Genomic DNA, 287,353 nt, shown 5'->3' with positions numbered 1-287,353 from the left:
AAAAAAAGAAGGGGTGGAGATCTTTTGTTTCGTCCCATGCCCTCCCCCCCCCCCCCCTCCCCTTTCGGGGGGGGGGCCCCCCCCCCCCCCCCCCCCCCCCCCCCCCCCCATGGAGCAGCCCTGCCCACGTGGCTCTCCGTGACTGCACTGTCCATGCAGCACTGCTGAGCGGTCCCGCCCTTTGAAAACGAGGCCTTGCCTGTGGAGTAGCAGCCTTAATGATCTCTGAAATCCCGTGCGGTCCTTCTTCCCTGTTCTTGAAGGACAGCACACACATCCATGGCCAAATGGCTCCATGGTCTCGTGCTGTAAATCCAAGAAGCCCGACAGCCACCCCTCATTCCATCTTGTCTTCTCCCTTCCCTTCCGCTCACGCCAGCAGAGCCTCTGCTGGTACAATCCCATCTCTACGTGTGGCTTCTGTTGAGACGGCTAAGTCCATGAACTGTTGTACCGATGATCTGTATCTAACGGCTGTTCAGCCGCACCTTTAGTGATCACTTCAAAACCAGTTCTCATTTTACGCAACACGGACAGGCTGAGAGCTTCCCAAATCTTCCTTTTCCGGTTCCCTTTTGCCTAACGACTCCATCTCTCTCATTTTGCACGTCACTAGGAGCAGTCAGGAAGAAGCGAGCTGCTCCTTTCATAGCTGCTTGGGGATCTCCTGAGCTAACTACCCGGTCTCATCACTTGCAAGTTCCACCTTCTATGAAACACCCAACCACAGTGTAGCCAAACTGTCACTTTACAAAGGATTGCCTTTTCTCCTGTAAACATATTCCTCCAATAACACGTTCATTTGTCTGCGACCTCACCAGAACTGCCCTTAGCGTCCATGTGTCTACTGTGCACTTCAAAGTTCTTCTAAAGCTGCCAAAGCCACTTCTGCCCGTTTAGGTATCTGTTACAGCAGCACCCACGTCCTGATACCTAAATCTACACTCATCAGCTGGGGCTGCCGTAACAAAATACGGCAGACTGGCTGGCTTAAACAACAGAAATTTATTTCCTCACTGTTCTGGAAGTCTGAGATCAGCATGCCAGCATGGTCAGGCCCTGGTGAGAGCCCTCTTCCTGGCTTCCCTGTCACTGTGGGCTCACGTCGCCTTTCACTGGTGTATGTGTGTGACGAGGGAAGGAACACACTCTCTGAGGACTCTTCTTGTAAAGATACTGATCCCATCATAAGGGCCCCACTCTCATGACCTCATCTAACCTAATCACCTCCCAAAGGCTTTACCTCCAAACACCAACACACTGGGGGGTTAGAGCTTCAACATTTGAATCTGGGGTGGGGAATACAAACATTCAGTCCCTAACACCAGATATTATTTTAATTGCTTTTATTGCTTACATTTGTTTTTATTGCAAATGAGTCTGTCTCATTTTTTTCTAACTTTTCATTATATAGTATTTTAAACACCAGAAAAGTTGAAAGAACACAACAGTATATCACTACTTAGATTCATTAATTACCACATTTGCCATATCTATACGTCTACATGCCTACCTAGCTACATACTTCTTTTCAAAGTAACTTGTGGACATCATGGTGTCCTATCCCTGTCAGCATACATCTCCTAACCAAAACATCATTATTACACTTAAGAAAATAATTCCCTTATGTCATCTTTCAGCCAAGTCATATTGAAATTTCCCCAATATCTTTTATACCTGTTCCCCTCTGAATTTGGATCAAATGAAGACTTAAAAAAAATTTTTTTTTAATTTAAATCCCAGTTAGTTAACATATAGTGTAATAATGGCTTCAGGAGTAGAATTAGTGATTCATCACTTACATAGAACAACCAGTGCTCATCACAAGTGTCTTCCTTAATGCCCATCACCTATTTAATCGCTCCACCCACCGCCCCTCTAGCAACCCTCAGTTGGTTCTCTGTATTAAGAGTTTTATGGTTTGCTTCCCTCTCTGTTTTTGTCTTATTTTTCCTTCTCTTCCCCTTGTTCATCTGTTTTTTTTTCTTAAATTCCACATATGATTGAAATCATATGATATTTGTCTTTCTCTGACTTATTTTGCTTAGCATAATACATTCTAGTTCCACTGGATCAAATGAAGCTTTAAGCATTGCATTTAGTTGGTTCAGCTCTTTAGTCTCATTAATCTGAAAAGCCCTCCTACACATTTTCCCCCCATGACACTGACTTTTTGAAGAGACAATGTGGTAATAGCTTTGTGACCATGTTAACTCTTTGGGATATACAAAAATATTTGCCAGTGAAATGGGGGAAATGCTGTTACAAAAATACAATGCATACTTAACTGGCCTCAGATTTAATTTAGGCTTCTCACCTGAGTAGAATCTGAAAGCTTATCAGTTGAGATGCCTGGGTGGCTCAGTCAAGTCTCTGACTCTTGGTTTCAGCTCAGCTCATGATCTCCTGGTTCATGGATTCGAGCCCTGCTTGGGGCTCTGTGCTGGCAGTGCAGAGCCTGCTTGAGATTCTCTCTCTCCTCCTCTCTCTCTGCCCCTCCCCTGCTCGTGCACACACTCTCTCTCCCACTCTAAATAAATAAACACTAAAAAAAAAAGCTTATCAGTTGCAGAAACTGACATATTATTACATGGTGAGAATACTGGAAAACACATAATTCTAGAACTCTGCCTAAATTTACCATAGTTTTAAACCAATGTTTGTTGATGGTTCGGCTTATCAAAATGTGGATGAAAATTTTTAAAAATCCAACCTAAAAAAATTCTCAGTGCAGAAAAATATGAAGTTGCCAGAATCACTCAAAATCAGTCTACCCATAAATAACTGTTATTGCTACTAGGTAAACAGCACGTGTAGCTATCTATACATCTCTACGGGGAGATAGGTAGCAATACTTTTATAAAAATAACATGGTACTCTATATTCAATGCAGGGCCTGTGTGACTGTTCCTTGCCCTCTCTATCAGCACAGGGGTTTTGACCCTACCAGGCTGCATATCCCGGGCTCCTACGTTGGCTAACATCTGGCTGGGGTCAATTAATGAAAGACTGTTGGGAGACTAGAGGGCACAAGAAAGAGGGAAGTGAGGGCTCTATTCTTGACAGCGGCTGTGTTTTTTCTAGCTCTCTACGATTCAGGTAACGCTGCTTTCTCCCCTTGTCCCCTCAGCCTACCCTCGGTGGCTTCTGGGTCTTGTACTAATCACCAGATTATCTCATTGGTCATATTTAGCTTCTTAGATTTTCCTTTACCTGTATAATCAATTCCTTGCACTAAATTCCCTCACTGAAAATACTCGAAGCAGTTTCTGGTTAGACCCTGACTGCTCTATGATAGATGCCATTTTTAATGAAAATATTCTAATTTTAATGAATTTTACTTGAATTTGATGCAACAAAAGAACATGAAGTAGAAAACTTTTTCCTTTAATGTGAAGGGTGTTGTGTTCTAAAAGCTTTTTCTAGGTTAAGAAAGGAAATTCTGAAAAGCTGTCAGAAGTTGGGAGTTGTTAGGCTTAATATTTTTAACTACTTTTCAATTTTAGACAGTTAAAGTAGACAATTCATGAAAACTAGTATTCACATGCTTTCTGTGACCTCTTCACAATTTTTCAGTTATGTTTATTTTGCTCAGGTTTATAACATTCGTATTCTATTCTGTAACCATAATTTCCATAGTTGCTCAGTATTGGTGAAGATACATATTCAAATCATTAATTCCTATTTCACTTGGAATTGGGTTTCACACAGGCAAGTAGGCTTACTTACTTTGTTCACTGATAGATTCCTTTTTTTTTAATTAAAGAGTTTACTTTTAAGTCATCTCGACATCCAGTGTGGGGCTCAAATCCCCAACCTCAAGATCAAGCATCACACGCTCCGCTGACTGAGCCAGCCAGGTGCCCCATGTTCACTGATATATTCAAAGCAGCTAGAAGAGCGTCTGACCCAAATAAATACTTGTTGAATAAATTATTTACCAAAATTATTCACTTTCTTAGTTTTAATTTCCCTCCTAATTGGCCGGACTTCATGGTTGTATATGTTGATATGTATAAACACACACTTACACATAGTTTTTTTGTCACTCAGGAAAAACTCAGGTATGTAGTGCTATTTGAGTTTCTTCATGTTTGAAGACCTAGGCTGTTGTCTTCTGGCATTAGTGTTCTCTGTTCATTTTATTGAATGAACTCTGAATACAGTCATAATAAGCTGTCACTAATTCTTTACAATCCTACTGGTCAGTGCCCTCCTATCATAATTATTTTATACTGTAAGCTTTTATCTAGTTGTTTGCCACATTTGTGTGCAGAACTTTTAAATGTTTGGTGTTTTTTTGTTTTTTTTTTTTTTTTTTTTTGACAGGGCCACACTATCTTTGATATTCTTTGGTAAGTCAAAAAATATTTCGTAAGTGCCTTCTGCTAAATACTGTGTATTATGTGCAAATATAGATAACCGATGGACCCTATCCTCAAGGAGCCTGTCCCTGTAGGATAGATAAAATATGCCTGCTGCTATAGTATGAAGCAGAGTGAGGTCTTAGGAGAAACACAGTTCCTGGATGTTTTGAAGAGACGGTAATTACCAAGAGGAATGAAGGAAATGAACACTTAGAGAAGGCCTGTTGTCTGGCGAGTAAAGGCAACATAAAGAGCCTTCATAGATGTTATCTCCTTTGATCTTCAAAACAATTCTGCAAGAAAAATGATCATTATCCCCATTTCGGTGACACCGACATTGAGGTTAAGTAGTTGTCCAGTATCACACAGGGAGAGTTGAGATTTGGACCCAATTCTGCCTGATTCCAAAGCTCATTCACTTTCTCTACTATATATATTACCTGTGGCAAGAATGTCAGAGAAGGCTTGATGAAGAAAGTGGCATACGAGCAAGAACCTTGATGGGTAGGTAGGTTTTAAGGTAGGAGTAAGAATTCTAAATCTACGCCCGGCGTTTTCCTCAACTGAGGTATAAGTGGGTGTTAAATCTACTGTCATGAAATTGTTTTTGTTCACGGGGAGGCCCAGTTCTGAGGAGGTAGCTATTACCAGTTACAGGAAAGAAATTCCCAATAGCCTTGTTCTTGAGCTTCCTGGCATTCTTTGGTCTTGGATATCTATCTTCTTCCTCCTCACCCCTCTGCACAGCCACACAAGAATTAAGTCCTCCTGGGGTTAAGATTTATCCTTCCTCTCAGACATTTCTAGAATAGCATAAATTCTTCAAAACACCATGGGAGCTATAAAGCAGTGGTTTCCAACTTAAATTCCAAGTCATTAGTGCACTTTTAGACATTTTAGTGAGTCATAACCAGCATTTTTTTTTTAAAGGGACAGAAGAGAAAACAAACAGCACAGGGAACTGCATATAGTTACTTATAACATTTACATGTGTGATATGCAGGTGAGTTTGTTTATGTACTGTGCTATGATGTAAAGTACATTTCTGATAGTGACAGACTCTTGTTTAAACAGTAACAGGGCCTATTTACAAACCATGTACACCAGGGAAACCTGAAATCCTTTTCTAACTGGGATGGAGTGGCAGCTGGGCTTAGGGTCAGGGAACCCTGAGATGACAGCTTTCTCAAGTCTAGGAAAGTTATCACAGACTGCTTGCTTAAAAACATGGCACAGCTATCAAGCAGTGTTAATATCCTAAGCATTCTTTCAAGAGTAAGTTGAACAGAAATGTAGAGGACAAAAGGCAATTATCTCTTAGCAGAGACTCTGGAGGGAGGAGTAGGTCCATCTAGCTCAAAGGTTACCGAGTACAAAATGTGCCTTCTCAGAAGAGAGAGGCTGCAGGACTTCTTTAGATTAAAGTACTCCTCTCTGAATGGGTATATATATTTCCAGAATGACAGTGGGGAAATGCCTTCAATCAGCAATATTTAGTCCTTGTTAGTCTTTACTTCCTTCTTCTTCCCTGAATCTGTCTCTTGCTCAGTTTTTGATGGTGTTTGGAAAGCCAGCTGCCATATTTGATAAGGCTTGCCTGGGGTAATATGGTATTTAGGGTTCAGTTCCAAGAGCCCGTAGGGAGAGGAGGAAGCTGGGACTGTGTGGGGCTAGAATTAAGGTTACTAACCCGATTTAATTAAACTGCTTCCAATATAGAGAAGTCAGAGTCTTAGCTAAACATCAGTTTTGCTTTGTGTGTGTATCAGTATGCTGATAGGTGCAAATTTGCCCTAGGAACTCTATCTCCGAAACCTATCGCCAACCATTTTAATAGGTAATAATAAAATTGTAGCTACCGTTTAATATTCATTTAATAATGTGTCAGCTGGTATGCTAAGTATTGTCTCATTTAATCTTTACTATCACCTCAAGAAGCAATGACTCTAGCTAACTACCCCGGTAATAAGAACTACTATTTCGTGACGGCCTACTGTGTGCCAGGAGGTACTAAGTGCTCCAGATAGGTCAAAACATTTAGTTTTCACAACTCGAAAGATAGGTGTTATCATCATTCCCATTCCACAAAGGAAGGAAATCAGCCACAAAGATTAGGTAATCTGCGTAAAGTCTCACAGCTGGGAAATGACGGCTCTGGACTTAGAACCCCCGGTTGTTAACGCTCAAGTTCATCTAGCCAATCACTATATTCTACTGCCTTTCCCGTCTACTTCTGCTGATCCAACTTGTTGATGTATAGTGGACACTATCCTGATCAGTTCTTCTCTTACTAACAGTCCATTCATACTTACTAGCAATTTGGACATCACAGGAGTCTCTGGCTGGCTCCTTGGTCAACTGTTCTCTCTCTTTAAGATTTTGTTTTTAAGGAATCTCTACGCCCAATATGGGTCTCAAACCTACAACTTTGAGATCAAGAGCTGCATGCTCCACCGAGCAAGCCAGCCAGGCGCCCTAGTGAATTGTTCTTCTCTTACAGGCAATAGTATTGATTCACTCCCCTGCCCACCCCGCCCCCCCAAAAAAATTAAGTTCTGCTCATTGTTTTCAAATGTATCTTGCTGAACTATGTTGCTTATATGAATGATATACCATGTTAGGTTTTGTTTATGTGCCTTTTTTTTTCAATTAAAAAAAATTAAGTAAACGCCACACCACAGGTGGGACTTGAACTCATGACCCCAAGATCAAGAGTCACATGTTCCACCAACTGAGCCAGCCAGCCTAGGTGTGCTTTCTTGTTACTCTGGAATCTTACTTCTCAAGGTTCTGCATAAGCACACCTAATTTTCTTTTTCAGTACTCTGAAACGAGGACCAACAACACAAGTCAAGCTGATCGCTGTCCTCTACAGAAGTTACAATAATTCTCTATCTGTGCCCTCGCTCTCACCTGTTTCATATGCCTCTTATTGCTGTCCTACTCTCCAAATCCTCCTCATTCATCAAGGCTCAGCTTAAATCCCTCCAGAGTCTACCTAACTACCCTTGGTCCTACTGCTCATTATTTTCTCTGAATGTATGCAGCACTGCATTCCCTCAAAACACTTAAATTATATGTTTTTAATTATTTCTATAAATGCTAGCCAGTGTAGTCGTTGTAGGGACCTTTATTTAATACAGTTCTTGCCCTTTGCAGTGTCAGGCACAACAGGGTGGTATTACTGAAAGAGCATTAAGGAGACATCCTGACCTGGTATTGAGGAGTCTCAGACAAGCTCCTGGGAAACAAGCTCTCTGCTACCCACTGTACTTTTCTCTTAGCATAAACTAAGTGCTATATAAATGACAGGCTATTAAAACATCTTAAAAACATCAGCTTATAAATGATGGGCTGGCAGACAGTTTGTCCGTAAGATGAATATCCGCACCTCAGTGCTTTAGATCACCCATTACTATGATGTTTTGTTTTTATAAACCTTAGGGCAACACCATGCTACAAAATGAATATGAATGTCAGCTTTTTTTGTTGTTTCAAATCATGCTAATTTTATTTTTATTTAATGTTCTCCATTTTATAAAAGCTGATTAAGTAACAATCAACATAATGATAGATTATTACATAGAAGGCACATGGAGGGGATACTAATAAGAATGTCGACTTTTAGGGGCATCTGGGTGGCTCAGTTGAGCCTCTTGGTTTCGGCTCAGGTCACGAACTTGCAGTTTTGTGGGTTCAAGCCCTGCGGTTGGGCTCTCAGCTGGCAGCACGAAGCCTACTTGGGATTCTCTCTCTCTTCCTCCCCCACTCACGCTGTCTCTCTCAAAATAAATAAATAACTTAAAAAAAAAAAAAAAAGAATGTCAGCTTTTAAAGAAATTGTGACTGGTTATAGCACAGAGATCACCAGCAATGGATACCAGAGGGCAGTAATAAAAGTGTAAGTACAGTTTCACTTATCAGTTTATGTGAAGAGATAAATTTGTCACACTGCTACTGCCCTGGTAAAATGAGGCAGCTACAGCTAAGGGGGTAATGAATATAGAACACAGATGCTGCAAGCAATGCATGAAAGCAACACATGTCAAATAATTCGACAGATCTTTACCTAACATTTTATCAACAGGAAATCTAATAAAAGAGTGTCCTGTCAGTAAATTTTCATAACTTCATGCACCATAAGAATGCAGACACAACTTCTGATTTACAGACTAAACTATGTAAAATATACTTTGAAGCCTCTTTTTTGCTCTAATTCTTAAATATGCTTTTTTGCTCTAATTCTTTAAACATGAGCATCAGCAGACACGAATAATATCATTATGAACCTGGATTTGCATTAATCTGAAGTATGGCTGACAGGCTAAATATGAGAGAAAAAAATAAAAAGAGCGCTTCCTAGGTGAAAACTACCTTCTTCTATACCTCAAATAGGTGAGAAATGACCCATCGTATCAGCACTGTATTTAGAGAAGTGGGAAGGTATGGTTAAGCTTCCTTCCTCCAAACCTCCAAAACAAAAAATAAGCCCAGCAATTGAAAGCATCTTGGAAACCACTTACTAATACAGAAATCTACATGTAAACAAAAGCAGGGGTGATTCTGATTCACAATGGTCCTTGGTTGTAATTGTACCTAAAAACTTGTTCATAAAGCTTCAGGTGTAGCGGGGCAGTCTTTTTAAAGACCCCGGTACAACACGCCCCAGATCAGCACAGAGCACTCACAGTGCTGATCTTTATGACTCCAAGCTGTTACTGCCTAACTACAGATACAACGCATCGCTGCACATACTTAATCCAGAATTCGGCACCGTGACAACATCTGTCAGAGAGCAATATAGTAATCTCCTATTGATCCAGGAACTCTGGCACCGAAAGCGTGAACAACCCAAGGTACTGATGTCGTCACCAGGGGACGACAGGAATAGAACCCAAATCCCTAGGCTCCCAAGCTCGTGTTTTCTACTAATTGTGCTCCTTTCTACTCATCCGAGAGCATCAAGTGTAGAGGGCTGGAGAAGGGAGTGGACACAAATGAGCCAAGTCGGCGAGGTGGAGACCGCACTGAAGGTCCCCAGGAACCACTCTGTGGTACTTTCCTTTGTTTTGGTTGAGGACGATGAAGGCAGCCGCAGCCACAACCCCCGGGGACCAAGAACTGGAACTAGGTACTGCCTGTTGTGCTAACTCTCTCTTCCTCATTTTAGGCCTTTCCTTTTCAACCTCTCCCTTCCGGCCAGCCCTGCCGCTCCCTCCACCTCACGCCGCGTCCGTCCCGTCCCCCGGCTCCGCGTCGCACTTTACAGCCGGTGTCCCCCGGGGAAGCGGCAGCTGCGGGGCACTCACCCGCCACCCGGCCCTAAGCCCAGTCCTTAGGTGGTCGGGGGGCTCCCAGCGCCACAACCGTTTGCTCTAAAACAAAACAAAACACACAAACGAGTGCTAGTCAAGCATTTTGTGTTTCAACGATCAGAAACTTAATTAGTGGGAACGGGGGTATATACCAAGTTGGCTCTGCGTAGCTGGTCAGGACAAAGCAAAATTTAGACAATACGCAGAGAGCCTTTCTCTTCTCTCGTAGCTCGACCATGCCCTGGGCAACCTCCCACTGGAGGACGCCTTCCGGAGCGCGCGTGTTTACACTTTCCCTACCCTGGGTGCAGGAGACCAGCGGTCGCGCACTCCGGGGGATTCCAAACCGTTACTCCGCCCGCCGGGGTGGGGCCAGCCCAACGGCCGAGCCTGCGCAGTGAGTCTGGCCGGCCCCGGGGCCCCAGCGCACTACAAGTCCCAGAAGGCAGCGCTCCCCGGGGGCGGGCGGCCGCCTTACCTGCCGCGAGCTTATGCCTCCGGCTGCTACCGCTCTCCCCCTCCCCCATTCCCGTCGGTCGCCTTTCCACAGTTAAAGGCTACTTTCTCGTGAAGCACGTGAGGAAGAGTCTTAGTAACCTCGACCTGGAAGCTCTTCGCGTGTCCTTTCTCTCCCCGAACTATGCCTGACTCCCTCACCGGAGTTGGGTAGTAGACGAGAGAAGGAAGCTTTCGGAGGCCAAAGCCGAGGCAACTTGGTCGCACTTCCGCCTCCCGGGCTCCGGAAGGTAGCGCGCACGCGCTCTCTGCGACTCCGGCGCGGTTGACTTCCGCTCCCACTGTGCCCTGCGAGCCGAATCATGGATCACACTGGTAAGGAGGCGGAGGCAGTGGGGGTCCCGGTTCCATGCCCCCTTGGCCGGCCTGGGACTTGCTGCCCAGCGGGCAGAGAGGGGATACGCTCGCCCTACAGCACTGGGGTCTGGCGGTGAGAAGGAAATCTCACAGACCCCTCCCTGTGCCCGGCAAGGGCCTGCTGCGTCCCGGCCTACCCTCCGGTGCGGTACCTACCGCCTCGGTGCCGGCAACAGCCACTTCTCTGGTTCTGCTGAGCTCCCAGCCCAGACGGTGGGAGGCGGGGGCCTCGTGGGGAGGAGAGAGCTCTGCTCCTTTTTTCCTCGTCCCGGGTGCTCTGCTCTCAGTTTGGGGGACTGGCGGGTAGATTCCAGTTTTGGAGTCGGGGAAGCCTTGTTACGCTGGGTGTCGATGCGCGGGAGTGGGTTAGAGACTTCCTGCTGTCTCAGTCAGTTTTGGGCGGGTGCTGCGGTGGTCACTGCCGGTCGTTATTGTCTCTCCGGTCCTTCACGGATTAGAGGTGGGAGAAGGGAGTCGGATATGGTTTTCGGAATCATACTCGGAGCGGCTTTTCTGCCTGAGCCCAAAGCATGCCCCGCGCTACGGCTGTGGTTCTTACCCATCATTTGGGGGCGTTTACAAAGGAGAGCTTAAAATCAAGATATTCTCGTCTCTATGCCCAAGTAAGAATGACTCCGCTCTTCGTTACGTCTTGTTTGGCTTTTTCTTCTTTGTGGTTTTTGGATATTGAATGAGAGTGCACTTGGAGTTAGTTAGTGTTCCGTATAGTTATGTCAGCCATATCATAAGTAGGAAAAAAAGGATATTTCTTGTATTAAGCATTGGTTAGGGTGTTCTCAGTCATCAAATACCTAGTTTTCTACATATAGATGTAAAATTATATCTATATGGTTTTTAGTGAGTGTTAGTCAATGTAATATATGCCAGATACCTGTAGGTCTGGAGATGGAATGGTGCAATGGCAAGCAAGACGGTCTGAATCCCTGACCTCATGGAGATTACATTCTGTTGGGGAAGACACCATAAACAGGGCTTTTGTTTTTGTTTGTTTGGTTTTTAAAACCTAAAATTACAGATCATGATGAGTGCTTTGAAGAAAATAAACGGGTTCTGTGGTAAAGACTAATAGGAGGAGGCTTCAGAGAGAGTGGTCAGGGAAGGTCTTTCTGTAAAAGTAGAACTTATAAGTTGAGATCTGATGCATGAGAAGAATCCAGTCATGGAACTGATCAGGAGGAAAGCATTTCTAGCAAATACAAAGACTCTGAGGAAGGAAAACTTAAAGAAGATCAGTTAGCTGCAGCTTAGTTAGCAAGACGGAAGGAACCCTGTGATTGAAAAGGAAGGCAGGAGTCAGGTCCTACAAGACTTTGAAGTCCATGATAAAGATTTGATTCTAAGTGCTGTGCGAAGCCATTGAACAGAAGTGGAGGAGGAACATAATTTCTTTTAAAAATACAATAGCTTGTTCATGGAGATGGTGTAAAAGAGGGAGACAAAAATAATAGAAAATAGATGATTTAGGAGGTGATCGCAGTAGACAAGAAGAGAGACTCGACTTAGTTAAGTTGGCTTGGTTTAGTAGAAGGGGAGTGGACAAATTCAGTATTTTGGTGGTAGAACTCAAATAGGAGCTTTGTGAGAGAAAGGAGAGATGCCTGGGTTTCTGGTTTGATCACCTAGGTAGTGCCCATTACTGATTTGGGGAAAACACACTTTTTAAAAAAGGGGTAGAGGTGAGACCTGGGAATTTGGGAACAAAATTTTGGGCTGCCAGGTATGAGCTGTGTATTGGGACATACAAGGGAAGTTGTCAGGTGGAAATCAGAGGAAAGATGTGGGTGAAAAATACATACTTGAGATTTAGTACCAGAGAGTTAATATTTTAAGGATGGATGAGATCACTCAAGGAATGAGAATACAGAGGGCCAAGAATCAGGCTGTAAGAATCTCTAGTATTTGGAAATTTTGTAGAATTGAAACTCTGGGACCTTGGTGTTAGAGTAACAAATGTGCAACTTTAGCAAAATACTTCTCATTAGAGCCTATTACTAGAATTGGTAGTTAAGCCTGTTCCACAGTTTACAGGATGTTATGTTAAGAAGTTGTAGTATCGCTGGGTGTGTGTCTTGAGTATTTATTATCCTAGTTCTCTAAGTTAAAATATTGCCAGAGAAAGTAAGAGTCATCCTGACGTGAAAATATTCACAAATGAGCTGACCATTTAAAAAAATTAGTTCCTACTCAGATATCCCTGGTAGATATTTTCTATTCTTTTTTTTTTTTTTTTTTTTTTTAAATTTTGTCTCTGAGTAATGTCTACACCCAACATGGGGCTCAAGCTTACAATGTAGATCAAGAGTCACATGCTGTACTGACAGCCCTTTGTCTCTTCGTTTAATTTCTTTATAAGTCATTATCTTTGCTTCATATCAGGAAACAGTGTCAAATACTGTATATTGATTGTGATTACAAACCTTGCAAAAGATTCAGGTTTTTTTTTGGAATTCATAAACATGAATTTGATAACTATTTGAATCACAAATAAAATCCTTGGCCAATGAGGAAATTCCAGTCAGCCAGTTGATTGAGGATGTTATGACAGGGTAGGTATTTTAAGAGAAAGATTTTAATGTCAAAGGATTAAGAGAGGCTGGCTCTTGGGGAAATTGATAAAACCCCTGAATATTATGCAAAAGTGACTGATTTTATGATCATGCTGAAAAGTCAAACATAAAATGAAGGCTATCCTCTAGGGTTCTAATAGAATTTTTCCAGAAAAACTACTCCAGGAAATGCCCAGTTAGCACTCGATTCATTCTTTGGTCATTTTAAGAATTAGCACTTAGTTGTAACTGCAATCTAAATTTTATAAAATATTTCTTGGTTCCTTTAATTCAGGATAAAATTCTAAATAAATCTTTAAAAAACTATAATATAAAAGTGTTACTCCTTTTTAAAGTGGATTCACCTTAAATGGCCAGTTATAGGGGCTCCTGGCTGGTCCAGTTGGTAGAGCTTGCGACTCAGTCTTGGGGTTGTAAGTTCGAGCCCCTTGTGGGATGTAGATTACTTACAGTCTTTAAAAAATAAAAATAAATGACTAGTTATGTCTTCAGTTCTCTTTTTTTGTGTAACAATATCCATGGGCTTTATGTTTTTAGTTGACATATTCAAAAAGAAATTGTGCTGTATTTTCTGATTTTTTAATTAAAAAAAAAAAAAGACAAACCCAGAATGATATCACTATTGAATGCTGTACTTTGTTTATGGACTTGCAATCTGAGAGGTAGGTGGCAAGGTGTTAAAGGGCAGAGGACTCCTGAAAGTCATGGTAGGCTAAGCAAGCAACTGTTGTGATCTCAACTGCTCAAGGTGGAGGGAAAGGATTTGCAGTGATGAAGTGTTGGTATTTTGGTCATTCACCTAGTTGTAAAACCAGTGAGTCCTAATATCAGAAGGAAAGCATTGAACTGTCAACTGTCTACATCAGCTTGCTTTGTTCATTTATTGAAAAATCAGGAATACATTTTGAGCAAAAAAAAAGATTCTGTCATATCCATCCTTTGGCTATTACATTGCTTGTAGGTACTTTTACATAAGTAACTAGAAGAAAGCAGATGAAATACATTACTCAGCTTGGTTTAATACATTTGGTGAAGTGCTGAAAGTTGATCCAGTTGGGTTTATCCTAACTCAAGATTTTAGCTACCCATATGCTTCCTTTCCATGATTTTTTTCTTTGAGGATTAGCTATTGTAAAAGTAATAGTAGAAAGTAGACTGAAAGATATTTAAATTAATCATTAAGAATTAAATTATTATTTTGAATTAAAATTATTTTGAATTAAAAAAATAATTGTTCAGGAAGAGTGCAAACTGATGTGAATTTAACATGTGTCTGTAAACCTAGTAGCATTGGAGAGGAGGTCATTAGTACTAGGTTACTGCTTTCAGATTTGGCTTTACTGAATGTAATGTGGACAGTGGGCCTATCAATCTTGGTTGCACTATTTCCTGCAGGGACAGTTCATTCAGTATGTCATATTTAAAATGTTACTATTTTTGAAAATTATTTTATTTGCATTTCCTATTTTGGGACATTTCCCTTTGTGCCTTTGGTGGGTAAAAGTGAATATTTTCTGTATTATAATATTCTGTCATAGACTTTAAAAAAAAGGAGACTATTAACCTTCAAATGGAGTCAGTTCTATGAAATAATCCTCCTGTTACTCTTGGGAAATGAGTTAATAGCTAATAACAAGGAGGGCCTTAGAAAGTGTCCCTTGTTTAGATCTAGTTGAATTACAGAAACCTTGCATCCTTCTAAACTCTATTTTTCCATTACGATGCAGCTTAGAATAACACACTCACATGTATATATCTATAAAGGTTATAGCCCAAATACATCATGGTGTGCTTCTGCTACTAAATAGTGTAATAATCTTTACTATTCCTGAATACTTTTTAGAAAAGCTATTTTACACTTAAGGGAATAATCACTTTCCTTAAAACTAATTTCATTTTCAATGCATTACTTTTTAATTTTTTTATTTATTTTTTATTTATTTAAAAAAATTTTTTTTAACGTTTTTATTTATTTTTGAGACAGAGAGAGACAGAGCATGAACAGGGGAGGGGCAGAGAGAGAGGGAGACACAGAATCGGAAGCAGGCTCCAGGCTCTGAGCCATCAGCCCAGAGCCCGACGCGGGGCTTAAACTCACGGACCGCGAGATCGTGACCTGAGCTGAAGTCGGACGCTTAACCGACTGAGCCACCCAGGCGCCCCTGCATTACTTTTTTAATTTTGCTATTGTCACTGTTAGTTTTTTGTTTGTTTTATTGATTGTCCTGATGTAGATTCACTTTTCTAACTTAACAAGTGTTTTGTGTGCTTGTTGGAGATGTGGATGGTTTTCTTTCTTTTCCTCCTCCTTCCTTTTATTTATTTTTTTTTAAAAAAAATCTCTTATAGTTCAAGATAGAAGTTCTTGGGCTTATAAAGGTTTTATGTTTTTGTAAACTCTTCTGGAATCATGGAAATTTTTATTGTCTACTTTTAGAGAGAGGTTCTGTAGTTTTTGCCAACTCTTTAAAGGGTTCCATCTCAAAAAACATTGCTTTAAGGGTTTATCTAGTATAGAGAAAATTAATGCTTAAACATATATAATATAATATTTAAAATCAGAGCCCAGATATTCAGCCCTTGATAATGTTGGATATGTTACTTTAATACCTGTAGCAGAATAATCTTCAAAAAGGAAAACTGAAAGAAATTACAACTTTTTTTTTTTTTCTGACGTAGACAATGAGTTACAAGGCACTAATAGTTCTGGATCATTGGGTGGTCTTGATGTTCGAAGACGAATTCCTATAAAGCTCATCTCCAAACAAGGGAACAAAGCCAAAACTGCACCTCGAACTCCAAGGACTATAAACAGGATGCCTGCAAAGGCTCCACCTGGTGATGAAGGTAATTTGTTTAAACTGACAGATCCAAAAGTCTGTTGTATCTGATTCCACCAAATATTCCATGTGGTCTTATTTATTTAAGATCTTTTTATCTTACTGTTTCATTTTTCATGCACTTTTCTCTTGCTGTATAATATTTTTGGTTTTTCTTTTGTTATTGAAAGTAACACTGCCTATCATTAAAAAAAAACCTAAATAACATTTCAGAGAGCAAAATATTAAAAGTGAAATTTGTCTCCCTACCTTGACAATCCTGTACCAAAATAATTTCTTTTACAACTTTTTTATAGTAACTTTTTAATATATAACTGCCCTTTTTTCATGTAAGATGCAATTAAAATTTTGCCTTATCAGTGTGTACAGTTGTAGTCATTTAAGAAAATAGGCTTAGGTATTTCATTTATAGATATACTATAATGTATCGAGAATTTTTCTGATTTTTTTTTTTTGCTGTTAAAAACAATGCTGCAGGAAATATCCTTGTACATATAGCTTAGCATGTATGCTTGGTGTTGAATTTAAACTTTGCATGAATTTGGGTATTTTACAGCTTGATGGTATCCATCTGTACATCTTAGAATTTAACAGATATTGTCAAATGGCTCTGAAAAAAAACATCCATTTATATTCCCACACACTAATATTGGGACTATTAACCTTTAAAAATTTTCATTTTGATACACATTTCTTTAATTATGAATGGAGTTATGTGGATATCTTTACATAGTATCGGTTATTTCTTTTGCCTAGGGTCTACCTGTTCATATCTTTTAACCATTTTTTTCTGTATTGTAGTCTTTCTCTTGATTTTTCTGAGTTCTTTACAAATTATTAAATTGGCTCTTTGTCACATATTGTGTATATTCACCATTTGCCTTTTGCACTTTATATATCCAATTTTTATTGTGGTGAAGTTTGAAGATTTTGTGTCATCAGATATCCAATCCAGTCTTCTGTTATGACTTCTGGGTTTTATAAAATTCTTAGAAGGGCCTTTTTTCTATTTCATGAACAGAAAACAATTTTCCCATTTTACCCGTTAGTATAGGGTCAGCAAACTATGGTCTGTGGACCAAATCCAGCCCTGTTTTTGTAAAGTTTTTTTGGAACACAGCCATGCCCATTCATTTAAGTACTGTTTATGACTGCTTTCACACTATAATGGCATAGTTGAGTAATTGCAAGAGACCATATGGCCTACACAGCCTAAAATATTTACTAATCTAGCTTTCTACAGAAAAAGTTAGCTGATCCCTGCTGTGGGACATTTATGGACGTGTATTTGGTTATTTAAAAAGAAAAAAGTGGAGTCTGGCTCTATTTATTTTTTCTCTAAAACAGCTAGCTATTTGTCTTAACCATTGAATAATCTGTCTTTTCTGTGCTGAATAAGAATCCCACTATTATCCTACATTAAAGGCCTAAAGTATTTATGTCAATTTCTAGATTTTCCCTTCTATTCCAGCAATCTATCTATTTTTTTTTTTGGAATCAAAATGTTTTAATTATACCTCATTTTATGGTTCCTTTTATTGTAGGGTATCTCTCCAAGTTCATTTGAAGTCACATGTTCTAAATCATGGTGGTAGTAACTTAGGGCGATTGCTGCACTCTTCATAACGTAGGGTGCCCTTTCTTTGATCTTTTTGTTTCTTTTAATAATTTTTAAAAAGTACACAGTAATGTGCAAGTACATTCTTGTTATCAGAATCCAAACAAGGCAAAAAAGCTAAAATCCCCCTTTTTTCTTTTTCCTCTCAGATATCCCCTCATTCCCTCCCCTCTCATCCCCTAAGCTTACACCCCTTTCTAGAGGGAACTACTATTACCAATTTCTCTTTTAAGAGAACAAACTGAGGCTGGAGATAACTTTTGATTACTTTTGATTCAACTAATTCAGGTAAAAAATAATAAGTGATTGGTGTTTTTTCTAGGCAGATCAAAATAGGGAGATGTGGGTACTAATATGGTATTATACAATTATACATGTATACTTTAATGGTGGGAGTGCAGGTTGAACAACTTTGAAAAATGATTACTGTGCTCCTCATTTTGTTGGCTGTTGTTCAACACAATAACTCAGCATTTTAGATAAGAAGAACTGATCTTCCTTATTTTGAATTTTAGATGACAGAAGCTTTTTATAAGGTATAAATGGGCCATACAAGAGGCGAGGGTCACTCATTTGTAACTTTTAAGAATACTCCTTGAACTGTATACTTTGTATTGGAGATGATTAGTGCACTGGGAAAGTCTTGCTTCCCTGTATTTGTGTGTATGTCCATATGTACATCCATACACAGGTACTGTAATTTAGCCACGTGGGTAAAGTTAAAACTTGTGTGCTTGGTCTACACTGTTGACCAGTTCTAGGGCCTAAAGAGTCATGAGAAGCCTGGCATTTTGGAGGGATAGATTTGCCTTCTCACCTTTACTTTAGGTAATTGGATTCTACCAAGAATTACCATTGGACTGTCCATTGGTTTTCTCTTCTTTTGTATGAGATGAGATGCTTACCATCAAGGTCAGAGAAATTGAGCCCATATGATCTTCATAATTTTATTGATACATATAGTGGAGAGGAGGATACTTGTGACTAGATATGATATGGCTTCTGCTGTTTGGGTGATCAACCAGAGAGAGGTTTTAATTGAAAAGATGAAGTATGAATATGTTCTTATTTCTAAAATCAGTTTCAGTTTTAAGACTGAAGGAGAGGATACCTAATTTGCTTAGTTGTAAGAAGAAAAACCTGCAGAATTCTTTATATTTTCATTGTATGCTTTTGGCAATAAAATCAGCCTCTTGCAGCATGATACCACTTTTGTAGGTAGATTACAGTAAGTGATCAGTATCTTAAAAGTTTGTGCGGCAAGTGTGACGATGGTAATTAATAAAGGTTTATACTAGAGAGAGTTTGGTGAATTAATAAGAGCACTTGAATGGGAGTGAAGTGTTCTGAAGTCTGTTCCTGGCTCTCCCACTTAATCTATGTATTGAGTTACTATAGGTCTCCATACTGCAGTATTCCCAATTATAAAATAAGAGAGTTGGAGTAGATGGTTGCCAAGATCATTTCTAGCTGATGTTATAATGACTTAAACTAGTCTTGATTATCTTGTCCTTAGAAGAGCTTTGAAAGGCATCAGATGGGCTTTTGGGTGAACAGGTCTGTGGTGCCATGTACATGTACTTCCAAAATGAAATTTAGGATTTGAAAAGTTTCTTTTCTCAGAACACTTTCTTTTCTCAGAAGGATTTGATTATAATGAAGAAGAACGGTATGACTGTAAAGGTGGCGAACTGTTTGGAAATCAGCGAAGATTTCCTGGACACCTTTTTTGGGACTTCCAGGTAAAACTAAAAATAAAAAAATTTATTAGAACAGCAAAATATTTTATTATATAAAAAAATATTTTCTTTAATGTTTATTTATTTTTGAGAGAGAGACAGAGACAGAGAGTGGAGGGGTGGGGGCAGAGAGAGAAAGAGACACAGAATCTGAAGGAGGCTCCAGGCTTCGAGCTGTCAGTACAAAGCCCGACACGGGGCTCAAACTCACAGACCACAAGATCACGACCTGAGCCAAAGTCAGGTGCTCAACTGACCGAGCCACCCAGGTGCCCCAGAACAGCAAAATACTTTAAATACTTTATTAGAATAATCAGAATACTTAAAGAATGGTATGAACTTTTATTACAGGTATTACGCTTTTTTTAAGCACACTCAAATCATCTGTTTATTAATGCCCTATTTCCACTATTTTCAAAAATAATTTGAAATAATTTTCAGTAAAGTCAAGTAAAATCAATAACCGTAAACAGAAAAAAGAAACTAATGGGTGCACAGCTAATCATGTGGAATTGTGGGAATTATGCCAAGAAACCTTTATTTCTAATTGTATTAACAACTTTTATAAAATACTAACCAATTCATTGCAAAAATTATAAGTACAATTTTTAGAGATGCTTAAAAAGAAAATTTTAATTATATCATTCAACAGATAAACATCTTAGGTGAAAAGGATGATACGCCAGTTCATTTCTGTGACAAGTGTGGATTGCCTATTAAAATCTATGGGCGAATGGTAAGTATAACTAAATTAAATGTTTTAGTAAATGTAAACTTTTGTGTAGAGATGAGATTCTGAAATTTAAGTAGGTGGGTTTATCACTGTTTAATGACTAAGTTTGTGACATTTTAATTAAGTATGGAATAGACAAGGGAAATTTGGGGATACCATGCATTTAATATAATTATCTTGACAAATTCTTGAATTGCTTGAAAATTAACTAACTTCTGAAAACGAATTTCTTTGGACTGTTTGATACATGTTAGTGGATATTTATTCTGGTTTATTAAGGAAAAATTGTTTTCTTGTTAAACAACAAAGTCAGTTACTTATTTCCGAAGGCTATAATTTTTAATGTAAAACTAATAATACTAATAATTCAAATAGAATTGAATTCTAGTCATTAAAAACAATTATAACTCTAGTTGTAATTTTATAGTAATTTTGACATATCCTCCTTTAAAAGATAGTTTTGTATTTGTATTTGAAAAAAATTGAATTCAGTAACGTCTGCCTGGTAGAGGGCATGGATCGGGCCTTCTTGCTTTGCTGTGTAGCGTAGCTAAATAAGAGTAATGGACTATGAGTTTTAAAATGGTCTAACATCATTTTACTGTGTCCTTCTGATTTATTTTTAGATTTTTATAAGTTCATTAACTGCCAGGGAAGAATGCTACTTACATTAAATGTAGGAGGTGTTTGTTATTTCACTGCTTGACACAGTTTCAGGAGGAACAGGATAAGATAGAACATGGTTATGGTATTCTTCTTTGGGAGTTTTCTTTTAATTATTTTTTTTACTTTTTACTTTATAAATTTTTATTGAAGTATGGTTGATCTATAATATTAAATTAGTTTTGGGTGTACAACATAGTGATACAACAATTATGTACATTACACTGTGCTCACCGTGATAAGTGTGGTTACCGTCTTTCAGCATACAAAGTTACTACAATATAATCGACTGTATTTTCTATGCTGTACTTTTCATCCCTGTGACTTCTCTGTTTTATAACTGGAAGTTTGTACCTCTTAATCACCTTCACTTTTGCCTCCCGCCCTAGTATGTTCTCTGTATTTATGACTGTTTCTCTTTTTGTTGTTGTTGTGTTTGTTTTGTTTCTTGGGTTCCACATATAAGTGAAATCATATGGTATTTGTCTTTCTCTGCCTGACTGAATTTACTTAGCATAACACTCTCAATGTTCATCCATGTCATAAATGGCAAGATTTCATTCTTTTTTATGGCTAAGTAATATTCCATCGTGTATATGTACCGCATCTTTTTTTTCTTGGCTATTATAATATGCTGCAATAATGGTGCATATACTTTTTTTGAATTAGTGTTTTTGTTTTCTTCAGGTAAATTCCCAGAAGTGGAATTAACTGAATTGTATGGTACTTCAATTTTTAGTTTTGAGGAACTTCCATACTGTTTTCCATAGTGGCTGCAGCAATTTACATTCCAACCAACAGTGCGTGAGGGTTCTTTTTTTCCCTCACATCTTGGCCAACATGTTTCTCTTGTCTTTTTGATACTAACCATTCAGACGGATGTGAGGTGATACTTCATTGTAGTTTTGATTTGCTTTTCTCTGATTAGTGATACTGAGCGTCTTTTCATGTACCTGTTGGCCACCTGTATGTCTTCTTTGGAAAAATGTTTATTCAGGTCCTCTGCCCATTTTTTAATCTGATTATTTGGGCATGGGGGGTTTTGGTGTTGAATTGTATGAGTTCTTTATATATCTTAGGTATTAAGCCCTAATTGAATATATCATTTGCAAATATCTTCTCCCATTCAGTAGGTTGTCTTTTCATTTTGTTAATGGTTTCCATTGCTTTTGTTTTTCCTTGCCTGAGGAGACATCTGGAAAAATGTTATTAAGTTTACTAAGAGATTGCTGCGTATGTTTTCTTTTAGGAATTTTATGGTTTCAAGTCATACATGTAGGTCCTTAATCCATTTTGAGTTTATTTTGTGTTGGGTGTGAGAAAGTGGTCCAGTTCCAGTTCATTCTTTTGCATGTAGCTCTTCAGTTTTCTCAACACCATTTACTGAAGAGACTGCCTTTTCTGTATTGTTTATTCTTACCTCCTTTGTCGTAGATTAATTGACTGTATATGCATGGGTTTATTTCTGGGCTCTCAATTCGGTTTCATTAATCTGTGTCTGTTTTTGTGCCAGTACCGTACTGTTTTGATCACTATAGCTTTATAGTATAGTTTGAAAGCTGGGATTGTGGTACCTCTAGCTTTGTTCTTTCTTAAGATTGCTTTGACTATCTGGAGTCTTTTGTGGTTCCATATAAACGTTAGGATTTTGTGTTCTGTGAAAAACTGCAATGAATCTGTAGATTGCTTTGGATAGTGTGGGCTTCTTCAGGAGCTTTACCTCTATAGGAACCACGGATGAAATTCATAGCATTTATACTTGGAGAAATGTAAGCAGATGCATACGTATATATTTATTGGGGGAAAGGCCAAATATTTCATTATATCTCAAAGGGCTCTGTTACTGAAAAAAGGTTAACTGTTGCTTTTCTGTAATTAGTACTTAATAAATGTTTATCATAGTGAGCAATTCTCAGGTGCCTTTTATGTCCAGGTTACTGTGCTTACAGTTATTTTTTATGGAAATAGTTTAAGTTGTTCTAGTATGCTTAACTGTAATATGTCTCTGTTCACAGATTCCGTGCAAGCATGTGTTTTGCTATGACTGTGCAATTTTACATGAAAAAAAAGGAGATAAGATGTGTCCAGGGTAAGGTTATTAGTAGATTTATTTTTATTTTTATTTTTTTTAACATTTTTATTTATTTTTGAGAGACAGAGCACGAGCACGAGCGGGAAAGGGGCAGAGAGAGAAGGAGACACAGAATCTGAAGCAGGCTCCAGGTTCCGAGCTGTCAGCACAGAGCCTGAAGCGGGGCTTGAACCCACAGACTGCGAGATCATGACCTGAGCTGAAGTCGGACACTCAACCGACTGAGCCACCGAGGCGCCCCATTAGTAGATTTTTAAATAATAAAAGTTTGTGATGTAATGAATTGTAATCTAGGTTAAAGATTAGAGTATGATGTAAGTCAGCAGCAGGATATCAAATATGTAGACATGGCTAACCTTTCTTTGTGAGCCTAGAGTTGGCCTTAGCCTTTTCCTTAGGATAAGGCTAGGTAGCTATTATCTGAGTGTTCACATTAGCCCAAACAAGTACATGTGTCATCACAAAATTAGTGTTATAAACCAAAACGGTTGTTTTGTTTTGTTTCTCTGATGGGACACTAGAGAGGTAGTATCAAGCAGCGATTGGAATTACAATTCCTGGCTTCAGATCCCTAGTCTGCCGCTTATTAGCTGTGTGACAGATTGTTTCTTCATCTGTAAAATGGAGTTAATAAATAGCATCTACGTCTCTGTGTTGTTAGAACTAAACTAGTAGGTCCATACATCTATATTTATAGTACCTAGCATATAATAAGTACTAGGTAAGTATAAGCTCTTATGTACTACCTGCAAATCTTATTATTTATGTCTTGAGTATATCTTAGGGCACCATCATGGTATTGGCTCAGACAAGTTATAAACATCTAGAGGTATTGGTTGATACTGATCCAGTTCGGTATGGTCTTGAAAGATCCAGGACAACTTTTTATACCAGTTTAGAACCCCTGATAGAAGACTTGAGAAAGCTTTGAGACCAACTTCCTTGGAACAGTTGTAGACTTCTGAGATTCCTTATGACCTGTGTCAGAAGCTATCCCAAGATTTGTAGTATGGGTTGATAACACAATTATGGACACTTATAAGGGATGATTTCTTTTTATGGTGTAGGAAGATTGGCGTCACGGAGAGAGAGAGAGAGAGAGAGAGAGAGAGAGAGAGAGGATGATTCAATAAGTGTTCTAATGGTAATATGGAAAAGGGAATTTAGTTTTCAAGATATTGAAAGTAACTCCAGTAAGCACCTCACTGGTCGGCACTTAGCTATTTGAGAACATAAGCCTATCTGGCTCAACTGACTCAGATCAGGAAGTGAAGAAATGGCAACCCAAGTTGATACAAATATTATATACTGTTGCTTTGAAACACCACCCAAAAGAAAGTGTCTTACATTCCTGTTACCGTGGAGACCTTTCTGAGTTTACAGCATATTAGAAGCAAACAAATGAGAACTGTGCCAAATGGCCACTAAAGGGAAGCCTGCTAGTCTCAAGGAGTGCCAGCCTTACAGCAAGGGTGAAAATAGAGACACAGCTCAAACTCAGGAATATAGAGCCATTTAACATAGTCTCAGATGACCTGATACACATATTCTGTGATAATAGCCTATATCCATGCATATGTAGTGATTCCTTGCTTAACTAGTGATTCGGTTCTGCCACTTTCATTGTTTTCAGTTATCCCAAGGATATTCTTTTAAGTAGGGCAAAGTAGATAAAAAACAAAAACAAAAAAACATTGTTAGAGTACATATTTTAACCCATATTGCAGATGAAGAAATAAACAGAAAGATTAAGTGACTTCTCCAAGATTACAGAGCCAGCACTTGGTCCCCGTTCTTCTGATTCCTGGTTCAGTCCTCTTTCCACTATTTCAAAAGACTCTAAAGGCAAGTGTGGATTAAATATAGTGAGTGAGAAAGAGTTATAATTTTGACCCTGAGTCATTAAGAAAATGCTGAGTTAAATTTAGTGCTTACGGTTTAGAAAGGAGGGGGTCATACTTTTTTGTAGTAAAATTGTCTGATAATTCTTCCCTAAGGGACTCCTGATAGTCAGGGTTTGAATTTAAATAGTTTACGTTGCTTAATGTCAAGAACCCTGTCGATGAGGATGATCTTACACATTTTTGCAGTCCTTGCAGCGTCTTTTACTTCATATTGTTTGCTCAGCAAATCCTTGTTGCTCCGTAAATACTGTACAAGTGTGAATTCCATGACTATGACAGACCTTTGGTTCATCCTTTCTGGCTGTTTTTGCAAATGGATGCAAAGCATAGAGTTTGTTTGAGACAATCAGATAATTCTGTGTCTTAGAAACAATAGGTCTTTTCTTAAAACATACTCTTGTTTGATAAACAACTTTTAATTTTTACTTGTATGGAGAGTTCCAAGGTCGGTAGAAGGGTGGATGCTTAATGTGAAGCCAACAGACCACAGAGTGGCAGTGATTAAAGGTTCACTTACGGTCCCTGCAACTTGTAATTGTGAACTTTTGCAGTTCCCACAACAGATTTCAAGAACAGGCATATCTGTGAGAGTTTGTGCAGTATTTTTCTGGTCTGCTTTTAGTAAATCGTTTTTTCCCCTTCTCGTTCAGCTGTAGTGATCCCGTTCAGCGGATCGAGCAGTGTACGCGAGGTTCTCTCTTCATGTGTAGCATTGTTCAAGGGTGCAAGAGAACCTACCTGTCTCAGAGAGACTTACAGGCGCATATCAACCACCGCCACATGAGAGCTGGAAAACCTGTTCCCCGTGCTTCACTTGAAAACGTCCATCCTCCTATCGCCCCACCACCAGCTGAAATCCCTGATCGTTTTATAATGCCGCCAGACAAGCACCACATGAGCCATATTCCGCCAAAGCAGCACATCATGATGCCGCCACCTCCGTTGCAGCACGTGCCACACGAGCACTATAACCAGCCACACGAGGATATCCGTGCTCCGCCAGCAGAATTGGCCATGGCTCCACCTCCTCCTCGTTCGGTCAGTCAGGAAACCTTTCGTATTTCAACAAGAAAACACAGCAATTTAATAACTGTCCCTATTCAGGATGACTCCAATTCAGGTGCTAGAGAACCACCACCTCCTGCCCCAGCACCTGCTCACCACCATCCTGAATATCAGGGCCAACCAGTGGTCTCGCACCCTCATCATATTATGCCTCCACAGCAACATTACGCACCCCCCCCACCTCCTCCACCACCAATAAGCCATCCAATGCCACATCCTCCCCAGGCCACAGGGACTCCTCACTTGGTTTATAGCCAAGCTCCACCTCCACCAATGACCTCTGCTCCACCACCAATAACCCCTCCCCCTGGACATATTATTGCCCAGATGCCACCTTATATGAATCATCCTCCTCCAGGACCTCCCCCGCCTCAGCACGGCGGCCCACCTGTAACTGCACCCCCTCCTCACCATTATAATCCTAACTCTCTACCCCAGTTCACTGAAGATCAAGGAACTCTGAGCCCTCCATTTACACAACCAGGAGGAATGAGTCCTGGTATATGGCCTGCACCAAGAGGGCCACCTCCTCCTCCACGAATGCAGGGTCCGCCTTCTCAAACCCCACTTCCTGGACCACATCATCCAGATCAGACAAGATATAGACCGTATTACCAATGATTAATAGTGCTTTGAACTGAAGATATGATGAGGAGGAAAAAAAACAACAAAAACTTATGTATAGTCAATCTTTTAATTAAGCTTTGACTGTTCTGGGAAGGAGAAGCTCCTCTTCCTGAGGTGACCGTAAAACACGTAGGGTCTTGTCTCTTAAAAATGGTTTTAAATCTTGACCTTAGGATCGATTTCAAGTACTATACTGTAGTGCAGATAAGTGGCTCAGTTGAGCACAGCTATATTTTAACAAATTTGTTCCCCTAGTGTGGTAAATTGACCCAGAGGTGACCATTTGTAAAGAATTTGGGAAGACTTTTTCATTGTTCCACTTTCAAAAATAGTGCTTTTGTTCAATCCAGTGTTCAGTTTTTCTTGTGATACATTTTGTTAACCTGTGTAAAAGGATTAAATTTCAAAATGGTTGTAAAAATGCTATTTTTATGTGAATTTAAGTGCAGCCACATACTGTTTTTTAAAAACCATATGTTTTACCACTAATTTCCCAAAGTTACAATAAAATCCTAAAAGTAAAAATCTACTAGAATTTACTGTAAGGCAGACTGTTAAGTGGTAGAGAATTATTTCACATTTTAGGCACTGAAAGTTTGAGGTATATTAAGTATATAATGCACTTCACTTGGATGCCTTTTCATTTTTAGGCAGCCTCAGGAGCACCAAAATACATTGGAATTCCAGTACTAAGATATATTGATGTTCATAACATTAAAAGGCATTAGGAATTCTTTGGGAAGATCTGGCCAAAGTAATTGACTCTACAGGCTCCAAGCTATTGGGGGATACTGTTACTCATTAACGTTTTTTCCTGAATGGTTGGAATCACATGATGCACCACATTTACTAATCTTACGTAACATTATTTTATAGAACTGTTTAAATTGTGTTCTCTAGATAAAGTGTTCTACTCTGCTCATTGTCTCAAACTAAGTATTTAGGGCTGAATAGACTTTATGTAATTCCTCATTTCGTGGTGGAGTTGGATCCTGTGCTCTAGGTGGGTTCTTGTTTATTGGGTTTTTAAAGTGCAATTTGAACGCCGTAGAGGAATATTGTATTAATGAGGGACATTCTTGTAATCACAGACTTGCATTGCTCAGGTTTCATTACCGTGTGATAAGGTTTTTTTTTCTCTAACTTGAAATTTTAAGACTATAATTTCCTGTTCCTTTTATGGGTTAAGCAGTATGAAACTGGGAACATTTTAAAATGGAGTCACCAGTGAAGACTACCAGATGATTTTGTATTGGAGAAAAGTAACGACTAAATTGTGATTTTCAGAGCTTTATAACGTGCCTTTAGAGTCAGCATTTGCATTATAGGGGCTTGCTACAGTCCAGCTAAGATGACCACTTACATTTTATATGGAACTCATGTGTATAAATCAACATTCTTAGGGTATGGTCCTATATCCTTTGAGTAAACCCCTGTGAAGTATTTCCTCCCCCCTAAAATGGTGCATAATATAAAAATGAAAAACGTAGTATGCAGATGTCATTTATTAAATAGTTTGTAGTGCGTACATTTAGAACATTTCTTTTTGACAAAGGGTGAGCTGATGGCTAATTTACCATTGGATTCTGTCAGACACAGGCAAAACAGTTTCTCATCTTGGATAATGAGATGCAGAGTCGTCTCTGAACTTAGAGCTGAAGTTAGAGATAGGCGAAATGATTATTTCAACCTTGACCGGCCGGAAATAACTAAGACGCTTTTTTCTTTTTTTTTTTTTAAGTTGAGTGATTTTTTCACATCTAGCAAGTTGAGAGTCCAGTGTTAATGCAATATATCTAGTGAGAAATTCTTGTTATTAGGAGCATGGGAGTGAAATAAGAAATAGTATGAACTGGTGGTGGTGAGTGCTTCTATCATATTACTGTAGGTACTTGGACTGGTGCAAACTTGATTCCTTTTCATGCCCCTATTTAGGAGCTGTTAAAATATTACTGTTAAAAATCCAATACCATTCTTTGTTTCTTGTGATAAGAAAATAGCCAAATTCCTTTTAGGGCTTCTCAACTGTTTATGAGGAGCGCTCCTGTTTTTATTGAAATTCACTAGAGTCGAATGTGGTATGAAACCACTTAGCCTATGTATTGGACAAAATAATTAGTATCATGATAAACTTCCACATGTTTAAGAGAATTCTCGTAGACTTTTTAAAAAATGATTTATTTTCAGTTAGGTTTAAAAAATACGTGTTATGCAGGGAGGCAGATCAGATGAATGTGTTGTAGCAGACAAAATTTTTAAATGGCGTTAGACTTGAATTCATCCAGTTATTGTTTGAATGAGGGTTGGTGGGTAGAAGGATAACAAAATTACTGTTAGTGTTTATTTCCTCAAGGAAAAAGATGTGAATCCCAGCCTTATTTCAGGGAAGCCTTTGAAGCTATGATGGACATAAGTCTAAATTAAATGTATGTATGTTTCATTATATTGCTCTTAAGACTACTGAGGTGGCAGTTTAATTCTTAAAAACAATAAAATGGAAGCATAAATACTATTTTGCCTAGGTGGATTTTTACCTACTGATGACACATTTGGGAGAATGCAAAATTTTCTGTGTGTCTGTGTCGGTACAACTTTTATAGTAAAATTAGCTTCACTTTTGTTGAGATTGAAACCAGCAAGTCGAATGTTAGTGTTTCTTCAGTGGCGTGCCCGTTCACAATATAACCTAGTATTTGGGAAATATCAGTTGCAAAAACCATAAGAAACTATATCTGTTTTGCCCTGTAAAAATCATTTGCTCAAAATCATTGTGTAAATACTAACTAGATACCACTGACGTAAATGGAAAAGACATTTGAACGTATTTTTAAACTCACAATTAAGTGACTTTATGAGGTATACAGAGCTGCTGACTTCTGTTCTAACATACTGGAAGGGTATCATACCTCTTTTTTTGAAAAGTTCTATAGTCCTTCCTATGTCATGAAAATTTTGGAAAGGTCCTATGTTATAAGTACAGTTGACCCTGAACAACGTGAGAATTCGGGGTGCTGGCCCCCCTGCACAGATGAAAATCCATGTATAACTTTTGACTCACTGAAAACTTTAATAATAGCCCGATAACATAGTTGATTAGTATATCTTATATATATTTATATGTATCCTACGCTGTATTCTTACCATGAAACTAGAAAAGGTGTTACTAAAAGTTCTAATGAAGAGAAAATACAGTTCTGTGTAGAAAAACACTCCGTGTATAAGTAAGTGGACCCGTGCAATTCAAACCCCTGTTGTTCAAGGGTCAGCTGTACATGGAAAAAAATCACAAGTACCAAGAACAAAAAATATACTTTTCTAATTATTAGATTAGCCACCAAATATTGGTGTCAATTGAGGAAGTTTTACATAATCATACTCTATTTTGACCAAAGTAGATTTGTGTTTCTTCACTGGTTTGTAACTAATCTGTTAAATTTTGGCCTAGAAACTAAGTAGCATTTACTTATTACAATATATGCACAGTCTAATAAAGCAATATTGGATATACTTCACTTCGAGGGGACAGAGAGATAAGCCAGTGAAAATACTTGATAGTGATACTAATAAAAACATTTGGATTTTCAAACATTTTTTGTTTTGATTCATGCCCCTTCAGTTTTCTACCATTGAGGGGAAAAGTGCTAAGACAATTCCGAGGGCAGGATTTTAGTGTTAAAAGCTTAATTTTCCCATCTCCCTATCTTTAAGAATTAAGACTTTTTAGGCAGTACAGAATCCCACAACTGAAATGAACAATGCTAGGTCATGGGTTTAGGTCTCACACTTGGGCAGGACCATGTCTTAAAAAATTTGGTATTTTGAAATGTTAATCGATTCTGGTACTCCGAATATTCCGTTTCTATTCCAAGTAGTTGTAAGCACTAACTTCATGTTGCATTAAGCCCATTTCTATTAATCTTCCTTTAAAATTGTTCTTTTGCCTTCAGAGTGAAAGATTCTGCTCCCTTTTACTTTTCTTCCCAAGTGTTAACTTTGAAAACTTAAAATCTTTTGTTTTACAATTGGCACTTCAGTTACGTAAGTAATAAATCTCTTGGGGGAAGCGTAATATGTTAATGCTACGAATAAAGCTATAGATCCCCTTGCAATGAATATTTCCCTTCCAGAAATAAGTAGTTATAATTTTGGTGTATGTTATCAGTAATCAGTTACAGAGCTGATAACTAAGTAGGCTCCATGCTCTGGTTTATTATCCTAATTCATGGGAAATGGGAGTACTTCATGACCGACACCTCATAAACATGAGCACATACCATATGGGATATAAATCATTCACTCATGCACTCATTCGTTCAGGTATGTGCCAGCATTCTAAGCACCTGGGGTTCACAAGTCTTTAGAGATAGACGATCAACAAATTTCATTAAGTTACCTAACATGTTAGGAGTACGATAAAATCCTATGGCATGAAGGAAAAATAAGGATAATGGGGTGGAAGGAGGTTCGCAGTTTTAATTAGGTCTGGGTAGAATCCACTGAAGAGATGACATTTGACCCACGATTTGAAGTGGGTGAGAGTTAGCCACGTAGGTAACCGGGGGCAGACTTTTCTAAGCAGACATAGTCTGTAAAAGTCTTAAAATGGGGGCTGCACCTGGCATATTTGGGGACCAGCAAGGAAATGGGAATGGAATGAGTGAGATGAGCAGGAAGAGGAGGTCAGAGGTAATAACAGAGGGAATGAGATCACAGGCTTTCTGGGCCATCGTAAACTTTGACCTTACTCTGATCTGGGAAGCCATCCTGGGATTCTGAGCAAAGGTGTGGAATGATCTGGCTCTTTTTAGGAGGATTATTCTGGCTGTGTGTTTGGAACAGATGAAGAAGGTAAAGATAGACCAGTCAGAGGGCTTTAATAATTTACACAAGAGATGATGGTGGTACTTGTGGAAGGATAAATATGTAAGATAATAAATATATATTATAATGTAATAAATTTATGTACATCAACTAAGCACTTACTATATGTGAGATATGGGTATCCACTGATGAACAAAATAGATATGGTCACTGACCTATAGAAGCTTACATTTTAACTCTTCTAGGAATTGTTCTTGGTAGTCATTCCTAAATTTTCCTCAAAAAACTTCTTAAATTCTTTTCCAAAGGATAGTGGCCAGAAAAAAAGGGAATTACATTGGAAAATGGGTTACAAAAGTACACATACATGTACAGCCATAATGCGAGCGTAATATTAAGTTTATTTGATTCCGGACATTCCTGTTTCCTAAAAGCTCTTCTGGGTACATTTTCAATGTACAGTACTGAATTACCGACTTTGAAACAAATCTGTAGAACACAGCTATATTGTTCCTGAGTTTAGTCCTGCCTTAGGCTAGATCGGTGTTTAGACAGGTGTTCATTTATTTTGTGAGGTAATATTTCCTAATGATTAAGAGCCTGGCTCTGGAGTTGGACCATCTAGACTGAATTCGGGCTCTGCCACCTGCAACTACATAACAGACTAATTACTTATCCTCCTTGGACCTTGATTTGTTTTTCCCCAAAATGGGGTTAAACCTAGTACCTACCTTATGCGGTCTATTTGGAGAATGAAAGGAATTGATTCTAGATATATTTTAAGGGTAGAGACAGTAGAATATCCTGACAGATTTTTCAACCTGAGCAGTTAGAAGGATGGAGTTGGCGTTAGCTGGGGTGGAAAAGATGCTGGGAAAGCAGATTAGGGGGAGAAGGTCAGTAGATCAGTTTTGACATGTCCAGGTGAAGATGGCAGAAAATGAATTAAAGGTTCCTGTTGTCTGTCCTTTATGCAGTGTAAAGCCAAGCTTGCATTTAAAACCTCTCATTTGCATCACTAAGTGGTAAGCTACTGCATTTAGATAAGAATGTGTAGCATTCTTAAATAATTATTGGCAAAAAATTTTAAGGATAAACTGGCACGTTATTAGCTTCAAGCTTTCTTAATTTCAGTAATGTGTCTGTCTCTTCCCAAGCTGTTCTGTCTCCTGGTTGCAGTACTGGGTATCTTCTCCCCTTCAGTCTCGCTCTGATTTATGTCGCTTTTATTTTTATCTTCCAACATGATCTCTTGGCCTCTTCCTAAATCAGGGATCAGATTTTTGTACCAATTTCCAATAATTGCTTTTAGGCAGGCAAGTAGAGGCCGAGTGCCACGTATACCCAGAGCATATCCACCTTAGAGGCCTAGGGAGAAAAAACATTTAAGGGTGGGGATAAGGGAACCTCTAAGATGTTAAGGTTGAATAGGCTGAAATGGGGGCACCATGCTTGGAGTGCTCCATGGCTCTTTGGTTAGCGAGAAGGGTGTAAAGAGTACCTTTACTTGGGAAGATGCAGACATCAGCCACAATCCCGTGTGGGGCTTTGGCCTCACCCCCAAATGATGGATGAAATGGGCTTATGTTTCCAGTTCCTATTCCCTGACCTCTACAGAGAAAGAGCTCTTAATCTGACATTCATGGAGTATCCTATACAAATGCATCATATATAAATCATGTCTAAAATGTGTGTGTGTTTCCCTAAAGTCTGCAGGGCGCAGGAAGCTCTATAAGGTATGCATGACTCAGAAATTTAAGAAACGTGCCTTCAAAGAGTGCTTACGTTCCAGTTTTTAAGACTAGCTATGTAAATAAACTTTGTTTTACCTTACTGTAATTGGTTTAAGTCTAATAGACAAGCCCTTTCAGTAAAGACAGTAATAAAGAGTGGGAGGGAGCTTTGACAATAAACCTTCAGAGGCGAGATCTAGAACAATTGGGATTTCCCCATTGACAAAGTTATTTTTTACAAAGTTACAAAATTATCTGTTACATAAAATAAATACAAATTTGTACCGAGAACAATGCCAGCAAAACAGAGAAGCATGTATGCGGAATCTTATTCTCTAGCCAAATTGAGCTCTAGAGTGATTATTCTGCCCTGTGTGTTACAAATAATGACCAACAGTGAAGAAAAAGTCAAACTGGGTCCTACCATCTTTTCTTTTCTCTAAGACTGGAAAGAACTGTTTACCCATCATGTTTTCTGTTGGTTTTTCACCTTCTTGCCTTTTCATTTTATATCTTCATTAGCTTATACAATTTGCATACTACGAGGTGGAAGAAAAGGACTTGCCTCCAAAGCTTATTATAGTTACAGATATGACATTAGAAGGATTGTGTCAAAGTCTGGATAGGAGGTTGTTGAATGCGTTAAAAAGCTATAGTGATAATCACAAACTCTGGGCAAAATTAAGGATCACTGCAGAGGTTTTAGACGATTCTCATGTGGCAGGTTTCCAGCCAGACCTCTACCAAGGGGACCCACAACAAGCATATTCCAGAAAGCTAACAAATTTAACAAAACAAGACATACCCACTGTACAATGGAATTTTTTTAAATGGAGATATATCAGTATGAACTGTATACAGTTCTGTATAAACTGTATACAGCATGAACTGTATACAGTATGAACTGTATATAGTATGAATTTATACAATGTGAACTGTATAAATTACGAGATTCAAAGCAGTGGTGTAAATACAGTGCAAAACATATGCATGAAGGTATAGTGACCTGGAGGGAAATCTGTCAGTGCTATAAAAATACATATAAACAAAAAATTGTCTTCCTTTGAGAAATCTACAAGATAAAAAATTGAGAGTATTTACAAAATTTTATACTAGATAGGTGAAAAATATATGATGCTAGAACAATCTCGTTCCAAAGTCTGAAACATAATTCTGCTGAGTAAAAATATTCCTCATACAATGTATGAACTTATCAATAACTTTCTGGGTATAAGGTTGTTCTTTATGTGACAGTCAGATGAGGGTCCTTCCGAGTTGTGTGTTGATTAGAATTTTGTTTCAACTGGTACCTGGAAGAAGATAGAAAGTTCTTATTTTAAAAGATTTGTTAATTTCTATCCCTTTCAATAATCCTATCTTGTATTTACAGTCCATTTTATTAAAATTAAGACCTAGAATTTATCAGAGTCATTGACAAATTTTTCATCTTGATTTTTTTAAATTTAAAATGTTTTTATTTATTTTTGAAAGAGACAGACAGAGTGTGATCGGGGGAGGTGGAAAGAGAGAGGGAGTCACAGAATCTGAAGCAGGCTCCAGGCTCCAAACTGTCAGTACAGAGCCCGATGTGGGGCTTGAACCCATGAACTGTGAGATCATGACCTGAGCTGAAGTAGGACACTTAACCGACTGAGCTACCCAGGTCCCCCTCGTCTTGAATTTTAATGATCATGTACCTTCCATTGCAACTTGGTTCATATAGACCCATGGGATACCATGTTGTGATATGTGTATCTTTCAAAGGCCTGATTTAATTTAATCATCAATATAATGGTTGTAGCAATATATTTCCTTCACAACTGTTTCAGAGGCCACACAAGCCCCAAGGGGCTATGTGTACTGGCTTTCAGCTTTTCTGTGAATCACCACTGATGACCTTATTTATCTTCCTCTAAGTGAGGAGGTAGGGAATTGGTGTTAAATTTTTTGTTTGTTAGTTTTAATATGGGAAACAGGTACAGGATGGTACTGACCACATTCTGCTAGACAGTTAGTTCTGAAGCTTTGATCAGGTTGCAGGTTGGCGCGCCTGGGTGGCTCAGTCAGTTAAGCAGCCAACTTTGGCTCAGGTCATAATCCCATGGTTTGTGACTTTGAGCCCCTCGCCAGACTCTGTGCTGACAGCTCGGAGCCTGGAGCCTGCTTCAGATTCTGTCCCCCCCACCCCCCCGCCCCACCACCCCACCCTCTCTGGCTCTCACTCTCTGTCCCTCCCCTGCTCGCACTCTGTCTCTCAAAACTGAATAAATGGTAAAAATAAAATAAAATAAAATAAAATAAAAAAATTAAGATAAATAAATAAATAAAAAGTAAAACTTGGTAACAATTCTGAATCCAGCCATTGGGGAGAGGATTTCTAGTAAGGCTCTCCTTGTAGGGGGCTCAGGCAAAGTGCCACATGTGGATTTCTCTAGAATGCAGCCATGAGAAACATGGCTGGTTAGAAACATGACTGGTGCTCTTGGACGCTGGGCTCTGGGCTCTCACTGAGACCTATCTAGCTCCTGGGATGGCTTTTTCATAGAACCTTTTTCTGTTTGACATAATTTTTTTTTTTTTTTTTTTGAGAGAGAGAGAGAAAGCACACATGTGAGTAGGGGAGGGGCAAAGAGAGTCTCAAGCAGACTTCATGCTGTCAGCACAGAGCCTGAAGTGGGGCTCAATTTCATGAACCACGAAGTCATGACCTGAACCAAAATCGAGATTTGGATGCTTACCTGACTGAGCCACCCAGGCACCCCTATTTGACATAACTTTTAATAATGGTCTCGGGTTATTTTATGAAATATACTTCTTCATTTCTAATGTAAATTCCTTTTTTTCTTTTCTTCTTAGTCCTTTGTTCAAATAAGAGAAACACCACCAGCCACCTCCCATACTTGAAGAGAATCATTAGATTCTTTCTTAGGACCCTAATTCCATTAGTCTTTCACCAAAGGATAGAGCCAGTATGGCCTGGTGAGTAGAGCCCAGGTCTTGGCATCAGACAGATCTTGGTTCAAATCGTGTTGCTCTCACTTTGGTGTGTGACCTTAAGCAAATTAGTTAAGCTCTCTGAGCCCTTCCTAATTTTCTCATTTATGAAATGAAGATATCTTCTTTGCGTATTGTTGTAAGATATGAGATATTGAATGTAAACTACCAGGTACCTGACCTGGAGCAGATACCCATTTTGACTTGTGATTCTGGTTTTACCAAACTGGAGACATTTCCTTAAAGGACTGAATATTCTAGAAATGAATGTTCTAAAATGAAATAGAACTATTCAGTTAAGTGATTTGACAAATCTTCCTAATAAGGAAGGAGAGGAACCTCACTTTCATTGCTGCACTGGGCCCTGTGCTAGGGACTTCCTGGGTGCATCTGGGAGTCAGGAAGTGGGTATTGGCTTCTCAGCACCCTCACTAATTCATCTGTAAGTGGAAACAGCATCCCTTTCTCTGCCCCAAGCCTAGAGTAAGATTTTAGTTGTAAGTACTTTAAAAACAAAGAGATCTCTCTCTATATGATCAATATTGCACTAAGATCTAGTATCATTATTTTCTATCCTTCTTTGTCCTGTCTGAGTTTATTCCTACCCACCCCCCACCCCCCCACCAGGTCCCTGTGAAAACTGGCATTATTTCCATTTTCTAGGGAAGAAGCACAGGGGCTCAAACTAGTGCCGGACTTTCTGCAGCATGCTGGAAGAGGCCTTACTGCTTTTCAGCTTTGCTGTTGTGTTGTCCAGACAAAGCTACACTTGTTGAAGAATCTTACCCGACATTCTCGATTACGTAATCCTCCATTTGTATTTATGGTAAAATCAAATTTCGGTTGTTTTTCCTGAGAAAACCAGAACGGAATTATGGATTAGGAACATTTTTTTTTTTTAAGGTCGACAAAGAAAGGCAAATGTAATCACAGATGGTTTTTATACAAACAAGAAAACCACCAGAGAGCTGGTACCTGACTGGAATTAAACTTTGAAGCACTGTAATCCTTCTTCATCAGAATGTGCAAAACAGCATCATGGATTGTTAAGAAGAAGATGGAGTCCTTGACTTCATCATCAAAAAATTCACACTGTACAAGCTTCTCGATGAAATCATCTAAAGAGAGGAAAGGAAGAATCACAGGAAGAAGCACCTGTGTGGCCACGGGCTTCTTCCTGAGACGGCAGATTTGAACTTCCACTCGCCAAGGTGCAGTTCATTTGTATTCGGTTAGGTGTTTGGGGATGGCAATGGTGTGATACCAGTGTGCCATTAGTTTAGTGTTTTCTGGAACAAAAGGATACTTTTTTTATTATTTGTTTATTTATTTATTTATAGCTTTATTTTTGAGAGAGAGAAAGGGAGAGAGAGAGGGAGACACAGAATCCGGAACAGGCTCTAGGCTCTGAGCGGTCAGCACAGAGCCCAACGTGGGGCTCGAACTCACAGACCGTGAGATCTTGACCCGAGCTGAAGTTGGATGCTTAATTCACTGAGCCAGGTGCCCCGAAAGGATACCTTTCTGGTAAAAGTATACATTGAATGCCCCATTGTTAAAAGAATGAAGGAAAAGATTGAAATGAGGAAGGCTTTTGGTACTTCTCAGAAGAAAAAGCAATCTGTTTTTGCTCTAGTTGGGAGCCTAGTGGATTCTCTCCCTGGCTAATGACGAGAACAGTGAGTGTGGCTTATAAAAAATTGGGGTTCTGCCAAAATAGAACATATGCTCATAGACCAGTGACATGCTCTTGTTCTGGATTGCTGGACCTGTTACTTACCATAGTCTTGTTTCCTTAAAGCTGCTGTGTTCCATCAGAAAACACCTTCCGTGGCACCCTGCATTAACTCTCAAGTTATCTTTGAGAAACCCCCTCCCCGTAGGCACTAACCATCACTTGTTTGTACAGATCCCTCAACCAAAGATTACCTCATGTGAACTATGTGCAGAGCCCTGGCTGGGTAATGGGGAGGATGAAGAGATAACTTAGACAGACATATGAAACTCACCATCAAGGAAGATAGAACTTGTATATACACCTATAGTAATGAACGGAAAAGTGTGTGGAAGAATAAAGACAGGAAGCGATCAGAGTTTTTTCTTGAACGTTTTCTTGGTTCTTCAAATCATGACCCGTGCATAGTAGGTCCCTGGGGTTTTGTTGAACGAGCAAGACAGGTACAGAAAACGTGCTATGGAAACTCAGAGAGAGGAAAGATGGTTTCTTCTTGATGGGCGTCTGGGAAAACCTGACAGAGCAGATACCATTGCCAAGAATGCCCAGGGTTTGGAGAAAGATGGAGGAGGGACGCTACAAAGGCGTGGAGGTGGGCAAGTCTGTTCACAGGCAAGCTTCCGACACTGGCAAGACTTAGTAGTGCCTGCAGGGGGAGGAGACAGGAGCACAGTGTGGTCTCCAGAGCCTGGATGGGACTGTGTGGTGCGCAACGGGCAGGAAGGTGATGATCTTAGTTCAGGGCTAAGAGAGGGATGCCAGGCAGCTGAGGCAGCAGGACAAGACACTTTCAAAGAGATCTGTGATGATGGGGAAGGAGTATAATTGTTTAGTAGATTAAAGGGTTCCTGAGCTCAACGGAGTATTTTTAATTATAAGCAAGCCTCGAAACTAGAACATATCTATAGATTTTACGGGCAGGAGCCAGTAGAGAGGAAAAACAGAAGATGCCAATTTCATGCCTCCCTCGGGACCCGGGCACTTGTCCCCTCTCCTTAAAATGCTTTCCCCCAAACTAGTGTATTATGGGCTGAGGAATCAGGGGAGGGGAGGAAGAGAGAAAGCAAGCCTGCTTTCTCAGGAAGATGAGGGTTAAAAGTGGTTGTATCTTCACTCTTCTGCTGCCTATTGAAATAGGCCTCACCTTGTAAAGTGGATTTAATTACAGATCAATACATCTAAAATATGAAGAGGCTATTTCTGTGGGGATTTCTGTTGGTTTGGCTACACGTTGGATTTCCTTCTTGATCTATAAACAAGCTCTATACTTTGGAGAGGCTGTCTACCTTGACAGTTCGCCATGAGCCTGAAGTGATTGTCAGAACAAAAAAACCAAACAACTTACCGTCACTTCCAACAATATACACATCTACGTTGATCCTGATAAATTCTTGCAAAAGCTGTTAGAAAGAAAATAGATCTTCCTTAGGGAACAGCGTTACTTGCGAGAAATATAAAGAAAACTCTCATAATTATACCTTATGGGGGATGTGTTGCTTAAAGAACCTTTTACATTTTGAAAAACGACGATACTGTAAAGAGAAACTAAAGTTAAAAGCGAGACTCTGACAGAAGGAAATAAAACCGAAGGAAGGAACTCTCCTCCTCAGGAACAAGTTAAAAATCACCATTCTTGCGGGGAAGGACAACAGGGAAATCTTCTGCTTCAACTCACAAGATGAACTCTGATTTAACTTGAAAGCTGTTTCTTTTATGGGATGACCTTGGCCAGAGTTTTCTAGCTACACAGAATTAGAAAAAACCAAAGCCCTAATGACATCATTGTCCCTGCCCACAGTGACTAGATGTATCTAACACCAATGAATCGTCATGTTTTCCAGGTCTCTAGGCTAAGAATAAATACCAGTAGTGATGTAAGGTCATATAAAGGTAAGAAAAGTCGCTTGTACTATTGACCAGTTTAGATGATCAATAAATTATTGTCATCATCAGTGAACACCGAACTTCTACTAGGTTCTGAGTTAACAATTAGGGCTTTAAAAAATCACAACACAGAGTCCCTGTTCTTTCTGCTAAACTGCTGGGATTTTGTGTGTGTGTGTGTGTGAGTGTGTGTGTGGTTTCTCCTTGAAAGCTAAAACAAGCCAACACAAAGACGGAGAAAGAAAATAAAAGGCAAGCAGTTGTGAGAGTTCTGTGATGTTAAGATTTTTCTTTTTTCAAGCTTGAGGGAAACAAAATTGATTCCATTTTCTAATTTTGTATCCAGTTCACCCATGTTTAATAGATCTTATCTTAGCTCAGCTTTTATGTAGGCAGATTTCTGGGAAAAAAACAAGAAAAAGAGTGGTAAATGTGGAATTTCTTAAATTTTCTTTACTTCTGTTTGTGCATCTCCTTTGGAAACTAATTTATTTTGAAATGCTGACAGAACCATGGAAAGAGAACAGAGTACAACTGGAAGATTCCAGTCCTATTTTTAAATCACATGTGACATCATTTCTTTCACATAGCTACTTTTTTGGCAGAGTGGTGGGGGCGGCGGGGAGCAGATTTTATACAGCCAACTCAAGTTTCTTCGGTGTATAATGGGTAAAGACAAAAACGAAAGGATCCACAATTCTACTTTGGTCCAAGACCTTCTCAAATATTCTGTATTTCAGGACAACTTAGATCCAGTGCCCAAAAGGGTCGGAAGGTCCTGCAGAACTAGAATTTGGTAGGAATGTCTAGTGACAGTTTCAGCATACATTAGACATGTAGGTGTGGTTGTCTTCAAAATTATATGCCACTCTCCTGGGAAATGCTCTTTGAAAGACTTCACTAAACATGCCCCACCCCACTCCCTCTCTCTCCATGGAATATCCTGAGATGTAAATCCTGATGATTTACTTCTACTTAAGTGTGTATTACCTAAAGGAGCATCTTTCTACAAATAGAACTTTTTACCTTTGGTTACTGAATTTTTTTCCCATTTTTAAAAAAGTTTTTTTTTGATGTTTATTTATTTTTGAAAGAGAGAAAGAGACAGAGTGCAGGTGGGGGAGAGGCAGAGAGAGAGAGAGAGAGAGAGAGAGAGAGAATCCGAAGTAGGCTCCAGGCTCTGAGCTGTCAGCACAGAGCCCAAAAAAATCACAAGCCGTGAGATGATCTCACGGCTCGTGAGTTCCAGCCCCGAAATCGGCCACTTAACTGACTGAGCCACCCAGGCGCCAGTGATTGGTTGTTTTTATTAGGAAAAAAGAAATTACCGTTTTGAGACCTCTCATTGAAGAGATGTCAAGAAATGACACAGCTGAAAAGTCGAGAATGAGGCTATGCAGGCTGATTTTAGGGACCATAGTGTTGAGAGGAAGGTCGGCATTCCAGTCTATCTCGAAAGGCAGGTCGGTGGTATTGATCGGTTGATCCAGTCCTTCTATCTGATTGTTGTCCAGCTCTTCGTCGGAATCTTTAAAGCCATCATTGGTACATATAATCCCTTTCTGCGAGAGAAGACAGTAATATGTATGATAACTCTGACCAAGAAAAACAGTGCATATGTCAAAAATAACCAGTGGGTTTCTGAGGCACAGATTCAAAGTTAGGTCAAGCAATGACCTTTTCTCTGGAGAATAAACACATTCCCAGGAAAACAACAGTTTTAAGGAGACCCTCAAAGAAGCCATTTAAAGATATGACATCAATTGACACATGACAGACCTTGTTACTTAGCATTTCATTTAAAGAAATGGAGCCAACACCTTGAACTACTACGTTTTATATACCTTCAGCTATAACACCCAGAAATGTGGTCAAGAAACTTACTGGTTTCATTTCCAGGAGGTAGATCTGATTCTCACGGGACTAAAGAAGCCCTTAGGAGAATTAAGGAGGCCTAGAGGGTTTTTGAGAAAATGCTCTAATTTGGTCAAATTGTCAGGTGTATACATACACAGTCAATGCTGGGCTAAGGTTCTGTTGGTTCCAGGAATCAGTGCATAGCTGAAATGATAACCCACGTGCCGTTAAATATTAAAAAAAAAAACTTTTTCCCATTAAAAAAAGACATTTACTGGTGTCACTTGCAGCAAGCCTTTTTTCTGCAGTTTTCGGATTTTCTTCAAAGCTTTGTTGCGCTTGCGTAGAATTCGTAGTGGATTAAAGCCAACCTGAAAAATCCATTGCTGTGTTACAAGAGTGCTGGATATTATACTGCTGAATATTATAGCGCAGAATTCTAATAACTGTAAGTGGGATGGGTTGGGGTTGGGGCACGTAATAAAGATACTTGTAATAAAATTTTAAAATGGTTCAAACAACGTCAGTGATGACATTGTGTCCAACTCTGGTCTGCTCAGGCTGTGTGCTGTTATCAACATGCAAAAACCTCTGTGCCGCCCCGGGTTTGTTATAAATTATCCATCAGTAGGTCTAAACTCTATTTAAATCTGTGTGTGTGTGTTTGGCTTATGCAACCCTTGGGGGATTTTATTTACTTTCTATTTGTTGGATATGGTGACACTTAATTAGTACTCTGCTTCTATGTAATTTTGATTCTATTAAACTTTATATGATTGTATTTTATGATATCTATCATTTTATGATTTTATAATTTTAGCATTAGATCTGAGGGCAACCTTCGTTTCCTCTTTTTCAAAGTAAATGTGTTCTGTGGCCATATTTAGCTCCAGAGTCATAGGGAAGAAGAATCACATTATGTAATAAAAAAAAATCCTTGACAAAAAAATGTAGTTAGATGGAAGATAAGATTAAGTGAAAAGGACAATATAAAAAGCCATATGAGCAATATAATAGCATCTTTGAAAAAAAAATAGCTGGGTAGGAAAATATTTGATGCACACCAAATGATTAATAATAGGGCTTAAGGCAGAAGCTCTATGCAAAGTACAGAGCAGACCAAAAGGCAGGTTAGAGAATAAGTGCTGATCTTTTGTTTCTTAACCTTAAAGTCTGCTTCTCTGTCATCTTCTCTTCAGCCCATCAGGGACATTCAGCTGTCCTTTGGTGTTAAATATTCATGTAAGTTATATTTACTCATTTCCATTTAGATCATAAATATTCACTTGCTATCCTGAATATCTTCAATGACAGTCAAATAATAAGTACTCTCTTGTTTCTGAAGTTGGTGCCTAAGGAAAATCTGTAGGTTACTATCTACGAAAACCCAGCAACCCCCAATCCTGTGATACGTCCTTTCATTCTAGAGCAAAATTGGATAAAAGTTGGCTCTGTATTGAATCTCATCCAAAGGGCCTTATTTCCCAACATATGCATGGGCCCCTTACAAGGTAGTTTCACCTGCTCTGGAACACGGGACAGAAAAATACTAACACAATCCGGCGTCAACATATGTGAAATCATTAACCCTCTGTTGGCAGAACAAACATTTCACTCCTAGATATTCAGTGGGGTTACAAAAAGTATATATATATGTAACAACTTCAAACCTTACAGCATCGATAAGTTTCTGCTTAAAGAAATGAATGTTTGCAAAGTAGATGGGAGATGGACACCTGAAGATCTTCACCCCTTCTGGTTCATACATCTGTAAGGCAGAGAAGTACTATGAGATGATGCCCATTGGGTTCATATTGATATCTTTCATCAAGTCAAAGTCAAAAATGAATCTTCCTTACGTCAGAGTAATCTTTTTTATTCTTATAGACGTTGCTCCTTCCAACATTCGCCAGTGTGCTGCATTTTGGACTGTAGGGGAAAATCAACACCAAGTGAATCACTCGTGCGTATTTGTTAACACGGACCTTTCCCAGCCTATCAAAGACGGCTCACTTTCAAAATTTAAAAGGCTGGGGATTCATCATGCCATTAGGCACCCTGGAGGGCAAACAACTCGTTGCCCTCCCACGCCTCCTAGAACAGGGCCTCTCACTTACCACCTCCCACTCTACAAAGTGCTTCCATATGCTTTTGCTGTTTGGATCCCGAATATCACAGTTATTCAGTGAAATAGACAGATGCGGTTACCCATTTGTAGTGATAAGGACGTGGTAAAGCATAATGTTTTGCCTGTGACCACTTGGTTTGTCTCTATGATTGATGGGTCCCCAAGAAATGAGTGAAAACATAAATGAATAAGAGAGTGCAGGAACATTTCAACATAAACGTATTTCACCAGTCAGGTATTAACGTTAACTATACCACCTTCTGTTCTAGAACTCTTAAAGCAACAAAGAAGCCTGTTTTTCTGTCACACCATGTCACCTAACACAGGCTGAGTGACCGCATGGTGGTGACACTGTATGGCAGAGATGTAAGAATCAGGAAGATGTTTGGACTGGACGTTAAGAATCAAGAATGCTAACTAGCTTTTGTGTCCTTTTCAGACAAGAGGCGACTTGGAGAAGTTCTCTAGTCCGGCTCCCTGTTTTTCAGGTGGAAGCACAATCTAGCAACCCCTAAAGAGGAACAGCCCTCCACTAGACGTGGAGAATCCCACAGTCTTTGTGGGAACACATTTCCATGTCCAGCAAGGCTAGGGCAAAGACATGAAACCTGCTCAGAGGATAATGACTTTCGGTTTACAGCTGGGCAAACAGGCTCCATGATTTATATGATTTCTTTGAATTTGTGGCAAACCCATTGGCCCGCCAACAGCTGGTGGGACCTGGGCTGACGTTCTGGGGTCACCTTGAGGTGAGTGACGTGAGGAAGAACAGACTGGCCCATCTTGATAGATAAGCATGCCTGTTAACCAAACTATATTCCCCTTAATCAGTGACAAGTATTTTTCCCCTTCCAAGGGCAGGTTGAAGTCTGCAAGGATGCAGAGCATGACAAACACTCACAACTGGGTCCTGAACACAATGGTCAGGAGCTGGAATGCCACGCTGGCCGCCAGGCCCAACCCGAGTCCCAGGACAATGGCAAAGATGAAGGTCATGATCCATATCAGCTGTAAAGAGAAGACAACGCATGCAGCACAATTTAGTCCGACTCAAGTCCAGTGTCTTAGGTCCGGAGCTCTGAGAAAGCATGAGCTTCTAAAGTCAAAGCAGAGGCTGGACGTGTGCAGGACAAGGGACCTGCCTCGAGAGGTCATTTCTGTGGGTTCATTCAGAGCCGCAGAAACGCATGCAAATATTTTTACAAGTCCGAAGAGAGTGGGTCCATTTCTAATCCCATCCCTGAGCCAGTTAAGGAAAGGACTGAGCCTAACACCGTGGAAACAGGACCTGTTGGTTACAGTCAGCAAACTAATGGGCAGCAAATTAATTTCTTACTTGTGGCCTGCTGTTTTAATCAATGGCTACTATCTGTACAAGAATCATAGCTTGCCCAAAGGGTGTTAAGATCCCCAACAATTATCTATCAGGAACTAAAGTAAACCAAGTGTAGCTGATTACTTTATTCCTGTTAAGTACCATAGGAGATGTAAACAACCTTTCTATGCCCCAGACTTTGATCCTGATAAAATTATGGACTCTGCTTCTCCTCCTCGCAAGGCAGGCCAAGTGCGAGGGGAGACTTTCTAGAGTATTTCCAAGAGGAATGTTCAGAATTTAAATTCCTCCCAGATCCTCTGGAAACGAACGTGTGATCTAATGAAGAACAGGAGTACTAGTGTTTCATGGGCATTTCCTACTTGCAAGTGGCTCATTCTTTTAAATTAAAATCCCTGAGGATGATCGTTAGCGTATGCAGTTTAAAAGCAGCAAGTGAAATAAGCTCAGATATTTGAACAGACGTAGGGAAACAACATTGCACTTAGCTTACACTACGAACACGCACTTCCCATCAGCATCAGGACGGCGTCCCGATTCCTCCCTCTTTCAAATGTCGTTGCCTCTACTCACACAATCATATTTATCCTTTTGCCACAGTCTTCGTATTTCTGTGAACTGCATCAGCATTCCCTTCAGGTTTCCAAGTGCTAACGCTGCCAGGACAGACTGCAAAAAAACATTGAACAGCAGATGTACTGAAAGATAATCAAAGAAGCCATGCAAAGCAAAGGTGAAGGCTGTAGATAAGTTGTGTCCTTTAAAGGGCCTCGAAGCCTATCACAGAACACACCCTTTTCCGGTATACAGTGCCATCAAGATGCACCAGGTCTGAGACTCTGACCTGTTCCCAGTCATGGCTTTGTCTCCACCATAGTGTCGGCTGCAGGCTATGGATGGGATGAAAGCACTTACTAGCCTGTCCTTTGGGACAGAGCCAGGCAGCTCTTAAGACCTACACCTTGAAGAATTTTTCCCAAAGATAACCTGTTTGGTGATGGGGAGGCAGGTTGCTTTTTGTTAAAAACAAAAAACAAAAAACCTTGGGAAGCTTGGCACACCTGGAATCGTAATTCAAGCCTTTGATGATGATCAGCATTCAGTCATTTGTTAAGAGGAAGCTGAGGTTAGCCGAGATTTGAGGCACCCTCTCTGGCACAGCATAAGCCATGTCTGTCTTGTTCCCTGCTATATCCCCGGGACCGCCAGGACTGGTAAACAAATGCATATAGGATGGGTTTTGATACTTATTCGGTGAGTGAGTGGATATGCTAATGAATTAATATTTCCCAATATTAGCCAGCCCTAACCACTCATTAACACGGCCTCTTTTAAGAAACCCTGATGTTGATACAACTTGATTAGTAGATTCACGAAGAATGATCTGGGTGGTAAACTCTCCTCTAACCCCAGCAACACCTGGGGCTTCTGCTTCTCCACGTGCCAAAATGAAATCATTTGTCTTGCAGGAATTAGGATAGTTCTGGTAGAAAAAAAAAAATGCGGACTAGGCAACTATGCTCTCTTCCTTATTTGGATTTTAACACAATGGTAGGAACATGCTCCCAACACCCACCCCCCACCCCCAATTCAAGCTGTTCGTTCTGAATGGACGATGGCATTTGTGTATCGACCGCTGTTATGCCGTCACGGCGCAGTGCGTGAAGAAGAGCCCGACAGCTTTTATTTTCCCATCTCAAAGATAGTTTGACTGGTCTAGGTGTTTTTTGATTTTCACAAGTAACATTCAGAACTTAATATCTAACCAGTGAATTTTACTCACTGTGAGAACAGAGGCCATTGTTTAGGGCTCTAAATAATGGCCTTGGTGGCATGAAAGGGAAATTGCCAGCTAAAAAAATGGTGAAAACCAAATAGAGCCTGTAATCTAGTTAGCAGTATGGTTTTGTACTGGTTTTGGTAATGTACTGTGGCTACATAAGATGTCACCACCGCGGTGGCTGGGCGAGGGGTCTGCCGGACTCTGTACAATGTGCTCTCCCCCCTCACCTGGTCAGTATTCCACAGAGAAACAATTTTTTTAAAATTTTCATTGAGATACCTACACAACAGAGCCCTTTCAAAAAATAAAGATTACAAAGCACTGAGAAGCCATAGAAAGGAAAAGGGGGATAATCTTAGAGGGAACCAGGCATCCATACTGCAGTTGATATAAAGCATTAAACACGGATGAAAGGCTTCGAAGTCCGCTGATCCTTAATCAGCACTCAAGAGACATTTATCATTAGCTACTGGCATATTTCCTATGACACGGAGAGGCAAGCCAGCTGTTCCAAGCAAACAGATGTTGCACGCACAATGGCAGAACGTGTCACATGGATCCTTTGTAGCAGGGCCTTTGATTCAGGTCCTCGGTGTGCTTTATTCATGAGAGAGAGAGGATTTTAAATGGCAATTACTTCTTGAGGTTCTCTATCTCGATGTGCGTGAGGTAGAGCCCAAGCGTATTCACGGGAAAAGCACAGTAAGGCAGAATTCTCAGTGGGGAGGGGGGCTGTATGCACACTTGTTTCTATTGAGATCTACATTCTTCTATTTCTTTGAGGGACTTCTTGATTCCTTTGGAAATCAGCTCGTGGAGAAGGCACCTTTTCGGCCAATAGTACTCCGCAATGCTTGAAGACAGATTTGGCCAGTGGGGCTCTTTGGCACAATCACACTGTTCGTCCAGAAACCTGGGACCATCGTCACTTTCCAGCCACCAACCAACAAGGAAAAAGGCCTAGATACCAACCAATAAACACTGGGGGCCCGTGTCCTACCTCTATGCCCTTTGTAGTCAGAAGTGTAATATAATGTTTATAGAGTAACAACAATACGACGGTAATAATATCAATAATAATGGCTGCCATTCATTACCTGCTTGCCCCGTGCCAGGCCCCGGGCTAAGTCCTTAATGTACAATATTTCATTTCGTTTTCACAGTGACTCTGTGACGTGGGTAACTGTTTCCCTCCCTATTTTACAAACGGAGCACTTGAGGTTCAGAGAGGTTAAATAATTTGCCCCAAAGCACACAGAAAGTGCCAGGGCCAGGATGAGAAAAGTAGGCCTACAGGACTTGAGCGCCAGGGCTCCGTGGAGCACCTCAAAATTATATGACCACCACGAAGAGCAACGCATTTACCATTGTCGGTCTCCTAGAGATCCTCTGTTTCCCAGGGCCCGCTGCTGTTTTTAAAAATCCGGGTGCTGTCGCAGGTTGCAAAGCATGAACCTAAACCCTCAAAGATGACAGCAGAGATGGACGAAGGAGCACGAGGGTGAGGATGGGAGGCCTGTGTGTGGCGCTCGCTTCCATCCCGCAGTCACACGGCGCCGGGCTTGGAGTCCAGACTAACTCCGGGAGCTGCCGGGCGGATCCCTAAGGACGGTTGTGTGGCTGGTAGCACCACTCCCGGAAGCTGATAGCGGCCCGCTACCTCGGCCTTTAGGAAGATCTTCACTCCCGTCAATGCACATGGAGGCTGCGGTGCCAGCGTGTCTTCCCGTCCAAACATTAGTTATATTCGGGGCTACGGACACGCCGGAGGGTAGAGTAGATAAGGTAGCTGGGGCATTTTGCATTCCTAACATTCATAAAATGCCGCCAGTGGAAAAAAATAAGTATTTTTGGCCCACGAGTATTGATTAGGAAGAGTGCTTGAGAGTCTGCAGCGAGCTCATTTTCCCATTCAGTTTGTGCTTCCAGAGTTGAAGAACCAGGGTCTTGGATTCCTCCCGCAAAGCGGAGAGACAGAGAGAGAGAGAGTACCCAAAGGCAGACAGGTGTTACCTTTTGCAGTGGCTCCAGAAGAAATCCAATGGATACAATGACAATCAGAACGATGATAGCAGAGAGAAGCCCAGCAATCTGTTAACGACGAAAAGATGCTCATCATGGAATTGCCTTCTCCCCTGGCTTGGATTTCCCCGGCACAATCGCCAGGGAGCCCTGGCAGCAAAGACCCTGAAATACCTGCGTTTTGCCTCCAGTGCTCTCCTGCACCCCCGATCTGGAGAGGGCAGTACTCGCGGCAAAGCCTTTGAATGATCCACTGAATATGTTACTCAATCCCAAGGCTATTAACTCCTGGCAGGAGAATGAAGAGGAGAATCTTCTTTAGAGGTGGCACCGTCGAATATTACTTAGAGTGGCCAAAGGACCCCCAGCATAGGTTGTAAACTTACCTGATTGCCGTCAATCGGGTAATCGTACTTGAGGGAATAGACGCTGGCCACTGAGAAGGCCACCACAAAGCCAACGATCGCGATGCCGAAGCTATCCCCGATGGTCTCCTGGAAAATCTGCATGTCGGGTGCGCTGGGGGACTGAAATCTGAAAAGGAAATTGAGCCGAGTTTGAATGTCACCAACCTACTAATAAGCCTTCAGTGGCATCCATTTGCCCTCAGGAAAAGCCCGAGTTCTTTAGCAAGGTCCCCATCCCTCCCTTTCCCCCCCAACTCCTGCTCAATCACTATCATTTCCCAGAATTTATGCTCCAGCAATACCAAGCTTTTTTGTTTGTTTCTCAAAGGCATCACCTGTACTCTTAACTTGGAAGCTTCGAATTTGCTGTTCCTTCTGCCCGTACCATTCCCCTCATCCCCCTCCCTCCCTCCTTCCAGAAAGTCCTCCCTCACCACCAAGGTCAGGGTTAGTTGACATTCTCCAGGCTTCTCCAGCTCTGGATGCTTCCCTTCCTTATCCCTCCCTCCCACCCCCCACCCCCAACTCCCTACCCCGACACAAAGCAGGGACTATGACAACTTCATTATTCTATCACCAGGACTGAGCATTCTTCATGGCGTACATCATGGCATACGTCAATAATCGTCTGGCGAATCAGTGAATGAATGCAGTCCAGGCTGAGTTTTGTCTCACTGTGGAGTATGGCCAGCAAGAATTTAGCAGCACCGCAAACTTTGGAATCTGTTATCTTACTGTTGAAAAGCAATGCTGCCCGATTTTGATACAAGAATGTCAATCCAGTCCCATGATAACGGTGCATCTGATATTTTGCTAGTATAGCCACGCCATAAGGTACACTTTGTATCCCTCTAAGCTTCATGCAACATGTCTTAGATCCCACTGGTATTGTTAACCTGGATTGAAAAGCATCACCCATAATCCCTCCAACAGTCATCCATGGATGAAGGTCTTTGAACGAACACAGTTCAAGACAAGGGAAGCGAGAAAATCTCCCCTCCATTGATAGCAATACCTTTCATGAAAAGCTGTGCGCAAACACATGGGCCTCGGACTCTGCCCTAGGTTCCACAGAACTGCTAGAGCCAGCGATAGCCCTGATGGAGAAGGGCATTTATAGTGATGTAGTGGCCAGGGAAACGTTCAACTCAGAGAAGAGCCGTCTGTGTTTGTACCTCATGAATTTAGAACAGTTCAGTGATACTTAGTAATTGTATTATAAAAGGTACAAGTATCTCCAAGTCAACACCAATTTAGTGACATGCTCAACTCCTGTCAACATCTGTTTCTGACCTAAATCTTAATGAAAGTAGGTTTATTGGATCCATTGGACAATTTCCTACTTGCTGTTCATATTTTGTGAGTATCTGTGCTAATATACTTTCAACCTTAATCTTTAAAGAAATTTAAAAAAAAATTTTTTTTTTTAACATTTATTTTTGAGACAGAGCATGAACGGGGGAGGGGCAGAGAGAGAGGGAGACACAGAATCGGAAGCAGGCTCCAGGCTCTGGGCCATCAGCCCAGAGCCCGATGCGGGGCTCTAACTCACGGACCACAAGATCGTGACCTGAGCTGAAGTCGGACGCTCAACCGACTGACAGAGACCGACGCGGGGCTCGAACTCACGAGCTGTGAGATCATGGCCATGAGATGAGCCGAAGTTGGATGCTCAACCGACTGAACCACCCAGGTGCCCCAGCTTTAATCTTGAAGAAGTACCATGACCACAAATTCTGCAGCTACCATGAATCAGAAAGTTAGCTTGGAATATTGTTTTCTACAAAACAAACCCCAAATCCATGATACAATGAAGATTTGTGTTTTATACCAAAATAACCAGAGGCCTGCTATTATTCTTGTGTCCTGGCCTCTGAATACCTTAGACAGAGTGGTGTGGTGGAGATTTACAGTCTGAAAACTTGGATTCAGTTCCTGGCTCTGCTACATACCCTTGCCTGAGCCAGTTTCCTCATTTGTAAAGGGAAGATAATAATGCTTGTTTTATTTACTTCATAATTTTGGGGGGGTGTCAGGTAAAATAATGAATACTGTTAGAACTATTAGAATACTAATAGAACATGAATACTATTTACACACTGTAAGGTACGAAGTGCCTGTTAGCTATTATTATAAGATCCCTCTGGAATCAGAGTATGTCCTCTGTGTCTCCTTTACTGCTTCGATAATCACTTTCTTTCAGTCAGTGGGTGTGACTTCACAAAATCATTTCTGGGGTGTCATACTTATTAACAGCAGCTGAGCAATAATTAATAATCATTGTATTCCAGGTGTATTCTTTTTGCAGTTATCAGAAATTTAAAATGCCCACTCGGGGTCCTGGATGGCTTAGTCAGTTGAGCTTTTGACCCTTGATCCCAGGGTTATGGGGTCAAGCCCTGAGTTGGACTCTGCACTGAGCATGGAGTCTGCTTAAGATTCTCTCTCTCTCTATCGCTTCTTCTGCCCCCTCCTCTGCTCACGCATGCGCTCTTTCTCTTAAAAAAAAAAATTTAATGGGGCACCTGGGTGGCGCAGTCGGTTAAGCGTCTGACTTCAGCCAGGTCACGATCTCGCGGTCCGTGAGTTCGAGCCCCGCGTCAGGCTCTGGGCTGATGGCTCAGAGCCTGGAGCCTGTTTCCGATTCTGTGTCTCCCTCTCTCTCTGCCCCTCCCCCGTTCATGCTCTGTCTCTCTCTGTCCCAAAAATAAATAAAAAATGTTAAAAAAAAAAATTTTAAAAATTAAATGCCCACTCAATTATCACCCAGAAAAAAATGGAGTGTAAAGAGCCCAGCACCTAATTTAAGTGCTAAATTAGCAACAGTTAGTAGTCATGCAGTGTGAGCGCTTACTCTAGGCCAGGCACTTAGGCATGTCACATGTATTAACACACTTAATCCTTACAAGAAGCCAATGTGAGAGCTACTATTTTTAGCCCTGTGTTTTCAGCCAAGGACACTGAGGCATAGAGTTTAGTTATTTGCCTAAGATCAAAAAATAACTCAAGTAAATCCGAGGCACTCTGCCTCGAGAACAGCCGAGCTTGCCTACCAGGCTACACTGTCCCCCTAAATGCGAGTTATTCCTTCCCCCACCCCACAAACACTGTAGAGAGAGGTCCACCAACATTCAAGGTTTATTCACTAAGAAAAGCCTCTAAGACTGTAACTAAGTGTTCTTAAGTTTATCTTTTATTTCCCAAATCCTTATGAAAAGATCCTCTTTAATTTTTCTATTTTAATTTTATTCTATTCTATTTTAATTTTAATCTATCATCTATCTACCTACCTACCTATCATCTATTATCTGTCATCTATCTATCTGTCATCTAGCTAGATAGCTGTCATCTGTCTATGTAATTCATGTCTTCTAAAACTTTTAAATAAAGTATAACCACTTGCAAGTTGCAGAGTGAAGAGAAACCCTAGAAATGGTCTTTCAGATTTAGACTAATTCCTGCTTAAAAATCTTTTAAATTAAAAGTGGTGTTTGAAATTAATTAAGTGTAACAGATGACTCTCCGGTGATAAAAATATTTTTGCTTTAAAATACACATACTTGCTTTTTTTTTTTAAAAAAAAATGGTTATTTTAAAGTCCACAAAGCATATGAATGCTGATTCCTGGAATTCTCAAAAACTCTTTAGGCATGGGGAGGGAGGGAAGTCTTTTTTTTTTTTTTTTTTTTTTTAACAGGAACACAATTTGTCCTTGGGAAGCAAATCGAAACACATTGAGGCTATGGTCAGAGGGCAGAGAGAAGAAAGCCCAAAACTGGATCCCTCTTCTCAATCCGATAAATGCAATGCAATCAATACATTTTCAATGTCCTGGCATGAACTGGACCTCCCGTCCTGATCTGCAGTGTTAACTGTTGCTCTGGCCTTGTTTTGAATTTGATCACGAGGAAGGACAGAGTGTGCCCCATCTGGATTGCTCAAGCAGTGTGCCACAGGTATTCCTTCTGTGTCTCTTTTGAACTGTTGGAACTTGGCCCCAGTAACCTCAAACAAAACACTACATATTGTTTATAGTAATTTATGGACAAGGAAATCTGGCTTCATTTGGTTCCTTTTTTGGGAGGAAAAGCAGGTTTGATTTTCCTATTTTTTTACTTTGCTCTACTTTTACCTGCGTGTGAATCCCTGCTCATCTGGCGTGTGCATTCTTCCACGAGGACAGACTTTCTGACACTAAGAACTGCAGAGCCTCTGCGGCTCCTTCCTAGAAGGAGAGTATCGTGCCTTCCTCATCCTCCCAAGAGGTAGGGAGGGTTCTGAGCTGGATTAGTGCATTGCAGCTTGCGGCCCTCCATAGCTACTGCCCACTCTCTAATCAGTGCTTGGAGACTGATCATAAAAGACACACTTACCCTCTTTTCATCTCCCCAACCACAGCCACCTCAAACCTGTTTTTGAAGTCAAAGCCATAGGACACACCTGTTGCGATCACAGTCTGCAAAGTTGCAAATTGCCCAAGTTAGAAATATGAGATAATGACTAACAGTCTGCTTAGATAAGAATCTCAAGCCCAGGCTTTGCTGCTTTTTACAAAAGTCCTGAAGCAATTCTAATGTGTCACCAGTGTTAAGAACCACAGCTCTGATTCCCGTGGGTCTGTCACCCTCTCCGAGACCTTGCTCTCTGAGCCGGCCACGTCTTACATGGAGAGAACGAACCCAAAATCATAAAAGGAAGTCATTTAATTCTGCATGAAGAGAACGCCGTACTAAAGATTACACCCAGAAAATGCAGAGATGGCATCTGTCCCACTAACACCTCCTGATCTGCAAATGCCTAAGGGCTTTCAACAGAACAACAGGAGACTAATGAATTCTGGAAGAAAGTCTGAAGATGATCAGTTACCATGATGAGTTCAATTGGGATGGGCACCGGAAGTTTGGCTTTGTAGCGCTGATTTATTTCTTTAACCACAAATACAATCAGCAGAATAATCAAGGATGTCACAAGGTCTGCAATATTAGTCTTCTCTATTTGTGTGAATATGGAATTCAGTACCTAAAATCATAAAAGCGAAAGACAGCCAAGTGCTATACTTTTTCTTTCTTATTAAAAACCTTTTTTATTCTTACTTTTTTGTGAACTTTTTAAAAATTTGAGTGCAGTGGACACACGATGTTAGTTTCAGGTGTACAATACAGTGATTCGGCCTCTTCAGACGTTATGCTGTGCACGTCACAGGCATAGCTCCCATCTGTCACCATGCAACTCTATTACAAGATCACTGACTGCATTCCCTATGCTGTGCCTTTATTTCTGTGACACATTCATTTTATAACTCGACTGTATCTCCCTCTCCCCTTTACCAACTCCCCCCAAACCCCCAGCCCCACCCCTCTGGCAACCATCAATTTCTTTTCTGTCTTTATAGGTCTGATCCTGCTTTTTGTTTGTTTGTTCATTGGTTTTGCTCCCCTCCGGCCAAGTGTTATATTAATGTACAGTGTGGATGCAACATTTGATTATTTCCAAACAGCTTTACAAGAAACATTGAGGCAAAAAGGCAGACATAGATGGCATAGCAATCCTCTGTTCTGCTCATGGTAACCATGAATCAGTAATTGTAGCTACTAGCATGGAGGTAGGAGAAAGGTAGGTTAGCATAGTATTGGCACCACACTGGCTTAGGGATGCTTTTGGCATTTTTGCTGGGAAGCTCTTTGGCCGGTGTCCAAATTTTTCACATTTTCACAACTGGTCTCTCCGCTTTTCAGTCTCGTTGGCCATTATTCCACAATCATCATCATTGTTCTATCCAGGGAATAACCTCTGGTCCCCAAAAGTTTTCTTAGCATGTGTCTCCTTAATTCTTGGCCTTTTTTTTTTTTTTTTTTTTTAAAGGTCAAAGCCCTTCACATTTCTTGGTTTACTGTCTGTGTCACTTTTGGGAATTCGTTTCCTAGCTAATTGTTCACTGTGCATAATCTTAATTTTTTTTTTTTTTTAGTTTTATTTATTTATTTTGAGAGGGAGAGAGAGAGTTTGTGTGTGTGCACATGAGCAGGGGAGGGACAGAGAGAGAGAGGGAGAGACAGAGAATTCCAAGCAGGCTTCTCATTGTCAGCCTGCCTTGGGGCTTGAACTCACGAACCGTGAGGTTATGATCTGAGCCAAAATGAAGAGCCACTTAACTGACTGAGCCACCCAAGAGCCCCTGCATAATCTTAATTTTTGAGGCCATTTGGATTCCACATCCATGGGATCCATATAGCTCAAGCAGGCCCAAAATAGATCTCAAATTGTTTCTCGAACATTCCACTTCTAGAATAGCTCTCGATGGGAGTGAGAGAGTGTTGGTTCCAATATGGAGCAAATTCTGTCTCAACTCCCAATAACTAATAAGCCCAACTAATAAGCCCAAAGTTAATCAAAGCAAGGACATAACAAAGATGAGTGGAAATAAATGAGATAGAACTAAAAGGACAATAGAAAAGATCGATGTAACCAAAAGCTGATTTTTTGGAAAAGATAAATAAAACAGGCAAGCATTTAGCTAGACTCAGCAAGACAAAAAGAGAGAACTTAAATAAAATCAGAAGGGCTAAGAGGCGCCTGAGTGGCACAGTCAGTTAAGTGTCCAACTCTTGATTTCCGCTCAGGTCATGATCTATGGTCGTGAGATAGAGCCCTATGTGGGGTTCCACCTTGAACTGGGAGCCTGCTTAAGATTCTCTCTCTCTCCCTATTTCTCTGCCCCTCCTCTGCCCTCTCTCTCTCTCTCTCTAAAAAAAATAAAATAAAATAAATTGGGCTTTAAATAATCAGAAGCACTAAGGACACAGTCATTCTACAGTACATCCTCAGGTAGAAGAAAGAGCGACTGCCCTATTTACACATTGGTTAATGTCCTTTTGCTTTATAAACAGGGATGCATCAAAGAGTCAGAACCTCAATTTTAAAAGAACAAGACCTGCCTTTGAGAAACAGCGAAACATTAACGTTCAATTAGCACATTTCTTTCAAAATAAAATTTTGAGGAAAGTTTTAAATCTTGGGACAAAATAGGAAAGCCTTTAATAAGGCACTTCAAGTTTTTCTTTTAAATAATACTCAAGAGTCAAATCTCAGAGCACTCGTACTTAATTTCCTTTGTTCACGTTGACCAGATGGTAGACGTGGTTGATATTCAGTGTTCTCCCCTTTGCCACTAATTTTTTCCTAATGTGACTAAGTATCACCACCCGTTGACTTCTTGGAAGTTGTAGGCAAGCCCCACGACGAAGGCATTACCGGAAAGTTCTCCCAGACACATGATAGTAAATTTCACAGACTTCGATACTTTTTAGGCCAAAGGACTACTCACTTTGAAAATTGAAAATGGATCAGTGTGTGCAGGAACATTCAGCTGAAGCATAAACTTGAGCTGGGAAACCAAAACGTGCACGGCAGCAGCTGTGGTGAAGCCACTGATTAGGGACTCCGATAGATAGATCACCACGAACCCAATCTGTAGAACTCCCATGAGCAACTGGGAAGAGAAGGGCAAAGGCCTTTGTTAGTGTAGATTACCGACACAGCTCAACAAACTAAGGCACCAGCTGCTGAAATGATTCAAAATGTAAAGGTTCAGCCTGTATGCCTGTGTCTTGAAGCAGGTGTCCTTGTCTCCTGGAACACCTCGGGTTCAGGGTGCCTCCCTCCCCTTCCTTCCCGTATCCTACCCGCAAGGTAGATCATGACATAGTGTTCACATAGCGTGTGAGTCTAGTATACCCCAAGAAGTAGCAGGCTTATTCCTCCCCGCTCCACCTTTTAAGATGCCGTACCTTTAGAAGACTCACCCAACATACCTTCCATAGCAAGAGCTTATCTAGAATCAGCCCTCATAAATTTTCCCATGGAATTTTAAGTGACTTTCTAGCTGCTATGGCATTCATGGGTGAGCATCCATTCATGTTCCTTCCAACAAGTTACTTTCATAGGAAGGACACAACTGTGTATTAAACCTCAGAAGTGCTCGGTTTTAACCAGGGGCACAGTTGTTAATTCCCCCAAAGCATCAGTATTTTGCAGTAACAGGAATGGACAGATTCTCCTTCCTTTGGATATCTGGATGGCCTTTCCATTTGCATCTTGGAATGCAGCCGGATCTGTGGGCATGCAAAGGCACTAGATGCAGAAACGTATTTAAAAGAACCGGCCGTGTTGTCTGTCAGTTGGACACACGGCTGATGTCCTTGTTTAAATTGACTTTTTTTTTTTCTTGAAAGAATGGCCTTAGCCAATAATATCACTAATCACAAACATAGGCAACATCTTGAGGAATCCATGACATTTTCACTATTCCCTAGCAATGGTGTCAGGGGCATGAATGAGGCTTTAGCCCCTCCATAATCCTCTACAGCTTTCCCGAAAGTCTGATGTGGACAGTTCAAAGTGCTAAACCCCAAACCTTTCCAGCTAGATTACAGTCCCTGAGGAATTAGAACGAGAAAAGTTCCAAAGATGCCAGTGTCACTATTACTTGCAAATAGTTATATTTAGTGACTATATTAATTTCAGGTATTTTACTGCATTAAGCATTTCTCTCCTCGCCACTGGTGCCTCCCTGTTCCCACCTTTCCTTCTCTCTCTAGACCCACATTCACTCATCTTTGCAAGGTGGATCTTCTCTTCTGCTTCTGGTTGGGGGGAGGGACCCTTCTTATTTCTCGAAAGAGGGATACAGTCCAAAGGGAAGAGTGGAGGGGTGGCAGGAAGGAGAAAGAACGGAAAGATGTGCACCAGGCAGGGCAAGCAGAATGGGGAGGGCAGATCACACGAGAACGTGCTCACCTGAATGATTCCAGAAAGGATTGTAACCGTGGCAGCCACCATCACCTTATACTCATCTGCTGATGAATCATTACTCATCGAGCTATTAGAGAGTTCCAGAGCAGCTGTACTCTCCGACGGGGTTAATCTCAAAACTACTGCTCCCACCATCATACTCAGAACTGGAAACGGACCTAATTAGCAGAGGATGCATTGTAGTCAATACACGCCTCCCTAAGGCACAATTATCTTTCAACCATAATGTAGCGGATAAAAAGAGCGCTCCCTGTAGCTCTGGCCTCCTTCCCCAGCCCCCAGTCCCAATTCTTACAAGAAACCGTGACTGCCGTCCTGGGTTATGCACAATTGGAAATTAATCCCGTGCGTGGCTAATGGAGTCAACAAAGAAAAAGCAGTGTGAGCATTAATTAGCCGAAGAATTCACTTACCCACAGATATGTGTTTAGAAGTCCCCAAGAAAAAGTAGATTATAACTGGGAAAAAGGCTGCATACAGTCCGTAGCTTGGGGGGATGGTGACCAGCAGAGCAAATGCTAAACCTGTAAATACACAAGCATCAGGGTCTTTACTTCATGCAAGGGGAATCATAGAAGTCTTCATTAAGTCCTTCAAGTGTTTCAGACTGAACCTTAAAAATAAGTTACTTGATTAGCTCAAAGTGATTGACGATGTAAATGTAGGAGCTCAAACTATAATACTCTTAGAAGAAAATATAGGCGTAAGTCTTCCTAACCTTGGATGAGGCAATGGTTTTCTTATAAATGACACCTACAGCGTGAGCAACAAATTGAAAACAGATAAAATTGAGCTCTGTCAAAATTAAATGTGTGCTTCAAAGGATGCCATCAAGAAAGTGAAATGACAATCCACAGAATGGGAGAAATTATTTGCAAACCATATCTTGGATAAGAGTCTAATATCCAGAATATATAAATAGCTCTTGCAACTCAACAATACAAAAAATAACCTAATTTTAAAATGTGCAGAAGATTCATTTCTCCACGGATATACAAATTGCCAGTAAGCCCGTGTAAAGATGTTCGACATCATTAACCGTCAGGGAAATCAAAATCAAAAGTAAATGAGATACCATTTCAGACTCACTCGGATAGCTAAAACAAGAAAGGCAGATACTAGCTAGTGTCCACAAGGCTGTGGAGAAATTTGAACCCTTGTATGTGGCTAGTGGGTTACCATGTGGCAGCAATTACTCTCCTAGGGATATACCGAAAAGAATTGACACATAGGTTCACACAAAAACTGGCACACAACTGTTCATAACAACATTATTCATAATAGCCAAAAAATGAAAACAACCCAAATGTCCATCAACTGATGAATGGATAAACAAATATGGTATACCCATACCATAGGATGAGAGTCATCATGGAAAGAGGGGAATTACCCTCACATGCTACCACCTGGATGAACCTTGAAAACATTGTGTTAAGTGGAAGAAGCAAGATACAAAAAATTCTGTGATTATGTTTATATGAAATGCCCAGAATAGGCAAATCAATAGAGACAGAAAGTTGTTACCAGGGAGATGGATGGATGGATGGATGGATGGAAAGTGACTACTAATGGACAAGAAGGTTTGGGGATGGTGCTGGTGATAAAAACGTTCTGAAATTGCATAATGATGATGGTTGCACAACCTTGTGAATATACACAAAGAACACTGAATTTTATACATTAAAAGGATGACTTTTATGATATATGAACTACGTGTCAATGTTACTTTATTTTTTGTAAATGTTTTTATTCACCGTTGAGAGAGAGAGAGAGAGAGACAGAGTGTGAGCAGGGGTGGGGCAGAGAGAGAGGGAGACACAGAATCCGAAGCAGGCTCCAGGCTCTGAGCTGTCAGCAACACAGCCCAATGTGGGGCTTGAACTCACGAACCGTGAGGTCATGACCTGAGCCAAGTTGGACACTTAAGCGACTGAGCCACCCAGGCACCCCAATTACATCTCAATTTTTTTTAAATCTTTTTTTATTTTTATTTTTTACATTTTATTTATTTTTGAGAGACAGAGCACGAGCAGGGGAGGGACAGAGAGAGAGGGAGACATAGAATCCAAAGCAGGCTCCGGGCTCTGGGCTGTCAGCACAGAGCCTGATGCAGGGCTCGAACTCACAAACCGTGAGATCATGACCTGAGCCGAAGTCAGACACTTAACCAACTGAGGCACCCAGGTGCTCCACATCTCAATTTAAAAAAGTTACCTTGCAGTACAGCTACCAGCCCTGTGCTGATTCCGGAAACAATGTCACTGAGTAGCCATTCCTTTATCCGGTAGGCTGGTAACCAAGATGCTATGGGGAACAAAGACAGGGCGATTCTCTTGGCCTTTTGTGTGGAACAGCTGAAAACATTGAAAACCATACTCAGTTAATTATTATCAAATTTTAACGTTGGGACTTAACTGTAGAAGAAAATTGATAAAGGTGATACCATATTCAAGAATGAACGACCACGTTCACTACCTTTCCCACTAACATTCGCCTGCTTATCCATATGGACTGCCTCCTGGTCACTACCAAAGGATTTTTTTCCTTTCTTTCCTTCTTTCCTTTTCTCCCTCTTTCTTTCTTTCTTTCTTTCTTTCTTCTCCCTCCCTCTCTCTCTCTCTCTCTCTCTTTCTTTCTCTCTTTCTTTCAAAACATGCTGATTCTCTTTGGCCATAATAGAGCTTATGTGTCATCCTCAGCTTGGATTTTACAACGTTTCAGTGGAGAATTTTCCTCCGCCCTCATTTATTAGTCCTCTGATAGGGAAGTTGGGGTTGAGAGCTGAGACGATGTTCATTTTAGAGATTCCCTTTCCAGCTCTGACAGGGAGTAGGAGGTTTGGACACCAAAGATAAAAAGACTCTGGAGGCTATGGGCTAAAGCCAGAAAGGAGAGCTGGAGAAGTTAAGGAGAAGGTGTCTCACTTATTCCTCATACCAGTACCTTAAAAAGTATCTTACCTACAACACACTTTGAGATGATCCAGAAAGGTCTTGTGATGCCTCTGCTTCTTCTTATGTTCTTCCCCAAAAGCATTCGCAGAATACACTGGCCTGGCTACAATGTACTGATTCCCAATGGGTTCGATCATTTTGCTTGCTCTGACGACCGTGGTAAGTGGGAGACCTTTGGAACTGTGTGGCAAACTGTTCTTGCCTTCAGCAGGTTCAAATGCCTGAAACCAAACAGGGCTTGCTTCTTAAATAACTCGGAGATAATGTGATGCAATTTACAGATGAGTGATCTCCGAACTGAATGTTACCACCTTTTGAGATCAAAAGAGACAGGATTAAGGGACCTAGATTGTGTTTTGCGACAGTGATATCACTTTTTACTCCAGTGAGCTGGACGCAGCTCCTTTGGGTAAGTAAACAAGGGCTTTTATTATTTATTTTTAAAAGATCACCAAAAAGCAATAAAAATGGACTCAGTTTACTAATCAGTGAGTGCATTTTTGTTGTTTTTTTTTTATTTGTTAGGTGTGATCTTATCAAGAAAAGGAATTTAATTTTTTTTCCTTAGGAACGTTTCCAAGGTTGTGGCATTAGAGTCCTGGGACAGCTGAGATTTAAAGTCTATTCATTGCCCCTTACCTTCCTGTCAAGGCTATTCCATTATATACATCTGAATTTTTGTAATACCTATGAAATGCTTGGACTTTGGGAAATTCAAGGATATTGCCCATTTATTTTTCTATTGTTTCTAGGAGAGTTTTTCCGACATGTAGCTGAGGAAACTATTGCACAAAGCAAGTATTACTTGCTTACTTCATTGACCAGTGAGATCTTTTTAAGAGATTTTGGCCAACTTTGTCAACCTCTCTGAGCCTCATCTATATCATTGAGCTTATAATACTCAAGGTTCAGGGCACCTGGGTGGCTCAGTCAGTTAAGCGTCTGACTTCAGCTCAGGTCATGATCTCACGGTTCATGGGTTTGAGACCTGCATTGGGCTCTGTGATGACAGCCAGGAGCCTGCTTTGGATTTTGTGTCTCCCTCTCTCTCTCTGCCCCTCCCCAGCTTCCACCTTGTCTCTCTCTCTCAAAAATAAGTACGTTAGAAGTTTTTTAAAAATAATACTCAAGTTTCAAGGTAACTTTGAAGATTATATGAGAATGTTTTTACAACATCTGGAGCATCTGGCATGGCGCCTGGCACACTACAGACTTTCGCTAAGTGATAGTTCATATCCTAGCTATTTGCATTTTCTGCCTAAGATGTTTGTATTTTTCACTGTTGTTGTTCTTATCTCAATCAATTTTGCAAAATCTTTTTAATGCACCTGACCTATTTGGCCCTCACACTCCTTTAAGGCGCTTCTTGTTCTTATTGTCCTCTTCCTACTAATGAGAAAATAATAGCATGCTTCTCACCACAAAAATCCAAGTACTCTTCCTCGGGTAAGAGAGCTAGCGGAGGGTCAAAAACACAGCTTCCGTTTTCAGATTTCTTTGCTGTGTCTTCTACAGCATGTGCAGCTTCTCTATTGTCCAACGTGGAGATGAGTGAGGACCTTTGCAACTACCATTAGCATTTTCCCCTGTAACCTTGTTTCTGTGTCACTACCCACAATCCCCAGAATTTTGTTCCTTGACCTCAATCACAGTTATTAATTGAATCATTTCAAACTAGATCGTACCTTGTGGCATGGAGCTCTCTCACTGCTCAAGGGATTTCCAGCATGTTTGCGGAGCTCAAGTTACAACCGGGAATCAGACGGGGCCGCAATTTCCGTTCCACCTGTCTTGTCTTTGACCACCCATTTCTCTCCCCCATCCTATTCCCTAGTGTCCTCTAAAGTCCTCTCTATTGATCTTCTCTGACCACTGTGGAGTGCTTCTGCCTCATCTTCTGGCTTGACCTCCAGAATTTGGGGTATTTTTGAGCTTTGTTGTGACTGTTAGACCTCCTCTGTTCTTCTTTCTGAGACTTCTCCCCTCCAAACGAGCTGCTTGTTTTCCTGGCCTCTTCTCTATCCGCCCCCCCTCCACCCCATCCCTCCACCCCAGGCCCCAAGTGTCAAATCTCACCAATTACACACTACTCCTCATTGTCAGAAGAATGTTCAAGAAGTGGAATTGGCTCACTTATTGCTATGCATGGCACGGATTTTTGTCCTTCTGTGCCAATTACCGACAATACAGCTGGGGCGTTAACACTTCACAGCTAATCCCCATCAATGACTCTTGACACCTTAGATCTCTTGCAAACGCTGTCTGGAGTGTCTTTCAAGGACAGCTTTCATCCTGTGAGGTATCCCACCTAACCACCCTTAGGATGGAGAAGACGCCAGCACTGTGCCCTTATTTCATATGTCAGATGCTGCCGTGGACAGAAAAGAGAGATTCCACTATTTTGTCACTTTACTCCTATTTTCACCAAGTTGACCAGAAAAAGTCATCAACTCTTTCTTAAGAAAGTACTTCTTTTTCTTCCTTTTGCTTCTGTATGTTTTTTCTCTGCTAAGACACGGTTTGATTTTTTTTTTTTCCAGTTACATCGATGGTGGAAATAACTTCGTTTCTCTTTGCTTCCTTCCCGGAGGATGACCATGGCTGGTTCTTGAGTGGGTTCCGTCATACCTCCAGCTGGATCAAGGGCCTGGACCCCGCCATCCTGCCCCACATTGGAAAGTTCCTCCTCACCCCAAGCACCTACTACAAGGGGAAGCGCTCAAGGGTAGGCATCAGGGCAGCTAAAGAAATCTTTCCAGAATTTAGAGAAAGAGACCTTGAGGGTCACATTCCAGTCTTGTGGTTTGTTCTTTTGCTGCCATCCTTGCTTCCAAAGCTGCTGCCTCCTGGTCCACACGTAGCACACAATGTGAGCCACTGAATCAACCACCGTGATGGCAATTCTGCCCAGAGAAGGTCCAGATAGTCATAAATTACTGTCATTCTCCATTTCATCGTTTCTGGGATTCTTTAGTATGACCTACATTAGTTAGGAATTTGAAAACAATTTTCTTAACTTTTTTTTTTGTTTGTTTTTTTACCTGAACAAATTACCTTGCCTCGGAAATTCTTGGAAAAAAATTTTTCTTGGTTCCTAGAATTACAATTCCAGTCTCGTCTCCAGGATTACACCCATATTAATATATGCCTTTTCATGTTCTGATTTATCGTCATCCCTCACATTTCTCTCTGGGTTTCCTAGGGTGTCAGTGGCTTTTAGGGGATTGAAATTTTTTCTTAGGTATCTTTCCTCCTAATAATTTTAGAACTCAAAGCCTTGTTTGTACACATTTCCACTTTTATTTCCTTTCCGATGATGTGTTATTTTAAATTTTTTGGCCTTTGTGACATATATGTCATATACGTAGACTCACATATATGCATATGTATAGACCTACTTGGTTCTGAGGCTCAGTCATACACACTCGTCTTTCTCGGCTTTTTTTTTTTTTTTTTTTTTTTTTTTCTGAGCAGGAATTTAATCCTGGATTTGATTTCTGAGGTTCAGTTTTTTTAATTGAACTATTCTGGTTTATGAATAACTTTTTGATATTTCTAGTGATTAAGGATGATCATGTGCATTACCCCCCCAACCCCACCCTGCACCCAGTTCCGCCCATCTCCACCCTGCAGCCAGGCACTGAGTGTCACCGCCTGCCTTCCAGTTACCGAGCACCTCCGCGCTGCCTGCCCCCTCCGCTGAGAGGTGTCTAATGGCCTTGACTTTTCCACTCCTCAGCATTTATCTATCCAAGTGTTCTAGTCTCTCCGAGCGCTGCCCTTTCGGCTAGGAAACAGCTCATTTGAACCCAGATGCTCCTAAAACAGTGCTAGTATTTCTCTTTAATTGGTGGTGATTTGTTTTTTAAATTCTTTTAATGTTTATTTATTTTTGAGACAGAGAGAGACAGAGCATGAACAGGGGAGGGGCAGAGAGAGAGGGAGACACAGAATCTGAAACAGGCTCCAGGCTCTGAGCTGTCCGCACAGAGCCCGATGCGGGGCTCGAACTCACGGACCGTGAGATCATGACCTGAGCCGAAGTCGGACGCTCAACCGACTGAGCCACCCAAGGGCCCCTAACTGGTGGTGATTTGAAAGCAGGAGGCAGGCAGGTATGCAGAGTATTTGCCAGCCCCCCCCCTCCCCCCAGTCATGGTAGATACCCGTACCACTATTGCCCAGGGTGGATGCTCAATGATCCCATCCTTCAGTAGGATCTCTGGGTACCCCTGCGCCAGTCAGGAAAAACCAGGGGAAGCAGCCCTGTTTCATGAATTGCCCCTTGGACAATGGGAAATACAGTGGTGTCTTGAGAGCTATACTTATGGGAGGAGGGAGATATAGAAGAACAGGCAGAATAATTGATTCAGTGAGCAACTTAGGAGGAGCCGCAATCTACAGCTGAAGACGAACCAGAAATCAAGGGTACCTAAAGCCCCCCATTCTGGCTGGTGTCAAACCAGATGGAAGCAGGGAGAGGGTGGCACTGGAACTGGAGAAGGCCAGATGGTGATTAGGAGTAACTGGGCTGGGGGTGGTGGGTGGGAGGGCGGATCCGTGCTGAGAGGAGAGGTCAGAAGGGGTCATGGGCTGAGGCAGGCAATAATTTCTGGTTAAATGCTGTGACTCCTGTGTGTTTCAGTCACTTTTGAAACACGGCAGGGTAATTAATTAAGCTATATTATAAATCTGAATCTAGAACTATTTCATTAGGAGAAACAGATGGGTCCATTATCACTTAGAACGTGAAAAACACTCCTGTTTTCCCCTATGTCTTAGTGATGATCTTTCGAAAGCTATCAGCATCTCACAGACACTTCCAGATTGTTTTTGAGGCCAGAGTTTTTCCCTGCAGAGAGGAGATAAAGTGACATAGAAAGCAATTAGGGGTGATGGATCACGGTGAGGGTACCAAGGATGTGGAGCAGTTTCCCCAGAGAGTCCCAAGCAAGGCAAGATGCCCAAAAGAAAAGATTTTGGAATTTTTGTTTTTTGCCAAAATAATATGGATAATTCATACACCTCTTGCTCACTCATAGTGAGTCTTGCATTGCTGACTCGAGAAATTTGTTTCTGTGACTTACTTAATTTATAATGGTCTTTCGGTTTTTATATTTTTATTTTTTAAAGTTTATTTGTTTAAGTAATCTCTACACCCAACATGGGGCTCAAACTCATGACCCCAAGGTCAAGAGTCCCATGCTTTCCCGACTAAGCCAGCCAGCCACCCCTACAGTGGCCTTTTAACATCTTCTAGGAACCTAACTTTAGCTTCATATTAGTTCAGGCACTAAACATTATTAACAATCATTTTTAGTTACAATTATTATTATTGGCCATCCTGCTGAAAATGAAGTCAAACCCAAGGCAGTTAGGAGGTGCAGTAGGAGACAGTGAGATCTGGCAGCTAAATACACCTGGCTTCGCCGCTGCTTAACCCTGTTGCTAGGGGCAAGCCCTCCAAGCTTCTGTTTACCTAGTGGTGGAAGAGGACGCCATTACCTTCCCTGTAGGGCTGTTGTCAGGATTGCAAGTAGGGCTGTTGTCAACACACTTCTTAGCTTTAATTGCATTGTTAATGGCCTCACGACAGAGTTTATATTGACTGGGTAGACAAGTTGTAAATTGGGTTTAACAAAAGTCTACCGGAACCTGTCTGAAAACGTTTGTGCTACCGACTTTTCTATGACTTCATGTCTGCTTTGCATTTATCCCGAGTGACCAGTTGTCCATTCTCACTGGTTTTATGTTAACATATTTGAAAGCACGCACCGATCTAAGCTTCATAGCACGGCGTGCAAGGCCCTTTACGTATCGGCTCTGGCCTGTCTCACTGGGTTCTCAACTTCTCCTCCTCCTCCCATATTTACCATACCTTCCATGCCTTCATGCATGTCGTTTCTTTTATGTGTGTTCTTCTCTTCCAACCCCTGGTGAATTCCTACTCATCCTTAAAAATAGTCAGCTGTCCCTGAACATTGATTTGTCCCTTCACTTCCCTCAACGAGCATTTATCGGCCTATTGTTTGTCAGGAACTCTGTCCCTAACGTAGTTGTGTAAGATAAGAAGATGTGGAAAGGCCTTCATGGAATCCCTGAGAAAGAGTTAATCATTTCCTTCTTGTACATACCTTGTATGTATTGCTCTACCATAGTGTACTACACTGTCATGATTTGTTTACAAGTTTCTCTCCCTAGTTAGCCTCATTTTCCCGGCGGCAGGGACTAAATCTTACTCATTTTTTCCCTTTGCATAGATTATAACATAGAGTAATTGCCCCAAAAGGTTTGTTTACATAAACTAGACTGGGGACAAAAGATAAAGAAATGGTAAATGACGGTAATGGTAAATTCCAAAGTTTATATGCATTTACAGGCGGAATGCCCAGAATGATTGGCACGGATAGCAAGTTGTAAGAAGAAGGGCCATGAATGTGGGTTGGAATTGAGGAAGGTTTCATGAAGGAACTGTGGGTCCTGAGTTAAACCTGAAAGAACAGATAAGTTCGGGAGAGATGATGGGAAAGCAACAGGATATGAGCAAACCATGTTCAAAGGATAGTGACCCAAAAACTGGAACAGAAGAACTTCTTTGTTGGCCGTACAACTAAGTTGTTAGCGAAATGTTAAAATATGCCATAACAAGGAGTTTCAGACTCAGTAGGTGAGAGAAGAATGAAGAGGATCCCTGCACTTTCTATAAAGGCTTTAGTTTTTCCAAGCACTTTTACTTTTTGCCCTTGAATATTTATCCTAAGAAGTAGGCACAGAAGGTAGACATTGTTATTGCCAATTCACAGCTGGAGAAATTGAGATCTGAGGAGATACCTGTCACAGCTAGTAAGTGACAGAGCCAGGACAAGAAGCTAGGACTTGTGAGTGATTCTCTCAGAAACACACCCTCTGGTGCCATGTTGCCGTGGGGCACCCAATTGCCCTAACTCCGAAGAGAGACAAGGCCAGAGAACAGAGTTCCAGGTGGGGACCTTGAGCCTAGAGCCCCTCCCCCCATGTCTCTACTCTCAGTATCACATGCACAAAATACGGGCCATTCTCACTCTGTGAACCGTTTTGTGTCTTGGTTGAATATGAGCTATTTAGTAGATACTGATACATTGGTTAATTTATGTACATACTCATTTATTTATCCAGATGGAAGACGCTAGGTATGTATTTACTCGCTGTAAAAGACTTGTTTCTGAAATCAAATAGTTGTCTCCTAAATTCTCAATAGGGACCATCTTTTTGTGGCTAACTTTCACTACATTGTTTCTCTGAATGACAATTTCACTTGGGAAAAGAGAATTATTTAGTCACATGATTTAATACTTAGTCTCTCACTTGCATATTTAAAGCCTGTTGGGTTACCTTTTCTTGGCATTTTAAAGAAAGAAAGAAATTTTATCTCATTAGGGCTGGTAATCCATAGGATAAGTACCCATGCACAGTTCATTACTCATGGCATATGGTGTTCTACTACTTTCCAGTGACAATTTCCTTCTCTCTCTCTCTCCCTTTTTTTCTCTCTCTCTCCTACTTGCTTCATTCCCTTTTCTCCTCCCTCTGCTTCCCTTCTTGGACTTTCTGGGGGTGTCTAGCAGATAAATCCCTCACCTCTGTACCAAAAGGTCTTTCTCAACACCTTCTAACAGCTGATTCTATCTCCTAGAAAAACCATTCCTAAAAGCTTGCTTTCTTTCCCAAACTTCAGAATAGATGATTTACCTATAAAGTCAGATTTGGGACTGGAGTGAAAAGAATTATGTGAATAATTAAGGCAAAAACCTCTACTATTGTTGAAAAGGCTATTTAAAGCTTAACAATGCAGACAACGATTTATTTGGTTAAATCAAAGTCTACTCAAATATTTACTTCACAACGCTAGAGCTCTGGGCATACATTTTAAACCTATTGTTAGTGGAATCATTCGTTCCTGCTCATGCAACCCTAACTTCTAAATAGGTTTTGACCAGAAGACATACCATATTCAAGAAATAGCAGACCTGTTGGAGTAAAATGATCGTAAGTTTGGTTCCTACCTGGGACACACTCAGTGAGTCACTTCAGCGACAGCAGAAAATTTCTGAGATAAGTTGTCAGGTTCTCAGAAGTGTCCATCCACTTAGGTCTATAGGCTCTGAATGCATCCATATGTATGGAGATGTCTATATGTAGGTTATGTAAGGCAGTGGGGAAATTACCGTTCTGTCAGCTTTAATAATTAACTTTCATTAACTTTTACAACAATGGAAAGACTCCAATGTGGTCTTGACCTTTGAGACTCCGATCAGCAGAAGGGATGGTGACAACAGTTTCCTCAAGTTCCTTGTGAGATTATACCACTCATTGCACTCTGTGTGCATGTGTGTGTGTGTGTGCGCGCATGAGAGAGAGAGAGAGAGAGTTTTATTGGTTTGCAGAAATTTACACAGAGAGGTGCACATGTAAGTTAAAAACAAATCTCTGCAAGTGTTACCTCCTTGACATTTGACCTGTCAGTCTAGAAGGGAGGTCCTAGTGACTTTCAAATTTCTAACCCCAGCCCTCCAGACCCACATATTTAATTGCCTACTCATCATCTCCACTTGGATGCCCCGTAGGCATGTCAAACTTGACACATCCAAACCTGAACACTTGATTTTTTTCTCCCCAATCCGCTTCATCTCTAATCTTCCCCCTCCCAGTAAAGAGCACCCCCTGAACTCACGTCAGAAACCTGTTGCAAACACTCTTCTCTTGCACTCTCCCCACCCCCAGCCAATCTATCATCATCAAGGCCTGATGAATCGACTTCCAATATGTATCACAGAGCTATCATTTTCCATCTCCACATGTCTCCCTAACCTGAACCACCACCCTCTCTCGCTAGAGCCCCACGCTGCCCTTGCTTCCTCTCGGTCCTCTCAAGTCTCTTTGCCACCCATAGTTGTGATCTCTTTCTGCTAGACTCTTCGAGGAGCTAATAATTATCCTTAAGATGAAAGGCCTCCAAAGTCTTGCATGATACCCCCCCTGCTCACCTCTCCAACATCATCTGGTCTTGCTCTCTCCATTGTTTTCTCCACTCCAGCCACAGTGGCGTCTTTTAGTCCCCTGAATTTTCCACCTCCTTCTAGACATTGTTTCCTTTGCTTAAAAGCTCTTCTTTCCTGCCTCTCTGGCTTTACTTAGCTTCAGTTTCTCAGAGAGAGCCCATTTGATCCCGGAATCTAAAGCAGCTACTCTAGTGGTATTCTTCCGTAGCTTCCTGTACTTTTCTAACATAGCATCATAATTTTAAGATAAATGTTTTTCGACTTCTTGTAATGGTTGCCTCCCTCATTAGAAAGAAAGCTCCATACAAGCAGGGACCTTGGACTGTCTTATTCACTACTGTGAATAAGTAGCTAGAATAAACCTATCACAGAACTGGTGGAATGACAGTTAAATGGATGAATTATATTCCACACAACACAATTCCAAAAGAATTTGGACGAGTCACTAGAGTTTGTTCTAAATTAATGTCACCTGTATTTTTTAAAATCTTTTTAATGTTTATTTATTTTTGAGAGAGAGACAGAATGTGAGCGGGGGTGGGGCAGAGAGAGAGGGACACGCAGAACTTGAGGCAGGCTCCAGGCTCTGAGCTGTCAGCACAGAGCCCGACACGGGGCTCGAACCCACAAACCTTGCGATCATGACCTGAGCTGAAGTCGGATGCCCAACTGACTGAGCCACGCAGGCGCCCCAATGTAACCTGTATTTTTAAACTTGGCTCAACCAGATACTAACTGTGTAATTGAGTTAGATATGGGATCATTTAGAGCATATAATAGTGCTTTTGAACTATTGTGCATTGATCAAACTGTGTTCTTAGGTTTGGTTGCTAAAAGAATTAGAAAATAGTGCATGTAAAGATAGGGTCTCAGAACCATGAATCAGACTAAAAATGATTTATTTTGGAACAAACAATAGTTTGGTGAGGGTGACAGGATACAAGTTGAACAAAGATGAATCAAAAGAATTCCTACATACTAACAATAACTAAACAGAAAATGTAAAGAAAGAAACGTGTCATCGGTAACAGCAACAAAAGCTATTAGGACAGGTAGGAATAAATTTTACCCAAAGACACATAAGACTTTTATAGAGAAAATTGCAAAGCATTACTAGGGACCAAAGGAAACTTGAGAAAAATGTACAGCCATCTATCTTCATGAATGCAAAGGCTCAATATCAAAGATAAATTAACCTATTACAAATTACTCTGTTACATTAAATGTTACTGCAATACCAGTGTAAAAGTTTTCCCCCCATAGAACTTGGGGAACTTGTCCTGAAACTTGTATGGAAGCAAAAAAAGGGCCAAGAGAGTCAAAACTATTCTGGTGAGGAAAAAATGGGAAGACTCGCTCTGTCAGGTATAAAGACGTATTACAAAGCTTTGTTAATTCACGCTCTCGTTGTGCTATGGGACACAAATGGAATAGAATGGAAGGCCAGAAACATATATTAAAACTTAATATACGATGGAGGCTGCATTATAGCAGAGAAGAGGTGAACTGCTCCAGGATGGCTATCCACGTGCAACACGTACAGTTTAGACCCCAATTTCACACCATACACACAAAAATTTTTTACATTGATGAAAGACCTAAATGTAAAAAGCAAAATTTTTAAACTTTCAGAAAAAAAAAAGAATACCATCGAAATCTTGGGATAACATATTTTCTTAAACAAGTCACAAAACTGTGCACATCGTAAAGGAATTTGGTATCAATAAACCCTACTTTGTTTGAATTAAAAATGAAATTCACTGTAACAAAAGTGAAGACAAGCTGTTAGACTGGACAAGATATTTGCCCCAGTTAAGTCTTCAGAAAGATTCATGTCCAGAATATACAAAGAACTTCTACGAGTCAACAAGACAAAAGGCAAAATCTCCATATGAACTGTCAATTTCCGGGGCACCTGAACTGCCAGTTAATATATGAAAAGATGTTCACCAGTAATCTGGAAAAGTAAATCAAAACCACGGTGAGGTACATTTCACACCTTTCATTCGGAGGGGTGGAACTAGATTTGGTGGAGCCTGAAGTTTATATAATTTGTGGAGTTCATTTTAAGAAAAAGAATACAAAATTACAAATACGAAATGAGCTGTGGGGCTTTAAAGGGCCCCCGGAAAATGAAAGGCTCTGAAAGTTAAGCTCCATTTACTTCGTGGTAAATCTCTTTTGCCTGCAATGCCTGAAAATGCCAAGGGTACCAGGATGTGGAACAATAGGAACTCTTACACTGCTGTTGTGCATATAAACCGGGGCAATCACTTCAGAGAGCAGTTTGGCACTGTCTTGTCCAGTTGAGGGCACACGTATTCTGAGACTTGGCGGTTCTCTGAAGTACATATCCTTCAGAAATGTTGCCAAGTGTTCGGAAATGTTCATAGCAGCAATGTTTTAATGGTGGTGGGGTGGATATCCTAAGTGTCCAATTATAAGATGATGGATAAAGAAATTATTCTTTGTTCATAAAATGGAATTGCATACAGTGATGAAAATTAATGTATTAGAGCTGCACATAACACGAATTCATCTGGTAAGCAGAAATCGAGTGAAAAATGTTATGAAGTAAGTGCAACATGATTCTGTTCGTATGAAGCTAAAAAAACTTGAAAAATACATACGATTCAGAGACACATAGCAACTGTCTAAAAGCAAGCAATGGAATGATAAGAAATTAAGGATTGAGGTTACTCTTGTGGTGAGTCCGAGGAAATTTACCGGGGAGGACCTACTGACAGGGCTTCAACTGCATCTGTAACATTGTTAACATTTCTTTTTCCTACTGCAGATTTCTTTTGTGTTAAAATTTGAGGTATGAGTTTCCTAGGGTGATCATAACAAAGTACCATCAACTAAGTGGCTTGGAACAACAGAAATTTATTCTCCCACGGTTTCGGAGGCCAGAAATCCAAAAGCAAGGTGTCACAGGGCTCGGTCCCCTGAGAGACCCTGGGTGGAATCCTTCCTTGCCTCCTCCTAGCTTCTGGGGGTGGCCACAAGCCTGTGTTCTGTGGCTGGCAGCTGCGTAGTCCTGATTCCTGCCTCTGGCAGCGCTTGGTGCTCTCACTGTGTCTCTGTCTTCCCTTCTTTTTATAAGGAGACTAGTCATTTTAGATTAAGGGCCCATCCTACTTCAGTATGACCTCATTTTTACTGATGACAGTGGCCTTATTTCCAAATAAGGTCATTCTCAAGTACCTAGTTAGGACTTTAACGTATCTTTGGGGCGGGGGGAACAATTCAAGCCACTCAAGGTGTAATTTACATGCAGCGAAATATATAAATCTTAAACATATGTTTTGTGAGTTTTGACAAATACCCACTTGTGTTAGGTTCTATTGATCCTGTAACAAATAACCACAAATTTAGTAGCTTAAGACAGCACAAATTTATTATCTTATAGTTCTGTAGAACTCACTGGACTAAAATCAAGGTGTTGATTGAGCTGTGTTCTTTCTGTGGGCTCTAGAGGAGAATCTACCTCCTTGCCTTTTCTAGTTTCTCCAGACATTCCACATACTTTGGATCTTAACCCCTTCCTCCATATTCAAAGCCAGCAGTGTTAACATTTCTGTGCCCTTACTTTTGTTGCCATTTTCTCTTTCTGACTATAGGTGGGAAAGATTCTCTACTTTTAAGGGCTCATATGATTAGATTGAGCCCACTCAAATAGTGTCCTCATCTCAAGGCCCTTAACGTCAATCATATTCCTAATTCCCAAAGTCCTTTGTGCCACTTAAGATAACATATTCACAGGTTTGGAGCATTAGGATATGGATGTCCTTGGGGGCCATATTCTGCCTGCCATCCCATGTAACACCCATGCCATCAAAGTATGGAACATTTCAGTCCCCCAGAAAATGTCTTCATGCCTCTTCTCAGTCAATCTCAGCCACCCCCAGGGGCAACCTCTGTTCTGATTTCTATCGCCTTTGATTAGTTTGGTCTGTTCTAGAACTTCATGTAAATAGGGCATACAGTATGTTCTCTTTTCTGTGTAGCTTCTGTCTCACCGCATAATATTAAAAAAATTTTTTTTTAATGTTCATTTATTTTTGAGAGAGAGACAGAGTGCAAGCAGGGGAAGGGTAGAGAGAGAGGGAGACACAGAATCCCAAGCAGGCTTCAGGCTGTGAGCTGTCAGCACAGAGCCCAACGTGGGGCTCGAACCCATGAACCCTGAGATCATGACCCGAGCTGAAGTCAGATGCTCAACCGACTGAGCCACCCAGGTGCCCCTCACTGTGTGATATTTTTGAGGTTCACCTATGTTGCTACACGTATTAGCTGCCCATTTTTAAATTGTTGAATAGTATTCCATTGGATGAATGCACCAAAATTTGTTTGTACATTCTCTTGTTGACGGACATTTGGGTTGTTTCCAATCTGGGGTGATTGTAAACTTTCTTGTACAAGTCTTTTTTGGACACGTGTTTTAATTTCTATTGGATAATGACTTAGAAGCATTGCTGGGTCATGGCATAGGAATATATTAACTTTATGTGAAACTACCAACTTGTTTTACAAAAGTAGTTTTACCAGTTTATCTTCCCACCATCCATGTATGACAATTCCATTTACTCCTCATCTTCACCAACATTTCGTATCATTGATCTGTGCAATTTTAGCCATTAGATGAGTGCCTGTTTTATTCCTTTTTTTTTTTTTTTAAAGCAAAATGTTTTTCCTCAAACAACAAAATAAGAAATATTCCTCAAAAGGTTAGCTCAAGTTTCAAGGGTGTAAAGCTTTGGGAGGATACGTTAGCTAACTGTTTTTAATGCCATTGTATGATTATAACTTAGAAGCACTCTTAAAAAATTAGCAGCTATTGAGCCTTAACAAATGTTACTGATTTACACATATCCTAGGAAATAAATCTTTTCTTCATAATCTTTTCATCATCACAATTGACATGATGCCTTGAATTAAATACTTCTCTTGGATTTTCAACATTTTCCCATTTCCTGAACATGGAATAAATAAATAAATAAATAAATAAACATGTGTCTTATTTATTTATCTTTCTATCCCTGGCACAGTGTTGGAAATATCACCGGTGCTCTAAAAGGCTTTTGAGTGACTAACACAAATAAATACGCATATTGATTTAAAGCATGAATATGAAAGACCAGCGTTATCTATCCCTCTTTTAATAGAAAACAGACTTTCAAATTTGCACTAAAATCATAATTTGATAACAGCTAAAAATTTGGGTTGAGATAAATCCTTTTTATCCCATTCTTCATTTATGGTGGAAGAATCTGCTTAATTGAAGAAGAAAATGAGCACTTATAAAAAAGAGAAGTCGAAGACATTTGATGTTCATGTTCTAAACCACGAAGTTTCCATCCACAAAGTTGTTTCAGATGCGGTATCATGTGACTCATAACACTTTCGAGATGGGTGTTTTTATTTTAGTAGCCTGGTATCACCCTCTTCTACAACATGGCGTGGCCTACGAAATGTACTGAATTCTATTAGAAGAGCCTCCGGATAAAATTTTCATGAATCAAACCCAAGTTGAATGTAACAGAAATGCCTGTCTGGGTTAGAATTCAGAAACCCCATTAGCGCTCCGTAAAAACATGTGTGTGAGTGTGCAAGTGTGAATTTTTCAGTGGCCATAGTTCTCATCGGATTCCCAAAAGCCAAGAAATATGAAAATTATAGAGCAGAACTAATAGATTTAATATCGCGGCTACACTGACGTGTCAAACATATCCATTTGTATATAACGATTAGTGGACTCATTTAAATATTTATTCATTTAAATAACTCATTTGATAACTGTATTAAATAACTATTTAAGTAACCTGATTTTTCTTCAGAGTTGACCATTTAAGTGTTTGGCTGAGTACATGAAAACAAATTTCCTGGCAAAATGAAGGTGCATCCCCAGATGTCATTGACAAAATGGGCAGAAATTACACCAGGAGGCAAATCTCTCAGTCGGGAAGAGAACTAGAAAACTTCAACTCTCCTAGATTAACTGTTAGGTCTTGACTTTCAGTCATTACTGATTTTTCTAATAGAGTCCAGGGTGTTTTTTCACAGATTCAATTTGCCCATGCAGAGCATCTTTCTCTGTTTCCTTCAGGATTTAGGCAATAAGACAGTTATTTGTTTGTTTATTCCTAAAGACAGACCCCCAAACGATTCCTATCCATCAAGGAAAATAATTCCCAGTTTAATATGAATCTCTATTAATCCCTCTTAGTGTCGAGACCAGACACTGAATGGAAACTCGAATTTCAGAATGGAGAAAAAAGATTCCAACAAACCAGCAATCAGCAATCGGAAGTAAATCAGGAGTGTGCGGGTGGCTAAGTTGGTTAAGCGACTGAATGGATTTAGGCTCAGGTCATGATCTCATGATCTCACAGTTGTGAGATCGGCCTTGAGCTTGGCGTGGAGCCTGCTTAAGATTCTCTCTCTCCCTCTGCACCTGCCCTCATGTGCCCATGTACTCAAAAGATAGCCCATGCTCTCTCTCAAAAAAAAAAAAAAAAAAGAAGAAGAAGAAGAAGAAAAAGAAGCAAATTAAACCTTTTGATGTCTTTTATTTTGGTTCAACTTGAGACTTGGTTTAGAAAAAAGCACACTGGGAAGAGGAGATGCAATCCCGTAGAGTACAGTCGGGTGGAAGCCTTTAGAGCAGAGTGACCTCGTGGAGGCCAAGTCATCCTGGGTGAATCCAGGGGTGGGCGTGGTGCACAGAGGGAGTGGGAGGTGATGCCGAAACATTTGCAGGAAGTACATTTTGTCCAAACTTGAAGACGGTCACCTGGGGCTCACAACTCTGATTCCAAGCTTAAGTCACATTTCCTTTATTGTTTATTGTCACTCCAGTTTGTTTTATTATGTGTGGTGGTGTGATAAGACTTCTTAATAGCAATATTGGACTGAAGGATTACCTTTTATATGTTTGAAGATAATATTATAACCTTCTGACCTCACCATTCTGGGCTCCCCTCCCATCCCCCATCTTCATTGCAGAGGTGGGACTCCCAGTACAACAATGGGCGTTATTGCCAACATTCCTTAACGGTTTGGAAGGAAGCCAACTTCATCTTGGGAGGATTGTAAAGAGTTGGCAGGGTTTCGCACCAGTTTCATCATGGTAGAATTTTCTAGTAAACAGTAAAGGTTTCCAACAAGAAACGGTAAGAGTCACCAAGACTCCGGACATCTGGACACTCATAAGACTGAATGGATCTATTTTTATTTTATGCCAAAACAAAGGGGTCCTTTTTGGCCATTTTCTTAGTTCCTGATGTCACATGTTACACTTTTTGCTTATTTTCTGGAATTCTTATCCTTTTGTCCATGATCGTAAGTTCTCTTTATTCTTCTATCTCTGAGAGCAGTCACCTTCTGGCTTGTTCTTCTATCGGCCATCACCTCTGGTTGCCTCGGCTTTGTTTTGTTCCTCCGCTTTTTTTTTTTTTTTTTAATTTTTTTTTTTTTTTGAGAGAGAGGGACAGAGAAGCAGAGTGTGAGTGAGGGAGGGGCAGAGAGAGACAGAGACACAGTCTGAAGCAGGCCTCAGGCTCTGAGCTGTCAGCACAGAGCCCAATACGGGGCTCAAACTCACAAACCATGAGATCATGACCTGAGCTGAAGTCGGATGCTTAACCGACTGAGCCACCCAGGTGCCCCTGTTCGTCTGCTTTTCTAACTCTACATTCACTCTTTTAGAGGAATTCATTCTCTTTACAGTCATGGTTCCAAAATCAGCATCTATCTCTCTCTCTACTCATTCAGGTGTAAATCTCATTCTTCTAGTTGCCTACAAGAATGTTCCCTTTAAGCCACCCTGCAGCTTCTCAAACTAAGAACATCTAAAATTACTGTTACCATGGGTCCATACTAGCACAGTTCAGGGTACTCCTCAAGCAAAGTTTTCCCACAGTCAAGCCCTTTTCCTTCTCACCCATGAGTCCTTTCTGTAAATTCTCATTGATTCAAGTTGAGTAAAAAACAGCAGGTAAGTGGATGAAGCCCCAAATGTGCTACTCAGTCCCCAAGAATTTGCATCAATATCTCTCTCTATCATATTATTTCATTTTCTTTTCTACTTTTCCTTAATTTGACTCAAATCAATCCATTTGTCTATTGTCCTTTCCATGTTCACTTTCTACTTTTACAAGTTACGCATGCACATTGTAAAAAAAAAAAAAAAAGAGAGAGTTACATCGTATGGAAATGCACAGAATAAAAATGAACGTCCCCTTCCACCACTTCAACTGTGTTTTTCAACAAACAAAGCTAATCAAGAGAGAGCATAGAATTTTCCATTATATCAATAGATTTAGATAAGAAGAGAAATTATAATAATCTTTTACCTTCTGTATCTGTTTAAATAGCACTGACCTTTGAAGATTTTTAAAGGATTTGGTGGGTGCAAGACAAAAATTCTATTTTTCCTCTGGATGTGCTCATAGGACAGGTAGACATTGCTACCTCTGCAAATGCCGAACAGAGGAACTAGAAGCAAATAGTGGCTAAAATAAGCAAAGCAGATAAGCCTTGTATAGGAGTTTCCCAGAAGAACCAACCACGGCTGGGTAAAAGCAGATACCATCTGGTGTAACCAGGTACTTATGCCCTCGGGTTCTGTCTTCTTTCTTCTTCCCCACCTCCCCCTCTGCTGGTGTGTGAGGCAGAGCGGTGGGCTCACCTCCCCTCACTTGACATAGATCATTTCCCAGGAACCATCTGTCTCCAGAGCCCCAGGCACAACCATTCCTAGGAGTGCTCAACAGTGCCCTCCGAGCCTCACTGATCATCTTGACAAAATTCTTCATAGGCCCTCTCAAATAAATATCATCCGTACAGTTGGTTTTTTGGACTGCGTTGGCCATTGATTTATGTACACATTGAAAAGTGTATTGAAAAGTGTATTATTGAATAGTACACAGGCATATAATTTTGAATTGATCAGATGTGAATGGCTGTGGTCATTTCTAAAAATATATGTATAGATAGATAGCATCAGGCATTTGGTTACAAACAGACATAACTCTGCTACTGAAGCATTGTTCTTATGAGGAAATCAGATTTGATTGACAATCTTTTGATTTATTAGACCTTTTTGAGGAATGCAACCCATTGTAATTTTAAGAACTGCTTGTTCTAGTGTTATTACTATTTATAATCACTGGATATTTGTTGAATTCATTATGAAGAGATTGAATAGGCAAGTATAGCCAGCTTTATCGCAATCTTTACCATGTAATCGAAATTGTAGAAATAGAGGGAAAGAACATATAAATCATGGGCACTTGGGTATGAAAGGGAAGAAAAATTGACTCCCTTTATTGAAAAGGGAGGAGTTTTCTTGACAAATTCACTAATGCTAATTACAGTTAGTGCTGTTTTGCTCTATCTCCAAAAAAATTAAAAACAGGATTCCCATCGACTTTTCTCTTTTGTGCCAGTAAACATTAAAAAATATTTTATCGTGGGGTGCCTGGGTGGTTCAGTTGGTTGAGTGCTTGAGCGTCCAACTCTTGATTTCAGCTCAGGTCATGATCTCACGGTTGGTGGGATCAAGCCCTGCATCTGGGCTCTGTGCAGAGAGTGGAGCCCGCTTGGGATTCTCTCTCTCTTTCCCTCTCTCTCTGCCCTTCCCTTGCTTGTGCTCTCTCTCTCTTTTTCTCTAAATAAATAAATAAACTAAAAAAAATTTTTTTACCGCCACACTCTGTGATGGAAGCTAACCTAGCAAGGAAAGGCAGCCAAGATCAGAGGACAGGCTGTTATCTTTAGAGACATAATCGTTAGCTCAAAGTTCATTACCTTACATTTAATTTAAGTGAGTTATCAGCCCCCAAATGTTATCTTCTACTTCAAACATTTATAGAGCCCTGAAAAATCTTCAAATTGTGTTAAGTCCCATTGGCTTGTCTTTCACTCTTCGAAACAATGTTGTCATAAATAAACTTGTGACCGTCTAGTCCCTCTTCTTGATATTAAGGTATTTGGTGAGACCAGATTCAGCAATTAAGGCTAAGACCCCTTGGTTAACCCTTTCCTGTCTGCAGATATTCATTTTTGTCTTTATCCTTTCTTTCCTGTTAGTTTGAGGTAACTCATTTCCTCATATTCAAGTTCTTAGATATTCCCCCCTGTGTTTATAAAAGGAAAAGTTTGACACCCAAGAGTATGAATTGGACATTCCCATATCTATTGTGAGTTTCAGGGTGTGCATTGCAAAACCTCCAGTTCATGTAACAAAAATCAGCATCTTCTTGCTCTTGATGTAATTTTCTAACAAGTTTGCTTCGCTTTGTCTTTTATCATCCATCCATTCATCCATCCATCCAGCTTATTTTACAGCATTAGGAAAAAATATTGTTTAAAATTCAAATTAAATTATATAAATGATTGCCTTCCTTCCTCTTCTCCTCTTCCTCCTCCTCTTCCTCCTCCCCTTCCCCTTCTTCTTCTTCTTCTTCTTCTCCTCCTCCTTCCCCTCCTCCCTCTCCTCCTCTTTCTCCTCCTCCTTCTTCTTCTTCTTCTTCTTCTTCTTCTTCTTCTTCATTTTCTTCTTCTCCTTATCCTTCCTCTTCTAGGAAAATCTAAAGGATTAGTGATACATGAATTTCCTTGATTAAAATTCATGGCCCTTACAGGGCCAGGGAATGATTTTGTTTCTATTTTTCTTGCTGAGAAGATTTCAGATGTGGTGGTGAGTTATTTTGGACCATGTGGATATAGGCAACAGCTCTAGGGAAGTAGAACAAGGTAGAAGAGCCAAGGTTTCTGACACCCTAAAGACTCTCTGCCAGCCCCCATAAGATATCTTTGATTTTGTGTTGAACAATATCATCTTCTATTACAGTCTTACAGCTTGTCCAGGTAAAGAAGTTAGACTCTTGAATCCATACTTCTCAAGGCTTCTCAAAAAAGTTTTTTTACTGTTGGGTTTTTAGCTAATAAGGAGGCTTTGTCACAACTAAAATTAGTATTAAAACTAATGGCCATTCTCCACCCCACTCCCAATTTTTTGCAATGATTCCAATTTTAAATCATCTGTGTCACTGTCCCTTTAGTGCATATGAACTTGTAAAACTCTGTATTCCCACTTTTTTGTTGGGAAAATACTATATTGTTACTGAACTAGATAGCTTTTGGCTGCAAATAACCCCAAAATAAATCCCCAAATCAAATAGGTTTCAACATAAAGAAAAAGTAATGGCTCATGCTATTGAAAAGCTCAGAGGTAGGCTGTAGGTAAAGTTTGGTCTGGTTTCATTTCTTTGAGAATTTCTTGGCTGTGCTGTCGTTGGTAATTTCCATCATCAGGTTGGATTTTCCTTGGGAGAATGGATGTGGAGACTATCCAATTCCAGTGGTGTTTTTAACTGGATCCCTGATGGCCCAGCTATCTTTCCAAGTGCCCTTCCAGCTGGTGTGACCACATGATCAGATCTGGCCAACCAGGTAAGGGCAGAAGGGTTGGAAACAGTTTTTAAGCCTGACTTTTAGAGATAGAGTCCTCCTTCCACCTTTTTCTTCTTCTCATTGGATTTTGGATGTGGCAGTGAGTCATCTTGAATCATGTAGATGAAGACAACACTTTTGAAGACAAACCACCTTGAATCCTACAGATTAAGGTGGAATAAGAGGAAACAATTCTGAATTCCTGACCCTGTGGAACCACCATGCCAGCCTTGAATTACTTCTCCCTCAACTGTAAAATGGGGGAGAAAATACTCCTATTTTGTTTAAACAAGTTTGAATCTCTGTAGAACAGCCAAGAAGGACCCTTGGGGTCTCTGAGACCCTTTTAGTAGATCCCTGAGGTCAAGTCTATTATAATAATACGCTTGTAAGCTAAATAATGGTCCCTTAAAGATATCCACATTCTAATTCTTGGAACCAGTGAACACATTACTTGAAATGCAAAAGGGACTTTGCAAATGTGATTAAGGATCTTGAGATGGGAGTTTACTTTCTTTCTTTTTTTTTTTTTTTTTTAAATTTTTTTTTTTCAACGTTTTTATTTATTTTTGGGACAGAGAGAGACAGAGCATGAATGGGGGAGGGGCAGAGAGAGAGGGAGACACAGAATCGGAAACAGGCTCCAGGCTCCGAGCCGTCAGCCCAGAGCCTGACGCGGGGCTCGAACTCACGGACCGCGAGATCGTGACCTGGCTGAAGTCGGACGCTTAACCAACTGCGCCACCCAGGCGCCCCCGAGTTTACTTTTGATTATCTGGGTGGCCCAGTGTCATCACAGGGACCTTATAAGGTGGAGACAGGACAGCTGAGTCAGAGAAGCAGCTAATGATGCTGCTTTGCTGTTTTTAAATTTTTATTTAAATGCTAGTTAACATACAGTGCAGTATTGGTTTCAGGAGTAGAATTCAGTGATTCATCACTTACATACAACACCTGGTGCTCATCACAAGTGCCTCCTTAATACTCATCACACATCTAGCCCACCTCCCATCCACCCATAACCCTCACTTTGTTCTCCATCTTTAAGCATCTCTTATGGTTTGTTTTCCTCTCTCTTTTATCCCCCTTCCCATATATTCATCTGTTTTGTTTGTTAAATTCCACATATGGATGAAAAGATATGGTGTTTGTCTTTCTCTAACTGACGTATTTTGCGTGGCATAATACACTGTAACTCCATCCACGTTGTTGCAAGATTTCATTCATTTCAATGATTGAGTAATATTCCATTGTATATATGTCACATCTTCTTTATGGATGGACATTTGGACTCTCTCCATAGTTTGGCTATTATTGTAATGCTGTTATAAACATCAGGGTGCATGTACTCCTTTGAAGCTGTATTTTTGTATCCTTTCGGCAAATACCTAGCAGTGCAGTTGCTGAATCATAGGGTAGCTCTATTTTTAACTTTTTGAGGAACTTCCATACTGTTCTCCAGAGCGGCTGCACCAGTTTGCTTTCCCACCAACAGTGCAAGAGGGTTCCCCTTTCTCCACATCCTCGCCAACACCTGTGTCTTCTTGTGTTGCTAATTTTAGTCATTCTGACAGATGTGAGGCGGTATCTCATCATGGTTTTGATTTGTATTTCCCTGATACTGAGTGATGTTGAGCATTTTCTCATGTGTCGGTTGGCCATCTGGATGTCTTCTCTGGAGAAGTGTCTATTCATGTCTTTTGCCCGTTTCTTTACTGGATTATTTGTTTTTTGGGTGTTGAGTTTCATAAGTTCTTTATAGATTTTGAATATTAACCATTTATAAGATATGTTATTTGCAACTCTTTTCTCCCATTCCATAGGCTACCTTTTAGTTTTGTTGTTTGTTTCCTTTGCTGTGCAGAAGATTTTTATCTTGATGAAGTCCCAATAGTTCATTTTTGCTTTTGTTTCCCTTGCCTCCAGTGATGTGTCTAGTAAGAAGGTGCTCTGGCTGAGGTCAAAGAAGTTGCTGCTTGCATTCCCCTCTAGGATTTTGATGGTTTCCTGTCTCATGTTTAAGTCTTTTATCCATTTTGAGTTTATTTTTTTTTTTTTATTTTTTATTTTTTAATATATGAAATTTACTGTCAAATTGGTTTCCATACAACACCCAGTGCTCATCCCAAAAGGTGCCCTCCTCGATACCCATCACCCACCCTGCCCTCCCTCCCACCCCCCATCAACCCTCAATTTGTTCTCAGTTTTTAACATGAGTTTATTTTTGTGTATGGTGTAAGAAAGTGGTCCAAGTTCATTCTTCAGCATGTTGTTGTCCAGTTTTCCCAACACCATTTATTAAAGAGACTTTTTTCCATTGGATATTCTCTCCTGCTTTGTCAAAGATTAGTTGACCATATAGTTGTGGGTCCATTTCTGCATTTTCTGTTCTGTTCCGTTGATCTATGTGTCTGTTTTTGTGCCAGTACCAGACTGTCTTGATGACTACAGCTTTGTAATATAGTTAGAAATCTGGAATTGTGATGCCTCCAGCTTTGGGTTGCTTTGACTATCTGGGGTCTTTTGTGGTTCCATACAGGTTTTAGGATTGTTTGTTCTAGCTTTGTGAATAATGCAGGTGGTGTTTTGATAGAGATTGCATTAAATGTGTAGATTGCTTTGGGTAATATAGACATTTTAACAGTGTTTTTTCTTCCAATCCATGAGCATGGAATGTTTTTCCATTTCTTTGTGTCCTCTTCAAGTTCTTTCATATACGTTCTATAGTTTTCAGACTACAGATCTTTCACTTTTCTTGTTAGGTTTAGTCCTACATATCTCATTGTGTTTGGTGCATTTGCAAGTGGGATTGATTCCTTGATTTCTTTTTCTGTGACTTAATTTTTGGTGTATAGAAATGCAACAGATTTCTGTACATTGATTTTATATTCTGCAACTTTGCCGAATTGATGTATTAGTTCTAGAAATTTTTTGGTGGAGTCTTTTGGGTTTCCTACATGGAGTATCATGTAGTCTGCAAATAGTGAAAGTTTGACTTCTTCCTTGCCGAACTGGATGCCTTTTATCTCTTTTTATTGTCTGATTGCTGAGGCTAAGACTTCCAGTACTATGTTAAATGTAATGGTGAGAGAGGACAACCCTGTCTTATTCCTAACCATAGAGGAAAAGCTTTTCCCCATTGAGGATGATATTAGCTGTGGGTCTTTCATATATGGCCTTTCTGGTGTTGAGGTATGTTCCATGTATCCCTACTTTGTTGAGAGTTTTTAATCAAAAATGGATGCTCTATTTTGTCAACTGGTTTTTCTGCATTTATTGACAGGATTATATGATTCTTATCCTTTCTTTTATTAACGTGGTGTATCATGGTGATTAGTTTGTGAATATTGAACCATCCCTGCAGCCCAGGAATAAATCTCACTTGATCGTGCTGAATAATTCTTTTAATGTATGGTTGGATTCAATTTGCTGGTGTCTTATTGAGAATTTTTGCTTCCATGTGCACCAGGGATATTGGCCTATAATTCTCCTTTTTAGTGGGGTCTTTGTCTGGTTTTGGAATCAAGGTGACTGGCCTTGTAGAAGGAGTTTGCAGTTGTCCTTCCATTTCTATTTTTTAGAACAGTTTGAGAAGAATAGGTATTAACTCCTCTTTAAATGTCAGTAGAATTCCCCTGGGAAGCCATCTGGCCCTGGACTTTTGTTTGTTGGGAGATTTAAAACAAGCTTTTTAAAAAATATATTTACTTTTGAGAGACAGCAACAGAACATGAGCAGGGGAAACACAGAGACAGAGAGGGAGACACAGAATCCAAAGCAGGCTCCAGGCTCCGCACTGTCAGCTCAGAGCCCGATGCAGGGCTTGAACCCACAAACCCTGAGATCATGACCTGAGCTGAAGTCGGACACTCACCTGACTGAGCCATCCAGGTGCCCCATTGGGAGATTTTTGATTACTGATTCCGTTTCTTTGCTGGTTATGTGTCTGTTCAAATTTTCCTATTTTTTCCTGTTTCAGTTTTGGTAGTTTATATGTTTCTAGGAATTTGTCTATTGCTTCCAGCTTGCCCATTTTATTGGCATATAATTGCTCATAATATTCTCTCATTATTGTTTGTATTTCTGCAGTGTTGGCTGTGATCTCTCCTCTTTCATTCGTGATTTTATTTATTTATCACAACAGCTTGAGCACATCAAACATGAGAATCCTGTTGTCTTTTACTAAGCTAGATATTAAGAAGTTTGTAAAAATATAAAAACCAATACCGCTTCTCTCACTAATTTTTGTTTTGTTTGGGAAATTTTAGTTATTTTTCATTTAAAATACTTCTTTATATTAACATATGAGAGGTCTCTTTGTTTTCATTTTAAATGAGTTAATAGTTTTTAAATTCTCAGTTTTAATTTCTAGTACAGTAAATACTGATAAATATAACCCACATAAATGAAAGCTATTTCTGGTTTTCAATAATTTTTAAGGATGCAAACGATCTTAGATCAGGAAATCTGAGAACCGTTAATACACCCTAAATCACGTAGTACCAAAACTGACTGTTGCAATTTCAGGTCACAAATCCACTCCCTACGCTCTACAAAAGAAAGAGAGGGCTTTCCTCCCCAAACATCAAATAGATGCGCCAGCTTTCACTCTGATTGAACCAAACTTAGGATCTCTGCCCACTCTTGTACCAATCACTGGGACAAGGGGAGAGATGACTCTGATTCAGTACTCAGGGCCCAAGCCCGGAGCTGGGGTTGGGCTCGATCCCACTTACACTGTGTGGCTGCTACATCGTCGGAGAAGGGGACATACGGATGCCGGGGCGTCAGCCAACAATAGTTAATGTACAAAATAGTAATAATGATGATTGTAAACACACAGCATTTCTTGTCAGGCTGTTCTAAGTCCTCAGTTAATTCTCACAGCCACTGAATGAGAAAGGTATTATTATTTATCGTGATATGGGATATACCCTCTGCCACCATGTCAGCTCAGAAATATGCTCGAGGAGGGGCGCCTGGGAGGCTCAGTCGGTTGAGTGGCCGACTTTGGCTCAGGTCATGATCTTGCGGTTCGTGGGTTTGAGCCCTGCGTGGGGCTTCTGTGGTGACAGCTCAGAGCCGGGAGCCTGCTTCGGATTCTGCGTCTCCCTCTCTCCATCTCTCTCTCAAAAATAAACGAACATTAAAAAATAAATAAAAAATGAAAAAAAGAAACATGCTTGAGGAGTGTTCAAACGCTTGACTTTCCTAAGATTTTGACCGAAGCTTAACCGTTAACGTAAGGCCAGGAGTAGAGTGCGAGAGTTTACGGCAGAGGCTTTGGGATAGGACCGATGTTCTCACACTGTGCTCAGATTTTGACTGAGAAAATACTAGTGCTTTTAATCTATAACCTGTATGATATCCTTTATAACTCCCCTGCCCCATGGTATTTGTTAGTGGGGAAGAGTTATATTTTACTCTGCTTAAATAGTATAATCGAAGTCAACAATGTGAACAGTCTCTTTAGAGTTAAATACTCTGTTTCTTTCGGGACCGTGCTCAAGTTTGTCAGCTTCTGGCGCCCTCTTCCAGAAAGTGCTAAGTGTTTTGGGGAAAGGGTGGGAGGAGTGTGATTGGAGCCTCTGTGGTGGAGGACTGTAAGAGCCTCAGAACCACATCCTGGACTGGCCTTGGCTGAGGGTGACTGGACCGGCCCCTAGGTATTCTGTGGGTGTCTGCGGCTGAAGTGGGAGGGTGGTCTTCTCATTGGTTTGGTTAAGTCCCCCTTCTCTTCATGAACACCTCACCCCCATCTTGGTCTTTTTGCTTTTTTAATGTTTTAATTTATTTTTGAAGGAGAGAAAGACAGAATTCAAGTTGGGGAGGAGCAGAGAGAGAGGGAGACACAGAATCCGAAGCAGGCTCCAGGCTCTGAGCTGTCAGCACAGAGCCCAATGCGGGGCTCGAACCCACGAACTGCCAGATCATGACCTGAGCCTAAGCCGGATGCTTAACTGACTGAGCCACCCAGGTGCCCCCCACCTTGGTCTGTAGTCGGCCTGAGGACACGATGGACATGATCGCTGTTGGCAAAGTCCTCAACCAGACTCTAAACTCATGTTCCTGTCACACACTCCTGCCCTCCGACCCCAAATATCCCACATGGGAGCAGAAGTCCTTAGGAGAACTGAAGGGAGGCCCTCCTCCTGCCTAACCATGCTGCATTCTGAATTTACTCCAACATGGCTGCCTCCACGTTGGTGCAGGGCAGTTCATGAGGTGGTTCCTTCCCAGAGTCCTTGGCAGAAAGCAGAGCAGAAGCCCCTCAGATTTAGGCTTTCTCTTCACCTTATCTTCTACTACTATTCTCTCAAGGACATTAACACACAGAAGGAAGATTGGGATGCATGTGTCTCCCTGCCTCTCTGATTCCACTCTTCTCTCCATAGACCATTGAGAGGAGAAAGAGCAGGCTTTTCTCTATAGAGACCTCTCCTTCATGAAAGTCTGTGATCAAGTCCTTTAGTCATGGTTCTTGATGTGGCGAAGGAGGACCTAGGAGAATTTAGAAAAATCCTTTTCTCTATTGACAAAACCCGACTTTCAAACCTGTTGTCTTGCTAAGGAATTGAAAATCTGATTTTGGATGTTAGAAGCTGAATATTCTCTCTTTCTCTCTCTCTCTCTCTCTGTCTCGTGTGCATGCACGTTCTCGCTCTGTCTCTGCATTCCTGTTATAATAATCCCAAACTCATACTCCTACCACTCCTGGATATGCCTTGGGTGCTCTGAATGGAAGATTGTATACATCTGAGAGAAAAGAATACAACATGAAAATATGTACGTGGGGGGAAAAGGTACAGCCGTACACCTAGTAAGTTTACCCCAAGACATGGACAAACCCAGATTGGATCCTGGGTCCGCTACCCATTACTTGTGTACCTCTGGGCAGGTTAACATCTCTAAATTTTGGCTTCTTCGTCTGTTATTCAGAGAAAACAATAGTATCTACTTCATAGATTGGTTGTTAAGGTAAAATGAGGTAAGCTACATAAAGCACTTAGCAGAGTTCCTGCCACCCAGTAGGTGTTCCATAAATGACAATTATATATTTATTGTGAGCACATATGTTTTTTACATGCCTGCAAATCCCATTTACATACTCACTTGGTCTAGCACTTGCCCTGTGAACAGACATGCTCCTGTGGCTCAGGCTACACCTTGTTCTCAAATTAGCCGTGTTAGTCTATGTTCAGGATGAAGTGGACTTCAGTTCGTACTGTGAGAAAATGTTACTCAGTGACTGGTTAAGCCACTTTGTTAGCACTTTGCTTTTCGGTCAGTTCTTTCCAATTCTTACAGACAGTGCAAAATGAGACCTCTGAGTCTACAGGGACATCTTTACCAGGTGGAAAAGTGGTCACTCCCCTTCTTGAATGATGGAAAAGTGAGACTGGAAAGAAAGGAAGGAAAGAAAGGAGAGAGGAAAAGAGGGAGGGAGGGAAGGGGGAAGCAAGAGAGGGAGTCCCAAGCAGCATCATTATAATCTTTTTTTAACTAAAAAAATTTTTGTCAATGTTTATTCATTTTTGAGAGACAGAGCACAAGTGGGGGAGGGGCAGAGAAGAGAGAGAGGGAGACACAGAATCCAAAGACGGCTCCAGGCTCTGAGCTGTCAGCACAGAGCCTGACGCAGGGCTCGAACCCACGAACTGCGAGATCATGACCTCAGCTGATGTTGGACGTTTAACCGACTGAGCCACCCAGGCGCCCCTATTATAATCTTTGATACTAATTTGGCTGACCAGTAGAAGACTGCTGTCACCCTTAAGTAGAAACGTCCTACACATAATGGGAAGGCAGTCTGGTTATTGTGGGAGTCTTTAATGGACAATTCAGATTTTTACATACTTTATTCAATTAACAGATTCCCTAAGCTTCTGTAAAACAGAAATGAAATTACGATTCTGCGACTAATATGGACCTGTTCTGTAGCTCACAGAAAAGTGTTTTAGACACACAATGCATACCTATAAAGAGACAATGTAGGCAATCACCTATATCAGCGTTTGGCACACTTTTTCTGTAAAAGGATAGATGGTTAATATTTTAGGCTTCATGGGTGATCCGGGCTCTACTGCAAATGCTCAGCCCTGCTGTTGTAGCTGAAAGCAGATATAGATGGTACGCAAACGAATGAGCATGGCTGTGTCCCACTAAAACTATGAATACAAACATTGGAGTTTCATATAATTTTCACTAGTCGTGAAGTACATTTCTCCTCTGATTTTTTTTTCAACCAGTTAAAAATGTGGGCAAAAAGGCAGTGGGCTACATTTAGCCCCAGGTCTGTAGTTTGCTGACCCCTGATATACAATGTCATTTTGGAAACACTGAGGGCTCTTTCTACTTGCTTCCACCAAAACCCTGCAAGTCCACAGTGGGTATTTGAGTCCTTTAGCTTAGGATTTCTTATTTTTGTTTTTGTTCTCAGGAGATAAAAATTCCCAATTGCCCAGTGCAATGGTTCCACTTAGCAGCCTTTACGGTTGCATTGTAATAAAGTTCTGATTCTTGGTCGACTATAGTGGGCAGAATATAGGAAGACTGTTACATGTTCTCAGGAGGAAAGAGGAGCCATCGGAGTGTGGGTAAGAGGAAAAGGTGGATTAAGGGGAAGCTTTGAATGGCATGAAAGCCCCACCTTGTTCAACATTTGGCCCAGCATCATGGTGGCTTGAACAGACTTTAGAGAAGGAATTGATCGAGTGTGGAAGGCCTGAAGGTGATGTCAGTAATGATCGTTTGAAGAGAAAATCTAGGCTATCGGCATCAACTTCACAGGGCTTTGAGAAAGCCAGTCTAAAGACATGTTGGACAACACCTGCCAGTGCCTGCTTCCCAATGGACTCTCTCCACATGGGCATTGTCTTTTGATATAAGCAGAAAACTCCAGTTAGGAAGCCATGGACAACACCTGCCAGTGCTAACTTCCCAATTGACTTTCTCCACGTGGACACTGTATTTTGATAGAAGCAGAAAACTCCAGTTAGGAAGCCATGGATGGAAAAGATAACAGGGTTACCTTCCCCAATTGGTCAGATGAAGGGCTTGCCCTCAGTCACAAAATTCTCGAATGCACCCACCCACGCATTATTTCACTAGAATTGTTCTTTCCGGCATGGGAGCTACTAGCCAGGTGAGGCTACTGGGCACTTAAAATGTGTCTAAATTGGTAAGTGCTGTTAGGTATAAAAGACACACTGGATTTTAAAGACTGAACAGAAAAAATAATGTGAGCTATCTCACAGATAATTGTAAAATATGGATTTTATGTTGAAATGACCCCAATACATGGGGTTAAATAAAATGCATTAAAATTAATTGCACCTGTTTCTTTTTACTTTCTAAACTATGGTGATTAGAAAATAAAGTTACACGTGTGCTTTGCATTGGGTTTCTGTTGGAGGGTGCTGAACCAGACTTTGGTAGCAGAGTGCCATGAAAAAGTACTGGAGGGAAGTCAGAGGCCTGGGTCTTACTCTTCCCTTTGTTTCTTACTTGTTTTATGACTTTGGGTAAGCCACCTATTTAAAAAAAAATTTTTTTTAACCCTTATTTTTGAGAGACAGAGCACGAACGGGGGAGGAACAGAGAGAAGGAAACAGAATCTGAAGCAGCTCCAAGCTGTCAGCACAGAGCCTGACACGGGGCTCAAACTCATGAACCACAAGATCATGACCTGAGCTGAAATCAGACACTTAACGGACTGAGCCACCCAGGCACCCAGACTGGTAAGTCACCTATTTTAATCTTCAAAATCTGAGCATGGAACTAGATGATCCTGAAAGCCTCATCTAGATGGAAAAAAAATTATTCGGGCTAAGAGTATTCTTATCGTCTCTCTCTAGAGAAGCCTCTGCATCGAAACGAGGAGCAGCAGTAGTAGAATTAACTACAACTAATCTCAAACATTATTATTTTTATTATTCCACACAATGGAAAGCTAACATTCTTCTTCTACTTATCTCCTGGGCTTTAAATATAAAACTATGAACCATTTATAAAATTTATCACGTAATATTCTAAAAAAAAGGTAAGAAAATGCCATTTGATAATGACAGTGTCAGTGTAACTATAATTAATTCGTCTGAGGCTCTCTGGACTTTGCTTTGCCACATTCTGTCACCTCTCCTGTCTTCTGGCTCCTGAAATGGGCAGAGACCTGGCTGAGAGGTCAGTAGGAGCTTCATTGTTAGAGCCTTATCCAGCCATAGCTTCTAGTGGGTTCTGGATCTCCCTGAGACCACTGGCTTGAAATTGTCTCTGCTTTTCTTTCACCCGGGCTGAAATCACACCATTCTGTGGATGCATTTAATCACACACCCTGTGTCAGTATTATGCATCTTCGAAGAAATAGATATAAAGAGGAGAGGTCCTTCTCTCAGGGACAGAACTCAGAAACAGTAAATGAAAGGATTCTTTGGGTCTTAAACCCCACAACAATTTTTCTTGTCACTTTGATTCAGTGGACTCCTAAATAGGTCTAAACATTACTGTAACCCATGATTTTTTGTTTATTATGTTAAATCCACATATTGCATATTTTTCTATTTATTCATTTTTGTTGGATGCATGATAGCCATAGCCTTTGGAAGGTATGTCTGAATTCAAACTATATTTTGCTTCCTTGGAAAGGGTGGACCTCATTTATATTTTTCAAACTGAGTTTTTTATTTTCAAATAGCTTCAGATTTACAGAAAAATTGCAAAGTTAGTACAGAGAGTTCCCATATACCTGACACCCAGGTCCTCTAGGATTAACGTCTTAACTTAGTGTGGTACATTTGTTTTGATTCATAAACAATATTAGTACATTATTAGTTCAAGTCTGTACTCTCTTCAGAGTTCTGTAGTTTTACTTAATGTCCTTCTTCTGTTCCAGTGTCCCACCCAGGATACCACATGACATTTGCTTATCATGTCTCTTTAGATTCTTCTCTTGGATTGTGGTGGTTTCTCAGACTTTCCACTTATGTATTTGTTTGTTTATTGAATCTTTGTGGGCTTTTTCTCTTTTTTATTTGTATTATTTTTTAAAGATTTTATTTTTATTTATTTATTTAATTTTTTTTTTTTTTTTTTTTTTTAGTGTTTATTTTTGAGAGAGACTGAGAAAGACAGAGTGTGAGTGAGGGAGGGGCAGAGAGAGAGGGAGACACAGAATCTGAAGCAGGCTCCAGGCTCTGAGCTGTCAGCCCGGAGCCTGACACGGGACTCGAACCCACGAACTCAACTGCAAGATCATGACCTGAGCCGAAGTCGGATGCTCCACCACCTGAGCTGGCCAGGCTCCCCGCTTCTGTCTCTTTTTAAATCGAGCTATAATTAACATACAATGTTATATCAATGACTGTATGAGTTAGGATGCTTTAGAGAAACTGAACCAATTGAATATATGTACTATACACACACATACACACACACACAAAGAGATTTATTTTAAGGAATTGGCTGATGTGACTGGGGAGGCTGGCAAGTCTGAAGTCCAAAATCTGTTGAACAGCCTGGCAAGCTAAAATATCAGGCAGGAGAGGCGCCTGGCTGGCTCAGTAGAGCGTCTGACTCTTGATTTCGGTTCAGGTCATGATCCCAGGGTCATGGACTCAAGCCCTGCATCAGGTTTCGTGCTGAGCGTGGAGCTTGTTTAAGATTCTCTCTCACTCTCTCTCTCTCCCTTCTCTCTTCTCTCTCATTCTCTCTCAGTCTCTCTCCCTTTGCCCCTCTCCCCTGCTCACACTCTCTCTCTAAAAACAAACCAAACAACCCCCTCCAAAAATCAGATAGGAGTTGATGTTTCAGCTTTGAGGCAGAATTTCTTCTTTTCTGGGAAACCTTTTAAGGCCCTCAACTGATTGGAGGAGGCCCTGTCCACATTATAACCTCCTTTATTAAAGACGAGTCAACTGATCGTGGATGTTGACCATATCTCAATACAGCAACACCCATATTGGTGTTTGATTAAATAACTGAGTATTTCAGTCTAATTGTATCCAATTGTATACAATTGTATCTAATTGTATCCAAATTGATACAGAAAACTAAGCATCACCATGACCCTCACAGTTTTGAGGTGTATTGGTCAGATATTTTGTACAATGTTCCTCAGTTGGGATTTGACTGTGTTTTCTCATGATTAGAGTGGGGTTATATATTTTTGGATGAACTGGATTTTATGGGTCAATGGACTGAGGAGTGACTGTGGCTGGGTTGTTTGGAAATAGGGTCCTTAGAAATACAATCCTGGCCCGGGCCCTGGAATATACATACATTCCTGCTCTGGTCTACCATTTGTATTCTGCTGGGATGTTCAATTTGACCTGCTGACTGTTATTATTTGAACTTAAAAAAAAACAACAACTATTATTATCAACACTATAACGAGTTGCAAAAATAGTACAAGAATTCTTATAGACACTTTACCCAGCTTCCTCTAAAGTTAATGTCTTACATGACCACGTAAACTGTACAAGACTGGTAACTAACCCAGTACAAGACTAAACCATAAACCTATTCAGATTTCACTAATGTTTCTACTATTGTCCTTTTACTGTTCCTGGATGTGGTCAGGAAGACACCCATTTTGTTGTCATGTCTCCTCAGTTTTCTTCAATCTGTGAGTTTCTCAGTCTTTCATGACCTTGACGCTTTTGGAGAGTTCTGGTTGATTATTTTGTAGAATGTCCCTTGGTTTGGTGTGTCTGATATTTTCTGATGTTTCTGTGATTTTATGCTTAGACTGAAATTAGGTGTTATTGGAAACCATACCACAGAAGTGATATTCTTTCTTAGTGTATCATATCAGGCCACACGATATAGCTATCTCTGACCAATGATATGTTAACCTTGATCGCTTGGTTAAGATGGTGTCTGCCAGTTTTCACCCCTGTATGGTTACTATTTTTGCCTTTTTTTAGTTAATAATTTCTTTTGCTGGGGAGGAGATAATTTGAGACTATGCAAATATCTTAAATTTTTTAAAATTTTCACCCACTGATTTTAGCATCCACTGGTGGATCTTGCCTACAGCCCTTATTACTCTGGTGTTCAAATGGTGATTTTCTTTTCCCCCTCATTCCTTCTATATTACTAATTGGAATATTCTGTAAGGAAGAGTTGGTCTTTCTCCTCCATTTATTTATTTATCCAATTGTTTATTTATATCACTATAGACTCACCTGCTTTTATTTTATTCTTTGGGTTATACCCTGATTAAAAAAATTTTTTTTAATGTTTAATTATTTTTGACAGAGAGAGAGAGAGAGAGACAGAGTGTGAGTGGGGGAGGGGCAGAGAGAGAGAGGGAGACTGAATCAGGGTCCAGGCTCTGAGCTGTCAGCACAGAGCCCGACATGGGGTTCAAACTGTGAGATCATGACCTGAGCCGAAGCTGGACGCTTAACTGACTGAGCCATCCAGGTGCCCTTACACTGATATATTTTAATTCTAGTACAAATTTGAAATAGAGGGTTTTAATGAGTCTTTGAGTGAGAAGATTTCCTCATGTGTTATTATGTATCTTAATTTTCCTGAAAGGAACTAACATAAAATCTAAATCTCAGAAATGTAAGTAAGGAGTAGACAGTCTCATGAAGTGGTTTTCAGAACAAGGCTTCTGGAATCACACTGCTCAGGTAAAGTTACCCTCTCTGGTTTACCTTTCTCACCTATAAAATGAAGATGTAAGCAATATGTACCTAAAAGGATATTTTAGGGGATAAAATCTGATACTGTATGTAGAATGTTTAGAATAGTATCTGAGTTTATGGCATTTGCTCAATAAATTAGTTTGCATTACCAAGAATAAATAACTAAAGGCAGATTAACCCCATTTGTCATGATCGAGCCAGAGATAGTAAAGTAAGGGATTACTCGAAATCACATTTTAGGCTGGTCCTACATTTTGCTTCTGTTTTGCTTCCTTCCTTTATGTGCTCAGTAAATACCAAACTCAGTATTTGTCCTAAGAATTATTCTTTAAGTTTTCTGAAATAGATCTTGAGCAGTTGGTAAAATCGTGGAATTAGAAACAAGCAAGCATTATCTTCCACGCCCAACCCCCCTCTGTGTCCATCCCTCATCCCTGAGGCTCCCTCAACCCTGTGAGCAAATATACCAACCCTGTGAGCGATATACCAAAACCTGGGTATAGAGCCAGACGTACTACCCTCTCCAGTCACTCCATCCCCTGCCAATTTGGCATATTTCCCTGTTATTCCTCTGGCCAGTCAACGAATATTGATATGCACCGGTCTCTATATCCAATCCCTTTATTCTCTTGTGGGATCACTCGCATGTCATTTTACGATGCCATTGTTCCTCAGCATAACGAGAAATCTGGGGTCTGCACAACAAAACATTTGACGAATATCCTTTTGCTAACCTTCCTCGCGCTCCAGCCCCTCCCACTTCAGCCTCTTGGACTTCTTGCTGTTCCTTGAACTCACCAAGCTTTTCGCTGCCTTAGAGCCTGTGCATCTATGGTCTCCTCTGCCTGGAATAATTGTCCCCCCACGCCCCCGGCCCTGCCCCACCAATTCCTCACTTACCAGTTACTCATTCTTCGGATCTCAGCTTATGTTGCTTCCACGAGAGGCTTTTGCTGATCTCCACACCTTTATTCTTTCTGGTTGACCCTTGCTCTTTTCTTGCCTAACCCTTATAACACTGTGTTATTATGTATTTCTTCATATGTGCCTTTTTTTTTTTTTATGCTTGACTCCCTCCCAGAATGTAGGCTCCACGAGGGGCAGAGCCACATTTGTTTTGTGTTGTGGCTGTACTTCTTATGTCTAGTACAGCATCTGGCACATAATCACAATCAATAAGTGCTTTGTTGAATACATTAAACAGCCAACATCTGCAAGATGAGAGTGTTTAATTCACTGTATTCCCCGACCTTTCATCACACATTTGTTGACTGCCTATTATTGCCGGGAATAAGAAATGACTAGGTCACATCCCCTGCCCTTTTGGAGGTCCCAATCTGTTGGGACAGGGTAGTAGGCTGAATGTTGACCCTCAGAATGTTAAATCCAAGTCCCCGGAACCTGTAAATATTACCTTATTTGAAAAAGAAAAAAAAGGTCTTTGCAGATACGATTAAGGATCTTGAGATGGGGAGATTATCATGGATTATCTGGGGGGCCCTAAGTGTCATGACATGCGTTCTTATAAAAGGGAAGCAGAAGGAGATTGTACAATTCACAAGGAGGGAACGGTGATGTGAAGGTGGGAGGCAGAGATTGGGGTGATGTGGCTGCAAACCAAGGAATGCCTGCAGCCACCAGAAGCTGGAAGAGTCAAGGAACACATACATCCCTATCGCCTCTGGCATGTGCGTGGTTTTGCTGACACCTTGATTTTACCTGGTGACGGACTTTGGATTTCTAGCCCCCAGAGCTAATAGAGAATACATTTCTATTGTTTGGCCGGGGCTGAAGTAATTTGTTACAGTGGCCACAGGAAACTAGCACAGAGGTTGATACAAATAAACAAATCCTTGCAAAAACAGTATCACGTATTGAGGTAAGAAACAAGGTAGTGTAGAGGCACCTGGGTGGCTCCCTCCAGTTAAGCTGCTGACTTCAGCTCAGGTCATGATCTCACCGTTGGTGGATTTGAGCACCTCGTGGGGCTCTGTGCTGATAGCTGGGAGCCTGGAGCCTGCTTCAGATTCTGTGTCTCCCTCTCTCCCTGTCCCTCTCCCACTCATGCTCTGTCTGTCCTCTCTCTCAAAAGTAAATAAACATTAAAAAATTAAAAAAAAAAAAAAAGAACAAAGGTGGTGTATGCTTGCAGAGGAAAGAGCTGTCTGGGAAAGTGTTGCAAGGGAAGGGACGTTGACGCAGGATTTAAAAGATAAGCAACTGTTTTCCAGGCGGTGGCCAAGGCTGGTACATGGGGAGGCCATGTTGGGGGAAGCAGCAGTGTGTGTAAAGACATGGGGCCCCCGGAGCATGGCAGGTTCAGGGAACTGGAACATCTGGGTTGAGCTGGTAGATGAAGAATGGGGGGAATTAAGAAGAGAGAGAATCCAACTGTGACCAGACTTTGAACTGGCCTTGCCTGTTCTTACCCCTTCTTCTGTAACTGACAGGAAACTGATGAAAATATGGGGATGACTGACTTGTGGCAAATGAGGTTCCACAGCAACATGAATAGCGGACCAGCTCAGAGTCTAGGAGGGAAAACAAACAGGGGAGCAAATAATGGTAGGCTGTGGCAGAATCCTGTGAGAGATGAGAGACTAAAGCAGTAAGAACAGAGATAGAAACATGGGGATATTTGGGAGACAGCGTCTTCGTTTACAAGCTGACAGACCCCGGAGATACCACTGACTGTGGAGCGTAAGAGAGGGAGGACTTATGGGTGCACTGAGGATTTTAGCTGGTGAGGCAGAGAAATATCACTCACAGAATTGTACAGGGGAATGGTCTAGAGAGTTAGTTCTGTTGAATTTCAGGTGCCTGAGGGATGGCCAAGTAGAGACTTCAGGAAGGTGGTGAGAAACATGGGTTGAGTCTAGAGGCGCAGATCTGGAGGTCATCAACAAGAGATGGGATTTGAAGGCATGAAAGGGAATGAACAGGCAGAGACAAGAGAAAAGGATCGAGGTCAGAGCCCTATATGGTACTAGTTAATTGAATGGGAGAAGAAATACAAACTGTGTGATGTACCGAAAGGGCTGTAGACATGAGTGAGTATTCTGGAGTCCCGGAGGTGTTGATGATTTCTGTAAATTGCCTTTTTTCGAAAGACTTCTGGGCGTCTTAGAAACTCGAGTTGTCCCCAGGCTAACAAACTGGGAACTTGGTCAGCAGCCTGTATGTCTATGCCTGCCGGCTTCCTGGGATCTGGCCTGAGGATAAGGCTGTGTAATTTGGTTAACCTGGACTCCTATAAAAACCGAACTTTTGACCAAATCATTAAACAATTAATCCAGCGAGCACTTAATGATCTGATCGAATTGGTCCATAGGCTGACCATAATGAAAAGAAAAATCCCCCTCTGTCACAACAATTGAACCAATTCATCATGTAGACATTTCTTGAGATAAACGTTTAATTTTTCAGTCATTAACAGGCTTCCGGTCATATTGGCAATTGCTCTCAAGCTATACACGTCATGTTTAAATTAATGAGGTCAGGCCTCAGTAACCTCATGCACCTTCGTTGCCTTTTCTGAGTGTTACTGGCAGACCTGAGGCATGAGCAAGGGAGGGGGAAAGAAGGAGGGAAAACAAGGCACGGAAAGAGGTAGGAGAGGAAGAGAAAAGGAGAGAAGAAAGCAAGGAGAGAGGAGAACAGAGAAACAGAAAAGGAAGCGGTTTATCTGAATTTGCTCCTAAAGGGTAGAATGAAATATTTCTAGTGACCACAGGATCAAGGCAGCAGTGAGGTGTAGCAGGAAGCATGCAATGGGGGCCAGACAAACCTGGGCTGTGAGCCTCGGCTCTGCCATTCTAGTTGTGTGACCTTGAGCCAGGTAACCTCTCTCCCTCTCTCTCCCTCTCTCTCTCTCTCTCTCTCCCTCTCTTTCTCCCTCTCTTTCTCCCTGAGCTTCATTTCCCTCATCCTGAGAGGTGGTTTGGCACAGAGTTGAAGAGCCAAGTTTCTGGACCTGGGTTTAAGTCCTGATTCTGCCCTGGAGCGGCTGCATGACCTTGGGCAGGTCACTTAACCTCTTAATGACTAAGTCCTTCTGTTCTAGAGCATGCATAATAACAGAATCTGCTTTATCTAATTGTTGTGACTCTTAAACGAGTTAATACTTGTAAAGCAAGTGAAGACTGTGCTTGATAATGTTAGCCATTAGCTATAAAATTGTATCAGTTAGATTGTAAAATATTTGTAAAAGCTCCCAGCCCAGGGCTTGACTTACGGAGGCAGGCGCTCAGAAACTATGAATCATTTTCCCTTGTTTCAACTCCTCAGATGCCCCAGATGGGAGAAGAATGGCGACTTCTAACTTCTCTTCTCTATCTCCATCAGGGCACATCCAAATCCACTTGGACCAGGCTCTTTGGATCCTCCATCCATAGCCTGGTCTCACTTGGCCCTGGGCCAAACCTGCGTGCTCCCAGATGGAGCACCGCCTGGGAGGAGGGTTTTAGTGGGTTGCTTTTTTCCCAAAGAAATCTGAAGAGTAGTCTAAGGTCTTCATGGTTAACTTTGCAACAGCATCCAAAGCTCAAAACTTTTGGAATTTAGAGGTGGTATATGCATAGTATGTTGATGAAAATGACAACCCGGAAGAGAGACCTAAGAGGATGGAAATTAAAGTCAATACCAGTAAAGCCCAATAACTGGACGGTCACTGCAGTGTCCACACTTTTGAGTGTGGTTTGGGTGGAGAACATGGAGTGAAAGAGTGAGGCAAGTGTTTTTGCCCCTTTCCCCTTAACTAACAGGGGGCGGGTATATACCAAACATGCTTGCGTGTGTGCACACACACACACACACACACACACACACAGACACACTCTTCCTTTTCATACACTTCATTAGCTGCCTGGAACCAAAGCTTGATAATTAAAAAAAGCAAAATTTTAGCACAATTCTTGCAAGCCCAAAGTCAAATATTGGGCAGGCATAAATCCCGAGTGGAGAGACATCCATGAATGAATACGGAGAGCTCTGGCCGGCGATTTTGCTCCCGCAAAGAGCAGAGCACGAAAGACGCCTCCCTCCACTTCTTGCAGCTTCCAGATCACCTCTACCCTCCCGTGATTTCCCACTTGCCTCTCCTGCCCGGCTCAGGGGATGGTAAGAAGCCAAGACAGATCCCCTCTGGTGCCGGCCAATGTAGATGATGCTATGTAAATAGTTAAAGGAGGGATGAGCCCATGGTGCAGGTGTCTCACTACCTGACGTGGGCACATTCACACTCAGTAAGGGTATAAGTTGCACAATTTTCATGCCCTTCTCCTTGCCTCATTTTTCTCATGTCGAAAATAGTGATAGCCATAGAACCTACTGTACAGGGTCGCTGGGGAGATGAGACAAGATGGTGAAATGAGACAAAGTGGTGCGCCCAGGCTCTGTCTCCAGTTTAGCAGCCAATATATACATAGTTGCTATTGTATTCATCTGAAAACTTTGTGTCCACCCTAGAATGGAGGGACATGTTTTCCACTGTGCAAGGAGAAATCAAGTTTGGCTTGAATGCAGCAATGTGTGAATCACATTGCTTTTATCAGAATCCGGTTATCTTTTGAAAGGGTGTACCGTGCGTGTTCTGAGTTATCGTTCATGAATTGCTATCAAGGTCACATGTCAAGTGGCTTGGGATTACTGATGAAATGTTACTACTAACCATCTACCTCTTCCACCTTATATGTGGAAGCCTGAGCTTCCCAAAGGGATGTGAAGACTCCTGAAGAGCATTTTCCAGAGATAATCCAGGGAGGAGGGCTGCTGACACCTGCCAAGTCCAGACTCTGGTGTGGGAGATGGTGGGGTGTCATGCAATCGCTCCTGTATTTTTACCACCCAGCTGGTCCTGTGACGACTTTCGCCAAGGGAGCATCTCTCCTCTCTTAAAGTTGGCTTCTGCTTCTCTCCAGGTGATATCCCAAGGTCACCTGGGAGAGGGAGGTCAGTGGTGGGGGTGGGGGGAGGGCTGGGAGGAAGCAAAGATAGTCTTGTCTTTTGGGCTTGACCCCAGCAGGGCACATCAGCTTCTACTCGTGATCCTGACACCACATTTAGAGATAAGATCTAATCGGAGGGTAAATAAAAGAAAAAGATGCTTGCAGGAGGTGTGGGGGAGCAAAGAGGGGAAATTCAGGTGATATGTAGTGGCACCAGGTGTAGATTGCTGCCCATCTGGAGCCAGCAGGTGCATTTTTTATTTGAACAGAGTTCCACTGGGATTGAACTAATGATTCAACGTCAAGCATGCTTCTTGCACATCTCCCATATTTCTGTACCCTGACTCCTTCTTTGGTCTCATCGAATTGATGAGTCAGCATGGGCACCTCACTTGCAGGGAAGGGATGGGTGTTGCCTTGAAAAATGAAAGTAGGGGACACCTCTGTGTCCCAGCACACTCTCCTAAATTAAGCCCGAGCAGGGGAGGGGAGGAGAGAGAGGAAATTGCAGGATCAGAAGCAGGCCCTGGGCTCAGAGCCTGAAGCGGGGCTCAAACTCACAAACAGTGAGATCATGACCTGAGCTGAAGTCCGATGCTTACCTGACTGAACCACCCAGGTACCCCTCCTAGCACACTGTCCCAAAGGCACCGGGGAGGAAACTGGTTGTGATGGGGAGGGGGTACTTTGGAGAGCCTCCCCTGACCCTGCTCTACTCTCCGCAGTGACAATCTGCATCCTGTACTGGGCTCCCTGACCTTCACTCTGTCTTACTCACTCTTACTCGCAAGTGCATAGGAACACCTCAATTCCTTTTTGTCGAATGAATGAAAGAACTTGGGTTTTGAGGCTCTGTGGATTAAAACTGCATGTTGTGTGTGTGTGCTCACCAGAAAGCCTGGGAAGAGTGAGGTTTATAGTTGAAAATATATTTTTCACCCACAAGTAAAGTCTTAGAAGACCAGAGAGGAGGTAAGGCATTTTTTCCCCAAACCTTTCTCTCAGGGAGGTCGTGGAAGATTTGGCCCTAACTGGTCTTTAGAGGATTAATAAAGGGCAAAGATCCATATCACAGACTCACATCAGGTACGTTCCTTATGAAGCACAGGCTGAACCGGCCAAGAATGCGGTAAGCCCCACCCTGAACCAACACCACAGAGACTCTGAGACTGTAACAGACGTATGGTGAGGGAGTGTGTAATTTATCTCTAAAGCTTTTATTCGTAAGTAATCTCTGCATCCAACTCAGGGCTTGAACTTACAACCCTGAGATCAAGAGCCGTATGCTCTGGGGGCACCCGGGTGGCTCAGTCGGTTAAGCGTCTGACTCTTGGTTTTGGCTCAGGTCATGGTCTCAAGGTCATGATTTCAAGGTCATGAGGTTGAGCCCGGTGTTGGGGGACCTCCCCCTCCCTGTGACGCACTGAGTGTGGAGCCTGCTTAAGATTCTCTCTCTCTCTCTCTCTCTGCCCCTCTCCCACCTCAGAAAAAAAAAAAAAAAAAAAGGAGTCATTGCTCTACTGACTGAGCCAGGCATGTCCCAGACAGCTCCCCTCCACCACCAGCACCAGCACTCCCCTTCCAGCATAAATCAACCACCAACCTAGACTCAAACTTAGGAGCAGGAGGAAAACACCCAGAAGGAAAGGGGAAGGTTCACACGACACAAAGGACAGGAATGTAGAAGCTGGTGACTAAATTTTAATCACCGTACCTTCTGATGTACGAGGACGGTAGTGATAGTGCCCAAGGGTTGGAGACAGGACACCTATTATCTAGCGATGACACTCAGAGTTTATTGAGGGCAGGGGAGGCCTCCTCTTTCTAGATGTCCTGAGATCTGCTGCTCTGCAGCAGGAAAATACTGGATTGTAAACTCTAGGACATGACCCATCACCATGCACGTATGTACCGCGAAGGCAAACGCCTTATGTGGGTGAAGCCTCGTGTTGAGGGAGTACCAGGTACGTATGTTGCTCACGTGCTCAGGACATTTCACCAAATTGCAGACTCCAATAAATAATTCTCCCGAGCCTGCAGTTATTGCTTCCTGGGTCATTTTGAAGTCTGATTTAGGGCATGCCAAAGGGAACATTGGCCCTGAAACCATTAACCGCCACCCACACACTCTAGCTGAAATGCTTCCCTTCTTGGCGTAATCTGAAATTGTTCTTCCTGATTAAAGCAAAGGGCTTTCTAAAGCCTCCATTAAAAATTTTTTTATACCCATTAACACCCATTAGCTCTGGTTAGTTTATCAGATTTCTGCACCTGACTAGGACCCACAGGGTAGGGTAAGCAGTGAGGCAAGAGGGAGTGGGGGCCGGGAGTGGGGGAGGGTACGGAGGACGAGAGGGTTCTCACCGCACCCACACCACGGCTTGATGAGGGAGGCAGGGCAGTGCTGACTCCATTTTATAGTCGGGATCGTTGCGGTTCAGGGAGATAAGCCCCTCGCCTGACGCAGGGCAATGGTCCTTCCATCAGGTTGCCTCCACCCGGGACTTGCTGGGTTTGTGTTGAGAATTTTGGAGACACGCCAGGTGGGTGCACATAGTTCAGGGAATGTTAGCTCCCCCTCACGCCATGCGGCTCCTGAGTTCTGACCTCTCCCGTGCCAGTGACACCAGCTGAGAAAACACACACGTCCTGTCCAGAGGGGAAACAGGGAAGTGGCTGAAACTGTAAATGACATGAAACTATCGAGTATCCATGCAACACGTATTGATCGATCATCTATGATGTTCCAGGCACCGTTCTAGGCCCTGGGGATATAACTGTATGTAAAAGAGCAAAAAAAACCCCTCTCTTCCCCTTGTGCTTATATTCTAACAAAGAGAAGCCTGCCATGAACCACACAGATAGGGCACATACTCAGTAGGGCAGGTGGAAATAAACACGACTGAGGGAAGGGAAAGGCAGAGTCCGGTGGCGGCGGGGGGTGCTGATGGACAGATTGCTGCATCGGGTGGTCGGGGATGAACTTCTCGATATGATGAACTTTGAGCAGGTGTCCCGGGCGTTACAGGAGTGAGCCATGAGGCTGTGGGCGAGGACTGTCCCAGGCAGAGAGGATATCGGGTGCGAAGTGTCCAGTGCATGCACCGAATCACGTGTGTTAAGAAAACCCCGGGGGAGAAATATTATTTGGTGGTTCCTGCGGACACGGTTTTTGATTAATGGAGATAAATAATTAATTAATTAATATATAAACCTACCATTTAAACATTTGGCCTATAATTACCCAAGAACAAATCAATATTTGAATCTTGGACTATGGTTTAAGTAGGAAATTACCTTTTTAAATCACCTCTTCATTAGGAAAAGCTTTAACTGATTAATTAATAATTCACTGACTGGGAGAAGGTCTTGCATAACGTATTGATCAAACCTGATTCATATTTGAGAAGTGTTTGAGTTCGCGCTTTGGGGTAGCATGGGGTAAAGGTATTGGGGCACACCCCGATGTTCTGGTCACAGTGGACACGACCTGGTTCCACAAACCCCATGGAATCACCCCAGAAGCGTCTCGACACAGAGAAGAAACGTACTTACAAATACTCTTCACACAACCTGGGTTTCAGTGCAGTTCAACATACGTCCTCACGTGGCCGAGGGGTGGGGGAGCTTTCTGAGGTCTCTTTTATAAAAGACTGTCCACTCTCATGACCTAATTACCTCCCCAAGGCTCCACGTCTAATTACCATCCCATGGGGATTAGAATTGGACCCATGAATTTTAGGGGACATAAACATGTGGTCTATAGCACCCACTTTGTGCTAGGAACCGAATGAGGTGCTGGGGATACAACGGTGAACAAAGCAACGACAGAACCTGCTTTCGCGGGGCTTCCACTCCCAGGGAAATACAGGTGATAAGTCAATAAGCAGAGAGTAAAAAGGGAAAGGTCAGTGAAGCAAACCAGTGGGGCATGGTGACAGCCTAACAGCAGGCATTCGATGTGGTTCCAGAAAATCAAGGAGAGCTTCTCAGAGGAGGTGACATTCAAGCAGAGATCCGCAGCATCCGAAGGAGACACTCAGGGAAGCAGCCGCTGAGGGAAGAGCGGGCACAGAGGGGCGGCAGTGGGAAGGCAGCCACGTCCAAGGTTGTGGGAGGCCAGCGTGCACAGTGTGGCGAGTCTGTGAGGAACAACATGATTGGCCACCAATCAACTGTTTCGTACAGGACACCCAAGTCAGCAGTGTTCCTTTGTTGTATGGACCACATGGATGCAAATTATGTTGCAGGAGCCAAGAATGGGGTTTGCCTCAGGGCGCCCGGGTGGGTTAGTTGGTTAAGTGTCCAACTTTGGTTCAGGTCATGATCTCGTGGTTTGTGGGTCTGAGCCCCGCATCAGGCTCCGTGCTGTCAGAATACATTCCCTCTCTCTCTCTGCCCTTCCCCTGCTTGCTCTCTCTCTCTCAAAAAATAAATAACCATTAAAAAAAAAGAATGGGGTTTGCCTTTACCTTATGAAGAAGGCGTATCACTTATTTAAAACATCTTTTTAATGTTTATTTATTTTTGAGAGAGAGACAGAATGTGAGGCAGGGAGGGGCAGAGAGAGAGGGAGACACAGAATCTGAAACAGGTCCCAGGCTCAGAGCTGTCAGCACAGAGCCCGATGTGGGACTTGAACTCACAAACCATGAGATCATGACCTGAGCCAAAGTCAGACACTTAACCGACTGAGCCACCCAGGCAGCCCAGGTTATTGCTTATTTTTAAAGTCAGCTTAATTGGGATGTAATTTACATACCTTCCCTAGGTCCTAAATTGTGTCTCTGGAGTTGCCATCCAGTATGAGGTGCCCTAAATATCAAATGACTACGATTGTGGTCCCCCTCACCTTTCACTTAGTGCTGCACTAAGCTCATTTGGGCAGGGTGGAATTTAATGAATACAGTAGATAGCAAACCACTGTAACCCATCTGAGGGACGCAGCAGTAACTGGGCCATATTTTCTGAATAACGAATAAGGAAATATGATTTGATAAATGGTTCGGGGGGGGGAATTCTGTGTATTTTATTATAACATTTACTTACTATTTGAAGAGCAATTAGAATTTCTGGGACATTTTGGTGACTTTTGAGGACAACGAGACAGGATATTTAAAATCAGCAGGATGGTCCTGGAAAATCCACGATGCAAGCTTGCCCAGCGGATCAGTGTTAGAGCCACTCGTCTTGCCACCGTCATAACAGAGGTGGGGCTAGAGGCAGTGGACCTAACTTCAGAGTTAAGGTCATGTACTTACAGGCTCTGGAGTCAAAGGAACTTGGGTCCCAACCTTGTTCTGCCTCCTCTAACGGTGTGATATTGAGTACCTTTCTTCACCTTTTGGAGCCTCCCTTTCTTCACCGGGGTTAACATGGTCATGAAGTGAGGTAGTATTTGTAGTGCTTAGTGCGGTATATGATACAGGCAAGACCTCAGTTGATGATACTGATTATTATTATTGTTTTCTTCTTTTTGTAAATATATAGGGAGAAGGGAAGGTGAAATTTAAGACTGGCTGATTTTTTTTTTTTAACGTTTATTTACTTTTGAGACAGAGAGAGGCAGAGCATGAGCAGGGGAGGGGCAGAGAGAGAGGGAGACACAGAATCTGAAACAGGCTCCAGACTCCGAGCTGTCAGCACAGAGCCCGACGCGGGGCTCGAACTCACAGACCGCAAGATCATGACCTGAGCCGAAGTCGGACGCTTAACCGACCAAGCTATCCAGGCGCCCCAAGACTGGCTGATTTTTGTACCAAAGGTACAGAAGAATTTGGGGCACCTAGGTGGTTCATTCAGTTGACCATCTGACTTCTGCTCAGGTCATGATCTCGTGGTTGGTGAGTTCGAGCCCCATGTCGGGCTCTGTGCTGACAGCTCAGAGCCTGGAGCCTGCTTCGGATTTTGTGTCTCCCTGTCTCTCTGCCCCTCCCCTGCTCATGCTTTGTCCCTCTCTCTCAAAAAATAAATAAATGTTAAAAAAAAAATTAAACACACACACACACACAACAGTTTTAGAGGAATTCTTTTGTACAATGAGAGCTTCCAAATTTTCAACTTTTTTCCCTAACTTGACAGCTAAAGATGTCTGGAAATTGCCCACTATATTGCTTTTCTGTTTTTGCTGTGCAAATTGCCACAAACTTAGTGGCTTGAAACAACATAAATTTATTATCGTACAGTTTTGTAAGTCAAAAGTCCTGGGCAAAAATCAAGATGTTGACAAGGCTTCGTTTGTTTGTTGTTGTTTTCCTGGAGGTTCTAGGGAAGCAACTCCTTTCTTGTCTTTTCCAGCTTCTTAAGCCTGCCCGCTTTCCTTGACTCATGGTTCCCTTCTCCATCTTCAAAGCCAGAAGAGTCCTCTCATATCACGTCTCTCTGACCCACTTTTCTGCCTTCTTCATCCACTTTTAAGGACTCATGCAATTAAACTGGGCCCCTCTGGGGAATCCAGGATCATCTCCTCTCAAGCTCCTTGACCTTAATCACGTCAGTAAAGTCCCTCTGCCACATAAGGTCACATATTCACAGGTTCATGGGATTAAGATGTAAATATAGGGGGCATTATTCTGCCTACCATAGTAGTAAATTCAAAATACAATCAGACAGATAACTAAATAAGAGAAGAGAGGATATAGAGAGAGAATGTATCTATAGCCTATATATTAGCTCCCAAATCAGCAGAATACCCAAGTACCCATAATTAACTATTTTTAACTCAATTAGTCTTATTACAGAATTTTTCCAACTTGAGTAATTTTCTTATATTTACTATCCAAATAACCCAATCATTGAAATACTTAAAAATGTAACCACTTGAAATAATGCTTCAAAGACAAACCCGTTGGCCACTCAAACTGTACCAAATTCAACGATGTGTTTTTTTTTTTTAATTCCTTGTAATGGAATTACACTCGAGGAGTCTCGGTGGACTGCAGCTAGAGAATGGAATCCCCCAGCTGACAGATGTGGAGAAGGCTCAGTTGGAGTAGTTGATGAGGAATGAGCCGCGCTTGCTTTTATTCCCGGCATATTAGATTGTTTTTCTTTTTTCAACGGCTTTAGCAGAGCTTGGGAGAAGTTCCTAGTTCCTGTGACAGTCATAGCAACCTGATTCATGGAAAAAACAAAGAGGCAGGGAGGTGGGGGGGGGGCAGTTGTGGAAAGAGGCACATGTGCATAAACTCATGATTAGTTCCGTGCTTTTGGGAAAAATCATCCAGAAACACATATTATTTTCCTCACGTACCATTCTTTACTACTGTAATAAACACATATGGATGTCATTGTCCATTCCTCCTGCCAATCTGTGCCTCGAATCATCTTTCCCAGAGTGACGCGTTCGAATTCATATTTTTCCCAATATTCCCCATGACAGGAACCTATATTTGCAGCATGACCGGCTGGAGGGGGTGTGCAGTCTGTGGTTAGAGAAGGAAGGAAAGATCACAGGTACCTTAAATGAGGGTAGGTAAAACCTCTATGGTAGAAAAAGGTTTACTATAAGAAATAAATGTTCTCTTCCACTTACTTTGCCTACTGTTTACCACCAATGGCAGATCAGATCTCTGTCTTTGACCTTGCCCAGGGTCCCTGGGGATTGTGATCGCTTGGATTAATAGCTGGTGGAGACAAACGCAACTTTCTGCCAGTGAAACTTGAAGGCTTAAACATGAGCTCACCGGATAAAAATATTTCCCAATAACACGGGGCTCTTCGAAGCAGTAGCCAGCCCCCAGCTCTCAGGCCATGCTTGGTAAGGCGCTGTTCCAGAGACCCAAGAATGGTAGTGCCGAAGGCACCATTGTGTGACAACGGAAGCTCAAACGGAGACCAGTTCTGGTGGCTTCTGGTTTTTCTCACCTAATGGCTTCCTTGGCCTATCACAGCTGGCAGTGAGCCTTGCACAAGCGGACGACAGTAATAAAATGAGAACATGGGAGCGAGACTAGCTGCTCTTCATTTCACTCCAGAATCACGCCACAAGGCCCCAGGCACTGGGCTGCTTGATTTTGCCAACTTTCAAATCACTTCCCCAATCCAGAGCTCCAGCCTCTCCAGCGTGGGCAGGGCGGCATGGCGGGTGTGGACCAAATGGACTTTAACATGGGTGGGGTCCATGTCCAGAGGTTTGATATTACTCACTTAAATGATATTAAACTGGAAGTAGGGTTTGGAAAATTGGGAGGGGAGCCTGGGAAGGGAGAGAGAGCATAAGAATGCAGACTCCAGAAAATAGAGGCACAGCCCTGAATCTGTGCACTTGAATTCAAATAGGTTCTGTTTATAAAGAACATGCACTGATGCTTTATGTGCCCGAGTCACAGGCTCAGTCACTCAACAAATATTTACTGAGCAACAATTTAGGGTCGGGCTCTGTTCCAAGGACTAGAGAACAAGACAGATGGAATCTGGGGGGAAGCTTATATTCTAGTGAAGGGAGACAGATCACAAAAAAGTAAAGAAATAACGGGATCAGGTGATAGACTGGAGAAGGAGAAACTTGAGCTGACACCCGAGTGTCAGGAAGGAACCAATTGTGGGAAATGCTGGTAAAGACACCGCAGGAAGAGAGAAGGGTGAGTACAAAGAAAAAGCCAGGTGTAGGGCGCCTGGGTGGCTGTTTAAGCTGTTTAAGCTTGTTAGCATCTGACTTCAGCTCAGGTCACCATCTCACAGCTTGTGGGTTCGAGCCCCGGGTCGGGCTCTGTGCCGACAGCTCGGAGCCTGGAGCCTGCTTCGGTTTCTGTGTCTCCATTTCTCTCTGTTCCTCCCCCACTTATGTTCTCTCTCTCTCTCTCTCTCTCTCTCTCTTTCTCTCTCTCAAAAATAAACATTAAAAAAATTAAAAGATTGCCTGGGTGACTCAGTCGGTTAAGCGTCCGACTTCGGCTCAGGTATGGTCTCACAGTCTGTGAGTTCAAGCCCTGCATCTGGCCCTGTGCTGACAGCTCAGAGCCTGGAGCCTGCTTCAGATTCTGTGTCTCCCTCTCTCTGCCACTCCCTCGCTTGCACTCTGTCTCTCTCTGTCTCTCAAAAATAAATAAATGTTATGGGGCGCCTGGGTGGCTCAGTCGGTTGAGCGGCCGACTTCGGCTCAGGTCATGATCTCGCGGTCCGTGAGTTCGAGCCCTGCGTCGGGCTCTGTGCTCACAGCTCAGAGCCTGGAGCCTGTTTCAGATTCTGTGTGTCCCTCTCTCTGACTCTCCCCCATTCATGCTCTGTCTCTCTATCTCAAAAATAAATAAACGTTAAAAAAAAAATTAAAGGGGCGCCTGGGTGGCGCAGTCGGTTAAGCGTCCGACTTCAGCCAGGTCACGATCTCGCGGTCCGTGAGTTCGAGCCCCGCGTCAGGCTCTGGGCTGATGGCTCGGAGCCTGGAGCCTGTTTCCGATTCTGTGTCTCCCTCTCTCTCTGCCCCTCCCCCGTTCATGCTCTGTCTCTCTCTGTCCCAAAAATAAATAAAAAAATTGAAAAAAAAAAATTAAAAAAAAAAATTAAAAAAAAATAAATAAATGTTAAAAAATTGTTTTTTTTAAGAAAAAGCCAGGTGGTCTTGAGCAACAACAAAAAAAGGGCCAGTGGGCTGGGAATCTTTTCTCCTGAGACTTGGATTTGCTTTGTTTAATTTTTTTTTAATTGTGGTAAAGTATACATAAAAAGATTTAGCACTAACCTTTTTTTTTTTTAAGTTTATTGATTTATTTTGAGAGAGAGAGAGAGAGAGAATGAGAGCAAGCGAGGGAGGGGCAGAGAGAGAGGGTGAGAGACAGAGAATCCCAAGCAGTCTCCGCAAGTGAGCACAGAGATCATGAACCACGAGATCATGACCTGAACCAAAATCAAGAGTCTGAAACTCAGACTGAGTGACCCAGGCGCCCCTAACCATTTTTACGTATACAATTCAGTGGCATTAAATACGTTCCGTCATTGTGTGGCCATTGTCATCATCCAGCTCCAGCATCCTCTCTCTCATCATTTCAAATGGAAACTGCCCATCGAACACTAACTCCCGTCCCCTGGTCCCCCAGCCCCTGGCAACCAATGTTCTAGTTTCTGTCTCTATGGATTTGACTTCTCTAGGTACCTCACATATGTGGAATTATATACATTTGCCTTTTGTGTCTGGCCTGTTTTACTTGGCATCACGTTCTCAGGGTTCATCTATGTTGTAGCACGTGTCAGAACTTGCTTTTTAAGGCTGCATAATATTCCACTGTGTAGTTATACCACATTTTGTCTGTCCACTCATGTGTTGATGGACACTTGGGCCGTTTCCACCTTTTGGCTATTGTGAATTACGCTATGAACACTGGTATTGAGACTCATTTCTTTGTGAAGCTTTTCCTTTTTATTTTTTAATTTTTTTTACTTTATTTATGTTAAGTTTTTTTTTTTTTTAATTTACATCCAAATTAGTTAGCATATAGTGAAGCAATGATTTCAGGAGTAGATTCCTTAATGCCCCCTACCCATTTAGCCCATCCCGCCTCCCACAACCCCTCCCGTAACCCTCAGTTTGTTCTCCATATTTATGAGTCTCTAATGTTTTGTCCCCCTCCCTATTTTTATATTATTTTTGTTTCCCTTCCCTTATGTTTATCTGTTCTGTCTCTTAAAGTCCTCATATGAGTGAAGTCATATGATTTTTGTCTTTCTCTGACGGACTCATTTCACTTAGCATAATACCCTCCAGTTCCATCCACGTAGTTGCAAATGGCAAGATTTCATTCTTTTGGATTGGCGAGTAATACTCCATTGTATATATATACCACATCTTCTGTATCCATTCATCCATTGATGGACATTTGAGCTCCTTCCATACTTTGGCTATTGTTGATAGTGCTGCTATAAACATGGGGGTGCATGTGTCCCTTCAAAACAGCACACCTGTATCCCTTGGATAAATGCCTAGTAGTGAGTTGCTGGGTCGTAGGGTAGTTCTATTTTTAATTTTTTGAGGAACCTCCATACTGTTTTCCAGAGTGGCTGCACCAGCTTGCATTCCCGTATTTTTAAATTTTAATTGTAATTTTTTTATTTATTAGAGACAGGGTGGTACAAGTGGAGGAGAATCTTAAGCAGACTCCATGCTCAGTGCAGAGAACAAAATGAGGCGCATTCTCACAGGTATGAGCTCATGACCTGAGCAGGAATCAAGGTTCGGATGTTTAACTGCTTAACCAACTGAGCCACCAAGGTGCCCCAAGACTCAGTTTTAAATGAGGGCACCCACAGTCTAATTTAACTCTTGAGATGGATGGATATGTGATTAAAACACATGTGGACAGTGTTGAAAAAAAAATAAAAACAAAGTGGCAAAATGACTTCACTGATAGTGTATGTTCCCCACCTCTGAGATTTTTATTTACATGGTTATTTTACCTATTTTTGTTTATTAATTGACTTCGTGTTATGCGTTTCTAAATATTGATTGGGAGTAATTATGAAGGATATCTATTGAGTCTGGGGACTGCCTTTTAAAATCACTGTATTTATTTTCTTTCCTGAAGTATTCAATGTAAAGTATACAAAAAAAATAATTTTTTAACTGCATAATGTGAAAAAGCATGCATATATGACGTGGTCTCTGAATTGCCCCAAAATGACGCCAGAATATTCCAGAGGAGGGGATGCCTTTTACTCTAATAGAACAACAACAAAAAACCCAGCTTTCATGTGGCTGTGCCTGTATCCACAAAACTGAATGCAAGCTGATTCAATATGCCATCAGCCATGTTTCTCTCAAGGTCATTGCAACTTTTTTCAGATAGTGGGACTGAAATTCCCTTAAGTCCCATTTTACCCACAATGATGGGAGCAGTGATTTTGACATTTTGAAATTTTAGCTAGTTTAACTTAGTTAGTCAGATAATTCAATTAGAGCTGAAGACATTCATCTAGGGAAAAGTCTCCCCACTCTTACATAACCCTGGTTTAATTTTTAAAAATTTTTTAAAATTCACAAATCCTCCATCATACAGAAAGATTGAGCCATGTTACTCAAAGCATGTGTGCACTGTAAGCTTTTGTGAGATCACACTAATGAATCACCAAGTTTTCTAGATCCAAAAATCACTTGTATCCCTGGCATCCTTTGCTGTGAAGGACTATGTAAGAATCACCCTCGGGGACCCTGGATGGCTCAGTCGGTTGAGTGTCCGACTTCGGCTCAGGTCATGATCTCACGGTTCGTGGGTTCAAGCCCTGTGTCGGGCTCTGTGCTGACAGCTCAGAGCCTGGATCCTACTTCAGATTCTGTGTCTCCCTCTCTCTGCCCCTCCTCCATTCATACTCCGTCTCTCTCTCTCTCTCTCTCTCTCAAAAATAAATAAACATTAAAAAAATTTAAAAAAAGAAAGAATCACCCTCAGCTACTGTGATCCTATCACATCTACTCTACCAAGGATTTCCAGACATCAACGAATAGGACTGTCCTCAGTGGTAAAGGACCTGCTGCGGGGGAGGGGGGGGAGTGGGGAGGAGGGCTTGTTGAAAAGGTATCATTTTGCAAAGATTGCTGCCATTGGTTCTGTGGGCAGGCATGATGGGGAATGCAGGGAACGGGTGGTGAACTGGAAAGGCATGTTGCACTAAGTTTGAATTACTGTTTATTTTTTTTAATGTTTATTCATTTTTGAGAGAGAGAGAGAGAGTGTGTGCACACGCAAGGCAGTGAGGGGCAGAGAAAGGAGGTTAGAGAGTCTGAAGCTGACAGCATAGATCCTGACATGGGGCTCGAGCTCACAAACCATGAGCTCATGACCCGAGCCGAAGCTGGTCGCTCACCCGACTGAGCCACCTTGAATTACTGTTTCTTTCTTTCTTTTTTCCATAAGGACAGAAACGGGTTTTTCCCTTTGCCTTTTCCCACCAGTGCCGAAGACACCAGTATCTGTAGCAAGAACAACTCCTGGCACCTCACCAGAGCTTTCCTGACCCTGGACATCATTCCTTCTCAGGGTTTCTTCTAACTGGAGAGTCAGAGAGCCAAGCTGCTCCAGGTGCCTGGCATTCCTCTCCTGCTCCGAAATTCCCATACCAACCTAAAATGCCATCAGAACACCAGCCTCGAATTAACCAGAATGTCAACACACTTCCAATCAATGCTGTGAAATCTGCAGACATCTTTGTGCCAGGAGACCTGAAGGATGTCTGTTTCTCATGATTCGCCTCCGTGGTGTTTATACCATTGAGAAAATTAGCTGTAGCCAAGTTTAACTGGGCAGGATCTAAACAAATTAATTCCTTGCAACCCTGGTCAGTTTCTTCCTGCCTGTATCTATGTTTCCCTCAAATGTAAAAGGGATTTACAGCCCAGGAAAAATCTCTGTGATAGATGCAACCTGGGAAAGGTGGATATACCCTATGACATAGACAGAATGAAAGACTGTGGTTCGCAAAATGACCGTAAAAGCTAAATAAATATCCCCGGTCTAACACTATAAAGAAGAGACTCTCTGGCAAGACCCTCAAGTACATAGCTCAGACTTCAATTTTTTTTAATGTTTATTTATTTTTGAGAGACAGAGAGAGAGGGAGGCACAGAATTGGAAGCAGGCTCCACGCTCCGAGCTGTCAGCACAGAGCCCAATGAGGGGCTCGAACTCACGAACCGGGAGATCACGACCCGAGCTGAAGTTGGATGCTTAACTGACTGAGCCACCCAGGCACCCCAACATAGCTCAGACTTCAAAAATCTGATCTTCCCTGCCGGTCCCTTTCCCACCTCTATTACCCTGGCCTCTACCCCCAAACTTAGAACCTTATCATACCCTCATTCCCAGAGTAAAGACCAAACTCCTTAGCAGGCATAAAACATAACAGGCTTTCCCTTGATCTAGATTCTGTGTGCCTTTCCAGCTCTGGCATTGGACATCTCCCTCTCCCACCCCATGCTCCAGGCACACTGAAGTTCCCAGTCCTTCGAAAGCGCCGTGCTGTCCCTCAGCCCAGATTAGGCTTCTGCGTATATTGGCTTCTCTGCCTCAGTGCCCTTTCCTGCCTGCTTTTCACCCAGTTGTAGAAAACATTCAGCACGTTTTGACCCCCAGCCTCTGAACCTTCTTCCCATGTGTGAAGACGTCCCTCATCTTATAAACCCTATTGGGAAATAGAACCTTTAACACGTGTCTTCTTTTACAGAAGTCAGAAAGACCCCATACGCAATTTGCCGACTACCCTGGCACATAAGATGTGGGCAGGGAGCCCAATCTTGGTGCATCAGCTTGCACCTACCTGGGATGTGGATTCTGGAAGCAATGCCACCCAGAGGCGGGGCAGGGAAGACTCCCTCCTGGCCGTGGTGGGGGCGATGGCAGCAGCCTGCAGTTTCCCGGGGCCGTCTCCAATGCCACACCACCAACAGCCTCATATCACCTCGGCACTGCTTTTCCCAATGGTTCTGTGGCCTTCCTAGAGACTGTGTGGCCAGCTGACGGCTCTGCGGTTTCCGGCTCCGGTCTATTTCTGTTGCTCTTAGTTAAAACTCTGACAGTTCCGCCGACCAGCGTCGATTGGTTCCTCAAGACCGCTCTTAGTTATGACTCTGTCTAGAAGCAGCACCCATCCCTGGCCACCAGTCTTCTCTGGACTCCCATGGAAGTCTGGTCTACCGTGGCTCAGCACTGGTGAGGCTGTGTCCTGACCTGCCGCTCGACTCCCTGCCCCCTCTTCTAGACTATAATTCCCTGAGGCCAGAGGACAGGTTTTGCCCCTCTCTGTCCCCAGAATGCAGCACAGTGTCTAACATGATATGCGGTAGTAGCAGCAGCTGCACTTCTGGAAGCAATCGCGATAATAACGTAACTAACATTCATGGAGCATCTGCTCTGTGCCAAGAGATACGCTATCTTGTCAGGCACAAGACAAAGAGTTTTATTTAATGAATAAATGAATGGATACCAAGCGATGCTCCCGAGATGTTTTTGAAGAGTGTGGCTCAGGCAACCCCAAGGAAACACTGGGACGATGCCTTCCCATCAGTGAATACACCTTCTTGGCTCTCTTCTCTCTTTCTCTGGGTACGTCTCTGGTGTTCCACGCTTGTCCTCAGCTAGAAGCTATTTAACATCTAGAAAGTTGATTAGCCATGGTTACGCTGTTAGTCGCAAGTGCCTTTGTCTTTCAGAGAGGCTTCTCATATCATGAAAAGGTTTCAGAAGAAAGAGTCTTTATTGTGCAATGCCTCATAGTAGACCACACTTTTTTTTTTTTTAACTATATATTTGGGGAGAACGCAACTGGGGGAGGGGCAGAGAGAGGGGGACAGAGGATCCGAAGCGAGCTCTGTGTTGACAGGCGGACAGCAGAGAGCCCGATGCAGGGCTCCAGCTCATGAGCTGTGAGATCATGACCTGAGCCGAAGTCAGACGCTCCACTGACTGAGCCACCCAGGCGCCCCTGAGCACAGTTGTTTTTATGGTGTGGGTACAGGAGCTGGGGCTGGAGAGAGAGAATGGCTATGTACCTGTGTGAAGGGTCGGGGAAGCCGTTCCCACCCTGGTGAAGAATTTCAATCTGAGATTGAATCAGAGGATATCAAATGGGAAGTCTCACGCATGTGCCCTCAGAAAAACATAACTTAAGGGGCTCCTGGATGGCTCAGTCAGTTAAGCATCTGACTGGCTCAGGTCATGATCTCACGGCTCTTGAGTTCAAGCCCCATGTCGGGCTCTGTGCTGACAGCTTAGAGCCTGGAGCCTGCTTTGGATTCTGTGTCTCCCTCTCTCTCTGCTCCTTGCTCATACCCTCTCTCTCTCTCTCTCTCAAAAAAATAAATAAACATTAAAAATTTTTTTAAATAAATAAAAAAAGGAAAACGTAACTTGACTGAGAGACTGATTTCCTGTAAATGCTTGATTTATACAAAATTGAAAATATTGGAATTTTCTTAAATGATAGGGAGTTAATCAGAGATTGCCTCTTACTGACCTTGGAAAGATTTTGCTTGTGGTTTCCAGGACCTGAACAAGAAATGACCCAGCTCGGGCTGGGCTTACAAAATGAGCTAAATTGAGTTTTGTTTGTGTGACTGGACCAGTTCTACCTGCCCAGGGAATTTTCAAAGCTGGTGTCCTCTTGTTTTGATTTCAACAGACTCTAACCGAACTCCCTTGCGATTTCCTCGCGTAAATAGAGCCCACCCCAAACATGCGGCTGACCTGTTTGTAGCTTGCTGCTGTTTGTGTGTCCCAAATGGCAATCCCCCTGCTATTTCTGATTAAACTCATCTCTTTGAGCTTGCCTCAGCTTACCTCTTTATTTAAGTGGACACACCCCGATCCATTTTTTTCTCAAAGGGTAATCCTCTTCTGGGGTCTTCCTCAGCCCCACAGAGATTTTTTCCAGTGCCTTGGCCATGTCATCTCCCTGGGGGCAGGCTCACGATGAGAAGGAGGACAGGAGCCTGTAGACAATCCTGTTTACTCTTCTTTTTCCATCCCCCAGTTCCCTGCCTCCTGGCTGAGCGAACATAGAAATGACTCACCGTCTCTGAAAGGCTGCTAGCTGTGTTCTGGACCCCCTTGCTGTCCAGCACTGGAACCATATCTCACCTTAACAGAAAGTCAGGTGAGCAGAGGGCTCTAGGGTCAGATGTGAACCCACCCTAAAATCACAAGCAAACTGGCAACCAGAAAGCAGGACAAGGATGCGGCAGGGCTGTGACAGAGGGTGGCCCAGGTCCAACTGTTCCTCAGGTCCTCAGGTCGGACTTTCTGCCAGGCTGTCCTGTGAGGTCGGGAAGAGGTGGTTGGAGGAGGCTGGTGACTTGTTTCAAAACAAACAAGGTCCTCGAAGCCTTTGAACAGCTAAAGGAACAGAACGCTGCATGAAGATGTACTCTTCTCTCTCCTCCGAACTGAGTTGATCACAAGGGAGGCTGGCCTTGGCTGGAAAAATGGTGGTCAGATATGGATCAGTGGCCCGAGTGTCTTCTGCATGGGCCTTCATGTCCCGAGGCCACAGGGAAATATGAATTTTTAAACTAGTTCGCTGTGGTAAGTGGCTCACCATGTCTCTGACTCTATGTTTCCTGTCTCTGGGCCAAAAGCTTCACAAGTGTGGCTGTGGGGAGATTTGACCAGGTATTTGACCTCAGCAATGAGTCTCTTCCTAACTCTCTACTTTGGAATCCAATCCATGTAGAGAGCCCTTTGAATGTGGGGTCATGTACGTACACATGGACCACGGTGCCTGTGAGTCCTTTACCCGTCATTCTCGCAACACAAGCAGCTTGGAGCCCCGTGATCTCCTGCAGAGCATCTAAATGAGACTGATTCATCAGGAGGACCTCAATTCACATCCCCCAATTTGGGATAAATTGACCTCAGTTATCAAGACTAGTTTACCTGCACTGTACAGATCAGCCGCTGACCTATTTTATGTTACACGGAGTGTTTTAAACCTTTGTGCGTTTCTCCGGATGTACGCTAAGATTCTTAAGGTCAAAGCCTTTAAAATAAATATTAAAATTTAAGAGCTTTGAGGATTATTATTATTTCTTCTGCCATGCCCCCTAGGTAGAAGATTCCAGTTCTTCTCACCATCTGCCCGGCTCCAATCCTAGTTCAAGTCACTGCCAGCTACTTCTCAAACACAGAGAAAGTCCGCAGACACACCTCTCCCACCTCTACTCTTACCCTGCTCCCCTCCCAGCAGCGAGAGGTATGTTTATTTTTTTATTTAGTTTTTCTTTTAATGTGCAATTTATTGTCAAATTGGTTTCCATACAACACCCAGTGCTCATCCCAACAGGTGCCCTCCTCAATGCCCATCACCCACCCTCCTCTCTCTCCCACCCCCCAACAACCCTCAGTTTATTCTCAGTTTTTAAGAGTCTTATGGTTTGGCTCCCTCCCTCTCTTTTTTTTTTTCCTTCCCCATGAGAGGTATGTTTAAAAGTAAATCATGTCACATCCCTCTCTGGTTCAAAACTCTCCCAACCCTTCCCCTTACAACTAGAACAAAACCCATGCTCCAATGGGCCTACCAGATCCACCTGACAGGGGCACCTGGGTGGCTCAGTCGGTTAAGTGTCCAACTCTTGATCTCGCTCAGGTCATGATCTCACGGTTCATGAGTTCAAGCCCCTCGTTGGGCTCTGAGCTGACAGTGTGGAGCCTGCTTGGGATTCTCTCTCTCTCCTTGTCTCTCCGTTCCTCCCCAACGTGTGCGCTCTCTCTCTCTCAAAATAAATAAATAAACTTGAAAAAAAAAAAAAGATCCACACCTGACCAGGCTCCTGACCAGCTCTTCCAGCTAACCCACAGCTCCCCCTGACGCCCACCTCTCCAGTCCCTGCAGCCTTCCTTCTGTCCCCAAATACACACCAAGCTTGGTCTCCCTCTGGGCCTTTGCACTTGCTGCCCTTCCTGCCATTTGCAGTTTCCTGAGATCTCTGCCTGGCTGCCCCACCTCATGAGGACCTCAATTCACATCTCTTAGAGGGACTTAAAAGACCATTCTAGGTAAATCGGCAGCCCCTGCCCACCTCTGCCACTCTATCCCATACCCCACTGTAGCAGTTGTAGGCACTTCAAGTGAAATTATTTCAGAAGTTTTTTAAAAAATATTTTTAAATATTTATTTTTGAGAGAGAGAGAGAGAGACAGAGAGAGAGAGGCAGAGCGTGAATAGGGGAGGGGCAGAGAGAAAGGGAGACATGGAATCTGAAGCAGGCTCCAGATTCTGAGCTGTCAGCACAGAGCCCGACTCGGGGCTGAAACTCATGAATCGTGAGATCATGACCTGAGCTGAATTGGAGGCTTAACTGACTGAGCCACCCAGACGCCCCAAAAGTTTTTTTTTTTTAATTTTATTTAAATGCAAGTTAGTTAACATATAGTGAAATAATGGTTTCAGGAGTAGAATTTAGTGATTCATCACTTACATATAACACCCAGTGCTCGTCCCAACACATGTCCTCCTCAATGCCCCCCACCCATTAGCCCATCCCCTACCCACCTCCCCTCCAGCAACCCTCAGTTTGTTCTCTGTTCTCAAGAGTCTCTAACAGTTTGTCTCCCTCTCTGTTTTTATCTTATTTTTCCTTCCCTTCCCCTGTGTTCATCTGTTCTATTTCTTAAATTCCACATATGAATGAAATCATATGATATCTGTCTTTCTCTGACTGACTTATTTCACTTAGCATAATACCCTCCAGTTCCATCCATGTAGTTGCAAATGGCAAGATTTCATTCTTTTTGATTGCCGAGTAATACTTCATTGTATACATATATCACATCTTCTTTATCTATTCATCCATCGAGGGACATTTGTGTTCTTTCCATACTTTGGCTATTGTCGATAGCGCTGCTATAAACATGGGGGTGAATGTGCCCCTTTGAAAACAGCACACCTATATCCCTTGGACAAATACCTAGTAGTGCAATTGCTGGGTAGTAGGGTAGCTCTATTTTTAATTTTTTGAGGAAGCTCCACACTGTTTTCCGGAGGGCCTGCACTGGTTTGCATTCCCACCAGCAGTGCAAGAGGTTTCCTCTTTCTCTGCACCCTCACCAACATCTGTTGTTTCCGAAGTTGTTCATCTGAGCCACTCTGACAGGTGTGAGGTGGTAGCTCATTGTGGTTTTGATTGGTATTTCCTAAAAGTTTGGTTTATGTGTTTGTTGCTGGCCCGCCTTCCTACCCAACACTAGAGTATCAGCTCCTCAGAGGCAGGGACTCCTCAGACTCAGATTCTCTTAGCCACTGCTCTCCTACCAGTACCTGGAACAGTGCCTAGCCTGCCAAGTATTTATTAACTGTCTGACCGTGTAACAAATTTAATATTTAATAAAATGTATCCAATAAGTGAGCGAACTAATGATCATGAGACAGCATGGATGACTCTCAAATGCACCGTGTTGAATGAAAAAAGCCAGACTCAAAAGCCTACATACTGTGAAATGCCACTTACATGGCATTCTGGAACAGGGAAAACTATTGGGACAAAAAAAAAAAAAAAAAAAAAAAAGATCAGTGCTTACCAGCGGTTGGGGTTGGGGTTGGCGTGGTGGGGGTTGACTACAAAGTCACAAGGGAGCGCTGTATCTTGATTTTGATGGCAGTTACACAGGTGCGTGTTGTTAAAACCATATGAAAATCATTTACCACACAGGATTAATTTTTTATCTGTAAATTACACCTCGGTTAATTTGATTTTATTTAATAGCCTGGCAAAATTCTTCGGTCACCCTAAGTAAGAATCCTTTAATTTTATTTTTTAATTTTTAGTTTTTTATTACTTTTTTATTGAGCTCTAATTGACATAGAACTTTATATTAGTTCAGGTATACAACACGAGTATTCAATATTTGTACATATTGCAAGAGGATCGGCACAATAAGTATAGTTAACATCCATCACGTGTAGTTATAAAGATTCCTCTTCTTGTGATGAGAACTTTTAAGATCTGCTCTCTTAGCAACTTTTAAGTATGTAATACGGTTTCAATGTGGTTCACCATTCTATACCTTATATACATGCACATGACTTACTTATCTTATAACTGCAAGTTTGTACCTTTTCATTCCCCTCACCCATTTTGCCCGCCCTCATGCTTGGGGAAACACCAGTCATGCTCTGTATCTATGAGCGTGGTTTTTTATTGTTAGATCCCATGCATAAATGAAACCATTTAGTATTTGCCTTTCTCTGTTTGACTTATTTCACTTAGCATGATGCCCTTGAGCTCCATCCATGCCGTTGCCAATGGCAAACTTCCCCTTTTTTACGGCTGAATAGTTTTCCATTTTGTGTGTATGTGTCCGTACCACGGCTTCTTTATCCATTCTTCTGTTGACGGACACGTAGGTCGTTTCCACATCTTGGCTATTGTAAGTAATGCTGTGAGGAACATTGGAGGTGCAGATATCGCTTCCAATGAGTGTTTCCATTTTCTTCAGATAAATACCCGAAAGTGGAATTGCTGAATCAGAGGGTAGTTCTATTTTTAATTTTTTGAGGAACCTCCGTATTGTTTTCCAGAGTGGCTGCACCAGTTTAGGCGGAATAAACATTTCACGGTTTGCAGAAAGTCTCTTCTATTGAACGTTCGGTGAACAATCACCGTGTGTATACATCCTGCTCTCAAATGCCTTGGGAGCAGCATGGTGTCATGGAAAAGCATTAGGTGGATAGTAGATATCCATCAGATGGACTTCAGTTTGAACTGTGGCTTTCCCACAACAGCACAATAATCACTGTGTGTTTTGGTTAGGATTTCTTAGTTGTAAGTTATCAAAACCAGCTCTGGCCTAGCCTGCCCACCCCTGACTACACCAATAGCTGGAAAGCAGAAAGACACAGCTTCTCAACTCATACTGGGAGGCAGATACCTGGGATTATGCACCCACCAAGACTACATGCAGTGGGAGATATGTGGTTCCCCCAAAGAGGACAAGTCTGCTCTCAGGATTCCGGGCAACAGTAAGCAACGTCCAGTATATTGTGTAACCTTACTAAAACTCTCTGAACCTCAGTCCCCTCATATTTAATACCTACCTCTCAGAATTACAAGAATTAAACAAAATAGGGGTGCCTGGGGGACTCAGTCGATGAAGCATCTGACTCTTGGTATCGGCTCAGGTCTTGATCTCGTGGTTCGTGAGTTCCGGCCCGGCAAGACCCTCTGAGCTGATGGTGCAGAGCCTGCTTGGGAATGTTTCTTTCCTTCTCTCTGCCCCTCACCTGCTCATGCTCTCTCTCTCTCTCTCTATCAAAATAAATAAACTTAAAATATTTAAGAATTAAACAAAATAGCTCATCTAATGAAAATTTAGAATGCTTAGAGCATAAATATTATTTTATAAAATTTCTCTTTTCCTTTTCCTTTTGGCCTCTAGATCTGAAACTTGTACATCTAGCTTTCCTAAAGTCAGGTAGAAAGCTTAATAATTTACCTAGTTCCCCAAGCCAGAAATCAGGGAGTGAGCTTCAGTCTATTTTGCCGTTGGTTTCACCTCCTAAATACAAGCTATCCATTTCCTCCGGACTATTACATCAGCCTTGTAACTGGCTCGCCCTCCTCCCCCCTCTCCCTCCCTGAGGCGCTATAGCATGATGGTACTATGCCGTGGACTCTGGAGCCAAACTGTCTGGGTCTAAATCTTGGCTTTGTTCTTCAATAGTCATACAACCTCAATTGACTCGCATAATCTCTGTGTGCCTGTTTCCTCATGTGTAAATTGGGGATGATAATAGTTCCTACTTCAAAAAGTTATAATAGGGATTAATTGAGTTACTCTATGTAAGCACTTAGAGCAGTGCTTAGGTTGTGGGAAGTGTTTTACAATGCAGGCTTCTTAAATAAATCTGCCTCCTCACCTCTTCCAGGCTTACCTTCCTAAAATTTGTCAATAGGATTGGAACTTTTATCAAATGCCCATTCTTACTACTCTGGCGCTGGCAGCGCTAAGACAAACGCTCATAAGAAGTAGCAATTTCAGGCACCTGGGTGGTTCAGTCGGTTAGGTGTTCGGCTCTTGATTTCGGCTCAGGTCGTGATCCCAGGGTCGTGGAATGGAGTCCTGTGTCAGGCTCGGCTCTGAGCATGGAGACTGCTTGGGATTCTCTCTCTCTCTTCCCCTGCCCCTCCCCTGCTCTCTCTTTCTCAAAAAAAAAAAAAAGAAAAAAACCAAAAAAAAGTAAAATAAATTTTTTAAAAAAGAATTGCCTTCTACAATTCATAAGACAATAACTATCAGTTAAAAAAATTAACTACTCGTTTTGTTGAGAAAAGAAGTACTATATGGCAGATGGTAAAAAAAAACTTAAATAATATGAGAGTATCTATTCACATGTAGATATTCTTTTCATCTTTCTTCTTCCCCTAGAGACAATTGTTGTTGTTGTTTTTTTTAACGTTTTATTTATTTTTGAGACAGGGAGAGACAGAGCATGAACAGGGGAAGGTCAGAGAGAGGGAGACACAGAATCTGAAACAGGCTCCAGGCTCTGAGCTGTCAGCACAGAGCCCGACGCGGGGCTCGAACTCACGGACCGCGAGATCATGAGCTGAGCCGAAGTCGGCCGCTTAACTAACTGAGCCACCCAGGCACCCCTAAAGACAACTGTTAACAGTGTCTTGAGTATCTTGAAATTTTTTGTACCTATATGTAGATAGATATATACTTTATAGAACGAGGAACAAACTCCATTTCTATAGAAATAAGAACAAACATCGTTCTTCATCTTGCCGTTTTTACTTACTAGCTTGTTTTGACTCCCTTGACATCAGCAGGCACCTTCAACAAAGATTTACCACCTCGGCTTAGCATGGCGCAGTCTGGACGCCCCAGCCCCACTGTGGACGTTTGGACGGTTGCAATTACATACAACACCACAGAGAAGATCTCTGAACATTCATCTTCGTGCACCTGTAGAAATATATTGAACTGGATACTTTAACCGTTAAAACAGGCAAAGATATCCAGAGACTTCTCCCAACCTGAAGAGATTCATTGCATGGGGGTGGGGAGGGTTGTAACTTGCTCCTTGCCTGGGAGGAGTTCCCAGGACTACAAAACAGAAGGCAAACATCACAGGGCCATAAAGTTGAAGGACGTAGTTGTCACGGTTGCCAAGAGATATTGGTGCTTCCACTGTTCCATTTGATATGGTGAGGGAGCATCTGTGTTCTAGAAACAGCACTGGTTTTAGCTCTGCAGGAAAATCCCTTTACTGAGAGCTTTGTAAAAACAGAACAAAACAAAATTCTAGACTAGGTTCCTTGTAATAAATGTCCAAGGAGCCTCCCCTGAGCTCTGTTAGTCTGCTGGTTTTTGCTGTGGCTCTGGGAATGCTCACAAGGCAGTACCTCATAATGCCTAGGAAAGACAAAACCAATAGAGGTGTCTTCTCAGTAATAAGGCGTGACCTTCCGTTTCTAATTCATTCTCCAGTGCTGCCCGTGCATACTCTTTCCCTGGTCTGCTACATTTTATTTTAATTCAGCACATATCTACTGGGTATACACCATGTGCCAGACACAGTACTAGGCTCTGGGGAAAGAAGTCTTGATAACAAGATAGAGTTGCCACCCTGCTACCCTCCTAGACTTTGCAGTCTCCTGGGAAGGGAGGAGATGCTGAGGAGTAAATAGGCTTTTATTCACTCACCCATTTATGTAAACTCAATAAGTGATTCCTACGGGCAAGGCACCACGTTAGGGAGTTAGAAGATGAAAAGCCGCATAAGACGGTCGGGTCCCAGACTCCTTCAAACTTACAGTTTAGCGAGTAAGACAGAGAGAAAGCAAACGCCGCAAATAAGATAATTATAAGTTGTCACAAATTCTAGAAAGAAAATCGGGTTTTGAGACAGAGTGCAATAGGTGATTGTACTTTAATAAGAGTGGGCCAGGGGCGCCTGGGTGGCTCAGTCGGTTGGGCAACCGACTTCGGCTCAGGTCATGATCTCTCAGTCCGTGAGTTCGAGCCCCGCATCGGGCTCTGTGCTGACAGCTCAGAGCCTGGAGCCTGTTTCAGATTCTGTGTCTCCCTCTCTCTCTGACCCTCCCCTGTTCATGCTCTCTCTTTGTCTCAAAAATAAATAAACGTAAAAAAAAAATTAAAAAAAAAAATAAGAGTGGGCCAGAGAAACTGCCTCTGGGAAAGTGTCATTTTAAGCCAAGACTTGAAGAGCCAGCTCTGGGAATAGTGGAGGGAAAGAGACTTCCAGTCAGAGACCACAGCCTATGCAAAGGCCTTGGGCAGGAATGAGCCGGGCATGTCGCATGTCGAGGAAATGAAAGGAAGCCAGGGTCAGGGAGTGGTGAATGAATGGGAGAGACGCGTGAATGAAGTGTGGGGAGTTCATGGTGGTGTCATTCAAGGCCATGCTAAACAGCTGATTGACCCTGATTTTATTCCAAGCACACTGGGAAGCCAGAGCAGGATTTTTATGCCGAGGAATAACCTGATCTAATTTGTGTTTGAAGAAAGTCACTCTTGGAGCTGGTTTGTGAGTGAAGTGAAGAGGGGGCAAGAATGGAGGCAGAGAAAACATTAGGAGGCTTTTATAGTATGCCAGGTAAGAGGTGAGATAGCATGGCTTAAAGTGGGGCTGGCTGGTGGGGGAATTGGAGTTACAGTTGGGGCTAGAGTCATCAAGTCAGAAGGCTGGTATTGCCATTCCCTGAGACAGATGAGATTTACAGGAGGAACAGCAGAGCCAAGAGGGAGGTGAGGGTGGGTAGGGAATAAAAGTGGAAGCTTCTTATGGCGTGTTTTGGGGACATCCCGCAGGAGGTGTTAAATAGGTAGAACATACTTTGATGGGGACAATGGTAGATAGATCATGGTTTGAGAACTGCTGGACACTTTGGTTCCTTAATGTGCTTGTGCAAGTAGAAATGTCCACCATATGATAAAGGACCTGATTCTAGAGCTCGGGAGAGAGTCCGGAGCAAGAATTCTAGATAGCAGGTGAAGTCAGACCCGTGAAGAATTCAAGAGAAGGGGATGAGGGATTTGTCGGCTGCATCCCTGCATTGTCCCTGCTGACCCCAGCCAGCCACCAGTCTCCTATTTTTCTCCTCCTATCATACTACATGTGCCATAGTGTACATATGTTGAGATTTCTCCTAAATCTCTCCAAAAGTCTTCGCTCTCAATGTTAGAGCCAAGCACGGTATTAATGAGAATCCTGGAATGAAAGAAATGCCTTCAAGTTACTTGGTGGAAAGTGACACGAACTCGAGTGAAATATAGACCTCTTCGGAAACAGAGTCCATTTGCCATTGTAAAGTTTCCTTATGTATGTATTTATTGATTATTAAGGATTTTTCACAATAACGAGACCTAGCCAAGCAGGTACGATGACTGGGTATCACTGCAAATATTTTGCGATTGTGAGATCTAATTTCAATACTGAGTTATCAGTTGCGCCTAACCTGTAATGTTTTTATTACCTTGATAAGCATGAACAGGATTAACCTCGAGAATTACTTTAGAATATTATCAGATTTTTTTCCACTTAATATTTTTGATTCACCCACAGTTTGATTTTTTTGGGGGGGCCAAATAGAACAAGGTTTAAACTCTTGCCTGTACATCTAATTTCTTTGCCTCCAATATATAATAAAATATTTCATTGACATGACTATTATTCATCATGCCAACTTGAATGACTGTCAGCTTAAGAATATATGTATTTCCAACTTAAAAATGTTTTTTTTTCCAGAATGATTTCAGGCAAGTTATTTATATTCAAAATGTTTAATAATCAGTACTATGCGAGTCCTAACCAGTCAGGAAGGTCATCGGGCATACGTTATGGATACAACCTGCCTCTGTGTCCTGGCTGAATATTCCCCTGACTTTAGCATAGCATTCCACTAGAACCTGTTGATTTCTATTTTAAGGCAGCAATTTCAAACTTGAAAACTTAGAAGAGCCAAGGAAATGATAGGCATAAAAGAAGGGGGCTGAGTGCAAGGCAAATATAAACTAGGGAGGTCTGGTCAGGCTTTAAAGCTCAACAATCATTACACACAGAGGACAGGAACTCCTCAGCGCCAGCCAATAGTCGCCCTTAGAAAAGCAGATTGGAAATAATCTCAAAGTTTGGATTTGGGGATTATGGGCTGGGTGTGGGCCAAGGGCTGACAGTTGGCTCATTTGTGTTCTAAGCCCCTTCTTCAGCTTTCACTGGAAAAAGTGCAGAAATTTCTCATTTGTTTTGAGTACCCTTTGGTCAGGATTGACTCAGAAGAAGAAAAAAAAGTTTAGGATTCTTCTTTGAAAAACATTATTGTCTTTTCCATAATAAGCCTTTGTGTATTTAGGTGTATACAAGGAGAATCATAGGTGAATTACGCTGTTGGATGAATGTTTATTGATCCTATTTTAAGGAAATATGAACTTTATAGTAAACATAAAACTACGTTGTGTTACACCTTACGTAACTTATAATCTTTGGCCTTTTCCTCACTCTTGGCTTTTGTTCACTATTTGCAGAACTGGATTTTTTTCCTAATTAAATAAAGTCAAACATAAATGTAAAGGGGTAGAAGTGATTCTGGATGTCACATCTGTTTCCTCTTGCTTCCCAGTTGGAACCACTCCAAGTTAATCTTATTTAAAGTTGTTTTTTTTTTTTTTTTCTGGAAAGCAGAAGAGGGAGGAATGGGAGAAGGAAAGAAAATAAGTGGAAGCAGTGTGGATAGGTGGAGTCTATAACCTCATAAAAGCTAAAAAGGTAATTCTGAAAAACTAAAGATACTAGATATTTAGCTCTTATCTCGCATCGCTTAATTCAGTAAATATTTATTGAGTATCTATTATATACCAGGCACTGTTCTAGGTTCTGAGGATTGAGCACACCAGGCCCCTGCCCTCTTACAGTTTCCATCCTAGTGGAGTTGATAATGGCAGAGTAAAAAGAAATAAGCGACATGATTCCAGAGAGTGATGAGTGATGGGTGACGTGTCAAAGAGAAGGTGAGGAGGCCCCTTGTCTGTGTCAGCTCAGGCTGCCATAACAAAATACCACAGAACAGGTGGTTTAAACAACAGAAATTTAGGGGCACCTGGGTGGTTCAGTCAGTTGAGCATCTGACTTCGGCTTGGGTCATGATCTCATGGCTCATGAGTTTGAGCCCCACATCGGGCTCGCTGCCATCAACACAGAGCCTGCTTGGGATCTTCTGTCCCCTCCTCCCCCCCCCCCCGCCCTGTCTCTCTGCCCCTTCCCCCTTGCACTCTGTCTCTCACTCAAAAATAAATAAATCTTAAAAAAAATAAACAACCGAAATTTATTTCCTCACAGCTCTCTGGAGGCTAGAGGCCCAACGTTCCCATTCCCAGAGAGACAAATAGGAAAGAAGGAAGGAGTGATGGGTTCCAAGCAAGTCCAAAGCTTAGCAAGTCACATTCCTTAGATCTTAAGGCTCGAGAACAATATTCTTTGGTTCAGTGCTCCGCCCTGCAGTCCCACTGGGGTGGTATTATTACTCCCTTGGCTCTGCAGAATCTTCCTATCCCTGCAACCCAGCAGGGATCTCTGCTAGGCTCTCTGACAGGACCTCACTCTCTGGAAGGAGGAAGCAGCCACGTCCCTGGTCCCTGTGGTGGGAACAGCAGCTCAGATGATCTTGGAATCACCTTTGGTTTTATTCTTCCCTTATCTTGAAGAATAACGTAAGTTTGCAGCCCTCCTTTGCTCCGTCCTATTTTCTCTGTTTTCTTTAGTCACACCTGGCAGAGTTTCTTTTAGAACAATCTCATCTCTATTCCTAGCTTCTGCTGAGATGGATAATTAGACTCATGGTTCCCGTTCATGTTAATCTTATCAAATGGTTGTTCAGCCACATCCTTAGTATTTTCTTTTTTTTAAGAACATGATTTCTCATTTTTTCCAACATGAATAGGCTGAGAATCTTCCAAATCTTCAAGTTCTGTTTCTTTTTTGCTTAACAGTTGCATTATTCAGAATTTAGCTAAACTACTCTGTAATACTGCTCGTTGGCATCCATTCTGTGTGGCCAAACCTCATGCAGGGGCTTTAACCGACCCTAGTCCCTCCCTGAGCACAGGTCCTAGGTAACAGCCTGCAGAGTCACACAGCAGTGTAGGTTCCTGATAGGACTCTCCCAGTGACTTTGTGTTCATCACTCTCCTCACACCCTAGGGCCTTCCCCTTATTCACATCTTAGATAAGATCCCCCCCATCCAAGCTTACCAAAACCTACATGTTTTTGGTATGAATCGATCAATCTGGTCTTGGTCCAGGAACTTTAAAGCACTCTACCCGAGGACCCTAATAAAGGCATGTGTCTCAGGTACTGCTGTGGTCTCTACTACCTGTATCCTGCCTTGACCTACCCATGTGGCCCCTCAAGATGTTCTGTGTACCTCCTTCAGGACCTGTGAACAATAAACTTACCTATTTTGCTATCCCTTTCAGTATTTACTTGAATTGTGGCTCACCTTCTGACACCCAAGGGCTCTGCTTAACAAATGTTGATTAGGGGTGCCTGGGTGGCTCGGTCGGTTAAGTGTCTGGCTTCAGCTTAGGTCATGACTTCACAGTACATGGGTTCGAGCCCTGCATCGGGCTCTGTGCTGATAGCTCAGAACCAGGAGTCTGCTTCGGATTCCGTGTCTCCCTTTCTCTCTGCCCCTCCCTCACTCACGCTCTGTCTCTGTCTCTCTCTCTCAAAAATAAATAAACATTAAAAACCCCCAAGTGCTAATTAAAGAAAGTCACAACATCCTTCTTCAATTCATCTTTCTCCTTTTGGATCTCACTATTAGCAGTCAGGAGGCACAAAGCTGCTTCTTCAACATTTCGCTTAGAAATCCCCTCATCTTTTGGGATGAGCACTGGGTGTTGTATGGAAACCAATTTGACAGTAAATTTCATATATTAAAAAAAAAAAAAAAAAGAGAAAAAAAAAAAAAAAAAAGAAATCCCCTCATCTAACTGTCCAATTTCACCACTCACAAATGTCACCCTCCACGAAACACTGGAGCACATTTCGGCCAAGTTCTTTGCCATTTGATAACGAAGACTTCCTTTCCTCCAGTTTCCAATAACGTGTTCCTCATTTCTGTCTGAGACCTCTCCAGAAATGTTCTCAATGCCCACATGTCTAGCACGCACCTGAAAACTCTTCCATCCACTACCCATTGCCCAATTATAGAGCTGCTTGCATATATTTAGGTATTTGTTACAACAGCACCTTACTCTTGGTACCAAAGTCTTTATTGGTCTGCTTGGGCTGCCATAATAAACTACCATAGACTGGGGGGCTTAAACAACAGAGATGTATTTTCTCATAGTTCAGATCAAGTTTCCAGTGCGGTTGGGTCCTGGTGAAAGCTCTCTTCCTGACTTGTAGCTGGCCACTTTCCCTCTGTGTCATCCCAAGGTGAGGAGAGAGAGAGAGGGAGAAAAAGAGAGCAAGCTCTCTGGTGTATCTTCTTGTAAGGGCACCAATCCCATCGTGATGGCTCTGTCCTCACAACCTCATCCATAGTGTCTCTCTAGAGTGGTGATCAAGGAAGACTTAGCATTTGTACTGAGACCTAATGGATGAAAAAGAACCAGGATTTTCTTCTGATCTGTTTGCTGTTGTATTCCCAACGCCTGGAACAGTGCTTGGCAGAGATTTGAATGTATTATGAACGAGCATAAGAATGAATAAACGAATGAAGCCAGCAACCTAAGTGGAGCTGGGGAAAGAGTATTTCAGGCGGACGGATCAGCCCAATGCAAAGATCCCACGGTAGGCAAGGTCTTGGCATGCTTGTGGATCGGAAAGGTCAGTGTGGCTGGAGAACATGGAACGGGGGAATCGTGGAAGGAGATTAGCATGGAGAGGGAGGCAGTATTATTGGATGTTGCTTGGTGATCTGTACTTAAATATGCTGTGACATTAAGGGATGGAATCTGGAACAAGAATATCTGGATTCAAATCCCTGCTCCATCACTTACTACCTGTCGGACCTCGGGCAAGTTAGTGAACCTCCCTGAGCCTCAACTTCCTTGTGTATAATATGGGAAAGATAACAATACAAAATGTATTAAATATAAATATTGATATTATTTTATATTTAAATAGAAATACTGTACTAATATAATACAAATATAATTATTATATTAAATATAAAGAATAATAAATAATAACAACATAATCAGCTTGTTTTAAAGATTAAATAAGTTCATTCTGAAATGAGCTTAGGGGCTCCTGGGTGGCTCAGTCAGTTAAGCATCCGACTTTGGCTCAGATCGTGATCTTACAGATCGTGAGTTCAAGCCCTGGCTTGTGCTGACAGCTTGGAGCCTGGAGCCTGCTTCAGATGCTGTGTTTCCCTCTCTCTCTCTCTCTGCTTCTCCCTCACTCATGCTCTGTCTCTCAAAAATAAATCTACGTTAAAAAAAAATTAAAAAATAAAATGAGCTTAAAAAGTCCCAATCAATAACTTTGGATATGTGGCATGTTTCATGATGTTTATATTTTGGTAGGAGGTTCCTGTGTTTCTGACCATTTGTTTTCTGTCCTTTGTGAGTTACCTTTTTTGTCACAGTTGTTATTCACCAACCGTTCCACTGGAATGTTCCGTTTTTTGTTTTCTGACTTTCCTTTGAATATTATGAATGTTAAAACTTTGTCATGGGCATTGCAAATATTTTTCCTAGCTTTTAATTTGCTTTTTAATGGTGTTTATGGCATTTATCTCATTTAGAAATTCCAAAGGTTCATGTATTCAATCTATTCTTGTATTATTTTAGTTTCTTAATCACACAAAGCACAAGAATACTTTCACATATTCCACCTATATTTCTTCTAATACTTTTAAAATTTTTATATCTGAATCTTTGTTCTAATGGATTTTTTTAAAAGAGTGATATAGGAGTATTATCACTGTTAGCATTTTGGTGAATACCTTTTAATGCATACATACATACTTCTAGAATATGCATACAATTTTACATCTATTTTATAATATATATTATATATAATATATAGGAGTATTATCAGAGGCAAGCTAAACAGCCCTACTGGCGCTGATTACCATCCCTATACTACCCACCATCTAAATAAGGAAAGGGCTGGAAATAAGGAAAGGGCTTTTTTAAAATGCTTGTTTGTTTGTTTATGAGAGAGAGAGAGTGCAAGTGAGCAGAGGGGTAGACAGAGGGAGAGAGAGAATCCCAAGAAGGCTCTGCACTGTCAGTGCAGAACCCGACAGAGGGCTCGAACTCTCAAACTGTGAGATCGTGACCTGAGCTGAAGTCAGACGCTTAACCGACTGAGCCACCCAGCCGCCCCAAGACCCACCTCTTATCCCCGGCTAGATACTAGCTGGGTAGCCACACGTAGTGCCCTCTATGTGGTGCTGCTATGGGTGGAGAGTCAGCTGAACATTTTCAGCTTCCTGAATGTCCTCTGAGGGTAAGGAATTTTCCCGTGTCACAGAGACTGGTGGCTAATTCTTGTTTAGAGATCTCCGAAGGCAGAGGGCTCTTTGGAGTAGTCCCTTGGGCAGGGCCAGAAAAGATTGTGGTGTAGTGTGGCTGGGGAAAAAAAGGTCGGGTGGCATTCTCATCCCCGTATCCTGTGGTTCTTGGAGAGTACTCAGATGAATGCGCATATGTAGCCCCTCACTCCTCCAACATATCTGTTGCTTCTCCCATGCTTCCTGGTAGGTGAAAACTATCACCACAAACCACCATTGGAAGTGTTCCAAGTCCGGAAACTGAAGGTCATTGCCGTCTTCCTCTCTTTTATCCCTTATCTCTAGTCAGCCACTAGCCCTTTGGTTGTGTATTTTTATAATTTCCTCAATCCCTTTTTTTCTCTCCACCTCAAGCATGTGCCAGTTGTTGCTTGGGTTACTTCAAGAGGTCTTGTAGGGTGGGGAAAGCCCAGGATATCAATGTCAAATACAAAGGTGTAACTATTAGGAATCTTTCTGTTGCAAGTGATAGAATTTCTAACTCAAACTGGTTTAAGCAAAAAAGGGAGTGTATTAACTCCTATGGCTGAGAAGTCCCTTGAACTAAATATAGGCATGGCTTCATCCAAGACTCAAAAAAAAAAAAAAATCACCAAGATGTCATTTTTCTCCTTTTATTAGCTGTAAGTCCTTAGTGCTTGCTTCATATTAGAGCCTTGCATGGGAGCAAGACAGTTGCAATGTCTCCAGTTCCTCTATTTAGCTGGCTGGACATTTAGAAGGAACAAAAGCATGTTTCCCTTTCTAATTGTGTCCAAAGTCCCTGAACCAATCACTGTGGCCCTGAGAATGTGTTATGCTGATTGGCCAGACTTGAGTTACATGCTCTATTTCTAGCCTTTGGAGCAGAGATGTCCAAAAAATATACAATGGGAGTCACAAATGTAAAACACAGATGTAAGCCACACACATAACTTTATTTATTAGAAATTTTTTTTTAAACTTTATTTATTTTGAGAGAGAGAGAAAGAGTGAGCTGGGGAGGGGCAGAGAGGATCCAAGCAGGATCTCTGCCAGAGCAGAACCCGATGCGGGGCTTGAACTCACAAACTGTGGGTGATGACCCGAGCCAAAATCAAGGGTCAGATGCTTAACCAACTGAGCCACCCAGGTGCACCCACACATGTAATTTTAAATGTTAGTAGCCACATTTTAAAAGTAAAAAGAAACAGAAGAAATAAAACTTAATAGTGTATATCCAAACTATTATAATTTAATAAATATAAGATACTACTAATGAATTATTTTACCCACTTTTTTTTATACTAAGTCTTTAAAATTAGCATTTTAGCAAGACTTCGAAGTGATGATAGTGTGTTTTTAGGGGGTTGGGGGGAAAGTATCTCTGAAACAAACTTTGAGAAACACTGTCCTACAGCCTCTTTACTTTCTCCTATGTTCCCTGAATCACACTGATAGTGGTGGGAGTACTGAGTGATCTGAAATATATTTGAGTAATTTAGAACTGAACGCAGCGTTGTTACTTGTTAGATCAAGGATGACACCGAACACTGGTTGCATACTGCTGCCACCTGTTGGTCATAACATATATTGCAGCCAATAAACAACAGGACAGGTTTTGGTCATTTGTGAGCCCTTGACATTTCTGGCAACACACCTCTCCATCTGTATCTTGAGATGACTTTCCTTTGGAATTTCCATTCATACCAGAGCCCAGAAAGCCTTAATGGTTTATATTATGGATTCTCAGACTTACATTTCCCAGGATGATTTTTTTCAATCTACGGCAGCACACAGATTTCTCCCTTAAAACCCTTGTTATCCATTTAGGTCAGTGATTTATTGTAATTACTGTTGTTTTCTGCTTCTGCAGGTTGCTTCTCTCATTCTTCTTGTACCCCTCGTGAAGGCAGTGGCCAGAGCAAGTTTCTTAACATCTCTAAGCCTTAGTTCTTTTAGCTGTAAAATGTAGCAGAAGATTAAATTGCATGCTGTTTGTCAAGCATTGGCGTGGTGACTAACATATATAAAGAACTCTGTAAGGACTACTGTTCACGATACATCTTAAATGGAAATTTGAACAGCGACTTGATATTTGATGTCAGCGAGTTAATTTTTATGTTCTATTCTTTTAATCTTTTTGTTTAAAGAATCCTTATCCTTTAGAGACACATATTGAAATAGTTACAGAATGAAATGATTTGACTCCGGGTTTTGATTTAAAACAAAACAGGAGAAGGGAAGTGGAGGGTGATATACGTGAAAAAATATTGGTGATGAACTTTGAGAATTTTGAAGCTGGTGATGGATAGATGGGATTCGGTATGTGATTTTTGTCTCTTTTGTATGTTTGAAATTGTTCATGGAAATTGAATGAAAAGAATAACAAGTTTTTCTGTTGCTCACAGCATTGTATACAGTGCTAGATGTACTGCGGCTACTACTACTTGATTTGGTGATTAATTGCTATCATGGGATAGAATTATGGCATTTTTAGGAGAGAGTTACTGTCTTGTTAAAAGATGGATTTAGGCCAGCAGACACATGAAACGATGGTCAGCACCACTCATCATCAGGGAAATGCAAATCAAAACTACAATGAGATAACACCTCACACCTGGCAGAATGGCTAAAATCAATACAAGAAAAAATAGGTGTTGGTGGGGATGTGGAGAAAGGAGAACCTTCTTGTACTGTTGGTGGGAAAGTGAGGGCAGCCGCTCTGGAAAACAGTATGGAGGCTCCTCAGAAAGTTAAAAATAGAAGTACCCTACAATCCAGAAATTGCACTACTAAGTATTCACCCAAAGGATACAAGAATACTGATTCAAAGAGACACATGCACTCTGATATTTATAGAAGCATTATCAACAATGGCCAAACTACGGAAAGAGCCCAAATGTCCATGGACTGATGAATGAATAAAGAAGATGTGATATACCTATCTCTATCACCTGTATCTGTATCTGTATCTGTATCTGTATCTGTATCTGTATCTCTATCAAATCTCTAATGGAATATTACTCAGCCATCAAAAAGAATGAAATCTTGCCATTTGCAACGACATAGATGCAGCTAGAGAGTATTATGCTAAGTGAAATAAGTCAGAGAAAGACAAATACCATATAATGTCACTCATGTGGAATTGAAGAAGGGAAATGGATGAACACAGAGGGGAAAAAAGAGGCAAACCAGAAAACAGACTCTTAACAATAGAGAACAAACTGAAGGTTGCTGGAGGAGAGGTCAGTGGGGGATGGGTTGGATGGATGACGGGCATGAAGGAGGGCACTTGTTACGATGAGCACTGGGTGCTGTATGAAAGTGATGAATCACTGAATTCTACACCTGAAACTAATACTACACTGCCTGTTAACCGGAATTTAAATCAAAGCTTGAAATAAACACAAAATCCCAAAACAAAAAAAGATGAACTTAAAAGAACTGGCAGCCCATGGTTCCAGAAAAATGTTAGGTGGGTGCATGTTTTGACTTAACAATTAATGTATTCAGTATTCAGAAAAATCGTGATACGTTGTAACACCATCAGCACAGGGAAATTTGGCAGTTTTTTAAGAGATGCAGGAAGAATGGATGGCAGAGATGACGCTGAGCATCTTTCTTCTTGATTCTAGTAAGTAAATGAAGAAAATACCTACTTGGCCTGTGGATAGTAATCAAAAAGATGCCTGATTTGTGCAGATGAGAATGACGTTCTTGAGCACAGTGTATCAGAAAACCCGCTTAATCGCAGGGACAAGCTACATTTCCACAGTAGTCGAATTTCCACAGACACTCTCCATTTAATCCCATTACATCAAGTTCATTCATTAACCCGCCCCTCTGTCCCTGTTCACACAGTCATGTCAAGAACAAGGTCCTCCCTGTTCAATACATTTTCTAACATGTCACCACGGTTTTCTCCCACATTATTTCTAGCTCTATTAATCCTTGGATAGAGCAAAAATCCTTTCACCTCACTGTGTATTTATCCTTGTATCCTAAGTGTTTGGCCATTTAGAATCTTTTTCTTTCAATTTCTTAATGGCTAGGATGAACTCACTCCTTAACTGGAAACGTTAAATGAAATACGCTGAATGAGATGATGGGTATTTCCAACTCATCTCCCTTCAAGTACCATTTCCACTTGAAGGGGTTTAAATTCTGTGAGAACAAAAACTATGAAGAGGAAATCTTTCATAAGCTGGCAGACGATGGCCTTGAGAGATATACTCCAGTTCTCCAATGGCTCTTATCTCAGCCTCAGTGAGAGAGAAACAGGGACAGAGACAGAGAGAGGCACAAAGAGAGGGAGAGAGGGAGAGAGGATGATGTCTAAGCAGCTACAGAGTGGAGAAGCATGAGGAATTTTTCAATTGGTTGAACAGATCAACAATACAATTGTGTGGGTCAAATCCATAATAGTGGTTAGAAGTAGAGAAGTCTTTAATGAAAAGAGTGACGGACTTGCAATCAGGAACCCTGGATATGAGTCCTGCCTTAATCACTTCATAGATCTCTGAGTTTAGACAAGTAGCTTCATCTCTCTAGAGCAGAAAGTTATTTTCAGATATGATGATACCGGGGTGCCTGGGTGGCTCTGTTGGTTGAGCGTCTGACTCTTGAATTCGGCTGAGGTCATGATCCCACGGTCGTGGGATCAATCCCCACTGGTTGTGGAGCCTCTTAAGATTTTCTGTCTCCTTCTCTCTCTGCCCCTTCCCCCCACTCTTAAAAAAACAACAAACAACCCCTGATATGATATTAGTAATACCCATGTCAGGGGCGCTATGTAGACCAGTGTTAGTGTGTGTGTCTGGCAGAATTTTATAAACAGTAAAATGCCAGTCACCCAGCCACTCTTAGACACCCTTAAAGATTCATGCTTTGAATCATGCTTTGAATTCATGGCCACCCACCTTCATCTATTGTATGGAAAACAGACCTGCAGAAACGCAAGTCGAGTGACTCAAAATGTATTTTGCACGGGAATTCAACAAATCTTCTTGATAAGTGTCCCAACAAGTTATAGCAGTGTGATAACAATTTCCCTTTCCAAGGACCTCCTATGTACCAGGTGCATTATTTAAATTTTTAAAAATCCTTTTAACCAGCTTCGATGTAAACATTCTTCTTCTTTTTTTTTTTTTTAAATATAATTTTTTGTCAAGTTGGCTAACATACAGTGTATACAGTGTGCCCTTGGGTTTTGGGGTAGATTCCCTTGATTCATCGCTGAATCATTCTATTTCACAGATAAGGAAACAATTTAGAGAGATTAGCAAATTTGCTGGAGGGCACAAGCAAAATGAATTACGGAAGGATTCATGACCCTAAAGCCTACGCCATTTTCCCTCCACCACGCTGTAAATTATTGTGATTTTTTTTTTTTTTGCCCTTTATTCCTATTTGCCCAGTTGTCTCCATGCCTCAGATATCACAGGCTCCTTGGTTTTCCTCTCTGTCGACATCCTGCCCACCTTCAAAGACCTATTGAAGTAATTATATCTTGCCAGAAGACTTCCCTCGGGTGCTCAGCCCATTCTGATCCTTCCACGTCCAAATTTCTGTAGCTCTTACCTTTTCTGCTTACTTCCATGTCGTCATAATGGTTTTGGAGTGTCTATTCTGTGCAAGTCACTATTCTAGGCTTGGGGGTCTATCAGCAAACAAAACAGAAATCTCAACGCTCAGGGAGCTTAGATCCCTGTGGCAGCCGTAAACTTTACGAAATAAACGGGAAACGATTATACTGTGTCCTAGAAGATGGTAAGGGCTGTGGGACAAAGTAAAGCCAGAGCACAGAGAATGAGTGTGAGGGCAGAAAGAGTGTTGATTAGGGGTGTCAGGACAAGCCTCGCCGAGAAAGTGACTTCCGAGTAAAGACTTTGGAGTAAAGGCATTGCCTGATCTCAACTAGATTGTCAGCTTTCTGAGATCAGGGACGTTTATGACAACCGCCTGTCTTCCTTTCAGTGTCCTGCACAAAATTCTGCACTTTGTTAGGTGCCCAACAAACAACACTTGGTCCTTGCTGACTTATTAATTCTGAGCACCAGTGGCCTAATATCTTCGTATTTAGGAGCATTTTGAAGCAGGAACGGTGGACTATTTTCTGTGTACCTACACACTGTTTACTAGGTGGTAACTCATTATTTCCTACTCAATCAACCACGAAAGCTTAGGTTAGCATTTGAATACAATTTTATCGTTGCTGTTTAAGCATCATCTACATAAATAAAATTACTCAGGAGAAAAAGGGAGATGATTAAGAAATGAAGTACAGTTATTTCCTCTATAAAACCACAACATCTCCAAAGGAGAGGGCTGTATAGCAGCAACTCTGAGACCATTTGAGGTGTTTCGTCTCGCAACAGACGGGCGAAAGAAAGTGCCAAGGAACCCTGTTCCTTACCAGTTAGTACCACGATGTAGCAGAGAATTGCCGCTTACTGACTTCATGACCTTAGCGTTTTTATTTAAACGCTCTGTGCTTCCGTTACTGTCTCTAAAAACTGAGATTAATAACACCTGTCTTGCAGTGTCATGCGACTTAAAAGAAAAGTTCATTTGAAGTGTCTTGTACACAGTAGTTTTTCAATACGTGGTTGTGTACCAGTCATGATTCTGGATGGCAGGCCATCTCAGAAATAATATCTGGCTCGCTTTTGCAAAAAGGAATTTATAGGCGAGCTGATAAGCACGGAACCAATGTAGAGTTTCGAGAGGGAGGCCGGGAGCTAGACAGCCCTAGATGAGATTTTCCCTAGGAAGGGCCGGAATAGGACACCGCCATTGCCACTACCGACCGCCAATACTGGAGTCACCGCACCTGCCAGCAGAGTGAATCCCAAATTGTGTCTTTGAGCCACCCCTCTTAACTCAAGTCCTGGTGGGAGCATTGGATCGGCTTAAGCTCTGTGTCTGCTGCACCTGCTGGAGACCAGGAGACACAGGGGCGGCCACTAGGGCTTCCTAGTAGGGTCTGGTCTCACCCTGTGGTGGGTCCTTCAAACATAAAAAGGGGATTCCAATAAACAACAGCCCCACGGCAAGAAACATCTACTATAAAGATAGCTACTGTATTATGTGGGGACCTTGCAACTTAGTGGAATAGCTTTACAGCTGGAGGGCAGCTTGTGGCCCTTCATTTTAAAGTTTGGGAAACCAAGGCCCGAAGACATGACTTCTACTAAATTACACGGAAAGTGAAGAGCAGTTAGGTCTAGAACTTAGGTCTCCTAATTGTCAGTCCAGTATACCTCACAATATTCCTTCCAACTTGTCCAACTCGATCAGATCCCCTATTAGACCACCGTAGCCCTTCTCAGAATCACACTTCTCAGTTTTATAACGAAAGTATTGCTGCAGGATTTTTTTTTTTTTTTACCTCAATACCCGGGATTCATTGTCTCGCCACTTCGAAGAATGAAGAGGGGGACACAAAATAAGCGGCAGGCAAAAGTTTACTAGAGTATAAGATCAGAAAGGAAGAATAGTATGAAAGCCCTCTTTACCAAGAGGGAACATTTTAAAGTGAATGTCCACCTACCATATTATAGGCAAGAGGTCCTTGTTTTATAAGGTCTGGTCATGCCCCACCCCTGTTCCCTTCCCCTCCTTACTTCTCAGGTCCTACGCTCATTGGCTTGATACCTCTAGGTGCTGGTGAGCTAGAGAGCAGAGAGGTGAGCTGTCTCTTCCTGATTGGATCATTTCCATTATATGAGGGGTGGTCTATGGCCATATCAGTCCTTGTGAGCTATACATTTTATGGTCTACTACTTATTTTTAGTTAGGTCTTTTGTCAAATTCCTGAGGGAAACCTGAGGGGGAGTAGGTGGGGTCTGTTACTTTTTTTTTTTTTTAATTTTTAAATTTTTATTTATTTTTGAGAGAGAGACAGTGTGAGCAGGGGAGGGGCAGAAAGAGAGGGAGACACAGAATCTGAAGCAGGCTCCAGGTTCTGAGCTGTTGGCACAGAGCCCGTCGTGGGACTCAAGCTCACGAACCTTGAGGTCATGACCTTAGCTGAAGTCGAAGTCGCTTGCTTAACCGACTGAGTCACCCAGGCGCCCTAGGTCTGTTACATTCTTAAGAGGGACCTTAAGCCTGGGGGGGGGTTTGCTGTGGTCAGACACTCTTCCCCACCCAGTGACCTTAGGCCCTAATCTTTCCTTCTCCTCCCACTGAATCCTATCTTCTTGTATCATACTGAGTGCTCAGAGCCTGGAGCCTGCTTTGGATTCTGTGTCTCTCTCTGTCCTTCCTCCACTCATGCTGTCTCTCTCTCAAAATAAATAAATTAAAAAAAAAAAAGAAAAGTGTGGCCCTTTGAGAATGCATCTATGCTACAAGTGTCCATCACTGTCCATATGCCAGCAAACTTTCAAATCCATGTCTAGAGTTTTTAAGCTCTAGACATTTGTTTCCAGTAACTATTGAAGATCTCAAATGGATTGTCCAGCTGGCATCTGAAATTCAAAGAAGTTGTCTCATTATCTTCTCCCCAAAGTCATCCTTCTTTCCATGTTGCCTATTTCTGTAATGGTTTCACTACCCACCCAGCCATCTAAGCCAGAAATTTTGGAGCCATCTTCAGTGTTTCTCTCACTCTCATTCTCACATTCGGAGTTGATAGAAGTTGGTGATTATTGCCAACCTTACTGGTGGCTCACCTGTATCCTTTTAGCATTCACTTTTCCTCTGTATATTCATCTACAAGCCTTCTTAGAGACTCTGCTAGAGAGACTTCTCTGGCTGCTGGTGCTCACTCAGCTCACCTATGGGGAAACCCAGAAGTGCCAGGGAGTTAAAGTCCCTGGGAGCAATCCTCAACTGACTGATGGAAGTTGATGGATGTATTTTGAATAGGAAAACTGAAGCATGTTCTAGATTATCTCCCAGAGGTCTCCAGTGAGTCTGAATACCAATTGTTCACACTGGTAATCTACTCGTTAATGTATCTGAAAGCATTCCCATCCCTTTTTCATCCTCTACCAATGCTTGCTTGGATCAGTTCTCAAATAAACTCATTGCACTCAACTGCTTATTTCTGGGACTGCTTCTAGGGCTGGTCAACTAAAACAGTGACCCATTAAAGGAGTTGGGAATGGCTACACAATTTTCACTAGGGATGACTGGATATTTGGAAATATTCACTAATCATAAATATAAGGGAGAAAATATGCATGTTTAAATAAGAAATTGGATAGTTGAAACTGAGGTGCTGACAGGATCACCCAGGGGGACATGCTCTGTAGACAACTGAAAATATGGAATTAGAGATTAGAGAAGTACAGACTGGAGATAAGTGTCTAGGAGTTATCAGTGTACGTAGGCAGGTGCTAAAGCCATGAAAATGGCTAAGATGACCAAAATGCTTATTTACAGAGTAAAGGACAGGGAAAATGGATGTTGGAGGACAACTAGCAGCCTGTATAACAAACCCTAACTAAATAGCATTCTCTTCTCCCCTAAAGCCGAGTATAGCTAGGTAAGGAATAATTTTTAATTGGTGTTTAAATCCACAGACCCCAGCACGGTGCCTGGGCAGTAAACTTTCAAGAAATGTAGAATTAAGTTTTATTCACACTATATAGTTATCACAAAGCATGAATCAGATCTTAGAGCTCTGTGCTCAATCTTGAAGACAGTTCTTCATTGTCTCTTATAAAAACCTAAAATCTTATCCCCCACCCAACCCATCCTAATTTGCTCTAACAGAGGAGGAAGATAGTGTTTTCTGTTTTGCCAGTTAGCTTAGAGTAGGCTGCTGGTGATGCCAAAGTCTGTGGTTCCATCCCTTATATAGTATTTGATTTGAGGAGAGAAATTATAAAGCAGTCATCTTTCCTCTGCGCGACCTCGGGATAGTTAACCTCTCAGGCCTCATCCGATGAAGTGGTAAAACTCATCATCTTTCATATACTTGCTGTGAATTGAGACGATGCCTGGAAAGTGCTGAGATTCCTCAGCTTAGCACAATCAAGGACCCGTCAAGCCTTACTTTCTGCAGCTTGCACCAAGCAAACGATAGCCTTGTTAATTTAGCTCGTCTTCCAAGTATAAGATCACATTACGAGCCCCCACGTTTACCTATCACCGGTAAAATGGTACGGCACTCCCTCCCTGCCACAAAGCACTAGGCGCCTTACGACAGTGTGCGACCCCGCGCCTGACAGGAACGCCTAGTCCCATGGCTCTGACCGCTCCAGCCAATCGCGCTGCTGCCGACCCATGACGTAAGCTGCTCTTGTGCATGCGCAGGGCGGGGAGACCTTGGCGAGGCGGCAGAGGAGCTTAGCGGAGGTGAAAGCATTGGCGGAGAGGAAAGTTGAGCGGTAAAATGCAGAGCTGGAGTCGTGTGTATTGCTCCTTGGCCAAGGTGAGGGCCGGCTGGGTGGGGTCGTGCGGAACCAGAGGCACAGAAGGGCCTGCTGACGGAGTCCGGACGCGGCCTAACTGGTGGGGCGAGAGAGGCCGGCGGTCGGGCCGGGACCACCCGCGGCCCCGCCCCTGAGCAGGCTCTGCCCGGGCCGCGACCGGAGCAAAGACCCGGGCGGCGGAGAGGCCCCGCCTGTTGTGTGACGGCCAGCAGTTACTCACTGTCCACTCCCAAGCCTGGGCCCTGGGCACACAGGCTTCTCCACCTTGGCAGAGGAAGTAGAAATAGCACTTGCCCCGTCTGATCTGGCTTTTCATACGTTCTACGTTTTATCTCGAATCCTCATCTCAGCCCTAGAGTGGCAGTGGGCAGGTAACCTTGCGGCTGCTCCTTGAAACAGCCAGACGCAGTCAGCCCCGGCAGGTAACCCTAAGAATTCCTCAGAGGCCTCTTCATTGTTTGCAGCTTTAAGGTAGTGTCCATTGCCTTCCCTTCTAGAGGCTTGCAGCAGGTTATCTTTCGTTACGACAGCTCTCCCATTTCATCTCCGTGTCGAATACAGCCAGATTGTACGTATGTGGGATCGTAGCTGAGTACTGTGCTGATGGATACCTTGAAGATCATATGCTGGTCAAACTCCTTTGTGTCTAGGATGAGTAATCTGTGTTCCTGAGAGTTAATGTAATATGCTAGGAGTTACATTTTTAGTTAGTGGGGGAGCAGGGATTAAAAGTCAGGACTGACGTTTGGTTGGTCTGCTCCACTTTGGCCTACCGTCCTGACCTCAGGTGCCTTGAGTTACCTTGGAGTAGAGACCATGACTGCATTAGTGTGGGTTTCATCACTGCCTCCCGTTTGCCTGCTGTGATAGGAGCTATTTGCTTTGTTTCTTTGTGCCTCCCTGTTCTTAGCGTAGGAGAGAGTAGACGTCCATAGAGATTTTTATGGAGGTTGTGATGCAGTCTGTGAAACCTGAGTAGCTGTTGAATGTCAGTAACTGCGTTTTCCAAAGTGACATTGTCTAATTTGTGTTCCTAGTTAACTGTTCAGGAGCATCTTCATAGGTTGTACGTGGTAGTTTGAGTTAGGAAACAGCAGTTACAAGTAGGATTGTCATAATACAGATTATTGGGTACTTAAGTTAGAACTCTAAGAACTTTAACCGTGACATTAAAATGATCCCTGGCGCCAGAAATGAGCCGTGCTTTCTGAAACTTTAAGAAAACTTCACGCCACTGAATAACACTTTTTGTTGGGCTAACTATGACATAGTTTATTGAATATTCATAATGAAAAGATAGTGTGGTGAGCTGTGGTGGAGAGTTTAATTGTTATGAAAGAGGAGAAATTGATGTGTAATCTCTATGTGGCAATGGAAGATATATTAATAATAAGTGATAAAGTTTGCTCCATTTATTACATTTTCATGGACCTTCAGTAGTTCACTGTTTTGAATTCACATTTTACATCATATGAACAATTTTCTTTTCCAGAGAGGCCATTTCAGTCGAATATCTCATGGCTTACAGGGAGTTTCTGCAGTTCCTCTGAGAACTTACGCTGATCAACCAAGTAAGTACTTAGTAAAACAGTTTTTCCTCACATTATTTCATAGTTCCTTTGTGTTTAAATGTAAAAGTAAGTGAATATTAGAGTTTCTGGTAATAAAATAGTGGGTCATAAAATAGTGGGTCATAGAATTAGAGTAACCGGTAATAAAATAGTGGCTCATAGAATTCGTTTGTTCATCTGTGTATTCACTTAAATGTTTATTGAGCACCTAGTGTCTCCAGGCAGTGAACAAGGCAAAGCCCTGTACTTTTGGAATTAATAGTCTGGTGACAAAAGACAAACAATACTGAAGTAATAGGTAAATATTTTGGGTAGTGATTGAAAATTAAAGTGGGCAACGGAGAGGAACAAAGACTATTTTAGATAGGCTGTCAGGACTTTTCTAAGGAAATGATGTCTGAGTGAAGGGAGGGAGTGAGGTTATTTCAGGCAGACAGAAACAACTATGACAAGGGTGTGAGGTGAGAACTAGCTTGTGAGGTTTAAGGCATTGCAGAAAAGGCCGGTGTGGCTGGAGGATGTAAAATCAGAGAGGTAGGCGGGGATCAGTTCATGGTGGGAGGGTTTTGGAAGCCAGGTGAAGGAGTTTGGATTTTATTCCCAAGTGTGGTGGGAAAGCCAATGAAGAGTTTTGAGCCGGGGATGATTTTTGAATGTTTACATTGAAAAAGTTAGGGGCGCCTGGGTGGCTCAGTCAGTTAAGCGTCCGACTTCGGCTCAGGTCATGATCTCGTGGCTTGTTAGTTCGAGCTCTATGTGGGGCTCTGTGCTGACAGCTCAGAGCCTGGAGCCTGCTTCAGATTCATTCATTCTCTCTCTCTCTCTCTCTCTCTCTCTCTCTCTCTGCCTCTTCCCTGCTCACACTCTGTCCCTATCTCTAAAAAATAAATAAACATCAAAAAAAAAAAAAAAAAGAAAAAGTTAATTCTGTCCACTGGGTGAGGTTAAGTGTGGTGGTTATTTGACATGGTTTAGAATGGTAAGATGACTTTTTGACATCCTGAGCGAAGATTTTGATGGGCTTGTCAAAAACATATTATAGGACAGAAGGATATACCCTGAAAGGAAGCTATGAAAGCTATGGATTATGGATATTTTCCTCTTTTTTAAAAAATATTTTTGAAGCTTCTGTAAATGACACATATTTTGTTTTTCAGCTACTTAAAACAGGAAGTTAATAGTCTTTTTTTTTGTTTGTTTTTGGTTTTGGTTTTTTAATTTTTCTATGGTACCATCCAGTACGGTACCTGGTACAAAGTAAGTAACCAGCAACAACAACAGTAATAGTAACTGATTCACTGAGGGCTTACTGTGTCTCAAGCAGTCTTTAATCCTTGTTGCCATCTTGTAAAATATGTGCTTCCATTTTCCCCATTTTATAACTGGAGGAACTGAGTGAAAAGAGGTTCAGCTAAGAAATGACAGAATTGGGAAAATTTTTCTGACCCTAGAGCCTACATTTTTTTTTTTTTTAACCTTTTTAATGTTTGTTTATTTTTGAGAGCCAGCACGTGCAAGCGGGGGAAGAGCAGAGAAAGAGGGAGACAGAATCCGAAGCAGGCTCTAGGCTCTGTGCTGTGTGCAGCACAGAGCCTGACACGGAGCTCAAACCCACGAACCGTGAGATATGACCTGGGCCGAAGTGAGACGCTTAACCGACTGAGCCACTCAGGCGCTCCTAGGGCCTACGTTTTTAATTTCTGTTCTGTTTGGTCAGCTTCTGTTGAGTATTTGTTGATGAGAGCACCTGGAGGAGTTCAAAATTTCTTATAATACAGTCCCTGTTACAACATCTGGAAGATGTTTGAATAACTGTATGAACCAAATTCATCAAGATTTGAAGAGTGATGTGTGTTATTGTGGTAGGACCTTCTGTTTCGTGACAGGAGTGGACTCACAGCACTTAATCACTCACATTAGCTACATTCATTCCTCAGTTCAACAACTATGGGATATATACTATGTGCTAGTGACTGGGATGATGCAGTGAACAAGTCAGACAAGATGCAGCTTTTTAAAGAAATTTTTTTATTAAAAAAATTTTTTTTAATGTTTATTTTTGAAAGAGATGGAGACAGAGCATGAATGGAGGAGGGGCAGAGAGAGAGGGAGACACAGAATCCGAAGCAGGCTCCAGGCTCTGAGCTGTCAGCACAGCCTGTCACAGGGCTCAAACTCACGAACCACGAGATCATGATTTTAGCCGAAGTTGGACGCTTAACCAACTGAGCCACCCAGGTGCCCCCAAGATGCAGCTTTTATAGAGTTTATAGTCCATTTGGGCAAGACAAGCATCCATCCAATAATTGTGATAAGCGGAGAGCCTGGATGGCTCAGTCAGTTAGAGGAGTCCGGCTTCAGCTCAGGTGTGAGGTCGGGCTCTGTGCTGACAGCTCGGAGCCTGAAGCCTGCTTCGGATTTTGTGTGTCTCCCTCTCTCTCTGCCCTCCCCTGTTTGCACTCTGTCTCTCTCTCTCTCAAAAATAAACAAACATTAAAAAAAAAAATTGTGGTAAAGACCCCATAGGCTAAATATAAGGGAGCTATGAAATCTGTATCCCGATGGAGAATGGTCACAGAATTCTTTCTAAGGAAACGATGTTGATATCTGAAAAGGGTTGGGGTGGGAGGGGGTATGGGAGGAGGTGTTCCAGGTAGAAGGAGCAGCATGTGGGAGTATTTTGATGTGAGAAGGAGCACAGTGCCTTTAAGGAGCTTGAAAAGGGCCAGTGTGGCTGAAGTGTGTTGAAGATTGAGAGTTGACCTCTGCAGATAATGAAAGACCCTAACTCTTTATTTTAACGACAGTTGGAAGTCATTGGGAGTGTTTTAAGCAGAGGCCTGATACGATTTGTTTTTTGTTTTTTTTTTTTTAAGTTTATTTTTGAGAGACAGCACAGATGCGCATGCCAACAGGGGAAGAGGGGAGAGGGAGAGAGAGAAACCCATGCTGTTAGTGCCAAGCCGATTCTGGGCTTGATCTCTTGAATCATGAGATCATAACCTGAGCCGAAATCAGACATTTAACCGACTGAGCCACCCAGTGCCCTGATATGATTTGTTTTTAAAGATCATTCTTGCTGCAGATTGGAGTTTTTATTGTAATGCTTTTTGCTTTTTCTCTCTTATTAGACTAGAAGAACCAGGGCTGTGTCATTATAGGTATCCAAAGACCTTAGAATAGTGTCTAATGCTCAATAAATGTTTGTTGAATGAAAAAGAAAAGACCAATGAAGAAGGAGAGAGTAATGTCTGGGTCGGGTTTTAGTGGGAGAGAACACTGGAGTAGCATTGGTGTTACGAAGATTGGAGGTTGTGAGATTGGGAGGTGGATCTGAGGAGGGAAGAAACATCCGTCGAGTGCCTTGTATGCACCTAGCATCATCCCAGGATGTTGACATGCATTGTTATCTTTGACCTCAAACCCCGGGATGTAGGTATTACTGTCACTATTATTCCTATGTTACATCAAAACCAGAGAGATTAAATATTTGCCCAAGAATTTACAAAGGGGTAGAGCTCATGTTTGAACACCAGTTTTTCTTTTCTTTTCTTTTCTTTTCTTTTCTTTTCTTTTCTTTCTTTCTTTCAATTTCAAATCTTTTTTTCTTTTACTATATTTCTCCTTTATGGATTAAGGAGGTTGTAGGGTAATGATCAGAAAGTAAAGAATTCTTATAGAATTCAGGATTTTAGAGGCTGGGCAGTTTTGGGTGATGACAAGTATAGGATGTTACTATGAAAGGGTCACTAAAATAGACTGGAGATTAAGGCCGTTGATAATTTAAAAAGGACCCCTCTACCCCCCAAAACAGATAAACCTTGCCAACTGGCTCTTATACTCATTTAGTGAATTTGGTAATTAATAATTCCTGCCTTATGATATGTTTTTTCTGACCCCTTTTTTTATTTTTAAAAATAATCTTGATTTATGTATATTTTGAAACATGCGTGTTTTCCCTAACTGTAGTGTCAGGTTACTGAAGGTAGTGATTTCCTCTTGGGTAGGTGTTCATAAATACTTGTTGCTTTCGTTATGTTAATGAAGGAGCTTTTTGTCATTTTAGTTGGAGTTCCTGATTGCCCTGGAGATGATGGGGTCATCTGAGTGTTCTGCATGGCATTAGGACAGAAAGGTATAGGAGTGAGTGGAGGCTTATGAATGGAAAGAACCTGCTTTGAACCCTGGCTGCATCACTTACTAGTTGTGCAACCTTATGCAGGTTGTCTAGTCACTCTCAGCCTTAGTTTCTTCCTGTGAAATGGAGGTCTGATAATTGTGTCATAGAGACATAAGGAGGCTTAAATGAGACGACATGAAATACTCAGCTCACTGCCTGGCACAGAATAAATTACCAAAATGGTAGATGTTATTGCAAACTGACTCCTTAAAATACGTCTTGCACTTTGTTGATGATTATCATTTATTTGTAACTCAACACCTGTATTTCAGTGGTAGCCTTGATGACATGGTGTACTTATTTTCCTCACAGTGATATAGTAAGTAACATTCGTAGAACACTTTTTCCTGCTTTTTCTCCTTCAGTTCATTTCATGGCATTAACTGCCATGTCTGTTGAAGTCCATCACACCTAATTGTATCCCAGTATTTTTTAAAGCATCAGCCTGATAACTTTCTCCTGATATTTCACTGCCACCTAAAATGCAGATTGCTATGTAGCTGTCTTCTGCCGTACTTCTAACTTAGTCATCTTTCTCCCATGATACTGATTTGTGTGTCCTGTTTGGTTTTTCTTTTTCACTCTTAAAGGCTAGAGCTAATTTTGTAAAATTAACCATCAAGTGTTCCTTAGTGTGTTTCATTTAATTATTTGTCTGTATCCTGGTTTTTAAAAGTGTATGTGGGAATCAAATTGAGAAATGCTTTTGGACAAGGAGGTGGTGAGTCAGAATTGTGTGTTGTAAACTCTTAACCTGCGTGCAGCCTTTGTATAGGTGAGAGCCAACTGGTTTGTCTTTGCAACCTTTCGTTATGAAAAATCGCAAATGTTCGGAAAAGTAAGAATTTTCCAGTGAACATTCATAGATACTTCCACTAACATTTTACTGTACTTAAACTGTCATGTATCTGTTCATCCATTTAGCCACCCATCAGTCCACCTTACTTTTTTGACACATTTAAAAGTAAATCGCAGACATCCCCTAAATACTGGCTTGTTTTTGAAGGTTTGTTACTGGATCACACCCTCCTATAGTCTCAGCTGACTGATCTTCAGAGAATTTTCCTTTTTCCCTTCTTTTTTGTTCTCCCTAGCACTTTAGTGGTGTTCTGATGGAACGGTACATCTAATATCTTCAGTGAGGGGTGATTGGTTTTAAATTTTTGGTATTTTGTATAGTTAAAAAAAAATCTAAGAGCACGATGGGAAATGAAACTAAAATTTTTGGCTATTTTGTGTTTAAATTTATTTAATTAACATATACTTTAATCAGAAAAGATGTTAAAAATTCAGCAAAGAAACCTGTTTTTTGTAGCTTGTGTTTCATTACTGTGAATTAAAAATTAGAATCCAAATTAAAGAATATTGTTTAGGCCATCATTTGGTTCAAAACTTGAAAATAGATATACACTTTATTATGTACTTAATTCTGAACATGAATCAGGGAACCAGACAGCGTAGCCAAAGAGCACAAGTGGATCGAGGAAACTTGAAACGATCCTTTTTTCATGTATTGGACTAGCTATATATTTTTTTCATGTACTGAGTAATCCTAATTATCATTTGATATAACCAAGGAGAATCAGTACTTTTATTTATTCAGTAGGAAGGATTCTTAGGTTTTGTGGGTTGGATAACTTCTTAGTTATCTTTCAACACAGGGGTTCTGTGTTTCTTTTCAGTCCTGCAGAAGTTTTTTGATGATACTAGCACTGCCATCCCTTGGAGGGGTGGGTGTTTTCTTGAGGAGGGATGATCAGAAATTAAAACTGCCATCTTCAGAGGTCAGAATATAGCTACCATATAGCAAATATTTATTATGTATGCTCCAAGTATTGTGCTAAGCTATTTACATATTTTGTATCATGCCCCTATGAAGTAGGTTTTTTTGTAGCCTTTATTTTGCAGTTAGAGAAACTGAAGGTGAAGTGAAACAGGTTAAATTACTCTCCTAAGGTTAGATGTCTAATAATTATAAAGCTTGATTATTGCTCTTAGGATTTTAGTTTATGATAGTTGAAATTGAGGAATAGAATACCGTTGAATAATGGGATGACCATTGGAAATAGAGACAAAAAGCTTACATTTTGTCTCTGCCAGTCACTTGCTATATGACCTTGGGCAAGTTAACTGACCTCTCTGAACCTAGTGTTTCTTATCTGTGAAATGTCAGTTATATGCCAGCCTTACCGTCTTCATAAGAAGTTCGAGAATCAAACAGGATAATAGATGTGAAAATGTGTTATAAACTGCTAAATGCTTGGGGTTGTAAGGATAGTAGAGGCGGAGGAGAAGGGAGACTGTCTCCTAACTCTTTCAAGCCAGTGTATTTTTATTTGAAGTTGGCTTGAGAACAGTGGGAATAATTGGACTTCTTTTCCATTTGCATTATAATTATTATATTACTAAGGCTGCTGATAAAAGTTAATTTCCTTTTCTATCTTCATATGGTAAATGTCCAGAGTGGTTCACTTAATGTTCTGGTTAGCCTGTTATTATAAACTATATGAAATTTATCAGCATTCAAATAAAGTCCAAAACGTGTTTGCCATCTATTACAGGGAAGCTGGTTTTTCTCCCTGTATCTCAAGTACAGTACCTGGAATCATATCATCCTTAAATTTATTGACAGCTCTAAGGATGTACAAAATTTAATCCTAACATTAGTCATTTAAGGTAGTGTTATTGTTTCTTTTATGACAGAAAAATTAAGTCACTTGGTTACACAGCTAATAAATGTTAGAGCTGAGATTTGAAGACAAGTATGTCAGATTCCAAAGTTCTCTCCCTCATGCAGATGTGTCTTCTAGTGTCACTAAAAGCCTGTCTTGTTGTTCTTAAGTAAAATGGTGTGGAATTTAGCAAGGTCAGTGGATACAGTGGATATAGAACTCTGTTGTATTTCCATATGTCATAATGAACAAATAGAATATGAAATTTAAAAATGCCAGTTTTAGTTAACATCAAAGAATGTTAAGTACCTAGGAATAAAATAGTACTGGGTAGAAAATTCTGGTTCCTTGTACTTTCTTGGAAGTTTAAAGTATCAGATTTTTTGTTTGTTTTTTTAATGTACTATTTTTGGTCCATATTAAGCAATTTACTGTTTATATCAATTTGCTTTTATTGTAGTTGATGCTGATGTAACAGTGATAGGATCTGGTCCCGGAGGATATGTTGCCGCTATTAAAGCTGCCCAGTTGGGCTTCAAGGTAAAGTTTAGACTAAACGAGGTGTTGATTTATTTTTATTTGGAAGGACTTGATCATATTCACAAAATACTTTGCACCTAAATAACAGTGGTAAATAATGTCTTTATAAGTTCTATTCAGGCCTGAGACGAGTGAAGAGTGTTATTCAGTTGTGGTAGTCTCATGAAATAGCAGAGTCCATTATTCCCAACTCCCCACACTGCTTCGCACGTTTGGCTACTAACTTCACTTTGGAAGCAACAGTAATAGAACTAAAAGCATGTGTTTGGTAATGTTAAACAAAAATGTCTTAGAATAATTCACATTTGGGTTAGCCTGCATTTAGTATTACTCAGATGATAAATTTTAAAGGACTCTATTTCATTCTCACAAATGCAAACTTATTTTATACAAGAATTAGGACAGATACATGGGAATTTTAGTGAACTGAAACTCTGCAGGTTATGTGCCGCTAAATAATATTTTCTTTGGTTGTAGACAGTCTGCGTTGAGAAAAATGAAACGCTTGGTGGAACGTGCTTGAACGTCGGTTGTATCCCTTCTAAGGTGAACGTGTGTTTCGTACAGTGCAAAGGCTTCTTTCATTAGCCACCAGCTAGAAGGATATGTTAAGACTAGAATATTAGACTAATACAGTTACTAAAAAATAAACAACCCAAGGTTGATAAAAAACATGTTATCCTTGGTAAAGCTTAAGCAGTGCTTTCAGCGGTTTGCCATACATTCCTGAAATTGCTTCTTTGTTTTGGAATCCCTAGCCTTTCCATTCAAACAGACTCTCATGTTCCATTTTTCTCCTTAGTTCTCCTTTACCAACGAAACAGATCATAGGCAGTAAATTCTTTTAGGTGCTTTTGGATGTAGACAGGACTGCCCTTTTCACCTGCCCCCTGAAGAGGGTACCTATTCCTTTGCTTTTAAAGAAAGTAAAGGTGTTTTGTTTTTCAGTCCTGCTGTTGAACATTGTGTCATTATTTGACTTAGATTAATTACATAAGAACAGAAACTGAATTGTTGTAGTCCTTAGTACTATTGCATGCAGGGGATGTCATTTCTTAAGTGCTTTTTTATCATATAAAGTCTTATTAACATTTCATCATTTTGTCTATTTAGGCTTTATTAAATAACTCTCATTATTACCATATGGCCCATGGAAAAGATTTTGCATCTAGGGGAATTGAAAGTAAGTATACCTTTCATATTTAGCAATATTACCAGCCATACTTGACTCTTCCAGTTAAAGACTTCTGTATGTCTAATGAGTAATACTTGTTTCATTGAGGAAAGAGTAAAAAAAGATATTAAAAATAGAGATTTACTTAAGGCTTAAATCCAGATTTCTACTATGACATCTTCTGTTCCTTTGACAACTTTTGTGTGAAGTCTGCTGTGTGTGTGTGTGTATGTGTATGAAGAGTCAGTTTCAATTTCCCTGAAACCTGGAGATCTCGAGGTGGGGAGTTGGGACTGGATTCCTGAGTGCTCTAGGCAGGGAAGGAAGGAAGGAAGGAAGAAAGGAAGGATGGACAGACTGCTTAGGTTGTTGGTAGTGTGGCAAGAACAAAGGAGAGAATGGGGAATGTAACCCAGTGTAAAAGGAGGGCATTTCATTTTAATTTGGTAAATCTTGTCTCCCACCATTCTTTTTGGGCTGTTTTCATTTCATCCTTTTTCACCAATTGTTGACAGATTCATCCAGAAGGGTAGTCTGTTCTAGAAAGAGCTTAAACATACCAGTGGGTATGGAGGGGTAATCATTTTTCTTTCATTTGTTTGTTGTAGTAGTTTCTGAAAGAATGGGCTGTAGTAGGCAATCCAGTGGGTATAGAGGTGATATGTACACATTAAAGCAAACATATCAAAGTAGATGAAAGGTAGAATCAAAACCCACTTTCCTGACTCAGGAAAGAAGAAACAGGGCTTAGTCAAGAGACTTGCATCGTAGGCCAAGCTTCCTCTTCTAGTTCTATGACCTACGTAAATCAGATCTCTCAGGGTCTCTGTTTCCTCATCTCTGAGATATGGGTTGATTGCATGTGCAGATTGCTAAGATCTCCCTCTTTTGAAGTTCTGTTGAGTTGAGCTGCTTTGTTATGTTGTTGCTTCAGAGTTAGGAGTTAAATGAGGGATTTTTTTTTTTTTTTAAGTTTATTTATTTTGAGAGAGAGAGTACACGCAAGTGGTAGAGAATCAGAGACAGAAAGAGGGAGAGAGAGCATTGCAAGCAGTCTCTGCAGTGTGGAGCCTGATGCGGGGCTCGAACCCACAAACCATGAGATCATGACCTGAGCTGAAGTCGGACGCTTAACCAACTGAGCAACCCAGGTGACCCAAATGAGGGATTAAATCCAGTTGATTAAACTCTTTTATGTTAAGTTTCTATATTTAAAGTTTTCAGATGAGTATTTTTGTTTTTGTTTTGTGAAGTTGTTCCTATTTAAAATTTCAGCTGATGTTTTACTTTGCCATCTCTATTTAATTCTGTCCAGATTTATAATCATCATCATGTGTTCGGAGAATGAGTATGTTGCCACGTGGGATGTAATGTGTATTTTGGACTGCATTTTTCCCAAAGGTGGACTTTTTACTGTGTTTGATAAGTTTTATTGACCGTGATGTGTTGCTGTTGGCCTGTTTGCGAGCTACAATTATTATAGCAGTTACTACATGAGAAGTTTTAACACTGCCTTTTTTACAGTTCTGTAAGCATTAAGCTGAAATTTTCCAGACCTGATTAGTGAAAAATATCACATTGCGTCAAGAATTTAGCTAAGGACTAAAGATTTATTTAACAAATTACAGTGTCTGAAGTTCGCTTGAATTTAGAGAAGATGATGGAGCAGAAGAGTACAGCGGTAAAAGCTTTAACTGGTGGAATTGCCCACTTATTCAAACAGAATAAGGTCAGTGTTTTAATGTTCAGATGCCTACTTTATCTTATGTTCATATGAAACATTCTGCTGATAGAGTGATGCCCTTAGAACTTAATGCTTGGGGGTATTATATATATATTTTTTAATATTTATTTTTGAGAGAGAGTGAGAGACAGAGTATGAGTGGGGGAGGGGCAGAGGGAGAAGGGGGACACAGAACCCGAAGCAGGCTCCAGGCTCTGAGCTGTCAGCACAGAGCCTGACATGGGGCTTGAACCCACAAACCATGAGATCATGACCTGAACAGAAGTTGGCTATTTAACTGACTGAGCCACACAGTCACCCCTATCTCTTTTTTTTTCCTGCTGGGGATATTAATTTAAAACTGTGTGCTAACCTGAAATAGATTCCCTGACGTATATAACAAGTTTTTTGCTGCTCTGTGCGTAACCTTATTAAGTAAGGAAGTATTTTGTACTGGGTGTATTATTTAATAGAGTGCTTTTATTTTCCTCCCCATTAATCATGTTTTTTTATTTTTATTTAAAAAAATTTTTTTTAATGTTTATTTTTGAGAGAGACAGAGACAGAGTGTGAGCAGGGCAGGGGCAGAGAGAAAGGGAGACAGAAACCAGAGCAGGCTCCAGGCTCTCTGAATAAGCTGTCAGCACAAAGCCTGATGTGGAGCTCGAACTCACAAACCGTGAGATCATGACCTGAGCCGAAGTTGGATCCTCAACCAACTGAGGCACCCAGGCGCCCCATGTTTTTTTAATTGCAAACATCATTTTAAACTTTGTCAATGTATAAATATTATTTTATTAAAGGTTGTTCACGTAAATGGATATGGAAAGATAACGGGCAAAAATCAGGTCACTGCTATGAAAGCCGATGGCAGCACTCAAGTTATTGATACAAAGAACATTCTTATAGCTACAGGGTCAGAAGTTACTCCTTTTCCTGGAATCACGGTATGCTTTTTACAACTGTTATAACCTTCCTTCAGGAAGACCTTTTATAAACTACTTTATTCATGCTATTTATGCACTTTGAATGAAAAATTTCTAACTGAAATACCATATGTTGACACTCAGCTTTGGGAAGCTATCTCTATTTTGCAGTGATTTTGACCAGAAATAGAACATTTCATATTAAGATAGACTTGGGTTCATTTTGTAGTTAAAATGGACCATTTTGTTTTGAAATATTGAATGATGAAATTTCAAGTGAGCATTTTTAATGGGATTTGTTAAAATGGACTGTAAGGGATGGGGGAGAGGGGAAAGTGGGTGATGGGCACTGAGGAGGGCACTAGTTGGGATGAGCACTGGATGTTGTATGGAAGCCAGTCTGACAATAAATTATATTAAAAAGAATTGAATGTAAGGATAGAAGTCATAGATACCTCAGAACAGATAAATGTCTTAGTATTTTTTGTGAGCTCATTTATAAGGCAGTAGGTTTTTCCAAATCATTTTGATTGTATATATTTTGTTATAGATTGATGAAGATACAATAGTGTCGTCTACAGGTGCTTTATCTTTAAAAAAAGTTCCAGAAAAGATGGTTGTCATTGGTGCAGGAGTAATAGGTGTAGAATTGGTAAGTAATGCCTTTTCTTCTCTTACTGCCTTCATGGAGTTGGAAGGAACTTAATGGTCTCCTGTTTGATTCTTTTTACAACATTGTAGGTAGATCAACATTGAGTTTTGCTTAAACACTTCTAGTATTACTAGAATTACTAATTTTTAAGACAACCAATTTATATAATCGTTAGTCATTAGAACATTCTCTTTTATTTTGAAATCTGCTTCCCTGTATCTTCTACCCTTTCTGTTTCCTAGGATGGATGTTTAAAAAATCTGACAGCCCTTCAGTCCTTCAGAAGACAGTTCTCATCTTGAGCAAATTAGCTTTCAGATATGACTTCTGTGGTCTGGCTCTTCCCTCTCCATCCTTATCTTGATCCCTCTTAAGTTTTGTCAGACTGCTTGCAATTCTCCTGAGAACCTTGCTGTTTCATGCTTTTCTGCCTTCCTCGTTCTCCCTTCCTGTCCATCTGGTGACTTTTCTGTATTACCAGCAACCTCTTCTCTCCATTTTCAGGTATCCTTTCCCAGGGCTGCTGGATCTTGATAGCACAAAGAACTGCTTCACTTGTGAAATCACAAATTCAGACGTTGTGTTCTCTAACCATAACCTCCTTTCCTCTCTTACTCAGGTTTTCTCAGCACACAGATGGTTTATCAGGTGCTGTAGTCCTTGGGTCCCTCTGTGTCTTTGCTCTCTGCACGTCCTGTCTTGACTGCTTTCCTGATCCACTTAGATTCCATAGTCCATCACCTTAGCCACTCTTCTTGAGTCCCTTGCCTCCTTGTTCCCTCATCCCTGCTGGCAGAGCTCTAGTCCTGAGGAAATTCAGCTGTCTGCTCTTTGTTTTTTTAAATTGTAGTCGACCTACAGTGTGACGTTAGTTTCAGGTGTACAACCTAGTGACTCCTTAGTTCTGTATACCATGCTGTGCTCGCCACAGATGCAGCCCCACCTCACACCATAAGACTCTATGACAGTACTGTTGTTACTTCCTGTGCTGTACCGTTTATCCCCAGGACTTACTCATTCTGTAACTGGAAGCCTGTACCTCCCACTCTGTCACTTTTTGCCCATTCTGCCACTCCCCTCCCCTCCCTTCTGGCAACCACCAGTTCTCTATTTATGGGTCTTTTTCTGTGTTGTTTGTTTTGTTGTGTTTAGTTCTTTTTTTTTTTTTTTTTTGTTTTGATTCCACATACAAGGGAAATCATATGGTATTTGCAATATGTTATGAAAAATGTTGCTAAAGCTTATGTCTGATAGATTGCTACCTGTTTTCTGCTAGGAATTTTATAGTTTCAGGTCTTACATTAGGTCTTTAATCCATTTTGAGTTTATTTTTGTGTATGGTATAGAAAAGTGGTCCAGTTTCATTCTTTGACATGTGACTGTTCAGTTTTCCTGACACCATTTATTAAAGAGACTGTCTTTTCCCTATTGCATAAGTTTTCTTTCTTTATTATAGACCATATAAACATAGGTTTATTTCTGGGCTTCCTAGTTCATTGGTCTGTGTGTCTCTCTTGTGCCATTAATACACTTTTTCGATTATTGTATTTTTGTAGTATATCTTGAAATCTGGGATTGTGTTACTTCCAGCTTTGTTTTTATTTCTCAAGATTGCTTTGGCTGTTATGGGTCTTTTGTGGTTCCGTACAAATTTTAAGATTATTTGTTTTAGTTCTGTGAAAATTACTTTTGGTATTTTGGTAGGATCGCATTGAGCCTTTGGATTGCTTTGGAGAGTATGGACATTTTAACAATCTTAATTCTTCCAGTCTGAGCATGGTATGTCTTTCATCAGTGTTTGAAAGTTTTCAGAGTATATGTCTTTCACCTGCTCAGTTAAGTTTATTCCTAGGTATTTCATTCTTTTTGGTGCAATTGTAAAAGCAATTATTTTCTTAATTTCTTTCTGCCACTTAGTTATTAGTGTATAGAAGTGTAACCAATTTGTATATGTTGGTTTTGTATATGCTGCATCTTCACTGAATCCATTTATTCTGATGGTTTTTGGGTGGAGTCTTGAGGGTTTTCTGTGTATAGTGTTCTGTCATCCTCAGATGTGAGTTTTACTTCTTTCTTACCAGTTTGGATGCCTTTTATTTCTTGTCTGGTTGCTGTGGCTGGGGTGAAGGTGGTGGGAGTGGCCATCTTGTCGTGTTCCTGATCTTAGTGGAAAAGCTCTCAGGTTTTTACTGTTGAGTATGATGTTATCTGTGGATTTGTCATATATGGCCTTTATCACGTTGAGGTATTTTCCTTCTGAACTTACTTTGTTAAGAGTTTTTATCATGTTGAATTTTGGCCAAATTTTTTTCTGCATCTGTTGAGATGATCATACCAATTTTCATCCTTCATTCATTTTGTTAATGTGGCGTGTCACATTGATTGATTGGAGGATACTGAACTGTCTCCAGAATGGATCTAACTTCATCATGATGAATCCTTTTTTTTTTGTTTTTAATTTTTATTATTTTTATTTTTTTTCATGTTTATTTTTTGAGAGAGAGCACAAGTTGGGGGGGAGAGAGAGAGGGGGGCTTGGGGGAGACACAGAATCTGAAGCAGGCTCCAGGCTCTGAGCTGTCAGCACAGAGCCTAACGCGGGGCTCGAACTCACGGACCGAGAGATCATACCTGAGCTGAAGTCGGATGCTTAACCAGCTGAGCCACCCAGGTGCCCCTGATTTTAATCTTCAATTTGGTGAGACCTTTTTGGTGGCATATCCTGGAGAATGTTCCATGTGCACTTGAAAAGAAGGTGTTTTCTGTTGCTTTTGGATGGAATGTTGTGAATGTTCTGTTAGGTCCATCTAGTCTGATGTCTTGTTCAAAGACACGGTTTCCTTATTGACTTTCTGCTTGATTTTCTCCATTGATGCAAGTTGGGTGTCCCCTGCTGTTACTGTGTTACGTCATTTCCTCTGTGTATGTCTGTTTTTATGTTCATACATTTAGGTGCTCCAATATTGGTTGCATAGATACTTATAATTGTTACGTTCTCTTGTTGGATTGATCCCTTTGTCATTATGCAGTGCCCTTGTCTCTTGTTACAGTCATTATATTTTATTTATTTTTAATTTTTTTTTTTTATTTTAAAGTATGTTTTGTATAATGTAAGTATTGATACCCTGGCTTTTTTTGGATACCATTTGCATGGAATATCTTTTTCCATCCCTTCCCTTTTGGTCTGTATTTTCTGAAGCAAGTCTCTTGTAGGCAGCATATAGATGGATCTTGTTTTTTTATCCGTTCCATCAGCCATGTCTTTTGATTGGAGCATTTATTTACATTTAAAGTAATTATTGATAGGTATGTACTTAGTGCCTTTTGTTACTTGTTTCTTCATTGTTTTTGTAGTTCTCTTGCTCTTTTTCCTTGTGATTGAGGACTTTCTTTGGTGTTATGCTTGGCTTTCTCTCTCAATTTTTGTGTGTCTATTACAGGTTTTTGCTTTGTGGTTACCATGAGGTTCATAGATAACATCCTAAGTATATAGGATTCTAAGTAACATAATGATACTTATAATGATACTGTATAACTTATAATGATACTATATAACATAATAAGTATATAGCAGTCTGTATTAAGTTGATGGTCACTTAAGTTTGAGCACCTTCTAAAAGGACTGTATTTTTACTGCCCACTTCTATGTTTTATGTGTATGTTGTTATATTTTACATTTTCTAATTGAGTTCCCTTAACTAATATTTTATTTATAAATGTGCTGCTTTTTAGTCTTTTAACTTTCTTTGTAAGTGATTGAACTACTACCTCTACTATGTTTGTTTTTATGAGTGAAATTTTTTTGGGTCATGCTTTCTTCTCGGTACGGTCTTTTTGCTTAAAGAAGTCCTTTTACCATTTCTTGTAAGGCCGGTTCATTGGTGATGAACTGCTTTAACTTATGTTTGTCTGGGAAACTCTTTGTCTTGCCTTTAGTTCCAAATGGCAACCTTGCTGGGTAGAGTATACTTGGTTGTAGGTTTCGTCTTTTTAGCACTTTGAATATATCCAGCCATTCCCTTCTGGCCTACAGGGTTTCTTCTGAACAATTAGCTGATAGCCTCATGGGGGTTTCCCTGCTGTGTAACTAGTTGCTTTTCTGTTGCTGCTTTTAAGGTTCTCTCTTTATCTTTAATTTCTGACATTTTAATGATTATGTGTCTTAGTGTGGACTTCTTTGGGTTCATTTTTGTTTAGGGCTCTCTTGCTTCCTGGACATGGATGTCTGTTTAGAGAAATTTTCAGCTATTATTTCTTCAAATAAGTTTTCTGCCCTTTGCTCTTTCTTCTCCCGGACCCCTATAATGTAAATTTTTTTCCGCTTGATGTTGTCCCAGGGGTCCTTTAACCTGTCATTTATTTTTTTGCTGTTCAGCTTCGGTGCTTTCTACTATCTGGTCTTCCAGATCACTGAACTGGTCTCCTGCATCCTCTAATCTGCCATTGATTCCCTTTAGTGTATTTTTCACTTCAGTTAATGTGTTCTTCAACTCTGATTGGTTCTTTTTCATATTTTCTATCACTTTGTTGAGGTCCTTACTGAGTTCATCCACTCTTCTTTGTAGTCCTGTGGGCGCCTTTATGGCCATTACTTTGAACTCTTTATCACGTAGATTGCTTGTCTGTTTTCTTTAGTTTGTTTTCTGCTGTTTCCTTTTGTTCTTTTGATTGGAGCATATTCCTCTGTTTCCTCATTTTATCTGACTTCCTGTGTTTGTGTGAATTAGGTGAAAGGGCTACCTCTCCCATTCTTGAAGGAGTGGCCTTGTATAGGAATTTCCCCTGTGTAGACTCCATGTTCCTGATGGCTTTGGCTTTCTGGCTGGAGCTGGAGCGGGCACAGGCTGGGGCATCTTGGGCTGTTTTGTGCCAGGGCCACCCTAATAGGACAGCTGGAGCTGAATCAGATGTGGTCTGGCAGGTCCTGGGGTTCTCTGTGTTGGGCTACCCTGGTGGAATGACTGGAGCTGGGGTGGGTGCCAGCTGCAGCACTCCACAGGGGGCTCCCTGGCCGGATCGGTGAGAGTGCCTGGGGTGCTTTGCACCCAAGTTGCCTTGGCAGGACAGCTGGAGATGGAGTTGTAGTGGGCACAGGCTGGGGGGTTTCATGTGTTGTGCTGGGGCAGCCCTAGTTGGACAGCTGGAGCTATGGTAGGTGTGGGCCAGGAGCCCAGGGCCACTGAGTCAGCAGTCCGTTTAGAACGCCTGGACCCTGCTCCTGTCTGCACTACCAAGGTGAAGGGAGAGCGTAAACAGTGGTGCCTCTTAGCGTCTCCATCTCTGGGGGGCTTTCCAGCAGTCCCCACCATCTGGCCCATGCTGTATGGTTAGTAAATGAGTTTTCTCCACTTCTATAGTCTTTCTGCTCTTTAAAAGATTGTTGTGTTTTTTGTTGTGACCCGGGGTGGGTGAATTTGCACGTGGCTCCTCAGTCCTGTCTCTCCCTACTGCAGTTTTAATGTTGGGGTCAGTTTCCTGTCATTACCGTGTCTCAGGCTCTCCTCTTGTCCTCTGTGTGGTCCTTCTACCCTTTGTTGTACGGAAGCTGTTCAGTCTATTCTCAGCTCTTCAGGAGGGATTGCCGTATGTGCGGGTATGGATTTCTTGTGTCTGTGGGAGGTAAATTCAAGGTCTTCCTGTGCTGCCATCTTGGACATTTCAGGACTTTTATATCTAAGTGCCAACTAGCACCTCTACTTGTAGGTCCCACAGACACTCATTTCAGTACATTTATAACTTAACTCTTCCCTCCCCCTTTTCCCTCTTTTCACCCTCCAAAAAACCAAACAAAACCCGTTTCTTTGTTAGTATTTCTCATCTTAGTGAGTCATACCACCGCACATCTAGTGGCTTGAGCAGGAAGTTTGGGAATGACTCGACTTCTCTGATGCCATTGTGCCTCATACTGAGTCACTGGGTCCTAATGTGATACTGTGAGACCTAGATGTCATGGATGTAGCCGCCTTTTCACACATCTGCTTATCCTTGTTCAGGCCAGTGTCGTTTCTAATCTAATCTCCCATAGGGGCTGAAGTCCTTTATAACGCAAATGTAATCCTGTCCCTTCCCTGCTAAAAATCCTTCACTAACTATAGTCATTAGGATAAATCCAAAATCTTTACTGTTATTGAAAGGCTAGCATGATGTGGCACTGGCTCACGTCTCTAGCCTCATTTCTGGGCACTCTGTCTCTCAAACTACATTCCATGTAGAGCGAAATACCAGTTTCTGAACCAGCTGCACTCTTTGTTTTATCTGTAGGCCTTCTGTTCAGAACATGTATTCCTTCTCCTGGTCCCTGCACTCTCAGAGCCTTCCTCCACTGCCCTACATGCCCTTAAGTGCTCTCACTGAGTGTTCCCTTGCACCCTGTGCTTGTTACAGAATTGATCTCAGTTCACTGATACTACTGGTTCACTTGTGTCTCTTTTGTTAAGTCATAAACTGCATGAAGGCGGAGGTTGTGGCTGCACTTCTGTGCATCTTCACGCAGCACAGTGGCTGGTATGAAATAAGTTGTCATATGTTAGCTTTTATTATTGCTGAGTAAACATTTGCTAATATAATAAATACTTTTCAAAAGTCACCTTACAAGTTACTTTTTTAGCGAAGACTTCCTTTTTTCTGAGAAAGTGCAAGTCTTTCTGTCTTTGAGTCTTAGTATGGTATGTCTGCGTTTGTATCGCCTACTAATTGACAGTATATTGCATTTATTTGTTTATGTCTGTCTTTACTACGAGACTGTAAGCTCCTTGAAGGCAAAGACTGAGTGTCATTCATATTTGAATCTCTGTTGCTTTCCTTAATGCTTTTTACCTAGGTCTTGTAGGTACCGGATCCATTATTTTGTTGTCATCCTTCTGATCCACTCTGGTCTGTCAGGGTCACTTGTAAATGGTGTTTAGAACTAAGCATAATAGGGGCATCTGTGTGGTTCAGTTGGTTAACCGTCTGTCCGACTCTTTATTTCAGCTCCGGTCATGATCTCACATGGGATCAAGCCCCATGTCGGGCTCTGCACTGAGAGTGGAGTCTGCTTGGGATTCTCTCTGTCCATCTTTCTCTATCAAAATAAACTTAAAAAAAAATCAAAACTAAGCATTATATTCTGGATAATGGAGAAAACTTCTTTTGATATGTACTTTTAATGTAATGTACTTCTTTTCTTCGTCCTTTAAGATTGGTTGAGTTATTTTTCTTTTTTAAAGACTATCGAGTTTGTAGTCAGTTGAAAACTTCACATCTTTTGCTTGAGGAATTCTGATTTTTTAAACCAAAATAAATAAATAAACCTCAATAAAGGATTATGAACCTTTATCTTTGCTTTAATGTTCACTTGTACCCTTATTCCAGTCCTTTCCTCTTTCTTGATTCTTGCATCCTTACACTTACCTGCTTTTTCTTGCCATGGGTAAATAGATCTGGGAAGACTGTTGACTGAGGCATGCGGTCTATCATCTGATTTGTCTAAATTGGTTAATGAATCCATCTCTGGTGTCATTCATGTCAGTATGAAGTATAGAGAGCCATCTGACGGTACACTTTTTAAGCTGCTTATAAAGGTATTTGAATCTCCATTGATCTGTCACATCTATAGGATATGAGATTTTTTTTTTTTTTTTTGACAACTTTGCTGATGATGAAAATATCCTGCATTATTATCCACTCCAGAAAAGCCTTCAGAAAATTATTGACATGACCTGTTTGGAACACTTGGGGTAGTATCTAATGATTTTCAAACCAGCTGTTCAATAATGTCTTCTAGTATTTAGTGGGGATTGACCTCTGAAATAAATTTCAGAATCTATTTTCCAGAATATTTTCTTTTCACTTTGCAAAATTTTAGGCAATGTATTGCCTGTCTGGCACCCTTTGTGACATTTCCCTTATGCCGATTAAGTTCCCAGAGTTTACTGACAGTGTCTCTGTTATCACATTATGATCTGATTTGACTAGAGAGTTAACTTAAAAAAATTGACTAGTTTCTTAGTATTTCCTCTATTCACTCCACTTTGAAAATTGTTCTCATGGGTGGATAAAACGAGCAAGAAGAAAATAATATAGATTTACTTTCTTTTGTTGGTAAGTATAATATCTGAAGCAATACTTCTGTCTTTCATTTCAGTACTTTGGGGTATTTTTACAAGTCTTGGGTCTTTTCAAACATCTTCATGTTTTAGGTGTCACTATATTGAATGTTTCCACAGATGTCTTTTTTTTTTTAATTTAAACTTATTAGAAGTAACTTACTGTGTAGTCTTATTTACCTTTTTATCATAAAGATTACTCACGTGACTATATATGTTTTACTATATACGTATAGTATATAGACTTTTACATATGTCTATATGTATATAATATGTAGACTATATTACCTTTTCCCGTTCCAGTTTAGTATAAAGTTTTAGAATCAGATACAAATTTGAATTTCAGCTCTGCCTTACGGGATTATTGTTGGGACTTAGTAAAGTAGTAACCTGTAATACACTTAATCCAGTACCAAACATCCAATAAGCTCTAATGTCTAATAACTGGTAGATACTATTGGAGTTTTCCCATCTCTAAGGATTTTGAAATTCTTAGATTTTCCTGAAGAGTAAGGCATTTGTCTAGCTAGCTGTGGTCACTGTCCCCTACTTTGAATTATAGACTTCAAGATGATGTGTATTATTTCCCATGGTTCTTCCTATTTCTTTTTGCTGTTGTGGGAAATGTCAGGATTTTGTTCATTTTTTTGTGGCTGAATAGTATTCCTTTATGGATATATATCACACGTGTTGTTATTTTAATTTTCTTTTTGTTGAAGTATAATTGACATAGTATTAGTTTCAGGTGTACAGCATTGATTTGACATACTCTTACTGTTTCTTACTTTCTGATTTAGGTTTAAAGAAGTGTTTTTTTTTTAACACCTTTATTGCGATACAGTCTTGTGTATCCTTTACCCATTGAAAGTGTACGATTCAGTGGTTTTTTAGGATGTTCACATAGTTGTGCACTTGTCACCACTGTCTTAATTCCAGAGCATTTTCGTCACCTCAGAAAGAAACCTTGTGTCCATTGGCAGTGACTCTACATTCCTCCCTTCTCCCCAGCGCTGGAAACTGCTAACCTACTTTCTCTGACCCTGAAATTGCCTGTTTGGGACTTTCCGTATAAATGGGATTCATGGCATTTAAATCTGTGGCTTCTTCACTTAGCATAATGTTCTCAAGGTTTATATATACTTGATAACTCTTTTTTTGTTTTAATGTTTATTTTAGAGACACAGAGTGCAAGTTGGGGAGGGACAGAGAGGGAGAGAGAGAGGGAGGGGCACAGCATCGAAAGCAGGCTCCAGGCTCTAGGCTCTAGGCTCTGAGCTGTCAGCACAGAGCACAATGCAGGGCTCAAACCCACGAACTGCAAGATTATGACTTGAGCTGAAGTCGGGACACTCAACTGACTGAGCCACCCGGGCGCCCCATACTTGATAACTCTTTATAGCCAAGTATTCCATCCTGTGGCCCTAGCACGTTTTGTTTATCCATTCATCAGTTGATGGACATAGGGCTTGTTTCCACTTTGACGCTACGTGTTTCACTGCTGTGACTGTGTACAGGTTCTTGTCTGGACGCGTGTTTTCACTTCTCTTGCACATGTACCTGGCGGTGGAGTCGTTGGGTCAAGCGGTAATTCAGTGTTTAGCCTTCCAAGGAGCTGTGCTGTGGAGCGCGGCTGCCCTGTCGTGCAGTCGCTGGCAGCGTGAGCTGCTCTGCCTCCTTATCGCTATTTCGGCGCTGCTTTCTTGACTCGAGCCACTCTAACAGGTGTGCTCTGGGGTCTCGGGTTTTCATTTGCATTTCCCTAGTGGCTTGTAACATCGAGCATCTTTTTATGTGCTTACTTGCCATCTCTGTATTGTCTTTCCTGGCATTTAAATGTTTTTCTTTTTTTCAGTTTGTTTTATTGAATTTTGAGACATCTTTGTGCAAAGAATATAAATTCTTTATCATATAGCTGTCTTACAAATATTTTTTCTCAGTCTGCCTTTTCTGTATTCTTAATATTAGCTTTTAGAGAGAAGTTTTAAATTTTGACGTCTCTTTTATCTTTCATCTTTTTTTTTCTTTCATGGATTGTGCTTGTGGTGGTGTGTGAGCCTCACTCAGGGTTACAAAGATTCTTTCCTGTGTTTTCTTCCATAAGTTTTATTTATTTATTTATTATTTTTTAATATGAAATTTATTGTCAAATTGGTTTCCATACAACACCCAGTGCTCATCGCAACAGGTGCTCTCCTCAACACCCATCGCCCACCCTCCCCTCCCTCCCACCCCCCCATCAACCGTCAGTTCTCAGTTTTTAAGAGTCTCTTATGCTTTGGCTCCCTCCCTCTCTAACCTCTTCTTTTTTTTCTTCCCCTCCCCCATGGGTTTCTGTTAAGTTTCTCAGGATCCACATAAGAGTGAAAACATGGTATCTGTCTTTCCCTGTATGGCTTATTTCACTTAGCATAACACTCTCCAGTTCCATCCACGTTGCTACAAAGGGCCATACTTCATTCTTTCTCATTGCCACATAGTACTCCATTGTGTATATAAACCACAATTTCTTTATCCATTCATCAGTTGATGGACATTTAGGCTCTTTCCATAATTTGGCTATTGTGGAGAGTGCTGCTATAAACATTGGGGTACAAGTGCCCCTGTACATCAGCACTCCTGTATCCCTTGGGTAAATTCCTAGCAGTGCTATTGCTGGGTCATAGGGTAGATCTATTTTTAATGTTTTGGGGAACCTCCACACTGTTTTCCAGAGCGGCTGCACCAGTTTGCATTCCCACCAACAGTGCAAGAGGGTTCCCGTTTCCACATCCTCTCCAGCATCTATAGTCTCCTGGTTTGTTCATTTTAGCCACTCTGACTGGCGTGAGGTGATATCCGAGTGTGGTTTTGATTTGTATTTCCCTGATGAGGAGCGATGTTGAGCATCTTTTCATGTGCCTGTTGGCTATCTGGATGTCTTCTTTAGAGAAGTGTCTATTCATGTTTTCTACCCATTTCTTCACTGGATTATTTGTTTTTTGGGTGTGGAGTTTGGTGAGCTCTTTACACATTTTGGATACTAGCCCTTTGTCCGATATGTCATTTGCAAATGTCTTTTCCCATTCCGTTGGTTGCCTTTTAGTTTTGTTGATTGTTTCCTTTGCTGTGCAGAAGCTTTTTATCTTGATGAGGTCCTAATAGTTCATTTTTGCTTTTAATTCCCTTGCCTTTGGAGATGTGTCAAGTAAGAAATTGCTGCGGCTGAGGTCAGAGAGGTCTTTTCCTGCTTTCTCCTCTAGGGTTTTGATGGTTTCCTGTCTCACATTCAGGTCCTTTATCCATTTTGAGTTTATTTTTGTGAATGGTGTGAGAAAGTGGTCTAGTTTCAACCTTCTGCATGTTGCTGTCCAGTTCTCCCAGCACCATTTGTTAAAGAGACTGTCTTTTTTCCATTGGATGTTCTTTCCTGCTTTGTCAAAGAGGAGTTGGCCATACGTTTGTGGGTCTAGTTCTGGGGTTTCTATTCTATTCCATTGGTCTATGTGTCTGTTTTTGTGCCAATACCATGCTGTCTTGATGATGACAGCTTTGTAGTAGAGGCTAAAGTCTGGGATTGTGATGCCTCCTGCTTTGGTCTTCTTCTTCAAAATTACTTTGGCTATTCAGGGCCTTTTGTGGTTCCATATGAATTTTAGGATTGCTTGTTCTAGTTTCGAGAAGAATGCTGGTGCCATTTTGATTGGGATTGCATTGAATGTGTAGATAGCTTTGGGTAGTATTGACATTTTGACAATATTTATTCTTCCAATCCATGAGCAGGGAATGTCTTTCCATTTCTTTATATCTTCTTCAATTACCTTCATAAGCTTTCTATAGTTTTCAGCATACAGATCTTTTACATCTTTGGTTAGATTTATTCCTAGGTATTTTATGCTTCTTGGTGCAATTGTGAATGGGATCAGTTTCTTTATTTGTCTTTCTGTTGCTTCATTGTTAGTGTATAAGAATGCAACTGATTTCTGTACATTGATTTTGTATCCTGAGACTTTGCTGAATTCATGTATCAGTTCTAGCAGACTTTTGGTGGAGTCTGTCGGATTTTCCATGTATAATAGCATGTCATCTGCAAAAAGCGAAAGCTTGACTTCATCTTTGCCAATTTGGATGCCTTTGATTTCCTTTTGTTGTCTGATTGCTGATGCTAGAACTTCCAGCACTATGTTAAACAACAGCGGTGAGAGTGGGCATCCCTGTTGTGTTCCTGATCTCAGGGAAAAAGCTCTCAGTTTTTCCCCATTGAGGATGATGTTAGCTGTGGACTTTTCATAAATGGCTTTTATGATATTTAAGTATGTTCCTTCTATCCCGGCTTTCTCGAGGGTTTTTATTAAGAAAGGATGCTGAATTTTGTCAAATGCTTTTTCTGCATCGATTGACAGGATCATATGGTTCTTTTCTTTGATTAATGAGATGTATCACATTGATTGATTTGTGAATATTGAACCAGCCTGGCAGCCCAGGAATGAATCCCACTTGATCATGGTGAATAATTCTTTTTATATGCTGTTGAATTCGATTTGCTAGTATCTTGTTGAGAATTTTTGCATCCATATTCATCAGGGATATTGGCCTGTAGTTCTCTTTTTTTTGCTGGGTCTCTGGTTTAGGAATCAAAGTAATGCTGGCTTCATAGAATGAGTCTGGAAGTTTTCCTTCCCTTTCAATTTTTTGGAAAAGCTTGAGAAGGATGGGTATTATCTCTGCTTTAAATGTCTGATAGAACTCCCCAGGGAAGCCATCTGGTCCTGGACTCTTACTTGTTGGGAGATTTTTGATAACTGATTTCAATTTGTTTGCTGGTTATGGGTCTGTTCAAGTTTTCTGTTTCTTCTTGTTTGAGTTTTGGAAGTGTGTGGGTGCTTAGGAATTTGTCCATTTCTTCCAGGTTGTCCAGTTTGTTGGCATATAATTTTTCATAGTATTCCCTGATAATTGCTTGTGTTTCTGAGGGATTGGTTGTAATAATTCCATTTTCATTCATGATTTTATCTATTTGGGTCATCTCCCTTTTCTTTTTGAGAAGCCTGGCTGGAGGTTTATCAATTTTGTTTATTTTTTCAAGAAACCAACTCTTGGTTTCATTGATCTGCCCTACAGTTGTTTTAGAGTCTATATTGTTTATTTCTGCTCTGATCTTTATTATTTCTCTTCTTCTGCTGGGTTTGGAGTGTCTTTGCTGTTCTGCTTCTATTTCCTTTAGGTGTGCTGTTAGATTTTGTATTTGGGATTTTTCTTGTTTCTGGATTGCAATGTATTTTCCTCTCAGGACTGCCTTTGCTGCATCCCAAAGCGTTTGGATTGTTGTATTTTCATTTGTTTCCATATATTTTTAAATTTCTTTTCTAATTGCCTAGTTGACCCATTCATGGGTTGACCCATGCTTTTGGAGGTTTTCCAGACTTTTTCCTGTGGTTGATTTCAAGTTTCATAGCATTGTGGTCTGAAAGTGTGCATGGTATGATCTTAGTTCTTTTATACTTATGAAGGGCTGTTTTGTGACCCAGTATGTGATCTATCTTGGAGAATGTTCCATGTGCACTCGAGAAGAAAGTATATTCTGTTGCTTTGGGATGCAGAATTCTACATATATCTGTCAAGTCCATCTGATCCAATGTATCGTTCAGGCCCTTGTTTCTTTATTGATCCTGTGTCTAGATGATCTATCCATTGCTCTAAGTGGAGTGTTAAAGTCCCCTGCAGTTACCACAGTCTTATCAATAAGGTTGCTTATGTTTGTGATTAATCGTTTTATATATTTTGGGGCTCCCATACTCGGCACATAGACATTTATAATTGTTAGCTCTTCCTGTTGGATAGACACTCTAATTATTATATAATGCCCTTCCTCATCTCTTGTTTCAGCCTTTAATTTAAAATCTAGTTTGATATAAGTATGGCTACTCCAGCTTTCTTTTGACTTCCAGTAGCATGATAGATAGTTCTCCATCCCCTCACTTTCAATCTGAAGGTGTCCTCAGGTCTAAAATGAGTCTCTTGTAGACAGCGAATAGATGTGTCTTGTTTTTTTATCCATTCTAATACCCTGTGTCTTTTGGTTAGAGCATTTAGTCCGTTTACATTCAGTGTTATTATTGAAAGATACGAGTTTAGAGTCATTGTGATGTCTGTAGGTTTCATGCTTGTAGTGATGTCTCTGGTACTTTGTGGTCCTTGCAACATTTTACTCACAGAATCCCCCTTAGGATTTTGTAGGGCTGGTTTAGTGGTGATGAATTCCTTCAGTTTTTGTTTGGGAATACCTTTATCTCTCCTTCTGTTCTGAATGACAGACTTGCTGGATAAAGGATTCTCGGCTGCCTATTTTTTCTGTTCATCACATTGAAGATTTCCTGCCATTCCTTTCTGGCCTGCCAAGTTTCAGTAGATAGGTCTGCCACTAGTCTTATGGGTCTCCCTTTATAAGTTAGAGCCTGTTTATCCCTAGCTGCTTTCAGAATTTTCTCTTTATCCTTGTATTTTGTCAGTTTCACTATGATATGTCATGCAGAAGATTGATTCAAGTTATGTCTGAAGGGAGTTCTCTGTGCCTCTTGGATTTCAAAGCCTTTCTCCTTCCTTGGATCAGGGAAGTTCTTTGCTATGATTCATTCACGTACACCTTCAACCCCTTTCTCTCTCTTTTCCTCTTCTGGAATTTCTATTATACGGATATTGTTTCGTTTGATGCATCACTTAGTTTTCTAATTCTCCCCTCATACTCCTGGATTTTTTTATCTTTTTCTCAGCTTCCTCTTTTTCCATAATTTTATTTTCTAATTCACCTGTTCTCTTCTCTGCCTCTTCAATCCATGCTGTGGTCACCTCCATTTTATTTTGCACCTCATTTATAGCATTTTTTTAGCTCCTCATGACAGTTTCTTAGTCCCCTGATCTCTGTAGCAATAGGTTCTCTGCTGTCCTCTATGCTTTTTTTCAAGCCCAGCGATTAGTTTTATGACTATTATTCTAAATTCTTGTTCCGTTATATTGCTTAAATCGTTTTTGATCAATTTGTTAGCTGTCGCAACTTCCTTGAGTTTCTTTTGAGGAGAGTTCTTCCGTTTCGTCATTTTGGGTAGTCCCTAGGGTGGCTTCAAATTGCAGGGCACTTCCCCTGTGCTGTCTGGAGTAACTTGTGTTGGCGGGCAGGGCCGCAGTCAGACCCGATATCTGCCCCCACCCCACCGCTGGGACCACAGTCAAACTGGTGTTTACCTTCTCTTCCCCTCTCCCAGGGGCAGGACTCACTGTGGAGTGGTGTGGCCCCTGTCTGGGCTACTTGCACACTGTCAGGCTTGTGGTGCTCCTTCAGTGGGATCCGGCATATTAGCCAGGGTGGATCCGCAAGGTGCACAGGGGTGGGAGGGGCAGGCTTAGCTCGCTTTGCTGTCGGTGGTCCCCTGTGGGAGGGGCCCTGCATCACCTGGAGGGAGGCAGACCCACTGGAGGGATGGATCCACAGAAGCACAGCGTTGGGTGTTTGTGAGGTGCAAGCAAGTTCGGTGATGGTGACTGGTTCCCTTTGGGATTTCAGGTGGGGGATGGGAGAGAGAGATGGCGCTTCCCAGCGCCTTTGTTCCCTGCTGAGCTGAGCTCTGCCTTCCAGGGCTTAACACCTCTCCTTCCCATTGTCCTCTCACCCTCCCGCTCTCCGCTCTCCAAGAGCAGAGCTGTTCACTTTTAACATTCCAGATGTTAAGTCCTGCTGGCTCTCAGAACTCACACAGTCCAGCCCCTCCGCTTTTGCAAGCCAGACTTTGGGGGCCCTGCCTTGCTGGGCGGGCTGCCCCTCCACTGCCCCGGCTCCCTCCCGCCAGTCTGCGTCACCTTTCCGCCCTTCCTAACAACCTTCCGTGGGCCTCTTGTCTACACTTGAGAGGTCTGGAGAGTCCATTTTGCTAGTCTTCTGGCGGTTTTCTGGGTTTTTTAGGCCGATGTGGGTGGAATATAAGCTATCAGCAGGAGGAGGTGAGCCCAGCGTCCTCCTATGCTGCCATCTTCCGTTTCAATCTTCCATAAGTTTTATAGTCTTGGGCTTTACCTTAAGGTCCATGCTTCATTTTGGCTTAATTTTTGTATATGCTTGTGGTTGAATTTTTAGTGTTACTGTATTGGCTTTAGTTAACTCAGCTTTCCAAAAACTCCTGAAACTTTTAAAAATGAATGCATAAACCTAATTGAAAGGTAAAACCTCTTAATGGTGAATTTTAAATTACCAGGTGATTTTGATACAAATTCTTGCAGAGGATATGTTCATAGTTTTTCATATTTTATTTAATGTTGTAAAATTATATTCATCTTGCCTATTTCACAAATAGGTATTCAAAGTGATAATTGCTAAAATAAAACCAGCGTTCTGTTTAAATTATAATTTGAATAAAAAAGTAAACATGTCTCTATTGAGAAAGTAAAATAGGAAACCAGTTTAATAGTTTACAAACATCGGTAATTAGTAGCAACAAGAGGCTTTTTCTTCTCCCTCAGGACCTCCTTTCCCACTTGTTCCTCTCCTTCTGGACCAACCAGTTCCGGTATAGCTCTTTCCCTCTCTTCTTCAAGTCTTTGTGCACACGTCACTCCCAGTGAAGCTTTCCCCAATGACCCCATGGTTTAAAATTGCAGGCTTACTCCTCCAGTAGTCCTGGTTTTGTTTCCTCATTTATTTCTCTCAGAGCACATTATTATCCTCTGAATTTTACTTCATATGCCTCCCCTACCAGAGTTTAAGATCCCTAGGGGCAACGTGTTGTTCACTGATGTGTGCCTAGATTATAGTAGGTGCTCAATTAATGTTGAAGGAATGAATAGTATATGAAATATGTTTACCACAGGTTAATTTGAGGTTAATTTTAAACCTCAGAGCTTCTAATAGGAATGTATTAATAAAAGAAAATATCTGACAATAAGTTAAAATGCTTTGGTAAATATCTACTATAGAAACTTTAATTTTTTTTTTTATGACTTTTAAAAACTATTCTCTACAGGGTTCAGTTTGGCAAAGACTTGGTGCCGATGTGACTGCAGTTGAGTTTTTAGGTCATGTTGGTGGAATTGGAATTGATATGGAGATATCTAAAAACTTTCAACGCATCCTTCAAAAACAAGGATTTAAATTTAAATTGAATACAAAAGTTACTGGTGCTACCAAGAAGTCAGATGGAAAAATTGATGTTTCGTAAGTATGCTACATTTGGTTTTGATATGATATCCTTAAGAAAAACACTCCTTTTGCAGAATCGGATTTGGTTAGAACTTAGGGCCATCTTACTGCTTAGTATAACTCCATATTGCTTATTAAATCAGTCCATTGAAATTCATGGTTAAGTTGATGCTAGGAAAATTAACCCAGTGTTCTCACTGTAATGTGATTTCTCATAGTATACATTCAGAAATATTTAAACTCTCAATGTTCAGTGAAACTCAGTATTTTTAGATCTATGTGGAAATCCATAATATTAGATTGCTTACTATTGATAGACCTTCAGGGGATATGTACAGTTTTTCATTGCCTGACTCCTGTTAGAATTGTTGGCAACACTTGAGAAATGTCTGGTCTTAATTCTAAGTCTGTGAGTTTTTTATGTTGATGTGTGTTTAATAGTCATACACTGTTCATTGTCTAGTATTGAAGGCGCTTCTGGTGGTAAAGCTGAAGTCATCACGTGTGATGTGCTCTTGGTTTGCATTGGCCGACGACCCTTTACTCAGAATTTGGGACTAGAAGAGCTTGGAATTGAACTAGATCCTAGAGGTAGAATTCCAGTCAATACCAGATTCCAAACTAAAATTCCAAAGTAAGTTGGATAGTTAATTGCATTTTCAAAAATGTCTTATTTCAAACACTGTTGAAAATCTGACTTTTGCCACGCTTAAAACACGCCATTAGCTTTGGGGAAGAATGGTAAACTTCTATGTGAAAACAAAACTAACGGAAGTTTTTCATTACCCAAAGACTAGAATCTGAACTCACAGATCTATGAAGAGCTGTATTTTATATACTTATCGGTTATTTAATAACTAGAGACTTTTATTTTTATTACCACGGCATGACTGAAGATGAGTATCTGTGGTGGCCGAAGTTCACCATGTTTCTTTTCATCTGTGCGGTAGCATCTATGCTATTGGTGATGTGGTTGCTGGTCCGATGCTGGCTCACAAAGCGGAGGATGAAGGCATTATCTGTGTTGAAGGAATGGCTGGTGGCGCTGTGCACATTGACTACAACTGTGTCCCATCGGTGATTTACACGCATCCTGAAGTTGCTTGGGTTGGCAAATCAGAAGAACAGTTGAAGGAAGAGGTAATTATCTTTTTTTTTTTTTAAGTTTGTTTATTCTGAGAGAGGTTGCAAAGCGAGTGGGAGAGGGGCAGAGAGAGGGGGTGAGAGAGAGAGAGAGAGAGAGAGAGAGAGGGAGGGAGGGAGGGAGGGAGAAAGAATCCCAAGCAGCCTCCGCACTATCAGCAAGAAGCCCGATGCGGGGCTTGAGCTCACACCATGAGATCATGACCTGAGCCAAAGTTGGACGCTTAACCAACTGAGCCACCTAGGAGCCCCAAAAGAAGAGGTTATTCTGAATGCGAGGGTAGTTGTACTGTATAGCGTATGAACTGTGTTAATGACCCTGGTGGCTGAGAATCATTTTATTATTGCATTAATGCAGTTTGAAATTATGTAGAAGTTATAGCTTCTATACTTTTCCCTTTGTTAGTAGCATAGAGGAGATCATTCACTTGCCTGTATTCAAATAGTAATTCCAGAGCTTTTTAATTTCCCTTGAAATATCCCCAGGTAGACTGGCATTTGCTTATGTTTGTACCCAAACTGTATCTCATTAGCAAGAGGCTTTGGTCTTGCCTTCAACACACTCTGAAGAATTGCCTTCTTGGGGCTTATTTTCTGAACAAATGACGGATGATTTCACCAATGGGAATGCGTTGTTTCAGAGTTGACATAGGTTGTCCTTTTCTGTCTCTCCCAGGGCATCGAGTACAAAGTCGGCAAGTTCCCCTTTGCTGCCAACAGCAGGGCGAAGACCAATGCCGACACAGATGGCCTGGTGAAGATTCTGGGACAGAAATCCACAGACAGGGTACTGGGAGCACATATTCTCGGGCCAGTGAGTATTCTAGACCCCACATCCCATCGTGATTTCTGGAAAACGTTGCTGTGTAGATGAATTTAAAACCACCTGCTGTTTACATCCTGAGTTTTTTATTTACCGGCAAACATTTGTGTGTGGTTTCTGATAAGGCAGCACTCAGTCTTGGCCGTCACATCATCAGCTTTCCATACCGCAACTAAGGTTATCCTTTTAAAACCTACACCAGGCCCTGGGCCTAACACTCTCCAGTGACCCTTTTCAGCTTTGGGCTGTTATATCCAAGGCCCCACTAAATCTGGTCCTGTCTGCCTTTGACCTCATGTCTTCTCACTGTTGCCTTTTGCTCATTGATTCCCTGTCTTGTGGGCCTTCTCTCAGGTTGTTAGCAGGCCGGTGTTGCCAGGTTAGAGCCCTTGGGCTTGGAGAACCTGTTGTCTGGAGAGCTGGGCCTCCCGGGCTTTGCATGAGTGGCTCCTACAAGGTCTCAGCTCACGTGGTGCCTCTAAGAGAAGCCTTTCCTACCACTGAATCTGAAATATGGCCTCCCCCAAGGTATCCAATGTAATCGTGATGATAGGCCCCTCGAGCGCTTACTCTGGAATACGTTTTTCTGAATACATTCAGTAACTTTAGTTTTCCCAATTCTGGGAGGTAGGAGTCACTGTTCCCATTTCTGAAGTGAATAAATGGAATGAAGCACACAGCATGAGCACTTAAGGTAGTAAGTGGTAGGATTTGAATCCAGGCCAGCCGGCTCCAGAGCCTAGGCCCTTAACTTCTGTGCCACCTTTTCTGTGAAGCTTTTCCTGACTGAGGCTTTGGTTAACTGCTGTAACAGCAAATCTTGTTAGCTTGTAGTTTTTGCCTTGGGGCATAAACGACTTCTTGGTTTATTATTTTCAAGGGTGCTGGTGAGATGATAAATGAAGCTGCTCTTGCTTTGGAGTATGGAGCATCCTGTGAAGATATAGCTAGAGTCTGCCACGCGCACCCGGTAATTACCAACAGTGTACGGAATAATGCCTACCTAGATTTTCGTCTCACCTGCAAATAATTTGCTTTGTAATTTCAAATTTCTTCCTTTACAGACCTTATCAGAAGCATTTAGAGAAGCAAACCTGGCTGCATCATTTGGCAAATCAATCAACTTTTAAAATAGAAGATTCTATTTTTCTGAAATCTCCTGGGAGCTTTTGTAGAGGTCACATTTCTGAACAGGAAATGCTCACAGCTCCAAGAATTTCTAGGACTGAATTATGAAACTTTTGGAAGGTTTTAGTAAGTTTGGATGGAATGGAATAATCTCATCTATTTTAAATAAATTTAATATTTTGTTTCAGCACATTAATATTGGAGGAAGAAGCTACTTATAGTAGCTTCCTGGAACATTTTCTTCAACCCATATTTTCATGCTGTTTCTGAAAAATTCACCTTCACTAAATTTATGTTATGTAGCTTTTAATCTCTGCTATTATAAAGTTGGATTTACTTACATGGATGGAGCTGGAGGTAGGGTATGTGAACCAGCTGTGTTTGATGCAAGGTGATCAAGTTATTTTAAACTTGGTTTTCATATTGGAAACAGAGTTAGTCATTAGAATAAGGTTGAAATATGTATAAACCAAACCAATGTAAATAAATGGTCTCTCACTTGTTTTATTTAATCCCCAAATTCTTACGGTTTAGAGGTAGAATGTTTAAATTTTTAAGGACCCATTGAGGTCTACAGTCTGTAGTTAGTTATCCAAATTAAGGAGATACATCTGTGAAATTCAAATATTAAATGAGGACTCATGTATTACAGCAGGGAATGAAAATCCAGAAATAAACAGTCTTAAATATACATTTACTGGTTGTTTTGAATGGATATCAAGATTGTCCTAGTTCTTCTCTGACTACTGCTAGTGTGTATTCTTATTTCTCTTTGTTGTTCCTTTTAGAGGCCCGGATGTATCTTTTTACCACACTGGGGGACAACTGTAAAGTCATTACCTTTACGTCTGTGTTAGTGATTCCAGCTCTATGTGGAACATAGACTTTTGGAGACATAGCATATTTAGTCTGCTGTCTTCTATGGATTTCCAGTGTGTCCTTGGCTGGGTAAATGACTATTTCTTTGTATTTGTTGACTTAATGTTTAAAATGGCCATTGCTTGGGGCGCCTGGCTGGCTTAGTCCATAGAGCATGCGACTCTCGACCTCATGGTTGTGAATTCGAGCCCCACACTGGGTGTAGAGGTTACTTAAAATCTTTGAAGGAAAAAGTAAAATGGCCATTTCTCAAATAATTAAATGTTAAATGGGCTTTTGCATATTTTAGCTAAATTTAAGTATTTCAGATTAAGTACTTCTTAAATTTAGGTAAGTGTATTCTGAAAAGGAAAAGAAACTATCTTGAAGTAGAAGAAATATGTAAACTAGATACCTGATTGCAATTTAAAGATCATAGTCTAAGGAAAATTTAGAATGTAATCTATCAGCAGAAAGCTGTGTGGAGTAAGATACCGTCAGTATCTTGTTACTGAAAATGCTCAGTAGTCTTCGGGTTTTGTCCCATCTCCCTTTTTCTTCCTACGTCCAGTAGTCGTAGATTGTGGTGTGGTCATTATGAATGTGACATTGTAAAGGCTCTGGGTTGTTACCTACCTCTGAAAACTAGGGAATTTTTCTTCAGTAGGCAGTTAACTTGGCTAAACTCCCGACTCCAAGTTTGTTGTCTTTGCTGGGGGCACAGGCCAACCAGAGGTCGGGCAGATTATATGTGCAGTTGGGTGGCCCTCCCCATCATGCCATGCTCTTCTGGGGTTCCTTCCTCCTATTTCAGTTCTCCTCATTGCCCCAAATTCAGTCCTTCCGATCCTGTAACCAGAAAAACTTGGCTTCTGCCCAAGTTGCCACTTCCTGGGACCTACCCTCAAGTGAAAAGCAGTTAAAAATGGGAATTACACCCAGTGCTGTTCTTGGTCACCTCCCTTGTACCTTCTGCCTGCTTCTGGTTGTTTTCCCGGACCTGTACTTTTTAAAAATATGTATATATTTTGTCCAGAGTTTGCATTTGATATTAGGAGGGTTGTCCTGATATGTGCTACTTTGCCATTATTGGAAATGACCTCTTGTGCTTTAAAATCTGAAATCCCAATCTTATGTGAAGTGCCAGCTTATTTAAACTTCAAAACCTGTCCCCTCCTCTAGGGAAAAAGTTTCTAATTAGGGAAGAGTGAAATAGAATTTAATTTGAATTCCTAGCTGTAGAAACAAAATGGTTACATATTATCTAGGTGGGAACAAAGTTGTGGGTGTAAAACGAATTTTAAATATTCGCTTATTTATTAAGTTCTCAATATTTTCTTGGCTTGTGAAGGGTGTGACTCAGTTGTCCAAATCACTGAGCTGATTAAAATGAGTGATTTCAAAGTGAGTCTTTAAACTGAAAAGGAATGAATAGTAAACAAAGTACTTAAAATTAAGGAAAGAGAACAGTTGCTCTAGTAGATGATGAGGTGAAACTACTTTGCTAGGTATTGGGATCTCTACCTAAAGAAATTGGGATCTCTACCTAAAGAAAACTGACATCATTGCCTTGAGGGAGGAAGTTGCCTTATTGTTTGAATTAGGTCCGTTTAGCTTCTGTTCGGGCCTAGCTTCAAACGCAGCTGTGTTGTGTGTGGGGGTGGCTGGTAGTGGTACACGGCCATGGCCTTGCTGTAAAGAGAATGTGTGAGAAAACCACTTGGGGCCTGTTGTTACCCAGCTAGCTCGGCTGTGACGTTGACGCAGGTCTGGCGGTACTCCCGCTATTTTCTTTAGTGTGTGGAATGGTCATCCTGTGATTGTTTTGGCCTCACCTGCAGATTGCCGTGGAGAATCTTTAGTCTGTGAAATCTAATAAAGAATATAAAGGTGAGCAGTTCCAGCACCCCTTTGTACTGTGCCCTGCTCAGCTGGCGGGAACAATGTTTATATCCGGCTGCATACAGTTTAAACCCTCCCCTCACCATCTACAGTAGGGCCGGGATTGCTAACCCTTAAAAGCCACAATTTACCCTCCTCATTCTCTAAAAATTGCCTCTGTTCTCTTTCCCAGACCGAGGAGTATTTAGAGGAGTTTCGGAGATTGGATTTCCTGAGCAGCCATTGAAATGGTGAAGGTGGTTCAGGCTGTAGCCTTTCTCCTCCCCTCCACTTGGGAGTCCCACGGGGAGGTGATTTTGGGGGCAGATTTGTGGAGGATATTGATGTAGCAGACAGATTACAACCTGTTTACAGACAAAACAGAAATCGGGGTCCCAGAGGCAAGTGGCTTGTTTATAAATCCATCTGTACATTGAAAATGTTTTTGGTTAAAGGGATTCCTGAACACTAAATCAGTAAAACAATGTAAGAATACTCAATATAGATTTATACAAAAGCACTGTACTTTATTTAACTCCATACAAAATGTGGTGATTAAAAACATTAAATAGGTAATCAGTTTTAGTTTTGAAGATCATTGTCAGTTTTTAAAATGTAGCTGTTTTACTTTGGTCACCTCAGCCACCTTGCAGCCCTTTGTTACAAGCAGGTGCTGTAAACAGCAACCTTCTGGCTTATATCCTTGAGGAGCGAACGGACTTCTCCTTCCAGTCTTACTAATTCTTGAGCTTTATCTTCTAAATATTTTTGATTGTCCTCATATTTTCTTTCTAAATCTGTGGGAGAGAAAAAGAAAAAAGTCTGAGCAATTTATTCTCGGTTGACCTCAATCTAACAGTGGTCGTTTGATTTCCGCCTTTTAAATAGAAGAAACTTTACGGGTGTCCTTATTGTTAAATACGTCCCGAAAGCACAAGCCTAAGCCCTACCTTTCAGGAGCTGCAGCTTGCTGTTTGCTTGAGCCAAAAGTGTTTTTGCTTCATTTTGTAGCATTTCAGCTTTTCTTCTGGCATCAGCTGACTCTTCAGTTTTTTGGGCAATTAATTTTTCTACTTTCTTATTCTTTTCATCAACTTCACCATCCAGAGCCTGTAGTTCCATCGAGACACAAAGAGGTGATAAATGTAATCTCGGACATTAAGAGCCTAGTGTAATTGGAGCAAGCTTGGAACCGTACTCGGGCGTTGAGCTATTCAGTGTAAATATGTTGAAAATAAATGTAACACCAACATGAGTTTTTAAACTCACGTTTGGAGTTGTAAGCAGGTCTCTAGGGCTAAGCCTTTAGGTTAGCACTTTTCTGGAGATGTTATAGGACAGTTATATGGAGGTAGAGAAGTATATTTTTCTCTAAAGTAGATTTGCTGAGATCTAATCATTTAGATCTCAGACAAGGGCCATCTGGATCTGGACCCGGGTGCGTAGAGAGTTAAGGAAGGAGAGGGGAGACTAGCATGCACACAGGGCACAGGGGTGGGCGAGGAGCTGTGAAACTGAAAAGGCACCGCAAGTGCTGCTTTTGGGGAACACGGTTCCAACAACAGCCATTTGATAGAGGGATTTCATTTCAGGGTTTTGTTCTTACTGTAATCAAGTGCTATATTTTTGCAAAAATGCTCTGTAAAGACTGCTTGAGAGATTTATGCTCTCAGAGCTGCAAGAAAGTACAAACCATGGCAGAACACTTTTCTCACTGTTCGGTTCTCTTCCCTAACCAGATGTCAGGGGTTGAATGCTCCCCTCAGAAGTTTAAAAGATTCCTTTGGAGAGAGACATTTGCCCACTAAACATGTTTCAGTGATAACTTGGCTTCTAATGACAAATGGGAATCCTAGGAGACCTTCTCTGCAAAATACAGCACCTTCCAGCAAGAAGAAGGGGTGAGGTTTAGTTCCCTGCCAGCTGTTCTGGTATGAACCCCTTAAGCTTTTTCTACCCTGCTTTTAAAGGCCAGGTAATTATGCCATAAAGTACAAGCTCAGTACGCCGGTTTTAAGACTTCTGTCCCTGGGGCGCCTGCATGGCTCAGTCGGTTGATTGCAGCTCAGGTCATGATCTCACAGTTTGTGATACTGAGCCCTGTGTCAGGCCCTGCACTGACGGTGTGGAGCTTGCTTGGGATTCTCTCTCTCTAAATCAAACAGTTAAATAAAAGACTCCCCCCTGCCCCCAAGTTACTTTCATTTTTCTGCACCCTTATCCAAGTTTGGATATGAGGGCTTAGGTCACGCTTACTGGACACTTCCATATCCACTCCCACCCTTTCCATCTGTCTCTCTAAAGACTGTTGTTTCAAAACCGGTCACTTGGGATGTTTCTGATAAGTAACTCTTAGGTCCACATCCCTTACTAATCCCAGGGAAGGCGGTTGAGGAGGCTCATTGCTCCTTTACAAAACACAGCTGTGAAGTCACAAGGATTTACTTACCTTCTTGACATCATCCGCACTTTGTTTCACGGTGTATACTACTTTCTCAATATATTCTGCCTCCCCAGAGTTCTGGGCAGCCTTCCGTTTCAGTTCTTCCACATTCCTCTCAAGCTCGCTGATGCGCTGGGAGGCGTTGAGCAAGTTCTCCTCCGAAGCCGCTGTTTCCGACTCAATCTACAAGTACAATGTCAGTCACCCAGCAAGCCATCAGTAAGCGGTAGGACATGCTATGAATATGAGTTTACAGGAAGATTAAAAGGCCACTCTGCCGTTTCACTTTAGACCAAAAGGAAAATATAATTTCAGGAAAGCTTATATAAAGTGCCCATCTTTATTCTTAATTCTGATGATCTAGGCTGAAATGTAAAATTCTTCACTGAACCACCCCCAGACAGCTTGATGTGTTGAGAAAGCATTTTAAGGACACCTGCAAACTTTGGCAAAACAATGTTCACAAATAAGCAGATGTGAGGAAAAGGATTGCCACATAAATTTCCAAATTACTGTGGGTGGGAAAATGAGTACTCCCAAGTCACCTTTAGTTTTTCCTGTCAGCCCTAAATATTAAACTCCAAGGGGCACCCGGGTGGCTCAGTCAGTTAAGTGTCTGACTCTGCTTAGGTCATGATCTCACAGTTCATGAGTTTGAGCCCCCAACTCTCTGCTGTCAGTACAGAGCCTGCTTTGGATCCTCTGTCCCCCTCTTTCTGCCCCTCCCCTGCTCCCATGTGTGCTGTCACAAAATAAACATTAAAATATATTAAACTCTAGTGGAGGTCATGGGTCTTCAGCAACTACCTGGAAAGTTGAGTGTTTTCAGGTAAGGCAGACCAGGAATGTTTCTGAAAACTGAAAAGTTACTATAGGACCGTGAGAGGTCACGTAGTCTGGGGAAGTGACAGCTGGAACCTATAAATACTCAAAGTCATTTAGGAAAATCTATTTGGGTAACTGGTGAGGGTCCACATGTGATCGCTTTTCAAAGAATAATCAATGAACATCAATTTTTAACAGCTAGCCCAAGTAAGTAGTCTGACCCATGACTGAAGAACCAATTTCATGGAGCACCATAGAATTAGGTCTGAATAATAACAGTGTCATAACTAAACTAAGGAGTCACTGTGGATACATGGTAAAATTTGTAGGTATTTCATGCTAAATGATTCTTAACCTAAAAGCTCACCTATTAATTAACATAAAAGTATTCTTATAGTTCTTAGAGGATAAGCTCTATAGTTTTAAAGGAGTGAATAGTTTTTGACAACCTTTCATTAATAGCATAGTTTAGAGTTGCTTTTTCTTTCTTATTCTTAACCTAAAGTGCTTCCTGTCCCCCAGGGACCCCAGAAAAACAAAACCAGTTTTCACTTACATCATCAAGCCAAATATCCCACGTATGATTTGATTAAATCCTATATTTCCCATTTGGCTTTTCCAAACGTAATTTTTTTTTTTATCAAGTCACCTAAATTAAAGTTCAGTAAAATGATAACAGCACAGTGAGAAATTTGAAAAACCCTAGAGATAGAAAAGTCAGAATAATCAAAGAGAACATAGTCTGGTGGGAAAGTGTCATATTTTTTTTCTACATTTGAACAAGTGGCCTGAAGAAAGGGCCTTTTGTTTACTCAAAATTAAGAAGGAAATGTGGCTGAAGGAACTGTCAAGTTTGTATCAACCAATGGTAAGAAAAGCAGGTTGAAAAACCACCTCCTAGGTTTTAAACATTATGGGTTGTTGGCTTGAGAAGGGCTAATAGCATCTAATTTCAAAATATATTCTGAGAAGATGTGTAAGGATCACCTGAGTCCACTTTTTCCTCCATCCATTAAAAAAAAATTTTTTTTAATGTTTATTTAGAGGGAGAGAGAGAGAAAGAGTGTGAGATAGGGAGAGACAAAATCCGAAGCAGGCTCCAGGCTCTGAGCTGTCAGCACAGAGCTTGATGTGGGGCTCAAACCCACGGATTGTGAGATCATGACCTGAGCTGATATCAGATGCTTAAACTGACTAAGCCATTCAGTTGCCCCCCCACCTCATCAATTTTGAGATCCTGGTCTTAAGTATGTAGGTTACTTTTGGGCTGCTTTACAGCAGAATGAGTTTTCTAAAACTAAATTTGGAAATTAATACTATCCTTCATACTACTAAATAGAGTCCTTGAACAGGAGACAAAAATATACACTATCTTCCTTAGGCTTGTTGTAGGGGTGAATGTAAAGGGGGCCCTCATGTTCCAGTGTCTTCAGGGTCTCCCCCCCCCCCCGAAAACACTTTTAGCATCTGTGCTGAGGGAGGAGTACAGATTTATGTAAATTAGAGGAATCCTTTAGTGTTTAGTTGTAATGGTTTTCATGTAACTGTCAAATGCACTTTGATAGGGTTTATGTGCCTGTTTTCTCCCACGTACAGCAAGGATCTTACCGAAGTCAGCAGGTTCTGGGTTCCCTGGATGTCTTCATCTGCTTGTTTAATTGCTTTCTCTGCTGCAATCTGGGCCTTTTCTGCTTCCTCCAGAGCCTCCTTGACCATGTCTGCAGTGACTTTAACATCAGTTGCACTTTTGCTGAGGAAAAGAATGAGACAATCTATGTGAAAAAGTACTTCCTCTCGGGGCATTTAAAAATACCTTTCTTTCCAAGAACAGCCTTTTTGGAATCAATCAGAGGGACTCATACAGGTCACACTTAGAAATTTCACTGGTTGAAGAAATCCCTTTTCCTCCCTGCTAGATACACAAAATAAACCCCCTAAATGCCACAACGTCTTCAGATACCTGGCTCTTTTAGCTTCTTCTAGCAACATCTCCGCTCTGGCAATGTCAGCAGCACTTTGCTGTAGAATAACCTCTACTTGAGAAAGGCTTTCAACTCGCTCCCGAATGTCTTCTGTCAAGTTCTGTAACTGCTCTGGGGTGCTGGGCATTTCCATTTTCAGCACTTCGTTAGCAACTGCTTCAATGCTGTCCAAATCAGCACTATCCTCTGTCAAAAGCAAAGATGTCCCCATAAAGAGGTAAAAGTCACAGATGGTTAACTCAGTCACTTCTGGTCACCCACCAGGTGAAGAGCATTCTGGGGCGACATCAAGGCATACACATAGTCTAAGAACTTACAGTCTTGTTGAGTAGTTACACATGGAAAAGTTAACTACTAGAATTTGCCCGTAGGCTGAGAAAGTCAGGAAAGTCTTCATGGAGGATGAGGAACTGATCAGGTTTTGAAGGATAATAGGATTTGGAAGGAGAGAGAGGGACATCTTTGGATGGAGAGACTGTATGGGCTGAGCATGTCATGTGGAAAGTCAAACAGAGTGAATGGTCCCGATTACAGAAAAGAGTGGACCCCAGGATGTACATCTGGGACTTGATTCTAAAAGGCAATGAAAACTTTTAGTTGGGGTTGGAAGAATAGCTAGGAGACTATTATAAATGCAGATGTAAGGAACTCATATTCCTTGTACAAGTGATCTGGATTTTGGAAATTACCAAAAAGGGGAAAATCTAGTCAGAGAAGCAAGAGAATCAGATTGTGTATTATCAAAGAAGCCAAAGGATTTCAAATGTCAAATGTGAAAGGTGGTTGAAAAAATGCTTAAGAGGTTAAGCTTTAAATAGGTCACTGATTGAAGGTTTTTTGATTTTCTTTTTCACTGTTAATACAAAAATGGACCCCCTAAGGATTTGAGCACAGGAAAATATTTGATCAAGCGATGGCTTCCACAGGATGTTTCATAAGATACCCGTAGGATATCACTGGCTCCTTTCTTATTCCCCATTTTCCTGCTAACAGAATACTGATTTTGTTCAGGCACCTACCTCTAAGGTAAGGTAAACCTAGCAACTCAAGAGTTAAATGGAGATTGGCATGCCAATTAGGGTAATCCCATTCTGTTTGCCAGTGACATTTCTGCATCGGCATGGGATGCATTTCTGGCCAGTGAGATTATGGAGAGGACTGCTCACGGCTTCTGGGGAAGATTTCCTCCCTTTAAAAAAGGTACAATGGGAATAGGTGGGGTCTCCTTCCATTAGATATTATTGAGTATTTATGTGAAGTCTGAAATTTTGGCAGCCACCTTGTAACCAGGAGGAGCCGGCCTGACAGCAAGCCTGATATTCTTACTCCCTGGGTCCCAGAACCATGGAGCTATCCTACTACTGAACTTGTTATGTGATATAATATGCATCTCTATTAAGTCCATTTCACTTAAAAGTTTTGTGTAACTAGAAGCCAAAACCTTCCTTATTGGTAACACTTAGATGGTTGACCAGAAACATGCGCTGAACCACCAATTCTAGAGATTTTCTTCCTCTAGATACAACACTAAGGGATAGAGCTGACCATAAATACAAGATCCTGTAAATGACAGGATTACAACGCTTTGCAGGCAATGTCAAAATAAGCCACTATTCTAAGGATCTAGTGACATTCTATGTAATCTAGAACAGATTCCAAATTCAGTTCTCACACTATGGGTTTGACTTCCCGATTTCCTACTTGGGTTTCCCATCTGTGTCTGCACAACATCAGAGATTCTTACGTGCACATAAGCTTAAGAAATGCCAACATTTCTTAACATGAACTTTTTTTTGTTTTGGTTTGGGAAATGTTACTTTTTATTCCCACGCAGAAATTGATTTTATCTAAAACGCAGGCCTGAATTCTGGTCTCTCAAACACAGACTCTTAGAAAACAGTTTTTAGGGGTGCTGTGGCTCAGCCAGGTAGGTGTCCAACTTTAGCTCAGGTCACGGTCTCATGGTTTGGGTTGTGGGTTCCAGCCCTGCGCTGGGTTCTCAGCACAGAGCCTGCTTCAGATCCTCTGTCCCCACCTCTCTCTCTGCCCCTCCCCTGCTCGTGCACCCGCACTCTTTCTCTCTCTCAAAAATAAACATTTTTTAAAAATGGCTTATAGAAGCCTGACAAAAGTTAAAAAAAGTAAATAAAACCAGTTTTTATATTCCAAGATAGAAATATCTAAAAGTAAAATGAAAATAACTCCTTACGGGTCAAAAAGTTTCGGATTTGCTTGATCAGATTTCTCAGGTCCTCATTGCTCTTGTCCACTTTTTCTTTGGTGGCATTGGTTTTCTGCAGAACATCCTGAGCATTTTGTTTTGCCTCGTCTGCCCTCAGTTTCGCTTCAGAGACCTAAATAGGAGGAATAAATTACCCAGGGAACAGCTTCACTCTTTCTAAAGCAGACCAGAATACTATAAATGGTCCAGAAAATGATGCTGAGAAACTATGCATTTGGAATCCGGGCTTTTAGAAACAAATGGCTTTTCATTCAACCGCAGTGTATCCCCATAGAGGCTGGAAGTACTCAGTATACAGATTGCTACATGATAGTCTTCTACAGACAGGGCTAGGGTATAAACATTTGTTCTAATGTGTTTAACTCCTCCAGAACATCTGGTGGCCTATAAAATATTTTTGGGGGGGGTATCAATATAAATATTAACTTTGTCACTTTGGAAAAATCAATGCTCAGTTCGTTGCTCAGGATGAGATTTTTACAGCACAGCTGAATGTATTCAGAAGCCTGGCCCCCTGGTCAGTAAATCTCAGATTACGGTGAGGAGGAGAAAGCACGTTCCTAAATCATCTCTGAACAAAACCGCCTCGTGTATTTCTGACCTCACAAAAACTTGAACTTTCCTATTTGATGGTGACACTCGCTTTTGATTTTACCATTTAGAACCGATTTCTCCCCTCCCGATCCTCCTCCAGTCGGTCACTGCGAGCAAACGCCAGGGCCGTCGGCCTAATTACCATCTTGGAGAGCTGCTCCACCTCTGCCAGGGCGCTCAGGACATCGCGGTCAAAGTCCATGGCTTTCTGCCAGGCACTGTGGGCGACCGTGACCAGGCCGCCACAGCCGGGTCCCCCACACTTCTTCTCTCCTTCGTCAGTCCTGCAGTTCGGGCCGCCACACTCGGTCTCGGAACAAGAGGCCCCCGGAGGCGTCCCACAGGTCTGCAACGAGCCAAGAGGCAGGCACGGGCCTTCAGAGAGGGAGTCTGCAACAGCTGTGCAGGGCCTGGGTGGCCCGGGGGGCCCCAGAGAGCATGTAGGTGGTCCTCAGCAAGGGTGCTGGAGAACACAGTGTTCAGGATGGAGAGAGGAGCCGAGAGCTCAGGAATCATGGCCAGGGGAGCCATGAAAACTTAGGACGCTTCGTCAATACCTCCTGCCCTGATGAACTGGAATAGCATATGGGCGCTATGTGGGGTGCAAATGTTATCTGCTGGGTCAAGTTGAAATCTGCCCAACATGGGAGCCAAAGAATGCTTCCCCTTGATCCTAGACCATTGGATTGACACAAACAAGCAAGAGGTATTGACAAACTTCTTTAGACCTGGCATCTGGTCTGTTTTGGTCAATAGGGTGACATAAAAGGCCCATTATCTGGCCTTTTAGTACCTTCAAATCTTGGGAAGACAGGCTCACTGTGCATAAAACAGCCAAGAATAGGTCAGGTACTGTCAGGAAGAAGGAAAGCAGACAGAGGAGAGACTACTGACGGCTGCAGCTGTAGTTGGGGAAGGATGTCCTTGCTGTCTGGTGGGGTTTGAGCAGGGCAAGTGGGAGAACATTCCAGACGTGAGAGGAAAACAGAAAATAATAGGGGCAAAGGTGGATTTCACTTTTACAAAAAGCAACCCCCCATAATCCTCTGGCCACTGCATGCACATGCACACTGATAAATTACAAGTCTGCTGTGTGATGGGAAAGGCTGAGCAGGGAGCAAACTGCAGAACTGTCCTCTCATATTGAAAAGAGGCAGTGAGAAGCAGGTAATGCTCCCAAACAAGGAAGGTATTCTTTTTAAGAAATAAAGTAGGTTTTGAATAGTCAACTCCTTAGACTAATAATTTTCTGGTACTTATAATCCCATTAGATCTCAAATTAACAAATAGTTTTGGGGCACCTGGATGGTTCCGTCAGTTAAGCGTCCTACCTACTTCAGCTCAGGTCATGATCTCACGGTCTGTGAGTTCGAGCCCCGCATCGGGAGCCTGCTTCAGATTCTGTATTTCTCTCTCTCTCTGCCCCCCCCCCCCCCCCCCCGCTTGTGCTCTCTCTCTCTCAAAAATAAATACTTAAAAAAAATAGTCTTTCATGTAGCTGGCTTACAGAACATAAAAAGCTTCAGAAAACAGTTTATTCTGCATTGCCGTAGGAGAACATGAGCCGTAATCAAGAAGAGAAGCAGAGGCCTCAGGGAGGCCTTCTAAAAACAACCCGACGACACCCTAGGAGATCTGTTCTATTTCAACCCTGCAAGCAGGAAAAAAACCAGATGCAAAAACAAAGAACTGAAGGTACTCAAAAAACACAAAGGGACAAAAACCTCTCTACCCAAGAAATACCAGTATGGAACCTGTAAAGGGAGATCTCATAGGAGAATTAAATACCTGCAGTGAGCGAACAGAAGCCAGCTCATCCCTGGGCAGTTCACCCAATGGAAAAGCAGGTACCAGGAAGGGCCCCCAATCGTATGGCCTGATCAGGCAAGGGACCCTTCACGCCCTCCCTTCCTAGACACCTGTTGCAACAAGCAAACCTCCTTTAGCATGATAGCTGCTTTCATTTTAGTTTGCGGAGATTTTATCTGTGATTACTGGTTTTTACTAGAATTTGTAATGTAGCACTCAATCCTGGAAGGAAAGAGAGAATTGGCATTTCATGCCTGTATGTAGTGACTTTGTCCCCTGTGAAGTCTACACGTTGCTCTGGGCCTCGATTTTTCTAATAAGCCATGACAGGAGTGATCCGCCTTACTCCCTCTTTCCACTAAATGCTATGATGCTTAATAATCTATCACCTTGTAGGCATCAATTACGTTGGGCACAATACAGTCATGACAGTGTGTTTTTGCCAATTTCAGAGACAGCGAGATGGGGGGAAGGTGAGGAGGCCAGGAGGGAGGGGACTTGCACTAAAACCAAATCGTAAGGACGCCTGAACCGTTCATGGTCTTCTGTGCACCACCTGCCTCCTGCTTTCTACTGTTCCTAAGCTAAGAGAGCACAAGCCTGAGTCTATAAACAATACGCTCCAAATTCTCCCAACAGGTATCCTTCCGTGAAAAACGGTAAGGAAGCAAGAGGAAGAAAACAGGCAGAGTTTGGCTTTTTTTGGCCCTCTGCCAGATTTTCATTAAACTCACTCCTCAATTTCATTTGGCTCCAGAGTTACTTTTTAAAAGCTTCTGGGAAATGAATCTACTTTCGAGGTTGGTCTCAAGGTTAATCTTCACCAGGTAAAGTTACTGGAACAAAGGAACATTTTTAATTTACACCCAGGGAAAACATTCTTTTGCTCCTTTAATTTTTTTGAAGAAGCCCCACCACCCCCCCGCCCCCAAATATTCTTGAATGGCTCCACTGTGAAGGAGTTTGCATTTGGAATCAGAACTACGTGAAAAAGGGAGCACCTGGGTGGCTCAGTTGGTTAAGTGTCCGACCTCGGCTCAGGTCATGATCTCGCAGCTCGTGAGTTCAAGCCCCATGTCGGGTTCTGTGCTGACAGCTCAGAGCCTGGAGCCTGCTTCGGATTCTGTGTCTCCCTCCCTCTCTGCCCCTCCCCTGCTGTCTCTTGAAAATGAATAAACCTTAAAAAAAATAATAAAGAACTATGTGGAAAAAAAAAATGTCTACAGTTTAAAAAAGGTTAAAATCTGAATAAGTCACCGATTCAATTTAACAGTCTGGTCTCCCATCCAAGTACTAACCGGGCCCGACCCTGCTTAGCCTCGGAGATCAGACGAGATCGGGTGGGTTCAGGGTGGTATGGCCGTAGATTCAATTTAACAGTCTGGGAAAGGAGTCTTGATTCTTTGTATCACAGAGGAACCGGCTAGCTGGACGTGGGGGAAGGTTGGAAAGGCACCCACTCTTGTTTTTATCTGGCTTGAAGGTGGATACCCATAGGGGGTCCAGAGACCTGAGGCCAGGTTCACTCCCGCTGGTTCATTTGCAAAATGAACAGTACGACTGACAACACAGGGTGGGTTTCCTTCCTAATTTGCATCAGAGCCTGGAGACCAGACCCTCAAAACCTTACCATCTCGGCAACGGCTGAAAAGTCTAGACTCTGTAGTTTGCCTGCCAGTTCATCCAGAAGGCGGGCCTGTTCCTCTTGTTTTTCCCTGAACTGGGATTCTCGTTCCAACAACAACTCTTCTACTCTGTCCCGAGTGAGAGTCGACTGGTCCACAGTGCTGTTGGAATCTGTGGTGGAGGCGTTCACCCTCTCCTCTGCCTCTAGAGACATCTGGAAATACTTGGTGATGCTATCCAAGGCGCCTAGGGCATCAAATGAAATGGCCCGCGGTTAAACCTCTCGTCCTCGTGCCCGTAAGGGATGCCCATATCTGGTGTCTTCCAGCCCTCAGTTTACTGTGTGGTTTTGTCTTAAAACTCAAGGACCAAAATCTTTACGAAGACCTGGAACTTTCCTCTCCTGAGCAATGGCTACACTTTGTCCTATTAACAGCTATTTCTGGCCAAACATCTGGATGACAAATCAAGTCAATCATGCAGATGTCTGCATACAGGCAACTTTCCAGTTCTTTCTCAATAGCTAGTGGTGTCAGGCAGCCTGCAGATCACACGTCCAGATGTATTTTAATCTTTTCTTGGTCATTTGACTATTTCGATCCACTCAAATGACTAGTATTACATATGTAAAACAGCATGGCATGTTTTAGCTTTAAGGACCTAGCCAGAAAAATAAATGATCGTGCGTACAATAGGATGGTCAGTGCTATCTAACACTGCAGAAACTGTTCCCTGAACAGGCAACATTCTTGAATATAAAAGAATTTGCTGAAGTACCAATTTAATTTCCTAACTGTTCAGGAGAGCCCATTTCCAAGAAAAGACAAGGAAGTTAAACCATTCACTGAAAAAAGCCTGGAAAGAGATGCCATTCTCACACACGATGACTGCTGCTCACTCCATGGCGTCTCCCTTTGTCTCTCTGTGCCCCGGCTCCCACATTTGTAAATGGGGACTGTAATCCTTACTTGTGCCAGAGACTCAATGAGAAACAGCCTTAAAATTACTAGAAAGCGGGGCACCTGGGTGGCTCAGTCGGTTGAGTGGCCGACTTCGGCTCAGGTCATGATCTCACGGTCCGTGAGTTCGAGCCCCATGTCGGGCTCTGTGCTGACCGCTCAGAGCCTGGAGCCTGTTTCGGATTCTGTGTCTCCCTGTCTCTCTGCACCTCCCCTGTTCATGCTCTGTCTCTCTCTGTCTCAAAAATAAATAAATGCTAAAAAAAAATAATAATAATAAAAATAAAATAAAATTACTAGAAAGCATTAACTTTTACTCTCAAAGTGCTGTAGTAAAGGTTAGACAGAGGGGGTTAAATCCTGTTGTCCAGGATTGCACATTGGCACAAAAAATGCTCACCCCGAATATCTGAGTTTTTGATAAATTCCAACTGCTCAGCAAGCTCTTTCACTGTGTTGTCTAGGCTTTCTGCTTCTGTCTGTAGAGAATCTAGTTCTCTGGCCGTGCTGTTGCTTTGGGAAGCTGTGTCAGACAATTTCACTTCTACTTGAGCCATCTTGTCTGTAACATCTTTGGTTAATTTCCTGTAAAGAGAAGGGTAAGTTTCCAGAAGTAAAAGCAACCAAAGGGAATTCTGAAGTCTCATTTTTTTTTTTTTAACATTTTCTACAAATACTGTCCCCATTACTCTGTAACTTCAAACCAACTCAGTACTTTGTTAACTATTTGCTTCCAAGTACTAGTTTTATTCTCTTCAACATTAGGAAGCTGTATCAAATCCACCAATTTTCCTTTCTTTGAAGACCTGGAAGAAAAGCCTAGAAGCGCCAATCAGCGGTGTTGTGGTGGATGCACCGGAAGAGGGATTCCGAACACCTGCTGTCTTCTGAGCAAAGGTCCAGAGCATGGAGTTCCTGCCCCCTATGTGGGCAGGCTCCAAGCCCACACAACCCCACAGCTCGAAAGACCTAACTGACGCCAGTGTAGAATCGTGCCTCCCAGCCACCTGCCAAAAAGGCTCTTCTCCAAACCTCAGGGATCCCCTTCAAGATGAGACATGCAGAGAGGAAGCCCCACAGCCACCAGGAAGACAAAGAGCCACCCACATGAGCCCTCCGTACATTCTGCCTTAGCAAGGTCCCATCAAAGGAGCCTCCTCGTCCACCGACAAGCAACCCTTTTATCTTCCGTAAGAAAGAAAGTAGTTATCTCCCAGAATGGACTTGGAAACACATTTAGCTTTCACAATATTTCATTTGGAATCTAAACCCAACTGCATTCTCTTCCGTTTGTCACATCTCCAAAGCTGTATCAGGCATCTATTTGGATATTACTTATATATACAGTGTGTGTGTGTGTGTGTGTACATAGATAATCACAAAGAACGTAATGTTTGAGAAGACCTTAGCTCTGGGCTTTACTGGGTCACCTAATTGAATATAACTGTCTCCTCAGGGAGGTAAGAGTCAGTATAAAACATGGGGAAGATGTACAAAGGCCAAAAGGCTGGGGGCCGTTAGAAAAATGCTATTTAAAGCGGAGATAAAAATCATGACCCGACTCAAAGGAAAAGTGCTTAAAAGGATTTGTAGGCTAAATTGCATTTTATAAACTCAACCTTCTTTTCCTGAGGCAATTATAATATAGTTTCTTTTCTCAGTGCTCTTTTATTCATGTGTTGGTTCTCAGCAGGCTTTCATTTCTTCCCAGGTCTCCTACAATGTTACAATTTTTAAAGGAATCAAATCTAACATTGTATATTTTTTAATAACAGCCACTTTGGATCCTAAGACCTGTATCCTTGGATGTTGTGTTGACACAAGATTAATCAAACCAGTTTCTCCGAGCGATTACAATCTACCCGATTAGATGAATAGTGAGGGTAGAAACAGAGCCATTTCAGGAATGTAACCTCTCTTCTGGCAGGCTCTCAAAGGACACCCAGATTGTTTTGTTCTCCCTTAGGTGCAGGAGACCGAGGCCAAGAATCAGGTCCTAAGTGGCCTGCACTCGGCCGACAGCCTTCTCAAGCTTGTTGCTACGTGTTAGGAGGCTGAGGGCACCACCGTCTCTTTAATGAGGTAAAATCCCTCACTGAATGCATTATCGCCCTGCAGCAGACATTTCCGAACGTTCTGTGTCCCGGACACAAGACCTCCAGCCTGGAATCAAGGACCCATTACTTGAAACCTAGGAGGTCTAGGAAGGACCCCCCACAAGGTGCCTAAGCGCATGTCTGCTGTTCCCTTGCTGCTGTTTACAGCGCAGAGGTGAAAAGTCCATCTGTCTTCTCAGGCTGATTCAAGTCCCATGACAGAAAATCTTACTATGGTTCTGTCATAACTTAGAGTCACCTCAGTGTACAAGGATTTAGCTACGAAAGAGTTCCCCTTGGGGCGCCTGGGGGGCTCAGCTGGTTGAGTGTCCAGCCAGCTCAGGTCATGATCTCACAGTTTGTGGATTTGAGCCCCGCATCGGGCTCTGTGACAGATCAGAGCCTGGAGCCTGGTTCAGATTCTGTGTCTCCCTCTCTCTCTGCCCCTCCCCTGCTGGTGTGCTGTCTCTCGCTCTCTCAAAAATAAACGTTAAAAAAGAAAGAAAGAAAGAAAGAAAGAAAGAAAGAAAGAAAGAAAGAAAAGAAAAAGAAAGAAAGAAAAAAAAAAGAAAGAAAGAAAAAAAGAAAGAAAGGAAAGAAAAGAAAGAAAGAGTTCCCCCGTTTGGTGGGCCCGTTGTGGAAAAGCAGTTGCAATGTCTGGAAGCAGGAAACATGCAGAAAAACGATCCCCCAGAAGTTCAGCACGACTCAGTTCTCTCTGCTCTCACTGGCAAAATCAACACTATGCAGAGACAGCGTTACCCAGAGACGGGCTAAGAAGAGAATTTTTCACTGTAGAGAATTTGTTACAATTAAATGAAGGAAGCACTGCCCTAGTGAAGCTGCGGAGATCGCTTGGAAATCGGGGGTAACCCATCTCCTCGGGAGGAGAAAACCTCCCCTTGTATGCATCGTGCGTTCGGCAATGACACGGTCACTTCACAGATCAGTCTTCTGCTGCAAGGTACAGACAATGTACTGTCCTTCCCTGGTCCACAGGAGAGGAGACAGACACGGGCGTAAGTGAGTCATGCAAGTTCTCAAGCCAGCAAGTAACCAAACTACGGCTCCGTTACGGATCCTTGGTCTCCGAACTCAAAGCTCCTGCCATTCTACTCCCTTGGAGCGTTGGCTACAAAGGGGGGCAGTGGCTCTAACACGCTTTGTCAATGTTCACTCGCCCCATGCCCGGAGTAAAGGCTGCCGGGAGGCCAGTGCCCAGCATCTGTTTTCACTCATGGGACTAACCACACCTTCCAATGGAGGCACCCAGAGGGCATGTCTGCCCTTTATTCCCCAAGTGGAAACACTACCGTGGGCGCCTTCTCTGGCTCAGGAACTACTTACTCTGCTTCCTCAAAGAGATCCCCGATGTTCTTCAGCGGCTCCGTGGCTGGGCTCTGGGCCAGGATGTCTCTGATCTCATTGACTTTCTTCTCCACCGAGTCCACAGTCTCCCGGTAAGGCCCAATCACGCCGCTGATCTTCAGGGCCTTGGCTTTCTCCAGGAACTTCTGGGTCCGATTGGTCAACTCGGCGACGATCACATCCCACACGGCAAAGCACTGGTGGCAGGGAGTGCAGTCGGGGAAGACCCCCGAGTATCCGCGTGTGCATTTGTCACAGCGCGGGCCCTCGACACCCTCCACGCAGACACACCGGCCGGTGGACTGGTCACACTGTGGTGTCTCGATGCCCCTGGGGTCACAGTCACAGGCTGGGAGGGAAAGAGCAGTGCTGTATGATCCCCTAGATCACAAACCTCAGCGACAAGACCTGGCATTCAGAATCCTCAGTCATGTTACAATGGGAAGGCGTCAACCGGGCAGTTTACCAACGGCTCTGGTGGAGACTAGACCAGCCTCCTGGAGCACGTGTTACCCTGACACCCACTAACCCCTTTACAGCGACAGTATTGATTTTTCTCCAGTCGACACTCATGGTACCCAGCAGTGCAGAAATGGTTTACGTGCCTGTCACCGAACTCTCACGATACCCCAACGGGACGGGGGACCTGCCCCAAGTCTCACACCAAGGAAATGGCTGGGCCCGGATTCCAGTTGAGCACATTACAACTCCCGTCCGCTCTTAACCTCTGGCCTGCCTCTGTCTCCCTCTTACTCTGACTCCCCCCCCCCCCCCCGGATGCCAGCAGCACAGGCAATTCCGGTGGCATCCTGACGACATGAACACCTGCTAACACACCTCGCCCTACCTGGTCACAGAACTGGTGACTACGCGATGAAATGCAATGAACCTGATAACGAGAAAACTCAATTGAGAAAAAAGTCCTAGGAATCCTAAGTATCTAGTTTAAAGGCTTTCCACTAAGTGTAACATGTGGATATCTGCCGTTGTGACGACCAGCCCGCCCCAGCACTGCGACCGCAGGCTCGTGAAATGTCAGAAGTCAGAGAAGGGACCTGGGAACCAGTCAGCCCCAACTGCTCACTGGCCCAGTAGGGCTGGCATCTCAGCCAGAACCAAATGGGAAAGGGTAACTAACGTTGGTGATCTTGGCTAATGGAGCTTGGCTGACATTACTTATCACGGTGCGTGTGCTACTGACCCCTGGCTTAGAGCCCCAAATCTCAGGGGGCCAACTTATTTCTGTATCAACACCTGATGCTTGCAGTATTTGTATACTATCTAAAAAAACACAAGGCCTGTACAAACATCTCTGGCCTTAAATCCTCTCTGGGAAAAGGTAAGGGATTAAGAAAAAAAGAAAAAAAAACACCCCCCAAAAGCCCCCCAAAACAAATATATTATTTCCCTAAATAGACCGAAGACTCCAAGAGCAGGAGTACATCTTAAATTTTATTTTAACAATTTTTTTAATGTTTATTTCATTTTTGAGAGAGAGTGAGTGGGGAAGGGGCAGAGAGAGAGAGGGAGACACAGAATCCAAAGCAGGCTCCAGGCTCTGAGCCGTCAGCACAGAGCCTGATGCGGGACTTGAGCCCACAAACCATGAGATCATGACCTGAGCCAAAGTCAGACGCTTAACCCACTGAGCCACCCAGGTGCCCCCAATTTTTTTCATGTTTATTTTTGAGAGAGACCAAGCACGAGTGGGGGAGGAGCAGAGAGAAAGGGAGACATAGAATCCGAAGCGGGCTCCAGGCTCCGAGCTGTCAGCACTGAGCCCGATGTGGGGCTCAAACTCACGGACCACGAGATCATGACCTGAACCAAAGTTGGACGCTTAACCCACTGAGCCACCCCGGCGCCCAAGGCAGGAGTACATCTTAGACCATTTTTTCCATCCTCTGCACCAAGCCCAGGATTAACCTGTAACTGGAGTTCAACAGTCTCTGCCAACCGAGGCTCTAACCTCATTTTCCGTACAGGCACGCAAGGGACATTTACACCCCCACCCCCATGAAAACAAAATCATCCTACTAAAAATGCGATGTCAACTGTGGCAAAACACAACACATTCATACTCTCAGATACTGTGATCTATTTGGGTCCCTAGCTGCAATTGGTCCCTGCAAGACTTTCTCATCAAACATCGTCCACAACCAGTTTCACGGATGGTCCTGAGATTTGCTCGCTGACCTCCATGCTCTAAACCCAGAGAGATGCGTTTGTGGCCCATTTTTCTGATCCCCCCCCCCCCCCCCCGCCCTCTGCCTTTTATCATCATTTATCTTTCACGGCCTTTGTTGGCCAACACCACTCCACGTCCTTGAGCGGCAAGCCTGAGCAGTGCAGCGGTCAGCGTGCCTGGCTGCGAGTCCTGCCTTCTCCACACCACAGCTATGCAACTCCGGGTGCTGAGGAAACGGGAGTCACGGCCTCCACATGGGTACGATGGATCCCACCTACCACACAGGATCGCTTTCAGGATTTCATTAACAGCTTAATTCCAAAGCGCTTAGAGGAATATCTAGCTCATTGCAAGCACTCAAACATTTTTATCATCATCACTTTCTGTGTTCCGTGCAAGTGTCTGGGCGTTTCCTGCCCAGAGTGTTGCCTGACCGCATTTCCACTGTGGGCAGGGGAGGAAAAGAAAACCTGTCAGGGCCTTGTGTTTATCTTTGTATATTTGCCAATAACATGAGTTTTTCAAAGATTTAAACTATGGAATATTCTAGTCCTCAACCTTTGGGATTTAAAACATAGCATTCCGTTAGTGCCTTGGGTTCTCAAAACTAAACTTTTTTTTTTTCCATTAAGTATATTGTTTCTTTCCAGGCATTTCAGGCATGTTTCATTTTTCCTGTTTTTTGGGGGGAACATGCCCATGAGTCAGGGAGCAGCCTGAATGAGCTATGAATAACTTTACATGTGTTCCCTACACCATTATTTCCAGGAGATGTTCCCGGAGAGAAGGGTTCCATGATCAGTAAATTCAGGAAAAATCATCCTGTTGAAGATTCCAAACAAACGGCAGCGTATTGAAGATTCAGAGTAATTCTACAGGAGAAGCCTTATTTCATGTTTTTACCCAGTTGTATCCCAAACACATTTGACCATCGAGTCTTCTAGTGGAATACCAGGTGACACCCCAGAGAAACAACGGGGAAGGTGTGGGAAACCACAGCCTTCACAGTTTCGGAGATCAGAAGAATGGAAAGAAATTGAATAATGAAGAGTTTACATTCTTTAAGTTTTAGGAATGGATTTCCATGTCATTTTGGTAAAATTCAGCCATCTTTCAGAAAGCTGAAAGTTACGTGGGTCATCTAAGTCCTAGCCTGTCAAAATTGGCTGTACATCAGAATCACCTGGAGGGTTCACAAAAACGCAGACTGCTCCCCCAACTCCCCAGACCCAGATTCAGAATCAGTGGGTCTGGGATGGGACCTGAGAATTTGTGTTTCTAATGGATGTCAGGTGCTGCTGACACTGAGGGTCACTGGATCCCATTTTGAGGAGGACGGATGGTGTTACTTTGCTAGCTGTTCTAGCTTTCTTTTTGTATGTGAATGTGTGCTTGTAGGGGTGAGAGGAAGACAGAGGGAGGGAGGGAGAAGAAAGAGAGAGAGGGGGTGGGGGGTGGGTGGTGACAAAGGGAGAGAGAATGGGGAAGGGGGGGGCAGGGAGGAAGGAGGCGGGAGAGAGCAAGAGCATGTGTGTGTGTGTGTGTGTGTGTGTGTGATGTGTTCATCCTTCAAAGGGTGGAGCCGGGGCAGAGTCATGACCTTGGAAGCTGACCGATGTAGGCTGACGCACAAACCTAGTGACCTGTGTAAGAAGAGGAATACATGACACCATCTGTAAAAATGGGATTGCTCCTGCCCCGCTCATCCCAATGGGCAGACCCATGGGGGCCCTAGGTGGCCCAGTAGACCTGTGTCTGCTTGGTCATCTCTCCCAGGCGTGGGACACCTGAGGCAGATGGCGCTTACGCTTTCACTTTGCTTTGAAAATTCCTTCTTTCCCATAGATAGTGCAAAGGCACACATTCATTCAGTCCTAAAGAGGTTTTTACTGGTTTCATGCTTGGGGCAAGGGATGGGTGCACATGTTGCATTTAGTTTTTAATTTCTCTAATAATTTTTTATTTACTTCAGTGATAAAGGCACTTCTTGCTCTCATTCTGTCGTGGGCATCTTTGAGGGACAGACCCTGGCCCCAAACTGTAGGATTTAAAATGCAAGTGCAGGGGTGCTTGGGTGGCTCAGCTGGTGAAGCATCAGACTTAGGCTCAGGCCACGATCGTACGGCTCATGAGCTAGAGCCCTGTGTCGGGCTCTGTGCTGACACCTCGGAGCCTGGAGCCTGCTTCTGATGCTGTGTCTCCCTCTCTCTCTGCTCCTCCCCCTCTCGGGCTTCGTCTCCCTCTCAAAAATAAACAAACGTTAAAAAAAAATTAAATAAAAATAAATAAATAAAAGGCAAGTGCAGGGGTGCCTGGGTGGCTCAGTCAGTTACGCATCTGACTCTTGATCTTAGCTTGGGTCTTGATCTCAGGGTTGTGGGTTCAAGCCCCCTAGCAATGAGGGCACCATGCCCAGCGTGCAGCCTACTTAAAAAAAAAAATAAAGTCAAATAAAAGAAAAATAAAAGGCAAATGCACTCCCCTGAGGGCTTTCCTCTTTCTCTGGGGATAGGGCCATAGTCCAGGCCAGCCCTCTAAGGAGTGGAGTGACAGGACCAGTTTAGCTGAACTGACCAATATTCCTTTCCTCTGATTGGAAAGAGTCAAATTTCACAGATGGAGTTCACAGACTGCAGTTTCATTACTGAGAACTTCAACCCCGGAAAGGCACCCGAAGACTACATGCATCAGGTTTTCATTTCAAACCGAAGCAGGGAAACCACTAAGCTCCTGTGGACGCGTGCTTCCCTCCCTGACTCCTGGGGACGCATGCGAGGCAAGCACTACAAAGCCCACATTTACAACCTCATAAAAGGACCTACCCTAAGAGCATGTCCCGCTGAAGCAGCAAGGTTGGTTCTCACCTGTCCACTGACAACTTCACGGACACCGAAATTGCGAAGGAGACCCTCCAATCCTGGCTCACGTACGCTGGGGTCTAAGACTCCCACACTAACCAGGCAGGCAATCTCTGACGAGGGCCAAGGGTTGTGTCCTCTCTTCAGAGGAAGGGCTCGGGGCGCGGGTGGACCTATAGCTCAGCACTGCTCTAACAAATGGGATTCTCTGGCAGAGGACCAAAAACTTTCTCTTGGAAAGAAGAAGAAAGTGGTTAGCAGAAGTTGTGGCCTCACCTTTAAGGTGAACAAATCACGGAGATGAAGACTAGCATTTTAAAAACGAGATGGGGGGGTGCCTGGGTGGCTCAGTCGGTTAAGCGTCCAACTTCGGCTCAGGTCATGATCTTGCGGTCTGTGAGTTCGAGCCCCGCGTCAGGCTCTGTGCTGACAGCTCAGAGCCTGGAGCCTGTTTCGGATTGTGTGTCTCCCTCTCTCTCTGCCCCTCCCCTGTTCATGCTCTGTCTCTGTCTCAAAAATAAATGAACGTTAAAAAAAAAAAAAATTAAAAAAAAAAACAAAACAAAAACCAAGATGGTCATCAGGGTGCCTGGGTGGCTCAGGCAGTTGAGGGTCTGACTCCTGGTTTTGGCTCAGGTCATGATCTCACAGTTTGTGAGTTCAAGTCCCGAGCTGGGCTCTGTGCTGACAATGTAGCACCTGTTTGGGATTCTCTGTCTCCCTCTCTCTCTGCCCCTCCACTGCCTGCTCTCTCTCTCTCAAAATAAATAAACATTAAAAATAAAATAAAACAAGACTGTCATCAATTTTGATGAGCCATAAGAATTCCACCTTCCTCTGTAAATACATTCTCGGTTATGTGGTCAGTAGGTCTCCTCTGTTTTTCCCAAGTTTTCTCCTCATTTAAAAATGTGATCTCTAAGAGATAGGTAAATGACCTATAATGCACCCATTTTATAGATCTTGAGGCCTGGAGGAACACACTGGCAGGTCAATGTCAGAACAGGAAACCTCAGTCTCTTTATCAGTAGGTATAACTATCTTCTCCGGGGCCCTCCAGCAACTGAGCAAAGTCTGTCCCCAGTGGCCTAGCGTTCAAGGCTTTCACAGTCTGGTAAAACCGAATCTCCCCATGGGTCCCCATGGATGGTTTCCTGAGGGCACCCCCGCCCCCCACAGCCTCGCTGCTACATTCTTGTCCTTGAACCAGGACATGAACTCCTCTTTCTAAATATCTTTCATCAGGAATCACAGGCCCAGGCAAAGAACAGGGACACTGGGTCACGTGGACCTGACTTCAGAGCCCAGATCTGCCCTCACCTGTGCTTTGTCTCTGGGCAACTCACTTAACCTCTCTGCACCTAAGATTTCTCAGCTGTGAAGTGGAGGTTACATGTGTCCTCACAGATTCTCTGCTGTCAGGATAGAACCAAGAGCAGGCACAGAATGTCCCCACAAGCACTCCACACACCGCAGATTCTCTGCGGATGGCCATCAGCGCGAACCTTCTCCCCGGCCCCTTGCTGAAGGGCTCCAGATCCTGCGGCTCTTGCCTCCTCTGACAGGTGGAAAGGTCCGTACCGCTTTCCTCCTGCCTCTTGTGTCAGGTTACTCTACGTGCGCCATTTCCTCAGGCGGCCTGCCAGCGCCTGGCGCTTCTCTGCTGCGTCCACTCCCCACCGGACGGCCATGCTCAGTACTGTGTTCATATCCAGCCTTCTTCCTAAAACTTAAATCTGCCTTGGGACACAGAAAGTGCGACATCCTGGGGTGCCCGGGGGCTCAGTCGGTTGAGCGTCTGACTTGGGCTCAGATCATCGTCTCGCAGTTCATGAGTTCGAGCCCCACACTGGGCTCGCTGCCGTCAGCACAGAGCCTGCTTCAGATCCCGTCCCCCTCTCTGCACCTCCCCACTTGCGCTTTCTCAAAAATAATCATTAAAAAAAAAAAAAAGCAAAGAAAAGCAAAGAAAATGCTCTATCCTAAATTCACGCAACGGGGTTATTTTCTTCTGTCTCGCACCCTGCCTCAAAGTAACACGGGGCTCCAGGATTTGCTATAATGCCGAAAGGTTTGCTGATTCTTTACCCAGGAACTTCCATTTCACCACAAGGGACATCTAAACATTTTAGTCTCTTAAATGTGATTTCGCTTTAAATTCTCCGCCTCCTCGGCCCCACCTGTTTTTCGGTCTTGCTAACGTAACTTCGGTTTGGGGATGAAAATTGGGCAATAGCGACTTTACCTGCAGAAAGGAGCTGGCTGGCTGGTCAAAGGGTTGGCAGGCTTTCTGTCTCAAGGCCCGGATAGTAAATATTTAGGCTTTGCAGGCCGTATGGTCTCTGTCACGACTACGCAACTCTGGCTCTGTAGCACGAAGGCAGCCGCAGACGGTACATAAACAATCGCGCCCAGGCAGGGGGCTGGGTTTGCTGACTGAGCCCTGGTTCGCCCACCCTCCAGGAGACACAGGCTGTGCTGAGGATCATGGAAGACAAGGCTTCCCTCTACTAACAAGAGTATTTGTGGTTCTCTAAAGAATCAAATTAAGTCTGATTTCCCAAGTCACACAGCAAATAAAGTACAAGGTGGGTAATTATAAATGAATCCCAGCCTAAGAGCACAAGTGTTCTAAAAACTCATGCCTGAGCAAAGGAATGCACTTAATTTTTCTATTAAAAACACTTTGAGGGGCGCCTGGGTGGCGCAGTCGGTTGAGCGTCCGACTTCAGCCAGGTCACGATCTCGCGGTCCGTGAGTTCGAGCCCCGCGTCAGGCTCTGGGCTGATGGCTCGGAGCCTGGAGCCTGTTTCCGATTCTGTGTCTCCCTCTCTCTCTGCCCCTCCCCCGTTCATGCTCTGTCTCTCTCTGTCCCAAAAATAAATAAAAAACGTTGAAAAAAAAATTTTTTAAAAACACTTTGAAATGAGAAGCAAGCATGATGGGAACATGGCCACTACCCAGAACCTCTCACCTATGCCCGACATTTCCAATTTGCGCTGGTTTAAGAGACACTGGCCTTTTCCAACAGCCAGAAGCCCTCCCTTCGCGATCTATGAATCAACAGAATGATTCCACATGTGACCCTTTGACTCCTGAGGGGGCACAATGTGGCACTCCAAGCTGAGGCTTTCTCCGGCACATTTGCTGGTGGGTGGACGAGATTCTCTCCGTCCCCAGCACAGTGGTGGGCTTGTTCAGACTCGGACGACTGGCCAAGAGCCCCAACCCGCCTGGACAATAGGAACATTCAACAAGTTATAAGTTTGAGGCTCAACTCATTTGTCTTTTACACAACCACATTTTTTTCCATAAGGGGAAAACTTAGCTATGACCTGGGTCTTCCTATAAGCATGCTGTTTACAAAGTGGCACCAGAAAGTCAAAATGTGTGCCCTGCTCCAACCGAAAGATTTGAAATTGAAGACTCTTTGGCAGTTAATTACCTAATTTGAGAAAAGCGGTCACATATTTTCCCCCCACGGTTCCATCTAATTTTAGTTGATACCTATTCCTGTCCCTACTCATTGTTGGACCCCGTCCCTTCTAGAACTTGTCCACCCCCTATTTCTATTTGTGAGGATAGTCTAGTCCATCCAAAGCCCAAACTCCAGGTGCTGCTAAATTTTTGCCCCTGTCTCATCCGATCACACTAGTCCTGCTGCACTGCCATCTTGGACACACGAGGCCCTGTGATGCGGTGACCAGCCCCCTCCCCGCCCCCAGCCACTGTTAAGTAACGTCTTTCTTTCTCTCTCTGGAAGCTTTACAGATTAGGAGCTGTTTGGGTCCCAACACTTTCGAGATTGACCTCTCTGCTGGATAAAACAAAGTAACTGGTGGATGCAGATGTCACGGACTTCACTCTTTGCAAAATTTCTAAAACAGGATCTAACTTTTGACCTGAATAAGAGAACACTGTTCCTATAAGCCACGATTCCTCTGGCAGATGGAGAGCTAAAAGTTTAAAGATGAAAGGGTGAGGAGTAAAGTTCTGCACACCAAGTGAACAATTCTCTGATTGACTCTAGCTCCGGGTAACAGGCTTTTCGTGCGCACGAAGCTTAGACAGAGCCAAAGGTCAGCAAGCTATTTTCCCCATGACCCACGCTGGGAGAATCAGGCTCTAAGCCATGATAAAACCATTACCTGGAGAAAATCAAGCCCTGGGGGCATTATGAGATTGAGGGATCTGAGAGAAGAGTGATTATGGCCCTGGAGAAACCGTATTTTAAACAGGATTTCACTTGAGGGAGACAACCTAGAGCAAGTAGCTCACTGAATGTCACGGACCTTCTAAAGGCAGTGAGAAAATCAGATCCCATGAGGAACCGACATCTGGACTGAAGAACGATGCGTGGAGAAGGCCTAGTCCATCCACACTGCAAGGATCATCTCTTCTGTGGAACAGACCTTAACCTATGATGTTGGTACGAACCCTTCTGACCAAGCCTCAGTTGAAAAACAAATCATCTGATATTTGTTCGGGTTGGTTCTCCCCCCTTGTTAAGGAACAGATGGGCAGACTCTGAAGGAACACTTAGTATCTCGGTTTCTGACCTTGGATAGGAGATACTCAGGGAACCACTAACTTGAACATCTGTATCATTTCTTGTGATAGTCGCATCCAAAAAACAAAAAGGTCACTTTTTATTTAGAGTCCAATAGGGACCTAGAATTTCAGACGTGTAACAAGGAAAATATATCCAAGACCAGTGAAGAAACTGCGGAGATAGTTTCCATACTTGTAAGTGTGGAACATGGGGAAGAAAACCCAAGTAGGAAAGAAAAAACAGGAAAACAGAATAGAAACAGTCCATTAAAATCCTTTCCACAAATGCTCTCCCTTTAAGATCTGAAAACATTTGGAAATATCTGGCAGGTCCAAACTGAAATTGCAACAGCATGAAAATTAAGCAACCCTTACGATTCACATGATTTCAACAAGTTTTTGTTCTCAAGAAAATGTCAAGTCTTCCCTCGTACTCAGTTTTATCATAAGCCTACGTGAAAATCTGGCTTTTGTTCACATGTAACAGACCTAGAGTGCCTGTCACCTATTCTTTTGTTGTGCGTAAAGATGTGAGGACTTTGCCCTCTGCTTCCCACTGGTGGGGACATCACACGGGGGCACACACACCGATGGCTTTCGCTGTCAGCAGAGTGCACTTGACGCATTGGAATTGGACGAATTTACCAGAGCAGGCATTTAACTCTGTGTGTGCTGGTAAGGAAGCTGGCCATAGATACTGTTCAGAGGGGGGAAAGTCAGTCTGCGGAAATACATGGTTAATATGAGCCCGTTTTGGTTAAAAGCATCTAAAAAAGCCATTCTGTGTGTCTTCATGGTGTGTGCACGGCTTTGTGCAGAGACAAAGGTTACCCCCTGGGGAATGCAGGCCTGCTTTTACTACCTACGCTCTCAATAGGGCTACGTTCGTTAGATTTTTATTTTTATTCTTATTTTTTAAAATAATTTTTTGGGAGAGGGCAAGTGGGGGAGAGGAGACAGAGGGGGATCTGAAGCGGGGTCTGTGCTGACAGGCTGAAAGCAGCGAGCCTGACGCAGGGCTCGAACTCACGAACCCTGAGATCGTGACCCGAGCCGACGTCGGACGCTCAACCGACTGAGCCACCCAGGCACCCCAGTCATTTCTCAAACAACGAGCGCGAGTTTCTTTTGTAACAAAGCACAGAAATAAATGCACTGGTGTTCTACTTTAGAGTTGACAAAAAGCTCGGGGAGACACCTGTCTGCTCCCTCCGCCCTGATCCAACGCCAACCGAGAATGCCCGCGGCCTCACCTCGGCACTCCACGTTGGGGTCTCCCCAGAAGAGCTCCTGGCACTCGCTGCAGGTGCGGCCTCCGAACCCGGGCATGCACTGGCACTGCCCCGTGAACTGCGGCCAGAAAACACACCTCGGTCACACGGGCTGCTGGGCGGGAGGCAGCGTGTGTTTTCTTCTTTGGCTGCCGGTTAGGGCAGGTGGGACTGGACTGTTAGCCTGAAAAGACCCCTACATCCTGATGGGAGAAGCGAATCTCACTTCTCTCCTGGGTGCTCAGGCCCCCATGCCAGCGTCTCCTCCCTGCTGTTCTGTACCACGGGCTGGAAAGGCCCAGAGCACGTTAGGCTTTATTTACAGGTTTCTTCACAAACCGCTAAAGACCTAGGCCACCCTGAGAGAGTCACCTGCCGCGGGGAGCCCTTCATTCTCAGGGTGCCTCAGGAAACAACAGCACCTTTTGCAGTGCCGGAAACAGCCGCTGGCTTCCTTTCAGGCGGGACAGCTAAGAAAAGGGTCTGATTCAGCAGCCTGGTATGGAGGAGATATAGCACACCCTTGTCCGTGCTCATGGGGGTCCACACCACAGCGGGGTGTGACTGAAAGGTCATCCCCGACGAGCCACCAAGTGAGAGCTGATATTCAGTCTGCGCTGTGTTTGCCAAGCCGTGTGCTCCGAGGTGAGGCTGCGAGCGTGAGGAGGGGGTGCCCTTCTCTAACTGGGGCCAAGCCACCCGACGGGCAGGACTCCTACAGGTGAGACCCTTTCCTTCTGCCATGACAGCCTCACCCCCTCACAGCGCCTCACCTCATTGCAAGATGGCCCAAAGGAATGAGCGGGATCACAGCTGCACGGGTCACAACCGGTCCCGCTGGCCAGCTGCCAGGTGTTGGGCGCACAGTGGTCACAGTTCTGCCCAACCACATTAGGAAGACACGAGCACTGACCGGTGGTTTTGTCACATTGGCAGTCAGAGCCGTTGCAGTGGTCCTGCACGGTGCCCAGGTAATTGCAGACACATTCTGTAAAGGAACAGCGGGATCGTATTTACTCACATGCATCAAGTTCCTAAAATTCACAAAACACCCAGTGCGATGCAAAAGTTCGCTACCTTCTCATGGCTAAGATTTTCCCTCTCCAGATTTTGGCCTGGAGATGCAAACAAGTAAGGAAAGGAATGGAGGGATTAAAAACAAAAAACAAAACCAAAAAAAAACCCGCAAACACTAAAACTGCTGTTCTTTCGCAGTTCTTATGACGCAGACCTTTCCGACATATCCCAGGTGAATGGGCACCATGACACATTTTGCCTAACAGCATTTCTGAAATACTCAGACTTAACAAGCTGCTGGCAAATCATTTGAAAATTGAGGATTTAACTGGAAATAACAAGAAGTCGGCTGTGGGACTTGAGATATCTAGTGATTTCAAATTCTTGGCAGGGAGCAGCGGTAATGAACGTGTCAGACAAAGCAGGTAGAAGCCCTCTAAGCTGGTGGGGGAATCCAGTCCCGGTGGCCCTCGACATTCCACGCATGTTGGCGTCTACACTATGGGGCCCCAGGCTGTGCAGCAGCAGCAGAGGAAGAAATGCTGGCTGATTCCTGATAAGAGAGGAAGGAGATGTTCTGGAGACACTTCAGAGATGTCCCTTCCTTCCCCTTAAGCGGGAAGGCTCTCCCCATCAATGACACGAGGAAAGGTACGGACCCCAGTAGGTATTTAGGACCTAGGAGCCCCAGCCCATCGGCAAGTTCAAGGGCAGAATATAAATCAATACACTCTACTGGGTGGCACTTATCGTGGTGACACAGCTACACAGTTTTCTTTCCGGTTCTCTCCCTCAGGCACTGAGTTACATCTTGGGACTTCAGTCTTGCCAGAAAATGAGTATGTTAAAAAAAAAAAAAGTCAATCTCATCTTTCTTTTGTCAGAGGAGAAACTCTAAAAGGGTTTTCCCAAACGAAACAAACACCTCAAGATGTCATTATCCCCTGATGACGAAGAAGAAGGCAGAAGTCCTTCTAAGCGGGCAAGATGAATCTGTATCTTACTTCGACAGTCCTGGCGGAGCGCGTCCCCATAGTACCCGAGTCGGCAGAGCTGGCACTGGTCCCCTTCCGTGTGGTACAGGCACTTAAGGCACCTTCCGGTCTCCCTGTCACAGGCTTCCGGGTCTGTCGTGTCAATGTTGCCATGACACTCGCAAGGCTGACAGGAGCCCCCCACATCCGAGGGATTGCCAAAGAAGCCTGAGGCACAGTCATCACATCTGGAGCCTGGTGACCAAGCACAACCCCTTCAGCTTGCTGACTGAAAAGTCCAGTCACCCCCCACCCCGCCGACATTCCTGTACCCCCCCAGGCAGTGCTGTGTTCCTCCCAGAGCCCGGGATGACCCCGTCTTTAGGAGGGACAAGATGCCAGGGGCAAGAAGAATTTTGTAGTCTGCAACATGGCGGCACCCTGGCTCAGAGGCCACAGTGGGGACATGCCCAGTTGCAAGAGTTGTAACAGGACATTTCAGCTTCTCATTCCATAGGTGGAGCCGATTCGGAGCTAAATCACCACCTAACAGCGTAAAGCTTCACTGATCTTAGCTCCTAATGCAAACATTACATTAACGGAAAAAAATCACCGCTCCTGCGTGAGCAACCTGCAAAATGGGGTGCCTCATGATGACGGATTTCCCTAAGAAATCCTGAAACCCTGACACGTGTGCCAATATTTCTCCGCTAAGAAGAAGGGTAACTAGTATCTGAAACCGTGGCATCAAGGGTGAAATGAAAGGGAGCTTATTTTCACAAGGAACTGTCCTCCTTGAGTGTTGACAGATCATGGTGAGTATAATATAAACCACAAAGAACACATCTAGCTTTGACCAATTCCATTATCTGGGGGCCATCTGGGGATGGCAGTTGTCTTCCTTCCGCCCACTGTTTGGCCACTTCACCACTACCTTGAGACCCTTCTGCCAGGACCTGGATAAGGGAGTGGAAAAGTAAAATGTAAGATAATCTTCCTACTGCTTAGTAAGGGAAAACTATTCTGAGGGAGTCACTCATGGATTTAAGTGAACTTGCTATCCTGTTTTGTATTATAACATCATCATGGAGACTCGAGAATTCTCTTCTCCACATGCCCAACAGGAAAAGAGCATCTTTTGTGTTTCACCTTCCCTTCAGGTGTAACTAAGGATTGTAAAAATGAAACTCAATTGGTTCCCTCTTCATCTTTTTTCTTTACCAACAACCAGACTCATAAATATGACACATCCTTTCCTCCAAAAGTCTGTACCTTACTTACCAACGTATCCGGGATTACAGACACAGGCAAGCTGCAAAGTAACAGGATCTTGATAGCAGCTATTGGCAAACTGGCGTCCACTGTCGGGACCATCTGGGCAAGGACAAGGGCGGCAGTGATCTCCTGACCCAATGATGGGATCGCCATAGTAACCGGCCAAGCACCTGCATCAGTCACAGAGGAGAGAGGGCCATGAATCACAGTTGTAAGAAACCTGTTACAAGAAGGAGTCTTAGAAACTGTGTTCTCTGCTTGGGGAACGTTCACTCCCCATTCCTCATGTTTTGGCTTGGGAGAACTTTCCATTAGGGCGCTGGTTCTCCAACAGTAACACCAATCAGAATCCCTTGGAGGGCTTGCTAAAACGGTTTGCAAGCTCATCCCTTCATTTCTAACTCAGTAAGTTCCATGTGATGCTGATGCTGCTGGTCTGGGGATAACATCTGCAGAGTCACTGCAGTAGGACCCTAACTCACTTCCCCCTCCCCCCCACCCCCAGAAGAAGAGATACATCTCCTCACGTGACCCTATTGTCCTACCAGCTGCCTGCCTTCCAGAGCATTCTGCCTTGCATTAAAGGGTCTGGAGAAGGGGGTGGGTGCAGGGTGGGAAGACAGCATGTGATCGTCTGTCGATGCCCCAGAGGTGTGAGGAATCAGTTAGCAAGCCCATGGTGGAATGTTCTGCAATCCAGCCTTTACCAGTAACAAAGCTGATAAGGATGCGCTCCAGCAGCAGGACTCTTAAGCCTTCCAGGTGGTTTCTTTTTTCTTTTTTCTTTTTTTTTTTCAGTTTAAAAAAAAAAATTTTTAACATTTATTCATTTTTGAGAGACAGAGAGCACAAGTGGGGGAGTGGGAGAGGGACAGGGAGACACAGAATCCAAAGCAGGCTCCAGGCTTTGAGCTGTCAGCACAGAGCCCGATGCGGGGCTCGAGCTCACAAACTGCAAGATCATCACCTGAGCTGAACTCGGACGCTTAACCGACTGAGCCACCTAGGCACCCCTGTCAGATGGTTTCAAACAAGAGACGCACAAGGGATGTCATTTATCAACTCCCAACTCCTCTCCTTACAGATCAGGAATCCATGGAGCTTAAATGACTCGCAAGGCCTACACAGCCAGTTACTGATAAGCCAGGATCTGAATTCAGCCTCCTGACTTGTCTGAAGCAAGAATTCTTCTATGTGATGCTGCTTCTCTACATGAGTGATTAATTGGGTTACTTTTTCACTTCCTGTAACGTAAAAGGTTGAAGGGACTTTGGAGATCATCTAACCCAACCTGGTTATGGTACTTGCCGACGGCGGGACACTCAGAGAGGTGAGCTAACTCCCCCAGGGTCATGGAGCAGGTTAGAAGCAGAGCTGAGCCTGGAACTCAGGTCTAAACATTGCCAATTCATTTTGTTTTCCATGGCTTGTTTTTGTTTTGCTCTTTTCCTTTTGAGACAGAATTTTTTTTTTTTTTTTAAATGGGGCAGAGGGAGGGAGATGAGGAAATAGAAGGCAAAGCTGTTTAGTGGAAATTAACCTTCTATTTAATTAGACACAGACACGATACAAGAACATGTTCCCAGATTATGTGCTGGGAAAGTCAGCAGAGGTGAAGCAATTTTGCATGACAGGCTCTGAAAAAGTTTTCTATGAGGCTTTTCTAGGTGAAATACATCCAACTACCTCATGATAGAAACTGAGTGTTCATTTCCTGCCTCTCCCACCACTTCCCCCCTTGGGAGTGAGCTGAACCAAGGGCTACTTCTTAAATTCACAGGATTGAAACTCTGATCTTCTTGGAATGAAGAAAAGAGAAAAGAGAAAAGCAAAGAAAAAAGAAAGATAAGAAGTTGGTTTACAGAATCCCAGATATTTTAATAAAGCTTTGTCATCCAAACGCAGGGCTAAAAATTCTCCCCCTCCCACACCCTCATTTTCCTAAAAGAAACAAAACGCTTTACAAATAAAACCCAGAACAGTCCCAAATATCAAGTAGGCTCTTCTCACAGATGCTCGTCCCACTTCATTGCCCAGCATGCTGGATCTCACACCCGCAGGGCGGGTAACCACCTGTGTTCCCCACCCCACTCTCTTGTCCTTTTTAAAGTTTTTTTTTTTTTAATTTTTAAAAATGTTTTTTTTTATTTTTGAGACAGAGAGAGACAGAGCATGAGCAGGGGAGGAGCAGAGAGAGAGGGAGACACAGAATGTGAAGCAGGCTCCAGGCTCTGAGCTGTCAGCACAGAGCCTGATGCGGGGCTCGAACTCACGGACCGTGAGATCATGACCTGAGCCGAAGTCAGACGCTTAACCAACTGAGCCACCCAGGCTCCCCTTTAAAGTTTATTTTTGAGTGACAGAGAGAGAGAGAGAGAGCAGGAGAGGGCAGAGAGAAGGAGAGAAAGAATCCTAAGCAGGCTCCGCACTGTCAGCATAGAGCCTAAGGCGGGGCTTGATCCCACAAACCCCAAGATCATTACCTGAGCTGAAATCAAGTCAGACACTTAGCTGACTTATCCACCCAGGCCCCCCCTTGTCCTTTTGAATCTAAGTTTCTCATCTGTCGGTCTTTCTCAAACTTATTCTCCATCTTCCAAAGAACAAGAATGAAAAACTTAATGCAAAAAACCGACACCATCAATATATTAATTTCTTCCTTTCAAGACTTGTATAACTGTCTCCTTGTTATCTTCTTACAAGGCACTTTTGTACTTGGAAGGAGTAACTTTTATTTGAAGGAGTAGTTTACTGGAACCTCCAAATTCTTGACTACCAACTACTCTAGCACAGAGCCGGGAACCGTGTATTTGCTCCCAGGCACGTCTTTCTGCCATAAGTCAATCACGTATTCACTTTCCATGGACAATATCTCTCTCATCCGATGAGCAATTTTCCCACTGACTGAAGCATTTGTTGCTATTTTAAAAACAAAAGTCCCAGATAGTGTGGATGGACGTTAAAAGACAGAAAATCTATTGAGGTAAAAGGTGAAGACTATTTACTCCAGAAAAATCAGGTTCTCATAGCACATCTGCCTTTATTTAGTGATGAACAGTGTAAACCAGCATGTGATTTTTCCACGTGGATTATTTCGCATCTACCGAGCTTGGCTGTACCGTTAGTAGGGGTACGTTCTAGGTAGGTCCTCTTTTACTATACCCAGTGGGGTATGCTTTAGAGTCATAAAAATTACTCAATTCATTTGCTACCTGGAGAACAGGTATACTGATGCACATTTTCTACAGTCTCCCAGAACCTGTAGCTGCATAATGTGTTTCAAACCAAAAAGCCGTCTAAAATTTGATTAATTCTATTCGGATTTGGTTTCTACCTTGACCCAATTTAGGCATTAACATTTCAGAATTCGGGTCCTGGGCAAGAATCTGCTGAGACAGGATTTCCGTCCAGGTCTGTGCTGACCTCTAGGATGGCACCCCAGGAGGGCAGCTCACGTTGGTTTTGTTCTCTGCTGCCTCTGCAGTGCCAGCACAATGCCCAGCGCATAGAAGGAATCAACTACGGGCTAGCTAAAGGACTGAGTTCCTAGGAAATACTGAGGTGGTCAGAAATGAAACCTTCTGGAGTCTGCTGGAGCTTTTGCCTGGTGTTGGTCTAAGATGCTGTTTGCTCAGCCAAAAATGATCTCATTCTCTTCGCTTTCAAGAGGCCAGGAACCCTACACCCCAGCAATTGCACTACTAGGTATTTATCCAAAGGGTGCAAAAATGCTGATTTGAAGGGGCACATGCACCCCAATGCTTACAGCAGCGTATGGACAATAGCCAAAGTATGGAAACGGCACAAATGTCCATCAACTGACGAATGGATAAAGATGTGGTACTTATATACAATGGAATACTAGTTGGCCATCAAAAAGAATGAAATCTTGCCATTCGCAATAATGTGGATGGATCTACAGTGTCGAAATAAGTTAGTCAGAGAAAAATAAACATATGCCTTCACTCATATGTGGAATTTAAGAAACACAACAGGTGAATGTATGGGAAGTGAAGCAAAACTAAGATAAAAACAGAGGGAGACAAACCATAAGAGACTCTTGAATACAGAGAACAAAGTGAAGGCTGCTGGAAGGGAGGTCGATAGGGGTATGGGCTAAATAGGTGATGTGTATTGAGGAAGGCACTTGTTGGGATGAGCACAGGGTGTTATATGTCAGTGATGAACCACTAAATTTCATTCCTGAAATCATTATTATACTACATTAACTAACTTGGTTAAAAAAAAACTGGATTTGGGGTGCCTGGGTTCCAGCCCTGTGTCGGGCTCTGTGCTGACAGCTCAGAGCCTGGAGCCTGCTTCGTAATCTGTGTCTCCCTCTCTCTCTACCCCTCCACCACTTGCTCTCTCTCTCAAAAATGAACATTAAAAAACTTTTTTTAATAAAAATAAAAAAAGGGGATTTTGTGAAGTTTCGGATTACTAAAAATCCGCTGAGTTGATCACTCCAAAAATGCTCATGCAGCAATAATCTTATATGTACATCCAGCAGTGGTTATAATTTCTGATGATGACACAATAAAAACTTTTTGTGATTTGCATCGTAAGATAATGTGAAATGTTAGACCTTCACGTTTACTCTTTTCTGGTTATACGTGTTCTAGACATCTATACTCCTCTAGAGATATTAAAAATTTAAATTAAAAAAAAAAGGGGCGCCTGGGTGGCTCAGTCGGTTAAGCGTCTGACTTCAGCTCAGGTCACGATCTTGCGTTCCGTGAATTCAAGCCCCGCATCAGGCTCTGTGCTGATGGCTCAGAGCCTGGAGCCTGTTTCGGATTCTGTGTCTCCCTCTCTCTCTGACCCTCCCCCATTCATGCTCTGTCTCTCTCTGTCTCAAAAATAAATAAACATTAAAAAAAAAAAACTAAAAAAAGAGGTGGTGAGCACGTACCTTTCACAGTTGTGCCCCGTGGTGTAGTCCTGGCAGCCCAAGCACGCCCCGGTGGCAGAGTCACAGTTGTCGGCGTGGCCGTTACACTGGCAGGGCTGGCAGCTGGGGAAGCCCCAGTAGCCGGGCAAGCACCGGTCACACTGCCGAGCATACACCCCCTGGAAGCAGTGGCACTGGCCAGTGATGGGGTCGCAGAAAGCGTTGACGGACCCTTGCAGGTGGCACTCACAAGCTGAAGGAACAGGCGAGGGTGGAACCGCCTTGAGAAATTCCTTAAATGCAAACACACCCCCAAACAGAAGCACTCCCGTGCCCGGTTCAGAACGCTCATGACTCAGGCGATGGGTTTTGCGGAGGGAAGCCCTGCCTTCCAAAGCCACAAAGCCCAGCTCGGTATTTCCCAGGTCATCTCAACAGATACGTGACAATTCTGATTAACGTACATTTGCAGCCACTGGGGCCAAAGCCGAAGGTGCCCGGGGCGCATCTGTCGCAGGTTCTTCCAACCACGTTGGGCCGGCACTGGCACTGGCCTCCATTGGGATCGCAGACGGAACTTAAGGAGCCCTGGGGGTCACATTCACAAGCTGCAGGGGAGAGAGAGGTCAGAACCTGAGACACGGAGCAGCCGACCCCAGGAGAGAGAGAGGAGCGTGGCATGGGGCGCCTGGGTGGCTCAGTCGGTTGAGCGTCCAACTTCGGCTCAGGTCATTATCTCGTGTTATGTGAGTTCGAGCCTGACGTCGGGCTCTGTGCTGATGGCTCAGAGCCTGGAGCCTGCTTTGGGTTCTGTGTCTCCCTCTCTCTCTGCCCTCCGCCCCCCCACACACACACTCTCTCTCTCAAAAATGAATAAAGATTTTAAAACATTATATATATATATATATATAAAAAAAAAGCAATGCATGTAGCCAGTCACACTGGCTGTGAACTGGACCACCCCTTTCCTTGGGCTTGCCCTGATCCTTCCCCTTCACCACCTTGGCTTATTCAGAATTCCCATTTCAAACAATGTCATCCCTATGATGAGCAGGCGGGAACCAACAGGAGACGGAGTTGGCAGATAAAAGCAGTTTTTCTCGGAAGGAAGTCATTAAGGTTTTTCTCCCCTTGCCTTCAAAGGTCAAATAAGCACAGGACTGTAGACAAAAGCCAGTGACCTTTGGGAGCGGTATGACCTTTCAGGGAGAAAAGCAAACTTCAGTAGTATGATGCTCCCTGATTCCATCCCAAGTCCCCACCTACCTACAGAAATGCAGTGTCCTCATGGCTTTGCACCTCGTCACCGTGTGTATTTCCTGAATATCGATTGCATCTATCACTAAAATAGTGGTGCTCTATCATTGAAATATTCCTTTGTTTTTTTTTCTTTAAAGTTTGTTTATTTATTTTGAGAGAGAGAGAGAGACACGGGAGGGGCAGAGAGAGCGGGAGAGAGAAAGAATCCCAAGCAGGCTCCACACCGTCAGCACAGAACCCGACGTGGGGCTCGAACTCACAAACCGGGAGACCCTAACCTGTGCCGAAACCAAGGGTCGGATGCTCAACCGACTGAGCCACCCAGGTGCCCCATCACTAAAATATTCTCTAAAAAAAAAAAAAAAAAAAAAAGAAAGAAAGAAAAAGAGAAAAGACAAATCACAGTTGAGACACTACTTCCTTTGTGCTTGCCACCTGCCTGCCACAGAACTAGAGGGCATGCCTTCCAACACACCTCGCGGTGCCAAGTACTCCTAGCTGTCAAGAAAGAGGGGTCGGGGATACCTACCCAGGCCTGTCTGGTGTAACAGGGCAGAAATGCTGAAGATTATGTTTCTGCACACGTCGGTCATTGGTGTTTTCACAACGCTTCTGCTGTTCTCCAGACATCTGTATCTCTGAAAGGTTTCCCAGGCACTGTTGGTGACCAACCCGTCCCCTGATCCTCCCACAGTGAAGATATCCAGTGATTTACAAAACGGCATGAGAACAAGCTGCGGAGAAAGAGGAACAGCAGAGCATTCTTACGGTGGTGTCTGTGTCGTCAACTGAAAAGAGCCAACACGTGAAAGCCCCAAATGCTTTTTTGACTCCGGCAATGAAAACACTCGGACTCATTCAATACAGTAAATACCTCTTCGCTCGTAAATAGTCTTGCCAGAAAAAAATTTAGAGATACCTTACAGAGCCTGATGGCTTTTGCAATGCCATTTTTAAGATACTTTTTATTTTCATCAACAATCAGCTTGAGTAAATCCTTTCCAGGCGGCAGAGTTTTTATTAAAATCAGGGGCGCCTGGGTGGCTCAGTTGGTTGAGCATCAGACTCTTGATTTCAGCTCAGGTCATGATCCCAGGATCGTGGGATCAAGACGGGAGCTGGACTCTGTGCTGGGCGTGGAGCCTAGTTAAGATTCATTCATTTACTCTCTCTCTCTTTCTCTCCCCGCACCCCCACTCCTCCTCCCCTGCTCGTGTGTGATTTTTCTCTCTCTCAAAAAAACAAACATAAAATAACATAAAGTAAAATAAATAAGCAAAGTGGCATTAGAGGCAAGAAAGAATGACTGTACCTAAGCTCTCCATGTTACCCCTCCATGAAATCCTCTGGGGGAATAGATGAACCCTCTCTGCCCAGCCTTTCCCCCATGACCTTCACGTCAGAAATGACCTTCCACTTACGGAGTCGATAAGCGTGTAGGGACTCTCCAGGTCGCTGTCAGAGGACGTGTACTGAGGCAGCTCTAACCTCACCGTGTAATTCACACCCTTCTCAAAGCACACGGGGCGCGGAAGGACGACATACCTGCCCCAAAACGAGAGGGAAAAATAACAACAGAAAGTCAGCTTTTAAGTGTCCAATCCATCAGTCCATCAGTCGAAGATCTACATAGATCCTTGCCAAGGAAGAAAGGCAATTGCCCATGTTTGGCTGTGGCTCGGAAATGCTAACTGGACAACACACAAGGCAAGATACCAGGGACAAAAAAACAATTTGCATATTCATTCTCCTGAGCTGCAAACCAGTGTCACACTGACCTTGAGCCAGGCGATAAGGACACCACCTGGTTGTCATCATCGGGAATGGTATTACCGCATCGGCTGCTGGTTGGGATCTTTCCAGGTCGCTGCACCATGATGACAGCTTTTTCCCAGCGGTCGGGGAGCTAGAAGAAGCAGCAAGCCATCAAAGGAGCATCCACACTGGCCGCTGCTGCCTGTCTGTTTACAAAGACCTCTCCCAATCGGTCATTTGCCAAGTTTAAATGAAAAACACTTGCTTGCATTTCCTTTCCCTCTTTACCATTTCCTCTGCTCTTGTCTTAGCTCCAGCCCTAATCTCGTCTCACCAGGACGAGACACAGCCTCCCGACCCTCCCCGCCTTTCCCAATCCTCTTTCCAGCTGTGTCTGGAAACACAGCTCAGATCAGGACAATCCCCTGCTCAAACCCCTATTAATATAGTGTCCAAGCCCATTTGCTGATCCTAGCATCCTTGCCAATCCTATGCCCTTATCTAGCTGCGTTTCCACACTCTCAAAGCTCTCCCCCTGGCCACACCGTTCCTCACTTCCTTTTATGTCAAAATTCCATCTCTGTTTTAAGGCCTAGAACCGATTCTTTATGGGACGTGTTGGCACCCGCTGGCACAGCTGGGCCGCTGTGAGCCTGTCTTCCAGGACTGTCTGCCTCTCTGGTCTTGCACCTTCCACTTTCAGCCTTTTGCTAAAGGTGGGGTATGCATCCAAGCCTGGGCTACGCAGGCTGTGATGTCAAGGAGGGGGTCTCACACATCACCACCTCAGGCGTCAGCAAGGCTGAGCGCCTAACGACGAATCACTAAAAGTTTGCGAAGCTTAATTCGAGAAAAATGTACATTCTCACTTCCATGGGGGTATGAAGTCAGAGGGGTTCCTCTACGCTAATGCAACCTCCACATTTCACAAAAACCGTGTCCATTAGAAGAAGAGATTTCTACCACCCCCGATAGTCCACGGAAGGTTTACCTGTGGCTCATAGCGAATTAAGATGTCATACTCCATGGAATATGGTATGTTGTCAATGAAAAACTCCAAATAAGCCCCTTCAGGCACTCGGACGAAGCCGGCTCCCGTCCAGGAAGGAATCCGGTCTTGAACGTACTGCCGCTCCACGATGCTGATCCCCTGCGGACAAGGGGGGGCAGTAGTCAGGCTTTACTTGAAATGGAATTCAAATAAATACGACAGTTAAAGAAATCTGAAGTCACCCAAAGGTCCAAACCATAGGCATTACACCCATCTCTTGCAGTCACGTTTTTCAGTAGAGTGTGTAAGTTTTTGACATATAAAGAGGAATCGGTTTCCCTTTGGTTTTGTGGTTGAGGTAGTCTTGGAACACTGGAGATGAGGCTCCGAGGGCCTGGAAGACACCTTCTATGATATAATCAGGAATGAGCCTAAAGGAAGGAGGGGGAATGTCCCAAATGCTTTCATAAGCAAGCCGAGGAGTGACGAGCCATTTCCCAGATTTTCTACAAGGCTCGTCCAGTATCCAGTGGATGTATTTGCCTTTCTCACTGGCATTCGTTTCAAGCTCCAAGTACAAGCGAAGAAACTTCATACCATCACGAGGGCTCACCGCAGAGGAGTTCATTCTGATGGTCACCGAGACTAAAAATCGATCAGTTTCTGTTACCCCAAGCACCCATCTGAGTGTGTTCACAGGATCACGTAGAACCACTGTGATCAGTTGCCTCCAAAGACAAAGTGCTTCATTCTCTCTATGCATAGGCGTTCAGCTCTCCTTCCAACAGTTGGAACCTGTGTTACCCTGCCCTCGGATCTACTCTGGGCTTGTGACTTCTGACCAAGAGAATTTGAGAAAGGGACCTCTGAAACTTCGGAGCCCAGTCTTTAAGAGACCTGGCAGTGTCTCTCTCTTTCCTCCTCCTTGACGCCAGACCCCATGTAATAAGTCTCATGGTCTTGAATCCACCATGCTGTGAGGAAGCTCAAGGCAGCTTCTTGGGGGTGGGGTCATGTGGAAAAAAAAAGGCCCAGCTAGCCTACAGCTGTTCTGGCCACCCCAGCTGAAGTGCCAGACGTACATTCAAGCCACTGAATTTTGGGATGGCTAATGACAGCAACAGAAAGCAATGTCTTCTCTGAGTATTTGCTATACTAGATCAACAAGAACTTTGGAGCATAAGTAGAGGAGTGGACCAATGAAAAACAACTACTCACCCCTCCCCGCCAAAAAACCTACCAGAAGCATTATTAATGATGTTCCAAAGTCTCTGTGAGTTACAGATTTACTTGGCGTGAAATAGGACTGTGCTTGGAGTTCCTGGGTGGCTCAGTCAGTTAAGCGTCTGACTCTTGGTTTTGGCTCAGGTCATGATCTCATGGTTCGTGGATTCAAGCCCCGCCTCGGGCTCTATGCTGACAGTGTGGAGCATGTTTTGGATTCTCTTTCTCTCTGCCCCTCCCCTGCTCGTGGCCGTCCCCCACCCCCAAAATAAATCAATAAGCTTAAAAATAAATAGAACAGCTTCCAAGAAGGAATGGTCCTGATCCTACCACTGACAAGAGCTGTAAAAATACTTTTTATATGGACTCCTTATGAACTGTGCATATGCCATTACTGCTCCCCAAACATGGCTTTTCCCATCTGCCCAGCACCCCCCTACTTACGGGCCCAAAGTTGGCTTCTTCTGCTTCGTAGATGTAGTGATCCAAGGTGGTGAAGTAGTAACCAGACTCCACTTCGTTGCACTGACGCCCGATCACGTGCGGTCGGCATGCGCACTGGCCCGATTCAGGGGAACAGCTGCAAAGGGGGGCAAAGCCAAGTCAGCTGTGCCACCCCATCTGCAGATGAACCCACCAGACACACGTCTACGTTTCCCACTAACATCAAATGGGTGAAATGTTCAGGTAGCGTTTACTTATTTCCTTCAGAAAGTAAGTACGTGCAAAAAAAAATTTACTGCCTACGAATTAATTGCAAACTCTGGAGCTCAGGCTCCCCATGAGCTGGTTCTTTTGGTTTCATCTTGCTCGCCTTTCTTCACTGTGCTCCATTCACACCTTATTGAGGTTTTCTGTAGGTATCACCAATGTGTTTGCTTGGTATCTTGTATCTTATGCCTGATTTCTCTTTCCTGGGCCTCAGACACAAATATCTGACTCCCAGAAGGATGGTTCCAACGTAGCTGTCCCAGCGGCTAATGACAGATCACAAAGGGCAACACTCCATCCCTCCCCTGTCCTCTACTGGGGAGAGGACACCACCAGCCACGAGGTCAACCAAGTCAGAAACCTAGAAGCTCTTCTCTCAAGTCTTTCATAACTAAGGAGGAGCCCGATTATGTGATTTCTTGGTCTAGGATCTTGCGCTTTGTCTCGCTCTTCACACCAGCTGGGCTATGCCTTTCTGTGCTCTCTCACTCACGGTAAAATCGGTCTTCCCATCAGTGTTCTTGTTGCCAGTCTTCCAACTTCCCAAGCTAAACCACCACCACCTGCAAAGCTGCCCAAATGACCTTCCTAAGATGCACTGACCACATCACTTCCTGTTGGCCCTTCCATAGCCTGGCCCTTGTCTTTCCAGCCCCACCGCTTCCCTTGCTTCTCCAACCATATGAACGATTTCTGCAACGCACAGGGTGATTCATGACCCCTTCTCTTGGCTTACGTTGTTCCGGTAGCCGAGAATACCCTCGTGTCTTATCCACCCAGCAGAGAGCCACCTATTTTTCAAAGATTCAGCTCACAAAGGACTCCTGCTGTCACATCTCCTGACCATCACTCTCCACCCCAGAGAATGAACCACCTTCTCCTTCCTGCCACCACCTCCCTGCAGGAGAAACGATGTAGTCACAACACGTACAACAAAGCGTGTCACGTAGTAACTGGTCATTAAAGCAAGAACTGGTCTTCAAATCCTACCTGCCTTTCCAAGCCCAGTTCGTCTCTGTCATGGTGTCTGCTTTGGTCCCCCGCTATTCTCACATGGTGCTTTCTCTACCTGCACCGTCAAGACAGTTATCACTTTCTCTCGACACTTTCTCTCTAGATCCGTCTGAGCCTCTACCAGATGGCAGATTGCTTGAAAGGCGGAACCATGCCTCCTTCACCTCGGTCACGCCCCTGTCCCCCTCCTGGGACCTGGCGCAGCCCTCTGCACACCGATCACACTCAAACACTGGTTGAACAAACAGAATGCGTAGGGATAGGCATTTTGAATACAAAATATGAACAAATAAAATAGATTTAATGTAAATGATAGAACTTTTTTTTTTTTTGAGAGAGAGAAATAAAGTGTAAGCAGGGGAGAGGGCCAAAGAGAGAGGGAGAGAGAAAGAATCCCAAGCAGGCTCCACACTCAGCGTGGAGCACGACACGGGCTTACTCCCCTGACCCTGGGAAATCAAGAGTCAGACACTCAACTAACCGAGCCACACAGGCACCCCAAACTTTTTTTTTTTTTTAATTTGACATGTTGTTTCAAATAAAGCCCTCTGGATAGACTAGAACATATTTGGTTTGTTCTCAGGCTATGTCTCCTTTCTCTTGTGCACAAGGTAAAACCAAATTATAGGTGGCCATTTTTTACTTTGTTGAAGTCAAGATGGGATTTGGAATTGTTACTTTAAACCCACTCCCAGAGTTCAAATTTTTTCCTCATCCCAAAGTTCATTTTATTTAATTTTTTAAATGATTATTTTTGAGAGAAAGTGCATGCGTGCAAGTGGGGAAGGGGAAGAGAGAGAGACAGACAGAATCCTAAGCAGGTTCCGCGCTGTCATCACAGAGCCGGATGCGGGACCTGATGCCACCAACCATGAGATCGTGACCTGGGTTGCTATCAAGTCAAATGCTCAACTGACTGAGCCACCTAGGTGCCTCCCAAAGTGCATTTTAAACCAAGTACCTAAGGCAAGTTACAACTCATGGGAAGACGGAACGCTTCCAGGCTTATTACCAATGTCCCCAACGGCCCTGCCATGGTCCCCCCCGCAAAGTCTTCTTCCTGCAGATCACGTGAATGGCTTCTAACCCAGAGGCATGAGTACTTAACCTCCTGTAGCCAATTCCCAGAGGAGGAATGCTTGCTGTAGTTGGGACCTAGCCATCTTCTGGCACAGTCCACCAACAGAGTCATTTTCAAAAACTTAGGCATCAGGCATTACGTCATACGGACAAGAGAAAATCCTTCCTTCCTGAGGGAATGAATGTGTAAAACAGGAACCGCCAAAGAAGAAAACAACTCGATTCCTCACCTGCCATCACCAGAGAACAAGCAAATGACGGTGAAGGATAAAGACGAGCAGACGCAGAATTCCTAATTCTGAAGATGAAACCACTCACGAGAACCCGGTCACATGGAAGGAGTTCCCGTAACATCTGCCCTGGCGATCACGTGCCTCTGTGCCCACAGACGTGAAGCGTGGTCTCCGACAGGCCTGGCTCCACTGGACACTTACTCCTCTAGTGAATGCATTCCTGTGGCTCCACCTGCCTCTATGCACCTAGGTTCTGGCCCTCACTCAGCTCTGCTCGACTCGTCCATTTCCAGCCACGAAGGGGACCACGGCCATCCCGCTGTCATCTCTAACTCACCTCGTCACCTCTCACACTGACTTACCCTCAGCTCTGCTCTTACTGCCACATTTAAAATTCTTCTGACTTGGGGCGAGACAGACCTTCCTTGTCCTTCATCCTCGATATCCAAGTCTTATTTCGAGAGGTCTTTCAGCTCAGAAGTGTCATCTTGCTGTCACTGCCACAACCACCGTCCAGCATGTCATCGTGCCATACCTGTCCCTCTAGCAGCCTCCCACAACTCCTGATGCCTCTGCCTGGTTTCCAGCAGCCTCCACAACCATCCTCTGAAGACCACTGCTACTCTTTCTGGTGGCCACCCTTTGTTTTCCGGTGAGCCAGACCCCTCACCTTCTTTCACAAGTACTTATGGAGCCAATACTGGCCCTGGTGCCAACACCCTCACATTTTCGCCCGCTGTCACTTTTCCTCTGAATCCATCTATACCTCCTTGGCGAGTCTATTATTTCTGAAGGATATGGAGAAGGAAAAATGGGAGGAAAATAGTTCTTGCCCTGAAGAACTACCAGTCGAACTGGGGGGGGGGGCAGGGGATAAACTGTAAAGTAAGGGACCACTGCAGCAAAGCAAAATGCACTGAGTACCTACACAGAGCTACAGTGAAGATATAGGCTGCAGAGGAAGCCACCCTTCACCTGGTTGAGGGTGCATCCATAGAGGAGGCTTCTATGAGGAGCGTCATAGAAGCCATGCTCTGAAGGTGGCAGGGGATCCTGACAGGCAAAGAGAGGACAGGAATGACAGGCTGAAAGAGGGGGAATGTGAACGGAGACGGTCACGGTCAGACCAGGTCTTGAGCATATGTTACACTCACTCTATCTCCGGACCTTTGCCTGTCTTCCCCCTCCCAGCTGGAAGGTCCTCCTGCCCACCCATCACACCTCCCAAACCTCTCTCAGCTTTCCAAAATGAAGCTCAAATCCTGCCTCCTCCATAGTGAGACAAAAGATTACATGTAATCATCCTTCTTGTGTTCAAGTAAAAACCCTATCAGGCAGAAATGGTACACTTGACCCCCATACCACGAAATTTCCCTATAACTAGATACAGGTTCCATTTGCTGCATCAGTAAGGTAGAATAATGATGGACGGCAAAATAAGTCAGCCCCCGTGGCAGGCAGAAATAACGGCCCCCCCCAAGAATAATAACTGATCATTATCCCCCAAATCCGCTGATAGGTGATTTCATATGGCACCAGGGGGGTTGCCAATGTGACTGAGGTTAAGGATCTTGAGATGGGGAGATTATCCAGAGTTGCTGAATCTAATCACATGATTTCTTAAAAGTGGAAAAGGCAGGCAGAGAAGTGGGTCAGAGAGATGGGACTTGAGGAGGATCTGACCCACCGTTGTTGGCTTCGAAGATGGGAGTTGTGAGTCAAGGGATGTGGACAGCCTCGAGGAGCTGGGAATGGCCCCTAGCTGACAGCCAGCAGGGTATCAGGAATCTCCTCCTATAGCTGAAACAAACTGAATTCTGCCAACAACTCCAATGAGCAGGAAACAGATTCTCCCCTAGGGCCTTCAGACATAAACACAGCCCTACCAACATCTTGATTTTATTCCAGAAAGGCTGGCCGTGTCTGACATACAGAACTGTAAGATAATAAACTTATGTTGTCTTAGGCCACGAAGTTGCAGTAATTTACGATGCCAGCAAAAGAAAACTAATACAAGACCAATTTTTTTTTTCCAGTGGCTAAAGGCCTAGATTATTAAAAACAGATTTCCCATAAATGTAGAAATTAGCCACTTGTTTACAAAAATTCTACTGGAAGGGAAATTCTATTTCATTTAAATAGCGATGAGCAGAGACAATACTGTTTAGTTTCAACTTTTCTCTATTACTAAGAAATTAGGCACAAAAAACGGGAAAACATCATCATTCATAAGAACCACCACTCTATTCAACACTGGTATCTCTTCCATAATTCTGATTCCACACTGATCAGCAGTCAGCAGTCCAGGGTCCAGCAGTCCAGGCCTTCTCTCCCAGCCTCCTAACCAATGAGGATAGTTTCTTAAATGTGTTCTATAATCTCTTTACATCCAGCCACCACAGTAATTAACAACTGGTGAGATACCATTATCACTCAATACACGGGTGAAAACATGGATTAACTTCTGCTCTGGTTTCAAAGTATAATGAATTTCAGCTCCTCACTTATTGGGCATCCACAAGGCCCCCGATGCTGAGTATGGAGAAGGATGAGAAAACAAACAAGACACAATCCTTTGTGTGGTGCCTGGGTGCCTCAGTTGGTTAAGCGTCCAATTCTTGATTTTGGCTCAGGTCATGATCTCATGGTTCGGGAGATTGAGCCTACGGGGCTCGGCACTGAGTGTGGAGCCTGCTTGAGATCCTCACTCTCCCTCTTTCTCTGCCCCTCCCCCACTCGCACATGCACACTCTCTCTCTCAAAAAAAAAAAAAAAAAGACCCAATCTCTGTCTAGAGACCTTTAAAATACAAATAGCGATAACACAGAGCAGAATTCACTAAGTGCTGAAAGCAGTACAGAAGTAATGTGTTGTTGAAACATCCAAGGAAGGTTGGGGTCATCAGTTCAGGAAGCAGAAATCTTCAAAAGAGTGGTGGGCTTCAAGCCAGACACCAAAGCTCTAAATTTAACCGAGGCAATAAATTTTAAAGGATGCTATAAAATCGTTTCTATTTTTCAATGTTTTCCAACACTTGCAAGTAGCATTTACCTAGCAACCATTCCTATTTATTAAAGCAGGTTATTTACTAGGCAAAGCTTCGTTAGCCTGGCTTAACCCACATTGCTTAAAATGGGTCTTCTCTAAAATATTCCACAATTCAGATTACCTGTCAACGTGATCGACCTGGATTGCTAAAATTTTATTCCACACAAACAAAACCATTTGACTCATTACACAAAACATTTTTCCACTTGACATGGTTTTCACGTTTAATTCTGCTCCTGGCCAAAGTACCTGAGGAATGTTTGGGGTCACAACCAGAGACTGCCTGTCCAAAAGAGTGCATAATTTGTTTTTATCTCATAAATATCTTCTGTTTCTCAAATTCTTTTTCTTGATCAACGTTTATTCCATTACCTACCATGTACCTATGGCAGAGCAAAGGAATATTACCAGGTAGAAGATATTTATGCATGGCTGCAATAAAACAATCACCCAGCAAGTATCTCTCCTCAGTGCCCACTATGCACCAAGCATTCTTCTAGCAGAATTGGTGTTTCCCAAGACTTAATTGGATCTTCTATCACTGTATGGGGCTCCTAGAGAAAGTCCTCATGGGGAAAGTCCTCATGGGGGCAAACTTCGAAAAGGATCGCTACGAAACACTGCAGAGTCACAGAGGTAGAGAAATATTTAAAGGTTCTTATTTTTGGGGTGCCTGGGTGGCTCAGTCAGTGAAACATCCGACTTTGGCTCAGGTCATGATCTCAAAGTTCATGAGTTCGAGCCTTGCATTAGGCTCTGTGCTGACAGCTCAGAGCCTGCAGTCTGCTTTAGATTCTGTGTCTCCTCTGTCTCTCTCTGCCCTTCCCCCACTGACACTCAGTCTCTCTCGCTCCCTCTCTCAAAAATAAAACGTTAAAAAAAAAAAGGCTCTTATTTTTTTTTCATCAGTGATGCCAAAAAAATAGGGTATCTCATCAATCATGCTAGGAAGATCAAATTACCTGCTTTAAAATCTTCCCTAAAATTTTTTACTTCATAAACTCTCTTGATTAGAGTGTCTGAGTTCTATAAATTCTTGCAGGAGAGACAAAGGAACAGGCCAGGGGCCATGTGTGGGCAGTTTAGAGACAGGAAATGTGTGTGCAATAGAGAAACAGAGGAAGGGAGTGTAAGTAACAGAAACCATTTAGGGTAAAGGCACATAGGACACTCTTGAATTCATGACATCATTTGGAGAACAATGTAGGCCACTTTCATCTAATCAAGAAGGATTTTAGGAATGATGACAGCTTTGAATTGAGCAATCAATTACTAAAGGAATCAGCAGGTGTTCTGGGAGTCACAAAGGAGAGTCGGAGACGTGATTCCAGAAGCAGACTAGCAGTTTTTCTTCCCTGCTTTTATGGAACTGTCCTTGCTTCCTCCCCTCTGGAGGTTTTCTAAGAACAGAAATTCACACTGGAGTCCCAGAGGCTACATGCTGTACTGAGTTTACTGCAGCGTCTGGAATGGAACCAACCCAAATGCAGACGCCAAACAGAACATGTTCTTGCTGCCTAAAATCCCATTCCTTCCCAGCAGACTACGACGGTGTTGGGAAACAGTCTTGTAAGACAGTCAGTTTGGGGAGTACACGGAGCTTGCTTGATGACTTCAGCTTGCTCTCTCAGGGGAGATTCAGGCCACAAGGAAACATCTGCCTATCCCCTTAGACGCCACTTAACACTGTCTCTACCAGATGTTCTTAGTCCGACCCACTTACAGAGGCCAACATTCTCTTTGACTCAAAGGTGGTTCATGTAACTCCTACAAATCTACATCTTGCCAAATGTGTACAGGGATTAATTTTTGGTAGAGCTTGCACCTCATCTGTTCAAGGGATACCAACGTGTCTTGATAACTAAAAGTGATTGCATGCAATTTTCGTTAATAGACTCAGAGGTTGGAAAAAAAATTAAAACCAGAAAGAAGAAGAAAATGAAAAGATTCTTAACACAAATCAAAACGGGAGTTCTTTGGGGCCCCTGGGTGGCTCAGTCAGTTAAGCATCTGACTTCCGCTCAGGTCAGGATCTCATGATCCATGAGTTCGAGCCCCACATTGGGCTCTGTGCTGACAGCTCGGGGCCTGGAGCCTGCTTCGGATTCTGTGTCTCCCTCTCTCTCTGCCCTTCCCCTGCTTGTGCTCTCTCTCGCTTCCAAAAATAAACATTAAAAAAAAAATTTTTAATGGGACTTCAATTTCTGTGCATTTTTTTTTAATTAGTTAATTTTTTACAGTAGGCTCCATACCCAACATGGGGCTCAAATTCACGACCCTGAGATCAGGAGTCACACATTCTACCAACAGAGCCAGCCAAGTGCCCCTCACTTTCCATCTTTTAGGTTGGTGAAAAAGGAGTATACCAACTGCTGGTGGGGCTGGGGAAAAATGTGCTTTTGTAACCAGGTGGCTGGAAAAATATTAGCACAATCTGGAGAATAATCTAACAATCTCTATAAAAATAAAAAACACACATGTACTTGACTTAGCCGTTCCATTGCTGGGAACCTCATCTATACAAAACAAAAACAAAAACAAAAACAAAAACAAAAACAAAAACAAAAACAGGAGATAAGTTGTGGCAATTTCCCATGACAGAATACCAAGAAAAAAAGAAGAGGTAGATGAATACATGCTGTTAAAAAGAAAGAGGCACATGAATACATGTTGAAATGTATTTTTTTAAATCTAACATGTTATTTAAAAAGAAATGAGAGGTGCACCAAAAACCAACCGATACTTAGGAATAAACCTAACCAAAGAGGTGAAAAATCTATACACTGAAAACTATAGAAAGCTTATGAAAGAAATTGAAGAAACACACACACAAAAAAAATGGAAAAATATTCCATGCTCCTGGATTGGAAGAACAAACGTTGTGAAAATGTCGATACTATGCAAAGTAATCTACATATTCAACGCAACACCTATCAAAGTAACACCAGCTTTCTTCACAGAGCTAGAACAACCGATCCTAAAATTTGTAGGGAACTAAGAAGAAATGAAAGGATGACAAGATATTGTCATTTTTAATAGGTATTCTGATCTCTATTATTAGTTTCTCGACTATGAGAAACTCCTAACAGTGGCACTTGCAGCCGCGGATGGGGGGTGGGGGAGGGGAAGGGCAGGACATCTGCCTTAGCTGTTGGAATGTTTTTCTTTTAAACGATGGGCATACATTGTTTCCAAAATTTTAAAAACACTGTAAAGTACAAAACTAACCACAACGCTATTAAAAGCCAAGAAACAGAAATGTACTTGAGGGCTTCAAAGCTAACTTGGGACAACCGATCTTTGCAAACACTAAGACCCCAGGTGAAAGCGATGGTCGGCCCCTCACAGTCAAGGGGAACGCACTTCGCCTCCTTCAGAGACACCGAGCATCCCACGGCTCCTAGAGGTCAGGAGGGCTTACTACTGAGGGGACTGAGCACCAGAGCGAAAGTGTAGCTTCACTCACCTGTTGTTTAAAGCCCCTCCAAGGTCACAGTCACAAGGTCGACATCCATCCAAATCATTGCTCAAGCCCCAGTGCTCCGGCTGCAGAATAAAAGATTTAACATCGAAAGGTGGGTTCCCATAATTACACAATAGACTCAACAAGGAACAAGTTATGGCATGTCTGGGTTGATCCACCAAATGCACTTTTGTACCGTGAAAGCACAAAGCCTACAAGGGGAAGGAGTATAAACATTCTGAATTCAAGAAACCCAAGCTGCAGGTTGCTGGGGCCATCATCATGTAACGCCAGATCAGAACAGCTGCTTTTCCAAGCCAACAGCCTTTGTCCAGTTATTAATATGAGCAAGCAGCTAAGAGGCCAATCTTGTTCATTAGAAGTACTCTGGCAGTAAGAGACTTTTGGCAACCACTTGGCAGGCCTTTAAATTTTCCATAAGTTCAGCCTGTCAAAAACCTCATAAGCAAAGCTCTTCAAGGATTTATCTGCGTCCAAATGGCATAAAGCAAGTATTTTCACAACTGAAAGGGGAGAAAATCACTGAATCCTGAAAGCACTGGAGATGGAAATAAAAAGAAATGGAACAGAATCCATGTAGGGGAGAAGAGCTCTCTGCACCTTAATAAATATCTATTTCCTAATGAACACATAAAAACCAGGTCCATTGATTTAAATCAGACTTCCAGAAATTTACTTTAAGCATCTGGATATAGGCGAATGTGCCTATAGGTCATAAACATAATTTGGGGTCAGTGGAACCCCTCTCACAAATTATAAAGGGATTCATAACAACGTTATAAAACATGGAATAATTTAAAAAATTACTCTCGGAATTACTCTACCCAGAATCACCACAGTGAACTTTTTAGTGTATTTCCTCCCAGATTTTGTTTTTCTTGATGAATTTTTTTCCTACATAGTCAAGGTACTACTCACATCCTATATATGTATTTTTTAATACCAGCATAAGCATTTCCTCACGTTACTGTCATTTTCAATGGCAGCTGAGTATCACACTGTATACAAACCCCCAAATTTAGTTTACTATTTTCCCCACCGTTCCTTCCATGGTTTTTGGCTATGATTAGTACAAGATGCAATGAGTCTTCTGGCGAATACATTTCTGTCCAATTTTCTGCTCATTTCATTAGGAAAGATTCCCAGAAGGGGGATTACCGGGTCAAAGGGTACGTGCATTTCTACAGGCTACTGATAACATATTTCTAAAATGCTTTCTTTGCCAAGTATGAACCACTGTGCATTTCCATCAGCAGCTTAGAGGACCAGCCCCTCATTATGTCCTCTCTAATAGTTAGCATCCCCATTTTTAAAAACTCGTTAGTTCTGTCTATAAAAATGGGATGTCGCTGTGGTTTTTATAATTCTAACAGCGACAGTGAATATCTTGTTAAAATCAATTCATTGGCAATTCTTCTGTGAATGGCTTGTGTCTTTTAACATTTATATATAAGGGTGATTGATGGTAGGGTCTGCAGTAGCGAAAGGCATTCTCCACTAAAACCTGCCACCTTCACGAACTCCTCATCCCATGTAATCAGGATTTACCTACCAGACACTGGTCACAATGCTGTCCTGTCACCAGACGCTTACAGTAGCAGTAACCAGTCTCAGAATCACAAGGATTCCCGCCAGGAATCGTTCCCAGAGGATTGCAGGCACAAGCTTAATTAAAGATAAAATAAAGCAAAGAAACACAAACCAAGTGAGCGCCAAGAGGTGGTCTGGATTTAGAACTGCAAAGTCAAACGGGAACAGCGTCCACGAGAACACCCCAACTTTTTCACAAATGCGCTTACATTTACAACCAAATGGATCTTCAGCACTTAAGCCGTAGAAGCCCTCTTTGCAAAGTTCACAATGTTCTCCTTCCACGTGTAATTTACACCGACACTGGCCGGCAATGAGACCAGCAGAAAAATCGGTGTAACTGTCACAGATTCCCCCATTCTGAGATCCAGCTGGGTCACAGGTACACCCTAAGAAGAACAAAAAGCACCAGGTAACAATGTGAGTGTTTGTATAAACACACGTTCCCGTCGGCCCCTCGGAAGGTCACAGAAATAGACTAAAGAAGAGAAGGTGCCAGGCAGCTTCTGCTGCCAGCATCCTATGTAGCAGTTAAAATAAAGCGGAGTCTCATGCTCATACCAGGAGTCCCGAGAGGATGGTGGTCACCAGCCTATTCAAACTGAAAGGTGGCTCAGCTGATTACGTGTCCGACTTCAGCTCAGGTTATGATTTGACAGCTCGTGAGTTCAAGCCCCACACTGGGCTCTGTGCTGACAGCTCAGAGCCTGGAGCCTGCTTCAGATTCTGTGTCTCCCTCTCTCTCTCTGCCCCTCCCCTGCTCACGCTCTGTCCCTCTCTCTCAAAAATGAATAAACATCAAAAAAAAAAAAATCAAATTGAAAGAGGACGGAAAACGTCATGAAATTGCCCTACGTACGTTCACAGAGGTGAGGGTCTCGGACGTCTCTCTCCGGGTGCTGGAAGTAAAACGGCTTGCACTGTTCACAGTTGCGTCCCATGGTGTTGTGCTGACAGTCATCACACACCCCTCCGCTTACATTTCCGGTGGCCAAGTACACGGCCATGTCAAAGTGGCACGAGCTCGAATGTTCATTGCAGTTACACTCTGTGTGACAAGGCCAATGTCAAGTAAAGCCTTTTTTAGATCTACTTACCAATGGAGGAGGGAGTGCCAGGAAGAAACTCATTTTGGAAAGCGGGGATGAAGTTCAGGCAGCTAACACTTAGGGGCCCGTGGAAAAGGACATGTCCGCCTGACATCATGCTGGAAGCCTTCCAAGGGTAAGCTTTATGAAATAACTGAACAATCTGCCCGTTTTGGAAGAGAACGGGCTTCGAAGCAAAGAGTGGAAAACTTGGGGGAAAGGATTGCCCCTGGTAGCCACGATGTGGAGGACGCCTCTGGGTGCCACTCAGGGTGGGAACACACCCCTCCAGAGGACCTTCTAGGCGATACTTCTGGGAAAGCCTGGCTGGGCCGCCAGCTCTGGGGAGTGTGGTGTCAAGGTGATGCTCTTCCTTCCCATTCCCACCAGCTCACGCGAGCAGGCTCTTCAGTGAGAATTAAGGTCTGTGCAACAGCCATCTGGCCGGCCTTCTGACCCTCTGCTGGCCCACTGGGCAGCCCTCTTGGTCCAACCCGGCTGTCACATCATCTCACTCTCTGCTCTGTGACCCACATGGACTCCTCTGTCTTCTCACAACGAAGCCTAACTTCGATTGGCCCTCACAGGGCTCTACACTCTGGCCTCATCCTCTCCCTCCTGCAACACAACCTCCCGTACGGAGGGGCTGCGAGGTATCCACCGACAGACTCTGGGTGCCTAGCAGGGAACTGCCCTTGACACACCTGTTGAATTAAATGTCGGAATCATCTCCCAGGGCAGACTCGGCGTTGGTCCTAAGAAGAACGTCCTTGGGGCTTTAGGCTTTGCTCGGTTCTCCTTATCTGAACTCCTTCCTGCTTCCCCCTCCCTCTCTCCCTCCCCCCCCCACCTCCCTTTCTTCTTCTTACCTCAACAGTCTCAGCTATCATCAAAGGGTTGTACTTAATAACAATCCTTGACCACTCCAGCCCTCACTGGTTTCTGAACTTCTAGATCAGGCCTCAGTGGGGGAAGGGGCAGGCATTGCAATCACTGTGGGGGGCGGGGAGGTGTTTCAAACTACACGTCTGCCCAGAGAATGCCACCGGGCTGGCCAGCTGGCCAGACGTATGCCATGGGCTGCAGCCAGACTGGCACAGAGACAGGGCCAACAACTCTTACACCTTAGTGATCTACCGTGCCGTATTTTTCTCTCATTTTTCTCTCACGCTCCTCTTGCCTTTGAGACAGGTACAGTGTCAGGGACAACATCTCCAACTTCTAAGTCTGCCAAGCCCCTGGCTACTGCTCTGAATGCTAATGTATTGATTGAACTGAGTGGATATTGGTTTCCTAAGAGTATCTGGGTGACGCTGGCAAAAGGGTACTAACTTTTCTTCCTTTTGCAAAAGTCACGTACTCTTATAGTAGCTCTAATCAGAAAATGGGTCCTGGAGTCTGGACATCCCTCTGACGGAGACTTACTTTTACAGGCATTGCTGTTTCGACCTTCAGCGGGTCTCCAAGGTAAATCGTGGTAGAAATCCATGCACAGTTCACAGTTTAAGCCCTTGGTATTATGCCTGCACATGCAGTGCCCATGAACCTTGAAAGTTACACAAACAGGAAGGAGCAAAGTTAGAGATGCAACCTGATGGCCAGGTTTTCTCCACAATCAGTGGAAGCAATAAACCCCTTTCCTACTAATCCGCATCTCTAGCTCAGCGCAATGAAGATTTGTTTTAATTCTGTCCCTCCCTGAAGGGAGTTCTGTCTTTTTGGTGGCTTGAACTCCCATCTCTAGGAACAGTTCCTATTATATAATGGATACTCAATATATATGTCACTGAAGTAGGGATCAAAGAACCCAGATGAACAAAATCGGTCACTTAAAAATTAGAAAACAAAACAAAACAAAAAAACAAAAAAAGCCCCACAAAACACAAAAACTAGGTACTTAAGAGTTAAAAAAAATCTATGTCAAAAAGAAACTTATTATAAGAGAAATCAACAAAAGTTATAATGCAGAACTAAATGTATGCATACCACTGGAAACCAACTCACATTACTGCAAATTTTACCACTAAGTCACAGAACAGAATGGGTTTTTCTGCTTCTTTTGTTTTGTTTTTGACTTCAGGCAAAGCACTTCATTTTTTTTCCCCAACCGAAATGAGATTCAAAATATTAATCATTTGCCACATTCACATTTGCTTTTTTTCTTTAAGAAAGGAAATCTAAAATCTTGGGGGAAAAATATAAATTATTTTGCTTTGTGAAGGGCCTAGGATGCACTCTTTTGCACTGTGTCTCTGGCAAGATATGCCTAAGCCCCTGAGGCACGTAAATGATAAATTCTTTCAGTCTACCAAATATGCATGTACTTAGGCACCTCACCTTAACACTAGTTTCTACAGAATGGAATTCAGGAACAGGACAGACAGGTCCGCCCTGGACTCACCTTGACAAGAGTGCAGTGAGCAAAAGACTAAAATCATCTCATTACAAGCTAGTTTTCTGCAGACTGAAAAACAGACCCAAAGCACATGCCACAGGACCCTACAGTGTCTGAATTAACAGCATAATGTACGGAGACCCGTGACAGTGACGGGCCTGTAGGACTTAGCTACATGCCAGGCTTGTTATCCTGCAAAGTAAACATTATCTACCTAGCATTCCCTGAAAGATGTAGCAAGAGATTACAAGGACAGGTCCTCCCTTGAGGCCCCATTGAAAATGCCACTTTATCTACGTAGCAAATATTCTAACTGGAGCGAATGAAGGCGGAAGTTTCAGGCAGCTGAATACACTCAATCCTGGACCTTCTTTGATGAGGACTAATGATCTTTGAAAAAGCAAACGGCAAGTAAGGAAGCCTTACACTCTTCTACGAGGGAGGCCCAATGTCTAATGGAAGGAATCCTGGGGCAGAGTCCAGGAGGGTAAGATTTGAATTTCCATCTGCCATTTACTTAGGGCCCTTTGGTGAACTATTTAATCCCTGCTCTCTTCTTACAAGGATAATTGGCTGAATAAATCCTGTTTAGCTGTAAAATCCTGTGGGTCTATAAGAATTAGCAGTTTACTTAGAGACTGGTAAAATAACCCCGACTTTCTCCATTTGGCAAATCATCCAAACCCCCAATTTTTAGAAGTACGTAGTTTGACAACACGTATATTTGGCATAAAAGTGGGAAAAGAATGAAACTAGAAGAAATATATAAAGAAACAAAGCCCATTGGATTCAGAAATCATATTTCGTAGTTCCAGGTTCAAATGTCCAGGTTTTCTGGACTGGGATCACTTTATGCCTTGTAGCATAAAGATGGGGGTGTTTGTGGTGTCTAATCTTCCCTAAAGGAAAAGAAGATGCACTGGCTACGTAGAAAGCTTTTTCCTCCTTACTGACTACAAAAAAATATCTATTGTAGTAGCAGCTTGCTGCAACAATTTCCCCAAACTAGTTCTTCGCCCATGAAATGAAAAGCTTTTATATTCTCACAGTCTAAGAACGTTAACAAAGAGAAAACCATCAACCACCAGTAATGGCGGAAAGAGCTCCAAGTCAGTCTGGAAAAGTAAAACCCCTAGAAATTGTGCAAGGTTTAAGGTAAGACGAGATTCAAATTGCTTTCCGGAATCATCTGTATGAAGGAGAAAGCCCCCCCACAGCACTCACTCACCATTCCTTCTACTTCTTCATTGATTCCATCCACAGGGGCGCATTCGCTGGCATGACCGTAGCAGAAGCAATTTCCTCGAACCACCATATCATAAACTGCATAGTAATACTTTTCCCTGATTTCCATCCGGGAATCCAAAAGGTTATCTCCCAAAGTGTGGAGCTTCACAAACTTGATTCTCAAGTTGGTGATTTTTAAGAGATCTACAAAGGTCACCAAGAAGATGAAAAGTCTGATCACACAAGCAAGACTTGTTTTGCAATTATACAACACCTCTTCTCTTTATAGAAAGGCACGGCAGATAAAAATGCCGAAGTAAAGGAAAGGTTACCCCCTTGTATGATCTAGATGACCATGCTAGTAAAGTTTAACAAGTATATCAAGACTGTGAGTCTCTGGAAGAAAGAAGGTTTGCTGCCTCCTTACTAGTTTAGTAAGAATATCTATTCTGCGACGGATGTGCTTGCAGACTGTTTCAGGAAAAAGCGCAAAAGCAGAGAAATTTAAGAACACGGCTGCAGGACTGCAAGAACCCACTGGCACAGAGTAATCTGAACCATCGCAATTCCACGCGGTGCCCACAGCAACTAGGGTCGGTCTCAAAATCAGAGAGTTCTATTCAGGTAGGAGGGGGTTGAGCGGCACACTCCAATTGTCTTCATTATTGTAAGATAGAACGAAACATTTTTGTGTTTATTTTTGGAGAGGAAAATACTCTCTGAAATTTCCCACCACAAAGATGAAATCCAAGTTGCTAAAATAGATTTAACACTATGGAATAACTACTATCCAGGGACAGAAGGTCTCCACCAAATTTCTACACAACGTCACAGTCTCCCACTTTTTTGTCCTAGTTTGCCATCCACAGCAAGGCATAGGGATAAAGGAGCTCAGTATCAGGAGGTTGGGCAAGTTTTTGTTTTTTCCCCCCTAAATGTAAGTTACTTGTAGATCAATTTCTCAGATCTTTTCTTCTCTCTCCTGGGTCTATAGATGAATGCTTACTACAGAAGCTGGCTAGCAATTACATTCTATTAGTAACCTGATAAGCCAGAAGCCATTCAACCTTCTCTACCAATGCTTTCATCAATTACTAAGTGGACCCTAAAACACGGATGAGTCCATCAGTCCTCCTATGCCCTGTGTAGCCTGAGGTTTCTCCCAAGCTTTACTTTCATTTGGGCTGATACATTCTCATCAGTTACAACAGGGAACAACCGAACACAGGGTGTTGGCCCCACGCGTCAGATATATTCAAAGCCCTGATACAATTTTAACTACTGAAAATCTATGCAGAGCTTACAATGAAGACTATAGAAATAGCCGTGGGTTGAAAGAGAAAGTCCATGAGTCCATGCATTAAACTTAGGCTCTTTGTAAAAATCAAACACAAAACAGAGAAACCGTGGTACGACTTAGCTGAATGGAATTTATGAATGCCAACGTTTCCTCCTGCACAGAACGAGCACAAGCGCCTATTGACAAGAGGCCAGACAACAAAGCTGGAGAGCAGCTGGAGTATTTAGAAGCCCTTGAACTGATCTTTGTGGAAGGCCTCAGAAGAGCAAATATGCTCCTTCCACTCTCTCCTACCACAGTTAACAACAACTAAGCCTTGTATATTGACCGCTGTTGTATACTGAGGCAAAACCACTTGTGAAGAGAGTCTCTGAGCTCTCCACAATAGGGACGATGAAAGAGACGTTGTTCCCGCGAGTACAAGGTCAATCGAAAACGTGATCAGTTAAAATGGACGCCTCTTGAATTTTTCTGAGGCCATTTAACAATGAAAAACAAGGAACTATAATGGCAGCCAATTTTCCAAGTCCCACAAATTTCACCCAACAAGGAGCAGACCACGAGTTCCTCTAGGGCCCCATGAGGTGTTTGTCCTGGAGATCATGTGGACGTTTCTCACAACTGGATTTGGAGAGCAGGGAGGGCAGGCCTCACAGAGCTCACTCCGAAATGCCAGAACTGGATGTGCCATTAAATATTTGTTTCACAATAGAATGAATGAGTGAATTACAATCCAGAGACAGTCTGGGCCACACGTAAAATTAATTTAAGTGGGGAAATAGCACTTGTCTGGCAATATTTCCTGGACGCTTTCCCTTCTACTCTTTCATGCTTCATGCTGGGAGGTTCCATGGCACCGTGGTTCCAAACAAGGCCATCCTCAGTGAGGAAGGAGCACCAAGAATCGGTCCTGCCTCTCTGCTCGGCGGACTACACCTTATCCGCAGGAGAGAGAGTCTCATCCCTTCACTCTGAGGAAGGGGACTGGGTCCACGGTGAGACCCAGGCCGTGGCTGATGGCACCGTCATCAACAGCAGCTTCTTTGACTCACTGAACACTTTCCGTGTGTCAGGCACGTTGGAAAGTCGTTTACAGAACTCCTTTTCCCTCCATAATGACCCTCAGGTCACCATTACTATCTCCACTGACAGATGAAAAAACAGAGGCTAAAAAAAACCCAACTATAACCAGGTTTAAGCAGGTTATTTGCCCCATGTCACAGAGCTAGGATATGCTAGAAATGGGATTTAAACCCAGGTCTGTCGGACTCTGAACTCTTTTAAGTAGTTCACATTTTGCCTCTGAAGATGATCGAAATGTAATTTTTTAACAGCAGAAGTATGGTTGTTAAATGCTGGAAAGAACTCTAAATTTAGAATCCTAACGTATGGCTTCAGGACCTGCCTGACACTAAATGGTCATGTCACCACATGCATGTTATTCTAACTCTCTGAGCCTCAGTTTGCTTATCTGTTAAATGGAAATGACAACCGCCACCTTACTCAGCATATGGAGCATGGCTGAGACTTCGGATTCTCCCCCAGAACTCTCTTTTCTTCCTTTGATGGTAAGAACCTTAGGCAAGAGTGTGAGAGGGCACATGGCCGCCTACCTAGAGGTTTCCCAGTGTGCCTTGAGGTAGGGTCATGTGGCTAATTTTGGCCAATGGGATATGGATAGGGGCCACGTACAGTTTCCATGTTGCTTGCCCCTCTCTTCCTCCCATCTTTTAGGTTGGGACAATAACGTGGTAGGGTTCGTCCAGCCCCAACCATGTGGATAATGACTCTAAGACAGAAGGGAACTGGGTTGCTAAGGTCGCCAGATTTAGCAATAAAAATACAAGATGCTCAGTTAAATTTGAATTTCAGATAAATAGTTAACAGTGTTTTTAGTAAAGTCTATCCCAAATATGTCACATGGGACATAGTTACACCAACCCAAGTATTACATGGGATATCCTTGTAGTAGTCACAAGCATTACGTGGGATACGGTTATACTAAAAAATAACTTGCTATTTATCTTCAATTCAGATTTAACTGGGCGTCATCCTGTATTTTATACAAGTAGGTCTACTTGTATCATCCCTCTGGATGATTTCCTAAGAGAGAAATAAACTTCTATGTTATTTGACCACTGTATTTTTGGGGGGACCCTTTGTTACAACAGCTTAATCTATACCCTAGTTTATATGTATTTTATATATACATATACATGCATATGTACATGTATGTACATTCTATATATATATACATACATATATACATATACGTGTATATGTATATATAGAGTACACATATATAATATATAGTATAGTATATAATATAGTGTGTGTGTATATATATATATATATAATATATATTATACTGAGCAATAAAATAAATAAGATATTATGACGAGCATAATTGTTTGAGTACTTAGGACATAAACCTTTTTGATTCCTGCCAATTTCAAGAGCCTCTGATTGGGTACTGCAAAGAAAAAAAGGAAATAAAGACGGTGGATTTAGCACTGAATATTTAGATTCTGTGTAGCAGTGCTCTGGGTAAGAGTTCTTCCGTGATTGCGGTGTTCCATCAAAGCTGTTATGTGAAAACAAGCTTACTCTGTATCCTCGGACTATAAGGATCCTCTATTCTGAACGCGGGATCTAAAGCACGAAATATCACCTAAAAATAGACAGAAGAGTAATGGGTATTTTTGCAATGATCAAAAAGGATTTGTAAATAGAATGTAAAACGAAAACAGCAAACAGACCTCTCCTTCCGTCGAGGGTTCAATGTCAGAATAGCGGGAATCACAGATTATATCATCCACTTTTTTCATGGGGCCAGTTGAAATGCCTGGAAATGAGCCCTCACAGTCATAGGCAAAGTATCTGTACACACCCCAGGTTTTCCCGAAGTCAGACGATCGTTCTATCAGCATCGCGGCCGGACGGAATGTCTAAAGGCAGGGCAGAAAAGGCTCATTTGATGTTTTGCATTGGTGATCTGCATTTCTCAAGAAATCTCAGACAAAGGTATCACTCCACTGTGCAGCACAAATGCTGACAGCGTGGGGTTGGTATTTCAGACTGTGGCTGGATTTCAAATACTTCAGGCTGTTCCATGGAGACTCCTCCTGTAGGAAAGGGTCTAGCCTTGAAATGTTGCGCTTTCTCCCACCCTGAGAGAGATTAGTAAACTGTTTCTCTTTAGGAGTGGATTGTAACCAGGACCCTACAGTAAACAAGCTTTGGTCTAGTCAGTCACCACCCATAATTGGATTGGCTAGTTTGAGCGTTTGGTCTTCATTCATTCAGCAGTTGCACACAGACACCTGCTCACTACCGCGCGGTGGTCCACATGCCGTAGACGGCCCAATGAAGTGTAGATATAGGTATAAATCATTTACAACACGAAACACCAGAGTAGAGCCTCATGCAGTGCGCTCAGGGAAAACGAGAGGAAGGAATGACTAACTCAAGAAGCTGGGGAAACCTATAATTCCACTCCTGGCTATTCCATCACCCCAAGAACTGAAAACAGGGACTCAGATGGGTGCTTGTACACGAATGTTCGTAGCAGCACAATTCACAATGGCCAAAAGGCAGAAACAACCCAAGTATCCATCAAAGATGAATGGATAAGCCAAACATGGTATACACATACGAAAGGATATTACTCAGCCGTAAAAAAGAAATTCTAGTCCTTCCTACGTCATGGATAAACCCTAAAGACATTTCACTAAGTGAAAGAAGCCAGACAAAAGGAAAGACAGTATAGGATTCCACTTACAAGGAAATGTCTTGAATAGGAAAGCACATAGAGACAACAAGTAAGTTAAAGGTTACCGGCGGGGGGGGAGGGGCCAACGGGGAGTTATTGCTTAATAGAGTAGAGTAGAGTAGGGTAGAGTTTGTATCTGGAGTGATGAAAATGTTCTGGAAACAGATAGTGGAAGTGGTTGCACAACACTGTGCAACATATACACCTAATGCTACTGAATTGGATACTTAAAAATGGTTAAAATGGCAAATTTTGTGTTAGGTACATTTTACCACCTACACACACACACACACACACACACACACACACACACACACACAAGCCAGGGAATGCTTCAGAGAGAAGACGGCATCAGACTGGATCCTAAAAGGGTAGGTGTTTTCCAGGCAGGGAGTGAAGGTGGCTACACATGACAGAAGAGGTTGACTAGGGCAGGGAAGTAAGGAATTTGCTCGCCACGCTAAGGGGTTTCCTTTATTTTTACACCATGAAAGGGGAACACCAGAAGACTTAAGTGGGCAGAATGAAATGATCAGACTACACGTCAGAAAAATAACCCCGTGGCACAGCTATCAGACATGGAAAAACAAAACAAAACCAAACAAAAAACAAGAGACAAGGAAACCAACTGAGAGACAGAAAAAAAAGACGAAGGTCTTAACTCAAGCATTACAGTATGGGTGGATGGAAAGGATGCAATCAACCGTCTGAAAACTTAGTGAATTTAGCCAAATATAAAGAATTGCACTTGGCGATCAATTTGGTTTCAGTGGAAAGGGACGGAGAGGAAAGAACCACGGGTGCTTGAGTTTGAGTAGCGGGGGCAACTGTGGTTAAGAGCAAAGCCACAGAAGAGAAAGAAGCCATTTGGTTTTGGACTAGCTACATGTGAGGGGACACCCACTGGACAGACAACTGGAAACAGTGGTCTGGCACCCAGCTGCGTGAACGGAGCTTGAACCGTGGATCTGGAAATCACTGTTGGCATAAAACACTTGACACCTCCAAATATAGAGGGTAGAATGTCCTCCCAGAGAGCAAAGGGCAAGATGAAGGAGCTGCAATCATTGCTCCAGAAAATGCATCCACACAGGACTAGACAAAGAAGGAGAGTGGTGCCTGGAGCTTTAATTCCATTATGTCATAACCTTCTGTTATGGGCCGAACGGCGGCCCCCCAACTTCTTATGTTGAAGACCTAACCCCCAAGATCTCAGAATGTGATTATATTTGGAGACAGGCTCTCTGAAGGATTAATTAAAGTAAAATGAGGGGCGCCTGGGTGGCTCAGTCGGTTAGCCGTCCGACTTTGGCTCAGGTCATGATCTCACAGCTCGTGAGTTCAAGCCCCGCATTGGACTCTGTGCGGACAGCTCAGAGCCTGGAGCCTGCTTCTCATTCTGTGTCTCCCTCTCTCTCTCTGCCCCTCCCCCGCTCGTGCTCTGTCTCTCAAAAATGAATAAATGTAAAAAAAAATATTAAAAAAAAAAAGTAAAATGAGGGCTTAGAGTCCACCCAAATCCCATGCGACTGGTGTCCTCCTAAGGAGAAGGAATTAGGAGATGGAAATGTACAAGACAAGACCATGTGAAGATAAAGACAGCCATCTACACACCAAGGAAAGACTGAGGCCACAGGAGAAACCAACTCTGCCCACAGTTCAGTCTTAGACATCAAGCCTCCAGAGCCATGAGACAATACATTTCTGTTGTTTAAGCCACTGAGTCTGTGGTGCTTTGTTATGGCCACCCTCGGAGACTAATATACCCTCACGACACACTTTTCCTACAGTAGAGGAAAGAGGCTCAGACACCTTAACTGACCTGCTACCTAAAGGCAGAGCTTAGATCCCAGTCCACGTTGAACTTGGCCCAAACCCATCTTTCTGCCTCACTGGCTCATAGCATAATAGCAGGCTGACAAATGGAAGTCAGAGAGGAAAGAGTAAAAAGACAAGAATCCTGGAAACAGGCAGGACAGAGATTTCGGAGGGTGTGGTGGAGGGGGTGAGCTGGAAATAAGAGATGAAGCAGAATGAGCACTACCATTGGGCACAGGCCTCGATGCCACAGAAGGGGGTACGTGCACCTGGGAGATGGATGGCACATTATGGTGGAGGGAGAACAGGCCAGGTGAGCCGGCTGAACAAACCCATCCCGGACACATGCTCACCTCCGAGTTAAAACCAATGTTGGAGAGAAATCGGGGTGATCACTAATGGTGAAACTCGTATATCCCCAGACATACTTTGCCTTCCTTAATAATCCTGATGGTCTTCTTCACTGATAAAAGGAGACAAGGGTGGGGCGCCTGCGTGGCTCAGCTGGATAAGCGTCCGACTTCAGCTCAGGTCATGATCTCCCGGTTCGTGAGTTTGAGCCCTGTGTCGGGCTCTGTGCTGACAGCTCAGAGCCTGGTGCCTGCTTTGGATTCTGTGTCTCCCTCTGTCTCTGCCCCTCCCTAGCTCATGCTCTGTCTCTCTCTCTCTCCTTCAAAAATAAATAAACGTTAAAAAAACAAAAAGGAGACAAGGGTTAAGAAAATGAAAGGTCACGTTTTGACAGACTCTTTGACTTACTTACTAGGTACTTGAATTTTTACTTTTTTACTTATTCAGGAATAGAAGAAAAGGATACTTTATTAAACTCCAGAGCATGAGATGAAGAATTTGAAAGTAAGGGGGGAAAAAAAACCCTAATCACTAAGTCAGCCAAGACAAACTCACCATGAGACCTGCCTCCTGGGTGGTGACATCTGGGGACAGACTAGCCTAATGTCTCTGTGTCACAAGGGAGCAGAGAGGAAAAGCCTTACAGGCAGTTCTGGCTGTGCTTTCTCTCCCTCCCTTCTGGAAACTCCTGAGTCCCAAAGGGTCACTGAAGAATTATCCAATTTCCTATGGATTTCCAGAGCTGTTGGAAACCAGGACAACACTTCTATGTAGAGAATGGAGGCCCTTCCCACTCTTCCCTGAGTCTCCAACGTGCTCAGGACTTATACTGGTGCATGGCCACCTCTGATTTTTTTAACGTTTGTTTATTTTAATTTTTTATAATTTTTTTAATGTTTATTTATTTTTGAGAGAGAAAGAGAGAGAGAAGGAGACAGAGTTTGAGCAGGGGAGGTGCAGAGAGAAGGGAAGACACAGAATCCGAAGCAGGCTCTAGGCTCTGAGCTGTCAGCCCAGAGCCCGACACGGGGCTTGAACTCACGAAATGGGAGATCGTGACCTGAGCTGAAGTCCGACGCTTAACTGACTGAGCCACCCAGGTGCCCCTTTAATTTTTTTTTAACGTTATTTATTTTTGAGAGAGAGAGCGAGTGCGAGCGGGGTAGAGGCAGAGAGAGAGAAGACAGAGGATCCCAAACAGGCTTTGTGCTGACAGCAGTGAGCCCGACCCGGGGCTCGAACTCACTAACCGCGAGATCATGACCTGAGCCAAAGTCAGGTGCTCAACCAACTGAGGCACCCAAGCGCCCTGCCACCTCTGAACGTCTACTAAGCAGAAGTGCTACGATTCTGGAAACATCTGGCTGCCTACAAAAGCAAACCATGTATACGTTACATGAGCTTCACTAGCCCATGAAAACCCAGTCCACTTAGCAAGCAGCCATCTCCACGGCCACTCCACGGGTGGTGTTCTTCACAACTCCCAACCCCCCCCCCCCCCCCCCGTCTCGCTACTGTCACTCTATCACCACCCTCCCGCTTGCTCAGCTTGGACATCCAAGTGATCTTGGATTCACCCCATTCCTGCTCTCCCTTCCACTGCTCTGCTTCTCATCTTCCCCCGATTCGGGGCTGAACTTTTTTTTTTTTTTTTAATTTTTAATGTTTATTTATTTTTGAGAGAGGGAGAGGGAGGCAGAGTGCAAGCAGGGGATGGACAGAGAGGGAGACACAGATTCTGAAGCAGGCTCCAGGCTCCGAACTGTCCGCACAGAGCCCGACGCGGGGCTCCAACTCATGAGCCGTGAGATCATGACGCTTAACCAGCCAAAGTTGGACGCTTAACCCACTGAGCCACCCAGGCGCCCCCGTGGCTGAACCTTTGATCCCAGAGGGTCCAACTGACGACTCCCATGGAAAGTGGGCAATGATTCTCAAAGGCATTATCAGTGGCAGGTAACAGAGCTGGCAGCAAGGGCATATACGTGATTTGCAAAAGCTTTTCTGGTAATACTTCCAGGACGCCTGGGTTGCTGGGGTGGTTCCCTCCTACTTGAGAATCAGGCCCGGCTCTGCATTAACACCAGCACCCTCTCAGGTGAGCCCCCCGTTAGCACAGACCTCAACAAGGGCCTCCCCACGCACCGTCAGTTCTCACTGTCCCACGCCCTCCTCTGTATTTCGCCTTGGCCATCTTCCTGAAATCCAGTCTCATTTCCTTGTCAGTGGCTCCCTGTTTCCTATATAATTAACACCCCTCAGCCAGGAGCCGGGGACTTTTCTGATTGTATGTAACCTTACTTCCCTTTCCCCCTCACTGCCCTGAGCTCAAGGCTAATCTACGCTGAACAAACTCTGCCTGAACTGTCCACCACCAGAGCTTTGCTCTCAGACGGTTTCCTCTGCCAAGAACGGCTTTTCTTCCACCTCCTCCCACTGAGATCCTGCTCACCCTTCCTGGCCCAGGTCACACACAGTCCCAGACCGCTCCTGATGAAGCTTTCTGCTTTATCCCAGGCTAAGATTACTCTCCCCGTCCTCGGTGCTCCTACCGCACATCGTCTGAACTTCTGCTAGAGCTCTTAGCACATTCGTGATGTAAGCTATCTGCAAGTGTCGTTCACCCCCCGGGGCAGTTTCTTACAAACAGAAGACAGTTGAATTCCTTTATGCATGTATTCATTCAGTAAATATTTGTAGAGCAATCACTACCTGCCAAGCATCAGCAGAGAGAAGAGCGATCATATTCCCCTTATGTGCCAGGTGGCAAGATTATGCCTATTCCAGAGCAGAGGGCAAGGTCACACGGCCCTCGAATGTAGGTGACCTTATTCTTCCCACTCTCCCTTCCAAAGAGGAAGCCAAAGTTCTGGCCACATGTGCCAATAAGGGGCAGGATGGGGATTTATCTCCAAGTCTGTCCAACCCCATAGATGTTGCTTTTTGCACAGGATCTAAAGCCCAGAGGTTGAATTCTCTCTCACTAACTACAGTCTGACAACCTGTACCTATTCTTCTCGTCTGAGTTCAGTCCCCCTGCCTCCTGTTTTATCTTCAGCATTTGTGTGCAGAATTTCATCGATGGCCCACTGTACTCAGCTGGATGAGTAATGACAGAGTGTGTACCCAAAGGACTTGGATGTAAGCAAACTCAGAACTTCCCACGTATGTGAACAGACGCCCTTTCCAAAGGAAAAGCTAGGACCATCAACACGAATAATGATAGTTTTGTGTATTTTTAGGTGTCACATAACATGAAGGCAACATCCTCATGCGTGGTTGAGTTTTGCTTCTAACCACCAAGCAGAGGGCATGGTCAATGACGGGAGGGGGCATAGTGTCGAGTTGCCTAGGGAAAGCCCCCTACCCTCTCCGCCAGTATCCGATGTCACAGTATAAACCTTCCTCCCCAGCAGCAACAGCACTTCTGGGCGGGGGACTGAGGAGAGGGGCTCAGGCCTGGGAACCAGCAGTCTACATCCTTCCTGTCATATTCGGACTTCCACGCCCACCTGTGCTCTTGGCCTCCCAGGCTTTGGTGGAGGACACGGTGGGACTTTCGTGGCTACCTGCCCACATGCTAAATCTTTCCCTGGCACCTTTTGCTAACCTGACGGGGTACAGATAAGGCCCCCAACTCCAACCCAAGCCCACTCAAAAGTGATTTTAATCTGAGAAGCCATAAGTAAATTATGGGTTTTATGTGCATCAACATGTACTTTAAGCCATGTGAAGTCGGTCATTTCCAGGCAGCTGCTTATGAAGAAACAAAGGGACTTTGTACAGAGAAATTCCCTAGCCCTGGAGTCATTTTACATCTCTAAAAGAAAAAGGATGCGAAAAATGCACATTTAAGAAGGCATACACATTTCTTAAGGAACTGTAAAACTGTTCCCACAAATTTTGCAAAACCTTGAAAACTAAAGATAATATACTTCCTTTTCAGTTACCAAGCTCAGCATTAAAACATCAACACAAGGGATCAGGGATTTACTCTCCAGATGTTTTATTGTGGTTTGGGAGAGAGTCAAAGCTGCCTCTCTCCGTGGGGAAATAAAACGAGATCTAATTAAAAGTTTACAGTTGAATTACCTTAGAATAGTGGCTCTCTCTCTCCTTCTTGCCACGAAGATTGAGTATTTGTTAAACATGGTTATTCACGTCCATCTTTAAAAAGCTGATCAATTATCCCAATTTATGGCAACAATAATATTTAAGTTCCCACTGAGGCCAACTCACAACAGACATCCCATACCGAAAAGGGAATTACACAGCGCTCTCAACGTGTCATTTGCAAGAAAGTTATGAATTCCTTACCTTGAAAGTCATTATGAGATGAGTAAAATGGAATTCTGCTTCCAGATCCAGTTGGATAGTTACGTTTTCCACGCCTATAGGAGATTTTTTCAAAATTCAAAAAGGAAATAGTAAGGAAAACAGGAACATCTGTGAACGGTCGGGAGTATTTTTCTTGAATTCTCTTTACGCCCCGCACAGAACCCCTCTCGGCGCTCTATCTGACAGTGAGGCTGAAGACAAGACCCCTTGGTCTTGGCTTAGGCGGGGAGGCCCGGGCCAGAATGAACTTTCAGTTTTCCTCAACTCATTCTGGAGCTCCACATATGGACTCTGCTCACCGGAACAAGACACCTGGCGGGAAGCCTGGAGTTGCTGTCAAGACAGACAGCTTCTGCTTAGGACAAAGTAAAACATCTTCCCAAATCTAAGCCAAGGGACTCTCCAAGGGGGAAGGAAGGGGTCCGCTTCCTGTGCACAGCAGGGGTTCAGTTTGCAGCCTAAAGCAGGGGACTTAATCCTCCTGGCGGGGTGGGGTGGGGGGACACAAATATTCCTTTTTTTATGCAGCAGCAAAGAAAATCAGAGCCTACCGCGTCTGTTACTTATACTCCCATTTAGAAAGAGGTATCCCTGATGGGGAAGCCTTTGGATGCATCGCCACAACCGAAAAACAATGCCAGAGACAAAGAATCAGCCAAATAAATAAACTAGCCCAGAACAAATACTAGCGTCTTCCCTTTCAGGGGAAAGCCTGAACAAACAAATGAGCCTTTGCGCCGTCCCCTGAGTCCCCTGAGGGTCGGTCAGTCCCGCCACACAGAAAAGACCACTGGAATTCCAGAGATAGAAAGGACCCCCTCTCTCATCTTGGGCCCTCAAGCCCACCTGTTTGCTAAAGGAGAGCATTTCCCCCGTTTCCTGTGCTTGAGAGCACTTTGGGGGTCCACCTTCTAGAGCCTAAGAAGTCTTAACTGCAGGAAGACAGGAATGTGTCAGAATGAATCATGTCACAGGCTGGTGTAGTTTCAGGAAATCAGTAGGACTTTTGAAATAAACTCTCCCACTGGAAAACCGCCAAGGCAATTGTGGGGGGTGGGGGGGTGGTCACTGAAACGGATATGAGTTAGTTGGAATGTTAAAGAAAAACATTATAATCATACTAACTAACCTTATCTAACTTATTAAAAAGAACCGTCTTATAAACCTACTCTGGACATTTCTGAGTGAAATGTTAGCTAAGCAACTACGCAGCTCTTCTCTCCCAGGCTTTTAAAAACCTGCAAGATTTGTTCAAAATGAAGAGATAACAAAAGATAACGTAAAGTACCAACAGGACCAGTACCATTTCTGCAATGGAAGAAAATATGCTACAATGGGTACACTAAAAGCACATTCCACTTTAGATTTATAACCTGATAAAAGCAGTAAAGTTTGTGTGTGTGTGTGTGTGTGTGTGCGCGCGCGTGCGTGCGCGCACACGAGCGCCCGCGCATGTGTGTTTCAGTATGGGAAGAAAAATCCACAGAGAAAAGAAACCAGATCATTCTTCTACAGAGTATTTGACTTCTGTCCGACCTAGAAATAGATCGTTAGGAAGGGTAAGTGAAAAGTAGCTGTACACGCCAACCCTGTTTCTATGCCTGAGCACCGATAATTTAATGCCACCAGGACACTGGACAAAACCCACAGAAAATGGATAAACTCACATCCATAAAGAACATCCCCAACGGTGAGTTATCAGACAACACGGAGGGGACAGTACTCATCAGTCTGACTTTCGGAAGACCAAACTCCAGCCCAACATCATCTGATCTCTTGTGACAGACAACACAAGCCCCTCTACTTGAAGATCCCTTCCTTCTGACATTTGGGACTCTCTCGTCCAACAAATTCAAAGTTGCAGAAATTGATGAAGTCCTGACATAACCAAGAAAAACCGTTCTCTAGAATGACAGCACATGATGAACAACTTTACTGTCTATCAACTTGATACTAATGTTGAGGCATCCTTTTTTTTACTTTTAATTTTTTTAGAGGCATCCTTCTAATTGTCTTTTCATTTCACTGGAAGAATGTGGGCAGTCAGGACATGCTCCCGCTCCCTGTTTGGAATAAGCTCTATGCTATTTCAGAAGTCCTCTGTGACTTAGGTACAGATTTATAGAACCTTCTCCTTCACACTGAACCAAGATAACCTCCTAAAAGAATTGATAAGGCTCTAATCTACATGCTTTCTAAGGACCAGCCTGTCTCAGTCTGGTAACCGATGCAGTCCCATGGCTGACCAATAATCAATCCTCCCTAGAAACCAACAGTTTTCTAGAAAGCATGTATAACTTCATAATTAATGACAAAGAAGTCTATTAAGGGAGTTCCTCTTTACAGAATGTTAAATGACGGCAAACATCTGAAAATGTCCCAGGTGTAGGGCATATAATAAAAAGATCTTGCACAGTCGATGCTTTCTATGACCATCCCTAGGTTCACTTCTTTGACAGCCAAAATTCTCATACTCTTTTGAAAGATCTAATGATCCACTGTTAATTAAGAGACACAAGAACTCTACCTTTATTTCCTAAAGTTCAGTCTTCAAGTTTGAAACAAATGCAAAACTAATTTGGGCTTAGTTTCCCAGTGAAGTAACATCAAGTTTAATGAATTTACTAAACCCAAACCCAAAAGGCAAAGGAAGGAAAAAGGGCTGAATTCCCATACTCACTAAAGGAATTGAGTTGGGGTCATATCCATGTTGACAGAGTCATTGAAAATTTAGATTTAGTGCTGCTTCACAGTACTATTACTGAATTTTCTCGAGATGGAAGGAAGGTGTTGGTAGAAGTGGGGGCTGATTCTGCCCTTTCTTTTGGGGTCGATCCCAAAGAAAGATGCTCTATTTTGGGGAAGATTAAGGGCCTGAAATAGCGCAGGGTCTCCCCCCACCCCGGCCCCATCCTCCCGATACACCCTGCCCCCGGAAAAGGCTCCCCTCAGGGGAAGGACCAGGAAATATCCCTTTGGTCCAGCATGAAAGACTGCTTTCTTATAGAAAGTGCATGCTTCAGGAAGGAGGATCAGATTTTACCATGAGAAGTTAGTGCTTCAGGCAGTAAATCTGCCAAAGACCATAATTACAGGGCAGAGAAATCAATCGAGATTACAAATACCCAGGAGCCTGCGAGCCCCTTCCAGGTGACCAATCTCACTCTATAGAACTTGTTCCCACACCAACCACATACCATTTTCGGACTGCCACCAAATCTTAAGGCGGTTTGGAGCAAATGTAGTGACCACATTTTCAATGAGATGACTGTCAGGATTGAGGGTCTCATGATAAGGATCTTGTGAATTGCATATGAAGCATTTTTTGTCCTCCTGAAAGCAAAGTTAGTTTCATGAGTGTAGGAAGCAATCACACACACACACACACACACACACACACACACACACCAAAAATCAAGCCCACAATACAAAAATCAAACCTGCTTGCTTCAAGAACAATGAATGTGTCCAAATTACTTACATGCCATATAATATGCCTTCCACTTTTTAACTCATGGAGTATGAATTACTCCTGAAAACTTCCTCCACTCTTGTAAATTCAAGGTCAAAAGTAAAAGAAGGCATTGTTTCCACAAGCTAGTACTTGAATCAAAATGAAATTTCTAGGCCTAAGCCTTCATCTCAATGAATAATAGCTAGAGAAGCTTACACTTAAAGCGAGATGTGGAAGAGGTATTAGAAAATTTTTGCTGACATGCTTTAAAGCAAACTGAAAAATGAAAGGAAAAAAAAAAACAACTCACGCAGCCTGATTTTCTAAAACCAACATAATGCAGAGGCCAAGTGTTAGGCGAATGTATTTAAGAAGCTTTGGGAAATACAGAACCAGTTTCCTGAGCCTCTGTGCTGCCCCAGCAGTGAATCAAGGGTGGCAGCTTGTAGGGGACATCTACAAACTACTCAGGATATTGGGGAAGTGGGTACCTGCCGGGGTGAACCCACTATAAACAGACCAACTCACACAAGGCCAACATGCACTAAGACGGGCACCCACAGAGGTCCACATACACCTCACAAACAACATTTAAGCAGGGGTGATATTGTGAGGAGGACAATACCCACGGACTAGACTCTTAAGTTTGTATTTATTTAGCTATTAGTTATCACCTTCCTCCCCAAAGGATTTAGGGACTAGTAAGATGTACTAAGACAAAGAGAGAGAACAGAAGTCAGGAATGCAATGGGACCAAATACTGGACAAAATACTTAAGATTCCTGCCTCAGTTTTCAGACCCATTAAATGCTTGAGAAAAGTGCACACCCAGGCCCTTTCTCTCGGCTCTGGTATCTACAGAGAGCACTCCACGCTTTCACGGCTAATCACGTAAACCAGAGAGTTTAGCTCTGGCTGGTCTGTAAGACAAACAGTTCAATTCTCATTCTGGTCAAAGCCGGTCTCAGAATCTGGTGACTCATTTACAGGATGTCCTCGCCTCTGAGGTGAATGTTAACATAATATTTTAGGTAAAATTTACATGCTAATATTAGAAAAGGTAACATCAACGGCCTTCATTAACTTGTAGTCAAGAAAACTAATACTGGAGAACAATTACCAGAACTTAAAAAAAAAAAAGGTTAATTATAGCCACCCTTCTAATCAGGAGGAAACAGTCTAGACATCTCTGTATAAACCTGGAAGCAAATGAGCGGAATCCACTTGACCACATTCCTCTGGTTTAATTTATCAGGTCTACAGAATGGGCTCCCTTTCTGCTTTGGAAAAGTGACTCCATTTTAAGGCATCTGTGGTGCAAACCATAGGACATCATCCTTTTCCCAAAGGGCAGGTGTACAGGTAGGCGGATGGGCCAAAATTATAGCAATTGACTCTGGCCCTTGCCCTGCATGTGAGACTAGGCCGCCTTTGGCTTGCTTTCGAGGCCAGAAATATCCGCATACTTAAAAAAAAAAAAAAAATCAAGGAAAAGGCTTCTGATTCTAGGTAGCTTATGCTTTGTCTTCTTTTAAAATTAGTTTGGACTTTTTAAAAATAGGACTTTAGAAATCTAAGATCTAGGCCTACTTTTAGAAAGGACACCCTGAAATTTCATTTTGGTCCTCCTCTACCAGGGTGCCATGGCAACCAGGGCATTTGAAAAAGTATCTACTGGAGGATAGATGGGAACAGCACCACACCAGAAAATATTAGGTTCAGTGGCTAGAGTGACCTCACAAGACATCTGTCAGTGCTACAATACCCCTCCCGCAAGCACAAGACTTAGGAAAAACCCAAGATCACTACTCAGTCTAAGAAAGAGATGATGGACTATCTCTTATGCACATTTCCAAGGAGGACAGATCACAAAACAACAACAGTGGAGACTTCTGGAGGCCTGGGGTCAGGATCCCGGGCAGGGCCAGGTCCGGGCGGTCCTGACTTTCCATACAGGGACTATGCGGGCGGTGGAGGCGGCAGGAAATGTATGGCGGATGCAACTGTGCAAACGGAGATGGAGCAAAAAAAGGGCGAGCAACCCATCTAATCCCGGGACTCCCCGACTGGCCGCGCTTCCTATCTGGATAGCTGGCAGGATGTGGAGTCCCCAGCGCCCAGCCCCTCTGATCTGGACTGGAGGAGGCGCGCGCGCGCGCAAAGCCTAGGGCTGGGATCTCTGCCCTCACCTGGAGGTGGCTGACAATACAGTAGGGCTCAGGCTTGTGCAGCCCGCACGTCGAGGTCACCGAGAGCTTTTGTGCTCGGCCGATGAGAAGGTCGCCAGTGGCAGGGTAGCAGCTGCCCTCCGCGCAGCCGTAGCTGAATTCGGGTTCTTGAGCGCGCACTTGGGCTCCGCACAGGGCTGTGGAAAGGGCAGGCGACAGGGGAGGTGGGGAGGAGGGCACAAGCCGGGAGCGAGCCCAAGCGAAACGAACAAGCAGGGGCGGGAAGAGAGTAGGTTCAGAAGAAAGCAGAATGCACAGAATAGAGGCACAATGGAAAGATGAGCGCGGGAGAAGCCAGGACGTGGAGAGGGTTTGGAAAGAGACACGATGTCAAATTTGTCCAGCAGCCCATATCATTCCCGGGAGACCCTCATCCGTCCCGGGCAAGCAGCTCTGGTCACAAAAGGTAGATGTGCAGACCAGCCACCTTGACGTGCCTGTGCCTGGACCTGTGTGCGGGGAGGCGACAGGCGAACCGCCTATGTGCATGCGAGTAGGTGGGTGAGTGTATACACCTCGTGCGTGCGGCAGCCTGTGCACCCTCAGTGTGAAACCGTGAGTGTGCGTGCCAGATCTGTGAGTGTGGGGTCACGGATGTGTGTGCGTGCACGCTTGGGGGTCCCGGGCGCTCGGTTGGGGGCGAGGTGGTGGGACTTGCAGGGGACGCCGCTTTCCCGAGCAAGGGGTGAGTGAACAGTCCCTGTGGCTTTGGAGTGGCTTCAACGCTTCGTCATTCCAGGGAAGCACCCGGCCCAGCTGTTTCTGGCGCCATCCGGGGGCAAACAGCGATGGTTAATTGAAGCCACATGGCCCCAGTCAGTTCCCAGGACTAAGCCTGTGCTCAGCTTGGTCACTTGGCTGGGAAAAGGGCTCCAGGGGAGTCCCCCGCGGCGAGCCCCCCAGCCCATCCCAGGCAGCCTGTCCCCCGCCCCCCGCAGTGGAGAGACCCACGGTGAACACGCCAAAGGTGCAAAGCCCGAGCAGGGGCCGCGGATCCCCAGTTCTGGGCACCCAGCCTCGGGGATGCGGGTCCGCGGCAATCCTCGCGCGCAGTCCTCAGCCGCCACGGAGGGCGCTGGCGTTTAATCCCGGGGCGCGATTCCCACCCCAGCCCCTCTCCCGCCCCCCGCCCCCAGGCTCCCGCGAAGCCGGGTCCAACGGCTTGTGGGGTTTCTTCCCAAGCCCACTCCTCTCCCCACCGCCGCGGCGCAATTACCTAAGAAACTGAAAGCGAACACCTGGAGCAGCCCCATGGCCGGTCCCTGCACAGCCGAGGGGACACGGCGAAGGAGGGTAGAACGCACCCGCCGAGCCGCCTGCCCGCTTTCCCCGTCTTCCCTTCTGGAGAGGTGGAGGAAAGAAACACAAAAAGAGAGAGCAACTGTTCAGAGAGAGGAGAGGGGCCCTTCCATTTCCTGCCGCTCCCACGGAAGCGGGGGGTCGGAGGGGAAAAAGCGCTCAGCCACTATGTCCTCCTGCCCGGGCGGTGCGAGCGCTCTCCCCGCAGCCCCGAGCCCAAAGAAGGGAATTAGAAAGTTTAGCCTTGGGAGGAACCGGGGGAGGCGCCTCCGCTCATGCGCACACGCAGAGTAGGGGCTGAGGGGGCGGGCGGCCACCGCCGGGGGGAGGGGGTGAGGTCCGGGTCCCACCCTCCCGGGGCGCCTCTTTTGTTTTAAGGCCGCGCCTGCGGTGGCCGCGGGCGTCAGGCTCTCCCGGTCTCCGGCGGGGCCACCCCGGGGTGCGCATCGCCTGCCGGAGCGCGGGGGGGCGGGAGGCGTCTGGGCTGGTGGCGGAGGTAGGTGTCGGGATCGCGGCGAGACACCCCCACCCCCTCCCCGGCGGGACCTACCGCGCACTCGGGCGTTTACATTTGCAAGGGGTGAGTCACGAAAGGGTACCCGGGGCCACAAACTCCCGCCCCGAGCGCCCGGGAAAGGCGGGTTAACCCTTTAGAAAGAGGGTCGACCTGTCAGGTTTGTTGCCTTACAAAGAAGGGAATCCGGGATCGCGAAGCTTGGGCTGGACGCGACGTCTCTAATGTCACCACGCGAGGCGACGAAACTGCTATTCCCTAGGCTTCCTTTGCGCGCACATTTATTCTGGACCTGCCACCCAGGTGGCCACGGCATCGAATTGCCCGTTTAATTCTGTTTTAAAAAAAATCTACTTACCTAAATCCAGACGATGGCTCTAATTAAGGTCGTTTCTCCATCGACACTATTGCTGGTGAAGCGTGTTTCCCATCTCACCGTGACAGGGTTGATTCAACCACGAATGAGACCCCCTTCAGGGTCTCCACAAAGCGCCACCTGGGCAATTCCAGAGAGGAACTCTATGGGGAGAGAGGGCTTCTAATGGCCTTGTGTGCGACCTGTCTGGTTGAATAAGGGGTAAACAGAGCTCGCCCACGTCCTGGGGGCTGGGGAGGGGGGCGGGAAGAGAGGCAGGCGGCGGGACTGCCGCCCTTCCAGTGAACTGGCCCAATTCTGCTGCCTTAGCAGTGGATGGATGGAGTCAAAGCTGGGGTTTGCGCAAAAGTGCCCTGAATAAGGGGAGTACAGTTAGTTGGTAGTCCCCGCAGGAGATTTTGCTTGCTTTTAATTACCCCAGGGAGAAGGGTTTAGTTGGTCAGCTTTTAACTTAGCTGCAATGAAACAGGACCCAGGGAAAGTTTAATCATTAGACCACAAAGTAAAGCTGCTTTATGGGTTTATAAACCTCCTTTCTGCTGAGGAAGGCAGGAGCCTCAGGTCTTGGTGATGCATTAATTATTCACTAAATCAGCACTTGCCCTGTTGCAGCCTCTGGAGATTTTTTTGCCTCCAGCTAACGTCCAGGGTCCTTGGTGCTGGCTGGGCAGCCCTGAAAACACAAGAGAAAGCGGGTGCTGTTGTGAGGGTTTAATTTTGCAACGGAGGGTCTTCAGAGCTTAATTAAAAAACATTCAGAGGCAAATGCTTTTCCCCTTGTTGAGCTCTTAATACCCTGGGTCAAAGTTGCTTATTAGTTTTTTATCCGTACGTACTGCAAGCATCATTCACTTCTGCCTCTTTCACAAGACCTCCCTGCTACTCAGTGGTGATCATTTTCCCTGGTCAGTGTCTTCTCATAGATTGCAAAGAGTTACCTACAGCCCTGAGGCTCTCACCTCATTCTCAGGAGTAAACATTACTGAGACAGTTAAGAGATTTGTTGAGTGGTTTGTTTGGGGGTTGTTTTTTTTTTTTCTTTTTTGTTTTTTTAACATGTGTGTGCAGGGGCTAGTGTATATAACACACCTTCACCATCTGACCACTCCATTGCTGAATTTGTCTCCATTCCCTGTCCTGGAACGTACTTTTGTCCTGGAAGCATGTGTCTTCCTCTGACCGGCTAAGCACAATGCTCTCACATGCAAACCTGCTCCATTTCCCCATCTTAAGGGAAGAAAACCAAAACCCTTCTTTATGCTATATACTCTCTACTCCTTTATTCCGTTTGACTTCTTAGCCCAGGTGCTTGAAAGGATAGTTCGCACTTGTGTTTCCAATCGGTTTCTCCTTCATCCCATTATAACAGAACTCCCATCTCCGCCACTGGTCTCAGTGATGACTGCTGGCCCTCCAACTGCCAAGTGCAATGGCCGTTTTCCCTAGTGGAACTCTCTGTGGTCTATCTCCCATGACCACGCGCTTCTTTTATTTTTTATTTTTATTTTTTAACATTTGTTTATTATTGAGAGACAGAGACAGAGCATGAGCAGGGGAGGGGCCGAGAGACGGGGAGACACAGAATCTGAGCTGTCAGCACAGAGCCTGACGCAGGGCTCGAACTCACAAACCGCGAGATCATGACCTGAGCCGAAGTCGGACGCTTAACCAACTGAGCCACCCAGGCACCCCGACCACGGCCTTCTTGAGACTTTTCTTCCTTGACTTCCAGGACACCATTCCAAAATTTCCCCATAGGACTGACTCGCTCTCTCCCATTTCTCTTTCCTCTCTCTTTCCCTTAAACATAGGGTGCTCCCAAAGGTTTTGTCTCCAGCTTCTCTTCCTTCTATAACCATTCTCATCTGTGACCAGCCTCTCCACCACCTTCACCTTGGTCCTCCCTACATCTGTAACTCTAGCTTCTACCTTGTTTGGAATTTACATCCAGTTTCTAACAGCCTACTGAATATCTCTGCTTTGATGGCCCATAAGTACGTGTGCTGCAAAACCTAAGTCACCTCCCCATCCATCCCTCCTGGAACAAAATGTGTTCTTCTGTTTCCAATTTCTGTTATTGGCCCCATGATCCACCTCTGAGCTCAAGACGAGCCTGGGAACAAGACTCGCTATATGATTTGCAGGGCCCAGTGAAAAAGGAAAAGGAGCACGGGGATGCTTTGTTCAAAAATTAATGATTTCAAGATGGTGACAGAGCAGTAAACCTAGCCCGGGACCCTTCAGAGACTGTACACATCCTCCTTAAAACCAGCCCAGCTTGGGACTCATATTGGACATTAACATCTCCTTACCTCTTCCTATCACTAGCTCCTGTCATTTCTATCTTACCAGCAACCAGCCACCACGTTCCCTTCGCTCCAACCTCATCACCCTGCCTTAGTTCAGTCTGCCCTCGCCATCTGGTCTGAACCCTGCAGGAGCCTCCCTGGCTGCCGTTTTGATTCCAAACTCTCCCTTTCCGCTGGTCTAATCCTCCCTAACATCACCAGAGGGATTTCTGAGGCACCCCTTTGATCATGTCGTTCCCTTGTTCAAAAGCCTTCAATGGCTTCCCTCTGCCCATGTGAGCTTCCTGAAGTTCCCAACACAGGGCATGCTTTATACTGTGCCTCTCTGTCCCATGGACCCTCCTTGAGCTCATCAGTGTAGTGAACTACCACGCATCTTTGAAGCATCCACTTAAATAGACTTCGTCTCTACCCCCTCTCCACCCCCAACTCTGTCCACCAGCACCTTGTAAAAGCCTGTTCCGGCGTAAATGACATAACGCTGTAACTATTTGTTTATGCCCTTATCTCCACTAGACAGTGAGTCCAGGCCAAGTATTGAGCAACACCGATTTATGCACAAACGTTGCCTAATATGACATGGGCACGTTGTAGGTGCTCAATAAATGTTTCTTGAGTGGAAGTAAATAAAGACTGGACTCTAGGTTCTAAAAACTTCTTTAAATCTTAAATGTCCACTTTCTACCCAACATGAGTTTCTAGTCAAGTAGCAAAAGAAATATCACCAGACTGGAGTTCATTTTAGGAACACTTCCAAATTTTGCTCATGAACCAATTCTTCCTCTCTGATGTTACAAATGTAGGAGGCATGAATCACTCTTGCTAGTAAAGCTCATTGAGGCTTTACTCCTGCTGACACCACCCCTACCCTCTTATTCATTCCACACATGTACCCCCCTGTCACTACCTGCTTCAGCACAAGGCAGTCTTTTACTGGAAAGTTCTGCAGCATCTTGAATAGCAGATATGACTGCAAACTGTTGGCCGTTCAGTCTCAAAGAATGTGCAACAGTTGTCTCCCCGAGGCCTTGATTATTTGCTTGGAAAAACAAAGCAAAAACTGCTTTCAAGGTTATCGTCACAGTCTTAAAATGCCACTTATGGGTCTCGTTTTAAGTCCTGGATTGACAGCGTAATGACAAGGAGGTCACATTCTGGGCTTTGACCTTTAGGTTCTAAAACCTGGCTGTCTACCTAACTCTGCTCTCATGAAAAATACTAGATTTGGGCTGTTTTGAAAATTAGATTGAAGGGTACTTTGTGAGAATCAGTAATGAGCTCAAGAAGTTCCATGACCAGGAAAATTTAGAACAAATGTCACATGGCACTTTCTCCATCTAGTACCTCTCATAATATGCGGGACAGTAATTTGTAATTTTGTGTCAAATGCCCTTGCCCTCAGGGGCTCTCTGAGGGCAGGCACTGTGTTTTATTGAAATTTGTATTCTCATCCAAGGGCAGAGTTTTCGGTGTACAGAGTCACTAAGTATCTGCTTGTTGGATGAATGACTAAAACTGAATAACCGTTCCTTATGACCATTAAGGGAGCCCATAGGAATACCATCACCTTCTAGAATATGGAAGGCCTGAATCAGGCAGGGCGTCACAGCATTTTCAGTCTCAGACTATACAATAGAAGCTGCTATTTGGGCTTGTATTAACATCCCTTTGTCTGGGAACAGTCCCCAGACTCTCTTGGGGGGACTAGTCCTTTGATGTTGTCAGCCCAACAGAATTTGGATGGGGCTAATCCCTCCATGGGCTCCAGGCTAATCAGTACCCCTTTCTCTTCTTCTTCCCAGTGTTTGGTTCGGGGAACCCAAACCCAGTGTTGGGGATGGGTATACAACTCAAGTTTTCCAGTGAGGTGACTTCTGGGATTTTTGTGGGAGAAAAAAAGCGCTCTCTCCCTGGACTTGAAGTTATATGGATGGAGCTGGTGGCGGCTGGAGACTGGGGCTGACCACAGAGAAGAGCAGAACTGGGGGAAGCAATAGGGAAGATCCTTAAGTACCACCTTAGAATATCTTGATCCAGCTATGCCTAAAGCCAGCGGACATTCCCCGAGCCAATACATTTTTCTGGACATGTAGCGTCAGACTTACGAAGCTTTGTTGTTTGTAGCCTGAGATCTGGGACGTTTTTGTTTTCAATTGCAACATGACCTACTTTATCACGATCCAAGCAGACCCTTATCAATACGATCTTAAAAACAGCCGTCTGTCTATTCTTAAAGAGCTCAGAAGAAAGGTCACAAATGAGTACCCAAGTCTATATTTGAATGTTTTAAGGTAGTCACCAAAATAAGTATAAGAAGGTCACATCCATGCTTTTTACAGACTCTCTCAAGGCTGCATACCCATCGAACTTCACCTCCAGCAAGGGGGCCAAGAAGACACTTTAGATCCCAGCAGGGGTAGGGTGGCACTTTCTACCCAGAGATGCCTGTGAATTCCAAACGTCTTTCAAAGTTGTTTGTCTATATTTAACAAGAATGCCGTAGAAACATTCTAAGTGGGACACATTTTCAGCTATTTATTCTTTGTTTATGGATTTTAGCATCTGGTTGCTATCCTGGCACTTTAAAAATGAGTAGGAGAGAGATTAATGTTTGAGGTAAGGCTAAAGAGCCTTAGCAAAGCTCTTAAATTTTTTTTTCAAATTAGATTCATAGCAGGATTAACCTCGATGTAGTCAATTAAACATTTTTAGACTTGAATACTAGTCATGAACTAGTTTCATTTTTCTGGCATATCATATCTTTACCTTCATTCAAGAGTGTCCTGTGTAAGAAGGAGGGGCAGTAAGAATGTGAAAAACACAAGGGGCGCCTGCATGGCTCAGTCGGTTAAACATCCGACTTCGGCTCAGGTCATAATCTCATCATTTGTGTGTCCGAGCCCCGCATCGGGCTCTGAGCTGACAGCTCAGAGCCTGGAGCCTGCTTCGGATTAAGTGCCTCCCTCTCTCTCTGACCCTCCCCCTGTTTGCGCTCTGTCTCTCTCAGTCTCTCAAAACTGAATAAAAGTTAAAAAAATAAATTAAAAAAAAAAGAATGAAAAACAAAACTACTTGCCGTTCACATAGAATACAGTTTAAGACCTTTAAAAGTAAAGGTTTTTGTTTCTCTGGTCAGCTTTCGTCAACTTTGATAGTTACATTCACAAACATTTGTATAACTGGGAGTTTAAGAAATTATCACAACTATTTGCTCTATAAATACTTAAAAAAATTTTTCAGATGAGCTATGTGCTTGGACAAAATACATCGACATCCAAAATTTGAGGCCTGCTTTTTGTTTTAAAACGGTTGCTTGCTTGAAAATCACAAACATCCAATTGAGTAGAAGCTAGCACTGAGAGTTTGATAGTTGCATTTTAGAAACACTTTTAATTAAACTCAGTTCACCTCTTATGGAAATCTGCCTAAAACTGTATTATTTTTTCATGTTTATTTTCAGGGGAGAGAGACAGAGCCTGAGCAGGAGAGGGGCGGACAGAGGGAGACACAGAATCCGAAGCAGGCTCCAGGCTCTGAGCTGTCAGCACAGAGCCCAACGCGGGGCTCGAACTCACGAACCAAGAGATCATGACCAGAGCCGAAGTTGGATGCTTAATGGACTGAGCCACCCAGGTGCCCCCTAAAATTACATTTTAAAGACTCTTCTGAAAATTTTATTTCAGTTGGTGTTACTTCCCTTGGCTTTGTAAGGATGCTGAAATTTGGTCAATAGCCCGAGGAGGAGAAAAGGGCATTCTGTATTTTTTTTTTTTAACTCTTCCTTTACACTTTTTTAATCCAGATTCTGTCTTTCTCCATTTGAAATGTCCAGTTCACTTCCCAGTAAGTCCCTAAAGTCCTCACCACATTTCCCTAGGAGTCCCCAGTCACATGCCTGGCATACAGTAGGTACTTAGGAAATGCTTAGGGAATGAAAAAGCATTTATTTAACCTCTATTTTGAGCCCAATAAGGTTCAGGCAGTATCTTTGTACCAGAGGCTTGAAGGGATAGTTTAACCTACTCTCTTGCTGCAACCCTATCGCATAGTTCTAGGTTATTAATTATTACCTAGGGTGATCTGGGAAACTAGATTTAATTAGCAAGTTAAATGCTCTACCCATGGCTTGTACTCGGAGGGGATCCTGATTCCCAATCCGGTCTTTTCCCTGAGAAGATGGAACCTTTGATCTGAGGACGTGTCAGAAGTGATGGAAATGCTAGTTCAGAAGCCATCACCTCTGTCGTGTAGCACAGCCTTGCCTCATTATCCCCCACCACGATGCCCTTGGCCTTCTAGAAGAATTGACTGTACAACTGCGGTCCCTCTAGAATAAGCCCGATCTTCCGGAAAGAGTATTTATTTCATCAAGGCCGTCGCGCTTGAGGCTGCCAAGGCTGGTAATCAGACTTGTGAAGGGCAGCCCACCCAGAGGCGAGTGGCTGCATTTTTATCCCATCAGAAACAAGCCAGCACTCGGCCTCACTCCAGGGTTAGGTGCTATTTCACGTATCAGGCTGTTTGCCAGACAAAGAAGTTGGAGGATGTGTTTGCCCTTTCCGAGATGGCTAAATGGGATGCTGCTATTAACCTCTGAGTAAATGGTTTCTCTGTGATCCTATCTGGAAAACATGGAATACGGGGCTGATAATTCAGTCATCTACTCAGGACTTTTTCGTCCAAGTGCTGACCATCGCTGGTCAGTGGCCTTCGACTTTGGAAGCTCCAGTTGTCTACCTGGTTAGTACCTTAAGCCTTAGCAGCAACCTCTGTCTCATTCTTTAACATTTCTTGAGTAGTTTCTATGTGCCAATCACTGCTATGTACTAATGGTATATGTTCTACATTTAGAGAAGGCCAAGGCTGTCTTAAATACGTATACTATTAGCAAGAAGAGTAACAAGCGTTAAGGTCTAAGATGAAGAACGAACACCACAATGTTCTATTTCTATACACATATACATGTATGCATACATGAATAGGCAAAGTTCTAGAAAGTTCTAGGAAGAGGCGTAGCAAGATGGTGGGTACTTTCAGGGAAGGTACGGGCATTATGTTTGGGATGGGGGTTAAATAACGTTTTAACTTTTTGAATGATAATCTAATGTCTGTAGCTGGTATAATCAGACCAAAAAATTGTAACCCTAGGTTTTTGTTTGTTTTAGATATAAATGTCTGTTTTACTTTGAATACAGCATATGCTGAATTTGGGCTAAGTCTGGGTTTTTACCTTAAAATACAAATTCAAAGAAAGACCTAGGAAATTAAAATCCATTCTTTCTAGTCACCAATGAATTTACTAAATGAGACAACATGGCTCTTAACAAATTGGGACCATGTAAGTCACATTTCTATGCCTCGGTTTCCTCATCTGTAAAACAGGTACAAAGGTCACGTGCCTTAGCACACAATACAGGCTCTTCGAAATGTGGCCCCTTGTAATTACTCCCAATTCTGCATTCTGAGCTAGCAGCCTCTCACCCCCCAACAAGCTGTAGCCTGAATATACTCACCATTCGCAAAAGCTAAACCCTGGTTTTTGGCTCATCCAGTTCCTTCTGCCTGGAATGCCTTCTTGGTCTTCTCTGCCAAGACAGCTTCTACTTATGTTCAAAGTCCAGGTCTGATGGTACTTTGCACGTGGAACCTTCTCAGTTTCCACTGCCCAGATGCAATACTTGGACAGACACCTCTTGGAAAAGAGCTTTCTAGATTGTTCTGGACCAGCTGTGCCACACACAAGGCCAGGCGCCTCATCTCTTGCACTGTATCCCTAGCACCAGCACAGAGCACATCGCTGGTATCCGACGAATGTCCACCAAGCAGATTGTTAGCGTAGGAGATTTTCTGTGTTTGCTAAATTGTGAGTGCGTGGAGAGCATCCGAATTTGCCCAGCACTGAGCACAGAGCTCATCAGGTATTTGTTGAACGTGTTCATTCAATAAATGCCTGGATCTACGCCCAGTGTGCTTTCCGGGGAGAAATAATTCACAGGTAATTCTTCAGCCAGAATGAGTCATACCCAATATACATTAGTACTATGTATATATAGCACCATACTTTTCACCATTTCTGTTGACAGAATGGTAAGTCAACGTCCCCAGGTCTCACCGTGTCATCTGTAACGAGGTTCATAAGGGCACCAACAGAACTGATTGCTAGAAAGGTAAAAGCGTGCCTTTCCGGAGGGCAATCTGAAATATTAAATTATATATAACTTTGACTCAGGGAAAATATGCCAAATCATGCAGATAAAGAGGTTTACACTGTTGTTTTTAAATAAGAGAAAAACTGGAAATGACCAACCCCCTATTGATGATCATTTAGGTTAATTATGCTAGACCCCTGTAATGGAATACTAGACATTTCCCTAAAAAGATGCAGTCCCATTTTTAGGGCATAACTGGGAGAAAGTAGGCTCCAATTATGAAAAATAAATGTAATATATGTACATTATATTTCTTGAGGGATTAAAAAGGGAAACCATACAGGAATTGCCTACAGACAGCCCCAAATTTTAAATGATAGTTTCCCCTTATTTTAGGGTTTTCTCCGTAATGAACATGTCAAGGCTTTGTTCTAAAAATCATTTCAAAATTAGGAGAGTTTCCTGTGATCGCCTGCTCCAAAGTGAACTTTTATGTGCAGAAGTGAAGTTCACTTTAATAAACTCTGTAACCTTGATCAAAGTATTGCAATGTTCACATCCCTGAGAAAAAAGTCTGTCTTCTGCACAGTCAAAACAGAAGAGAAACAAATCAATCTTGCTGCTATCCCTTAAAAGATGCAGGTATTTGATACAAACTTGAGTCTGAGTAGAGTAGAAACAGTTATGGTCAATTTGCGTTTGCAATGTTAAGAGTAGCCAGGATTAAAATTCTTCTTAACTGCCTCCTTTGCTGTTAGGCTCCAAACAAAATATGGTAAACTGTGTTCACCGTTGAGAGTGGATTTTTTTTTTTTTCTGACAAAGACACATGTTTATAAATGTTTAAATCCTTCAGGTTGTCTGCATGTTGGAGCTGCCCTCCCAAGTGGATGGAGAGGAAAAATGGAATTTGTTATGGAGGAATTTTAGTATACCCATCTCTGTATATCTGCTGTATAGAATGCATGATGGTATGGTCTGAAGAGCCAAGAAAAGAACTGGGATCTTAAAAAGGAAAAATTGCCACTTCAAACATATCCTATCTAAATACATTCACTTTTTTATATTGGTCTGTAATAAAGTTTAGACTTCTTTCCAGATGAAAACAATTGTTCTTTTAATCCCCAATACGTGACCTTCTCCATTAGTATTTTGCTTTCCTAGGTGAGTCCTCATGCAGTATGGCCAACACAAAGCTAAACGTCAGTGTCGTAAAGATCCCCAAGTGTTTATCTTTAGATATGGGATGTTTATACAGCCTTTCCAAGCTTTGAGCTTCTTCCCATGGTACGAATCTCTGGAATCCTCAAACACTAGTTTGGCTGTTAGATTTTTCAGGCTCCATGAAACTTCCATTCCTGTTCCTTTCTAGAAAGTTCACAGTATAGTGATGCTTTTAATAGGCTCCATTGGGAGTCAAGGAAAAAAACAACAACTTGGGTTAAATATTCACTTTCACAGAGCTAAGAGTCTAGGTAGGAGTTTGGTTATTACAGAGTCCTGGAAATTGGTTGCATGTCCTATAGATGGACTATAGTAGTTGGGTTTGTTTTTCTACATGACCAAATGAATTTTGTTGAATACACACATATTGTAATAAGTTGTAGAAATAATACAACTTACTACTTAAAATCTGGCCTACCTCGTTATTTGTAAGGTACATTGTTGCCCTATTTTTAAAAACTACGTGGAAGGTTTGAGGACTGAAAAGAATTCTGTTGAATATGTTTGGTGACAACCATATGCTCCTTTAGTTGGCTGTTCTTAAAAGACCTACTAGTCCCACAAGAGGATACATGTTTGTTCACTAACATTAAGGATACAGTATTTCAGGGTACCTGGGTGGCTCAGTGGTTAAGCGTCCAACTCTTGGCTTCGGCTCAGGTCATAATCTCATGGTTTGTGGGTTTAAGTCCTGTGCTGGGCTCTGTGCTGGGAACACGGAGCCTGCTTGTGATTCTGTGTCTCTCCCTCTCTGCCCCTCCCCTGCTTGTGCTCTCTCTAAATAAACTTAAAAAAAATGATAAAATATTTCTATTTGGTGACCCATTTTGACTTTTGTTTTCTTTCTAGCAGAGTCACTTTTGGTGAAATAATTTCTAAGGCCATTTATATAAAAAGTTGTAGTCAATTTTAAGAAAATGTTCTACTGTATTTGATGGACTGTTTAATAGAGCCTAAGACCAGTTAAAAGAACAAGTGGTCTTGAAAGAGAGGGTCCAGGGACGCCTGGGTGGCTTAGTAGGTTGAGTGTCTGACTTTGGCTCAAGTCACCATGTCAACGCTCGTGGATCTGAACCCCACATCGGGCTCTGTGCTAACAGCTCAGAGCCTAGAGCCTGGAGCCTGTTTTTGGATTCTGTATCCCCTTCCCTCCCCCCCCCTCCCCAGCCCCCCCCCCCCCCCCCTCAAAAAAAAAAAAAAAGAGGGTTCAATAGAATGAGTATTGTCCTGGGATAGGTTTTCTATCACGGCTGCCTTAACATTTCTGTCAACTAGCTATGTGACCCCAGCTAAAGTAACCTCAGTACTCTTCTGAAAATGAGGGGAGAGGGGGAGGGAATTCTTTAAATCTCTTGCGTTTTGGCTTTCCTAAACCTTTTTCCTGAAGGAGAGGCAAGGTTGGAGAGAAGATCACATGCCACAGCCCCAGAGAGATGTCCGTAGCTAGCATCTCTAAGGGTTTGCCCAGTTCCATGTAGTACTTTTTGGACAGTCCTTTACAGGGAATACCTTCCACTGGTAGATTTTAATTTTTCTTTTTTACTGTAAATGTTTTGTGATCTATTTCCAAGTCTTCCCTGCAAGCAAGTAACCATACTAATGACTAGATTTTAATTCTTGGGAGGGAGAGCAAGAGAACTTTGCAGTAAACTTAGTCTATTACCAGCTGGTAAATGGGAGATAAAGTGTAGCCAGCCCTCTATTTCCTAGACTTCCGTGTTTGTCAAAGAAGTATGGAGGTATGTCACGTTAGACATGGCTATGAATCAAACAGCTAACCTTTAAAAACAAAAAGCACGTAATTTATATGAACATGAAGAAAACCATCTTCAAAATCCTGTGCATTCTGATTAATATGTTTAATTAGAGGCTGTGATAAACCTGTTTTGTGTCAAAGTTTGTTCAGTTAGCAGGCTGAGTCAGACAGGTTGGTAGGGCACAAGGAGCCCTCTAGAATGGCCACTCAGAGCATTTAACGAGTAAAACTAAAGATTATATGTAGTTTCAAGCTCTTTCCCAGAAGAGAAAAGCTAGATGCTGATAGATGAGCAGGTGTTAAGAGAAGTCATCCTTCATCTGCTTTATGTTGGAGGGAGAGGGAAAAAAATGCTCACTCGCGCGCTCTCTTGCTCTCTTTCTCTCTCTCAAGAGAAGAAACAGAACCTTGAGGGAAGGAAACAGGAGAGAACAAACGGAGCAGTCTTCTGGTAAATTGTAAGCAGGCATCTCTGTTCCTAAAAGCTTTAATGCTTATAATGGAAAGAGCCTGTGAAAACTTTGGTCACCAAAGTTTGTCACTTCTCTGAAGCAGGAGATTCAGGGCTGGCAAAGAACTTTCAGTGAGGAATATAAAGTGATGAAAAAAAACTTCTGTTCAGGTTTATTTTGCGGGAGGGGTGGGGATTGTTGGCAAGGGAGGAAGAAGAATGGGTATGTATGTGTGAGGGTTTGCACACAGGAGGGTTTGATTCAACTAGTTTGTTGAATGGCTAAGGATTACTGAGGAACCTAAGAATTGTAGCTGTCTTTACATAAACTTTGCATAAATCTTAAATATACATAAATATATAAACCTTTATGTTGTATAAATATATGTTTTATGAACACATAAAAATGTTTTCAAATGTGTTAAGGCTTTCTGCTTAGCCACTTAGCAGTCGCTTTTTCTATACAAAGCCTAATTGAATGCAACGCAAAGCTGTCCTTCATTTTGGCTCAGGAAGCTCTGCCTGGGAATTGTAGCTGTCGCCTGTCTGTGAGGCCATGACCTTCATTTGGGAGTGGTGCACTCCAATTTATGGCCCTGTGGCTTGGAAAATATCAACAATCTTGTAAACAAACATCCATGGCCAAGGAAAGGCGAGAGTGTCCAAATGCAGGGGGAAGAACCAGATTTGAGAGGAAAGAGCAGGGACCTTGCTTGGGGGGGGGGGGGGGAAGAGTTTTTCCGGCGGAGACTTTTTCCAGAGAAAGGAGGGGATTTTCAATAGCTGCTATAGGGTGTCAGTTACAGAGAGCGGGAGGGATGGGAGAAAAGGATTTCTTTTGTCCTATGCATGTACTCAATTCCCAGTGGACATTTTCCCCCTCTAAATATGGAGTTAAAGACTTGCATTGTTCTCAGTTACATTTTTAGAGGGGCCAACCCACATGGTAAGCCAGTTTCATGTTGCAGCGGAAAACATTTTCATTCAGGGATGGTCCGAGGACTGTCTGATTTGCAACAATTGGGAGTCGATTTATGGAATACGTAAGTGCACAAATATTTAGCATGTTTCACTCTGTGCTAAGTTCTATAAAGGCTATAGAAGTGGCTGAACATATGTTCTGTGTCCTCACGGAACTTGCTATCTGGTTAGATAAGGCTTATCAGCGAACAGGCAGTGTAAGAGGACATTTCAGAGAAAGTGTTTTCAGCTAGGCCAGAGAAGAGAAGGACTTTGGCTGAAGGGAGGTTTTCCTCACGGAAAAATCAGATTTGGCAGACCGACAACAATGGGACTTTCAAGAAAGCCAGCGCTCACTCTAGGAGCCACTAGAAAGAAGTAGGGGAGATGTAACATACATGGGGTGATTGACCAGAAGTAGGTCCTGAAGGATTTCAGGAATACCTTTCTCTTCTCGTAGCCCTTTCCCTTGTGAGTGACCGTGGGAGGCAGATCAGGTATAGTCATTAGCATTTCACAGCTGCAGGAAATAAGGACATGAAATTCAGAGAGGCTGTGAATCGTGAGAAGTCACGTAGGGGACAGGCCAGAATTTAGTCCACTGTCCCCATGCTGTGGGACAGAGAGGGGACTGTTGTAGCAGTCAGGGGAGGGTTTGGACTCCGCGAGTGTCCCAGAGATCCTAAAGGGATGTTGGTTCAGCTGTTTCACAGAGACCAAGGTCCTAGTGACATCACAGGAGAGGTTTGCTTTTCTATCTGGTACAAGTTCAAGCTGGCAGGTAGCCCACAGGAGCCAGGCATAGACAGCTGTACTGCACATGGTCATTGTGTCTCCCCTAAGCCCCAGGAGGCTGGTCTACATGGGCAGCATCAGTCTGATATCTTGGTTTCGCAAACAGGAAGCACTAACGAGAGACTGGCTGTGACTGGGGAGGGCGGCATCAGGTCTTTATGCCCCAACATCCTCTGCAAGGTGGTCATGACTGGCTGTCTCCCTTTACCAAGGGTCATGGAACCTGGTGAGCGGCCTTCCTACACACGCTCTCTGATTCCCAGTTGTTACCGTCTTTCCTCACCCATGGCCAAGTGTGCTGATGACCCCCGTCTCCTGCTGTCCTTTTATAGTTTTCCTCCACTCTGACCACATCTTTGTCCACCATTCCCTGATGAAACGGTACCCGCTTGTACCCTCTGCATCATGCCGGAACCCTGACTGCTAGTCAATTAGGGACTTAAGTTTCTTTTGCTTTTTTTCCCACCAGTATGATCCTCATCTACAGGGTTATACCTGGCTCACCGTATTCCAACCCACTTGAAGGGGAAAAAGAAATGGAGACTGTATTAGTTTCCTGTTGCTGCTAGAACCAGTTACCACAAACATAGTAGCTTAAAAGGGCATGTTTAGCTTACATTTTTATAGGTTAGACGTCTGGTACACATCTCACTGGGCTAAAATCAAAGTGTGGCGTGCATAGCTGTGCTCTTTTCTGGAGGCAGTGGAGAAGAATCCCTTTCCTTGCTTTTTCCAGCTTCTAAGGTCCACTTACGTTCACCATGGTGCCTGTCCTCCATCTTGAAGGACAGCAACATCAGCCCAAACCCTCCTGATGCTGACATCTCGCCGAATTCCTTTTCTGCCTCCCTCTTCCGCCTCCCTCTTCCACTTTTAAGGACTCTTACGATTACATTGGACCCACCTGGATAATCCAGGCTAATTGCCAGATTTCAGGGTCAGCTGTCAGTACCGCAACTCCATCTGCAGCCCTAATTTCCCTCTGCCATATGATGTAACAGTTACAGGCTAAGGAGATTAGGACGTGGACACATTTTGAGGGCCACTATTCTGCCTACCGCAGCGGGTGAACAACTTCCTTTTAAGGTTGTGTCCTTGAGGTCGCATACAACACTCTCCCCTACTATCCTCCTGGCCAGAATTCAGTCACATGGTCACACTGAACTGCAAGGGAGGTTGAGAAGTACGGTTTCTCGAACTAGGCAGCCGTGGACCCAGTTAAAACGTGGAGGAGTCCTATTACCCAAAGAATGAAGGGAGAGAAGGGATATTGAATAGCAATTTCTAGCCTGTTCCCCCTCGGGCTTGTTTGGTCTTGGCAAGATCTGCTTTTGGTTTCCCCTCACTTCCTTTTGCATCTTGGTGTTTTGGGCTAATTGCAAGTAACTATTGGCCCTGAGCTGCCCTTCACCTGAGATCGGTTTCTAATTTAGGAGAAGATAGAGTGGTTTCCTTAATGGACCACAGCAGCTGCCTCATGTGGTCTGTGTCCTGATCTTTCATAATGATTTTTTTTTAATTTTTTTAATTTAATTTTTTATTTTTTTAAATTTACATCCAAATTAGTTAGCATATACTGAAACAATGATTTCAGGAGTAGATTCCTTAGTGCCCCTTGCCCATGTAGCCCACCCCCCTCCCACAACCCCTCCAGCCACCCTCAGTTTGGTCTCCATATTTATGAGTCTCTTCTGTTTTGTCCCCCTCCCTGTTTTTATATTATTTTGGTTTGCCTTCCCTTATGTTCATCTGTTTTGTCTCAAAGTCTTCATATGAGTGAAGTCATATGATTTGTGTCTTTCTCTGACTAATTTCACTTAACATAATACCCTCCGGTTCTATCCACGTAGTTGCAAATGGCAAGATTTCATTCTTTTTGATTGCCAAGTAATACTCCATTGTGTGTGTGTGTGTGTGTGTGTGTGTGTATACACACACACCACATCTTCTTTATCCATTCATCCATCGATGGACATCTGGGCTCTTTCCATACTTTGGCTGTTGTTGATAGTGCTGCTATAAACATTGGGGTGCGTGTGTCCCTTTGAAACAGCACACCCGTATCCCTTGGATAAATGCCTAGTAGTGCAATTGCTGGGTCGTAGGGAAGTTCTATTTTTAGTTTTTTGAGGAACTTCCATACTGTTTTCCAGAGTGGTTGCACCAGATTGCATTCCCATTCCGTAATGATTTTCTGCTGAGACTAGCTGGTTTACAAATGTTTCTGACCTCTGACCCACACCGTGTGTGACCTACCCAGTGCGCTGTCCACCATCTTGCTCTCCCTTCCACATTCAGAGTCTTAGATCCTGTCTGCTGCCCTGTTATTGGGTCTTGCCGGTCCCAGTCTCTATAAGCCCGGCCACTACTCTCGGTCTCAGTCTTGGCTGTCTCCTGCCCTTCACTCAACCCCTGCTCTGAGATGCACAGAATTCATCTAGACTTCTCTCTTACTGGTCCCTCACACACCTCAAGAGACTTCCCAGTGCTGGGTAGATGTAGCGTTCAGTCAACTCAAGTATAGGAAACAATTAGAAAAATTGTAACCAAGGCAAAGAAAATGTATATCATGTTGGGGTGGCTCAGTCAGTTGAGCATCCAACTTCGGCTCAGGTCATGATCTCGCGGTTTGTGAGTTTGAGCCCCACATCGGGCTCTGCGCTGACAGTGCGGACCCTGCTTGGGATTCTCTCTCTCTTCTCTCTCTCTGCCCCTCCCCCTCTCTCACAGCCCCCCATCTCAAAATAAATAAATAAACTTAAAAAAAAAAGAAAATGTATTCATGCGGATGCCAGACAGAGCCATGCCTGCTTCCATGAAAGCTGATGGAGCCTTCTCCTATGCAGTATACATGGATCTAAAACCAACAGAGAGTGAAAGTCTGTGTGACACTGTTCACAGTTACATCCAAATGACTCGCAGGCCAAATGTTACTTCCTATACCTGACTTTGGGTTCTGGTCTCTAAGGAAGTATGTTCTTACTAGACGACACAATAGTTGCACCATTCAATTGGAAAACACGCAAATACCCAGCTATTTCTGGGTCCTCATGTTAGAGGATAAACAGGCTAAAAAAGGGGGGAATTATGCTTTGGATTGGGGTACTTGATCTCAACTCTTAAAGGGCTGCTGTTACACAGTGGCAGCCTAGAGGCATGTGACTACAATCTCCACAATCCAGTCCTGCCACATCCAAGGGCAAAATGTAAGAGCACTCTACCCCTGTACTTGAAGGACCTTCAAAGACAGAATCCTCAGGAAAGGAGGTTTGGGTCACTCTAACTGGCAAAGAGATGCTTGCTGAAGGCAGAGGGAACGTGGAATGAGTAGCAAGGGAAGAAAAGCATCAATCCTAATACATCCTCTTGAGGAGTCACAGAGACGAAGTTTGCAATCTCAATCTGTGTTTTTAAATTTTTTTAATGTTTATTTTTGAGAGAGAGAGAGAGAGAGAGAGCAAGGGAGGGGCAGAGACAGAAGGAGACACAGAATCTGAAGCAGGCTCCAGGCTCTGAGCTGTAAGCACAGAGCCAGACGCAGGGCTCGAACTCATGAACCAAGAGATCATGACCTGAGCGGAAGTTGGATGCTTAACCGATTGAGCCACCCAGGTGCCCCTGGAAGCATTTGTTTTGGTTTTAGAATCAAAAGGGGGATGGAGAATGCATCATGATATTAGGAAGAGTCAGATTATAATGGAAATTTATAATTTTTTGATGCTTGGCAACAAAATACTTCCTACCTTGTAAGATTCCAGAGACTGGTGGAGGCGAAACCCCCCTCCTACTACCCAAGCTAAAGGAGGCGGACATTCTCTCTTCTCTCTGGTGGCCAGGGCACATGAAGAGGCTCAGGCTGGAAAGTGTTCCCAGGGATGTTGAGTCATGAGAGAATGATGCAAGATGCAAGACAGTGGAGAATTAACTAGATGGTTAGAATGTCTAGTAGGGACAGCATTAGCATCCTCACCCGGGATTTCCGGGAGTGTGACCTCAGACGTGTTCCCAGAGGCATAATTGTCCTTGGTTGCAGTCTCTCCAGCCATTTCTCCCATTTTATGTGCTGTTAGATTACGTTTAAATAAAGCCGTTTCCTGCATGATGAGCTCGTGTTGGTTTTCAATGTTTGCATCCAAGAACCAGACTGGTAAAATCATAATATTTAACTGGTCTTTTATTGTTGGTTATTTGGATTCTTTGCATTTTTAATATAAGGAGTGTTATAACAAATTATTCACAAAGCTTTTCTGCCCCTCTGTTTAAGATTATTTTCTTGGGGCGCCTGGGTGGCGCAGTCGGTTAAGCGTCCGACTTCAGCCAGGTCACGATCTCGCGGTCCGTGAGTTCGAGCCCCGCGTCAGGCTCTGGGCTGATGGCTCGGAGCCTGGAACCTGTTTCCGATTCTGTGTCTCCCTCTCTCTCTGCCCCTCCCCCGTTCATGCTCTGTCTCTCTCTGTCCCAAAAAAATAAATAAAAAACGTTGAAAAAAATAAAAAATAAGATTATTTTCTTTTTTTTTTTTTTAATTTTTTTTAACGTTTATTTGTGAGACAGAGAGAGACAGAGCATGAACGGGGGAGGAGCAGAGAGAGAGGGAGACACAGAATTGGAAGCAGGCTCCAGGCTCCGGGCCATCAGCCCAGAGCCCGACGCGGGGCTCGAACTCACGGACCGTGAGATCGTGACCTGAGCTGAAGTCGGACGCTTAACCGACTGAGCCTCCCGGGCGCCCCAAGATTATTTTCTTAATATGCAGGTTCAACTAAGTCTTACAGTAGATCTTGCCACACATTTTCAGGTGACTCTGCAACGTATAAAAGATACCGTTTCACCGAATCTTTGCCTGGGTCACTTCTTGAACAACCGATACAGCAAACAATACAAGTTACAAATGATTTATTTCAGGAAGAAGATTTTTTGCATATGCCCATTTTTTTAAGATAACCAAGGCTTATTAAACACCAAAGTTTAGAAAGCATAACCACTTTTTGATTACAGTCTTTCCAAAATACATCACATACTTCCTAACCTCCTCCAACCGGGATCCCTCATCTCCGGAGGCCTGGAGGAGAGATGGTGGGTTTATCTTGCTCTTGCACTTGATTCCCGTGCTTTCCTCAGCGCTGGGGAATTCGCTGCCCGGGGTGACCTCAATAGCCTCCTGGTCAGAAGACAGAAACTCCTTCCTCTTCAACCCTTTCCACACTCTCTGGCTGGTACTTGCATAGTCTCCAAACACTAAAAAGGTAAAACGGTTGAGTGTTGCTGTTGCAGACAGATACCCATGCTTGGAAAGTCAACCACCCATTCAAAGGTGGAAGTCAGTGTCCTGGTGGGAAAGCTGGAGTGTGTTCCACTCTGTACGTTGGAGCAAACAACGTAGACATTGTGACAGTCTAGTGTTCAACTCCGTGTGTCATTTGTTTTCGTAGAAGTTTCCAAAAGTGTAAGAACATTACAATCATGTTTCAAGAGAGATTTCTGGGGGGTCTTTCCGGTAGAAAAATGTGATTCCATTCTTCAGGATCTCCCGGGAAACTGCAATTTTCCTAAATAATCTATGTTTTAAGAAATGTCATAATTCTATGTAATCCTAAAGCCCCCTTCGTTAAATGTTTAAATCCAGTTTTTATGAGTCAGTCTTTAAGGGACATGGTTCCAGCTGCTTTCCTCTTTCATATGGCAGTGTCAGTGTCCATTATTTCTTATGCAAAAATGAGGGGCTAGATTCCCTTAAAATAACCCTGCTGAAGGACAACTTTCACAAATAGAAGCACTGTGCTCTGTTATATAGCAGACATGCAAAACAAGTTAATGTGGACTCATAGACCTAATTGGAAATGAGACAACCCGATCTTTCATACCAAACAATAACAGCAGGATTGCTACTCTTTCAAAAATCAGATTTTGCAGCAAAAATGCTTACAGACAAATTATGAAAAGTAGTTCAATATTTATCTTTTTAAATATTGTTCCAATGCCATTTGGGGAGGGTGGAATTCTTTGGTTGAGAGAATGGATATGTAGGGAAGCGGGTATAAAAATTACATTTTGGTGGCGCCCGGGTGCCTCGGTCGGTTAAGCATCTGACTTCGGCTCAGGTCATGATCTCACGGTTCATGGGTTCGAGCCCTGCTTCGGGCTCTGTGCTGACAGCTCAGAGCCTGGAGCCTGCTTTAGATTCTATGTCTCCCTCTCTCTCTGTCCCTCCCCTGCTTGTGCTCTGTCTCTCTCTGTCTCTCAAAAAAAAAATTAATGTAAAAAAAAATTTTTTTAATTACATTTTGAATTCTATGCATTTTACTCACGATAGAGTGATAGTTTCGTACATAGCGCAAATCCAAATACAGGACAAGCTAGCACATGCCATCCAGATTTATTCCATTCTAGTGTTAGAGACATTGACTTATTTTAACTTCATTTGCTTAAATTTATTTTACTTTATTGTGGTAAGAACATTTAATATGAGATCTACCTTCTTTTTTTTTTTAAGTTTATTTATTTATTTTGAGAGTGAGAGAGAGAGCACAAGCAGAGAAAAAGCAGAGAGGGAGAGGGAGAGAGAGAATCCCAAGCAGGCTCCACACTGCTAATGGGTAGCCTGATGTGGGACTGGATCTCACAAACCATGAGATCATGACCTGAGCTGAAATCAAGAGTTGGATGCCCAACCGACTGAGCCACGCAGGCACCGTGAGATCTACCTTCTTAACACACTTGTAAGTGTGCAATACGTTATCCTTGACTTACGTGTAATGTAAGGCAGAACTCTAGAACGTATTCACGTTGCTTCACTGGAACTTTATGCCCACTGATTAGTAACACTTTTCCCCTTGTCCCCCAGCCCCTAGCAAGTCATTTCACATTTAGTTTCGCTTGACTGAAATGATGATTAGTAAATAGAACACTTATTTAGATTTGTGCTTGCCATATGTAACAAATTATTTTTAGGTTATGAAAGAGAAAGGAAGGCAAGAGGAAAGGTTTCTCAAGCCAGAGGCGATTTCTCTGCTTCCCCCTTTCTATTCCATGCGGAACAGCATTGCCTGGGCCCAGCTCAGATCTCTGGCAAGGACCGGGCTCGGGACGGGGAGGCAGGCAGGACTGACCATTCCTGTTTCTCACGTTCAGCACACCTCCTCAGGTTTACTTGTCAGAAGCCAGAAAAGAAGGCACAGGTGATTCGTACTTCCCCTCTGCCTAACTGTAGCAAGCAGCGTATTTATTTTCTCGCTCAACAATCTCATTTTTAATGGCAACAACTTGATCTTCTAACTCTTTCAGTTGGTCAGCTTTTTCTTGTCTACTCAGATTCAAATCTTGGATCTTCTTTTCTAAATCTGAAACAAGAAAATGAAGTACAGGATGTATTTGGTTTTGGTCTGGTTTGGAAACTGGATACCCGCCTTATACCTTACACAGGGATTTACGGGTCTCTTAAAGATGTATTTAGCTTTGCGTTTTGATTCCACGGACAAAATGTTTATTTTCACCAGACTTCTTGAGGTTTTCACACAAATCAGGGCAGAAAAGTTGATATTTTTGTCTAAAAAGTAGTTTCTATCTAATGGCATTTATCAATGTCAGTCTAAAACGAGTTAGAATTCATTAGAAATGAAAAGACAAATGATGAGCCTTGATTGGATTTGGTGCATATTTCCAAATGTTTGTTCTTGCTGTTTTAACTTCACTTTTTTTTTTAATTTTAATGTTTATTTTCGAGAGTGAGAGAGACAGAGGGTGAGTGGGGGAGGGGCAGAGACGAGGGAGACAGAGAATCGGAAGCAGACCCCAGGCTCTGAGCTGTCAGCACAGAGCCCCAAATGGGGCTGGAACTCACAAACCGTGAGATCGTGACCTGAGCCGAAGTCAGGTGCTCAACTGACTGAACCACCCAGGCGCCCCTGATGAGGAACTTCTTAAAGAAGGAAAATAAATGTCCTGCTTCACCTGGACAGATCACACCTGGGTGATCGGGTGGCCTGGGGGAATTGTCACACTAGCCTGGAGCGTGTGTCTAGAGGAAGGAACCAGAGTGCTGAAGACATCTGAAATGTGGGTGTTTTTTGTCATCCTGAGGAAACAGAATGAAACCAGCAGGTGAAAGTTCCAGGAAGGAAGATTTTGTCTGATTTATAAAGAACTTTCTAGCAGTCGCAGCTGTTCAAAGAAAGAGCTGTTATGGAAGGTGGCGAGCATTCTGTCTCTAGAAACTTAAATACAGGTCACTTGGGAATGAAAAGGAGATCCAGCACTGGTAGGGGATTTGTTCTAAAAGGAGAAAAGCCCCCTCTGTTTCCGCCACATAAGTGAGTGAGGCTATGCGGGTTACTCCTCGTTTGCCTGACCACATCCATTCTCCGTCCTGCTCTGTCCTGGAAAGCTGGCCTCAGTGGGTGACATCATCTGGCTCCCTTGATCTCTGGGTCTCATTCACACTTGGCCCCTGGACAGTTCTGGGAAGTGATGGTAGGGGGAGGGGGCGGGCGAGCAGACGGTCCCCGTGGAGAAGCAGGCTTCTGGCAGTTTATGCATCTGTCCGCCCAGCCTGCAAAGGTGGCCCCCCTGCCTCTGGCTCCAGCCTTCATAGAGCTACTTCAGGGCTCTGGCCCTCCTGCTTCCCCTGCCCCTTCAGGCCCAGGGACACTGATGGCTTCTCATTGCTGCCTGTCACCAGGTACCTCCACACCCTTAGCAGATTCTCTGAATTCCTGGGTGGTTTTTAGAGTTCCTCCTATCAAGAAGCAGAGGCTATCTGCCCTCCCCCCTCAAACCAGGTCCAGCACCGCATGTTGTTTTGACCAGTATGAAGGGAAAGAAACGTACAGGACCACAGGGGCCTTGCAGTTTCTGTGCTCATTCTCATGGAATTCAATACAAGCAGCAGTAAGGCAGCCTGGGATAAAAGACCCTGGAGAAAACGGTCCAGTATCTCAGTCAAGCCCGGCCCCAGGCAGACTAGCCAGCTGACCCAGGAGCTGAGAGCACCTGCTTGAAGAACTCAGGACAGACCCACAGAACAGCCACGCAGAAAGCCACAGATAAATAATGCACGGCTGCTGTGTTAAGCCCTTAAATTTGGGAGTGCTTTGTTACACAACAAATAGATAACAGAGCCCACTCTGTTTATAAGTATGCGATCCAGGGGCATCTGGGTGGCTCAGTCAGTTAAGCATCCGATTTCAGCTCAGGTCATGGTCTTGCGGTTCGTGGCTTTGAGCCCCGTGTCAGGCTCTGTGCTGACGGCTCAGACAGAACCTGGAGCCTGCTTCAGATTCTGTGTCTCCCTCTCTCTCTGCCCTTCCCCCACTCATGCTCTGTCTCTCTCTCTCTCTCTCAGAAATAAACATTAATATATATATATATATATATATATATATATATATATACACATATATAATCCAGAATTCTACCCAGGTGTGCTTCCTATTTCTCGCTGGGACCCTGAATGACACAAAGGACTATAAAGGGACCCTGGCTGTGGACTGGGGTCCATTCTCACTCAACCTTGACCCTGCCAACGTAAATAAGGGCTCCCTTCTGGGGTCCCATGGGCACTTCTTCCTAACAGGTACGACCAGAGCACAGCTGTTGGGGTTCAGACCCTTCTCGAGTGGCAGAATCAGGAAGGTGGCCAAACCAATGTCTTCTTTTCCTACCTTGTTGAGCTGTCAAAACAGCTCTCAAAACAGAGCCAAGAAAGTGGAGTGTGTTATTTTAGACTTCTCTTAGAAGGCCCCTAACTTCTCTTCCAAGCAAATTTCAAAAACTGTTGAGAGTTTGAGGCTATGGGAATACGTGGAAACAGTTTGGGCCTCAACATAAAACACAAGACAGAAAATGTTCTCCCCACGTTTTTGCTCCTACAGTAAGGACGAAGTTGTATGAATAACAGCAACTGATTTTCATGGTATTGCTTATGGAGGGCACAATAAAAACCGCTCTGTCTTTTTGACTCTTTCCTAGTTAATTTCTTCTCAAAATTGTTAGGAAAATATGGAAAGTGAAAACTGTGTAAATTACATAAATGTAAAAGATGTAAATTATATAAACAATTACATTAATAGAAAAAGTAGCATTTTCCTCTTTACTCTCCCCCTCCCCAGAGATAATGAATGGTAACAGGGTGGGATGTATTTTTCCTGACTTTGGCCCACACCAATGGTGTGTTCTCATTTTGTTCCCTGTCATAGTGGGAATATAAGTGATTCTAAGGCCAAAGACTCATTTTATAACAAAGAAGCATTATACAGGAGGAGTCTCGGTTGTTTGAATATTTTGAGAGTTATTTACATTCCAAATGAATATGATTCACTTTAAAGTTTTGGAGACAATACAAATACAACCAAAAGTGAAACTAGACCACTCATCATTTGGTATTTCTTGATGATTTAGAAGCAGTTAAGGGCATGATGACTGCCTAGAAAAACCATGAGTACAAGTTGTAGGGGAAGAAGATTCTGATGAACTTTCTGACTGTATGCATTCTGTATTTACTACACTTTGTGCGCATCTAAATGTCCATTTTTGATCAAAATCCTTGTCTGGACTATGATTCCTTCTAGAATGCTGCCTACAGATCTCTGTAGGATGACCAGTGCCTTGGGGTCTAGATCATATGGACTCCAAAACAGTTATTTGCATGAGAGGGGAAAATAGGAAGCATAGGTTAGGACGGGGTGTTTCAAGTTTCTCAACATCCACACTACTGATTCTCTGGGTAAAATAATTGTTCACTGTGGGGCTGTCCTGTGCATCATGGAATGATTACCTGTGCCCCCGGCCCCCATCCACTAGATGCCGGTGGAACCCCCTAGGTGTGACAAGCAGAAATGTTTTCAGACGTTTTTGTCCCCAGGGAAGGAGATAAAATCACCCTGGGTTGAGAAACAGTGGGTTCGGAAAAGGGCATTTCAGGTTGACCAAAGGCCATGCCAGTTTGTTCTGATGAACACAGAAATGCAGGCTCGATGATACCCTTTGAAGTAAAACCATGCAAGTGGCTTGTTACACTGCGGTCCCCAAGGCACTGACCCCATTCCTCCTTCCTTTCCTCAGTGGACTCATATGTGGTTGAACTGTGTCATGATCAATTGGTATACATTCTACCAGGGAAGTGCGGCACTCTGTTATTGTCACATTGGTGGAGCATGTGATAGAATAGAGAGAACTCCCATATAATCCAGCAATCCCCTTTCTGGGTATCTCTCTGAAGGAAATAAAATCCATATCTCAAAGAGGATATCTGCATTCCCATGTTCATTGCAGCATTATTCACAATAAATAAACTATGGAAACAACCTGAGTGTCCATTAATGAATGAAGAAAATGTGTGTGTGTGTGTGTGTGTGTGTGTGTGTGTGTGTAATTCAGCCATAAAAAAAGGAGGAAATTCTGCCATTTGCAACAACATAGATGAACCCGGAGGACATTATGCTAAGTGAAAATAAGCTGGAGAGAGAAAGACAAATACTATATGATCTCACTCATAGATTCATGTGGAATCCAAAAAAAAAAAAAAAAAAAGTTGAACTCCTAGAAGCAGAGAGAATGGTGGCTGCCAGGGTCTGGTGGGTTGGGGAAACGGGGAGAGCTTGGTAAAAGGGTTCAGTTTTAAGATGAAAAAGTCTGGGGATTGCATGGTCAGTGCGGTGCTGTCTAGTTAATAATATTCTATTGCATATATGAGTAGATGTTAAACATTCTTACCATAAAAAGTATGCGGGCTGCTGTTGATTAACGTAATTGTGGCGATCATTTTACAACATATATGCCCATCAAATTGTCACAGTGTACACTTTAAATATGGACAATTTCACCTGCCACTTAGACCTCCAGAAAGCTACAAAAAAGGAAGAAATACCTGCTATTCTTCTTATCTTGTCTTCTGTATCTATGGCCAGTTTTTCTGCCGCCTCTTTCAGCTGTTCCACTTTACCTAATGTTACCTTTGTCAGTCCTGTGGCACTTGTCTTATGCTGCAGAACAGCATATTGGTTGTTTAGCTCTGCAAACTCCTATAACAGAGAAATGCTCCCATCACCAGAAAATATTTATAAAGCGTGTATACGGGTGTGATAGTTGCCTGATACCGTTCACAAAAGGGGCAAGCGGAAACCATGATCTGGTCAATATGCTGGAGTCACCCTGATATTTCCAACAGGGCTTTTATTTGCAATGTTTTTTTTTTAGACTGAAAAAAAATCCTCAGCTTTAGCTAATTAAACATAAAACTGCTTGGTTACAAAATAGCAATGTTAATTCCATGTTAAGGCAATGATTTAGGAAGCACCGATTGTTTGTGCTAAACTAGCTAAGGTGGGAGATACAGAGGACAGAACTGACGCAATCCTGCCTTTGACAAATCTTTGGTTCAGCTGGATCAGACAGCTGCCTGTACAGGATGAAGGGCAGAGTGAGTGGCAAAGATTTAGTAGCAACGATACGTTATTTGGCTGGCAAATAGGTAAGAGAGAAATGAGGCAGGAAGCGAAGTATATATGTGTTAGTGTCCAGAGCTCCCTCAGTGTTAGAATGGACATCTCTGGGGTCAGCTCGCGTGGCTGACAGTCTAGAATGTTAAATAGATGAGTGAAGGCCAGGAAGGCCCCATGGAGATGGGGAGGGGGTGGGCGGGAAGTACCTTTCTCGACTTCTGTTCATAGAAAGTGTGCTCAAGTCCCAAGTGGGGGGCGGGGCGAGGGGGGAGTGACCCTGCCCATTAGAAATTAAAAGCAAGAGAACCGACTAATTGTAAAAACACTTGAACATCTTTCCTTTGTGTAAGCTACTCTATTAATGCAGCCAACCAGAGATATCCTGCTAAGAAAATGAGTTGATAGTTTCTTTCAGCAAACTAGATTAGTAGGGTATTTTCCACAACTGTTTAATTAACTCACTCTGACTTTTGTAAAATGATCTGTTCTCTTTGGCAGGTGACTTTCACTTGTTTTCATTATAGGTTATGTGATTTATCTAGAGTAAAGGGTAAATACGCCCAAGATAGACCCACGGCACAGACTGTGAATGTTTGGAAGGGAGGGAAAAATAGACCAGGAAACCACTAGAAGTACTAGGAGGAGTAGATGAGGGGGAGGAAACACTCCTAGGATGGTCAAAGGACGTTTGTCTTCCCCGGAGACAGCCCTCCGTTACAGAAGAGCCTTCATGCCCATGGGAATCCCGACTAACACACACCACTGAGCAGGGTCCAGCACTAAGGGAACTGCTGACAAATGGCACCATGAGGTGGGGTTAAAGGATTATCCTTCAAAGAAGCACTGTCTGCTCTTGGTGGCACTGGTGGGGCCACTGACCTGTTCAAGGCCCCCAGCTTGGCGTTGGGCCGATGCAGCCTGAGCTCTCACGCGGGCTGCTCGCCCCCTGTTCCTTTGCAACGTGGTCCGCAGCTGGGAGAGTCCAGCTTCCAGCACCGACTGCTGCTTTGCTGAGTCCAGCTTGTTCTCGGTGTCCTTGGCTTCCTTTTCAGCCTGTTGTCGATTGAAAGACCAGAAAGGAGAAAGTCTCTTCGTGTAACAAACCACACAAAAACAAATGATCTAATTATGCCCTTCAGAAAATAAGCTAGGTGTGAAGGGAAAGTAAATCATTCCTTCAGTTTTTCAGTTCCACCCAAAAGAAAGTTGTAATAAAATATTCCTAGACATACGCGTGGGTGTGAAAGCAAATATGACCCGTATCTACGCACTTTCCAGCCCGTTTAAGAATAAAGCGCTTGCCAGTGAGTGAAGACCCTCATCCCATCCCTTCTGTCCCCCTAAAGGGAACCACTTTCCTGAATCTAACATGCGTCACCCCGTGTATTTCTACATGCTTTTTTACTATTACAAAGTCGGTATTTTTAACACCTGCGGTATTTCTTTTTTTTTTTAACTGTATGCAAATAAATGATACTGTCTCTTTCTGCACCTTAAATTTTTAATTCAAAGTTATGCTTGTATACTTCATCTTGGCTAGTTTGCATAGCTCTTGTTTATTCCGTTTTAGCAATTTAAAGCATTCCATTGTTCGGATATACAATTGATATTCCTATTCTCCGGTTATTTATTGCAGGTGGCTTCTAATTTTTTTCCCCCTTACAAACAATAATGAACATCTTATACTTGTTCCGTGTACTTATTTGTACTTATTTGTACTTATTCCGTGTACTTGTTCCTTATACTTATTTCCGTGACTACATTTGTCATATATAGAAGTCAAATCTGACTGGTCATCTGTTATATCCTTTTTATTTATTTATTTTTTTGGAGTGAGAGAGCGTGAGTCGGGGAGAGGGGAAGAGAGAGAGTCTTACGCAGGCTTCATGCTCAGCCCGGGGCTTCATGCTCAGCCCGGGGCTCAATCCCACGACACTGGGATCATGACCTAAGCCGAAATTAAAAATTAAGAGTTGGATGCTCAACCGACTGAGCCGCCCAGACGCCCCTGTTATCTCTTGTATCTCATTCTTTGGTCGTCCTTTCATGCCTTCTTTGATTTTCCCAAGCATAATAAACATTATGATTTTGTATTCTGTATCCAATGATGGTATATCCCCAGTCTCTTGTGTTCTGATTCTGTTGTTTACTATTTCTGATGACTCTTGCTTGAGGCAGGCAATTTGTTCTTTTATGTGTTTGGGGAGAATTTTTTTTGAGTCTTTGTTTTAAGGTGAATTCCCTTGTTTGTCTCTGCCAGGCATCTGAGGGCAGCCCAGGACCACCTTAAGGGACATTTTCAGCTTAGGTTGTGGGGGGCCACACAGGTAGTGTGAATCTGACCCTCAAATTCCTGTGAAAGCCAGCTTGGGGGTAGAAATTCTTAGTCAAGACTTTCCTTCCCTACAGCCCCAGTGTCTTACTGGGGCTGCCCTCCCAGGGTGTGTGTGTGTGTTGGGGGGGAGAGGTTTAACATTTCACTGAGAATTTTGCCTTTCCATTTGGGGTCTTATTCTCTCCTTGAATGGGCTTTGTTTTCTGTCTCTTCTGCCTGGTGAGCATTAAGACCAACAGCTCTCATGCACCAGGGGTTGGCAGATACACTCTGCCCGCCGTCAGGTTCATGCTTTATTACCTCTCTGGCGTCAGACTTCCCTGTCACTGTTGGCCTCTGAAGAGTTCATCCATTTCTTACTAATTCAGCTGTGTATTAAAATAAAAAAAAAATCCTATGCAACATTTTGGGTATTTTTCTACTAGGAGGGCTCCTTGGGGTCCCAGGTGCACCATATTTGTAGAAATAGAAGTCCCTTGTTGTGCCCTTGGACACACGAGGAAATTTTTCTAGAGTACAAGTCTACGGACTGTTTCCGTAAAGGACCAGGTAGTAAATGTTGTGTGCTCTGTCGTTCATAAAGTCTTTATTACAACTATGCAACTCTGTGCCACTGTAGCACAGAAGCAGCCACCGACAGTGTGTGGCTGTATTCCACTAAGACTTCATGATTTGGGATAAAAAAAAAACAAAAAACCAAAAAAAAACAACAGTTAGTGAGCCCATTTGGCCCGTGGGCTCTATTTCGCCATCCCCTGTTCTAGAGTATATGCCTCGAAGGGGAAATCCTGGAGCCCTTCTTTGGTTTCTCTGCTGCCCAATATTTGCAACCGGTTCATATCCAACCCTTTTACTTCCTGGTGCACTGCTTCCTGTTCTGTCTGTTTCTGCTTTTCTTTTCAAATTGCATGTATTTACCTATAAAGCCCGGCTGCAGAGCAGAGACCGAGGAACCAGCATTCTATGGAGAAGGGAATAGACTGGAGAGTGGAGACTTGGAGGAAGACACTTCACACACCTTGGGACTAGGTCCTGTCCTGTCCTCCACTGCTAGGTTCCTCTCCCGGATCCATTCTGTGGGTTAAACCATGGCTTTGCACCCTGTCCCGTGCTCTGGACGGGACACTTTCTTTAGGGTAAGATATTCTTTCAGTCTTAGGATAGTCTGATGAGCTCTCATGCAAAACCTGGGAGTTACAAAACCCTGGCAACAATTAGCTTTATTTCTTTGCCTCATGAGCTTTCACAAGTCTATGGCTTTCCCTGGAATCAGAAGGGATTAAACTCCGGCCTCAAATCTACCTTTAATAAGCTGCGTGACCTTAGGCAGGTCACTTAACCTCCCTAAGTCTCAGTTTCCTCATTTATAAGCAGACAGTAGCACCTGCTTCTTCCCCCGGGAGGGGTCAAGAATGAATGAAGTGATACTGTGAGAGCTCCATAGAACACTGGGGCGCCTGGGTGGCTCAGTTGGTTGAGCATCTGACTTCGGCTCAGGTCATGATCTCACGGTTTATGAGTTCAAGCCCTGCACTGGGCTCTCTACTCTCAGCACAGAGCCCATGTCAGATCCTCTGTCCTTCTCTTTCTGTCCCTCCCCAGCTCACGCTCTCTCTCTCTCGAAAATAAAACATTAAAAAAAAAGAACATCAATTAAATGCATAAAGCCACCATCATTTTATTTTATCCTAAAATCATCCTATCAGATGGGTTAGGGCAAGCATCACACTGGCACAAAAAAAACCCATGCTGTGTCCACATTCAAAATTTTTTTCAGGTTAGTTTCAAAGAGGGTACAGAAATACCTGCACAGTGTTCTTTTTAATTTTTGTTATCTCTGCAGTCAGCTGTGTGATGGCAGAATTTATCCGTCCTTGGGTGGTTTGAACTTGTTGCAATCTATTCAGCGTTTTGTCAAGATTTAATAGAACATTTGCTGCTTTTCTAAGGTAAGATATTAATGTGTCAGATTAGATAAATATACAATTATTCATTTATTTCACCTTGGGAGTTCATTGGACTCAACGGAAAAACTTGGCTGAATTATTTATAAAGTAAATTTAAATTACTCTTAAGCGAGGCAAAGTGCGGAAATCTTTATTTTGAGAAATAGGTATCTTTACATGCCAATAAGAATGCACATATACACATATCAAATAGATACGGATTTCGGCAGATATGGAAATCAATGACACAGGCCTTGTTCCTTCTCGATCTGTCATAACCAGAGAGGCTTGAGGACTCTCACTGCCCAGCTTTGAACAAAATAACTCTCCTCAGCCGATTCCAGTTCCCTGGTTTGTCAAACTTAAGCACTACTCTCTAAATCCTCACCGGAGTGGGGGTGGGATAGTCAAGAGACTCCACAGACAGCAAAGAGAACTAAAAGCCCTACGTTTTCAGGCTGTGTTTATTCAGGTTTATTTAAGCTTCACTGACATCCTAGCTTCCAGGGGCCCAGTCAGAGGTTAAAATCACAAGCATTCCAAGTGATAGTCTGTTTTACAGAAATAAGCTCACCTCTAGTCAACAGTCAGCAGATACTTAGATCTGTGGGCTCAGAAGCACCTTGGGAAGAATGTACCAAGCGAGTGGAATATCAGATAGACCTTTGCAGAGGCAGAATCACAAGTGCGTGTGGACCAGCAAGAAAACCTGACTTGCAAAAATTCCGCCTTCCCCATGCAACCCCACCTCTCCTAGTGGAATCTCTCACTCACTTTTTAAAAAAAGGCTATTTTTTTAAAACAGTTTTGGGTTCACAGCAAAATTAAGCAGAAGGTCCAGAGAGGTCCCTTATGCCCCCTGCCCCTCTCCCCCACCCCCCCGCGGGCACAGCCTCCCCAGTTATCAACATCCCTGCCAGGCTGGTACATTTGTTAGCATTGACGAACCCACATGGACACATCATAGACACTGAAGTCCATAGTTTACATTGGGGCTCACTCCTGGTGGTGTCCATTCTGTGAGTTTGGACAAACGCACAATGCCCCGTATTCATCATTATAGTGTCGTACGGCATATTTTTACTGTCCTAAAATTTCTCTCTGCTCCACCTTTTTTTTTCATTCCTCCCCTCAACCCCTGGCAACTACTCATCTTTTTCACTGTCTCCACAGTTTTGCCTTTTCCAGAATGTCCTTTGGTTGAGCCATACAACATGTAGACTTCCCTTTCTATAACTTCTTTCTCTACAGTTACTGGAGGGGCTCAGGAAAGTTCTCCTAACACTCCCTGACCACCGTATCTTTTTATTATATTCTTTTTCCTTCAGATTTTAGAGAGAGAAGCAGAGCGTACACACATGTGGGGGGGAGGGGACAGAGAGAGAGAGAGAGAGAGAGAGAGAGAGATTGAATCTTAAGCAGGCTTCACACTCAGTGCAGAGCCCAACATGGGACTTGAGCCCATGACCCTGGGATCATGACCTGAGCCGAAATCAAGAGTTGGATGCTCAACTGACTGAGCCACCAAGGCGCCCCTCTTTTTCCTTTAGGTTTTCAATGTAACTGCTTATTAAATTTAGAAAATATGAAAAATTAGAAGAAGAAGAAGAAGAAGAAGAAGAAGAAGAAGAAGAAGAAGAAG

The 287,353-nt window shown here is 42.9% G+C and overlaps 5 protein-coding genes across 6 annotated transcripts in view; 2 read left to right on the top strand and 3 right to left on the bottom strand.

Moving 5' to 3' along the window:
* The first annotated feature begins 10,044 nt into the window (after positions 1 to 10,044).
* Positions 10,045 to 28,936, top strand: CBLL1 (Cbl proto-oncogene like 1). Of its 2 annotated transcripts, none has more exons than XM_049642779.1 (6): positions 10,045 to 10,513; positions 15,823 to 15,990; positions 19,246 to 19,343; positions 19,993 to 20,076; positions 22,752 to 22,825; positions 25,383 to 28,936. In XM_049642779.1, exons 1-6 carry the CDS (start codon positions 10,501 to 10,503, stop codon positions 26,416 to 26,418), a joined length of 1,473 nt encoding a protein of 490 aa, XP_049498736.1. In that variant the 5' UTR covers positions 10,045 to 10,500; the 3' UTR covers positions 26,419 to 28,936. The 2 variants fall into 2 exon arrangements, with proteins under 2 accessions (XP_049498736.1, XP_049498735.1); XM_049642778.1 differs by having other exon boundaries at positions 19,243 to 19,343.
* A 5,263-nt stretch (positions 28,937 to 34,199) lies between these two features.
* Positions 34,200 to 61,042, bottom strand: SLC26A3 (solute carrier family 26 member 3). The gene is made up of 20 exons (XM_049642774.1): positions 60,896 to 61,042; positions 60,150 to 60,289; positions 58,349 to 58,459; positions 57,921 to 58,093; positions 56,449 to 56,613; positions 53,991 to 54,143; positions 53,498 to 53,580; positions 49,104 to 49,251; positions 48,892 to 49,005; positions 48,709 to 48,786; positions 45,486 to 45,581; positions 44,478 to 44,584; positions 43,308 to 43,377; positions 43,124 to 43,216; positions 41,724 to 41,819; positions 40,920 to 41,153; positions 39,053 to 39,107; positions 36,948 to 37,090; positions 36,759 to 36,824; positions 34,200 to 34,288 (listed from the first exon to the last, which is right to left on the bottom strand). Exons 1-20 carry the CDS (start codon positions 61,024 to 61,026, stop codon positions 34,265 to 34,267), a joined length of 2,280 nt encoding a protein of 759 aa, XP_049498731.1. The 5' UTR covers positions 61,027 to 61,042; the 3' UTR covers positions 34,200 to 34,264.
* An 81,927-nt stretch (positions 61,043 to 142,969) lies between these two features.
* On the top strand, positions 142,970 to 177,779 carry DLD (dihydrolipoamide dehydrogenase). Its single transcript, XM_049641328.1, has 14 exons — positions 142,970 to 143,308; positions 144,802 to 144,880; positions 152,193 to 152,272; positions 152,750 to 152,818; positions 153,386 to 153,455; positions 155,075 to 155,175; positions 155,973 to 156,116; positions 156,646 to 156,747; positions 173,819 to 174,009; positions 174,458 to 174,628; positions 174,945 to 175,134; positions 175,814 to 175,951; positions 176,841 to 176,930; positions 177,025 to 177,779. Exons 1-14 carry the CDS (start codon positions 143,270 to 143,272, stop codon positions 177,088 to 177,090), a joined length of 1,530 nt encoding a protein of 509 aa, XP_049497285.1. The 5' UTR covers positions 142,970 to 143,269; the 3' UTR covers positions 177,091 to 177,779.
* Positions 177,780 to 180,329: 2,550 nt separating this feature from the next.
* LAMB1 (laminin subunit beta 1) lies at positions 180,330 to 254,691 on the bottom strand. Its single transcript, XM_049641327.1, has 33 exons — positions 254,377 to 254,691; positions 253,122 to 253,297; positions 250,676 to 250,811; positions 247,458 to 247,531; positions 239,959 to 240,147; positions 239,807 to 239,870; positions 235,901 to 236,103; positions 233,703 to 233,823; positions 232,049 to 232,237; positions 231,399 to 231,578; positions 231,152 to 231,264; positions 229,582 to 229,661; positions 220,474 to 220,609; positions 218,806 to 218,964; positions 217,838 to 217,965; positions 217,481 to 217,604; positions 216,589 to 216,793; positions 215,264 to 215,407; positions 214,821 to 215,052; positions 209,912 to 210,075; positions 208,661 to 208,885; positions 207,413 to 207,627; positions 206,622 to 206,718; positions 195,751 to 196,120; positions 192,708 to 192,892; positions 191,353 to 191,594; positions 188,056 to 188,259; positions 187,287 to 187,431; positions 185,056 to 185,263; positions 184,704 to 184,845; positions 182,277 to 182,453; positions 180,778 to 180,937; positions 180,330 to 180,624 (listed from the first exon to the last, which is right to left on the bottom strand). Exons 1-33 carry the CDS (start codon positions 254,411 to 254,413, stop codon positions 180,488 to 180,490), a joined length of 5,361 nt encoding a protein of 1,786 aa, XP_049497284.1. The 5' UTR covers positions 254,414 to 254,691; the 3' UTR covers positions 180,330 to 180,487.
* A 20,644-nt stretch (positions 254,692 to 275,335) lies between these two features.
* Positions 275,336 to 287,353, bottom strand: part of LAMB4 (laminin subunit beta 4) — a 109,419-nt gene continuing 97,401 nt past the window's right edge. Inside the window, exons 33-36 of the mRNA XM_049641329.1 lie at positions 285,571 to 285,709; positions 282,310 to 282,483; positions 280,857 to 281,010; positions 275,336 to 276,333 (exon numbers count right to left, since the gene is read on the bottom strand). Of these exons, the coding sequence (XP_049497286.1) occupies positions 276,194 to 276,333; positions 280,857 to 281,010; positions 282,310 to 282,483; positions 285,571 to 285,709 (607 nt within the window). The 3' untranslated portion in view covers positions 275,336 to 276,193. The remainder of the gene's footprint in view (positions 276,334 to 280,856; positions 281,011 to 282,309; positions 282,484 to 285,570; positions 285,710 to 287,353) is intronic.

This window comes from Panthera uncia, chromosome A2, assembly GCF_023721935.1.
Source record: "Panthera uncia isolate 11264 chromosome A2, Puncia_PCG_1.0, whole genome shotgun sequence".
Lineage (NCBI taxonomy): Eukaryota > Metazoa > Chordata > Mammalia > Carnivora > Felidae > Panthera > Panthera uncia.
The sequence above is the reverse complement of the archived record's forward strand: the minus strand, read 5'-3'. Positions and strand labels throughout refer to the sequence as shown.

Coding starts and splice junctions, on each gene's coding strand:
- CBLL1 (XM_049642778.1), top strand. Junction 19,344..19,992: donor ACCTTTTTTGGGACTTCCAG/GTAAAACTAAAA, acceptor ATCATTCAACAG/ATAAACATCTTAGGTGAAAA. Junction 20,077..22,751: donor TTAAAATCTATGGGCGAATG/GTAAGTATAACT, acceptor CTCTGTTCACAG/ATTCCGTGCAAGCATGTGTT.
- SLC26A3 (XM_049642774.1), bottom strand. CDS start 61,026: ATGATCGAACCCATTGGGAATCAGTACATTGTAGCCAGGCCAGTGTAT. Junction 43,217..43,307: donor ATAAAAAAGATTACTCTGAC/GTAAGGAAGATT, acceptor TCTGCCTTACAG/ATGTATGAACCAGAAGGGGT. Junction 36,825..36,947: donor CAAAGTTTAATTCCAGTCAG/GTACCAGCTCTC, acceptor TGGTTTTCTCAG/GAAAAACAACCGAAATTTGA.
- DLD (XM_049641328.1), top strand. CDS start 143,270: ATGCAGAGCTGGAGTCGTGTGTATTGCTCCTTGGCCAAG. Junction 153,456..155,074: donor TGCATCTAGGGGAATTGAAA/GTAAGTATACCT, acceptor AACAAATTACAG/TGTCTGAAGTTCGCTTGAAT. Junction 176,931..177,024: donor GAGTCTGCCACGCGCACCCG/GTAATTACCAAC, acceptor CTTCCTTTACAG/ACCTTATCAGAAGCATTTAG.
- LAMB1 (XM_049641327.1), bottom strand. CDS start 254,413: ATGGGGCTGCTCCAGGTGTTCGCTTTCAGTTTCTTAG. Junction 250,812..253,121: donor GTATTGTCAGCCACCTCCAG/GTGAGGGCAGAG, acceptor CTTTGCTTTCAG/GAGGACAAAAAATGCTTCAT. Junction 231,265..231,398: donor AGATCCATTTGGTTGTAAAT/GTAAGCGCATTT, acceptor TCTTTAATTAAG/CTTGTGCCTGCAATCCTCTG.